Source organism: Narcine bancroftii, chromosome 3 (genome assembly GCF_036971445.1).
Source record: "Narcine bancroftii isolate sNarBan1 chromosome 3, sNarBan1.hap1, whole genome shotgun sequence".
In the NCBI taxonomy this organism is placed as follows: domain Eukaryota; kingdom Metazoa; phylum Chordata; class Chondrichthyes; order Torpediniformes; family Narcinidae; genus Narcine; species Narcine bancroftii.
Window position 1 is genome coordinate 277,319,671 of NC_091471.1, and position 260,481 is coordinate 277,580,151.

A 260,481-nucleotide genomic window follows, 5' to 3' on the forward strand; every position below is an offset into this window, starting at 1 on the left:
TGCCCAATTATGCTGATGAAGTCTATCCCCGGTAAGATCCACAACCTTCCCCTATCGGCAGACGCCCGGGCAGCCTTCACCCAGATCAAGGGAGACATCACCAAAGCCATGATGCTTGCTGTGGACAGATCCATCCTGTTCCAGGTGGAAAGCAATGCCTCTGACTTTACGCTGACCGCCACTCTGAACCAGGCAGGCAATCCAGTAGCATTTTTCTCCATACCCTTCATGGACCTGAGACACAGCATTCCTCCGTCAAGTAGGAGGCGCAGGTCATCGTTGAGACAGTACACCACTGGCATCATTACCTGGCCGGGAAGAGATTTACCCCGCTAAAGGACCAACGAGCCATTACATTCATGTTCAATACCAACTTGCAGAGCAAGATAAAAAATGACAAAATCCTGAGGTGGAGAATCGAGTTGTCCACCTACAACTAAAAACGGCATCCTATACCAGCCAGGCAAGCTCAACAACCTCCCCCACCAACGCTCTATCCTGGGGGCCGTACCAGCGTGCATCTCAGTCAACTCCAATCCCTCCACCTTGTGAAAGCATGGAACCTTTCCTACTCCATTGAGGATGTCAGGTCATTGACCAGACACCATTGGGATGTACAGTCCACAGTTTTTCAGCCCAACAAGTCGTACCTCATAAAGGCCACATGCCCCTTTGAATGACTCAGCATCAATTTCAAGGTGCCCCTGCCCTCGTCTAACAAGAACATTCATCATTGACGCGTACTCCAGGTGCTCCTTTGCCATCCTCTGTCCCGACATGACCTCAGCCACCGTCATAAAGGTACCCAAATTACATCCACAGTGATTGGGGGTCCTCTGAATGACAAACTGTGGCAGTACCTGTTGGCCAGAGGCATTGCCACTAGCAGGATGACCAAGGGAACAGGCAGGTAGAGAGAAAAAATGCCACAGTTTGGAAAGATGTCCTCTTGGCTCTTACATCAAAAGGCCTGGCAGTGTCCTATTGGCAGTAAGTTCTGCCGGAAGAACTCCATTCCATCCACTCTCTTCTATGCACCATTACCAACGCAACCCCACATGAACGCAAGTTTTCCTACCCCAGGAAGTCGGCAACCGGACCGTACCACCATCCTGGCTCTCATCCCCAGGACACGTCCTGCGGGAACATGCGAGGGGTCACGGGTCCAACCCCTTGATCAAAGAGGTCCAATTCCTGCACGCCAACCCTCAGTATGCCTACGTGGTGTACCCAGATGGCCAGGAGGACACAGTCCCCATCTGGGACCAGGCACGTGCTGGAGAATCCTCTCCACCCCCTTCAAACCAGGTCCTACCTACACCCATACCACCCCTGTCAGCAACCCACCCCCACCCACCATGCCATACAGCCTGGAACCTGCTCCAGCTGCTCCGACCAGCACAAATGCCCCCACATACAACCAAACCCCACCTCCAACAGAGATAACCCTCCCTCCCCAGCCTCAGGACACATAACCGGCAACAGAGCCGACCATTGTATCACCAGTGGAACTGCGCCAGTCGCAGAGGCAAATTAGACCACCCAACCGGCTGAGCCTCTAGGTCTTTTAACCTGGTAGGATATTGTTTTAAAAGAGCGGGTGAATGTGGTGATACAAATATGCATATATGTGACTGTCAACGGGTAGCTGGTCTGTCCCCCAATGGTGACTTGCTCCCTGGTAACTCCTCCCCTTGTGACCCTGGAATAAAGGGTCCTTAGACGAGCACATGGAATCAGGCCAGCTACATCTAAACTGTAATAAAGCCCATCGTTCCTCACTCTACACCCTTGGAGTTAATGATAGAGCCGATCAGTGAGCCTGTTCAGCATTTTCCTCATTTCTCATAAATTTCTGCTATTGCTGATCTGCTGTTTTCTCCTTAGTGTGTTTTTCCATTGAACACTGCAGCACAGAAACAGATCCCTTCGGCCCTTTCAGTCTGTGCCAAACTATTTTTTTTGCCTAGTCCCACTGACCTGCACCCAGTCCATAGCCTCCATACCTCTCCCATCCAAATACCCGGCTAAATTCCTCTTGTTCAAATAGAGCCCATATTCACCACCTCAGCTGACAGTTCGTTCCACACTCCCACCACTCTCTGTGTGAAGAAGTTCCCCCTCATGTTCCCCTAAATTTTTCCCTTTTCACTTTTAACCCCATCATCTGGTTTGTATTTCACCCACACTCAATGGAAAAAGTCGACTTAGACTCTGTCTCCTAATTTTAAATACCTTTATCAAATCTCCCCTCATTCTTCAACACTCCAAACCTGTTAAAGCCCTAACCTGTTGAACCTTTCACTCTAATTCAGTTCATGAAGTCCAGGCATCATTCTAGTAAATCTTCTCTGAACTCTTTCTATCTTATTGATATCTTTCCTGTAGTTAGGTGACCAAAACTGCGAACAATACTCCAAATTTGGCCTCACCCATGTCTTATACAACTTTACCATAACATCCCAACTTCTTTCCGATCTATGAAGGCCAATATGCCAAAAACTCTCTTTACAACACTATCTACCTGTGACACCACTTTCAAGGAATTATGCATCTGTGCTCCCACATCCCTTTGTTCTGCCACACGCCTTAGTGCCCTACCATTTACCATGTCCTTTCTTGATTTGTTCTTCCAAAATACAACTCTCACTTGTCTACATTAAATTCTATCTACCATTTTTCAGCATATTTTTCCTGCTGGTCCAGATTCCTCTGCAAGCTTTGAAAACCTTCTTCACTGTCCATAACACCTCCAATTTTTGTGTCATCTGCAAACTTGCTCATCCAATTTACCACATAATCATCCAGATCATTGATACAGATAACAAACAAATTTCCCTTAGGCACACCACTAGTCACAGGCCTCCAGTCTGAGAAGCAATCATCCACTACTACTCTGGCTTCTCCTGTCCAGCCATTGTCGAATCCAGTTCATTATCACCATGAATATCTAGTGTCTGAACCTTCCTGACTAACCTCCTATGTGGGACCTTGTCAAAGGCCTTATTAAAGTCCATGTAGACAACAACCACAGCCTTTTATTCATCAACTTTCCTGGTAACATCCTCAAAAAACTCCACATGATTGGTTAAACATGACCTACTTCACACAAAGCCACGTTTACTATCCATTATCAGTTTCTGGCTATTCAAATAATTGTATGTCTGATCGCTTAGAACACCTTTAAATAATCTACCTACTACTCACTGGCCTACAATTTCCAGGGTTACATTTGGAGCCTTTTTTAAACAACGGAACAATGTGAGCTACCCTCCAATCTTCTGGCACCACACCCATGACTAAGGGCATATTAAATATTTCTGACAGAGCCCTTGCTATTTTTACACTAGGCTCCTTCAAAGTCTGAGGGAATATCTTGTCAGCCCATGGGGATTTATCCATCCTTATTTACTTTAAAACAGCAAACACTTCCTCCTTTTTCATCTGATTTGGTTCCATGACCTCACTGCTGACTTTCTTTACTTGCCACAACCCTGTGCCTGTTTCCTCAATGAATATTAATGAAAAGTAAAACATTTAAGATCTCCCCCATCCAAAGCCAACCACTATGATCTTCAAGGGGACCAATTTTGTCCCTTACTATCCTTTTGCTCTTAATATGCCTGTAAAAACCCTAGGAATTTTCCTCACATTGTCTGCCAAAGCAACTTCGTATTTTTTGTTTTAGCCTCCTGATTTCTTTCTTGAGGTTTCTCTTGCATCTTTTAAACGCCTCCGGTACCTCATTTGCTCCATGTGACCTTCCGAACCAGATCCCCACTATCCCTGCTAACGTTGCCTTTAATCCTGACAGGAACATACAAACTCTATACTCTCAATCAACTTTGGCCAGTTCCTCTCTCATGCATCTGTACTTTCCTTTACTCCAATGAAAAGCCAACACATTGAACGCTAGCCCCTCCTTTTCAAATTTCACAGTGAATGAATTCAGTCATATTGTCATAACTTTACCTTCCGCTCTCCAATCACCTCCGGTTCATTACATAGAACCCAAGCTGATACCCTGGTGGGCTCATCAACAAACTGCTCCAAAAAAGGCATTCCACAAACTCTCTCTCTCTGGGGATCTTGTATTTACCTGATTTTCCCATCTACTCTCATGTTAAAATCCCCCATTATTATTGTAATGCTGTCCTTCTGACATACCTTATCTATTTCCAGTTGCATTTTGTCATCCACATCTCGGCTGCTGTTTGGGGGCCTGTTTATAACTGCCACTTTTACCTTCACCATTGCTTAAGGATTCTACCTTTTCTGATATGTCCCTTCTTTCCAATTATTTTTTTCTTTTTTCTTTGGCTTGGCTTCGCGGACGAAGATTTATGGAGGGGTATGTCCACGTCTGCTGCAGGCTCGTTGGTGACTGACAAGTCCGATGCGGGATAGGCAGGCACGGTTGCAGCGGTTGCAAGGGAAAATTGGTTGGTTGGGGTTGGGTGTTGGGTTTTTCCTCCTTTGTCTTTTGTCAGTGAGGTGGGCTCTGCGGTCTTCTTCAAAGGAGGTTGCTGCCCGCCGAACTGTGAGGCGCCAAGATGCCAATTATTTAATATTGTTGCTTACCAGTAGAGCCACGCCACCCCTCAATATTCCTGCAAATCCTTGCAATACACTGTATAGCCTTGGATGACATCATCCATTATCCAAAACTCAGGAATGGCTATAACATCATACTTGCCAATCTGTAGCTGTACAGAAAGATCATCCACCTCGTTTCTAATACTACGTGTATTTCATACAATACCTCCAGAGCAGTTTTTGAATGTGTCTCTGTCATCCATCCAGCTATTATTTTGTCTCATCGCCTACCTGTCGTCTGTGAACTGAACACCACCCCTCATTTTGAACATTTCTCCCTTGATGAGCTTGGTTTCAATTTCCCCATCTGATGGAAGACCCTGATGTGTCAAAATGTACTTGTCACATTTGGCACTGGAGGATAACTGGAATGAGATGCCACAGCTTGCAGGCAGTTGGCAGCTTGCAATCGAAGGACTCACACAGGCTGCGGGCTTCTAGAGACTGGCTCATGGGAACCAGGTATTGGAACCAGGATTTGAGAGGATGCTGAGCGCAAAAGGGCTACCAAAGGGTCTCAAGTGCTGAAGGCTTTCTGATCATATCGGAGGTTTGGGTTTGAACTGGAGTCTGTGCGGCTGCAGGAGCCCTGGAGGTAAATCCACGGACACTCAGCACCTCTGAAGGGACTCTCTTTTGCTTCTCTTTCTCCCACTGTCATGGTGATTCTTTTTTGCCTAACGGCAGATCAAAGTTTAAATACATCATGGACAGTAAAACCCCTATTATCCAGAATTCAATCAACCCCAATCTTGAACTGCCAACAAAAAAAAATAAATAAATAGGCGCACTCCAAATAAGACAGACCAGGCGGGTGGACCCTGTGGGTGAGTGCCGAGACTTTGTTGGACATTCACAGGTTTGCCCCACTGAACCAGCAACATCCCTCAATGCGCACGCATTCTATTCGCTGTCGCCACTTGTGTGGAGGCAAGTCGGGTTGTCCGCGTGATGAACATGCGTCAAGGGCCTGACCAAGACACTTGCCTGGAGGTGAGTCAGGTTGTCAGCATGAGGAGTGTGGTAGAGGGCATCTAGAGCTTGACTGGGCCACTTGCCTGGAAGCGAGTTGGGTTGTCTGCGCGAGGAACATGTGCCAAGGGCCTGACCAGGACACTTGCCTGGAGGTGAGTCGGGTTGTCAGCATGAGGAGTGTGGTAGAGGGCATCCTAGGGCTTGACTGGGCCACTTGCCTGGAGGCGAGTTGGGTTGTCAGTGCGAGGAAAGTGGTAGAGTGCTCTGATGGCCTGACTGGGACACTTGAGTCAAAACTGGTGGGATGGGGTATAGGATATGAAGGGGAAGGGGTAAGATGGCAGTGGTGTTGAGATTTCACTGTAAAGGTTCGGGCTTTAGACCTAGCGAACAAGGTGACCCTGATTTTGAGTTGACATTTTTAAAGTTTTGAGAATCATCCTATATATCAGCATATGCTGTAGGTTAAAAAAATAAGCGTTTAAAATTGGCGGGGATTAATAAAGATGGCGGCATGGTTACCATAGCATTTAGTGCAACACAGTTACAGTGCCAGTGACGGGTTTGAATTACAGCACCAGCGACGGAGTGGTTCAGAGATAGAGTGGGGCCATTGTCTTTTGTCGTAGTGGCTTCGTCAAGTAGTGACTGAGGAGCTTTGCTCTCAGTAAGTTAAGAGTGCCAAGTTTCTTTAATTGTAATGGAGGCAACAGTTCGAGCAGTCCAGTGTTCTGATTGCAGGATGTGGGAAGTCAGGGACAATGCATTTGTTGCTGATGACTGCACTTGCAAGAGGTGCATCCAGCTGCAGCTCCTGATAAATCGAGTTTGGGAAATGGGATTGCAGCTGGATAAACTTTGGATCATTCAGGAGGCAGTGATCGAGAGGGGTTTCAGGGAGGCAGTGATTGAGAGGAGTTTTAAGGAGGTAGTCACCCTTAAGAATTAGGAGGCAAGCAGCTAGGTGACTGTCAGGGGAGGCAAGGGGAAGAGAAAAAAGGAGCAGAGAACCCCTGTAGCCGTTCCCATCAACAATGGGTATACCGTTTTGGATACTGTTGGTGGGCACAATCTACCATGTTGTAGTGGTCATGTCTCTGGCACAAAGACAGGGCCCTCATCTAAGAAAGGAAGGAGGGAGTGCAATAGTGATAGAGAATTCAATAGTTAAGGAGACAGATAGGTGGTTCTGTGGGAGAGAATGAGTATCCAGGAGGGTCTGTCGCCTGCTTGATGTCAGGGTCCGAGATATCTCAGAGAGAATTCTCCTGATCTTAAGGAGGGAGGGTGAGCAGCCAGATGCCGTGGTTCATGAAGGGACCAATGATGTGGGTAGGAAGGATGAGGATGCCCTCCAAGGAGAGTTTAGGGAGTTAGGTGCAAAGATGAAGCTCAGGACCTCCAGGGTGGTAATTTCAGGATTACTACCTGTGCCATGCACTAGTGAGGCTAGAAACAGGAAGATAATGCAGCTAAACACATGGCTAAGTAGATGGTGCAGGAGGGAGGGCTTCAGGTTTCTGGATAATTGGGCATTGTTCCAGGGAAGATGGGACCTGTTCTGATGGGATGGTTTGCACCTGAACTGGAGGGGGACTAGTATCCTTGCGGGTAGGTTTGCTTGTGCTGCTCCGGAGGAAGTTAAAACTAGACTTGCAGGGGGATGGGAAATTGAGTGATACAGCAAATAGTGAGGTGGAGGGCAGTAAGGGTCATGGAAGAGCTGCATGTAAAGGCAGACAGCAGAGGTTTGTACATAATAGAAATGATCTCAGATGCATCTATTTCAATGTGAGGAGTATTGTCGGTAAAGCAGATGAGCTTAGGGTATGGATTTGCACATGGGATTATGGCGTTATTGCTATTAGTGAAACATCTGCAGGTGGGACAGGAGTGGCAGTTCAATGTTCTGGGGTTCTGATGCTTCATACATGATAGAGAGGGAGAGATGAAAGGGGGAGGAGTGGCATTGCTAGTCAAGGAAAATATCACAGCTGTGCATAGAACTCACCTAGAGGCCATATGGATGGAACTAAGTAACAGGAAAAATGCAAACACACTAATAGGCTTGTATTATAGACTGCCCAATAGTCCAAGAGAATTGGAGGTGCAAATCTGTCGGGAGATAGCAGACCATTGTAAGAAACAGAAAGTTGTGGTAGTAGATTTTTAACTTTCCACATATTGACTGGGACTCCCATACTATAAGAGGGCTGAATGGCTTGGAGTTTGTCAAACGTGTGCGGAAAAGTTTTCTAAATCAATATATAGAGGTACCAATGAGGGAGGATGCAATACGTGATCTCTTATTAGGGAAGAAGATAGGTCAGGTGCCAGAACTCTGTATAGGTGAGCATTTTGAGTCCAGTGACCATAATGTCATTAGTTTCAGGTTAATTATGGATAAGGACAGGTCTGGTCCTCGAGGTGAGGTTCTAAATTGGAGAAAGGCCAATTTTGTGGAAATGAGAAAGGATCTCAAAAGAGTCGATTGGAATAAGCTGTTTTCTGGCAAGGATGTGTCCGGCAAGAGGAAGGCCTTCAAAGATGAAATATTGAGGGTGCAGAGTTTGCATGTTCCTACCAGGATTAAAGGCAAAATTAACAGGCATATGGGGAACCTTGGTTTTCAAGGGATATTGGTGATAATAATTAAGAAGAAGAGAGGTGTATGACATAGGCAACAAGGAGCAAATGAGGTACTTACAGAGATTGGAAAATGTAAGAGCATACTAAAGAAGGAAATCAGGAGATATGAGGGTGCTTTGGCAGATAATGTGAAGGGAAATCCGAAAGATTTCTAAAAGTATATTAAGAGTAAGAGGATAACAAGGGACAAAATTGGTCCCTTAGAGGATCAGAGTGGACCTCACGAAATGGGGGAGATCTTAAACAGTTTCTTTTTTGCATCAGTTTGACTCAGGAATCTGGCATAGTGCATAGGTTTGAAAGGGAAACAAACAGAAGTGTCATGGGATTTAAGGAGATTAAGGAGAAGGAGGTGATTACTCCCTTACAGCAAATAAAGATAGACAAATCCCTTAGGCCAGATATGATTTTCCCTCGGACCTCAAGGGAGACAAGTGTTAAAATTGCAGGGACCCTGGCAGATATATTCAAAATGTCCTTAGCCATGGGAGAGGCAATGGAGGTTTGGAAAGTAGCTCATATTGTCCTGCTGTTTAAAAAAGGTTCCAAAAGTAAACAAGGTAATTATCGGCCGGTGAGCAGTAGGTAAATTATTGGAAGGAGTTCTGAGAGATAGGATATATAGGTATTTGGACAGCCATGGGCTGATTAAGGACAGTCAGCATGGCTTTGAGCGTAGTAGGTAGTGTTTAACAAATCTTGTAGAGATTTTTGAGGAGTTAGATGAAAGAAAGGCTGTGGATGTTGTCCACATGGACATTAGTAGGGCCTTCATCAAGGTCCCACATGGGAGGTTAGTTCAGAAGGTTAGATATTCATGAAGAGTTTGTATAATGGATTTGTAATTGGCTTTGTGGGAGAAAACAGACTGGTAGTGGATGGTTGCTTCTCAGACTGGAGGCCTGTGATGAGTGGTGTTCCTCATTAATCTGTTTTAGGACCATTGCTATTTGTTGTCCATATCAATGATCCGGATGATAATGTGGTAAAATGGATCAGCAAGTTTGCTGATAACACAAAGATTAGAGGTGTTGTGGACAGCGAGGAAATTTTCAAAGCTTGCAGGGGGTTCTGGACCAACTGGGAGAATGGCCCAGAAAATGGATGATGGAGTTTAATGCAGACAAGTGCGAGGTATTGCATTTTGGAAGAGCAAATCAAGGAGTTCGTACACTGTAAATGGTAGGGCACTGAGGAGTGTGGAGGAGCAAAGAGACCTGGGGATACAAGTACATTGTTCCCTATAGGTGGCGTCACATGTGGACAGGGATGTAAAGAAAGCTTTTGGCATCTTAGCCTTTATAAGTCAAAGTATTGAGAATAGGAGTTGGGATGTTATGTTGAAGTTGTTTAAGACATGGGTGGGGCCAAATTTAGAATGTTGTGTGCAGTTCTAGTCACCAAACTACAGGAAGGATATCAGTAAGAATGAAAGAGTGCAGAGAAGATTTATCAAGATGTTTCCAGGTCTTCAGAAGTTGAGTTACAGGGAAAGATTAAACAGGTTAGGATTTTATGCCTTGGAACGAAGAAGAATAAAGGGAGATTTAATAAAGGGAGATTTAATAAAGGTTTATAAAATAATGAGGGGTGTAGACAGAGTAAAAGTGAATAGGCTCTTTCCACTTAGATTAGGAGAGATAAATTCAAGAGGACATAGCTTTAGGGTGAAAGGGGAAAGGTTTAGGGGGGACTTCTTCACTCAGAATGATGGGAGTGTGGAATGAGCTGCCATATCATGTACTGGGGAATTGGATAGATACATGAATGGGAGAGTTCTAGAGGGTCATGGAATGGGAGCAGGTCAGTGAGACTAGCTGAATGGTCAGCACAGACTAGAAGGGATGAATGGGCTGTTTTTTGTGCTTTAGTGTTCTATGGATGTTAGGGGAATTACCTGATTAAAGTGAATTTCACATACTGATTTTTTTTTTCAAATTACATTTTGCATTGCCTTTTGTCTTTTAAACGGCATATTCTTAATGCAGGTATATTAGTTAGGCATTGGAAGAGTGAGTCTCAGTCAACCGGAAAAATTGCATATCCAATCCCCATAGGTGCTGGATAACAGAGATTTTATGTGACAATAAAAGAAACCTTTGAACCAGAGGGGATGATAAAGATATATATTAATTCCAACTTTTAAAAGACTTTTAGAAAAATACACAGACAGGAAAGATATGTAAAGATATAGACCCGATGCAGGATAATGGGATCAGCATGGTCAGACATCACATGGCGAGACAAAAGCACCAGCTGCTATGCTGTACAATCTATGACAAAATGAAAATGCCATCAAAATCAAGACTAAGGAGAAACTGAACTCACTGATAAGATGAATGATGCCAGAAACCTCCTATAATTACTTTTGAAGTACTGCTACTTCAACAGGTAAACATTGTAGTTGATGTGGGCCCAATATTCCCCATGACTGATCCTTAAGGTGGAAGCTAACATGCCTGCAGATCCTAGACCACATTCATTACAAGATTTTCATCTACAGCAGCATGGCTCTGAAAAAATTGGAAAATAAAACTGCAGGACATGTGGATGTAGGCAACTGTGACATTGGTCCTTAAGCTGATTTCGACTAGCCTGATTTAATTCTGGCTTGATAGCAATGTTACAGTAAATTATATATAAGGCCTTCAGTTTAGATTGTGGTGGAATACAATTTGCTACTGACAATAAATCTGAAAGCTGAGATAGATCACGATACCTCATGGACATCTACTTCTGAGCTACCAAAAAATTTTGCCTTCGTTCCACCCAGCAAAATGGTAGTACAACACCATTTGGAGAGTAGACCAGCCCATCTCTTCATGAACTTTGATACTCCCATGTACTATTATAGCTGCATCAGGTAGATTGCCAAGAACAGGAAGAGGCTTTGACCTTTACATTGGTCTACTCACTACCATTGAAACAAATATCTGAAGCAGGAATAGACAGTTTGGCCCATCAAGCCTGCAATAGAAAATGATCATGACTATTCAAGTTCAGTAGCCTGTTCCTGCTTTCTCTCTACTTCATTTCATCTCTTTGGGCATTAGAACAATGCCTGACTCCTCTTGAATGATTTTGCCTTAAATATCTTGTTTGCTAGAATAGTTGCAGGTTCACTATTCTTCGGGTGAAGCCATTTCTCCTCCTCCAAGTCTGAAGCTGCTTACCATTGCCTCACTCATCTGTGTGGTCATCTTTCCACTCCCAACAGGGTTTTTCAAGTTCCAATGAGGTCCCCATGCACTTTTATTGGGAACTGGAGAGAATGGATCAAAGAGAAGAATAGCAGGGGAATGCAACTGCCAAACACTCAAGGGGCTGAAAAAGCCTAAATTCTTCCATTTCAGGGTCTGTCTAGACCCTGAAAAACTTCCCTAAGCAGATCATTCTTCCTCAGAGATGGAGATACAAACTGTAGAGAACATCCACTTGTACAACTTTAATGAAATCCTCTCACAAAGAAGGCAACACCCCATTTCCCTGTCTAATCACCTGCGACATCTACACTTTCATTGACTGGTGCACAAGGATACCAGTTATGTTGCAACTCCCTCACATAATAATCTATCTTCCTATACTTGCCTCCAAAGTGGATAACACCACATCTACCCATTTTATTCTGTATTTACCACACATTTCCCCAATCATTCCCTTCCAAATCCCTAGAGTCCCTCTGCATCCTTCCCACACCTCACACTGCCATCCAATTTTGTTCCTCTGCAAACTTGGGAGACTTCATGCTCAATTCCCTCATCCAAAACATTTTATATATTTTGAACAGCTGGGCTCCAAGCACATCATCCCTGACTCCCTCTTGGAAAAGACGGTTTATTCCAACTATTTCCTGTCTGCCCACCAGCAATCTGTCCATGACATTATATACTACCCCCAGCCAATGAGCTTTAATTGTCAACTGGAACCTTAGCAAAACCCTCCTTATGTACAAATACACCATACCCACTAGTTCTCCCCACCATTCACATCACTAAATATATCCTCTAAACATTTCAGAAAGTGCATTAAGTTCACCTTCACATGTTGACTTGGACTGATCCTGTCGTTATGCTCTGCATCATTAACATTGGGCTCAGCATTTTCCCTACTACTGATGTCTATTTCCCAGTTTTGTCCTTTAATCAGTGCATTGATATAATCTACGCTTCAACTCATAGAACCGATCCACAGTTTATGAACCTTGGAAAATGACCACCAGTACATCCAACATTTCTGGGACCACTGCATTCCATAATAATTAGCATTTCTCCACTATCACTGCCTTCCTTTAGTATCTCTCTCTCTCTCCCACAAAACCCAAGTTCACTAATGTTTTGGTAGTTAATTTATTTGTGAAGATAGATACAAAAATTAAAATTCCTGCACTTTCATCTCTTGCCGTTTTCCTGTTTGTAGTCTTTAGTAATCAGTGTGCCATTACTTCATGCCTCATTACTTGTTGAAGAAGTAACTGGAGGTGGACTGGGCTGAATTGGCATTTTCAAGTCTAATGTCAGTTAAAAATCAACAACCTTCTAGAGACACTAGTAAAAAGACATTTCATGACTGAATGGTGATTAATTTGACCAACTGCAGTAATTTCACGGTAACTTCATAAATTTTACAATAATGAAATCCTTCCACCATAGTGGGACGAGAATTTGTGTCTCTCAATCCTTCATCCAGATCATCGTTGGCCCACTTGCCACCATTACCACAGAGTCATTGAAGCGAAATGTTTTGACCAGACACATTCAATGATTGGAGGAGAGAGCTGGGGTGGGGGGGGGGGGGCGGGGAGAGAGGGGTAGGGACAATGATCAGATCACATATTAATTGTCGTATAATAAAACAGAAATGTAACATTACAAGAAATTGCCTCAAGTCTGCCATAAGGCGGATAAAATTTGGCATTAGCATTGCCTGGCACCCCTTACAGTTCAAGAAAGAGAAGCAAAAGAGAGATCCCCCAGATTCACCAAGCGCCTCCAGCGCTCCTGCAGCCTCTACGGCAACATCAGACTCATTACAAGCACCCCAACTGATAAAGTGGTAGAACAAAAGGTACCGTGTCATCTTCCTCCATCACAATGCAGTCCTCTGCAACATCCTCCACAGTGTCCCCCTCAGCAGTCAACTGAGACACTTCTGTGGATTTCTGGGAATCTCCAATAGTAACAGTTTCAATGACAATCCCAGAATTCCTCATGGCCTGACAGATCAGATTCTCATTGGTAGTCTCCTCTGGAGCCAGCTCCGTGGACGCAGGTGACTAGAGGAAGAAAACAATACTGACAATGTCTCTTCTACATTTAAAAGGAATATGATCTTTTGAGTCAATGTATTCTTCTGCACTATCGTTTTAGAATTAAGTTTTCCTTTCCTACACACCAAACACTGATCGATCCATAACTTAATTATGGATGAGGAAACCCATTTATCCATGTTCATCCATCCTTTCATTTCACCCATTTGTCCATGTTCATCCATCCTTTCAGTTCCTTTCCTCTACTTTCACCTTTTCTGCTTTCTTGTAGCCAATCCCTTCTATCAGTGCAGCCAACAGTCCTTGCCCTCATAATTTAATATGATCCAATTTGAGTACAGGAAGGAGGCACCAGACTAGTGACCTGGCTTAGCGACACAATTTATAAGGAAAGCATGGAACCTACATGCTTTACAGGCTTGCAAATTTATGATTATTTCTAATTTAAATCCAGTATAGCCAATAATTTCTAGATTATAAGAGTGAAAAGTTGGCTGGATGTAGCTAATGAAGATAACCATTCTGAACTTTATTTTTAAATATAGAATCTTTCATAATGTCATAAGGAATTTTGCAGTCAATAAAGGATTTTTACAGCGGCTAACATCACTGCCAACTTGTTCAGTTATGTGTCAATGACCAGATAAATTTTAACAGTTTTAATTATGGATAAATATTGATCAGGAAACTATGAATAATACTCCAGTTATTCTTCAAGCTTGTATCATGGTATATTTTGCATCTATAAAAGGCTATGGTTTACTGTCCTCGGCTCCTCAGACCACATGCAATGCAAAACTATTCTTGATTATATTCTCAAGCCCCAATAGTCATGTCCTTGGATGCCAAAAAGGCTTTTGATAGGGTAGAATGGGGTTTTTGATTTAAAGAGTTGGAAAAATTTCGGTTTGAATCAATATTTATAAGTTGGATTCAGGCAATATATAAACAACCTAGAGCTAGAGTTATGACAAATGGAGTCTTACCTGAATTTTTTTAATTTGGAGAAATCTACCAGACAGGGTTGCCCTTTATTACCTGCAATGTTTGCATTGGAGATTAAACCTTTAACTCAATTAATAAGACAGGAAAAGAATATAAAGGGTATTAAATTAGGGTTGGAGGAGTACAAGATTAGTTTATTTGCAGATGATGTACTAATTAATATATTTAACTGACCCATGTGTTACAGGAAAAGTTAATACAGTTTGGGGAATTATCTGGTTATAAAGTGAATTGGAACAAAAGTGAACTTATGCCATTGGCTGAAGCTGACTATTCTGGTTGTAAATAAGGGGTAGGTTTTAAATGGTCAAATTAAATTAAGTAGTTATGTATTAAGATAAATAAATATATAAATCAATTGTTTGATTTAAATTATTTACCGCTAATTTCTGTAATAAAAGAAGACATACAAATGGAAAGATTTACTGCTAACTTTGGTGGGTAGAATGAATTGTATAAAAATGAATATATTTCCTAGACTTCAGTATATTTTTCAAAATATTCCTTTTTTTAAAGATTTGAATACGATGTTAAGGACATTTTTATGAAAGGGAAAACTGGTGAGAGTTTCTAAGCATAAGTTAACATGGAAATGTGAGTTAGGTGGTTGGCAACTTCTGATTTTTTTAACGATTATAAAGCTGCACAATTAAAAATTATTAATAGAATGTTTGATTTGGAGAGTCCTTTGACTTGGGTAGATATAGATCGAAAAGAATTGAAGATAGAAGAGATTATTTTATTTATAAATGGAACGGTAAATCATTAAGTTCTAATACATCACCTATTTTATTTCATTTGATGGGTATTTGGGAAGGGGTAAACAAAGATGTTGGGAACCAAAGCATATTGTCTAGATAGACTTACTTATATCAGAATAAATGTTTACCTTTTACAATTAATAATAACTTTCTTAAAATTTGAAATCAAAAAGGAATTAAGATGATAAATGACTACTTTGAGATGTCTTTTTTTAAAATCATTTGAAAGGTTGAAGGAAAAATATCAAATACCTACTCATACACTTTTTTGTGATTATCATATTAAATCAATGTGGCATGATTATTTTGGGATAGATTTGCATTTACCCAAAGAAATTTGAAATGTTGATTCGTGATGAAGGAAAGGTTTTATTTCTGAAATGTATAAATTATTCCAGCAAAAAAATGCCCAAACTTGAGTTACATAAATCACGATTTAAATGGGAGAAGAACTTGGGAGTTAAGTTTGAAAATGATCATTGGAGACAATAGGACTAAAATTTAAAATGTTAGGTAAAGACATGTAAATTATAATTTTATACATCAATTATACCTGACTCCAGAACGTTTGAAAAGATATAATCTGAGTGTTTCGGATTTATGTTTTCGTGGTAATGATCAGAAGGGCACGTTTTTAACACTCATGGGTAACCAACATTTTGACAACATTCCTGATGAAGGGCCCAGGCCCGAAACACTGGTGACCTGTTACTTCCAATGGATGCTGCCTGACCTGCTGAGTTTCCCCAGCACGTTTGGGCATTTTACTCAACACCAGCATCTGCAGACTTTCTTGTTTAACCTCCAATGGCAGATTTATTTTAAAACTGAAAATTATGCCACAGGAGTAAAGAGTGGAGAATGTTACATAGCCTACTCTGCCCTTGTTTTATTTATCTGTAACTTTTAGAAGTCCCAAGTTATGATATGTCGTTTATTGCTTTACATTTTTTTAAAGAAAGAAAGCTTTCTGTATAATTTCACTCTTTCTGATAAAATGTTTGACTTTTCTGATTCAGATACCTGGGTGCATTGGTGATGCTTTACCTGTGGTTTTTGCCCAGCTTCAGAATTCAGGTCCTGGCTCATGTTATGAACCTGCACTTGCTCGATGCTTCCTTCAGAATTCGTAAGCACACTGATCACAGCAGTTGTTTCTGCAGACTCTGGCTCCTCTGTTGAAACCAACTCTTCAATCTGTTTATTTACTGTAAGATTAAAAGGTTCATGCCACCATTTTGCTAACCCATCAGCAGTTATCCAAACACTATTTCAATGAAAGCAGCTTTTTAAAGTAACAATAATCATTTCTACACATGTGCTGTCTAATTGCAAGGTTGACAGAGCAAGGTATTTTCTCTTTGAGCAACAAAGGAAGAGAGGTGACATAATAGAATTGTACAAGATTATGAGGGGTCTATTGATAGGATGGGCAGCCAGCATCTTTTTCTTGGGATGACAATGTATTTCCTTACCTCCTTGATTCCTTATGTCCTTTTTATTCAGGGGAATAGAGCATAAAGGTTACATCACAGGTCTGATAATCCAGAGACATGGGTTCAGAGCCACCACGGCGTCAGCCAAATTCAAATCAGTTAGTTACAAATAATATTTGGAATAAAAAGGTACAGCAATAATGAAACTGCAAACTGTTGAAAAACTATCATCCTTTTGGGAGGGAAATCTGTCATCCTCATTCAGCCCAGTCTATACAAAGTTCTTGATTCATAGAAACTTGACTGAGTTTTACCATCTTTTTGAAGCAGCCTGTCAAACCAAGGAAATACTGATAACCGCCATTTTGATTCCTGTGCACAGGCCTTTGGTTGGTGCATGCACGGTGGGTTTGCATATTGGAGTTTGGTTGGCGCATGTGCGAAAGTTAAGCATCCCAACGATATTGAAGTTGCGTCCTTAACTCTCGTGCATGCACCAAATTCCAATACGCGAATCATGCATGCGCCAACCGAAGATTTACACATGTGCACAGGAATCAAGATGGCTACACCCAGGCTATGGACCCCAGCACATCGACTAACATGATAAGTACACATATTTTGGCTCTTACATACCCTGTATCCCTGTTATAGTTTGTCAAATACAATTCACTCAGTTATACCAGGCAGATCTCTACATCAACTCTACATAGCTCTGTTTTACATAGCATTACGTAGAACAATACAGCACAGTACAGGCCCTTCGGACATCTATGTTGTGCTGACCCATGTATTCCTTCCTAAAAAAAAGTACTTTCATCCATGTGTCTGTCTAAGAGTCTCTTAAATGTCCCTAGTGTTTCAGCCTCCACCACCATCCCCGGCAAGGCATTCCAGGCACCCACAACACTTGGTGTAAAATACTTATCCCTGATGTCTCCCCTAAACTTCCTTCCCTTCACTTTGTACAGATGTCTTCTGGTATTTACTAATCCTGCCTTGGGAAACAGGTGCTGGCTGTTCACCCTATCTATGCCTTTCATAATCTTGTAGACCACGATCAAGTCTCCTCTTGTCCTTCTATGCTCCAAAGAGAAAAGTCCCAGGTCTGCTAACCTTGCCTCATAAGACTGGTTTCTCAATCCAGGCAATATCCTGATAAATCTCCTCTGCACCCTCTCCATAGCTTCCACATCTGTCCTGTAATGAGGTGACCAGAACCAAACACAATAGTCTAAGTATGGTCTCATCAGAGTTATACAGTTGTAACATGACCTGTCTACTCCTGAATTCAATCCCTCTAATAATGAAGCCCAGCATCCCATAGACCTTCTTAACTATCCTATCAACCTGTGCGGCAACCTTGAGGGATGTATTGATTTTTACCCCAAGGTCCCGCTGTTCATCCCCACTCTTAAGTAACCGACCATTAACGCTCTACTCAGCCTTCTGGTTTGCCCTTCCAAAATGCATTTATTTCACACTTACTTGGATTGAAATTCATCTGCATTTTTCTGCCCAATTCTGCATCCTGTCTATAGCCTCTTGTAACCTTTGACAACCTTCAGCTCCATTCATAATTCTTCCAACGTTCATGTCATCCGCAAACTTACTGACCCATCCTTCCACCTCTTCATCCAGGTCATTTATAAAAATCACAAAGAGCAGAGCTCCCAGAACAGATCCTTGGAGCACTCCATTTTCTATATTCTAGTATCTAATCTGCTCCTTGTTGCCTACACCTGCTAGACTCCTCTCTCTTCTTCTTAACCACATCACCAATATCCCTTGAAAACCAAGGTCCCCTATACCTGTTAACTTTGTCTTTAATCCTGATAAGAACATGCAAACTCTACACTCAAAATTTCACTTTAGAAGGCCTTCCACTTGCTGTACACACCCTTGCCAGAAAACAATTCATCCCAATCCACTCTTCCTTGATCCTGTAATCCTGAATACTTTCCTGAACAAGTATCTATTAATCTCATCTTTAACATTTTCAAATGACTGCCCCATCTCAGCAATTATAACCTTGGGAGAAAAGAGAATTCTAGATTGGCATGGTTCTCTGAGGAGTGCATCTCATCTCCATTGCCAAATTATTCTGGATTTTCAGCCAACATATCCTCCTATTCTCACAATGCATTCACAAGAATTCTCTATTAGCACCTCCTCAATTTCAGGATCTGAGAGAATAAAAGCCTCATTTTATGCAACCTGTCCTTTTAAATTAACCCAATACAATTCTAACAAATCCCGTGTAGTGACATCACCTTTCCATAACCAAAGTAATTGGTTGTCCTGCTGCCTTACAATTATAGTTCTATCCAAAATAAATGGGGTGCCTGAGAATGCTTCTGTTTTTTGGACACACAGTACAGCAACAGGTCCTTTCAGCCCACGAGTCCATGCCATCTAATTACACCCAATTGACCTACATCTCTCATTGGTCACTGTGTATTGCTCCTTGAGTGTAAATGTGGCAGAATCTAAGGAGCTGATGGGAATGTGGAAAATAAAATGTGTTAGGGTAAAATTCGAATTTAATTTAAGAATGGATGCTTGATGGTGAAATCAGACTCAATTGTCCAAAAAGCTTGTTTCCGTGCTATCACTGTGATTCTATGACCTCGTCCCCACACTATAATATCCTTCCTTACAGGTCTAACCACATACAGCAGTCAGCTGGAAAAATATTTTCATCCCTTTGGATTCTGGCCCCTTTGAGATAAATGCTAACATTCTTAATTGAAAACTAATTTGAGCCTGCCTGCTTCATTGGTTTGAATCACTGTGTATTCACTTCACCTGTTTTAGAACAGCTTTGCATAGTGTATGGCCCCAAATGGATAAAATGTCATACAATGTACTTGGTCAGTGCCATACCTTCCTGAGTTTCAGGTTTATTCACTGATCCATCTTGGTTGGTTGTTGAAATTAATTTCATTTGCTGAAACTTCACTTTTTCAGTACAAGGGGTGATGGCTTTCAGATGGCGCGTGAGTGCTCCAGATTCCCGAAAACTCATCCCACACATCCGACACTTATAAGGCCGCTCATCTGTGAAACATTACAGTAGTTTAAACATCCAAACTAAACTCCTGCAATCCTTCTGACACAAGCTAACAACACTCTCCCTCCCAAAAGTACAAATTTTCAAACCCATTGAGCTGGTAAATATTATTATTTAACTTTGATCAGAACTTGAGCAGTCAAATAGAGTTCAGCTCCACAAAACCTCTGTTGTAAGCTTCACAATGACATTGTTCATAAATTAGACACTGAAAGGCATAGATTGCATTGAGTATTTGGTCAAAGGTGAGGATGTAAACAGATTCATGAGAGAAAAACAAGAGGGACATACAAAATATCTTTTCAGAAGTTACTGAACGCCATAGTGTTCTGAAATTGGATTAATATTGGCAAAGGTGCAATCAACAATGGGCCTGCTGTTTAATTTACCACAACTGCAGTGGTAGAACTTAATGAACATATTAGAGTAGAAATAAGAGGATCATTCAATCCTGCACCACCGATCAGTATGATCATGGTTGATCATATGACCTCAGTACTCTCAACCTGCAGTCTCCTCATGCCCCTTGATCCCTTCAGCCAATAGGGTCACATCCCTATTGAATACATCTCATGAACTGGCCTCAACAACTTTCTGTAGCAGGATGTTCAACAGTTACTCCTTATCTCAGTATTAAATAGTTTCCTTGAACTGTGTTCCCTTGTTCTGGACTTCCCCAGCATCAGGAACATACTTCCTGCATCTCACCTGTCTAGTTACAAGATCAAATTTCAATGAGTACAACCCTGGCCAAGCCAGTCTTTCTTCATCATTCTGTCCTGCCATCCCAGGAATCAGTCTGGTGAATCTTCGCTGTGCCCTCAATAGCAAGAATGTCCTTCCTCAGATTAGGAGACCAAAACTGTATGGAATACTCGAGGTGTGCCCTCATCCAGGCTCTATAAAATTGCAGTCAGACCTCCCTGCTTCTCTATTCAAAAACCTCTCACTATAAAGGCCAACATGCCATTTGCTTTGTTCACCCCCTGCTGTTCCTTCATTCACCTTCAATGACTGATGCACATACCCAGGTCTCGCTGCATCTCCTCTTCACCTCATTTGTCACTGCGTGCGCAATAATCTGCCTTTATTATATGGCCACAAAAGTGGAGAACCTCACCTTTGCCTTCACTACACTACATCTGGCATGCAGGATTGCAGGAAAACTTCTACACAACAGCAACCTCAACATAATTCGGGGGCGGGGGGGGGGGGGGAAATCACCATCACATCCTATGTACTAAAAGCTTAAAATAGTTGAAAATGGAAAAGAACAGAGCACTTCCTGCTTACTGAAATGCAAAAGATGTTAGAGCTTTCGCCTCTGAGGGCGTTTCTCACCTGTGTGCCGTCGATTGTGTCTAACCAAAGATCCCTTGGTTCTGAAAGCCATCCCACATATCTTGCATTTGAAAGGCTTCTTGTCACTATGGGTAACCATGTGTGCCTTTAGGATGACAGCCTGCAAGTACAGCATCAGATCCTCTGAACAGCTCAAGACTGATGGATTTATGTTACACACACACACACACACACACACTGAGCAGCTTGAACTTCTGAACTGATATTCAGACACAGCAGAAATTAAATCCCATGAACCATACTAATGTTGCAGATCTACAAGGTTGTTAATTAGTGGATTGTAATAGAGCCACTTAATTGGACGCATGCATGCCCTAAATCAACACACCACCCCCCCCCCCCACATACTTTGACTCCTGACTGAAAGGAGTAACATTTAATTTTTTTAAGACATACAGCACCTTAACAGGCCCCTCCAACCCATGAGCCCGTACCAAATTCCCCAAATGAACAGCAAAGGAAACCAGAGACCCCATGAAAAAACACACACAGACATTGGGAGAACGTACCAACTCCTTACAGACAGCGTGGGATTCTAAACCAGACCTACTAAACTAACCGTGCTGCCCAATCTTCCTACATGAGCTGTAAATGGAGATCACTTAACTACTTTTTCTCAAAACAAAAATTTGCTTGGTTATTTTTAAACTATCTTTCTAAAACATAATATTCCACCACAGTTTATTAATGATTATAGTTTTATTACCATTTAGCCTGCAATTGCCATCACTCCCAAAGTCTTGGGGATCAAACTGACCGTTTTGAAGGTCTTTTCACAGACTTGACACATGAATCGCCCTTCGTCAGTCAGAACCATCTCACACCTCTTCTTTTCAGCTCCACTCTCCTCCTCCACATTCTTCTGACAGCTCTGGCCATCAATCTCTTCACTGGTAAGCTGTTCACTGTGCTGCAGCTGAGGGTATTCACAGAATTGCTCATCTGAGATCTGACATGCCTTGTCGCTCCCATCATCTGGAAACAAAAGCACGTGAGATGGGCATGGACACATGGAACACACCAATGCATTAATCTGAGACAGGTGCTGGTACTAGCCCTGAAGAAACATTACACTGTCCAAAGACAAATCTGATTTGTGGAATATTGCACCATTTAAAGTCACTGTATCATCCAAGCTTCTCAAATTTTCACCTCAACCCTTGCTTGAGAGGGCTGGTTGATATAGCAGGACAATGAATTTCACTGCAAGATCAACATTTAAATACCACTGGTTCAAAAAGTCCTACAAGGCAAGTTTAGCTTGTAAAATGCCACAGGGCTAAATTACACATTTAGGGTAAACTATTCAAAAAGATGTTTTGAAACAATGAGCGGATTTTAAAAGATTAATGGGGCACTTTCATGGGAGTTTCAGTATGTTAATGAACACATGTCATACCTTAGAAACAATAACAAATATTTCAATATGGAGCAAAACAAAAGTAAACTGCCTGAAGAACTCAGCAGGTCCAGCATTACCTGTGGAGGCAAAGGGATGGCTGACATTTCAGATGCTTGTTGCAGTGTCTTGAGTCTAAACGACCATCCATTTGCCTCCGCAGATGAGGCTCAAGTTCTAACAGTAGTTTATTTTTTAATGCATGTCATATCCTAATTGGGATGTCCAAGTGCCCGGAAATATAAATGTTCTTAATTTCAAACAGGCATCCAATCACTTGACAAAGAAACAAGAGAATAAAGATCAAGCTTTTTCCAGTGCTGCCTTACCAGAGTGTGATTTGGTGTTTGCTTCTGGTTGTGCAAGGGAAGCCACAACCAACTGTGTGAGAGTGATTGCTGAGTCCAAGGACACAGACTCCTGAAAGCACAAGGTTCAGAAATTTACCAGGCTCCTGTTATGGTTAAAACATTTATTTATAGTACAACTCCAACTTTCCAAAATCCTCATTTTGTCAGAGCTGAACTGACCAGGGACTTCGGGCTCCCGGCGGCGGGGACCTCGGTGGGGAGGTGTCAGTGATAGGCGGTGACCAACAATTTTTTTTGGTGAGAATTAAACATTATTTAAATGCTTAAAAAGCCTTCCCTTGTTGTTTGTTGTTGTATAAACACTGTTACAAGTGATTTTCTGTTCCTACTTTAGTTTTTTTTTTAAAAGTGACCAGTTCTCCAAATAAACTGTTTATCTGAAATAGGCCCGGTCCCGACCATTTTGGATAATTGGAGTTGTACTGTACTTTCAAATGAATAAATCTTGGATTCTACCATCTACCATCAAATAATTCCCTTCCCAAGTATCCAAGGAGGAAAGTTAAACATCAAGTCCAGCCAAAAAGAGGTAACATTCTATTTTTTCAATCATTTACATTCAGAAGGTAGACAGACAGAACAGGGCTGGGGAAGGGGAGGAGAGAAAGAACTTGGGGAGGGGAAGAAAAGTGACAAGAGAAAGGAAGCAGGAACAAGACGGGGGGGGGGGAATAAAAATGGCAGCTTGGGGTTGTGGAGGTGGCAGAAAGCTACATCAGAATGAAAGGATGTGGGAGAGGAGTAAGATGGAGACGAGGAAGGACTACAAGCAGGCAGATCAGAAATTTTTTTTAAGTTTTAATGCCTCAAGAAAGGAAAAAAATGAAACATATTCAGTATCACCACATTCTTTTAATGTTGTAATTAAGATACGGATCAATGTCAATGGGAAGAATTTTTTAGGAACAAAATTACAAAGTGGCTGCACAGCAAAGAACAAAGAACAGAGACCGTGGCCGAAACATCAACACACAGTAAGTAGCAACTAACCTCGAAGGCTGCCTGGTTGATGTGGTGATGCTCAGGAGCACCCAAGGATGATGTTTGGCTCCGCTGGCATACTTTTTGCAATTTGTGGGTAATAAACCCCTCCAGGCTGCAAAACTCTGCTTGACAACGGCCACATTTATGCACATCATGTTCTTCTGCAAGAAAAAATCCCAAAGTTAATACAAATGTTATTCATTGAAGCAACAATGTAAATGTTACTCAACTAAAACCAATGTTCTTCACAGACAGGAAATTGGAACACGTAATTCATTATCCACCTGAATAGAATAGTTTTAAGAGGCTAATGACAGACCCCTGAGGTATGATTGTACTAAGACAGTAAAATTATTGGCGCTCCTGTGTGGGAGGGAGGGTGGTGCTGTGAGGGGATCAAGAGCAAACGAGCCACCAAGACCAAGTGAGGAAAAGCTAGAGCAAGAGAGAAAGAGAGGGAGACAACAAGAAACTGCACTTGTACTAACCCTCCGATATCATACTGCAATCACAATTATTACAAATGTCGATAGCAATCAATTCCTTATGCAGTTCTAAATTAAGTGACTTAAAACTTAAAGTCAACAAATCACCAAAAACATTTGCAAAGAACCGTGTAAATGCCACAGAGGTGATTCTCCAAGGACCACAATTTGGCAACATTTGGTTGAAAAATTTAGCTGCAATATATATTTGCCATGTGCATAAATTTGAAATGAGGGCTTGTAGCCAACAGATTAAGTACAAGACATTATCCCTTTATCCAGGATTCCAAAAACCTCTGAAAACCACACTTTTTTTTTAAAAACTGCATGAAAAGTTTATTTTCAGGTGTTCTAGAGAGGGCAAGCAGGCGCGGTACTTGGGCGGCAGGTGGGGAAGCGAGCATCAGCACGACTTGGGTGCATGAGCAGGGAGAGAGCAGCAGCACGACTCGGATGGTCGAGCAGGGAGAGAGTGAGGAGAGAAAACGGCCGAATAGAGGCTCAGGGGAGTCAGACCCACTGGGGCCAAAAGGTGAAGGGTCCTGGATGCTGAGCTCGGGAGAAAGGATGAAAGAAGCAACCCGGCACCGAGGAAAAGGTGGTGCCAGAGGGAGAGAAGCCAATGCGACACCGGGGAGTGGCCAAGCCTGAGCAACAGCAAGAGTCAGGCCCAACCAAGGAGCAGGTGAAGGGAAGCCCCCCCAGCAGCTGAGCCGGTGCAGAGGGACCAGTTGATGGAAAGCAACCCAACTGCAGTTGAGCCGGGCTAGGAGGAGGCAAACAAGGGCACAGTGGAGCCCAGCCGGGTGAGTCCCTTTTTATTTTAATGCGGAATCAATGGCTATCTGAGAAACACAGAGCAGTTCTAGCTGTGTGGGGGATTATGGGTAATGAAAACGGCCATTGCTCATTGAGCCAGCTTCAATGTAGTGTCGCTTCATAAAAAGGTCTTATGTTTTGCGTGAATCTGTAGTGCCACCATTTTAATTCCATAATCTGGAATCATCTCAATACCGAGAAGTGGCCATTCCAAAGGATCTCAGATAAAAGGATAACGCTTGTAAAACTAAACAATTGTGACATTCTTTTGTAAAAGCCAAAACTATCTCCAGAGCTGTGGCAGGGAATTATATCAGTTCATCATGTTCTATCAAGAGGAAGAAAATTCTCCAAATTTCAGTTTTAAATGACATACATGTATTGTGAGTTTGTGACTCCTGGTTTGCAGGCTCTCTAGCAATCACGAAAATATTCTACGTCATTTGTATAGTAAAGCTAAATTTTAAAGACTTTCATGAGATCACCCTCAATCTCCTAACTACAGTCAATAAATGCCAAATCAAAGCAAAAATTCATTACACCTTGGGCTCAAGCCCAAATCGTCAGTAATACAGAAAATATTTTTGCCTCCTATTGAATGCTGGGAGATCTGCTGAGTTCCTCCAGCATTTCTGTTTTAATTTTCAATACATCAGTATTGTCATCAACAAAATCAGTCTAGTAAACTTTTGTTACACTCCATGTAACAACATCCTTCCTCCAGCAAGGAGAAAACAATGTAAAATAACTTGAATGGGGATTTTGCATCATTATTTACTCAGGAATCTCATGCAGAATCTAGGCAAGTGAGACAAACAAGCAGTGTGGCCATGGAACCTGTACAGATTAACGAGGAGGTGATTGCTGCTTTAAACCAAATAAGGATGAATAAATCCTCAGGGCCTGACAAGGTACTCCCTTTGACATTGAGGGAGAATAGTGTGAAATTTGCAGGGACCTTAGCAGATATATTTACAATGTCCTTAGCCATAGGTGATGTGTCAGAGGATTAGAGGGTAGCTCATGTTGTTCTGTTGTTTAAAAAAGGTTTCAAAAATAACCCAGTAAATTATCGGCCAGTGAGCTTGATGTCAGTAGTAGGCAAGTTATTGGAAAGTGTTCCAAGAGACTGTATATGCAAATACAGTAGACTCCCCATTATCTAACACCTATGGATGTCAGATATGCAAATTTTCCACGGCCTAACTAATAAACCTGCATTAATAATACACTGCTTAAAAGACAAAGGACAGTGAAAAATGTGAAGAATTTTTAAAAATCAGTATTGTAGGCTTTAATTCTGTAAACTGCACTTTAATCAGGTAATTCACGTACTTACAAATTTAAATTCAAACCCGTCGCTGGCGCTGTAACAGTGCTGCGCTAGCCGCTACTCTAACCGTGCCACCGTCATGACTAACCCCTAACAATTTTAAACATATTTTTTACCTACCATATATGCCAGCGTAAAGGATGATTTTCTCAACTTAAAAATGTCTCCTCAAAATTGGGTCGTTTTATATGCTGGGTCAAAAATCCAAACCTTGTCAGCAAAGTCTTCACACCGCTGTCATCTTCCCCATCCCCCTCCATATCCTAACTCCATCCCATCGACTTCAACTCTACCACCTTCCTCACACTGACAACCCAACTCACCTCCACACAAGTGTCCCGGTCAGGTCCTCAGTGCCCTCTACCACCTTCCTCACGCTGAAAACCCGGCTCCCCACTATGCAAGGGTCCTGGTCAGGCCCTCGGCACATCTCGCTCATGTTGACCACCCAGGTCACCTTCATGCAAGTGTCCAGGTCAGGCCCTGGCGCACCTTCCTCACACTGACAACCTGACTCACCTCCACATAACTGGCAACAGTGAAAAGAATGCGTGCGCATTGAGGGGCATTGCTAGTTCATCTGGGCAAACTTGTGTGTCCAATGAAGTCTTAATTACTTGAAATGTATTTATTTATTTCCTTTTTTTGCTGGTTGTTTGAGTTTCTGGTTGACTGAATTCCAGATAATGGGAATTTATAATGTATTTGGATACAAAGGAACTAGTTGGAGATAGTCAACATGGCTTTGTGTGTGGTAGATCGTGTTTAATCAAATTTAGAGATTTTCGGGGAGGTTACCAGGAAAGTTGACGAGGGAAAGGCTATGGATGATGTCGCCATCCTTTGACAAGAATTTATCAGAATATATTGTCATAAACAGATCACAAAATTCATTGTTTTGTAGCAGCTTCATAGATACAAAAATTGCTATAAATTACATTTTTTTAAAATAAATTAATGCAAAATAAGGGAAAGTGAGGTGGTGTCTGTGGCTCATTGTCCATTCAGAAACCTCACGGCTATGGGGAAGAACCTGTTTTTGTATCTTCTGGCTCATGTACCTTCTTCCTGACGATAGCAGTGTGAACATGTGGGGAGGGTGCTTGAGGATAGAGTCTGTGTTTTTGAGACAAAACTTCATGTAGATGTCCTTAATGGAGTGAAGACTGATGCCCATGATGGCGCTGGCTGAGTTCAAAACCCTCTGTAGCCTTTTCCTGTCCTGTGCATTGACACCTCCATACCATACAGCAATACAACCAGTCAACTCTCCATGAGTTGCAAGACTTTGGTGACATACCAAATCCCCCTCAAACTAAGTGTAGTCACTGGTGAGTCTTCATGATTGCATTGACATTTAAGACCCCAGGATAGATCTTGAGAAATGCTGACACCCAGGAATTTGAAGTTCTTTATTCTTTCCACTGCTGTCCCCTCTGAGGACTGGTTTGTATTCAGATTTTCCCCCTCCTTTAGTCTACTTAATTTCCTTAGTTTTACTACCGTTGAGTGCAAGGTTGTTGTAACACCACTCAGCCAGCTGATCTATCTCCCTCCTGTACTCTTGCTCATTGCCATCTGTGATTCTGCCAACGACCATGGTGCCATCAGCAAATTTGTAGATGGCATTTGAATTGTGCTTAGCCACAGTCATGGGTATAGACCAAGTAGAGCAGTGGGCTCACTCATCCTTGAGGTGTAGTCGATGAAAAGCAGCCTTATGTATGTGTTGCTGTTGTCCAGGTGATCCAGAGCCGAGTAGAGAGCCAGTGAGAGGAATATCACCAAACTTACAGACAAGGGGGAGCTGACCCGCAGAGGTAGAAGTGTCACCAGAGAGGGCAGGGACCCTTTGTGGTTGACCCCTCAGTACCGTTTGGGGCAGGGGGGGGGGGTGTGGTGGAGTGACCCACCAGGTAAAGGAGGCATGTCACTAGAATTGAATCTGGTTTTGAGGCTGAGAAGGGAAAGGGGTGGGGAGGAAAGAAAAGGACAGTGACAGTGATAGGGGATTCAACAGTCAGAGGGACAGAGAAGAGATTCTGTGACTCCCCCCTCCAAAGGTAGGTTGCCTCCCAGACGGCTGGGTCAGGGAAGTCTCAGATCAAGTCGATGGCATTCTTAAAGGGTAGGGCAAACAGCCAGATGTCATGGTACATATCGGTGCCAATGACAAAGGAAGGGAATGGAATAAGGTTTTGTAAAAATCTAGGGAGTTAGAGAAAAAACACAATGCTGGAGAAACTCAGCAGGTCAAATAGTGTACTTTATATATCAAAGATTGATGCATAACCAACATTTTGGGGTTGAGCCCTTAAATTTAATTTTTTTTTAATTTAGACACACACCACGATAAAAGGCTATTTCAGCACACGTCCTTGCCGCCCAATTTACACCCCATTAACCTACAGCCCCTGTACGTTTTGAATGGTGGGAGGAAACCGAAGCCCCCAGGGAACACCCACGTAGACACGGGAAGAACGTACAAACTCCTTACAGACAACACAGGACTCGAACTCAAACAATCGCTGGTGTTGTAAAGACGTTGTGCTAAACATGCCACTCCTTCATCAAGGTATGAGCAAAATGTAGACAGGTGCCTGAATAAAATGGTTTTGGGTGGGGGGGGGGAAGAGGAGCATAGGGCCACAGGCAAGAGACAATAGGTAGATAAGGGAGGGAGAGCCCAAGGGAAAACAGTGGGGGGGGGGGGGTGGCTCTATGAATAGAGAGGGAAGGGGTGGTGAAGCTGGAGGAAAGAAGACAGAGGAATTGGGAAATGGTCTCGGAGAAGCCAGAGGTCGATGTTAATACCTGGAGAGAAAATTAGGTGTTGCTCCTCCAATTTACAGGCAGCCTTATTTTAGCAGTGCATGAGGCCATGGACAGACATATTTATGCAGGAATGGAGCACAGAATTGAAATGGCTGGTCACTGGGAGATCTCTTTCACTGATGTGGCCAGAACAAAGGTGCTTAGCGAAGCAATTTCCCAGTCTGCGTCCAGTCTCTCCGATGTTGAGAAGGTCACAACAGAAGCACCGGATGCAGTAGATGACGACTCCCACAAATACACAAGTGAAGTGTTGCTTCATTTGGAAGGACTGTTTGTGGACCCGAATGGTGGTGAAGGAGAAGGTGTGGGCGCAAGAGTGGCACTTTTCCACAGTCACAGGGGAAGCTGCCAAGGAGTCGATTAATGGGAAAAGATGAATGGATGAGGGAAGGCTCCCTTCAGAAGACAGAGAGGGGAAGATGTGTTTCGTAATAGAATCACTTGTAGGTGACAGAAATTGCAGATGACAAACGGAGGCTGGTGGAGTGTTAGGTAAGGACAAGGAGAATCCTATGTTTGTTGCATCTTGGAACAGAGGGTACTAGGGCAGATGTGTGGGAAATGGAGGAGATGCAGGTAAGGGCTGAGTTGATGGCAGGAGAGGGGAAGTCACTTTTTTCCCCAAAGAAGTAGGACATCATGGATGATCTGGAATGGAATATCTCATCTGAGGAGTAGATGCAACAGAGACAATGGAATTGAGAGAAAGGAATCAAATCCTTATAGGGGACTAGGTGTGAAGTGCAGTTAAGGCAGTTGTGGGAGTTGATAGGTTAGTAAAACAAGTCTGTTTTACTAACCCCCAAAGTTCCTCAACATGATTATCCAACTGCACGAAAACCAACAAGGTCGGGTCAGATACAGCAATGAGCTCTCTGAACCCTTCTCCATTAACAATGGCGTGAAGCAAGGCTGTGTTCTCACACCAACCCTCTTTTCAATCTTCTTCAGCATGATGCTGAACCAAGCCATGAAAGACTCCAACAATGAAGACGCTGTTTACATCCGGTACCGCACGGATGGCAGTCTCTTCAATCTGATGCGCCTGCAAGCTCACACCAAGACACAAGAAAAACTTGTCCGTGAACTACTCTTTGCATACGATGCCGCTTTAGTTGCCCATTCAGAGCCAGCTCTTCAGCGCTTGACGTCCTGCTTTGCGGAAACTGCCAAAATGTTTGGCCTGGAAGTCAGCCTGAAGAAAACTGAGGTCCTCCATCAGCCAGCTCCCCACCATGACTATCAGCCCCCCCACATCTCCATCGGGCACACAAAACTCAAAACGGTCAACCAGTTTACCTATCTCGGCTGCACCATTTCATCAGATGCAAGGATCGACAATGAGATAGACAACAGACTCGCCAAGGCAAATAGCGCCTTTGGAAGACTACACAAAAGAGTCTGGAAAAACAACCAACTGAAAAACCTCACAAAGATAAGCGTATACAGAGCCGTTGTCATACCCACACTCCTGTTCGGCTCCGAATCATGGGTCCTCTACCGGCACCACCTACGGCTCCTCGAACGCTTCCACTAGCGTTGTCTCCGCTCCATCCTCAACATCCATTGGAGCGCTTACATCCCTAACGTCGAAGTACTCGAGATGGCAGAGGTCGACAGCATCGAGTCCACGCTGCTGAAGATCCAGCTGCGCTGGATGGGTCACGTCTCCAGAATGGAGGACCATCGCCTTCCCAAGATCGTGTTATATGGCGAGCTCTCCACTGGCCACCGTGACAGACGTGCACCAAAGAAAAGGTACAAGGACTGCCTAAAGAAATCTCTTGGTGCCTGCCACATTGACCACCGCCAGTGGGCTGATAACGCCTCAAACCGTGCATCTTGGCGCCTCACAGTTTGGTGGGCAGCAACCTCCTTTGAAGAAGACCGCAGAGCCCACCTCACTGACAAAAGGCAAAGGAGGAAAAACCCAACACCCAACCCCAACCAACCAATTTCCCCTGCAGCCGCTGCAACCGTGTCTGCCTGTCCCGCATCGGACTTGTCAGCCACAAACGAGCCTGCAGCTGACGTGGACTTTTTACCCCCTCCATAAATCTTCGTCCGCGAAGCCAAGCCAAAGAAAAGAAGAAAACAAGTCTGTATAAAGTTTGTCTCCCGAGAGAGTCGGAGATCAGGAAAGTGGCAAGTGTTGCAGGAGATGAACCAAATGAATTTGAGATTGGGGTGAAAGTTAGCAGCAGAGTGAATAAAGTTGGCGAGCACATCATGGGTACATGACACAGCACCAATATATAGTAGTTGCCAATGTAGCAGAGGAAGAGTTGAGGAGCCTTGCCTGCGTAGGCTTGCAGCATGGATCGCTTGACAAAGCCAACAAAAAGTCCCGACCATGATACACCTGTAGAAATTTGCAAGACTTTGGTGACATACTAAATCTCCCTCAAACTAAGTATAGCCACTGGTGAGTCCATGCAGGTACCCATGGCTGTTCCTTTGACTTGGAGTAAGTGGGATGAGTCAAAGGAGAAGTTATTGAGGGTAAAAACAAGTTCTGAGAGGCAGAGGAGGGTGGTGGTGAAGGGTGACTGGCTTGGTCTATTAAAGAAACAAAGAGCTTTGAGAGATGAAGAGAGATTGGACATCCATTGTGAAAATGAGGTGGTCATGTTCAGGGAATTGGAAGATTTGAAGAGATCTAAGGTGGTGATCTCTGGATCACTCCCATTTCCATGTGCCAGTGAGAGTATGAATAGGAGGATAAGATTTCAGATTTAAACAGATGAGATCTCTTCTTGGACAGGGTGACTGAAAAGATCAAGGAAAACAAGAAAGTGTGCTGAAGCAGATGGTGGAGGACAAGTATCAACATAAACACAACAAAGTTTACCTGTTTTAACACAAGAAGCTGGATGAGGAAATTAGATGGGATCAGGGCGTGGAAGGGTTCAGAATAGTGGGATATTGTCACCATAATGGAACTCGATTCTCCAGGGTACTGTATTTACAGGTGTGATGGGACCAGAGGAAAGAGATGTTTGGGATTTTGGGGGGGGGGGGGGGTTGGTGGCGGGGGGTAGGTGCAATATTAGGCAAAGATACCACAGTAGTCTTTAGAATGGATAATTGCAGAGAACTATTGTGTGAGGCAGTGTGGGTGGAAATCAGGAACTGAAAAGAAGTAGTCACCTTCATGGGTGTCATCAAACAATCACCAGAAGTTTGAGGATCAAATAGAGACATTGCTGATGTCTGTAAAAGAAGCTACACTGATATTGTACATTAAACCTTTCATATCATGAAATGGGAATGTCACAGTCTGAGGGGATTGAACAGTGTGAACTTTGTTCATTATGTTGAGGGGAACTTTCTCCAGCAACATGTGGATAGCCCTACAAGGAAAGGGGCATTATTGGACCTCGTACTGGGGACTGAAGCTGGTCAGATAACTGATTGGGCACCAACAGCAATATCCCTGAGCATAAAGCCCTGCAAAAGGTAGTTGGTAGACACAGCCCAAGACATGATAGGCAAAACCCTCCCGACCACTGAGAACATATACAGGGAACGCTGCCATCTGAGAGCAGCAGCAATCATCAAGGATCCACAGCACCCAGCACACATTCTGTTTTCACTGATGCCATCAGTAAAGAGGTAGAGGTGCCACAAAACTCGCACCACCAGGTTCAGGAACAGCTTCTAACCCTCCACCATCAGGCACCTCAACAACAAACTAAATCAAAAACTCATTTAAGGACTTGCTTGTGCCCCTTATTGATGTTTTATTCTTTGTATTGCAGAGTTTATTTACATTCATTATCTCTTATTTCTTTGTTTACATGTATATGCTCTGTAGTTTTTTTTTTGCACGACTGCTTGTCAGGGTTGTATGTGATATCATGTATGTACTCTGACAATAAATCTGAAATCTGAATCTGAACTGAGGGATCAATAGGGGAACAATATGGGGCATGTGACCACAATTCTATTAGCTTTAAGATAGCTACTCTCACAACCTGATGGGCACAAGAATTGGCTCCTCTCAGCCTGTGTACACTCACATCACCATCTATTTATTTATGACAGAGGCCACATTCCCAGCACCCCCAGATTCTACCACTCACCTACATAGGAAAAAATTACAGTAGCCAATTAAGCCCCCAACCTACATGTCAGCAGAAGGTCGAATAAAACAGCCATTACAGAAACAACATGCAGACTTTACAGACAGTATTGAATGAACCCTGGTACTGGAGCTGAGAGGTAGCAGTTCCACCAGCTGCACCACCGTGATGCCCCCAACTCTGCCTCAGCAATCTCCACACCCTCTCTTCTTGCATTTATTCAGCAGTTTAACATAACACATAGTAAATGTTCAATTTTAACACCAAACCACAAGGGAAAATAAAAACAGATGACCAAAATTTTGATTAATTTGATGAGTTCTTTAAACAATGAGAAAGCAGGGAATTTATAAAGCTTAATGCCTTGGTAACTGAAAGCACAGCAGAGTGAATATAGTGGTGAATGCACATGGCTCCAGAGTTGTAAAGCTGTGATGTAAGAGCTTTGTATTGGAGAAGGTGAGGATCTGATGAGGCTACTGAAGGATTTGAAAACAAGTATGTGAATTTCAACTTAAAGACTTGCTTGGTGTTTGTTCATTAATGAATCTTATAATAAAATCAGTTGCACCTTTCACTCTCCAAATCAAGAATAAAATATATTCTTCTGGGCCTCTTGGGGCATTGCTAGTGTTGATTGGTATCTGTCGAGGCATTGATGATATTGAACTCTCCTTTACTGTTGTGCCTTTCATTTAACACTGGTTAACATAACCATACGCAAAAAAAAATCCAACTGTAATCCCTCACCCAAAAAATAATCTTTATGGCCCATTAAATTCATTCAAACAGGAAAAAAACAAAACCGACAAAATATTTTGTTATAACAGAATGCTCAGAAATACAGAACTCTCTGTGGGGTGGGGAGGGGGCTGTCCCCAGTTGGGGGAGGGGGCTGTCCCCAGTTGGGGGAGGGGGCTGTCCCCAGTTGGGGGAGGGGGCTGTCCCCAGTTGGGGGAGGGGGCTGTCCCCAGTTGGGGGAGGGGGCTGTCCCCAGTTGGGGGAGGGGGCTGTCCCCAGTTGGGGGAGGGGGCTGTCCCCAGTTGGGGGAGGGGGCTGTCCCCAGTTGGGGGAGGGGGCTGTCCCCAGTTGGGGGAGGGGGCTGTCCCCAGTTGGGGGAGGGGGCTGTCCCCAGTTGGGGGAGGGGGCTGTCCCCAGTTGGGGGAGGGGGCTGTCCCCAGTTGGGGGAGGGGGCTGTCCCCAGTTGGGGGAGGGGGCTGTCCCCAGTTGGGGGAGGGGGGTTAACCTGATGGCTGGTGGGGGCCTAATGTTGGGTGGAGGATGGGGTCTGACCCGGGGGGAGGGGGGTATACGTAGGGAAAGGCTAACCCTGGGTGTCAGTGTGTGACTGACACGCCAGCCCGGGGTGACCGGGGTGGGAGCTGATCACGGGGTGCAGCTGGGCTGGAGGGGGTGAATGGAACGGGCCCGGACGTGGTATTAGGCGGCGGCGAGTCTCTCCCCACCCGCGACGGGCGGCGAGACGGGGCCGGGCCCTGACCACGAGCTGGGGGGAGCCGCATGTAATCGGCCTCCACCAGCCCGCTGCTTGCAGCGGTGTTACCTTCGTCGCCACCGCCTCCCGGGGCCGCCGGTCGTTGCCCATCTGCCGTATTCTCGCAACTCATCAGGACTTCCTCTCACTTGTCGCAAGGAGCACAAAATGGCGCGTTTACGACCTGCCGCCAAGGGTGGAGCCAGCCGAGGAGCCGTGCGTGCCCTCCTGCGACTGCGCGTCGTGGTGACAGTTGGGAAATGTAGTTTCCCATGGTTCCCTTTGTGCCTAACGGAGATTTCAGATTGATTGTCAGAATACATAACAGGGCATCACATACAACTCTGAGATCCCTTTTCTGCAGGCGAGGCATAAAGAACTGCACACAGCATACACATGTAAGTAATAATTAAATGTAAACAACTGACTGTGCAATCCAAAGAGGAAAAAAATAAATAAAGGGCACAAGTACAGATCCTTAAATAAGTCTCTGATTGAGTTTATTGTTGAGTCTGAAAGTGAAGGGATAGCAGCTGTTCCTGAACCTGGTGGTACAAGTCTTGAGGCACCTATACCTGATGGTAGCAGCAAAAACAGAGCGTGAGCTGGGTGGTGTGGATTTTTGATGATTGCTGATGCTCTCCGACGGCTGCATTCCCTGTACGTGTTCTTGTTGGTGGGGAGGGTTTTGCCTTTGATGGGATGTGCCCACTACTTTTTTTCAGGGGTATTATAGAAGACCAGACTGTTTTGCAGCCAGTCAGCACAATTTCTACCACATATCTGTAGAAATTTGCCAGGGTTTCTGATGTCATACCAAACCTCCACAAACTCCTGAGGAAGCAGAGGCGAGGTTGTGCTTTCTTCATGATGCCATTAGCATGGTGCGCTGTTAGCCAAGATCAGACACTCAAGGTAATGACTGTACAACAGGCTTTAATCCACAAAGACTTCCACAGAGCCGCTGGCTAGGGCTGCAGTTTACTCTGAGTGAGGCTTCGGGAGGCCGGTGCAGGATTATATCCCAGAGGGTGATTGACACCCAACCAGGTGGGGCTTGATCCCTTCAGGCTGACTGATTAACAGCCGGCCACGTTTGTCCTGTCCCCTTACACTCCTGAAGGCACAGAGGTTGCCCCCTGCAGTAGGCCGGTTGTACACTCCTTCAGGTACAGATGTTGCCCCCTGCATTAAGCCGGTGGTGTACCACCACATTCACCCCCTTCTTTAAAATTGTCCCAGGAGTGGGGGGGTGGTGTGCCAGTAACAAGGAATCGTAACCACTATACAACATACAATATTTACAGATTGAGATGATCCGGCGGCCGCTAGGGTCTCTGTGACCGTCATAGGACTGGCTCTTGGTCACTGGTTGGAGGGGAAGTGGGGGGCTGGCACCAGGGGTCTGCATGACTGGTGTGGTGCCGCGTGGAGGGGTGGCCAAGGGGGCCAGGGTTGACGTATGAGAGTTGTATTGGATGGGTGAGGGGCAGGTTCGTCACCCAGGGTTGAAGCGGGCCCCTAGTGGTCAAGGAGGTCCTGCGCATCCCATAGCTGCCTGGGGACGGGGATGTATGCCCAGTTGGCGTCGTCCTGGGCTGAAGGATGCCGTGGGGTGGTGGGTGCTCCTGCTAGTGCCAGGTCCCTGGTTGAGACGGTGTCCTCCCTGCCACTGCCGAACCTAACGTAGGCGTAGTTGTGGTTCACATGTAGGAGGAAGACCTGCTCGACCAGGGCGTCGGCCTTATGTGTCTGTACATGCTTACGCAGGAGCACCGGTCCTGGGGACGCGAGCCATGCTGGGAGGGACATTCCAGTTGCGGACTTCCTGGGGAATGAGAACAGATGTTCATGAGGGGTCTCGTTGGTAGCTGTACACAGCAGCAACCGAATAGCATGGAGCGGCTCGGGCAGGGCATCCTGCCAGTATACAACGGCCCACCCTTTCGACTTGAGAGCCAGGAGATCTGCCTTCCAGACCACCCTGTTTTCGTGTTCCACTTGCCTATTGCCTCTTGGGTTATAACTCGTGCGACTGGTCAGGATGCCCCTCGCTGTCAGCTCATCATTCATGAAACTAGACCCCCGGTCGCTGTGGATAAAAATTGAGTAGACAAACATGGTGAAGATGTGCCCCAGGGCTCTGATGACGGTGGCCGTGGAGGTGTCCAGGCAAGGGAAGCGTGAGTACTCGTCCACTTCCGTGAGGAAGTAGACATTTCACTTTGTGGAAGGCAGGGGCCCTTTGAAGTCCATGCCGAGATGCTTGAAGGGCCGAGTAGCTTTTACAACATGGGCCTGGAGCAGGTGGAAGAAACAGGGTTTACACTCCGCGCAGACCCGGCAGGCCTCAGTCATGTCCCTGACGTCCCTGATGATATACAGCAGGTTCCGGAACTTAATGAAGTGGTACAACCTGGTGACACCCGGATGGCAGAGGGACTCATGCAATGCCTGCACCTGTCATCATAGAGTTCTGAGAGAGGGCATCAGGGGTGGCACTGGATGTCGTAGCTGTAGGTTGACAGCTCGACTCTCCAGCACAGGATCTTGTCATTCTTGATCTTGCTCTTGTGGGTAGTGTTAAACATAAACACCACGGCCCATTGGTCCGTGAGGAGAGTGAATCTACTGCCGGCCAGGTAGTGATGTCAGTGACGGACCACTTCCACATTCGCCTGGGCCTCCTTTTCAATGCTGGAATCCCCTAGCTCAGAGCCGTGGAGGGTCCAAGACTGGACGCCCCCCCCTTGGTTGAGGCTACCTCAAAGGCATCGCTCTCCACCTGGAAAGGGGAGTTCAATCCACGGCTGCATTGTGGCATCTGCGATGTCCTGCCTGATGCGAATGAAGGCTGCCTGCGCCTTGGGTGGGAGGGGAAAAGTTGTAGCTTGGGTCAGTGGGCGGACCTTGTCCGAGAAGCGAGGGACCCACTGCGAGTAATAGAATAGGCCAAGGCACCTGCAGAGGGCCTTTAGCGTGGGGGGGTGGGGGGAGAAGAGGTAGCTCCATTAATGGATGCATACTTTCTGGATCTGAGCCGACAACCCCATGGGCCATGATGTACTCCAGAATGGCGAGGCGGGTGGTGCTAAACACACACTTTTCCTTGTTGTAAGTGAGGTTCAGCTCCCCGGCCATCTGGAGGAATTTTTCCAGGTTAGCATCATGGTCCTGCTGGTCATGGCCACAGATAGTAACGTTATCCAGATATGGGAACGTCGCCTTTAGCTTGTGTCGGTCACCATGCAATCCATCTCCCACTGGAAGATGGAGACACCGTTCGTGACACCAAAGGGAACTCAGCGGAACTGGTACAGGCGCCTGTCTACCTTGAAGGAGGTGCAGGGCTTGTCCTTCGGGTGTATGGGGATTTGGTGATATGTTGTCTTCAGGTCAATCATGGAGAAAACCCGGTAGCGGGCTATCTCGTTGACCACGTCGGCAATCTTCAGCGGGGGTAGGTGCCCAGTTGAGTGTACCGGTAAATGGTCTGGCTGTAATCCACGACCATCCTTGGCTTACTTCCCCCTTTGACCACCAGGACTTTGGCTCTCCAAGGCCTGTTACTGGGCTCTATGACACCTTCTGCCAGGAGTCGCCACACCTCTGCTTTGATGAAGTCTCTGTCTGCGGCGCAAAAGCACCTACTTCTGGTGGTGATCGGCTTGCAGCATAGCATAAGATGTGGGAAGAGCGCTGGTGGGGTGATGTGTAGTGTGGAGAGGCTGCAGGTTGGCTGGGGCTGGTAGGTTGGCATGCTGTGTAACATGAGTGGAGGTTGGGGCCCCCCAAAGGCAAGGGTGACACTCTGCAGGTGGCACTGGAAATCTAGGCCCAGGAGGACTGGGGCGCAGAGTTTGGGCATGACCAGGAGCCTGAACCCAGTGTATGTCTCCCCTTCCACAGTTATATCGGTCGAACATAGCCCGAGGGTACCAACAGTCTTATCCTTGGTGGTGAGGGCGATCAAGCAGGTGGTGGGGTGGACTTTTAATCTCAGGGAGTGGGCCACGCTTGGGTGAATGAAGCTCTCGGTGCTGCCACGTCGAACAGGCACTTTGTTACCTGCCCGTTGACTTGCATGTCTATCATAGAACGCCCGAGGTTGTGAGGGATATCCCTGGTCAGGGTGGTGGCAGCCAGGACCATCTCGGGGTCAGAGTCATCGCTCTCCGATTGTGCGTGGTGATTTATGGAGTCCGGAGACGTGGGGAGCATCGGTAGGGCAGCCCGGTCTTCGCCCGTTGACCACGTCGACATCAGTCTTGGGGTACGATGTGTGGCAGCCGATGGCATCCGGAGGCATGGGGAGCATCAGTAGGGAGGCCTGGTCATCACCCGTGTTGACTACATCGTGTCGGCCGCTGCCTGGCCCAATATGGTGGCGGCACATAGGGGTCCCCCGTGTTGGCCTCCTTCCCCAGCTGTGTTCGTTGCGCCAGGTGAAGTGATGTCGTCACAGCTGGTGGTGGTGATGTCACACCGTGAGCCAGAAGTGACATAGCTGGGTGAATGAAGCTCTCGGTGCTGCCACGTCGAACAGGCACTTTGTTACCTGCCCGTTGACTTGCATGTCTATCATAGAACGCCCGAGGTTGTGAGGGATATCCCTGGTCAGGGTGGTGGCAGCCAGGACCATCTCGGGGTCAGAGTCATCGCTCTCCGATTGTGCATGGTGATTTATGGAGTCCGGAGACGTGGGGAGCATCGGTAGGGCAGCCCGGTCTTCGCCCGTTGACCACGTCGACATCAGTCTTGGGGTACGATGTGTGGCAGCCGATGGCATCCGGAGGCATGGGGAGCATCAGTAGGGAGGCCTGGTCATCACCCGTGTTGACTACACCGTGTCGGCCGCTGCCTGGCCCAATATGGTGGCGGCACATAGGGGTCCCCCGTGTTGGCCTCCTTCCCCAGCTGTGTTTGTTGCGCCAGGTGAAGTGATGTCGTCACAGCTGGTGGTGGTGATGTCACACCGTGAGCCAGAAGTGACATAGCTGTAGTTCCCGGCGAGTGGTGCTGGCGAGGGCGGCGAATGGTCCAAGTTCTCGGGGCACACGCAGCGATCGTCGCTGGCGAAGCCGGATCCTGTACCATCGGAGTCGAGGAAGGCGGAAGTTGTAGCGGGAACAATGGCGCCCCCCGAAACGCGCACATGGAGGGATCCCAGGGGAGGTGGGGAGGTCATAGAGGGCCGCTGAGCTGCCAGCTGGTTTTGAGAGGCACACTTCAGCAAAGTGGCCTTTCTTGCCGCATCGGGAACAGTACTGGTTTCAAGCTGGACAGTTTCGGCACGATCATCAGTCTGACCCACACCAGGACCCACAGTACTTACAGGGGCACCGGACGCCTGTCGCAGTGATGTTCTCCTCCCCAGCTCGTTCTGGGGCAGTGAGAGAGCCATGAGGGAACCTGGAATGGAATGCTTCGATGTGCAGAGCTGCAGCTTCCAGGGTTTGGACCACTTCCACTGTCTTGGTCAGGGCGTAGATATGATCTTCCAGCAGCTTCTGCCAGTTGGCCCTTGTGCGTAGCCCTCGGACGAAGGCATCCTGGATCAGCCTCTTGACCTCCTCTGCACCTACCCTGGGTTGTCAGACACGGTCGGGCCAACTCTCGCATGTGTCCCAGGTAAAACTCAGCCGTCTCCCTGGGTTGCTGGGCTCGGGTGTTGAGCAGGTACCTTGCACAGACTGCATTCATGAGGGGCTTGTACAAGTTCTCAAGAGTGTCCATTGCGCTCTTGTACATGGAGCAGCCTTTGGTTACCTGGAAGGCGTGGAGACCCAGCTTTGACTGGAGTAGGACCAACCTCTTCCGATCTTTGTCCAGGATGCCGCCTGCGTGTGCCTCAATGATTGCCTCGACTGCGTGCCACCAGATTTCGAAGCGTGTCTGGGCTTCTGGGTGGCATGGGTCGACTTCAAGGCTCCCTGCGCTCAGGAGTTTTTCCATGGCAGCCGTGAGAAAATTTTGTGGATTAAATTGTGGTGTGCTGTTAGCCAGAATCAGACACACACAAAGTAAAGACTGTACAACAGGCTTTAATCCACAAAGACTTCCACAGAGCCAGGCTGGCTGTAGCTGCAGTAACTCTGAGTGAGGCTCCAGGAGGCCGGCGCAGGCTTATATCCCGGAGGGTGATTGACACCCGACCGGGTGGGGCTTGATCCCTTCAGGCCGACTGATTGACAGCCAGCCAGGTGTTGTCCTGACCTTTATTACACTCCTGCAGGTACAGAGGTTGTCCCCTGGAGTAGGCCGGCGGTGTACCACCACAGTTAGTGAGTTGGATTCAGGAAAGATTCTCTGAGTAGTTAAACACAAAAATCTGTACATACCATGGTTGAAGTAAAAACACACAATGCTGGAGAAACTCAGCAGGTCAAACAGTGACCTTTATGTCTCTTCTTCTCTTTGGCTTGGCTTCGCGGACAAAGATTTATGGAGGGGTAACGTCCACGTCAGCTACAGGCTCATTTGTGGCTGACAAGTCTGATGCGGGACAGGCAGACACGTTTGCAGCAGTTGCAAGGGAAAATTGGTTGGTTGGGGTTGGGTGTTGGGTTTTTCCTCCTTTGTCTTTGTCTTTATGTAGCAAAGGTAAAAATACATAACCAATGTTTCAGGCTTGAGCCCTTCATCAAGGTATGGAAAATGTTGGCAGACATCCAAACAAAAGAGATAATGTGGTCATAAAGGCTGGACGTGATAGGTGAAGGAAGGGAGGGGACAGCAGAGATCAAGGGGAGGAAGGATGGCTGAGTAAAGGAAGGGAGGAGAACTTGAAAGGGGAAGGGAAGGAGGGAGACAGACAGATTATGTAATATTTTATATTGTATATAAATAAGCTTTAAAGGAGATAAATTGTGGGGTTTTTTATAGTGTAGGTCACAAACAAATACAAACATTTCAAAACAGATCTCATTAAAAATGCCAGAGCTCTACTGAAGCCAGACAGTCCAGGATCCGAGTGTCTGCAAAAACTTTGAAGAATGCCTAAAGAGACTTTACAACTAGGTGTTAATTGGACATGCTGTGGAGTAATGGATTATTGCTTTGGAAAGCAACAGATGAACAAACTCGGAAGATCGGGTCCGGTGCCGCAGTCTGTCTGAAGGCAGCCTGCTGTTCTAGGAAGGTCATGTGGTTTTTCAAGCAGAGAGAGAGAGAATTTAGTTCTACAGTTTAGCAACAGCAGCTGGGACTGGAACAGGACAAGCTTGTGGAAAAAATCCATTTTAAAGATCGGTTTTGAGTTCTTAGTTCAGCCTGTTCAAAGCCCTTGTGATCCATACAAGAGAAGATGGCTGGCTGTATTATGTTTCACTTAAAATAAGGGAAACAAAAAGGAACTCTGTGGTGACCTGATAGAAAGAGGTTATCATCTGGAAAAACCCTGATGGAGCAAGTTTCTTTGGCAAGGCACTGAAGTGGCTGATCAGAAGGAATCAATCTCTCTCTTAAAACCAACAAGAACCTTCCTGAGTGGTAACCATTTACCTTTCAAGCACCAAAGCCTGGTGACATCATAAATGTTAAATTCTGTGCACAGTATAAGAATGGCCTGCAACCAGTGAACTTGAAGGAGTGAGAAGTGAGGTTGGACTGTGAATCAGAGAATTTTTCTGAACTTGTTACCTTTGGGAGATTAAATGTAACGGGACCATATACAGTTAATGGTAGGGCCCTTAAACACATGTGCGCTTAGAATTAGAAAGGGGTTGTTAGGTTAAGTTAATAGTAATGTTAGAATTTGATCCTGCTTTTATGTTTAAAGGAAATTAAAATAAACCTTTGTTTAAGTAGCCATTTGTCTTGGTGAATTACTATTGCTGCTGGGTTTTGGGGTCCTCTGGGCTCATAACAGGAGGGAGAGCAGATTAGTAAAAACCAGGAAAGTTGATGTTAATACTACCTGGTTGGAGAATGCTCAGACAGAAAACCAGGTGCTGTTCCTCCGATTTGCAGGTGGTCTTGGTGGGCTAATACATTAAGCCATAGACAGACATGTGAGTAAGGGAGTGTGACACAGAACTGAAATGGTTGACTACTGGGAGGTCTCTGCCACTGTAGTGGATGGAGCAAAGGTGCTCAGTGAAGCGATCTCCCAATTTGCGCCCAGTCTCTCCGATGTAGAGAAGGTCACATCCCGAAATCCTCTGAGGTAGTGACTCCCAAGAACTTCAATTTGCACACCCTCTCCACCTCTGATCCCCCAATGATCAATTATCTTTGCCCTTAATTGGAAATATAAATTATAAATGTGGAATTGATAGTTGTAAAGTCTTTATACAAAATATAAGTTCATAAGTGCACTATATATCTCACACTTTTTCTCAGGAGATATATTTTCATACACTGCTGAGTTCAAGAGAATAAAAATACAGTCTAGAAATAGGAACAAATTAAATTCCGTCTGCAGGTGTATTACATCAAAATAGCATTTTTTTTAAATAATTTAATCCGATTGGAGCCTTGAAATATGTTTTTTATCTTAAATGGCATTGCCTCCACTGAGAAATATAAATATGCTGAGTTTGTGTGTAATTTTAAGTATTATGTGTAACTTGAAGCTTGACGTTCGTTACATTGTCAATAAGATTGACAGTTCTCCATCATTCTCTACTTAAAATCTTAAGACTTAAGAGTGGAATTAGGCCATTCAATCAATGTTATGTAGCTTTAACATGACCTTTTAGAGTCCCCACACCCAATGAAAACTAACATATTCCTGTTCTACCACCCTATCTGCTTGCAAAGCCACTTTCAATGAGCTATGGACCTGATCCCCAAGATCCCTCTGCACATTAATACTTTTAAGGGCCCTACCAGTAACTGTATGTGGTCCCCTTACATTTGTCCTCCCAAAGTGCAAATCAATTCTGTTACAAGCCCTGCCATTATCTGAATACATTCATCTTACACTTGACCTCCCAAAGTGTAGCACCTCATACTTGTCCAAAGTAAACTCCCTGCTATTTCTCTGCCTCTCTGTATCTGCAGTCAGTTTGTTTACATTCATTATCGGTTTACAGTTCTTTTATTGGTTTACATGTTTACGTGTGTACAATTTATTTTTTTTGCACTACCAATTAGTTGTAATTCTGCCGCACCCACAGGAAAAAGGAATCTCAGGGCTGTATGTGATGTCATGTATGTTCTCTGACAGTAAATATGAAACCTATATTTGTAAATGATCTATATTGTTGATAGCCCTCTACACCTTTCACAACTTTTCTAACTTACTACATGTTATGGAATGGGTTAATAAAATATATTTTTGAAAAGGTATAGATTGTGTGTGCTTAGTTTAGGTCACACTTCACAGACCGATATCTCAGTAACATTTCACAAAAGACATCTCATTTGGAATGTAAAAACCTGTGCAGGTGAAGCCTTCATGTCTGCCATTGACTTTACAGAAACCATGAAGAGCACCTGTAGGTGTTAAATGGACTGAAGCCATGGGAATTTAAAGGAACATCAAGTCCAGGCTCAGAAACGAAACTGATTAATCTTTTATTGCTATACTGGTGCCAATTATCCAAATTTCTGGTTTAAGTCTGCACCAGGAGGGGTCATACAGTATGCCTTTCTTTGGGGAGAAAGAGAAGACAGTCAGTTTTACTGCAGCAGTTGATGTTGATGTTGAAGTTGAAGACTGCACATTTTGTAGACCTGCTGCAAGACCCCATTTGAAGACAGTTTTTGAGTTCCGAGTTCAGCCTATTTTAAACCCTTGTAGTCAAATACAAGAGGATGGTTAATGCAATTCTCTTGAAAAAGGGGGGGGGGGGGGGGGGGAAAGAAGAACTCTTTGTGGTAACTGGAAGAAGAGGTTAACTTTTGGAAAAGCCCATGAGGGGGCAAGTTACTTCGGCTGATTGAAGGAGATCAGTTTTTGTGTCCAACGAACAACAAATATCTCTCTGAAACCAACAAAGACCTTCCTTTGTGGTGACAATCTGACAATCATCAGAACCTGGTGAAGATCATAAATGTTAAATTCTATGCCCAGTATGGAAATTGCCTGATCCCAGTCAACTTGCAAAAATGAAAAGTGAATGATTGAACAGTCTAACAAAGAATTTTCCTGGAACACCAACACATTACATACATATGCACTTAGAATTAGAAGGGGGGGGGGCGGTGAAGTTAAGTAATAAGTAATAGTAAAGTTAAATATTGTTATTATGTATGAAGAAAATTAAAAACATTTTTGTTTAAGTAACCATTGACTTGGTGAAGTTCTGTTGTTGCTAGTTTTTGGAGACCTTTGGGTTCATAACACTTGGACTTTCATCCAAGTTATTTATGTGCATCATAAACAAGTATCCCAATCCCTGTGGATCACAGGCATCCAGCTTGAATAACATCCACCTCTGCTATCCTCAAAATAACTCGATAAAACTGATGAGACAACAGCTGCCCCTCACCAGGCCATGCTGAGTGTCCCTAATCTGACCATGACTTTGCTATCCTTAGGTATCCTCTCCAATCGTTTCTCTACCTCTGATTTGAGGTTCACTATCCGATAATTTCCTGGATTACTCTTCATGCCCTTCTTGAACAAAGGTACAACATAATTGGTTACACAGACTATACATTACACCGCAAAAGTTAAATAAATGGGACCCAACAGTATCTGATAGATGTTTTCGATGTAAAAAAGGGGAACAACAATTCATGCAATCTGGACATGTGAGAGAGTAGAAAAATTTTGGGATGATCTCAATCAGATATTAAATAAAATAACAGAAAACAATATACCAAAGAATCCAGAGATCTTTCTCCTAAGTAACATAAAAAATAAAGAATTTGGAATTGACTTGGAAGATGCACAAAAAAGATTTGTCAAGATAGCCCTAGCCGTAGCAAAAAAATGTATTATGTCAACCTGGAAATTGGAAGATAATTTGAAAATACAACAATGGTATATAGAAATGAATAAATGTATTCCATTAGAAAAAATAACATATAGTTTAAGAAATAATATTGAAATATTCGAACAAGTATGGGAGCCTTACATTAAATACAATAGCGAAAACCTACCGGGAACAAACATTACCTAAGTTGATGGAAGGAGAAGAAAAGAAAAGAATGGACTCAGTAGAATTTCTGGTGTATTTTTGTTGAATGACAACATTGTCTAACTGAATTAATGCAACCTAGATTGTATACCTAAAATGGATGAGAGGGGGGGGTGGGGGGGTGGTTTGGGAGGAAAGGGGGGGGGGGAGAAAAAGTCACTGTATATGTGTGAAAAAGAAAAAGTGTATATCATGGCTATTGTGATTTATGGTGTGAAAAATAAAAAATTTAAAAAAAAAACAAAAAAAAAACAAAAAAAAAAAACAAAGGTACAACATTAGCCATTCTCCACCCCTCAGAGACCTCTCCTGTCACGAACGAGGATGCAAAGATCTTTGTCTAGGCCACGGCAATCTCTTCACTTGCCTCAGGGGACATCTATTAATGCTCCTCAAAAGTCCCTACCTTTTTTTAAATCTCAACATTTTGGACATTTGAGGGGCACGGGCTCATAACCATTGTGAGCACTGCTGTGCGAATAATTCAGACACAGGCTTTAATCAGCTTAAACTTGTACACACCAGGTCTCAGTACACTCCTGGCTCCTTGTGCCCAACTGCTCCCAAAGCGGCCAGCTTGAATCCTTATATGGACCAGTGATTGACAGCGGGGTGCGGACAGCCTCCCAGGTTGCCCTCCTACAGGTATAGTAGTTGCCCTCCTGCAGTAGGCTGGTAGGAGTGTGGCCAGTGTAGTGGTTGTTTCACCACAACCATGCCATATGTCCAAATGTTTTTAAAGTTTTAAATGCCAATATACATGGGTATTCTCCACATCATGCTCTCTGCCACTGTAAACACTGACGCAAAGTACCTTAAAAGTGCAGCAGGTCACACAGCATATTGTAGGTATGAGCAAAAAGCAGGTAGGCACGAGAAGGGGTAGGGGAGATCAATAGGCTAACAGGCAGGAGGTGAGAATGAGTAGGTGGGCAGCAGAGAAAAAAGTTAAGGTGACAGTGAAAAGAGCGAATGTGCTCAACGAAGCGATCTCCCAATCTGTGTGCAGTCTCTCTGATGGAGAGACCATAACTGAAGCATTGGATGCAGTAGGGGTTTTGACCCCTGCAGATTCACAAATGAAATGTTGCTTCACTTGAAAGAACATTTGAGTCCCGAATGGTGTTGAGGGAGGTGTGGGCACAAGGTTAGTACATCCTGTGTTACGAACCAACAGCAGCAATAGAAATTAAACCAGAGAGTGTTATATTAAAATAATATTTTTAATTATTAATTAACAATAATATAACACCATATCTAAACTTATTTACACTTAACCCCCAACTATACGTGAATATAGTTGTATGTGTGTGTGTGGTGTGTGTGTGTGCGCGCGCTTAGGCCTAATTATTGAAAGGCAGTTCAAAGTTCAGTCTCAAAAAATCTAATGTCGACATGTAGGTTTTAAATCAAAGTGACACGCAGATTTAAGATTCATTCCCCATAACATGGGGAAATCAGACAGACACACAAGGCCACTTCAGTACTGTATTACCTCCAAGAGCTCTGCTCTACAGCACTGCTTCCTTAAAATAGCCCCCTGAGCAAACTTTGCACTGTGTCTTGAATCTGTTGGTAACATGGTCTCTGTGCCTGAGTTTTTCAAGGCCACTTTTCCTCTCTTCAGATTTCAATTTAGGAACACGCTGTCTATCAGCTCACAGTCAAACTCCAAAGCCTGCAAGTTTTGTTAAATTTGTTCTCAAAGTGACAGTCCCACTCAAATGAAAACGAACTTAAAATGGGAGCACGTAATACCTGAAGTTACAGGGATAAATATCCAGGGAGCAATTGGTGGAAAGAGATGAGTGGACAAAGGAGTCCCAGAGGGAGCAGTCTTTATGGAATGTGGAGAGGAGAGGGGAAGATAGATGCAAAGTGGGAGATTGTTTCGTTAAGTTCCTTCGCTCTTGTGGGGACCTCCTAGTGGCCAATCATTTCAATTCCACACCTCATGTCTCTCCATGAAGCCACCCTCAAACTGGAGGAAGAAAATCTGATATTCCATCAGGACACGGTCCAACTGACTAACAACTTTTCCAGTTCCCCCAAGTTTCTCTCTTTCCCTCTCCCTCTGTTTCCTTTCCTCCAGATTCCCTCCTTTCCCTCTTCATTCAGAGAGGTATCCCCTCCCCCTATCACCTCAGTTCTTTTCTGCTGCCTTCCCACCCATATCCACCTATGACCACTTTCCAGTGAGCCTGTGCTCCTTCCTCCATCCTTACTTCCCTCCTCTGCACCACCCATCTATTTTATTCAGGCGCCTGCCTGCTTTTTTCTCATACCTTGACAAAGGGCTCAGGCCTGAAATGTTGGGTTATATCCTTTTGCTTCCTATAGATGCTGCTTGACCGACTGAGTTTCTCCAGCACTAAAATCACAGACTTTCCTGTTTAACTCACATAGTACCTCGCTTACTCCAAGCATGAATTCCTTTCTTTATCCTTGAGTGGTCCTCTCCTCTCCCTAGTCATCTTCTTGTTATTAACGTAAGTCTAAAAATGCCTTTGGATTACTTTTAATCCTGCTCAACAGGACATCTCATTGCCCCTTTGGCTGTCTGAATTCCCTGCTTCAGCTCATTCCTGCCCTCTTTATATTCCTTCATTATCCTGTCTGAGCGTGGCTTCCTGAACCTTACTTTTTCCTATTTGACTAAGTTCATGACCCATCTCATCATCCAAGGTTTTCTTCCCTTCCCATTTCTATCCTTCCTTCCCACTGGAACATGCTGATCCTGAACTCTAATTTGTTTGTTCTTAAATCGCTCCTACATGGCAGATGTGGGCTTTCCCACTGACAGCTGCTACCAGTTTACTCCCCCCCCCCCCCAGGTCGTGTCTCTTGTCATAATTTGTCCTCCCTCAATTTAGTGTTTTTCGGCGATGTCCGAGCATATCCTTCCTTGTGCAGAACGGTGTAGAAACAAGTAAGAGTAATCGCTATTCCAAAAATAGTTACTCCACTGAAACTCTATTAACCTGGTCAGGCTCATTTGCCAATTCATGGTCAGAATGGTCCATTCCTGGCTAGGAGGTCTACATACTGCCTCAATAAACCCTCCTGCATACAGTTAACAAATTGTACCCCATCTAAGCTTTTGGCACTAAGAACATCCCAGTCAACATCAGAGAAATTAAAATATCCCATGACACCAATCATGTGCTTTTGCAACTTTCCATAATTTTTTTACATATCTGTTCATCCATCTCTGGATGGCTATTGGGAGGCTTATCAGAGAGCGCTGATTGCACCATTCTTACTTTTGATCTCCACCCACACTGCTTCAGTAGTTGAATGGCTGAGTTCAGCTGTCACACTCTCCCTGATAAGCAATGCTAAGCCTCCATCTCTTTCACCTCCTTGTCCATCCCGTCCCAAATATCACAAACCAGGAACTTTGAGCTGCCAATCCTGTTCCCCTTGCAACACTACAAATTTCAAGCACTGATTCAGGCTCTAAGTTCATCTGCCTTGCCCACATTACTTCTTGCATTAAAATAAATATACTTCAGCCCCTTTGCCAGATGGTTATGTTGTAACCATCTGCAGATTTTTTTCCCATTTTATCCATACTGTTAGAACCATAGAACATTACAGTAATGAAAACAGGCTCTTCGGCCTTTCTAATTTGTTCCAAACCATTTTTTTTGGCTAGTCCCAATGATCTGCATCCAGTCCATAGCCCTCCAAACCGCTCCCATCCATGTACCGGTACCTGTCCAAATTCTTAAATGTTAAAATTGAACCCTCATTCACTTCACCTGGCAGCTCATTCCACTCTCCCACTACTCCCTGTGTGAAGAGATTCCTCTAATGTTCTCCCTAAACATCTCGCCTTTCACCCTGAACCCATGTTCTCTGGGTTGTATCTCACCTACTCTCAGTGGAAAAAGCCTTCTTAAATTGGCTTTGTCTAGATCCCTCATAATTTTGTATAACTTAATGGAATAAAGTCCTAGCCTGTTTAACCTTTCCCTGTAACTCAGTTCCTGAAGACCTGGAACATTGTAGTAAATCAGAAAACTTTCCTGAACAATATGACCAACTCCAAGCCATCCAGCCCTTTTACAATATGTGAGTCCCAGTCAGTCTGTGGAAAGTTAAAATCTCCTACTATCACAACCTTGTGTTCCCTGCAGCTGTCTGCTATCTCTCTACAGATTTGCTCCAATTCTTGTTGACTATTGGGCGGTCTATACAGCTGCTCCCCTACTTATGATGGTCCGACTTACGATTTTCAGAGTTATAATGGTTTGAATCTGTACTTTCAATTCCCAAATCCGATCTGTTCCCGTGCTTGCAATATGTGGTACACTAGTCTTTTGCAATGTTGGGTTAAGGCAGCATCGCGCGAGAATATTGTACAGCACACTTCAAGCATTTTTCACGCCCAATGTGGTTTCAGCTGTATATGTTAATAGGTGTTTTTCCAGTGTGGAATAAAGGTATTCAACATTTAATTGTAAAAAAAATGGTAGGTGTACAGTTCTTTTTTGATTTGCATCCTTTTCACTTACAATGGTTGTGCAGGAACACCCACCCCCATGGGAGGCGGAGGACCCCACCCCCCCATCGTAAGCTGAGGAACACACCACCCCACCCCCCCCCCCATCGCGGGCTGAGGAACACCCCCCCTCATCGTAGGCTGAGGAACATTCCCCCCACCCCCTATCGTGGGCTGAGGACCCCCCCCTATCATGGGCTGGGGAACCCCCCCTATCGTAGGCTGAGGAACCCCCCCCCCATCGTGGGCTGAGGACCCCCCCCTATCATGGGCTGGGGAACCCCCCCTATCGTAGGCTGAGGAACCCCCCCCCCATCGTGGGCTGAGGACCACCCGTCATGCAGCCCTGCCAATGTGGTCATACCTTCCCGTGCCTCAGCAGATGAGCCTTCTGGAGGAGTGAGGTAGGCGAGTGACGTAGCTGGGGCGCGGTGTGTGGATGACGTATTTGGGGCACGGGCTGCGCGGTGACGTCATGTGCGAGGTGACGCGGTCGGCGTCAGCGGGATGCGGCTTTGCTCACCCGACCGCCCGCTTGCTCGCTCGCCATGGCTACCGGCTCCGTCCGCCTGGCCGGGCCTCTGTGCTCGCAGGTGCTGGCCTCGGTGGACGCGCTACTGTTTGACTGCGACGGCGTGCTGTGGAAGGGGGAGTGCCCGATCCCCGGCGCTGCGGATCTGGTGAACCGGCTGCAGGAGAGCGGCAAGCGGGTCTTCTTCCTGACCAACAACAGCAGCAAGGGCCGCGGGCTCTACGTGGAGAAGCTGCGGCGCCTCGGCTTCCAGACGCGCCCCGACCACGTCTTCGGCACCGCGACCTGCGCTGCGCTCTACCTGCGGCAGGAGACCCAGCTCTGCGGCTCCGTCTACCTGGTCGGCAGCGCGGCCCTGCGCGGCGAGCTACTCGGCCACGGCATCGCGTGTTCGGGGGCAGGCGCCGGGCCCGAGCCCAACCCCGTCGGCGGGCCCGCGCACTGGGCGGCCGAGCCCCTCGACCCCGCCGTGGCCGCCGTCCTCGTGGGCTTCGACGAGCACTTCAGCTACCTGAAGCTGTGCCGGGCCTCTCGCTACCTGCGGGATCCCGCCTGCCTCTTCCTGGCCACCAACACCGACACCCTGCTACCCCTGGAGGCTGGCGGTGTTCCGGGTAAGAGGGCCCGGGGAGACGGTTCCCGGGGTGGAGGCGGTTCGCGGTGTGTGTGGGGGGGGGGGGGGCGGCGTTCCGGGTAAGGGGGCCCGGGGAAGCGACACCCCATATCAGCGGGGAGGTTGGGCTCCGGGTCAGGGGGTCGGTGTTCTGGTCAAGGGGCGCCCGGGGAGACGGTACCCGACGGGGGGGAGGTGGGGGGGGTGAAAGCCGGTGTTTCTAAGAAGGCGGACCTCAGGGAGGCTATTATAGTTCCAGCGACCCTAATTGAAATCCAGTACTGACTTTTGTCTTGTTTGCATGGTTTCCCTTTTCTCTCCCCTCCCCCTTTCAAAATGTACTGGGATTGTAGGTTAATTGCTGTATTTTAATCATAAAATTAAAGTTTTTAGACAAATCACATGGGACCTCTCTAATTTTATGATTTAAGCATTGTTCTTAGGCTAAAAATAAAGCCCGTGGAAAATGAGTCAAATGTTACCACTTAGCTATTCACAAGGTTTTGCTTTGTACCAATAACAATAGAATGGTTTTGTTGTCCTGATGTTCCTGCCAGAACAACTGAACACTTTATCAATATCTCTAGCCAAATCATAATGTGGTGAAAGTCCATTGATAATTTCCCAATGTTCCTTCCTTTTTATTCCTACTTGCTGCCCAAGTCCTACGCTGTTTGGATAGGCTGAGAAGTGTCGTCAAATCCAATAATGAGAATCATGACGAGAGAGTTGAACAATATCTCCATTAGCATGACTGAATCCTGGTGTGTTGGGAATTGTCACGTGGGCTAGTAACTTAATTGGTCAAACATTTATAAGCAATAGATTCAGACCACAGTTCTGATTTTCAATCTTTCCATCATTTATAAGGCAAATTAGACCAGTAGCAAAATACTTTCCATTTAGCTGAGTTAAGTTGCAACAGTTTTCAAAAAATTTATCAGCATCTTTAGAGTTCACTGCAGTCACTCACCAACAGCATCTCCCAATCCCAGGACTTGTACTACTAAGAATGTAATGGATCCCTGTCTCCTGGTTCTTCTTCACACAATAAGTAGGTGATTCTTTGTCACTGACTTTAAATCTCGGACCTCCCTCCAAAGATTCAGAAGGAGTATGTTCAGCAAAAGGACTGCACTTGTTGAGAAATGATCTTCACCTTCTTGAGCAATTTGGCAAAACTGGTCACTGCAGTATTTAGGAGCTAATTGCACCTCTCAAATCCATAAGTTTTCCCACCTGAAAGGTCAAGGGAGAACAGGGACATGCATAGATTCTAACCTGGGTCACTGGCACTGTAAATAGTATTGCTCCAACTGCTTTGCTAACTGTGCTGCACGAAAGCAAAATTTATCCCAAACATCAGAATTAATCTGCATTTACTTACACCATAATAAGACAGGAAACAAAAGTAGAATTAAAGGTCTCCCCAAGGCCCCCCTTTCCCAAATCGCACACTCTCGTGGCTCAGAAATGCAGTTGATGCTGGGTCATAACCTAAGAACTCCTTCCCCGCATGTACTGTAAAACCACTGTTTCCACAAGGACAGCAGTGCAGCTCGTCAACATCCTGTCATGGACATTTGAGGTGGTTCTTAAGTGAAGACCTTACAATGCCCATATCCTGTGAAGGTGTTCCAAAATATCTTAAAATTATGGATGAATTTACATGATGTTCACATTAATAATGCTCAAGGTTTGCAGCAACTTAACCATTTACAGCACAGTACAGGCCAGTTCGGCCCTACTAGTCCATGCCGTAACAAATCCCCGCCCTTCTAGTCCCACTGACCAGCACCTGGTCCATACCCCTCCAGTCCTCTCCTATCCATGTAACTCATGTAACTATCCAGTCTTTCCTTAAATGATCACGTCTGTCGGAAGCTCATTCCACATCCCTACCACCCTTTGCGTAAAGAAATTTCCCATCATGTTCCCCTTATAATTTTCCCCCTTCAATCTTAAACCATGCCCTCTAATTTGAATCTCCCCCACTCTTAATTGAAAAAGCCTATCCACATTTACTCTGTCTGTCCCTTTTAAAATCTTAAACACCTCTATCAAGTCCCCTCTCAATCTTCTACACTCCAGAGAAAAAAGCCCCAGTCTGCACAACCTTTCCCCGTAATTCAAACCTTGAAATCCTGTCAACATGCTCGTGAACCTTCTCTGCATTCTCTCTATTTTGTTTATATCTTTCCTATAATTTGGTGACCAAAACTGTACACAGTACTCCAAATTTGGCCTCACTGATGCCTTGTACAATTTCATCATAACCTCCTTACTCTTGAATTCAATACTCCGATTTATGAAGGCCAACATTCCAAATGCCTTCTTCACCACACCATCTACTTGAGTATCAGCCTTGAGGGTACTATTTACTACAACTCCTAAATCCCTTTGTTGCTCTGCACATCTCAATAGCCTACCATTTAATGCATATGACCTATTTAGATTTGCAACTTGAATCTATTAAGCTACTTGATGATGTTTAAATCCTACCTTGAACTGCAAGTGTGAGCTACAACTCCTCTTGCCTAAAACTGGTGTAATGCGCAATTATATCTGGAGCCTTAACTTTTTTTTTCATCCACAGGCACAGGGTGCTTGGTGAAGGCAGTTGAAGCAGCGTCAAATCGCACTGCCTACGTCATCGGCAAGCCCAATGATTTCATGTTTAAGTGCATCGTAAAAGAGCACGGCATTGACCCAGACAGGACAATCATGGTGGGAGACCGGCTGGACACTGACATTCTTATGGGGTCAAACTGCGGCCTCCGCACCATTCTGGCCCTGACTGGGGTCTCCAGCCTGGAAGAGATAAGGGCAAATCAGGAAAGTGATTCCCCAGAATGCCACAAATTGGTCCCAACCTACTATGTGAATAGTGTGGCTGACTTACTCCCAGGACTTGAAGGACAGATCAGCACCTAATCACACCCTGTACTGTACAATTTAGTGATGTGCAATAACAAGTGCGTTGTTGAAGTGATTGTGACTGTTTTTGTTATGAATGAGTTTGAACGAGCCTGATCCATGTGTGAGATTTGGCTTTAGCGAACAATTACTATAATGGGTGTCTGCTCGGGTACAGAAATGCTGCTCTTTCTAGATCCCATACTTGTATCAGTTGGCAGTAAAATGTTATTTCCACTTCATCACAATGCTGTGTTATCTGATCGTTTCCAGAAATATAATCTCCTTTCATGGTGAAACATTGGAATGAACATTGACCAAGTCTTTAGGGCAGATGTGACTGTGTCACATCCTTAGCACATATCTACTTTATTACATGTTCAATTCTAAATAGTCAACCCTGAAATAGCAACAGAATCTTTAGCTCCTCAAGCCTGCCTCCAGTGAGGCTGATGTGACAAAAACTGGGCTTCTCTCCAAGGCTGGGTGTTCATTTCTTGACTGAATTTCTAAGTCAGCTCCTCACCCTATATGGACCCTCATCAGGAAACTTGTGGTTGATAGTTCAGTGTGAAGCTGTATATGGCACAATGCAATCTTCTACATCCACCCCTACATCATAATCTTAGATCATTACCAGATTATAGAATATTAAATGGCAGGAAGAGGTCATTTAACTTCCCTATTCTTTTGTCAGTCAGCTTGTAGCTAGGTACCTTTGTCAAAGGGGAACTACTTGGGTCCCATGTGCCAAGTCCAGTTTATTGTCATCTGTTCAGCATTCTCCAGTCTTCAGTGCAAAACATACAGACATTTAATAGATGTGCAAGACAAGTATTTTATCTATACAAATAAATAAATATTGTTTTGTACAAATGAGTCTCGGATGGTTAGTATGAGCAGTTCCTTTGGTCATTCAGAATTCTCACTGCCCATGGGAAGAATCTGTTCTCAGCCTGGTGATGCTGGCTCTGATACTCTTGTATCTCCTTCTCGATGGGAGCAGGTGAAATATGCTTTGTACAGGGTGAAAGGGGTCCTCAGTGATTTTTGCAAGCCCTCTTCAGACAACAACCCCGGTAGATCATGTTGATTTTGTGAAGGGGGGTGTGTGTGGGAGGAGGGAGACTTCATTAATCTTCTGCACTCTTATGGTCCTGTGGATTGACCTCCAATCCAATTCTCTGCAACACGCTGTGATGTAGCCGGCCAGGACACTCGATAGAGCTCCTATAGAAAGTTGACATGATGGTGGCTGGTAGCCTTCTCAGGAAGTGCAGTTGAGAAGATGTTGAATGTCCTCGATAGGTCACCAGTTAAGTGAACACCAAAGAACTTGGTGCTCACATCTCGACTACGGAGCTATAGCATTTCTCCTGGTCCTGAAGTCCACCATCATCTACACTTTGTCCACATTGGGACTCAGGTTGTTATTCTAGCACCATTTCACGAAATCTTTCAACTCTTTGTAGTGTCACTCATTGTTGTTCCTCATGAAGCCAACTACTGTTATGTCATCTGCAAACTCGGTGACACTTGGAGCTGGATCTGGTGATGCAGGCATGGGTCAGTAGCGTGAACAGAACCGGAGTGAGGCCACAGCCCTGAGATGCCCCATTGCTCAGTGTGACCGTGCTTGATATTCTGCTACCAACCTGGACACACTGTTCTTTCCGTTAGGAAGTCCAGAATCCAATTATAGAGAGGGGTGTTCAGTCCCAGTGAGGACAGCTTCACCAGCCTCTGGGGAATGATCATATTAAATGCCAAGTTGAAGTCAATGAACAGTAACTTGGCATATGAGGCATTGCTCAACAGGTGGGCCAGGACAAAGTGAAGCAGTAAGGCTATAGTGTGGTGGCGCACGTCGTGTGGCGAATCGGCCCTGCTTTTATCACTGTGCTGGTGAGGCAGCTGCGGTAACATGGTGCCATCAGGGGACCTCAGTGCACGCGCTTTGGCCTAAACCACCAAGCACTGAGGTCTCCTGATGGCACCATGTTATCGCAGCTGCCTCGCAACAGTTCAACTGAAACCTCAAAAAAAAAACTGAAACCTCCACCGTGTCCTATGGTGTTTGTGTGTAGCAGTTGCTACATTGGTGACCCCAGCAAGTCCAGATGGTTTTCTGGACTCCCGATATGGACGCAACAGCAGTCAACGTGGTCGTGAAACTACCCCCCTTCTGAATGCGTCACCTACACACTTGGTTCGGATAGGGGGAGGCGCAGTTTCACCTGAGACACATCACATCAGACGCCATGATCTACCACGTTGTGAGCACGCTAGATGAAGAAACCACTGCCAGGGTGAACAACCTGATCCACAACCCACCGGAGGAAGGTAAATACCTCACTCACAAAAGCCTCCTCGGGACCTTCAGCCTCTCCCGTCGGCAGCGAACCACCAGACTCCTACTCCTGGATGGCATGGGTGACAGAACTCCATCTGCCCTCATGGATGAGATGCTCATGCTGGCATAGGGCCACAGACCCTCCTTGATGTTTAAACAGGCTTTCCTTGAGCAGATGCTGGAGGACATCCAACTCCTGCTGGCAGATGAGGATTTCTCAGATCCATGGAGAGTCGTGGCCTGCACAGACATGCTCTGGAGGTCCAAGCGAGAAAATAAGGCTGCCCTCATCCAGGTCACCTGCCCTGTACCCAGCTGGCCGCTGGCACCCCCCAAGCACAAACCGGAAGAACATCACTCCACCTGGTGTTTCTACCATCAACGCTGGGGGGCCCAAGGCTGCAAGTGCAGGCAGCCCTGTTTGTTTCAGGAAAACGACCCGGCCAGCCGCACTAACAGCCTCCTGCACGTGATCGATAAGTCCAATGGCCAACATTTCCTGGTAGACACAGAAGCAGAGCTGAGTGTACTTCACCCAACCGCCCTCAAGACCTGCACCCGTGGACGAGGCCCAACTCTACTGGCAGCCAACGGATCCTCCATCAAGACTTTCAGCACACGCAGTGCCCAGATCCAGATTGGCAAGGACAGGTTTCACTGGAAGTTCGTACTGGCCATGGTGGACACAGTGCAGCTGGGAGCCAATTTCCTCCGGGCACACAGCCTGTTGGTGGACATCAAAGGCAAGCAGTTAGTACATGCCCACATGTTCCAATTCATCCGCCTCATTCCACAAACACGTGCGACCCAGGAATAGCTTCCATCAGCGCCCCCAAGGATGACTATTCTGGCATACTCAATGAATTCCCCACCATTCTGCGGCCACAATTCACTTCCGCCATGCCCCAAAATGGCGTTCACCACCATATTTTGACCCAGGGACCCCCTCCACGCCAAAGCCAGGAGGCTACAACTGGCAATGGAGGAGTTCTCCCGACTACAGGAACTGGGGATCCCCGCAGGTCGGATAGCCCTTGGGCCTCCCCCTCCACATGGACATGAATGTTTCCTGGGGTTGGCACCCATTTGGGGACTACCGTCACCTCAACGATGCGACTATGCAGGACTGTTACCCCACCCCGCATATACAGGACTTTACAGCCAATTTGCATGACATCCAAGTGTTCTCGAAGGTTGACCTGGTACAGGGGTACCATCAAATCCCGGATCACCTCAACGATATCAGCAAACCACCCCGTTCGACCTATTCAAGTTTCTGTGGATGCCCTTCAGCCTTAAAACGCAGCCCAGACATTTCAACGGCTGATGGACGCAGTGGGCAGAGACCTGGATATCGTGCTTATCTATCTTGACGACATTCTCATCACCAGTTGGGACCATGATGAACACAAAGTCCATCTCCGTGCACTATTCGCTTGCTTGGCAGAGTTCGGCAAGGAGTCCCTGCAATTCCTGGGCCATACCATCTCTGTGGACAGGGCTGCCCCATCACCTGAGAAGGTTGTAGCCATATGCCAGTTCCCGAAGCCCGACACCCTCAAGGGTCTACAAGAATTCACTGGGATGGTCAACTTCTATCACCGTTTCATCCTTCTACCACGCTTGCATCATGCAGCTGTTTTTCGCACCGATCACCACCAAAAATGAGACCCTGGAGTGGACAGAAGAGGCCGAGAATGCTTTCACCGCAACGAAGGATGCCCTGTCAAGCACGACCCTATTGGCCCACCCGCAGACCGACTCCCACACTGCACTCTCAGTTGACACTTCGGCCAAGGCCGTCGGGGGCATTCTGGAACAATCGGTCAATGGCCTGTGGCACCTACTTGCATTCTTCAGCAAGCACCTCTGCCCTCTGGAATTAAAATACCACACCTTCAACAGGGAGCTCCTGGTTCTGTATCTTTCCATCAGACACTTGCGGTACTTCCTGGAGGGCAGGCCGTTCACGGTTTTCACTGACTACAAACCGCTCACTCAGGCCCTCGCCATGTCCAAGGATCCCATCACACCAGCAGCGACATCTGTCCTACGTATTGGAGCTCACCACTGACATCCGACACCAAGCAAGTAAGGACAATGTCATTGCAGACGCACTTTCAAGGCTCACCATCCACAGCCTTGCCCTTGGCCTGGACTATGCCCAGCTAGCACAGGCGCAGAAGGAGGATGCAGAAACACAAGCCTTCCACACTGCCATCACAGGCCTCTGATACGAGGACCTCAAATTGCCAAACAGACCTGACACGCTGCTCTGCGACGTCTCCACTGGCTCACCGCACCCGGTAGTCCCACAATGGAGGCCGCAGGTTTTCAGCATGGTCCATGACTTGGTCCACCCCTCGGTCAAGACCTCAGTGCACATAGTAGCAGAACGATTCATGTGGCACGGCCTCAAGAAACAGGTAGCCCAGATGGTGAGAAACTGCATGCAGTGCCAGACTTCTAAAGTCTAATGCAATGTTATGGCCCTGGTGCAGAAGTTTGACTCCCAACCCAAGAGATTCGAGCATATCCACATCGACAACGTGGGCCCGTTACTTGTTGACTGTGGTCAACCGCACGACGACGTGGCCGGAAGCCATCCTGCTGAAAGACACTTCCACCAAGTCCTGCGCCAGAAATATACTTGCCCACTGGATCAACACGTTCAGCGTTCCGGCACACATGATGAGCGACAGGGGCACCCAGTTCACATCCGCCCTCTGGACACAGCTGGCAAACATTTTGGGGATCAAGCTCCACCATACCACCGCATACCATACCCAGGCCAACAGTTTAGTGGAGCGTTTCCACCAGCACCTCAAATCAGCTCTCATTGGCTTGCCTTACCGGTTCCAACTGGATGGACAAATTAATCTGGGTCCTGCTTGGCATCAGAATGGCTCCAAAGGAAGACCTACAGGTATCATCCGCGGAGTTGGTCTATGGCACACCGTTGTCGCTATCTGGAAGTTCTTCAGCCTGAGCATTGGTTCCACAACCAAGAATCGGACCTTACTGGCAGACTTGCTGGGCAAACGTGCCTCACTTAACGCCCCCACCACCGACCCACCACAGCAGCTGCCCGTCTTGCATCCCTAAGGAACTGGCCATGACTGACTTTGTTTTCGTCTGGTGAGGCCCACACCCTGTGTCCCTGTAGCAACCCCTACAAGGACCCCTACAAAGTCCTGAAATGCTCAGGCAAGACATTCACTTTGGGCATTGGGGTCAGGGAGGAGATATTCACAGTTGACGTGGCGAACTGGCCCCACTTGTATCACCACGCCAGCGGGGCAGCTGCAGGAAGATGGCACCGTCGGGGGACCTCATGGCTTAGGCCATAGCGCGCGCCTTGGGCAAACGTGATTATTGTCACCGCCAGCACAGTGGCAGAGCTCATGCCGGCCTTAAAGAGCATGGGCGAAGTTTGAATAAACAGTTCAACTGAAACCTTCACCGTGTCCTGCGGCGTGCTTGTGTGTGTGCAGCAGTTGCTACAGTAGCATCATTAGTGGAACAGTTTCTTCTATAGGTGAATTGATATGGGTCCAGCATCTCTGGAAATTGTGCTTAGATGCATTCCATCACCAGACTCTTGAACCATTTCATAAGGTCAGTGCCATAGGGTGGTAGTCATTGAGGCTTGTTATTGCGTCCTCTTGAGTACCACAGGTGAGAGATGAATAAAGCTCACTCTAAACTGTCCTATCCAGGACTCCTTCCAAAGGTACAGCATTAGTTGGAAAAATAGTAAAATTTGCAAATTGTTTAACCAACTTCACAGATCGACTCCGAATAGGAAGAATTAGTGTCGATACCTCAGTTACACCAGTAAGGGATTGATTGCTCTTCGTGAAAAATTTTGGAATCATGAACAAATACTTTTGACTCATCAAACCTACCCCTCCAACTGTACTGCCAAGGAGTCCCCTCTCCAAAATGTAGTGTTTCAAGGTCAAGCCATCATCATAACATAACTCAGAACATTCCACTCTTCACTAGCTCCTGTAACAGAGCATTTAGAGGTGGTCTGAGAGGAACTGCTAGAGCAGCTTGCACACACACACACACTTTAAAACACAGAATATTTGCAGGACTTTTGCAGAAGGCTTTTTTGCAAGAGGCAACAAAGTCTTGACATACAGCTTGCCTGGGAGAACATGTGATTTTTGCAGGGAGAGGCAGAACAGCTTTGCTCTCAGAGAAAGAGGGAGTGAAACAGGAGAAACACAGATATCAGTTCCAGAAGGATAAAGCTGGCAAACTTTAGAAGGCGGCCCTGGACTGGCAGTTTGAAAGGTGACCTGAAAGAAAGAGGATCATCTGGAGAACTCTGAAGGGGGCAAGTTTCGACAGCAAGACTGATTGCAAAGGAATCAGTTGCGGATGTCCTGGAAAAGGAATCTCTGAAAACCAGCAAGAACCCTCCTGAGTGGTAACCATTTCCCTGTTAAGCACCAAAGACTGGTGAACTTTGTCAATGCTATCTTCTGTGCACAGTACAAGAATTGCCTGCAACCAGTGAGATTGGATTGTGATCCAAATAACTTTTCTAATCTTAAATATACACTACGCACACCTGTGCTTAGTATTAGAGGAGATTATGTGGGTTAAGTAATAAGTTAAAGTTTAATTCTATTTTCTTGTTCAAATATAATTAAAAACAACTTTTGTTTAAGTAACCCTGTGTTGTGGGGCATATCTATTGCTGCTGGTTTTGGGGGTCCTCTGGACTCCGTAACACTCTGTACTGTATCCCTTTATTCCGGCTATAATAAGGACAAAGGAAATGGAAACAAATGGCATTGTGTAGAAGGTGGAAAGAGTGAATCTGGAAATTGTATGGGTCAAAGGGTGACAACTTACAAAAATAATGGAGTGGTTCTCCATATATTAATGGGACTGCAGGCCAACAACCCTACACATAACAGACCATTTACAGATTGCAACCCAAAATTGGGGGAGGGGGGAGCAAAAAAGTAAATATAATTATAGACCTGCTGGTCCACATTTGTAGTAGAGAAAATGTGCGGATCTATTTCTACGTTAACAATAATTTTCTAAAGTGCCCTGATTACAATGGTTGGTTAGTTTGCAGCATCTTATGAAAAGGAAATCATGTTTATTAGATAATTAAGGTAGCAAATGGTACATTGGCCTTTAGGAAAAAAGTTTTAAAAGATCCAATGTTACGAGCCAAAAGGACCCCAAAACCCAGCAGCAATAGACATTCACTAAGACAAGTAGTTTATAAAACTAAAGTTGTTTTTAATCAACTTTAAACATGAAAACAGAATCAAACTTTAACTTATCTCTATTCTTAACTAACCCAAATTAACCCCTTCCCCTTTCTAATTCTAAGCACACGTGTATGATGTGTGTGTAAATTTAATAAAAGTTCTTTGGTTCACAGTTCAATATCACTTCTCATTCTTCCAAGTTCTCTGGTTGCAGGCAATTCTTATACTGTGCACAGAATTTAACATGTATAAAGTTCACCAGGCTTTGGTGCTTGAAAGGTAAATGTTTACTGCTCAGGAAGGTTTTTGTAGGGTTTGCAGAGAGAGATTTGTTGTTCCAGGATTTCCACAACTGAGGTACTCCCATTAGTCACCTCAATGTCTTGGTGATGAAACCTGCCCAGGGTTTTCCAGATGGTAACCTCTTTCTTCAGGCTACCACAGAGTTCCTTTCTGTTCCACTTATTCCAAGAGAAACATCAAACAGATAGCACTTCCAGCCATCCACTGCTCTGGAGCTTTTCATCAGTTTCAACCAGCTCTTCCTGGCTTGCCCTGTTCAGCTGCCTTTCAGTGTCACACACACTAGCTGAGAGAGCTTGTTAACTTGTCTCTCTCTCTCCAACTGAGACTCCAGAAAGCCCATACGATTCTTTCATTTGCAAAACCCTCACCTTCTTCAGCAAACAACTGGAGTTCTCCTCGGTCAAACTGTTGTCTTCAATAAACAAAACCCAGGAGTGACCTTTACAGCCAGTTTGTCTCCTCCAAACAATGGCTATTTATTTCATGACATCATTTCAATTAGCACCTACTTGTGAAATGTGCATAAAAGTCTCTAAAGATCCTGCAATGTTACTGAATATGAATTTTTCAGTCTTTCAAATAAGATCTGTTTTAAAATGTGTGTGTGTATGTAACCTACTCTAAATCTTACCAAATTCTCCCAATATTTATTCATTACACCTCCCTTTCTTTAAAGGAATTTTAACTCTGAGTTAAAATTCAGTAATAACTAAACTGTCTTTAAAACCACTAAAAATATAACAATTCATAATATATACATGTTATAATAAAGTAACAATGTTGAGATCATTTTATACATGATCAATTTTAACATCTTGACAGACAATCTGCTATAATATTATTTGAACCTCTGATATGAATAATTTGGAGATTATATTCTTGTAATATTAAACTCCAGTTTAACAATAATGTTCTTCATTTTATTCAAAAACACCAGAGGATTGTGGTCAGTAAATATCACAATTGGTTCCTGAGATGTACTGAGATACACATCAAAATTCTGCAGAGCAAACATGATAGACCACATTTCTTTTTCAATAGTGGAATAGTTCCTTTGATGAACATTGAATTTTTTTGAAAAGTAGGCAACTGGATGGTCAATTTCATTATGTTTTTGCAATAAAACTGACCCTGCTGCTCCCTCACTCGCGTCCACTGCTACAGAAAAAGGTTTTTCAAAATCAGGAGATTTTTACACAGGATAATGGCATAGCAAATCCTTTAAATTTTCTAAAGCTGTCTGAAACTCTTTAGTCCACACAAATGTCTCCTCTTTATTCAAATGGTTGGTTAAAGAAAGAGCAACCTCAGAAAAATTTCTGCAAAACTTCCTGTAATATCCTGTCATTCCTAAAAACCTTCTCACTGCTTTCTTGCCATTGGGAATAGGAAACTCAAAAATTGCATTCAATTTTGCTTGAATTGGTGCAACTTTGCCATGACCAATGACATGACCCAAGTATGATACAGTGGCATTTGCAAATTCACTCTTCGCTAAGTTAACAGTTAAGTTTGCTTTGGATAATCTTACAAACAATTTGTCCAACTCCTTCAAATGTTCTTCCCATGTGTCACTTTTTGTGACCAAGTCATCAAAATAAGCATCTGTATGTTTTAACCCTTGGATTACTGAATTAATCATCCTTTGAAATGAAGGGGCATTTTTCATGCCTAAAGGTAATACATTATACTCATATAAACCAGATGGAGTAACAAAAGCTGAAATATTCCTTCCTCTCTCTTAGTTAAAGGCACACACCAGTAACCCTTCAATAAATCCAACTTAGTAAGAAATTTAGCTTTTCTAATCTTATCAATACAATAATCTATTGGAATAGGATAAGCATCTGTTTTAGTTACTGAATTAACTTTCCTGTAATAATATAATTTCTTAACATATATTCCACCTCCTGATCCATTATTTTACTTTTCTGAATGTTTATTGGATGCACGTTATTTAATGGGACTTGCTTCTCTGACATCCACATTGCGATAAATCACTGATGTCCCTTTTGGAACTTCAGGAGACAGATTTGTGTACTTTAAAATTAATTCCTTCAACTGCATCTGTTCTTGTGACTTAAGATGAATTAACTTTTCCTCCAAATTTTCCAAAATTGCTGAGTTAATCAGATGCACAGGAACCATGGTTTCTTTAAGGTTACCCTCACAAGATTTTGATTCCATAATCTCATGATCCACTACTTCCTCCACTCTGTCAACAACCAACACCTTTAATACAGATTGTTCTCCACTACCATTATCCTCATAATAAAGTTTCAACATAATTATGTGACAAACCTGAGTTTTATTCCTTCTATCTGGAGTGTTAACAACATAGTTAACATCATTCAATTTTGATTTAACTGTGTATGGACCAGAAAATCTAGCTTTCAAAGGATTGTCGTGTTGGAAACAAAATCAAAACTTTACTTCTGACCTTAAAATTCCTCATTTTACCTTTCCTATCAAATAAATGCTTCATTTTACTCTGAGCCATTTCTAAATTCTCTTGAGCCAGAGTCCACACTTTTTGTTCCCTATCCTTAAATTTAGAAACATTAATCCAGCAAGTCCAACTGCACATTCTCATTAACCCATTGTTCTTTTTATTAACGTCAAAGGCTAAATGCAAATGTCCAAACACAATTTCAAAAGGGCTGAAACCTAATGACTCCTGCACAGCCTCCCTTGCTGCAAATAACAAGAAATGAATACCTTCATCCCAATCTTTCCCATTCTCCAAACAATAAATCCTCATCATATTTTTAAGAGTAGAAAGAAATCTATCCAAAGCTCCCGGAGTTTCAGGATGATATGCAGATGAAGTGATCTGTTTTATTCCCAATTCCTAAATTAACTGTTGAAATAGCCCAGACATAAAGTTAGATCCTTGATCACTCTGAATTTCTTTAGGTAATCCAAAAACTGTGAAAAATCTTTCCAGAGCCCTTACCAACGTTTTGGCTTTAATATTTCTTAATGGTTATAGCCTCTGGAAATCTTGATGCTGTACACATAATTGTTAACAAGTGCTGATTTCCAGACTTAGGGACCTACTCAATCCACAATAACCCTAGTGAAAGGTTCCCCAACAACAGGAATAGGTTATAATGGGGCCACTGGAGGACCCTGCTTAGGTTTCTCCACAACCTGACAAAATGACATGTCCTGCACCAATTTACAATATCCTTCCTCAAACCAGGCCAAAAAAATTGTTTCAAAATCTTGTTCATGGTTTTCTTTACACCAAGATGACCACCTAAAGGTGTAATGTGGGCTAAATTTAAAATTTCATTCCGGTAATTTTTAGGAACAAACACCTGATGAATCACCCCCACTCTTCATTAGCAAGAATATCAAAAGGTCTCCAATTCCTCATTAACAAATCACCTTTTAAATAATAACCACAAGCCATTTCTCTAATTTCCTGTTCAGTTACTGCTTTGTTTGCTAAGTCAGCAAGACTTGTATCTGCTTTCTGCTGCCGAATTAACTCCTTCCTTGATAAAGAGAAATCCTTACTTTCACAATTACCCTTCTATTTCAAAGCCATTTCAAAAGCACCTGGAAAATCTCTGTCAACTGGATCTTCTTCATCTCTCAATAATTTCTTAGACATGGGCCTTGATACTGCACACGCAGGATATATCTCACACTTCTCTTCCACCTCATCTTTCCTAGGCCAGCTTGTTAATCTCAAAACTGACCCAACTTTATCTTCTGCCAAATCATTCCCTAAAAATTGAGACCCCCTGCATGGGTAACTTTGCAATTACTCCTACCACAACAGGTCCTTTAACTAACCCTGAATTTAGCACTATTTTGTGAAGAGATATTGACTCCACCTCACCTCCAACACCTTTAATCAAAGTTGTCTCCCCTGTGTCAGTTCTTTGATCAAGGGATAAAACCCCTTGTACTAACAATGTTTGTGCTGAACCATGTGACTGAAACTGGAACATGTGATTCTCCCTCCTTTACTGAAACAAAACCATCTGAAACAAAAGGTTTGAAAACATCCATGAGACCCTTATCAGATTTAGAACATCTGCTCTGCCTAAATTCAATTGTTTGAATACAAGCTTCTGGTAAAACCTTCTTTTCTCTTTTGTTTTTCAATACTAGACAATTTTCAATAACGTGACCAGGTTTTTTACAAAAATGACATACAAATCCAGAAGTTCTGACCTTTCCAACCTTTTCTCCAGACTTAATTTCAGGATTATTATCCTGCTCCATATTAATCCTCTGAACAGGCTTTATTACCCTGCTCCACATTAACTTTTTGAAAATGCCTACCATTTTGAGATGTACTTTTATGAATTACTGCAAATCGGTCTGCCAATCTAGCTGCATGTTGCCACGTTGCCACGTGTCTCTGTAGAGTGCGTTGAAAGAAGCAAAGATTTGTTGATCCAAACCAAGGCTTTTATTAACTAAAAGACTGGAGCATATCACATGTAGGTCGACCAGTCCAGAATGACCTGATCTGGCTAGGAGCAATCCTTTAAGACCTTCCATTAGGTGTGGCTATGCTCTCAGCCAATCACAGTCATCCTACACTACAATCTCTACATATACATATTGTTGATAGAATCTGTATTATCACACTCTCTCATCCAGGTATAATTTAATGTCCTTTGGGACACAACTTTTAATTTCCTCAATTAACATCAATTCTCTCAATATGTCAAAATCATTATTGAGGCGCACCAAACCATACCGATTTCTTCAAAGCAAAATCCATATTAGATTGATTCCATGTTTTTATAAAACTCCTAAATTTTTATCTATAGGCTTCTGGAACCAACTCATAAGCTTTCAATTCAGCTTGCTTAACAATATCATAATTTGCCACTTGCTGTGCAGTCAAGCTAGCGTATGCAATTTGTGCTTTTCCCTTCAATACACTTTGGAGCATCAAAGTCCACTTCTCTTTTGGCCATTTTGAACTAGCAGTAACCTTTTCAAAAAAGCTGAAAATAGGTATCATATCTTCCTCATCAAAAGGAGGCACTAGATTTACCTCTCTACTAGCCAAAAACTTCTCCCCAGGAGTTACAGCCTCAGCTCTCTTACTTTCCTCCCTCTCAGTTTTCATCCTCTCTAAATGATACTGTCTTTCAGCCAACTCTAACTCATGCTTCCTCTGTTTTTCAGCTTCCTCTCTTCACCTTTCAGCTTGGTCTGCCTCATACTGTCTCTGTTTCTCAGCCTCTTCTATCCTCAATTTCTCCAATTCCAATTGCAACTCACCAGTTCTATCCTCTGGAAAATCTTCTAAATTTTTCTGAACAAATTTCCTCTCACCTATATATTTCACTATCTTCTTTGGCTTGGCTTCGCGGATGAAGATTTATGGAGGGGGTAAAAAGTCCACGTCAGCTGCAGGCTCGTTTGTGGCTGACAAGTCCGATGCGGGACAGGCAGACACGGTTGCAGCGGCTGCAGGGGAAAATTGGTTGGTTGGGGTTGGGTGTTGGGTTTTTCCTCCTTTGTCTTTTGTCAGTGAGGTGGGCTCTGCGGTCTTCTTCAAAGGAGGTTGCTGCCCGCCAAACTGTGAGGCGCCAAGATGCACGGTTTGAGGCGATATCAGCCCACTGGCGGTGGTCAATGGGGCAGACACCAAGAGATTTCTTTAGGCAGTCCTTGTACCTTTTCTTTGGTGCACCTCTGTCACGGTGGCCAGTGGAGAGCTCGCCATATAACACGATCTTGGGAAGGCGATGGTCCTCCATTCTGGAGACGTGACCCACCCAGCGCAGCTGGATCTTCAGCAGCGTGGACTCGATGCTCTCGACCTCTGCCATCTCGAGTACTTCGACATTAGGGATGAAAGCACTCCAATGGATGTTCAGAATGGAGTGAAGACAACGCTGGTGGAAGCGTTCTATAATCCTCTGAATTTGAACTTTCCTCATCCAATGTTTAACATCAGTCAGTTTTAATCCCTTTAGTAATAACCATCAGTTCCTCTTTTCTCTTGCTCTTCAGCTCTGCAGGTGATGGTTCTGACAAAAACTTATTAACATCCATTGCTGCTGTTTTTCACACTCAAGCTTTAAATTAGCTTGGGAAAAAAACAAATGACTAATAACCCACAAAACTCATGTTCAATTGACTGGACAATCCCCCATAAAATGTTACGAGCCCAAAGGCCCCCAAAACCCAGCAGCAATAGACATTCACCAAGACAAGTCAATTTTAAAACTAAAGTTGTTTTTAATCAACTTTAAACATGTAAACAGAATCAAAGTTTAACTTATCTCTAACCCAAATTAACCCCTTTCTAATTCTAAGCGCACGTATATGATGTGTGTGTAAATTTAATAAAAGTTCTTTGGTTCACAGTTCAATCTCACTTCTCATTCTTCCACCGCAAGAAAACTGGTGGCACAGTCAGGGAGCGGTAAGCAGGAGGCGTCGGGCTGGTGAAGGGGTTGAGACAGAGTCAACCACCTCAAGAAGAACGACAGGAGTGCAGGCTTGGAGCCCAGCAATGAGTAAGGGGATGGCAAGGGGAGGTGTGGGAGACCTCAGCCCCCACAAGGGAGGTGCAGACGAGCACATCACCAAGCTTGTCTAGTGACAGCAGAAGAGGACAGGGGAACGTGGGAAGCAGTGACCCCAAGACAGAGAACTTAACAGGTTTACCTGGGGAAATTGGGAGTGATGTGGAGGCTGGTGCCGTCGAAAGGGAGGATGATGTCAGGCTGTATGAGGTAGCCAAGATGGCAAGGTTAGGAAGAAGAGGAGACTTGGAGTCTTCACTGTGGACAATTTTTGAGGCAATGGAAAGGAGACTCTCATTGGACTTGGGCAGGAAAACGACCCACTTAAAGGTCATGTTGGACACGTGCCATTCAGTATTAAATGCTTTGCAAGAGAATTGGAAAAAAACAGGAAACATGAGAACAGGATAGGGCAATTGGAAAATGAAGCTACAGCATGGGGGGCGGAATGGGGGTGCTTATAGCAAAGAGTTGATATTCTTGAAAATTATACCCAGTGGAACTCACTTAAAATAGTGGGATTAAAGACAGGAATGGAGGGAAGAAACCTCGTAGCCTTCTTTCAACACTGGCTTTCAGAGACTTTGGGGAAGAAAAGGTTTGGGGAATCAATGCAGATCGTAAGGGTCCATCAGTTTTTCTTCACATGCCTGGCCCCCAGACAAAGGCCACACTCAGTGCTGGTGGAACTACTGGGCCACAAGGACCGAGAAAAAATGTTAAGAGCAGAGGTTGCTGCGGCAAAAGCAATTGGAGGGTCTTTGGAGCTGCCAAAAGGGGTATGTATAACTGTGTACTACATTTTGGCAGTGGAAATAAACAGGAAGAGTACTATTTGGATGGGGAGAAAATTCAATCCTCGGAGGTGCAAAGAGACCTGGGCGTCCTCGTGCAGGGAAACCTAAAAGTTAATGACCAGGTGGGATTGGTCATGAAGAAAGTGAATTAATGCTATGTTGGCATTCATTTCGAGAGGACTAGTGTATCAGAGTAAAGAGGTGTTGATGAAGCTCTATGGGGCACTGGTGAGACCTCATTTGGAGAACTGTGTGCAGTTTTGGGCCCCCTGTCTTAGAAAGGATGTGATGTTGTTGGAGAGGGTGCAGAGGAGATTTACTAAAATGATCCCTGGTATGAGGAACGTTTGGTAGCTCTCGGGTTGTATCCATTGGAGGGGGAATCTCATAGAGACATTTTGAATATTGAAAGGTTTTGACAGAGTAGATACAGATAAGATGCTTCCCTTGATGGGTGAATTGAGGACAATGGACTACAGGCTTAAAATTAATTGTCCAATTAAAACAGAGAGGAGGAAGAACTTCTTTAGTCAGAGGGTCATGGAGGCCAGATCACTGGGAGTATTTAAACAGGAAATGGATAAGTGAAGCGATGAACACCCTAGAAACCATGTACAAACCTCCCACAAACTTGGTCTTCGCAAGGTACCTTCTGAGTACTCGTGACCAGCTGCCTGGAGAGACAGCAGAGTCCAACCTGGGAGCCCTACATGAGTTAGCCCGACCGTGTCTGGCAGAACCCAGGGTGAATGAAAGGGAGGTCGAAAGTTTGAGCAGGGATGCCTATGTTTGGGGTCTACGCGCAAGGGCCATCTGGCAGAAGCTGCTGGAGGACAATATCTACTCCCTGGCCAAAACAGTGGAGGTAGTCCGAGCCCTGGAGTCAGCAGCCTCAACTCCAGGCTTCCCCGGGTCTCAACGTAGTCAGCACACACAGCAGCAGTGGCCCAAAACCAGACGGTGGACGAGAACATCATTGCTGTGGGCTTCCCATGCCCTTGTAAGTACTGTGGATCCCGGTGTGGATCAGATCAACGATCACGCCAAACCTGCCCGGCCAGAAATCAGTACTGCTCAAGATGTGGCAAGAAAGGCCATTTCGGTTATATATAACCTTTCAAAGCCTGCCGGCAGCTCAGCTGCCCTCTATGACCAGCCCCCCTCCTACCCAGTCCCGGCCACGTATGATTGCCGGGCAATGCCATTGCTCCCACAGCAAATTCTGGCCTCCCCAACCTCAGCAGCCCTACTTCTGGCCTCACCGGCAACGATCAGCGCGTGCACGCCATACACCTGGACCAGCCCTCAACCTCGCCAACACTGTTCCACATCCGCAGACTACAATGATATCGCTTCCGGTCCATGGTATGACATGACTTCCCCCGGCACAACCAGTGCAGCCGGCGAGGAAGGCTAGCCATGCCGCCGCCACGCACCCCCACGCAACACCGCCATCTTGTGCCGGAAAGGCACAGGCCACAGCCACCCGGGCCCTCCCAGGACTACAACGAGCACAGCACCAACAATGATGACAACATGATCAAAATGGGTGAAGACCAGGCTGCCCTACCGACGAACCCCACGCCTCCGAACACCGCCAATCGCCATGCCTATGGAGAGAGCTACCGGCCAACACTCACCTCTCGCGACGCACCCCACGCCTGCAGGGAACGCCACCGGCCGCAACTCACCTCCGCCATCGGGGAATGATGCCTCGGACCCCAAGATGGTCCTAGCGGCCACCACATTGGCCAGTGAAATCCCTCACGGCCTCTGGCGCTCCATGATGGATGTCAAAATCAACGGGCAAGTAACAAAGTGCCTAATCGACAGTGGCAGCACAGAGAGCTTTATTCACCCAAGCGTGGCCCACTCCCTTAAATTCAAAATCCACCCCACCATCTTCTCTATCTCCTTCGCCGCCCAGGACCGAACTATTACCTTCGGGTGCTGCTCTGCTGATCTGACTGTGGGGGTGAGGAGGGGAGACATACACCTGTTTCAGGCTCCTGGTCATGCCCAACTCTGCCCCCCCAGTCCTCCTGGGCTTAGACTTCCAATACCACCTGCAGAGCATCACCCTCGCCTTCAGGGGGCCCCTACCTCCACTCATGCTCCACAGCACGCCATCCAACCAGCCCCAGCCAACCTGCGGCCTCTCCATACTGCGCATTTCCCCTCCCACCCTCTTTTCACACCTCATGCCAGACTGCAAGCCGATAGCTGCCAGAAGTTGGAACTATTGTGCCGCAGATAGAGGCAGAGGTGTGGTGGCTTCTGGCGGAAGGCTTCATAGAGCCCAGCAACAGCCCATGCAGAGCCCAAGTCCTGGTGGTCAAAGGGGGCAGCAAGCCGAGGATGGTCATGGATTACTGCCAGACCAGCAACTGGTACACCCAGCTGGACGCCTATCCCTTACCGAGGATAGCCGACATGGTCAACGATACATCCTGCTACCGGGTCTTCTCCATGATTGACCTGAAGTCGACCTATCACCAACTCCCCATGCACCCGCGGGACAAGTCTTACACCACCTTCGAGGCGGACAGGCGCTTTTACCAGTTCCGCCGAGTTCTATTTGGGGTCACGAAGAGGGTTTCCATCTTCCAGCAGGAAATGGATCACATGGTAGACCAACACAAGCTAAAGGCGTCTTTTCCGTACCTAGACAACAAGAAAAGTGCAGAGAACAAAACAAAGGACTCTACATCACCTTTGTTGACCTCACCAAAGCCTTCGATACCGTTAGCAAGAAAGGGCTTTGGCAAATACTAGAGCGCATCGGATGTCCCCCAAAGTTCCTCAACATGATTATCCAACTGCACGAAAACCAACAAGGTCGGATCAGATACAGCAATGAGCTCTCTGAACCCTTCTCTATTAACAATGGCGTGAAGCAAGGCTGTGTTCTCGCACCAACCCTCTTTTCAATCTTCTTCAGCATGATGCTGAACCAAGCCATGAAAGACCCCAACAATGAAGACGCTGTTTACATCCGGTACCGCACGGATGGCAGTCTCTTCAATCTGAGGCGCCTGCAAGCTCACACCAAGACACAAGAGAAACTTGTCCATGAACTACTCTTTGCAGATGATGCCGCTTTAGTTGCCCATTCAGAGCCAGCTCTTCAGTGCTTTACGTCCTGCTTTGCGGAAACTGCCAAAATGTTTGGCCTGGAAGTCAGCCTGAAGAAAACTGAAGAAAACTGAAGAAAAAACAAAGAAAAACACAAAGGCACAGAAATAAAAGTTACAGAAAAGTGAGTATAAAGGTGGAAAGAAGATGGCGACAAAAAAAGAAAAATCGAAAGCAACGGTAAGAAGAGAGGAAGAGAAGACAAAGGAGGAAAAAGGTGAAGGCCTTACCTGTCCGAAGAGGCCCGCTGCGGAGAGAGAAACCCGCTCCCTCAGGTCGGTAAATAATGGACTACAAAAATGGCTCGCAGAGCCGAGTAAAAGGGCGCAACCGCGCATGCGCGATACTTCGCGCATGCGCGATGCGAATGAAAAAAAACACACCGACGGGAGGGGGGACCAGCTGGGGAGTCGATCTCCACAGCCGGCAACGACAGCTGCAGAACACCTGCAGCAAGAAGAGACCACAGAAGACAATAGAAACAAGAAAGAAGAGGAGGAAAGGGCATCAAAGAAACAACAGATGGCCAACCCAGAGGAAGAAGAAGAGGAAGAGGAAGAGTACAGAGAAATAGAAGAAGAAAAGAAAGGCAAGGTAAAGGATATACTTGCTCTTATTAAAGGATACATGGAGTCATTTAAAGAATGGCAAACACAGGAATTTAAGGATTTAAGAAAAAGAATAAACAACACAGAAGAGAAAATAAATAAAATGGAGATGACCTTAACAGAAATGGGAAAGAAAATGGACAAGATGGAAGAGCGGGCAGTAGCAGCAGAAATGGAGGTAGAAGACTTAAAAAATAAATTGGAGAAATCTAATAAAAAAACTAAAGAGACACAAGAACTACTAGCTCAAAAAATAGATACAATGGAAAACCATAACAGAAGAAATAACATAAAGATAGTGGGCCTTAAGGAAGATGAAGAAGGCAAGAATATGAGGGAGTTTATAAAAGAGTGGATCCCTAAGACCCTAGGATGTCCAGAACTACAGCATGAAATGGAAATAGAAAGGGCACATAGAGTATTGGCCTCTAAACCACAACCACAACAAAAACCAAGATCTATTGTAGTAAAATTCCTAAGATATACTACAAGAGAAAAGGTACTGGAGAAGACAATGGAAAAAGTAAGAGAGGGCAACAAACCACTGGAGTATAAAGGGCAAAAAATCTTCATTTATCCAGATATAAGTTTTGAACTCCTAAAGAAGAGAAAATAGTTCAATACAGCAAAGGCGATTTTATGGAAGAAAGGGTATAAATTTATACTAAAGCATCCAGCGGTATTGAAAATATTTATTCCAGGACAACAAAACAGACTATTCTCGGATCCAGAAGAAGCACGAAAATTTGCAGAACAATTACAAAAATAGACTGAGGGAGGAAGACGGGTAATGAGAGTTAAAATGATCACGATTGATATGTATGTGGGTAAAGACAAAAATAGACTGAGGGATGAAGACGGGTAATGAGAGTAAAAATGATCACGATTGATATGTATGCGGGTAAAGAGGTATAAGAGTGAATAGAGACAATGAGCATACTTAGAGCAAAATATAGATAGTATAGACAAGAATTAATAAGGGAAGGTAATGGAATAGAGAGAATAAGGAGGGAATTAAAAGAGTGACCTTTGTGACATATGAAAAGTGAAATCTTTTCTGGGTGAGGCGGGGTGGGGGGAAATAGCGGTCACTGCAAAATCAGTTGACGCTGGCGAGTGGATTCGCAAATCCAAATGGAGAGGGGAGATGTGGTTGTCCGACAAGGGATAAAGGACAACTCAGGAGGTAAAGGGGAGATTGGGGATAAATAAGATAGAAATAGGAGAATAAGGAAAATGTTGGATGTTGTAGGAATGTTGTCTGGTAAAGAGTTGAAAATAAGAAAACAGAAATGGAAAAGGAGGAAAGGTAATGATGGAAAAACGGAAAGAGAAGATAAACAAAATATAAAAGGGCTACGCTGAACTATATGTCTTTAAATATTAATGGAATACATAACCAAATTAAAAGGAAGAAACTACTAAATTTAAATGAATAAATGTATTCCATTAGAAAAAATAACAGATAGGTTAAGAAATAATATTGAAATATTCGAGCAAGTATAGGAGCCTTACATTAAATACAATAGCGAAAACCTACCGGGGACAAACAGTACCTAAGTTGATGGAAGGAGAAGGAAAGAAAAGAATGGACTCAGTAGAATTTCTGATGTAATTATGTTGAATGACAACATTGTCTGACTGGCTTAATGCAACCTAGATTGTATACCTAAAATGGATGAGAGGGGGGAGTGGGGGGTGGTTTGGGAGGAAAGGTGGGGGGGAGAAAAAGTCACTGTATATGTGTGAAAAAGAAATAGTGTATATCATGGCTAATGTGATTTATGGTGTGAAAAATAGAAAATTTAAAAAAAAAGATCTTGCGCTGGAGAGTCAAGCTGGCAACGTACAGCTATGACATCCAGTGCTGTCTGGGTAAGTTTAATGACTCCCCTGATGCCCTCTTCCGGACCTGTGCATCGCTCCATGATGACCAGCTGGAGGCACTGCATGAGTCCCTCTGCCACCTGCTTATACCACTTTATAAAGTCCCGAAACCTCCCATACACCATCAGGGATGTCAGGACCATGACCAAGGCGCGCCAGGTCTGTGTGGAAATCCATTTTCACTTCTTCCACCCGCCCCAGGCCCAAGTCGTAAAGGTCACTCAGCCCTTCGAGCACCTCAGCATAGACTTCAAGGGCCCTCTGCCTTCCACGAATTGGAATGTCTATTTTCTCGCGGTCATAGACGAGTATTCACACTTCCCTTTCGCCATCACATGCCCAGACTTCCCCACGGCCATCGTCATAATGGCAGACATTCACCATGTTCGGCTACCACACATTCATCCACAGTGGCCAGGGGTCTAGCTTCATGAGTGAGGAACTCCGCCAGTACCTGACAGCAAGGGGCATCGCAACTAGTCGCATGATTAGTTACAACCCGAGAGGTAATGGACAGGTGGAGCGCGAAAATGGGGAAATCTGGAAGCCAGTCCTCCTAGCCCTTAAGTCTAAGGGGTGGTCCGTAGAGTACTGGCAGGACGCCCTCCCGAGGTACTCCATGCCATCAGGTCACTCCTGTGCACGGCTTCCAATGAGACCCCTCATGAACGCCTGTTTTCGTTCCCTAGGAAATCAGCAATGAGAACATCACTCCCAGCATGGCTCACATCCCCGGGACTGGTGTTCCTGCATAGACATATGCGGGCCCACATGACCGAACCTCTGGTTGAGCAGGTGTTCCTCCTACACGCAAACCATAACTACGCTTACGTGAGGTTCAGCAGCGGAAGGGAGGACACTGTCTCAACCAGGGACCTGGCACCAGCAGGAGCACCCACCACAGCACAACAGCATCCTTTAACCCAGGACCATGCCAGCCCAATGCACTCCCCAAACCCCGGACTGCTGTGGGATACCCAAGACCACCCCGGGCACCCCGGACTCACTCCAACCATGGGGGTTGAACCCGCACCCCCTCCACCACCCATCCAACTCCTCATACACACTTCAACTCCAGCTGCCCCGGCCACTCCACTGTACTGCACCACGACAGCTGCTCCGGCCCCTGCCCCCACCATCCCCCAATTAGCCCCTCGCTGACTGTTGACCAGGAGCCAACCCTGCAATGGTCGCAGAGACTCCGACGGCTGCCGGACCATCTAAACTTGTAAATATTGTATATATGTTTGGGGCTTCGGTAGAACGTGGAATGTAACCTACCCCCCGCCCCCCAGCCCCCCAGGACAATTTTTCAAGGGGTGAATGTGGTGATACACCACCAGCCTACTGCAGGGGGCAACCTGTCTACCTGCAGAAGAGAACTGGAGAACAAGACAACACTGGCCGGATGTAAATCACCTACCTGAATGGACCAAGCCCCATCTGGTTGGCTGCCAATACCCCTCTGTCAGTTTCAGAGCTTGCACAACATTCTCACAGTCAGCTCTGTGGAAGTTTATGTTGAATAAAGCCTGTAGAGCAGACTTTTATGTTTTGTGTCTGCTTTCTGCTGGGCAGCACATCACAAAAGGGTAAGTTGCTTTCCCTGTAAGGCTGTGAGAGGATGGAGACCATTTAATCAAATGAGCAAGAAGGCAGCAGGGGAATAGCATGAAGGAAAGTGTGAAACTTCCCACTTTGGCCACAAGTTTAGAAAAACTGAATATTTTTAAAACCATGAGCCCAGTAAATAGTGACATTCTCAGTGATGAATGTTTGCAAATAAGAGCAAGAGAGCATATCGTTACAGCAAGCAATTAGGAAGCCAAATGAGGTGTATGAGTTAGGAAGACTTGCTGTAAATTCATAAGGCTCTAGAGTTTAAATCAGTGGTTTTCAAACTTCTTTCCACTCACATTCCACCCTTAAGTAATCCCTATGCCTTCGGTGCTCTGAGATTAGTAAGGGATTGCTTAAGGTGTGCAGTGAACTGGGATTCACTGGTGGAGTGCTGTATTGATGACTGGTCCCGCCTCCCAGCTCCACCTGTTTACCTATATATAACCCTACCCATTGAAAGCTAATAAAAGCATTTATTCTCCCTTCAGTCGTGTGAAAGTTTTTATCTATGCTACAAGGTGGTCTGTGAGTGGGAAGGGAAGGTGGAGAATCACTGCTCTAGACCCATTTGTTTCTGAAATATTTTGCTTGAGAAAAGTTGTCATTGGCCCATTTCATTTGGAGTTCTGAAACTGGACATAACGAGTCAATGAGGTACAATTAAAACAGTGGTTTTCAAACATTTTCTTTCCACTCACAGCCCACCTTAAGCAATCCCTTACTAATCACAGAGCACCAATGGCATAGGGATTACTTAAAGTGGAGTGTGAGTGGAAAGAAAACGTTTGAAAACCATTGGTTTAGATCTTTATGCAAGGAGTCCCGTGCAAGTTCATCCAATTTACACACTTGCAGGGTTTGATTCTTCTTTATACTCAATGCTGAAGATCCAGCTGCGCTGGGTGGGTCACGTCTCCAGAATGGAGGACCATCGCCTTCCCAAGATCGTGTTATATGGCGAGCTCTCCACTGGCCACCATGACAGAGGTGCATCAAAGAAGAGGTACAAGGACTGCCTAAAGAAATCTCTTGGTGCCTGCCACATTGACCACCGCCAGTGGGCTGATATCGCCTCAAACTGTGCATCTTGGCGCCTCACAGTTCGGCAGGCAGCAACCTCCTTTGAAGAAGACCGCAGAGCCCACCTCACTGACAAAAGACAAAGGAGGAAAAACCCAACACCCAACCCCAACCCACCAATTTTCCCCTGCAACCGCTGCAACCGTGTCTGCCTGTCCCGCATTGGACTTGTCAGCCACAATCGAGCCTGCAGCTGACGTGGACTTTTACCCCCTCCATAAATCTTCGTCCGCGAAGCCAAGCCAAAGATGTTTAAGACCAAGATATTTGAGTAAGAAGGGACTTGGGACATGAAGACAACTTGGAGAAGCTCGGCTGTGATCACTGAATAACGCTGCAGCTCAAAGGATCATTTAGTCTGTTCCTTCTCCTATTTCTGTTTCTTGAAGCTTCTTTCAGATATTAAGTTCATCGCCCACCTTAGAAGTCCCAGAATAGATTCTCTCTCATCATAAATACACCAGAAGAGATTTTCAGATCTTCCAACTCTCCTTCAACATTTACCTTATTTGAATATAGTCTGCTTTCAATGACTCTCATTGTCTGTCTTAACTCCCATCATGGAAACATTCCTGAACCTGTTTTCGCTACTTCTGGAGCCTGCCTGGCACCTGGTGTTCTCTGGCTCCTATCATGAGCCATTGGCACATGTCAGTACATTTCTATTGTTCTTCATCCTGGCATCATGTTGCAGCAGAGGCTCGGGACTGGGAAGAGAGTTCAGGCACACAGGTTTCAGCTCCATTGCTGAACAGTGCTGATGCCCACAGCAGCAACAGGAGGCAGACAAGAGAGGGAGATCGCTGCCACCAGTGTAGGAATGGAAGGAAGCAGGAGGATTGCAATTGCCCTGAAAGGTGCTTGCCCGTTTGTAAGTATTAGGTGTCCGTGATACTCTAGGTGCTGAATTTAACTTAGATCAAGGGCAGAAACAGGAGGTTTATTTAATCATTGGTACGTATTAAACGTTGTCGGGGTTAAGAGAGCTCTCAGGGCCAGTATCTCTGTTCCTGGCACTTTTACTTGTAAGAAACCCTAACTTTGTTGGTCGGCAGGTCATTCAGTCACACTGAGTGACAGTCATCAGACTTCGCCTGTACTTAAAAGTCAAGGATGACTTCAGTTCTGAGGTAGCTGAAGATACCAGCGTGAGCAGGTTGTTTAGAAGGAAATGTTCACAATGTTTGGAGCCTCCGACACTCCTAGCATTTGATTTTGATTGTTACTCTTGAGTTGCTACCTTCGGGCAGAGGCATGAAGACAAGTTCCTCCAGGTTCGAGAATAGTTTCTTTCCAACAGTTGAACCTCTCCTTGCGACAATGATCAGGGACTGGTCCCCCACCACAGAGAGACAGCCTGCACAATTCCCAAAACACTTTTCTTGCACAAGGGTAACTGGTTATTTATTATATCTATCTTTTGTGTCTATTTTCTCTTTTTAATTCAAATCAGGTATATTTACTGGGGTCTTTTTATGGCACCTGTTCTGTTGGGAGCAAGGAAGAATTTTGGTGCACATGTACATTGTACAGAATGTATGACCATAAACTTGTTATCGTACTTCACACAAACATAAGACTATTCATGTCAGCAGCTATTCCCAGATAAGCTGCGGTTTTCCGCAGACTAACCCTTCGCACGTGGTGCTCACTACAGGAAGCGGGTGATTGCTCGGGAGACAAAACCAGGTCTACACTGCCTGTTATGTGGGGAGCTTTGGTGTTGCTAGCTGCGGCTGCGGTTGTCTGGGGATCAGTCACCGGTATCCTGAGCCTGAGGGGAAGCGACCAGCAGGTAAGTTGAAAACCCGCCCTGTCTGTGGGTTAATGTGCGGATTGGTAAAATACCATTAAAATGACATTGCCCTTGCTCCACATCAACTGATCTCTGCGCTTCTCTACCCTGTCTCACTTGCCATGCTATGTATGGGATATCCAGCTACACTGCTCACAAAAAAAACTTTCCTTCTGTACCTATGACATTAAACTTCAATTTGAAAAATATAGGGAACCTGAGAAAAACTGGAAGGAGGTTTGAGACACAATTTCCCACCAGCCTGCTTCTGTCAACACTCCCCAGAACCCCCCCCCACCCTTGCAGAAAACATTATTTTATATTTCAGTCAGTTCATTAGTACTCATTTCAAAATAGCAATGTTAGATTTTTGCCACAAACTGCAAAGCAGTGCACAACAGGTGAATTTGAGTGTCTTAAGTAAAAGCTGCATTGTTTGATTCAGTTAATCCCAGGATTTTAACAAAATTCCATTGTTAATCAGCTTCTCACTTGCAGATTTTAAAAAATTAAATTCAGATTTGAAAACCGTCACAGTGGATGCAATTAAATTGACATGAACTTGCATTTGTATCTGAGTAAATGAAGTACATTTGAAAAGAAGTCACTGTTGTAATCTTGGAATGCAAGCTGAGTTTCACAAAAGCGATCAGATCAATAATTGGGCTCAGCTTGAGTGGTTGACAGTTGTCAGTGCCTCAGCTTAAGGTGTCATCTGAAAGCCTGTCTGTCCATCAGTACAGATCTATAGCATCCTCCCGTTGTTGCCCTGATCAGATATTTGAGCCCAGACAAACCCAACTCACTATTCTGAGGTGGGGGGTGGGGGGGGCGGGAAAGTTCTGCTTGTTGATCTGCAGTTGTCCCCACATACTCACAGGTACCAGCAACGATCAAAAGCCAGTGCAGGACACAGGAAATATAAACAGAACATGATGCAAATGGTAACCAGGGCAGGCAGCATCTATGGAGAGAAACACAGGGTCAATGATCTCAGCGAAAAGTTTTTAGAAAATTAAACAGGTTTGAAGTTGCCGAGTATCCATGAGTAACACATGGTGATGGGAATGCTAAAGGCTTGTTAATCAGAGCTAATCGATATGTTGCTCAACCAATCAAACTGACTCCACTTTTCTCTCTCCCTGCAGATGCTGCCTGATCTTCCGCATGGTTCTGGCATTCTCTATTGTTTAAGATTTACAGCAACTGTTGTGCTTTTAATCTCACAGTTCCATCATTGATTTCCTCTCCCTCCTCTGCCTTTGTTCATCTTCTTCCAGACAGATCAGCTGTCATTAACAAACTGTTTACCCCACCCCCATCCCCCCACCCTGTTCTCAGCCACCTTGTATCATTTAATCTCTCTTGGTCTCAGCTCCACCACAGATATTCATGAGGTGATATGAATATGTGACTGTCTATGGGTAGCTGGCCCATTCCCTGCTGGTGACTCGCTCCCTGGTAATTCCTCCCCTTGTGACCCTGGAATAAAGGTCGACCTCCATCTCCCTGTCCTCAGTCAAGCACATGGAATCAGGCCAGCTACATCTAAAGTGTTCCTCACTCTACGGCTTTGGAGTTATTGATAGAGCCTATCAATTCCCTTTTATTTTTGCCAACCCTCCCCATCCTCCACAACTTGAGGCATGGCTCTGCCGTGAAGACTGCTAAAGAAATGTCTCTGATCAATTTTTATAGATGCAACACATCTCAGCTTGGAAAGGGAATCATCAGCCCAAGACCACAAGAAACTACAGAGAACAGTGAATTCACCTCACACAGACCAACCTCTCCCCACCCCCAACCATCAACTCCATCTACACTTCCCACTTTCTAAAAAATGTGACCAACGTATTAAAAGACCCGCCCCATCCCGGTCACTCTCTCTTCTCACAAAGATTCAGAATTTATTGTCACGAACAGGTCATGAAATTCGTTGCTTAGCGGCAGCGTCACAGTGAAAACATTTCTATAAACCACCTTACAAAATAAATAAATATAGTGCACATAAAGTCAAAGTCAGGCAGTGTCTTGGGTTCATTGATTATTCAGGAATCTGATGGCAGCGGGGAAGAAGCTGTCCTTGAGCCGCTGAATGCTCATTTTTAACACTCCTGAACCTTTTCCCCAATGGTAGTAGAGTGAAGAGGGCATGGCCTGAGTGGTGGGAGTCTCTGGATAGAGGCTACTTTATGTCATGTCCTCGATGGAGTGTGAAGTCTGGTGCCTGTGATGTCGCAGGCCCAGTTAACAACCCTCTGGAGTTTATTCTTGTCCTGAGAGTTGGTGCCTCTATACCAGGCAATGATGCAACCAGCCAGCATGCTCTCTGTGGTCCACCTGTAGAAGTTTTCAAGAGTTTCGGTGGCATACCAAATCTCCTCAGATACCTCACAAAGTACAGCCACTGGTGAGCCTTCTTTGTGATTGCATCAACATGGATGCCCCACGACAGATCCTTGGAGATGTCGACACCCAATATTTTGAAATTCTTGACCCTCTCTGCTACTGAGCCCTCGATGAGGACTGGATCGTGTTCCCCTGACTTCCTCCTGGTCTACAATCATCTCTTTGGTTTTGCTAACATTGAGTGCAAACATTTTGGCGTGACACTACTCAACGACTTTTGTGATTCTGCCAACAACTGTGGTGTTGTCGGCAAACTTGTAGATGGCCTTGGAATTGTGCCTGGCCACACAGTCATGGGTGTATAATGAGTAAAGCGGTGAGCTAAGCACGGATCTTTGGGATTTCCCAGTGTTGATGACTTTGTTTCCGATTTGTACTGACTGTGGTCTTCTGATGAGAAAGTCAAGGATCCAGATGCAGAGGCCGAGAGTTTGTAGCTTCTTGACCAGCACTGAGGGAATATTGGTGTGGAAGGATAAGCTGTAGTATATGAAGAGCAGCTGTATGTATGAGTTGCTGTTTTCGAGATGATCCAGAGCTGAGAGGAGAGCCAGCGACATCGTGCGTCTGCTGTGGAGCAATGGTGACGATAGGCGAATGTCCATTGGGCAGTAGGCACATGGGTTTGAAGACACACACCTCCAGGTTCAAGGAAACTTTCTTCCCTGCTGTTACCAGACTCTTAAATGGACCTCTCACGGGGAAAACCGATGCTGTCCATGCATTCTTTAATTGAGCCTTTCCTCTGGAAAGCTAAGCTCTGCATTTTTGTTTCATCTTATTGGATTTCAGGATAAGTTGAGGACTGCAGAGCATGCAAAACCAAGTTTTTCATCATGTCTCTGTGTACTTGACAGTTAACAATTTCATTCTAACCTGAAACAACAGCTCTTTCCACAGGCGCTGCCCGATTGACTGAATACTTCCAGCATTTTCTGATTTTATACCATCTGGTCCTACTCACACTAGAACTCCTTCACCAAGGGGGATGTGTGTGCTTTTTTATGTACTGTGCATGTTACTTACTTTCACTAACGTGTTTGTTGCTGTTATTTCAAAACTTGCCTGACCATCTCTGTCACTTGCTTCGTACCCATTGTGAGGAAAAGCAGGAAGATGTGTGAGGTGACAGAAACTGTTGAGGTGTGAGGTGACAGAAACCGTTGATGTGTGAGGTGACAGAAACCGTTGAGGTGTGAGGTGACAGAAACCGTTGAGGTGTGAGGTGACAGAAACCGTTGAGGTGTGAGGTGACAGAAACCGTTGAGGTGTGAGGTGACAGAAACCGTTGTTGTGTGAGGGGACAGAAACCGTTGAGGTGTGAGGGGACAGAAACCGTTGTTGTGTGAGGGGACAGAAACCGTTGAGGTGTGAGGGGACAGAAACCGTTGAGGTGTGAGGGGACAGAAACCGTTGATGTGTGAGGTGACAGAAACCGTTGATGTGTGAGGTGACAGAAACCGTTGTTGTGTGAGGTGACAGAAACCGTTGAGGTGTGAGGTGACAGAAACCGTTGTTGTGTGAGGTGACAGAAACCGTTGAGGTGTGAGGTGACAGAAACCGTTGAGGTGTGAGGTGACAGAAACCGTTGAGGTGTGAGGTGACAGAAACCGTTGAGGTGTGAGGTGACAGAAACCGTTGAGGTGTGAGGTGACAGAAACCGTTGAGGTGTGAGGTGACAGAAACCGTTGAGGTGTGAGGTGACAGAAACCGTTGAGGTGTGAGGTGACAGAAACCGTTGAGGTGTGAGGTGACAGAAACCGTTGAGGTGTGAGGTGACAGAAACCGTTGAGGTGTGAGGTGACAGAAACCGTTGAGGTGTGAGGTGACAGAAACCGTTGAGGTGTGAGGTGACAGAAACCGTTGAGGTGTGAGGTGACAGAAACCGTTGAGGTGTGAGGTGACAGAAACCGCTGTTGTGTGAGGTGACAGAAACCGTTGAGGTGTGAGGTGACAGAAACCGTTGAGGTGTGAGGTGACAGAAACCGTTGAGGTGTGAGGTGACAGAAACCGTTGAGGTGTGAGGTGACAGAAACCGTTGAGGTGTGAGGTGACAGAAACCGTTGAGGTGTGAGGTGACAGAAACCGTTGAGGTGTGAGGTGACAGAAACCGTTGAGGTGTGAGGTGACAGAAACCGTTGAGGTGTGAGGTGACAGAAACCGTTGTTGTGTGAGGTGACAGAAACCGTTGAGGTGTGAGGTGACAGAAACCGTTGAGGTGTGAGGTGACAGAAACCGTTGATGTGTGAGGTGACAGAAACCGTTGAGGTGTGAGGTGACAGAAACCGTTGAGGTGTGAGGTGACAGAAACCGTTGAGGTGTGAGGTGACAGAAACCGTTGAGGTGTGAGGTGACAGAAACCGTTGAGGTGTGAGGTGACAGAAACCGTTGAGGTGTGAGGTGACAGAAACCGTTGAGGTGTGAGGTGACAGAAACCGTTGAGGTGTGAGGTGACAGAAACCGTTGAGGTGTGAGGTGACAGAAACCGTTGAGGTGTGAGGTGACAGAAACCGTTGAGGTGTGAGGTGACAGAAACCGTTGAGGTGTGAGGTGACAGAAACCGTTGAGGTGTGAGGTGACAGAAACCGTTGAGGTGTGAGGTGACAGAAACCGTTGAGGTGTGAGGTGACAGAAACCGTTGAGGTGTGAGGTGACAGAAACCGTTGAGGTGTGAGGTGACAGAAACCGTTGAGGTGTGAGGTGACAGAAACCGTTGTTGTGTGAGGTGACAGAAACCGTTGAGGTGTGAGGTGACAGAAACCGTTGAGGTGTGAGGGGACAGAAACCGTTGAGGTGTGAGGGGACAGAAACCGTTGTTGTGTGAGGGGACAGAAACCGTTGAGGTGTGAGGGGACAGAAACCGTTGAGGTGTGAGGGGACAGAAACCGTTGATGTGTGAGGTGACAGAAACCGTTGATGTGTGAGGTGACAGAAACCGTTGTTGTGTGAGGTGACAGAAACCGTTGAGGTGTGAGGTGACAGAAACCGTTGAGGTGTGAGGTGACAGAAACCGTTGAGGTGTGAGGTGACAGAAACCGTTGAGGTGTGAGGTGACAGAAACCGTTGAGGTGTGAGGTGACAGAAACCGTTGAGGTGTGAGGTGACAGAAACCGTTGAGGTGTGAGGTGACAGAAACCGTTGAGGTGTGAGGTGACAGAAACTGTTGAGGTGTGAGGTGACAGAAACCGTTGAGGTGTGAGATGACAGCACTGTTGATGGTTTGTCTGATTGTTGTCTTTCCACAGGTTGTTCAGATAAACCTGCCTGAATTGCAGGGTGCTTTTGTCAATCAATCAGTGGCCGTGAACCAGGAAGATGGTGTGGTAATTTACCACATAACAGACAGGAACAACACAGCAGTGGTGCTGTTTGACAGCAAGAACGTGAGTGGGGTTTTGGGTGAGGAACATCACTCGTTTCAGCTCTGATCTCTGTAAGACAACAGCTGGCCAATGAGAAATTACAAGACATTGTCAAACATCCTTCCACTCTTTCTCTTCACTTGCACTTTTCTAAATGCTCTTTAAATGAACTGGCACTGTAAATAACATAGTATACAAGGCAAATCCTCCTGAATTCCATTCGGGGTGTAGCAAGGACTCTACATTGCTCTGTCTTGAATTAGCTCACTTTATTCCATTCTCATTCTATTTCTCCAGCAAGTGGAAACATTTTCAGGCTTGTCTATCCAACTTTTGAGTTATGAGAATTCACTCCAAAAAGTCAAACACTAATTCATACAATATTTTCACTCTGCTTCATTTATCACCAAGGTACACGCACCCTGTCCAGCAACAGGGAATCATCATAGTCCCAGGCCCTGGGACTTTTACCACAGTTCAGCTAACATGTACTAGAAGCTTCATTAACCTAAGTCTTCATGAGTAAAGGTTTTAGTACCTCATCTCGGAAAGTGTTTGACTGCAGTGGAACCAGTGGAAACAGGGTTTATTTTCTGAACTGAGACACACGGAGGAAATTATTCATACGAGGCTTCCATATTCTCACAGAATGATTTATCTCTCCTTTGGCAGGGTTTAATTTGTTACCAGCCTGGAGGGAGAAACATCTGCCTCATTCAAAAGATGACATCTGCGGACCTAGAAAACACGCACTCCATTATCACTGCTCAACATCAGAAGGTAAGGCAAATGTATTACTTCTCACAGATAGACTCTAAATCAGAAAAGGCCTTCATAGTGCTATGCAATGCAGGAAACCCAGCAACTATTTCCCCAGTTTAATGGCAGCAATTGTAATGTCACAGTTGTTATGGGTCCAGAGGACCCCAAAACCCAGCAGCAATAGAAATTCACCAAGACAAAAGTTTCTTTTAATTTCCTTTAAACATAAAAACAGGATCAAATTTTAACCTATTACTATCAACTTAACCCCCTTCTAATTCTTAGTGCTTGTGTATGCAATCTGTGTATAAGTTCAGAAAAGTTCTTTAATTCACAGTCCAATCTCACTTCAAGTTCACCAGTCTCAGGCAATTTTTATACTGTGCACAGAATTCAACATTTATGAATTTTTCCCTTGATTACCATCTTGCCCTTAATGTATGTACCCCCACTTTACCCTCCTGATCTCTTTTGTTTTTAATTTCCCCTACACTTTCTATATCCCATTTTCAGTTGTTTATATCAGTCTCCTGATCTCGCCCTCACCATTCCTTAGTGACCAGGATTTTCTCTCTCAGAGCTCACTCTCTGAAGACCAGCACCTCTAGGTTCGAGATCAGTTTTTTTCCCCCAAAAGCCATGAGACTCTTCAACCTCCTCTTGTTACACTAGTCAGGGACTGCTCCAACACCACAAGAGGATTGTCTGTACAACAGTAACACCACAAGGTTTCCTTGCACAATGGTAACTATGAACACTTATTATATGTCTTGTATGTAATATCTGTTTTCAACTCAATACAAGGTGGGGGTTTTATAAAGTACCTGTTTGGCTGCAACAAGGAAGAATTTCAGCGTGTATGGACACGGTACAATGTATAGGACAATAAACTCATTATGTCCAAACTATTCTCCCACTGACACTTGCTCAGCTTCATTCTTTAGGATGAGCTTCAGAACTGCCCCTTCTCTGACAACCATCTCTACTCTGCCTCAAAATGTTCTCCTGGATACACTTTAAAAATTTCATCCCCTGTGCCTTTCACACCAAAATAGCTCCAGTTAGTTTCGGAAAGGCTGAAATCCCCCTCTATTATAACCCTATTCTTCTAATGCCTCTCTCTGGTTTGCCTACATACACACTCCTCTATCTCTCATTGACTATTAGAAACCCCTTTTGTTCCAAGGTTCTACCCATATAGCGCCATTCGAACAGCCATCTAGGATACCTTCCCTCATTTCTGTTGGAATATACCAGGGATGATATGGTAGAGTTCATAGTTCTGTGGCAGAAACCAGGGCACCTCGACGCATTGCGAGCAAATCATATTCCACGCGTTGATCAATGCCAGTTTGACAGATTAAAATAAATGCATTCTGGCCTTGCAATCCTCCCATGCCCCTTATCCTGCCCTTGTCTGATCTGCTTCCTGGACTGACCATTTCTCCCTTCGGTATTTGACTGCCCACCCCTCGCACCCCACAACTCTGTGCCCCATTCCCCTACTGAATCAGTTTAGTCCCTTCCCAACAGCATGAGCAAACCTCCCTGCAAGGATGTTGACCCTGCTCTGGCTCTGAATCAGTCACAGTGATCCACACATTTAAGACTCTCCCTCCTGCACCATCCCTTTAGCCACACATATATCTAACCCTCCCCCCCTACTCTGATACTCACTCGCACGTGGCACTGGAACTAATCTAGCAAATAACATCTTAGAGGTCTTGTTTATTTTTAAAAATTTCTTAAATGTAGACATACAGCTCATAACAGGCCCTTTTGGCCCACAAGTCCATGTTGCCCAATTTACACCCAATTAACCTACACCTCTGGTACGTTTTGAACAGTGGGAAAGAACTGGAATCCCTGGGGAAGACCCACAAAGACACAGGGAGAATGGGCACTCCCCCCTCATAGCTCTGGGACTCAGCTCTTGGTCCATGTCTGGACCAAGGCTTTGATGAGGTTTGGGTCGAGAACTCTGCTGTAACCCAAACCGTGCGCCAGAGAGTAGGTTATTGGTAAGTAAATATCCTGTCACTGCCAACTTCCATTGCTTTGCCACGTAGACTGATTTAGCCAGATTGTATTTACCTGGGCAATTTGCTAATTATTTTAAATGTAATTTTTTAAAAATTTAAACTTTGACATTATTTAAAGTAACAGGCCCTTTTGTGGCTCACAAGCCTGCGCCCAATTACCCTACACTCCCAGTATTTTTTTGAACGGTGAGAGGAAACCAACACAGACACGGGGAGAATGAAAAACTCCTTCCAGACAGTGCGGGATTTGAACCCTGTTCCTGTTCACTGGCACTGTAACAGCGTGGCACTAACCGCTATGCTAACTGTGTTGGGTAAATGCCTATGTTGTACAGTCTGTACAGCAGTTTGGCCTAAGGCACTGGTTCTGGATGGTAGGTCATTAGTCCTTTACCTGGGATGTTGTCCAGTCCCATGCTGCTTTGTATACACATGGTCCAGATCCCAGTGCTCTCACTTGCTTCTTGATGTCACACGAGGGAATTAGTGGACTTTGATTGTGGTAGGGTTCTTGGGTGGAAACCAGGATAGAACATCTACTCAGGTACAGGAAAAGAGCACAACATAGAAACAGGCTCTTCAGCCCATGCCAAAATTGCACTCAGCTTTAAAAACAAGGTGGATGATCTTGCAGTACAGTTACAGATTGGAGGGGATGATGTTGTGGCTATTACTGAAGGATGGGTGTCATTGGGAGCTGAATGCCCAAGGATATATGGTCTATCGGAAGGATAGGCAGGTAGGCAGAGTGGGGTAGTGTAACTCTGCTGGTGAACAACAATATTAAATCATGGAAAGAAGGGACATAAGATGAGAAGAGGAAGAATCCTTATGGGTTGAGTTAAGGACTGGTAACAGGACACTAATGGTGGTTAAATATAGGCCCCCAAGCAACAGCTGGAATGTGGCTTACAAAATACAACAAGAAATAAAAATGGCATTTCAGAAAGACAATGTTACAATAATAAAGTAGACTGGGAAAGTCAGGTCAGTCCAGGATCCCAGGAAGGAGAGTTTGTGGAATGTCTACAATCTTGGAGCAGTTCGAGTTCACCAAGTGTTCTGGATTAGGTGGCATCAGATGAATCAGAGGTGATTCAGGTCAAGGGACCCTTCGGAAGCAGTGATCAAAATATGATTGAGTCACTGTCAGATTTGAAAAGGAGAGGCTGAAGTCTGATGTGTCCGGGTTCCAGTGGTGTAAAGAAAATTACGGTTGCATGAGAGAGGAACTGGCCAAATTCGATTGGAAAAGCACGTGAATAGGGAAGACAGCAGATCAACAATGACTGGAGTTTCTGCGAGAAATGAGGAAAGGGCAAAACAAAAGAAAAGTTGTGAATGGAAAAATGAAACAATTGTGGCCCAATTGGCCTCATTCTGCTCTTAGATCCTGTGATCTTGTAAACTAAACCTGCTGTTGGCAGGTGATCTATATTCCTCTACACCCTGCATACTCACATTTATCCTCTTAAATACTACCTATTCCATCTGCCTCCAGCATTACCCCAGGCAGCCTGCTCGAGACACCCACCACTCAACGTGTTAAATATCTGCCCCACACATCTCCCTTATTGCCCCTCCTCTTAAATGTATACTCTCTGCTTCATGACATTTTACCCTGGGAAAAAGATTCTGTCCATCCTATCAATTCCTCTCATCATTTTATAAACTTCCATCAAGTCTCCACTCTGATGCAGGCAGCATCCTGGTAAATCTCTTCTGTAGCCTTTCCAAAGCCTCCGCATCCTTCCTGTAACACCGGGTGATCAGAACTACAAACTAAGTGAGCCTAACCAAAGTTATATTTAGCTACAATATGACCTCAATACCCCGACCAATGAAGGCAAGCATTCCATACGTCTTTGTTTCCTCCCTATTTATTCGAATGCCCATGTTCAAGGATCTATGAACCTGAACCTCAGATTTTTTGTCAGAGTACATACACAACATCACATACAAACCTGAGATTCTTTTTCCAAGAGCAAGGCAGAATTACCACTTATTGGCAGTGCAAAAAAAAGCTGGCTCAACATACACATGTAAACAAATCAAGAATTGGAAACAAACCGACTGTGCATTACATAGAGAGAAAGAAAATCAATAAAGTGCACAAGTGCAAGTCCTTAAGTGAGTCCCTGCTTAAGTTAGTTGTTGAGGGGTCTGATGGCAGAGGGGGAGCAGCTGTTCCTGAACCTGGTGGGGCAAGTCTTGTGGCATCTTTCCTGATGGCAGCAGCAAGAACAGAGCATGTGCTGGGTGGTGTGGGTCTTTAATGATTGCTTCTGCTCTCTAATGGCAGTGTTCACCATAGATGTTCGTGCTGGTGGGGGGGTTTGCCTCTGATGTCCTGAGCTGTGTCAGCACACTTTCCACCACACAAATGTAGAAATTGCTGGTGTCAGTAGAGGTGCTGATGTGCTCTCTTCACGATGTTGTTAGTGTGTTGGGTCCAGGAAAGATCCTCCGAGATAGTGACTCCCATTACCCTCTCCAACTCTAATCATACACCTCTGGCTTTCCCCTCCTGAAGTCAACAATCAGGTCCTTGGTTTTGGAGACATTGAGTGCAAGGTTGTCATTGCACCATTCAGCCAAGTTTTCAGTCTCCATCCTGTTTGCTGTCTCATCACCTTTCTTTATACAACCCACTTCCGTGGTATCATCGGCAAATTTGTAGATGGTGTTATTGTTGTACCGAACTACACAGTCATAGGTTTAAAGTGAGTAGAGCAGGGGGCTAAGAACGCAGCCCTGTGGTGCTTTGGTACTGATGGAGACAGTGGAGAAGTTCTTACTGATCCCCACTGATTACAGTGGGGAGTTGAGTCCCAGGTCTTGGAGTTTACTGATCAGTTTTGAGGGGATGATGGTGTTAAATGCTGAAATGTGGTCGATAAAGAACATCCTGATGTCTGCATCTTTGCTGTCCAGGTGTTCCAGGGCTTTGATAGAGCCAGTGAGATGGCATCTGCTGTAGATCTGTTACTATGATAGGTGAATTGGAATGGGATCCATGTCACCGCTCAGACAGGAGCTGATATGCTTCATCACTGTTGATGTGAATGCTACTGGTCAGTAGTCATTTAGGCAGGTTACCACACTCTTCTTGGGCACCGGTACAATTGACGCCTGTTTGAAACAGGTGGGGACTATGCCCTGCTGGAGTGAGCTGTTAAAGATATCCAGGATCATGTTGGGAAGTTGGTCAGCACAGATTTTTAATACTCGGGTATTCTGTCCAGACCTGATACTTTCCTCAGATTCACTCTCCTCAAGGCCTCCTGCATGTCATCCTCAGATACAGACAGGAGAGGATCTTCAATGGACATGGGGCTTCTCTCTTGTTCTTGTGGTTGAATTTTGGCGTCGAAGACATTGAGACAGAGTATCATGGTGGAGGGTTATTTTTTCAGATTGGACGCCTGTGACCAGTGGTGTGCTGCAGTGATAGGTGGTGGATCCTCCGTTGTTTGTTATCTATTTATAACGTAGTAAATTTGCAGATGACACCAAAATTGGTGGTGCCGTGGACAGTAAGGAAGGATATCCAAGTTTACAGCAGGGTTGAGATCAAATTGGGAAGTTGGGCCAAGGAGTAGCAAATGGAATTTGACTCTAACATGTGACATGTTGCTCTTTGGAACATCAAACCAAGGTCATGTTTTTTATAATTTTTAAAAATAATTTTCAAACCAAGAAAATACTCAAGGAAATCAAAGAGGTTGCTTTGGCAGATAATGTGACAGTAAACCCAAAGGGCTTCTACAAATATATAACAGTAAAAGGAGAGTAAGGGACAAAATTGGTCCCTAGAGGATCGGAGTGGTCAACTATGTGTGGAGCCTCACAAGATAGGGGAGATCTTAATCAGTATTTTTGCATCAGTGTGTACTCAGGAAACTGGCAGAGTGTATAAGGAAGGAAGGGAAACAAACAGAAGGGTCATGGAACATATGGAGATTGAAGAGGAGGAGGTGCTTGCTGCCTTACTGCGAATAAAGGTAGATAAATCCCCCAGGCTGGATATGATTCCCTTGGACTTTGAGGGAGACAAGTGTAGAAATTGCAGGGGCCCTGGCAGATATATTCAAAATGTCCTTAGCCACGGGTGAGGTGCTGGAGGATTGGAGAGTAGCTTATGTTGTCCCGTTGTTTAAAAAAGGCTCCAAAAATAAAGCAGGTAATTATAGGCTGGTGAGGCTGACATCAGTAATAGGTAAATTATTGGAAGGAGTTCTGAGAGATAGGATATACAAGTATTTGGACAGTCATGGGCTGATTAAGGACAGTCAGCATGGCTTTGTGTGTGGTAGGACATGTTTAATGAATCTTGTAGTTTTTTTTTTGTTTTTTTTTTAATTTTTTTATTTTTCACACCATAAATCACATTAGCCATGATATACACTATTTCTTTTTCACACATATACAGTGACTTTTTCTCCCCCCCCCCCTTTCCTCCCAAACCACCCCCCCACCCCCCCCTCTCATCCATTTTAGGTATACAATCTAGGTTGCATTAAGCCAGTCAGACAATGTTGTCATTCAACGAAATTACACCAGAAATTCTACTGAGTCCATTCTTTTCTTTCCTTCTCCTTCCATCAACTTAGGTAATGTTTGTCCCCGGTAGGTTTTCGCTATTGTATTTAATGTAAGGCTCCTATACTTGTTCGAATATTTCAATATTATTTCTTAACCAATATGTTATTTTTTCTAATGGAATACATTTATTCATTTAAATTTGGTAGTTTCTTCCTTTTAATTTGGTTATGTATTCCATTAATATTTAAAGACATATAGTTCAGCGTAGCCCTTTTATATTTTGTTTATCTTCTCTTTCCGTTTTTCCATCATTACCTTTCCTCCTTTTCCATTTCTGTTTTCTTATTTTCAACTCTTTATAAGACAACATTCCTACAACATCTAACATTTTCCTTATTCTCCTATTTAAAACTTCTTTAGCCCCAATCTCTCCTTCCCCTCCTGAGTTGTCCTTTATCCCTTGTCGGACAACCACATCTCCCCTCTCCATTTGGATTTGTGAATCCACTCGCAAGCGTCAACTGATTTTGCAGTGACCGCTATTTCCCCCCACCCCGCCTCCCCCAGAAAAGATTTCACTAATCTTGTAGTTTTTTTAGGCAGTTACCAAGAAGGTAGATGAAGGAAAGGCTGTGGAGATTGTCTATGTGGACTTTAGTAAAGCCTTTGACAAGGTCCCACATGGGAGGTTAGTTCATAAGGTTCAGACTCTAGGTATCCATGGAGACGTTGTAAACTGGATGTGAAATTGGCTAAATGGGAGAAGACAGAGAGAGGTAGTGGATGGTTGCTTCTCAGACTGGAGGCCTGTGACTAGTGGTGTTCCTCAGGGATCTGTGTTAGGACCATTGTTGTTTGTTGTCTATATCAATGATTTGGATGATAATGTGGTGAATTGGATCAGCAAGTTTGCTGATGACACAAAGATAGGAGGGGTGTGGACAGTGAGGAAGGTTTTTAAAGCTTGCAGAGGGATCTGAACCAACTGGAAAAATGGGACAGAAAATGGCAGATTGAGTTTAATGTAGACAAGTGTGAGGTTTTGCATTTTGGAAGGCAAAGCAAAGTAGGACATACACAGTAAATGGTCAGGCATTGAGGAGTGTGGAGGAGCAGAGAGATCTGGGAAGATACATTGTTCCCTGAAGGTAGCTTCACGTGTGGACAGGGTTGTAAAGAAAGCTTTTGACATCTTAGCCTTTATGAATCAAAGTGTTGAGAATAGGATTTGGGATGTTATGTTGAAGTTGTTTAAGACATTGGTGAAACAAAATTTGGAGTATTGTGTGCAGTTCTGGTAACCAAACTACAGAAAGGCTATCAGTAAGATTGAAAGAGTGCAGAGAAGATTTATTGTTGCCCGGTCTTCAGGAGTTGAGTTACAGGGAAATATTAGACTGGTTAGGTCTTTATTCCTTGGAGTGAAGAAGAATGAGGGGAGATTGGATAGAGGTTTACAAGATTATGAGAGGTATAGACAAGGTGGATGTGAATAGGCTTTTTCCTCTTAGATTGGGGAAGATAAATACGAGGTCATAGTTTTAAACTGAAAGGGGAAAGGTTTAGGGGGACATTAGGGGGAAGTTCTTCACTCAGAGAGTTGGTGGGAGTGTGGAATGAGCTGCCAACTGATGTGGTGAATGTAGTTCAAACTCAAATTTTAAGAATAAAATGGATAAATAGATGGATGGGTGAGGTCTGGAGGGTTATGAAATCGGAGCAGGACTAGTGAAATAATGGTCAGCACGAACTAGAAGGGCCAAATGGCTTGTTTTCTGTGCTGTAGTGTTCTATGCTTCTAAGGTAGAATACCTTAGGTATTAGGTGGACAAGGTGAAGGAGTTTGACATTCTCGCAATCAATGGGGGGAGGGGCTATTGAGTACAAAAGTTGGGGCCTCATGATACAGTTGTACAGGGCAGTGGCGAGACCATGTACAGTTGTGGTCAGCCAGACACAGTAAAGGAATCATGGTTGGAAAGGGTGCAGAAAAGATTCATTGCCAAGAGGAGAGGTTGCATCAGCTGGGTGTTTATTCCCTGGAGCATTGGAGGCTGAGGGGCGACCTTATTGTAATTTATCAAATCAGGAAGGGCATGGATAAATTAATCCTCTGTCTTTTCCCCAGGTGATTCTAGAACTGGAGGGCATAGGTTTAAGGTGAGAGGGGAAGATTTAAGAGGGGCTGAGACAGCTTTTTCACTTAGGATGATCTGTATCGGGAATGGGCATCTGGATAAGGGCTTTGAAGGATACCGACCAAATGCAGGCAAATGGGATTCTGGTTGGCATGGACAAGTTGGGCCGAAGGGTCTGTTTCGTGCTGTGTGACTCTGTGAGTGTTTTTATTGAGGGGCGCTGCTTTGAGGCCGGTTCATTGGTGGAAGTAAATGTACACTTACCTTTTTCTAGAGGAGGTCTAAAAGGCTGTGGCAGCACTGCCTTTATGAAGAGCAGTGCCCCGTTGTGTCCTCTGGAGCCAATGGGGGCAGGGCGACTGGTGCCGGACTGCAGTCTGTCAACATGACAGCATACATGCGCAACGAGCAATGGCAGTCTTCATTACCCATAATCCCCCACCCAGCTGGAACCGCTCTTGGAAACGCAGAGCAGTTCCAGCTGCGTGGGAGATTGTGGGTAACGAAGACGGCCATTGATCCTTCTTCTACCCGGCGCCGCCCCCCAGGCATGCTAAGGGACACCGACCTCCAGCACTTGTGCAGTGTTACTGCTGCAATGACTGGGTCCTGGGTCACAGGCTGACAGCATCAATTAGAAAGCTGGCATACCGGAGAGATAAGCCTCAATGGGAGAGTCAAGGTCCTAGGAGTTTAAGCTTCAAGGACAACAATGAGCTGTGATTAGAGGATTGGGCTGAAAGAAAAAGCCAATGAATTGAACTGTTGTCCTTTTCTTGCCTTTGATCAAACTCCTTGTGTTTCTAGAAGCATAAACAAATTGGACTTGATGGTCTGAAAATGGTGAATCATATGCTTTGCGAAAAACAGAAAAGACACATTGTGCATAAAGAACTCGGAGAGACGAGTTGCAAAGAAGGCAAATGACTAGAGTGTGTATCAGCAACGTGGATGTTTAGGAAGATTTTGACAGGAAGACGTTGGATAATGAAGAAGCAGTAGTAAAGTTGGACAGAAGTTCACTTTTTCCAAGAGTGTGGGCTGCCACACCCCCCAAAACTATCAGAGTTAGTCACTATAGTGGTCCCATGGGTTGTCAGTGTGGTCGGGTGAGGGGGAGGTGGGGGAAACAATTGTCGTGCATCCGGGCTGGGGATTTTACTGCGGGGAGGCAACTTCACAATCCCAGAAATTAAGGAGGTGGTTGGGGGGAGACATCTCCTCAAGGTGGACCTTAAATACTGACACACCCCACTCCGGATGATCAATGTGTATGCCTTATCCATGTGGAGTGAGAGTTTGGCAATTTCCAGCAACTCCCACCATGGCTGGCGACGTCCAGACCGTTTGTTCTGGCCGGAGGCTTCAACCGAATCATAGACGTGGCTGGATGATCCGGCAGTGCCGACAGCAGATTAGACAGCTCCTCCAGACTTCTGATGGAGGTAGTAAAGGGCACACAGCTGTGCGATGCTGTCAGCAACCCTGCAGGTGGAGCATAACTGCAGCCCCCCTGGTTGAGATCGACAGCTCGAGCTGGTCCCAGATAGATTTTGTCTTTGTGTCAAAGGCCGTCATGGTCTGACTACTGCTTCCTTTGTGCCTCCTGTCACCTACAGGAGGGACCAGAAGGTGGGCAGGGGGACATGGAAGCCAAACATAAAATTGCTGACCCCAGAGAATGTAGAGGAACTAAAGAAGGAATATACCGGTTGGAGAACCGTGAAACCCTTCTTTGACTCCCCGATAACCCGTTGGGAAGCAATGAAGGAGAACATCAAGAGGTTCTTTATCCTCAAAGGTGTTTAGAGAGCAAGACAGAGTCAGAGGGAGCTGAGCCAACTCCAGACTGACCTACAAAAACTCCTCCTTCTGCAGTTGAGAGGGAGGAACTCAGAGGTGAAAAGCCAGCAAGCCTTACTATTTACCCTGAGTCCTCCAAGATCATCTTCAGATCCCGAGTCTGCACAGTGGAGCAGGATGAGACGGGCTCACGTTTCTTCTTCCAAAAGGTTCACAGAGGGAGCTCTGTGATCCACGGCCTTAAGGAAAAGGACAGTTCAGTCACATCCTCACAGACGAGCATCCAGAGGATTGGCATATCCTTCTATGCCAGCCTGTATGACATTAAGGTTACAGAAAGAATGAGCTCCCAAGACTTCCTGTCCTGCATCACAGAGGTTTTTGAGGACAGCATAAGGGAACGTCTTGATCAACCAGTGACTCTGGAGAGCTGACAGACTCCATCCCTTCCTTTAGGTCGGTAAGATTCCCAGAAGCAATAGCTTACCGGCTGAGTCCCACTCAGTGGGACTGGGTGGGCCCCGGACCTTTTGGAAGTATACAAGTCAGGCTCCATTGGGAAGGGTATCATCATCCTCATCTACAAAAAGGGGAAGGAAAAGGACATCAGGAATTGGAGACCTATTTCAGTGCTAAATGTAGACTGCAAGGTCCTGTCGAAGGCCATCGCCAATCAAGTCAAGTCAGCTCTGGGACAGGTGATCCATCCTGACCAGACCTGTGCTGTTCTGGGAAGGAAGATCTCTGACAGCCTTGCGTTGCTTATGGACACCATTGCCTACGTGCAGGACAGGGGAAGGCTTTCGACTAGATTTTGCACATGTACATGATGGATGTACTCTCCAAAATGGGCTTTAGGGAGGGAATTCGGAATTGGATCCAACTATATTTGTAGTGCAGTCCAAATTAATGGGTGGGAGACAGAGAGTTTCCACATTACGTCTACAGTTAATCAAGGCTGCCCATTGTCTCCAGTCTTATTTGTGTGTTGTATAGAGCCCTCTTGTATAGAGCCCTCTGCTGAAGCCATCAGGAAGGATAAGGACATGAGAGGAGTGATGTTGCCAGGCAGCAGAGGTGCCCAGGTCAAGGCCTCCCTGTACATGGATGACGTTGCGGTCTTCTGTTTGGTTTGGAGACTGACTAGCATATGTGGACAATTTGAGTCCACTTCGGGCACCAGGGTAAACCAAAAAGAGTGAGGCAATACTCTTCAGTAACTGGCCTGACCAGGTCCACCATCCCCTTCATAGTCACAACTGACTCCCTGAAGGTACTGGGGATCTGGTTTGAAGGGGTGAGGAGTGCACTAAGAATTGGATGGAGCAGATCGCTAAGGTCCACCAAAAATTGGGATTGTGGGTGAGGCGTTCCCTCTCAATTACAGGAAAAAACTTGGTTATCAGGTGTGAGGTGCTCTTGGTGCTGCTGTACGTGGTTCAGGTTTGGCCCATGCCCCGCACCTGCACCTTGGCAGTTACCAGGGCAGTGTTCCTATTCATTTGGGGCTCCAAAATAGACAGGATGAGAAAGAAGCAGCGCCATGTAGAAGTCACCAGAAAATGGGTGCAAGGATGTACCCAATATGGCACTCATCCTGCATCAAGCTGTGCATGGATCAAAGGATAAGCCTGGCCCCACTGCCACGCAACGACCCAGTTTGCCAGACGGTGCCATACTACCTATCCTTCGTGGAGAAGTTCTTCCAGGACAATACTTTCATCCACAGGGCCATCAGACAGTGGTCACCACGGAATGTCCTGCAGAAACTGAGAGGGGACTCGATGGATCTGATGGGATGGTTCCCAGAGCAGACTGTCCAGGTCATCTGGTGGAGCACCCCATCTCTAGGGCTCACTGACAAGCACCAGGATTTGGCCTGGCTAGTGATGAGAAGAACCATCCTGGTCAGATCCTTCCAGTGACTGGAACATCATCCTCAACACATGCTGTTAATGGGACAGCTGCGATGGGGTGGAGACTGTCACCCACCTCTTTGCCCAATGCAGATTCACAAGGAAGGTGTGGAGAGAGATGCAGGGGGCTCTGTTTTGGTTTATCACCAGTGACAGCAAGTTAGAGAACTCTGTAGCGGCTGCTGCGGCAGCGCTCCGGAGTAAGAAATGTCCACGCAGTATGATGTACCCGCCAGTTTCCAGAAGTGACATCACCACATCGTGGTGTCACTCTCTGGCCGGTGGGGCACTATGCAGAAATGGAGGGTGACTTAGCCCGCATGTGTCGCTAGGCCTTCCTGGACACGTGTTGTGGTGATATGGCCCATTTACTCGCGGTTGCTTGGCCTGCTACAACTCCCTGATTTACGGACTGTTCCCAGGTACCCACTCTGAGTCCGACATCCAGAACTGCTGGAAGACCATTGTGATGTTTTTGGGAGATAAATTGGTAAAATTAGAGTAGGTTACATATATACACACATTTTAAAACAGATTTTATTTGAAATATTTAAGAATTCATATTCAGTGACTTTACAGAAACTATGGAGAATGCTATGTGCATTTCACAAGTAGGTGCTAATTGAAATGATGTCATGAAATGAATGGACTGGAGTCAGGTCATCTGTGTTGGACATTTTTACAAGACTTCTGACCTCTCTGCAAAGTGCTCACTCAAAGGTCATTGAGAGGTTTGTTTACCTAAAACATCAGATAGGAGCAGAAGACTGACTCCTATTGTTTGCTGGAAGGAGGGCGTTTTGCAAGTGAGAGAGAGGACATGTGGCTGGCAGTTGGAATCTCTGAGATGGAGAGAGAAAGAGAGAGAGAGAGAGACTGAACAGTGTCAGCCAGAAGTTTGTTGGAACTGAAACAGAAGCTCCAGAGTGGCGGATGGCTGGAAGTGCTATCTATTCGATGCTTTTCTTGGAATAAGAGGAACAGAAAGTCGATGAGATGACTGACACAATGTAAAAAGTTTCTGAATTGTTTTTCCTATACTGTAAATAATTTACTGGATATGAGGTGACTGACACTATGTAAAAGTTTTGAGCAGGTTTTGTAAATAACTTACTCAATAGGATTGAAACTACAAATGTAAAGTCTTGAACAGTCTTGTATATAATTTATTGCAAATAAAGTTTATTTTTGGATAAATGAAAGAGAGGCAGAAGAGGTCAACAGAGAAAATGTTTCTTATTTTAGTTCAGCCAACTGCTGGTGTGGAGAAATGAAACACAATTCTCCAAAGTGTATCTCGGGATACGGAGTGAAAACAAAGTGGACCTGTTAGCTGTGGGAGAGCCCATTGACAGTCTCTGTAATCACATGCCGATTTACTGGCTCCAGAAAAGTAACAGTAAGTACTGACATTTTCTTTTGCATTTCAATGATTGCACAATGTTATTTTCTAACATACTAGGTTTCAGGTTAGGAATGATATGCTTTCAGCCAGGCCATTTATACATGACAATGCAGAAGGTCATACATATAGCTTTCTTTCTGGCTGCTCTACAATAAACTTCACTTAATTGCTGTCAAGCAAGAATAAAATTGAACTGCTTATCATTAGATGGCATCTCAACCAATGCCCTACAGTTACATGCAAGTCATCGTGATGAGTGCAGGTTCCACTTGTAATCTTCAACATCTCAGCTATGACATTTTGGCTCTGGCCGTGTGGCTCGGCTGCCAAAGGTGCAGCTAATTGTACATTGATCACATGCACATTCTGCAGACCAGAGGCTGAATTCCACCACAGCCACTGTTTTTTTTCTCATGGCGCTACCTTTCTGCTTCCGCAGGGCCTTCGAGGCAACGGCTGATCTACTTCTGCATCGATATCTGCTTTCCAAATAATGTCTGCGTCTCAGTGTGTTTCTATTATCTGCCAGATTGAACAACGGCACTTGTTCCTCTCGTCAGTCTTAATGAACACATGAAGACTGTTCAAAAATTCTAATGTATGTCCCATTTGCCACTCCCTTTAGTTCCACAGTTTAGGGTCCCTTCTGTCCTCAGCACAAGTTCACTGAGCCGCATTGTAAGAAACACCATTCCCACTCCCTCCACACCTGAAGCAAACCAGATCCAGCATGTCCGACTCCTGTGTCGAAACCAGGTGGAAAAAGCTGGAAGGACAAGAGAGGAAATAACTTTTGGGAAAGCTTTGATTTTTTTTTTTAAAAAGCCATTGTTTTTCCTTTTATCTTCAAAATTAAGACCTCTCAATTGTGAAGCTATAGTTTATAAAATGAACAAAATGTGAAGATTTTCCTTCGGAATTTAAATATTAGTTAGAGAGATCATGTTCATCTATTTTTGTGATTCTCAGAAAAAAAAATAAAACTGATTAAATCGAATTGGATTTAACTTGATGCCAGCGTTTAAAAGGTTTAGGCAGCATTGAATGGCATCACTCATCCTCGTTTGGGTTCATGGAACACAGGAGGAGATGGGATGAGTCAACATAGTCAGATACAATTAGAAAATGATCATTGACCAGAGTGCAAGACAGAAATCAAATCCATGCCAATTGAATACATCAGGGAAAACAGCACGTGTACAAATGTTTGCCTTTCGTTATCTCAAGGTATGAAGCAAATTGAAACCAAGCTGTGCATTTGAAGTGAATTGTTATTGCATTTTCAGACAACACAGTTGCAAATTAGCACATATCCCTCTCTCACTAATGATAATGGGCAAATAGCCTGCACCAGTGACGGTGATGAGAAATCGAGGAGGGATATCCCTAACCTATGGTAGTGTTACAGGATCTTTCAGAAGCATTCAACAGGGCAAATGTATGTCAGTTTAACAATGCAATGCACAAGAGTGCTGGAGAAACTCAGCAGGCCACGCAACATCCCTAGGACATTTCACGCCTGAGCCCATTATCAGGTATCAGGAGCAACATCCCTAGGACATTTCACGCCTGAGCCCATTATCAGGTATCAGGAATAGCAGGCTCGCCTGAATAAAAAGGTGGAGGAAGGGAGGAAGGGGAAGGGAGAGGAGGGAGGGGAAGGGGGAGGAGTATAGGCCAACAGATGGTTGGAGTAGAAGCTGCAAAGGGATGGGGGAGAGAAAGATAGCTCGATAATCAGTTCAATGCTCACATCCAAGAATATCACCGCATTTTGTAGGTGGCTGAAAGGAATTTAAATATTGAAGAGAATGTAGACTGAACTGGGATGGTTGAAGGAACAGTGTAGTGGATAGAATCTACATGCCTACCTGCACTTTTGTGAGGTGGTGGGGTCAGGTCCCAACTTCTGACAATGAGTGCAGTGCCAGCAACTGGTAACAGGAAACATAAATGGGTGGGAGCAGCTCCAACGATCCAGAAGCCTGATGGTATCTTGGTCCAACCACCTGCGTCAGCACTCCATTCAAGATCAAACATTCACTCCGTGGCCATGTTGATTGCAACCAGAGTGCAGCAAGGTTTCTTTGAATGGCCCTCTCAAACCTAACACCTCCACCACCCTGAAGTAAATAGAGACATGCGCAATGCAACATTACAACTGAAACTTCTCCTGCCACATCACTCACGGACCTGGCTTCATCCTCACCCAGTAGTTATTTGGGGATATTGTCGCCACAGGAGCTACAGAGAGGTTCAGTGCCACCTTCTTAAGATAATTGAGAAGGTGGAGATTAACTCAGGGCTTTTGAAAGATGCTCTCATTCCATGGATTCCATTTTAAAAAGGAATTGATTCACATTCACTCATTCAACAATAAAATCTCTTAAAGGGTTCAAACAAAAAATGGGAACTCAGGGCCCGGCCAGTTGTGTTTCTATTATTTTGGTGCGGTTTTAATGATTAATGGTGCAGAATCCATGAACTGCACTGTTTCACAATTCTAGATGTTAAAAGCATCTGCCTCCAGATAAAATGGCAACTTGGTGCAGGATTAACAATTTCCACTGTGTCCACTCAAATAACGAGCAGTGAAAATAAACCAGCTCACGTACGAGACCAACTTCCAATCTTTTCTATTACCAAGAGAACATGAAAGAGATGTGATATTGATGATAACTTTTAACAACACACAAAATGTTTTTAACGCGTACAAATGTTGCATTACAATTTTACATGAGACATCCTTCGTACCGCACAAAATCTCCTCAGCTTATGTTATTGGTGAACAAGTTCAGGAGATCTGGTGCCATGTTAATGTGTGTTAAATGTATTACACAAGATCTCCTGAACTCATTCCCTTAGATTGGCCCTGTCTTCACCAGCAGACTCACTCTGACATGTATTTCCCTCCAACGTTACAGTCTTCTTCAGATTGCCCAGTACGTGTGCCACTGGATATTTCTTTGTGAACAGCATGAAATCTTCGCTCCATCAGCATTCTGCATCGTTGAAGTCCCAGTGTCTGAGCTGAGGCTATCCAACTGCCATCTTGCAGCTCAAGTGATAGGATCAAAGCCAGAGATTGAATACACAGAAAGATTCAGTCCGCAGCAACTTGCATCAAAGTTGCATTTTTGTAGGTCTGCAGGCGGTGTGATTGTAGTTTATACTCAAACGTGCTGCAGGAACTCAGCAGGTCCCGCAACGTCTAGAATCCGATATATAACCAATATTTTGGGCTTCAGCCCTTCTTCAGAGTATGAGCAAAAAGTCAGGCACCTGAATTAAAATGTGGGTGGGGGAGGAGTACAGGCCAACAGCCAAGAGGACATGGAGAGGAGGGCAGGAGAGAAAAGCTGAGAGCTGAGAGGCAAGAAAGGACAGAGTGAAAGGGAAAGAGATAGAAACAAAGGGTGGGGAGCAAGGAGAAAGGGGAATAGGTAAAGGGAGAGACAGGGCTAACGGAAACAGGTCAATATTAATGAGATGTGGTTGGAGGGTGTCCAGATGGAGTATGAGGTGTTCTTCCTCCAATTTACGAGTGGTCTGTTTGGCAGTGCATGACAGACATTTTGGCATGGGATGGGGGTGCATTGAAATGGGTTGAAATTGAAACGCCTCCTGTGACCGCAGGAAATGCTACACGTGCCTACAACTCCTTGCTCACCACCATTCAAGTAACAACCTTTCCAAGTAAAACTTGACTTGTGAATCTGGAGGGGTCTACTGTCTCCAGTGCTCCCGTTGTGGACTCCTCTACATCAGAGGGACTGGACGTAGACTGGAAGATTGCTTCATCGAACACCTATGCTCTGTCCACTGTGATTGTAGCAACCCACTTCAATTTCCTGCCCCATTCCCATAGGAAATGTCTGTTCAGTCTCATGCACTGCTAAACTGAGACCACCTGCAAATTGGGGGAACACCTCTTATTCCAGATGGCATTAACGTTAACCCGCCCTGCACTGCCTCCCTTTTTGCCTGTCCCATGGCCTTCTTTCCTCCAACTCTCCATTTACACAATTACTCCCCTCCCCCTTCAATTCTCAGCTTTACTCTCTTCCCTCCTATCCATGTTCACCTCTTGACTGTTGACCTATGCTCCTCCCCTGATGCTTCTTCCCACCTCCCCCAACCTTTTTATTCAGACTCCTGCCTGCTCATACCTTACCCAAGGGCTCAGGCCTGAAATGTTGGTTATGTTCTTATGCCTCTTGTGGACGCTGCGGAACCTGCTGAGCTTCTCCAGCACCTTTGTGTATTAATTGCCTTTTTGTAGTGACTCGTGAAAGCAACCTGACAGGAATGCATTTCAATGTGGCTGGGAAAGGACATGGAGAGAGTGGGGCCATGGTCCTTTGGGGACATTCATCCCAGCACACTGTCATTGAAGGCGAGACAGACAACTGCTTTCTGATGCCCACTGTACTCCCGTTTAATTTCACCAGTCTCCACACACCACAACCGGGCAAGGTTATCTGAAGAAGCTGTGTAGGGAAAGAAAAGAGTCAGCCTTCACACGTAAAGAACAACTACTGCACAAACTTCAAGATTAAAATCACGTCAACATGCCTTACAAGTGCCCACTGGAAACTCCTTCGTCTCAAATAACCTCCCTTGTTGGATGGTTACCTGAACACTTAACCTGGTTAACATATACTTAATAAAAGAGCAATAGTAATTCACAGTTAGCGTAGCCATTAGTGCCACGCTGTTACAGCAACAGCGACCGGGGCACAAATCCCGTGCTGTCTGTAAGGAGCTTGTATGTTCTCCCCTTGTCTGCGTGGGTTTCCTTCCACCGTTCAAAGCACACTGGAGGTTGGAAGTTAATTGGATGTGATTGGGCGGCATGGGCCCGTGGGCTGAAATGGCCTGTTACCGTGCTGTATGTCTAAATTTAAATTTAGTTTCTTAAACTTGAATGTGACAGGATGTAAGCATAGTTTACAGCTACTCAACTACCTCTGAAGTATGTTATTGTTAAGATTAAAAATATAGAAGCCATGTCAGACTTGGATAGGATTAGTTGGTTGAGAGATTAATGTAGAGGACTGAAGTGAACATCCGCACTAGTTTTGATAATCGCTCCATGGAATCTTTGGCATCTATCCAAAGAGATAAATGGGATTTCAATTTAACTCCTTACCTGAAGAATTAGAATTTATTGTCATGAACATGTCACAAAATTCATTGTCTTGCTGCAATTAATTGGTTAACGTTAATGCCATCTTTCTAGCAGTACAGTGTGTACCTCATTTACATAGTGAGAATTGAACTCCAACCTTCCAACTCAGAATTGAGGAAAACTGCTGGATTTGGTTAGAGGGCACGAAACATCATCCAGCCACAGACGTAGATGTTCTCCAAATCCAACACAACTGCATACTGCTCCCCTATCATCCTCTACCTGAGGACATGGGATTAAATTTAGATATTATATTGAGTTTCCTACATTCTTCCAGGGAGTTTAATTTTTGAGTTAAATCCATGTGAAATTTGGCACTCCTATCAGAGCAAACTGGGAACCAGCATAAGTAGTGCTTGACTAGAACCAGTGCTTTATTTTGATGGTTCACTTCTTACCTGTGACAATGTACTGCGAATCTCCTGAAAATGCACAGTCCCACATCCAGCCCCGTGATGTCTCTCCAGGGTTATTGCTCTTGATACTAAGTTCAGTCATGAGGGAGAAGTTGGAGGTCCTCCATATCTTACAGGTCTGATCAGCAGAGCAAGTGGCGAGAAGTCTATTTAATAAAGAAGAACAAGTGGGTATTGCACAATTACAGGAGTTAAACAGGAACTAAACACATCTCCTTTTCAATGCCTGATATATTGTACTGCCCTATCACAGTTAAATAGTCTTTCAACAGCCTATTAATGGGGTTGATAATGATTCTCTCAACATCCTTGAAACCATGGAGGCCCACGTCTAAGAATACAACTCCCATGCTTGGCAGCAGACCATGAGGGGTTGTGGGCTCCAAGAGTATCAGGGTGCATTAGAGCAGAACACCCCTCTACCCACAGCCAAGAAAGAAAAGCCCAGGAAACAACCGTACAGGACAGGTGTCCACAGCCACGGACCACAAAGCCCTCAGTGTCTGCTGGAGACTGGCTCATGAGAACCAAGTTTCAGGTCCGGGATTCACGAGATGTCGATGGAAAGATGGGCTCCTGAGAGCGTTGACAGATTCCTGATCATATTGGGGATTCGGAACCAGGAGCTCAGGTTCATTGCTGGAACAAACAGGAGTCTGTGAAGCTACAGAGGCTGTAGGAGCGCTGGAGGCAAATCCACGGACACTCGGTGTCTCTGAAGGAACTCTCTTCCTCTTCTTTTTCTCTTACTGTTTGGGCACTGGGCAATACTGGTAACACCTCTTTGTGTTACTTTATGGCAGGCAAATATTCATGGTCTTAGTGCATTATTGCATTGTGTGCATTGGCGCACAACAATAAAGGAATCCTGAAACCACTTCTCAGATCTATTTAGGTGTTGGTCCCTTGTTCAGGCACTGTTCTGAACAAAAAACATACAGGTCAGAGGGGACAATTCATTCAGCAGGAGGGGTACAGAAACAAAACGTTCTCACCAGGAAAGTGGGCACAGCAAAGTAAGGATGGAGAACAGTGACTAGACACACCACAAACACTGCAGATATATGGAAACTTGTTAAGTATATAACCATATAACAATTTACAGTATAGAAACAGGCCATATCGGCCCTTCGAGTCTGCACTGATTTACGTGAAAATCCACTAGATCCACCTACCCACTCCCATGCCCATAGTCCTCCAACCCCCTATCATCCATGAACTCATCTAACCTCCTCTTAAATGATAGAACTGACCCTGCCGCATCTACCTCTTCTGGAAGATCATTTCACTCAGCCACCACTCTCTGAGTGAAGAAGCATTCTCTTATATTACTCCTAAAGTTTTGTCCTCTAACCCATAACACAGGGGTGTCAAACTCAAATTCACAGAGGGCCAAAATTAAAAACTTGGACTAAGTCATGGGCCAAACTAAATATTTATTCATGGTTAGTTTCATCATCTTGCTTCTTATCCTATACCTCACCAGTTGCCCTTGTGGCTTTGAAATCAGATTGCAGCAGGATTTTTGTCAGTTTCTGATTCATCCACTGCAAGAAATTAACATCAAGCAACAATCTTACACTTTGAAGGTCCTGCAATCTTTCTCACAGCTGAAATTCAGAGCTGGCAAACACACTAAATAAATTATAGACTGCAGAATTAGACATTTGATATATCCATGGACTGTAAGTAGATTTTGCAGCTAAGACTTTCATGATTGAATCAAACAAAAGATAAATATTTTTAAGATTAATTGCAAAGTGCCCCAATAGTTTACTGTCAAATATGGTGTTTCCTTCTCATTGCCTTTTTCGCGAATGCCTCATGGAAAAATCTGAAGAAAAATACATTTATAAGGCATAGTTACATGATTTGAGAGCCACCAAACACAGCAGGATGCTTCCAGAGGCACTGAAACAAACTGATCCGTTAATGTGTAGGTCGGCCAGGAGAATCCACTCCCTCAAGAGAGAAGCAAAAGCCCAATAAGCCTGACATCGGCTCAATAAGTAGATGCATTACTGGCAGTCCTACATAATGTTGAGGGCTCAGGAGAAACAGAACCAATGTGTGCTCGATTTGGCTGAACAAGGTACGCAGACAGCACAATTCTACAAGCTTAGTCCTTTCTCAAGGCTAACTCTTGCCTTGAACATTAGCAGGTCATAACACAAATGCATGATATGAATTTAGAGAACAGGCCATTCCAGCCCATGAGCCCATGCCATCCAAATACACCCCTATATTCCACTCACCGACTAATCTCATACACCTTCGGAATGTGGGAGCAAGCCAGAGCTCCCAAATGAAACCCACCTGGACAAGGGGAGAATGTACAAAACTTCTGACAGACAGTGGCGGATTTGAACCCGGGTCACTGGCGCTGTAATAATGTGGTGCAAACTACACTATTTCGTACCACTTAAATGTTTTGGGGAGAGGAGATGGAACCAGATAATGTAACAACATACAAGAGGCATCTACAGGTGGGGGGGAAGGACAACATACCATTCCTCTGCTGTACTGTTCCATTTTCTAACTGAGATAGAGAATAATTTTCAATGAGGTAAGTGGGCGACTCGATCTGATGGGTGTGCGCAGAGAGTCAGAATAGAATTAGAAATCTACAGCACAGTACAGGCCTTTTGGCCCACTGTGTTGTGCTGACACTACCAACTGCCTCGAATTTCCCTACTGCAGAACCTTCCATTTCTCTCAGTTCTATATTCCTATCTAATAGTTTCTATCTAATAGTTTTATAGTTTAGTGAAATCCGTTTTTTTTAAAATTTGCTCCCTTATAATTCTGACTGTTGATTCAGTGGCCAGAGTGTAGTGGTCCAGTGATTTGGATTTATTGGGCCATACAGCTTCTTCCAGCACATCCTGGGAAGCCATCTCATCTTTATGGCCTGGGACAGCACAACTTGCCAAGACTTCCAGAATCGTGAATGTCAAAAGTCATTCACAAATTTCAAAAATAGCTGTTAGAAAAAAAACTTTAAAATGGTAAAAGATGAAAAAAATACACCCTACTTAAAAACATTTTGAGTGACTTAATTAACCAAAGAGTGGACTGATTGTAGTTGTGTTTGGTCAACAAATCCAGTGGGTAGATTTCCCAGGGTAAGGCTGTGTTGTAGCCTGCACTTGGGAATAGCCTAATGATCCATGTAGAACCCTGCGGATGATCACACTTCACTGTAAGCAGATTTGTTTACCAGGCCATCCTCCTCGTAAATTATTCTGTAACTAGGATCACGATCTAGGTCACGAGGTGACTTGTTTATAACAGGTACAAAAAATACCCCCCATATCCCCAATTGAGATACTGATCATGCAGTTCAGTGTGGGTTTAAATGTAATTTAAAGGAAATTATTTACGTGGAGTCAGGGCTGAACTTGCAGCGAAGAGCGTAGCGTTTGTGTGCTGGGATTTTGGTCTTGGGGATAAGCTGAGTAACATCATCGCCGATGCCTCCTGTCAGGTTCCACACGTAGCAATTACCCTTGTGAGAAAGAGAATGTGGTGAGGCAGAAACATTAGAGCAAAAATAAAAAAGAAACCATAGATTCTGGAAATCCGAAACCAAAGAAACACTCAGCCACACAGGCAGCACCTTTGGTGAGAGACAGCATTCCCCTTGACCTCAGGTTTCAACTTTCCAGTTTGCTGCATATCATCCTGTGATTTCTGCCAACTCAACCAGACACACGATCCCCTGCCTTGAGCATTTTGAAAGTGTTGTTTACTCTGTGGCTACTCTTCTGTCTCCAATAACCACTCCCCTTCCCATTACAACTGAAAGAGGTGCAACCCTTTCACCTCTTCCCTTTGCAGCAGCCAGAGATTCAAACAGTCCTTCCACAGCTGAAGCTGCAATTCATTTGCATTTCTACCAATTTAGGAGATAGAACAGAACAGCACTCTATCTCATAGCCCTCATTTTTCTTACATCCAAATCATTTGAATGTCCCTATTGTACCAACCTCCACCACCATTCCTGGCAATGCCTTCCTCTGCACCCTGTGTATAAAAATGTACCTTTGACGTCTCTCCTAATCTCCTCCACTCACAAATGGCCTTTGTTATTTGCTACTGTTGCCACAGGAAAAAGGTTTTGACTGACCACTCTATCTATTCCCCGTCAATCTTGTGCAGTGTGTTCAAAAATCACAATAGCTCTCCTCAACTTTGATGAGTCCAAATGCAGGTTAGACGATGGCATTGCAGATTCCACAGAGGTGTCTCCGAGATTTCAACCCTGCTCCACTCTGATGTACATCTACATAGCCTCGTCTGCTGTTATACTGAGGCCCAATGCAAGCTTGAGAAGCACCTCATCTTCATCTGGGCACCGGCCAGTCTTCCAGACACAACACTGAATTCTCCAACTTCCAATAACAGAACTTTACAAGTTATCAATCTGCAATATTGGCTCAGATTTCTCTCCACCCCACCCATCCCCCACCACTTAATCAGCACAGCCTGATCTGTTGTGTGCAATACATCACACCTCTAAATGCCCATTACCAAGTCATCCCCATAGCAATCATAGCCCTATCCTATCACAGATGTTCCCTTTCTCTTGCTTCCCCTCCACCATCATTTCAGCAACTTTAAGCTTTTCTTTTCCTGTTCTCCTTTTGGCAGACAGATGGAATATGTTTAAATCAGAAGAAGGTTGGCAGGCATTGTGAATCAAAGAGAGGTGCCATGACAAGAATGTTTTCTAACCCAAAACATTAACTCTGTTTCTCTCTCCATGGAATGTGCTTGGTGCAAATGAGTGCTTCTGGCATTTTCCGGTTTTATTTCAGAAACATCAGGGGCACCTGCTCTCAACTCCCATCTCATTCCCTCAAATCATTCAGGGAGCCATGTTTATTGCTTGTCTCCAAAAGTGCGATGAACTGCCTTTTGAACCATCGTGTGAGGTGTGCAAGAAGGAAGGGAGCCTGCCAGAAATTTGCTCGTTGAAGGGAAACTGGAAGGTGCATGAGCCAGAGGGAAGTTGGGGATAGTAGCATTCCCAAGTATTAGTAACATTCCCTGTTCTGCTGGCTGGCAGATGGTGTGTTCTGATGTGCTGTTCAGATGCCGGGCAAGTTGTTGCAGTGTATCTTGTTGATGATCCCAGCCCAACCTTATACCCCTCATTCCACTGTCACGACCACTCGGTGCAGTACTTATCTCAGTTTGAGCATGTGCACCATGGAGCTACCCTCAGTCCTCTCCCTCATGACCTCTCAGCTTTTTTCTCTTCTACCCTCTCACCTGTTTACCTGTGCTCCTCCACTTCCCCTCTCCCCCTTCTCCCCTATACCCCCACCTTTTTTTCAGATGCCTGCCTGTTTTTCCTTGTATCTGACAAAGGGTCCAGGCTTGAAATGTTGGTTACCCTTAACTGCCCGTGGATGCTGCATGACCTGCTGAGTTTCTCCAGCTCGTTTGCGTATTACCATTTCCAGACTTTCTTGTTCAAGTCGGTTAAAGTTCCAGGTCATTTACCGAGCTATTGACTGCTGCCATGTAGCTTGCATCTGGATCAATGTGAACAGCATTAACCGATACTTCTGCCTCAGGGATCAGTTGCTCATTGTGGTCAGTTTTCAGGTCCCAGATGTGAATGGCTCCACTCTGATCACCAACTATCAGCTCTGCCTGCAAACATATAGACAGTTAAAGCCATCAATACCCGGACAGAAAAAGCCTGAAGCAGAAGGAACTTGTTAAGGAGGAAGAACAGTTGTGCATGCATATGAACATTCCTTGAACTGCTCCTCATAATGCCCAAAGGCACGCTTGGTACTTTCAACAATCAATATCAGATATGCTCAAGAGAAATGACCTTAGTTATAAGGGACCAGAGGATCTATGATTGGAGAAGGCAGAGGGGAGATTTGAAGGAGAGGTCCTGATCGATTAGATAAAGATCTACTGCAAGAAGGGCCAATAACAAGTTGAACATTTGGCTGAGGTTTGAGATGGAGGCTCAAATGGCTCATGTCAGGCATTATGGAGCTGCACGCTTCAAGGCAAGTGCATTCTACCACAATCTTAATATGGAATTGATTTAGGGAGTTAGGAGATGCAGATGATGTCATACTCTGGGCACTGCTGGCAAGACCAATGCTCACTGTCTGTCCCCAATGATGAAGATACCCCCATAGAGTCCATCGTATGGGGAGTTCCAATGTCCAGATTCAGCAACATCAAGGGATTGTCACAAGGTGTCAGTGTATAGTTAGCACCTGGTCCACAATGAGCAACTCCCAGGATGTTGCAATGGTCAATGTCTTTAACATCAAGGGGAGAGGTGTTTAAATTCATTTATTAGCACTGGTCATTGTCTGCCACTTGTTACTTGTCCCTTATCCATAGCTGAAGATGTCCAGCTGCTTCATTCACAGGGTCTATAACTGGAACAGGACACAGAGCAGGTCATTAGCAAACATCTCCAATGCTGATCTCAGAGGTGGAGGAAAAAAAGCTATTTATAAAGCATCCAAAGGCGGCTGTACCCACAATCCTGCCCTGAGATCTCTCAAGAGGTCACCATCTGCGAGGTTTGGTCTTCAATAGTCACAACCATTTTCATTTGCCAGAACATCACTCCTGCCAATGGAGAGTTTTCCCTTTAATTCCAGTGGCCTGTAAATTTACCCAGGCCTTTTACTGCCAGAGAAATGCTGCCTTGACGTAATTGATGATCATCACATCTCATTTCTGGGATTCAGCTGTTAAGTCCACATTTGCCCAAAGCTGTAATGAGGTCTGGAGTCAAGTGCCAAACCCAACTGGGCTGCATTGGGTTATTTCAGAACTGGGAACCTCCAGAGAGACTTTGTAAAGCACAGCAGCGCCACACACTGGCAAGCGATGGAGAAACTGGGAGATGAACTTTCAGCCAGGAGTGCAGAGGGGATGCTGTCTGGACTTTAGATACACGGAGAGATTGGGCAAGGCGGACATGTTTTCTCTGGAGCAAAGGAGGCCGAGGAATAATTTGATAGTAAATAAGATTATGAGAGGTTAGAGAGACTCTATTGGCATACCTGTAAAATAACCAACTAGCCAGAGTGTTCATGGATATTTTCAATCCCTCATTGCTGCAGTCGGAGGCTCCCTCCCGTTTCAAAAGGGCATCAATCATAGTGGCGCCCAAGAAGAGGAAAGTGAGCTGCCTCAAGGACCATCTCCCAGTAGCATTTGTGTCTTCTGTGACAAAATGCTTTGACGTGTTAGTCATGGCTAGAATTAACTCGTTCCCAAGTAAAGATCTGGACCCACTGCAATTTGCCTACCACCACAACCACTCCACAGCAGATGCAATCTCGCTGGCTCTCCATTCAGCCCTCACAGCAGCTAAAACATCCGGTTACTCCTCAAAATTCAATACCATCATCCAGTCAGTACTGGCCAGCAAGTTTCAAATTCTGGGCCTCTGCAACCCCCCCCCCCACACAACTGGAGCCTTGACTTCCACATTGGAAGACCACAGTCAGTACGAATCGGAAACATTTCCTCCTTACTGACGAACAACACAGACGCTCCTCAAGGATGCTTAGCCCACTACTCTATTTGCTCTACTCCCACGTCTGCGCGGCCAGGCACAATTCAAATGGCATCTACAAATTTGCCGATGGTTGTCGAAAGAATCACAGGTGGCAATGTGGAAGTGCACAGGAGTGATCAGCAAGTTGAGTGGTATCACAACAACCTTGCACTCAACATTTGCAAAACTAAGGAACTGATTGTGGACCTCAAGAGGGGAAAATCAGGAGAACACAACCCAGTTCTCATTGAGGGGTCAGCAGTGGAAACTTCAAATTCCTGCGTGTCAAAATCTCTGAAGATCAATCCTAGAGCCTCTATGTCGATGCAATCACAAAGGATCGCCAGCTGCTATATTTCAATAGGAGTTTGAGGAGATTTGGTATGACACCAAAGACCCTTGCAAATTTCTACAGGTGCACCATGGGGGGCCTCCTGACTGGATGTATCACTGTTTGGTATAGGGGTGCACAAGACAACAAAAAAGTACAGAGAGTTGTGAATTTGGCCAGGGGCATCGAGGACATTTACAAGAGGTGTCACAAGAAAGCAGCCTCTATCCTCAAAGACCCCCACCACACAGGCCATGTCCTCTTCACACTGCTACCATTGCGGAAAGGCACAGGAGCCTAGAGATGAGAACCCAACGGAACAGAAACATCATCTTCCCCTCTGCCATCAGATTTCTATGGACAATGAACCACAAACCCTATCTCTTTTTGCACTAATTTATTTAAAAAATGTAATTTTTGCAATTTTTCACCTGCAATGCTGCTGCAAAACAATGAATTTCGTGACATATGTTCATGACAGTGAATTCTGATTTTGATTCTATAGATCGGGCATGAAAGCGGTATCAAAAACCAGAGGGCCAGGTTTTAAGATTTAAAGTGGATATTGCGATTAAGTTTTTTTTTACCCACAGAGAATGGCTGGTATCTGGAATGCACTGCCAGAGGAGATAGAGGAATTGGAAACAATTATTATGTTCAGGAGACATAGAACACAGTCCTAATATGGGCAAATGGGATTTATTGTAGATAGACATGGTGGGTCAATGGGCCTGTCTCTGTGTTGTACCATTCAGTGATCTCAACGCTACAATTCTTCTTTACGGGGAGTGAGCTCACTCAGGCAGCCTGCTTCTTTGGTGATGAGTGATGTTGCACCTTACCTGATTGGGATGCAAGCAGACACAATTTATTGGAGCGTTGACCTGGAAGATTCTCTGACACTGCAGATTGCGTGACCTGCCAAGAGACAGAAAGATTACGTGTGAGCTTGAGCACCAACAATGCGTTGATTATGGTCAGGGTTCAGGGGTCTAGTCCTCCCCCACCTTTAGCCTTCTGTAGACCTGTTGTTTTTGTGACAGCTGTGTGGAGTGTGTACAGAAGTCAGGAGACACTGGGTCTGCTAAAATTAACTGGCTACTGATGTTGAAGGTCTGTGTCTTCACTTGTCTACTGCCCACAGCAATGCCAAAAAAAGGCAGTGGACCCCATCCCTTCATACCATTATAAATACCTGAGGTCCCAGATTCGGGCCATGCAGTCCTCGCCACCAGTGTACATCCAACGTCCATCCTCATGGAAACCAACTGAGGTGATGTTTTTGCTGACTCCATCATAGTTGATCACTGGGTTTGGGTTGTTGGAATTCAGGTCATACATTCGGATATGCTGGTATCCTACAAGGCAATGAAAATAAAATGCATTATTTTTAATCACAATCCAACCTCAACCTGCGCCATTACCGTGCATCTGCAACAAGGTCATAATATTGTGTTAGAGCCTGAGCTCACTAAAAGCAGCAATGCACTGGCCTTTCTTTTTCTGACTGGCTACTGATGCCATTCCCTTTCACCTTTCAGCCACAAGCATAAACTTCAGCTGTCTGCAGCATTAGATCTTGCCTTCCTCTCTCCACACCCACTCCTCAAGGACTAAGTGGTCCAATGCCCCTAAAGGTGGAAATAATGTTCATTTCACAGAAACCACTTCCATTCAGAAACTATTATAAAACCATGTTTAATTTCACCTATAGAGAAGGCCAGCAACCCATACATTCAGTGAGGTGCATCCTGCAGGAGCAGACCAGAGCGTGGGGCTGTCAAAAGAATATATATAAGTGAACAAAAGTATATTGCTCACCTGCAGCTGCAATCATACTGCGGTCCGGAGTGATCTCCAGAGCATTTACCTGCTGACAGCTTCGCTAAGGAAATGGAAAGAATGAAGCAACATATAATTTCCACTCTGGGCACAAGTAACTGACTAAAGGTTGAGTGGTGATTGAAAGGGGTACATTCCAGTATCACCGGAAGGGCAAGAGCACTCTGATGTGATTAGGCATAGAAATTTACAAAGGGAATCAAACTGGTCCTGGACAAGGGAAGGAAGTGTTGTCTTCCCTTGTCCAGGGCTGAGAGGACCATAGATGCAAAACTATATAAAATTGTAAAATATAAGAACACAAAAGGGTGATGGTAGAGGTTTGTCTTTTGTGATTGGAAACCTGTAACCAGCAGAATCGAGCAATTGATTATTGCCACATGTACAGTCACAAGTTTTGTTTTGCAAATCCACTCAAACAGCAGGCAATGTGCAGTGCGTAGAGTTACAGCAATTCAAAGACTGCATAGTCTCACAAAGACAAAGATACAGAGAGAAATGCAATTAAAACAGTGCAAGGGTATCGCCTTTTACCAGGGAAAGGTCCATTTAAGATTGATAACAGTAGGAAGAAACACTCCTTGAATCAGGAGGTTCCTGTTTTCCAGCTCGTGCATTTTCTGTCCAACATAGGAAGGAGAAGAAGAGCGCGACCAGGGCAGGTTCAGTCCTTTAATATGTTGACAGCCTTCTCTAGACAGTGGGAGGTGTCGATGGAGTCAATGGATCTGCAAGGTGGCCTAAGCTTCTTCAAGATTCAATTTATTTTCACATAATAAGTGTCATATTACACGAAATTGCATTTGTCATCAGCAAACTCTCTACAAAATGTTCATTTTAATTTAGAGGTTACAGGCCCTTCCAGCACATGAGCCCCCACCACCAAATAAACCCATGTGACCAATAAACGTCTGAAATGTGGGAGGAGACTCTTTATAGTCAGCGCTGGATTCAAACCTAGTTATCATCTCTTTTGATAAAATTAAACAGAAGCCTCTGCTGCCAGTCTTCCCAAGAACCTGCCAGGTGGTGGTAAAAGAAAGCACACAATTTCTGAGTGACCCAGTGTCACAGCCAGTTACACCAAGGCCAAACAGCTCCAGCAACCCAGGTTCTATCCTGACCTCAGGAGCCATCTCTATGGAATTGACACCGCCTCCTTGTGGTCTTCTCTGGTTTCCTTGCACTTATAACCATAGAACATGATGGCCCAGTAAACAGGACATTCTAATCTGTGCCGAACTATTATTCCACCTAATCCCATTGACCTGAAACCAGTCCATAGCCCTCACATTCATGTCAAAATTTTTCTTAAATGTGAAAATTAAGCCCACATTCACCACTTCAGCTGGCAGCTTGTTCCTCACTCCCACTACTCTCTGTGTGAAGAAGTTCCCCCTAAAATTTTTCACCCATGTCCTCTGGTTTGTATCTCACCTACCCTCCATGGAAAAAGCCGACTTGCATTTACTCCTCATAATTTTGTTTACCTCTATCAAATCTCCTTTCATTCCTCTACATTCCAAGGAATAAAGTCCTAACCTGTTTAATGGTTCCCCGTAACTCAGTTCTTGAAGTCCCGGCAACATCGCAGTAAAACTTCTCTGTACTCTTTCAATCTTACTGATATCTTTCCTGTAGTTAAGTGAACAAAACTGAAAAATTATTCAAAATTTGGCCTCACCAATGTCTTATACTTCACCATAACATCCCAGATCCTGTACTCAATACTTTGCTTTATGAAGGCCAATATGCCAACATTCCCAAAGGTGCACGGTTGCCAGTGCAAATTGCTCATTTGTAGGTGAGTGATAGAATATGGGGGGGGATTATAATGTGGGAAGAATAAAATAGGATTAATGAGCCATGAGGATACAGAATCCTGATGCTGCACAGTCCGGGTGCAGATTCCACTGTGTGCCTGCCAGAAGCGAACAGTGTGGTCGTAACCAGCAGTGGCCAGAATGACAGGGTCACTGCCCACCGTGCCTGGGCTTGTGTTCATGGTGGCTGTCGGGGTACAGAAATCCCACCTGCAACAAGAAAGAAGTATTGCCATCAAGGTTAGCATTGTTCCAAGCTATAGAAGATCCAGCAAGGCCAACCTTGTCCAGGATGAGGAACAGCAGCAAAGCTCTGGACTATGCCTTGAAACGTCATGCCCCCATCGCTGCTCAACTGTAATAAAATTTCACAGCTCTTGTGGTCAATTAAACAGCAACAAACCAAGCCACCATTTTTACAGGCAGATCTCCCTCCCCCACACTCTCTTTCCTCCAATTCCCTACACTCCCCCATCATTCCCTCCCTCCGATTCCACTTTCCTCCATTCGGTCCCACCCCCTCCTCCCCCATTCCTGCCCCCTCATTCCTCTCCCCATTCCTGCCCCCTCATTCCTCTCCCCATTCCAGCCCCCTCATTCCTCTCCCCTACCCCTCCCCTCCCCATTCCTTCCCCCTCATTCCCCTCCCTCCCCATTCCTGCCCCCTCATTCCTCTCCCCATTCCAGCCCCCTCATTCCTCTCCCCTACCCCTCCCCTCCCCATTCCTTCCCCCTCATTCCCCTCCCTCCCCATTCCTGCCCCCTCATTCCTCTCCCCATTCCAGCCCCCTCATTCCTCTCCCCTACCCCTCCCCTCCCCATTCCTTCTCCCTCATTCCCCTCCCTCCCCATTCCAGCCCCCCCCTCCCATCCCTCCCATTCCAGCCCCCCCCCTCCCATCCCTCCCATTCCAGCCCCCCCCCTCCCATTCCAGCCCCCCCCCCTCCCATCCCTCCCATTCCAGCCCCCCCCCCTCCCATCCCTCCCATTCCAGCCCCCCATCCCTCCCATTCCAGCCCCCCCCCCCCACCTCCACCTCTTTTCTCGCTCGGCCACACTGATCCCTTGCTCCCGGTCCGTGCCACTAACCCCACCGGCCTGCAGCAGCAGCTGGGAACCACCGGCCTACCCCGAGCGGGAGTTCCGTTCGCTTCAGTCCGCACCGTGTTCCCCCCACCCACTCCCCGGTCGCCGGCCTTCGGTTTCCATCGCCCCTCACAAGCGGAAAGGTTAGTCCTGGTTGCCAGGCTCTTCCCCGGGGGCCGGAGCCATCGACGCCGGACAGGCAACGATGAGTGGGCGCGGGAACAGGGCGAGCCGGGTCCCTCCGGCCTGGGGGCTGTGAATGCAGGAGAGAGAGGGAGAGGGGGAATGAGGGCAAGGGAGGGAGTGAGGGAAAGAAATGGAGGGAGAGAGGGAAAGAGTAAGGTAGGAAAAGAGAGAGGGAGGGTGGTAGGGAGTGAGGAGTGCCCGTCACAGCTGGGAGCTTGGACATGTTGGCATTGGGACTAGGGCGGTTGGCCCTAACACTGATGGTTGCCCAACTCCCTCCCGTCTTTCATTAGAACCACCGAACACGACAGCACAGAATCAGGCGCTTCGGCCCTTCTAGTCTCTGCCAAACTATTATTCTGCCTCGTCCCATGGGTCATATCCTTCCGATCTGTGTAACTGTCCAAATGTATCTTAAATGTTAAAAGTGAGGCTGCATTTACCAATTCAGATGGCAGCCTGTTCCACACTCCCACCACTCTCTGTGTGAAGTTTTATATTTAGACATACAGTAAGGTAACAGGCCATTTTGGCTCACGAGCTCGTGGTGCCCAATTAACCTACAACCCCCAGGAAGTTTTGAAGGATGGGATCAAACCAGAGCACCCGGAGGAAACCCATGCAGACACGGGGAGAACGTACATACTCCTTACAGACAGGGCTGGATTCAAACCTGAGTCGCTGGTGTTGTAAGAGCATCACGTTAACCACTACATTAACCATGCCGGCCAATTGTTCTCTTTAAACTTTTCTCCTTTCACCCTTAACCCATGTCCTCTAGTTTTTATTTCACCTACACTCATTAGAAAAAAATTGCATTTATCTATTGCCATTGTAATTTTGTATACCTCTATCAAATCTCCCCTCATTCTTCTATACTCCAGGGAATAAAGTCCTAATCTGTTTAACCTTTCCCTGTAACTCAGTTCCTGAAGACTGGACAACATCCTAATAAATCTTCTCTGCACTCTTTCTATTTTATTGATATATTTTCTGTAGTTATGTGACCAAAACTGCACACAATAATTCCAATTGAACTCACCAACGTCTTATACAACTTTAACATATCATCCCAACTCCTATATTCAACACTTGGATTTATGAAGGCCAATATGCCAAAAGCTCCCTTTACAACCCTATCTACCTGTGACACCACTTTCAGGGAATTATGTACAGGTACTCCCTGATTTACAACTGTAATTGGGACTGGAGGATCGGTCCTATCTCAAAATAGATTTAAGTCGGAATTTTGCCTGTGCATGGAGTTCTGAGGTCTTAAAGCAAACTTTTTAATCAAATGTTGTATTTGACAAACTATATTAGGGATACAGGGCATGTAAGAGCCAAAATGTGTGTACTTACTTTGTTAGTCGGCGGCCTGGGGTCCATAGGCTGGGTGTAGCCATCTTGATTCCTGTGTGCATGCATGAGTCTTCAATTGCCGCATGGGCAGTGGGTTTGCACATTGGAGTTCGGTTGGTGCAAACACGAGAGTTAAGCGTCCTGATGATATTGAATTTGCACCCTTAACTCTCGCACATGTGCCAAATGATCTACAATACACGAACCCACCATGAATGCGCCAACCGAAGACTCGCACATGCGCACAGGAATAAGGATGGCCAAGTCTTCGGTTGCCGCATGCATGAGTCTTCAGTTGGCGCATGTGTGGTGGGTCAACATATCAGTTGGCACATGGATAAGATGGGTGTGAAATCAATATCGTCAGGGCACTTAACACTCGTGCATGTACCATGGATCAAAATGGCCACACCCAATCTTTGGACCCCAGGATGCTGACTAACAAAGTAAGTGAGTACATTTTGACTCTTACATGCACTGTATTCCTGTTATAGTTTGTTAAGTACATCATAAATACAACATATTTTTAAAAATTTGGTTGTGTGGATGGACGTATGTCGCATAGGTCGTAAGTCGGGAAGTATCTGTATTCCCAGGTCCCTCTGTTCTGCTGCATTCCTCAGTGCTCTGCCATTTAAAGGGTATATCATACCTACCAAAATGCAACTCCTATTGCTTGTCTGCATTAAATTCCATCTGAAATTTTCAACCCAGCTGGTCCAGATCCCTCTGCAAGCTTTGAAAGCCTTCCTCGCTGTACACTACACCTCCAATCTTTGTATAATTTGCAAACTTGCCAATCCAATTTACCACATTATCATCCAGATCATTGATATAATATGACAAACAACATTGGTCCCAGCACCGATCCATGATGCACATCACTAGTCTCCAGTCTGAATCGTTCACCACTACTCTCTGGCATCTCCCATAAAGCCATGTTTAATCCATTTTACTACCTCACCACGAACATCGAGTGACTGACCTTCCTGACTAACCTCCCATGCGGCACCTTATCAAAGACCTTACAAAAGTCATTGTCCTGAGGTTCCTGAGGCAGGGCTCTATTCATTTGCTTGCAAAGCAATACATTGAGCGTCAGACAGCAACAATAATGCTGGTGAGTAATGGAGGGTCACTCAGGCTGGCGAGTAATGGAGGGTCACTCAGGCTGGCAAGTAATGGAGGGCCACTCAGGCCGGCGAGTAATGGAGGTCCGCAGGCTGGCGAGTAAAGGAAGGTCACTCAGACCGGTAAGTAATGGAGGGTCACTCAGATCAGCGAGTAATGTGGGTCACTCAGGCTGGGGAAAAGAGAAAATTCTCATTTTGAGGAAGCCATTAGAAGTCCCCATCAATATCGTTGTGCTGCCACAATTGTCATTATCAAGACATCCAAGTGCTAAGGCTGAGCAATGATTCAGACTGGAGACTAGTGATGTGCATCAGGGATCGGTGCTGGGACAAATGTTGTTTGTCATATTATATCAATGATCTGGATGATAATGTGGTAAATTGGATTGGCAAGTTTGCAAATTATACAAAGATTGGAGGTGTAGTGTACAGGAGGCTTGTTAATGAAGGGTCACTTCTACCGTCTATCCACTCAAATTGAAATTGTGATCTACCACTTCATCTGGATTGATCTCAGGGTTAGAAAGTTGAATAGGACCACGACCATGGTAAATAATCCTGGTGGAAGGGGGTGAACCTGTTGTTGAGGCCTCAGTGGATCTCTGATCTCTGTTACTATGTTTCACAAATCCCTGCAGAGAAACTGCACATCAGCGTAATGCAAATAGAACCAGTCTCTTTAGATCCCCAGCAATGCATTTGGATCTTAATCCTTCCCTATCTGTACCTGCGGGATTCTGTTATAAAGGGTGAGATAACAGGTTCGTTCCTTGAAGAAGGTTATCAAGATTAAACAAATTCAGCGTAGATTTAAGAAAGGGAACTAATGTTTAACAAATTTCCCAAAATTGGTAAGTTTGTACTGGAGAATAGTTTAGGGTAAACCACTGAACTTTATTGTCACATATATTGAAATACAATGAAAAGTGTTGTTTCGCATGCTATCCAAACAAACCAACCTACCGATGAGAAGAACAGGTACTACAAAATCAAACAAAAGTGTGGAGGTGAGTGTTACAGGGAAAATTTTCAGTTAAAATCAATGCAAAGGCAGCATAGTTTTACTTATGAGAAGTCAGTTCCATAGTCTGACAGCAGCATGGGGACCAAATGTCCTTGAATCTGTTTCCAAAGTCATGCATTTATGCCCAATGAGAAGGAGCAGGGATAAGAGAGTGTGATCAGGATAGGATAGGACCTTTAACATTGGCTGCATTCCCAAGGCAGCGGGAGGGAGAGACAGAGTCCACACAGGGATGGTTAGTTTGAGTTATGGCCTGAGCTGCCTTCACAACCCTCTGCCGCTGGAATTTCTGAAGGCCTTTAGTGAAGTTGGACAGAAGAGATTAGTGTGCAAAATTAAAGCTCATGGGAGTGAAAACCCGTGAACTGAAACAGAGTAGAAGCAAGGTGGTGCGCAGAGAGTGGGAGGTGTTCCCTAACTAATAATACAAATGATTTGGCGGGAACCAAAAGTAATATTTCTCAGTTTGCCAACTCAGAAACCTAGGTGAATTGGCAAGGAGGAGGATGCAAAAAACACATCAAGGTCATTTAGCTAAAGGCAGGTACAATAAACATGGATGCGATGGTGAGAACAAATTCAAAGGGTTCAAGAAGTAACAAGTCCTGGACATGGTTTATTAACAAATATCTATTTATATACAGGGAAATTCACAACAGGGAACACACGCACACAAACAAAGCAACTACACACAAATCATACACATTGGGCACTGGTTAATCACCAATAATCGCATCTCCCAACAAGTCGCTGATAATCACATATCCCGAGTGTAACATGAGGGATAAACAAATGATACCCGCCATCCCCTCTCTCACTAGCAGGCACAGCACAATGATTATCAAAATCTCTATTAGGTATGTGCCACAACAGCCCTTTACGGGCACACACCTTGCAATTGTGTCGCCCACAGCTCACAACTGGAGGTGGAGCATAGATTTTGTCCCAAGGGGAAAAGAGAGTGATTCAGCCACTTGCTGGATTTTTATCCTGCAGCCAGCTAAGGGGCTGTGTGACCTTGGGTGAGGATGAGGACCAATTGGAAGGTGTCTTTTCCTTTATTGACAAAGGGAAATTACTTTTAACCCTAACCTGCCTGGGAGGTGGTCAGGTAACCCTCCAGGAGAAATCTGGAAATTCCTTTGTTCTGAACAATTTCCTGACCGACTAGTTGGATAATTCTCTGGATAACATTCCACCCCTCCAAAGTTGTGTTTGGAAAAGTATCAGGTTCGGTGGGTTCACAAGCAAGTCTGGACACGTGTTACAATCAAAGGTAGCTTTATTGAACACATGGGAGACAAACAGGAAGATGTCAAAGGATACTTAATTACTAAACAACTATAGACATTCACATCGGAACCAGGTTGGATTCTGATACCAGTAGCCACCTGTCTTCTACACACTCACACATGTGTACACACTCCACAAACAGGGACTTTCAAACACACTCCCAGTTCCCTGTACCAATGAGGGTGGGGTTCTCTGCAAGGATTGATCTAAACGATGTCCATCATAGTGATCTGGTGTGGAGCGATGTCAAGGGCTTGGAAGAAATGTACTTATGCATTGATGTTTTATACAGTTCTGAGCTGGGTGTCAGGAGCTGGCGTTCGAAGGGGTTGTCGTGGTGGGGGGTGGGCAGGTTCGGGTAGGGATTTCGTCCAGAACCTGAGTGGAACTCTGCAACCATTCATTTTCTGTCAGAGGCTCCACTCGGCTGTTGTGGCGGTGGCTGAGACCTGGTGTTCAAAGGGGATTCTGGTCTTTCGGGAGGCTCGCGGCAGTGCCAGCTCCATGCCTTGTTTTGCCTTCTCGAACACTAGCTACTGCTCAGGACTCCAGAGAAATGTGGTCTTCCTGGACGGCATACAGTGGGTGCAGCAGCATGGTCATGTTGGGGATGTGTTGCTGCCAGTAGTCTAAGGCCGATGAAACTCTGGATTTCAGCCTTGGTGGACTCTGCTGTGTTTAAAATTTTATTTTGTGCAGCCTCTGGGATGCCCCTCTGGTCTGAGTGCCACTGGATTCACAGGAAGAGAACTGTCTGGCTGGGATCCTGTATTTACTCCCGATCGATTGCCCAGCCACGAGCGCGGAGCACAGAGATGTGGGAGTCCAGTGCTTGCACCACTGTCTCCTTCTGTGGGGCCCTAGATCAGAATGTCATCAACATAATTACATCTATGTTGGGTGGGGGAGGGAAATATTTTTTAGGTCACTGGCTATTACCCCATGGCAGAGGGTGGGACTACAGAGATATCCCTGGGTAGACGACAACAAGTGTATGGCGTGCCACCCCATGTGAAGATAAACTGATCCTAGGAGTTGGGGCTTAAGGGGATAGAGAAGAAGGCACTGGTGAGGTCCACCATGGCATACCAGGGTTTGTTGTCCCTGTCCACCACATCCTCAACCAGCGTGACTATGTCGGGAACAGCTATGGTGTGGAGGGGTAGCGAATTTATTTAATTTGCCACATGCCATTTTTCTTGCAGATGGGCCAGACTGGGCTATTGTAGGGGGACATGGCGGGTCTGATCACCCCCTCATTGAGAAGGGTGATCGCTTCCACAATCTCCTCATTGGTGGGTGCTGACTTCCTGGTGGGGAGGGGGGGAGGATGACAAGGAGAGTCCACTTGGCCGCCCCAATGACAACGATTGCCTGGGTGACCCCAAATATAAATTTTCCCTTGCTCGTACTGTTATGGACCTTGACTATTTTGTTCTTTAATTGAGGAGCGGCCTGAATTTACAGCTGGGGAGTTGACAGCTGTAATAGCGCTAAGCTATCACTAGGGGACTTTGACAGCTGTCAAAGGAGAGTGAGCCTGCAGCTGAACCTCTCCACCAATGAGGAGAGCTGAAGGCAGCGCTGGGCAGTTTAAAAACCCCAGCGTGCTTGTTTTGAGAGAGGTTAGTCGGTGGAGTGTGCAGGATTGACCAGTGCCCCTCCTGTTCCTTTCCAAGGAAGAGGACTTGTGTGCCAGAAGAGCACTTGTGTGCCAGAAGAGTACTTGTGAACCCTAAGGAGCGCTTTAGAGGGTCACCAGACCACTTAAAACAAGGTGTCAAAAGAAGAGGACTCGTGTGCCTAAAGTAGGCTTCGGAGGCGTGAAGTGATCAGGAGGTAATTGTGGAAATTCCTGGATAAAGGAAGCGAAGGCCGGTGTTAGCCCCATTTGAACCCCAAGGCAGTCGTGTGTTCCCCTGTCAGGTTTGACATCACATACATGGGGGCTTTTGTTTTTTGGGAATTTTGGTGATTTTTGGGGCATTTCAGCCTGGACTGTAATGGTCTGGGGGTGGGGGAGGGGGGATTTCCCACATATGTCTGTTGATGATATAGAGTTGCCATTAAAGCTGGTGTTCAGGAGTTAAGTTTATTGAGTTAATTCTATTGTTAGTTTGGTATATAAATGTGTTAAACTTAACTTATTCATTTGTGTGCCTCCTAATTGCTGCTGGGGAGTGTAACAGCCCTTTGAGCACATTCATTGCAAGAATGTACTGGGGGGAGGCTGCTCCCAGGACTGGAATGGGGCGGGGAGGCTCATCACCAATGGAGTGGTGGACAGTGACCTCTCTGGGAGAGAGGATAGAGCCCCCTAGCCCCTCTATACTAACCAGGCCCCCTTCACCACTCGGGATTCTCAGGGATAATTGGACAGCCATTGGGATAAATGACCTCAGGTCACCCAGGTGGGACAGGACCAGTGAACAGATCTGCCATGATCCTTGCCCTCCATCCTATGGGGCAGGAACTGAATTGTTCCATGCAGTGGAGGTGAGGGAGGGGGGTGCCTGGTGTGATTGTGTGCTTATGTTGGTGATTTCCTGTCACACCAATGAGATAACCTCTGCCCTGAGGGCAGCAGGGGCCGCCTTAACTGAGGAAGGAGCAGAAGGCTGTGTTGTTGGTGGGGGGGGGAGTGCGGTGGGCAGCATGGTGCAGTGGGTGATGTGGGTTTTGTGCGTCTTTTTCCTGCAGTACTCCTGCCACATGGCGAACATGCCATGTATGTAGGCACAGTCTATGCCAGCATGTGTTAGGGCATAGTACATATCCCTGCAGGACAGGGGGGATGTGTTCTCACCATACTTGCCATCACCGTGCTTTGTCTCTACGCTGAGAAGATGTGCAGGTGCCCCCATGGCGGGTGCTCCCCATTCCAAATAGTTTAGCCCTTCCAGAAGGGCAATGGCTTCCTGGACGGTTTTGCTGGTTGCCGGTCCCATCAATGACAAGACCACCTATCTGAGGTCGGGGTGGACAAATGTGCCCCACCAAGGTGTGGTTTACCATGACCTCATGGAAGTTGTGCCCAGGAGCTCAACAGTAGAGGCTAGTAATAAGGGACCATTCTCTAATGACCCTGTTGCCCTCACTGACTGTGTGCCACTGCGGTTGGTATGTCAGGTTCTACTCTAGAAGTGTGGGGAACCTGGCCCGCACCACAGTTACCACCTTCATCAATCCCTTCAGGCAGCACCCACAGGAAGTGTTTGACTGTTTGCTACACAGACTGGCCAGAGTGCTGGGAGAGGCAAATATGGCTCCCCCGTCCCATAGCCAGAGAGGCCATGCAGCTAAATAATCAGCTGACCACTGGCAGTATCTGTCCGCCAGCCCAGCCAACTCGTTGGCGGAGTATTTTGAGTCTCTACGACCTTGTATCAACTCCTTATCTGTCCATTCGGATGCTCTCCATTCTCGGGCGATCTCCCCATTGTTGAAGGCTGACAGGAGGGTCCCCGTGGCAGGTCTGGGCCTGCCTAGTTACTGGCTGGGCTTTTAAGGTCTCTGGAATGTGGAGGTGGGGGTGGGGGGGTGGTGGCACATAATCGGACTCAGCCTCCTGAAAGTCATCATTGTCCAGCCACACATCCCCACCTCCCGATCATGTGTCATCCTCCTCCCCGCACACGATGGTGGTTCTGATTTTTACAGGATCAACCTGCCAGCTGACAGGCTTCCTGAAGCTACCATGCTTTGACGAGCTGGCAGGCAACTTCAGTGCACCTAACCTCCAAGCTGCTGATACGCCCACTGGCAGGGTCCAATGCCTCCTGCAGGGACTCAATCTGTTCATCTTTCTGGGTGTCCTGATTAATGGGCCGGAGTCCAACCTTGATTGGCAGGTGTTGCAACTTCTGAATAAGTTTTAGACAGGGAGGTCATGTGACCCTCCGCAATCCACAGTGTTCCAGACAGTCTGGGAGGTCACGTGTTCCTCCACAATCCACAAATAACAACCACGTTACTCTATCCACAAACTAATACAAACTCAGGACATTTTATAAAATTACATACACAACTATTATGAGACTGATGTTGCCCAGTGTTTTACAATGGCCCACCAACTTCCCACTGCCCCAAAAGGCCACCAGCTTCCCTATGGAATGACGTGTTCAAGGAAATGGTCCCAGGTTCGTTTGATTTTGTTCACTGATTCTCATATGTGGTGGGTCAAGTGAGTGATACTCCCCGATTGATCCAGAATGCATGTACAGCCCCCTTCACCAACAACAGTTACCACCCTCTGCTGCAGTAGGTAGACCAGGACAATCCGATTCCTCTTTATGCTGAAGTGGCCCAGTCGACTCATTGGTTAGCATTTCCATCATGGTAACCGATTGTCTGGGTGCTCCCCCAGATTATCGAGATGCATGGTGGCATAGGTAGGCCTAGCAGCCACATATCTGGTGCGTACTGTTTAGTGCTCAGAGAGCACCCACCTTTGCTGAACCATCAGCTATGGGCGCTCTCGCCTGGATACTGTTTCTGTTTGCACTCACTGAATCCCACCGATAGGTTGGACCAGTGCAGTCTGTACCATCTGCACAAACATTCCTTAACCCTGCTCACCAGTTGGGGAGTCATTCTGAGAGTCAGGACATTCTATTGGCCAAATTATGTGCAGGAAAATTCCTGCCCATGAAAAACCCATCCCACTGAGGGTGACTGGATGCAAGGTTGTTAATCGTGTGGGGCGAAGTTGGTTGGGGACCATATCCTCCCTCAAAACCAGCGGAGCTGGACAGTTACCCCCAACAGTCTTTTTCTTGAGTGTTGGGAGGTGTTCATTCCACGTGCTGCAAACTCCCCCTTTCTCACCATGTGTCAGGGTTGCCTGGGATCATGGTGTTTTCGACACCAGTGTCCACAAGTGCCAGCCACGGTTAGACATTACCCTTTCTCCAGTGGGATACAGGGTGTCAGGTCTCACAGCTGGGAAAGAGCCACCGAAAAAATCTGCTGGGAGACCTGGTCCCAATCCTATGGCAGCAGAGCAGAAGGTCACCATTGATCCACCATGTCTTCCTGCAGGGCTTTGATCTCTGAATGTAGGGATAACACACAATTATCTTTCTTTCCATGCAAGTGAATTTGCAACAGGGAATGCACTCAGACACACAGACAAAGCAACTACACACACATCATTCACATCAGACACTGGTTAATCTCCAATAATCAAAAATCCTGACAAATTGCTGATCATCGCAACTTCCGAGTGTAACACGAGCACAAAGGTCCAACAAACAATACCCACCACCCCTCTCTCACTAGCAGGCAGAGCACACTCATTAACGTAAAGGTGTCATGTATTTGACTACTCATGGAGTTCATTGTTGAATACATTCCCCGCAGCACACAGTGAACGAATAAGTACGGCATCGCGATCTGCATAATTACATCATATGCACATACATAACACTCTTCCCCCCCCACAAAAAAAACTTAGTGAAAATAACATCTGGGCAGCACTTACTAACCTGCGTGGTGCCCCTATACAGATGATAATTACACTATCATGTAAGTATGAAATGATAAACCACCAAGTCACTACATAGTTTTTCAGTCGTTCTGGAAGACGTTTCTCCCTCTTTGATCATCTCAAAGAGGTAGAATCTGTTGAACTCTTTTCCTTTTTGGATAGTACCTTGGACAGTGGGAAGGATTGTGAAGTGTGCTTTTGGTAAACCCTGTCCAGACATTGCCTAGGACTGTGTCGTTGAACTAAATGTAATGTAGGACTGCTCTGTTGAGTTGTAGGACTGTTTGGGTAAGGACTGCTTGGTTGAGATGGGGCCTCATTTCTCATGATATTTCTGGAATGTTGATAGCGGAATGAGCCCAGGACATGTGCCCCTCGGATCATCCACTGCTCTCAATTGGTCAATGTGCCGCTTCCATATTTTAGTTCACACCAGTTTAGAATTGTGGTGAACTGTCATACACTTAATAATCTGGCTCTGCCCCACTCTGTGACTGTACCCATGGCTCCTCCCTCTTACCCTGTATAAAGGCTCCAACACCATAACCCCTCCCCAGAAAGACTGGGTCACAGCACATGATGACCAAGTTTATTGTAAATAAAAGCCTATTGTTCTGTAACTCCAGTGTTATGAGCCCAGAGGACCCCAAAACCCAGCAGCAATGGAAATTGACCAAAACAAATGGTTACTTAAACAAAAGTTGCTTTTAATTATCTTTAAACAAGGATCAAACTTTAACTTATTATTATTAACTTAATATAACTTTACCCCATTCTAATTCTAGGCGGATGTGTATGTAATGTGTACATGTTCAGGAAAATTCTTTGATTCACAGTCCAATCTCACTTCTCACTCCTCCAAGTTCCCCAGTATCAGGCAATTCTTATACTGTGCACAGAATTTTCACCAGGCTCTGGTGCTTAAAGGTATATGGTTATTGCTCGGGAAGGTTCTTGTTGGTTTCAGAGAGAGATCTGTTGCTTGTTGGACACCCACAGACTGATTTCCTCCAATCAGTCACTTCATTGTCTTGCTGAAGAAACTTGCCCCATCATGGGTTTCCAAATGATAACCTCTTCTTCCAGGTCAGGATGGACTACAAGGGTTTTCAACTGGCTGAACTCAGACTCGCAAACCGTCTTCAAAATGGGGTTTTAGCAAGCCTCTCTCTGTTTGCAAAACCACATGACCCCTCTTAGAAAAGCAAATTGCAACCAGACAGATTGCCAGCACTGGAATCAGTTTTTGTCTGGGGATCTGTTGCTTTAAAGACAGTAGTCCATTTACTCCATAGCATCAGTCCAATTAATATCCACTTGTGAAGTCTCCATAGGCATTCTTCAAAGTTTTTGTAAAGTCACTGTGGACATGAAGTCTCTACTTATGCATAGCTCTTACATTTTATATGAGATCTCTTTTGTAAATGTTGCTATCTGTTTATGAAATGACGTACATACCAAACCCCTCACAATCTATTTCTTTTAAATACATATTAATATATAATATAAAATATAACCCCATAACTCCAGTCTTTCAAGTTATTGAAAGTGCATCAATTTTATTTACAATATTTTTTTCCAACAATGGAACAACCTTGAAGTCTGATGAGCTGGAGATTGACCCACAATCGCCAGAAGCCACAGACTGTTTTGAACTCTGGCTACACTGCTTTGAGGTCTTTCTATAGAACTCCTCTGGAATCATGGGCACAGAGGCAAACAAACTGCATCTCCTCTTCTCCCGGGTCAGTCATCGAGTGTCCCTGATGATCAGGGACGCTTCAATATGCACGGAGGAAATGAAGATACTTAAGGACCAGAACAGGGAGAAAGTCAATGAGGTATATGCCAGGCACATGCAGGCCACCTGCAGTCACCGGGTGAATCAAATGACGAGTTCCTCTGAGCCTTGCAGGGACTCACACGAGTGAGCAACTTCCAGCCAGTATCGACCATCCAAAACAAGGAGGACATGATTTGGAACGCCTATGTCACAGGCATCAGGTCAGACTACGTGCACCAGAGGCTACTCAAGCAGAGTAAGTTGGACTTAAAAGGAGTGATTGACCTTGTGAAATCGCTGGAGATCTCCCTCTGTAACAAGGAAGTTTACTCAGTGAATGGCGTAAGGTCCATACGGTCCGCCATCTCAGGATGCGGATTTACAGCCCAGCAGTCTGCTTCCGTGTTCGATGAGCGAGACCACCACAGCTGGGGCTTCCCAGGAGCACCCAAAGTGCTACTTTTGTGGCCAACCATAGCACCCTCGAAAACGCTGCCCGGTGAAAGATGCTACATGTTTGATGTGCAGAGAGAAGGGATACGACACGAAGATATGTTGATCGCAGCCATATCCAGTCCAAGCACCACTGCTTGCGCAGCATGGGAGCTGCCATCTTGGCTGCTGTCACCTTCCGGGGATAACCACGCCGCGACATGAGGTCCACCATCTTGGATGCTTCCAACTTCCAAGGATAACCACACCACTTCATGGGCATCGCTGTTATGCTCCCAGACTACGAGTCAGCATGAGCCAGATTGCGAACTGACACAAGCCTTTGTGGTGGTGGACCAAAACAGTCCACATCAACTCTCCCAGTTTTTTAAAAAAATTTTTATTTTTCACACCATAAACCACATTGACCAAGATACATACATTTTCCTTTTCAAATATATGCAGTGTCATTTTCTCCCCCCCTCCCTCCTCCCATCCCACCCTCCCTACCTCCCCCCCCCATCCATTTAAAGTACAAAATCTAAGATACATTAAACCAGTCAAACAATGTTGTCATTCAATAAAAATAAACAAGAAATTCCACTGAGTCAATTCTTTTCATTTCCTTGTCCTTTCGTTAATTTAGGTAGTGAATGTCCCCGGTAGGTTTTCTCTATTGTGTTTCATGTAAGGTTCCCATATTTGTTCAAATATTTCAATATTATTTCTTAAACTATATGTTATTTTTTCTAATGGAATACATTTATTCATTTCTATATACCATTGTTGTATTTTCAAATTATCTTCCAATTTCCAGGTTGACATAATACATTTTTTTGCTATGGCTAGAGCTATCTTAACAAATCTTTTTTGTGCACCATCCAAATCAATTCCAAATTCTTTGTTTTTTATGTTACTTAGGTGGAAGATCTCTGGATTTTTTGGTATATTGTTTTCTGTAATTTTATTTAATGTCTGGTTTAGATCTTCCCAAAATTTTTCTACTTTCTTACATGTTCAGATTGCATGAATTGTTGTTCCCATTTCTTTTTTACATCGAAAACATCTGTCAGATACTGTTGGGTCCCATTTATTTAACTTTTGAGGTGTAAACTGTGTATCCAGTTATATTATATCAAACGTAACCTCGTATTTATTGTATTTCTCATCGTTCCAGAACATAACTTCTCCCATGTTTCCTTTTTTATCTTTATATTTAAATCTTGTTCCCATTTTTGTTTAGTTTTACCATTTGTTTCCTCATTCTCCTTTTCTTGCAGTTTAATATACATATTTGTTATAAATCTTTTGATTATCATTGTATCTGTAATCACATATTCAAAGTTACTTCCCTCTGATAACCTCAGACTGCTTTCTAATTTGTCCTTCAAGTAGGATCTCAATTGGTAATATGCCAGCACTGTATCTTGAGTTATATTGTATTTATCTTTCATTTGTTCAAAGGATAATAATCTATTTGCTGAAAGACAATTTTCTATTCTTTTGATCCCTTTTTTCTCCCATTCTCTAAAGGAAAGGTTATCTATTGCAAAAGGGAGTAACTGATTTTGCATCAATATTAGTTTTGGTAATTGGTAATTTGTTTTATTCCTTTCTACATGAATCTTCTTCCAAATATTGAGTAGATGATGTAATACTGGAGAACTCCTACGTTGTACCAATTTTTCATCCCATTTATATATGTGTTCGGGTATCTTTTCCCCTATTTTATCTAGTTCTAATCTAGTCCAATCTGGCTTTTCCTTTGTTTGGTAAAAATCTGATAGGTATCTTAATTGTGCGGCTCTATAATAATTTTTAAAGTTTGGCAGTTGTAAGCCTCCTTGTTTATACCATTCTGTTAATTTATCTAGTGCTATCCTCGGTTTCCCCCCTTTCCATAAAAATTTCCTTATTATTTTCTTTAACTCCTTGAAGAATTTCTCTGTCAAGTGTATTGGCAATGCCTGGAATAGGTATAATATCCTTGGAAAAATGTTCATTTTAATACAGTTTATCCTTCCTATTAGTGTTAGTGGTAAATCTTTCCAATGCTCTAAATCGTCCTGTAATTTTTTCATTAGTGGATAATAATTGAGTTTATATAGATGGCCGAGATTTTTATTTATTTGTATACCTAGGTATCTCATTGCTTGCATTTGCCATCTGAATGGTGATTCCTTCTTAAATTTTGAGAAATCTGCATTGCTTCACTTTTATTTACGTTAATCTTGTAACCTGACACTTCTCCATATTCCTTCAATTTCTTATATAATTCTTTTATTGATAGTTCTGGTTCTGTTAAGTATACTATAACATCATCCGCAAATAAACTGATTTTATATTCCTTGTCTTTTATTTTTATCCCTTTTATATTATTTTCTGTTCTTATCAATTCTGCTAGTGGTTCTATAGCTAATGCAAACAATAAGGGTGATTGTGGGCATCCCTGCCGTGTTGACCTGCTTAAGTTAAATTGCTTTGATATATATCCATTTACTGTCACTTTCGCCAATGGCCCCTTATATAATGCTTTAATCCAATTAATATACTTCTCTGGTAAACTGAATTTTTGCAATACTTTGAATAAATAATTCCATTCTACTCTGTCAAAGGCCTTCTCTGCATCTAAAGCAACTGCTACTGTTGGCGCTTTACTCCCTTCTACTGCATGAATTAAGTTAATAAATTTACAAATATTGTCTGTTGTGCGTCTTTTTTTAATAAATCCAGTTTGGTCTAGATTTACCATTTTAGGTACATACTCTGCTAATCTGTTTGCTAATGGTTTAGCTATTATCTTATAATCTATGTTAAGTAATGATATTGGTCTATATGACGCTGGTGCATGTGGATCTTTCCCTTGCTTTAGTATTACTGTAATTATTGCTGTTTTACATGAATCTGGTAAGCTTTGTGTTTTATCAATCTGGTTGATTACTTCCAGGAGGGGAGGAATTAATAAATCTTTAAATGTTTTATAGAATTCTATTGGGAATCCATCCTCTCCTGGTGTTTTATTATTTGGTAATTTTTTAATTATATCTTGTATTTCTACTATTTCATATGGTTCTATTAATTTATTTTGTTCCTCTATTTGTAATTTTGGTAGTTCAATTTTAGTTAAAAATTCATCTATTTTGCCTTCTTTCCCTTCGTTTTTAGTTTGGTATAATTGTTCATAGAATTCTCTAAAGTTTTCATTGATCTCCGTTGGATTATATGTGATTTGTTTGTCTTTTTTCCTTGATGCCAATACCATTTTCTTAGCTTGTTCTGTCTTAAGCTGCCATGCTAGAATTTTGTGCGTTTTTTCACCTAGTTCATAATATTTCTGTTTTGTCTTCATTATGTTCTTCTCCACCTTATATGTTTGTAGTGTTTCATATTTTATTTTTTTATCTGCCAATTCTCTTCTTTTAGTTGTATCTTCCTTCATTGCTAATTGTTTTTCTATATTTACTATTTCCCTTTCCAACTGCTCTGTTTCCTGATTATAGTCCTTCTTCATCTTGGTTACGTAACTTATTATTTGCCCTCTAATGAACGCTTTCATTGCATCCCATAGTATAATCTTATCTTTCACTGATTCGGTATTTATTTCAAAATACATTTTAATTTGTCTTTCAATGAATTCTCTAAAATCCTGCCTTTTAAGTAGCATGGAGTTTAATCTCCATCTGTACATTCTTGGAGGGATGTCCTCTAACTCTATTGTCAATATCAAGGGTGAATGGTCCGATAATATTCTAGCTTTATATTCTGTTTTTCTTACTCTATCTTGCATACGACTTGATAACAAAAATAGGTCTATTCTTCAGTATGTTTTATGTCTACCCGAATACTATGAATATTCCTTTTCCTTTGGGTGTTGTTTCCTCCATATATCCAAAAGTTGCATTTCTTCCATCGATTTAATTATAAATTTGGTTACTTTGTTCTTTCTGTTAATTTTTTTCCCAGTTTTGTCCATATTTGAATCCAAATTCAGGTTGAAATCCCCTCCTATTAATATGTTCCCTTGCGTATCTGCTATCTTCAAAAAAATATCTTACATAAACTTTTGATCTTCTTCGTTAGGTGAATATACATTGAGTAGATTCCAAAATTCCGAATATATCTGACATTTTATCATTACGTATCTCCCTGCTGGATCTATTATTTCCTCTTCTATTTTAATTGGCACATTTTTACTAATTAATATAGCTACTCCTCTTGCTTTTGAATTATACGACGCTGCTGTTACATGTCCTACCCAATCTCTCTTTAATTTCTTGTGCTCCAATTCAGTTAAATGTGTTTCTTGCACAAATGCTATATCAATTTTTTCTTTTTTCAGTAAATTTAGCAGTTTCTTCCTTTTAATTTGGTTATGTATACTGTTAATATTTAAAGTCATATAGTTCAGCGTAGCCATTTCATACTTTGTTTATCTTCCCTTTCCATTTCTCCATCATCACCTTTCCTTCTTATCCATTTCTGCTTTCTTGTTTTGAACACTTTATAAGACAACATTTCTAAAATATCAAACATTTTCCTTATTCTCCTATTTAAAACTTCTTTAACCCCATTCTCCCCTCCCCCTCCTGAGTTGCCCTTTATCCCTTGTCGGGCAACCACATCTCCCCTCTCCATTTGGATTTGCGAATTCACTCGCAAACGTCAACTGATTTTGCAGTGACTGTAACTCCTCCCCACCCAGCCCCCTTCGGAAAAGATTTCAATTTTCATATGTAACAAAGGTCACTCTTTTAATTCCCTCCTTATTCCCTCTATTCCATTTCCCTCCCTTATTAATTCTTGTCTATACTCTATATATTTTCCTCTAAATACGGATACATTCATGTATACACACTATATATACACACATATACCCCTATACACACATGCATATAGTTCGTGGTCATTTTTACTCTCATTACATGTCTTCATCTCTCTGCTTGTTTTGTAGTTGTTCTGCAAATTTTCTTTCTTCCTCTGGATCCGAGAATAGTCTGTTTTGTTGCCCTGGAATAACTATTTTAAGTACCGCTGGGTACTTTAACATAAATTTATATCCTTTTTTCCATAAGATCGTTTTTGCTGTATTGAACTCCTTCCTCTTCAGGAGTTCAAAACTTATGTCTGGATAGAAAAAATTTTTTTGACCTTTATATTCCAGTGGCTTTTTGTCTTCTCTTATTTTCTTCATTGCTTTCTCCAATATATTTTCTCTTGTTGTATATCTTAAGAATTTTACTAAAATGGATCTTGGTTTTTGCTGCGGTTGTGGTTTCGGAGCTAAAGTTCTATGTGCTCTCTCTATTTCCATTTCTTCCTGTAATTCTGGTCTTCCTAGGACCCTAGGGATCCAATCTTTTATAAATTCTCTCATATTCTTGCCTTCTTCATCTTCCTTAAGGCCTACTATCTTTATATTATTTCTTCTATTATAGTTTTCCACTATATCTATCTTCTGAGCTAACAGCTCATGTGCCTCTTTAACTTTTTTATTAGATTCTTCTAATTTCTCTTTTAAGTCCTCTACTTCCATTTCTACAATTATTTCTCGTTCTTCCATATTTTCCACTCTTTTTCCTATCTCTGACATGTCCATTTCTATTTTATTCATTTTTTCTTCTGCATTCTTAATTCTTCTTTTTATCTCATTAAATTCTTGTAATTTCCATTCTTTCACTGATTCCATATATTCTTTAAAAAAAGATATATCCATTGTCTTGCCTTTCTCTTCTTCTTCCATTTCTTTCTGTTCTTCTTCTTCTTCTTCCTCTGGGTTGACCATCTGTTGTTTCCTTGTTTTCTTTTTACCCTCTTCTTTCTTGTTGTCGTTATTGTCTGTGTTCTGCACCTGCTGCTGTGTTGCAGGTGTCTCTCTCAGCTGTGGAGATCGACTCCGCAGCTGTTCCCCCCTCCCGTCAGTGTGTTTTTTTTCATGTGCATTGCGCATGCACGACTCCTCGCGCATGCGTGGTTGCGCACTTTTACTCGGCTCTGTGAGCCATTTTTGTAGTCCCGAGCCCGGGACTTCCACTGACCTGAGGGAGCGGGCTTCTCTCTCCGCGGCAGGCCTCTTCGGACAGGTAAGGCCTTCACCTTCTTCTTCCGACGTTCTTTCTTCCTCTTTTCTTCCCGTTGTTTTCGACTTTTCTCTCTTCGCTGCCATTTTCTTCTCACCTTTATTTTTACTTTGTTGTAAATTTTAATCTTGTACCTTTGTGCTTTGTGTGTTTTTTTTAAACTTTTCGGGAGAGGGCTGGAATTCCCTGACCGGCCACTACTCCATCACGTGACTCCCCTCAACTCTCCCAGTCTCTGATGGATATCTCAATCAGCGATCAGGTGACAAGATGCTTTTTCGATAGCAGGAGCCCTGAGAGTTTTATCCACTCTGATACGGTGCAGCATTACTCCCTTAAAGAAAAGCCACCAAACTATAAAGTCACCCTGGCCTCAAAATCCCACTCAGCCACATCACTGTGACACTGACTGTGTGGGACATGACTTACAGGAACTTTAAACATTTCATCATGTCACAGCTCTCCACACCAGTGCTGCTGGAGTTGGACTTTCAGGGCCACCTCAAGAGTATTACAATACAATATAATGGTTCCATCCCCCCTCACGGGCAGCAGCTGTAGTTTGTCAGCACATTGCCATGCTTCCCCCCCACTGTGCCACCCCACACCCCGCCAACCCAACTGACATGCTCTACTCTCCATATCAATCCCCACCACTGTTCGCGAACCTCATCCCCAACTGTAAACCAGTCACTACAAAAAGAAGGTGATACAGTGAAGAGGACAGGACATTTATTAAAGCAGAGATCCAGCGACTCCTGAATGAGGGGATAATTGAGCCCAGTATCAACTTGTGGTGAGGGTCAAGGGTGGGGGTAAACACAGGATAGTGATTGACTATAGTCAGACTGTTAACTGCTGTACACAGCTGGATGCTTATTCCCTCCCTCGCATTGCCGACATGGTCAATCAAATTTTCCAATATCATGTGTTCTCCATGATTGGCCTGAAATCCACCTACCACCAGCTCCCCATCCACCTGGAGGACCGCCAGTACACTTCCTTCAAGGCAGATGGCTGCCTCTACCATTTCCTCAGGATTCTCTTCGGTGTTACTAATGGTATCTCCATCTTCCAGTGGGAGATGGACCAGATGTTGGACCAAAGTGACCTGCATGCCACCTTCCCCTACCTGGATAACATCATGATCTGCAGCCTCGATCTGCAGGATCATGACACCAGAAATTCCTCACAACAGCCAAATGCCTAAACCTCACCTACAACAGAGATAAATGTGTTTTCCGCCCTACCTGCCTAGTGATCCTTGGCTGTGTTGTGGAGAATGGAGTCAATTCCCCCTGTTACAGAGTTCTGTGTTGTGTATTGGCCTATGTGTTGTGTGTTTTTATGTTAAAAAGTGAGTTTGCCTTCGAGAGCCACAATGAAGGTAGACTGCTGAGAGAGTGGGAGATGGACTGAGCATGTGCAAAAAATGATCTAAAAAGTTCTGGACTTGGACTATAAACCACCACTGGGTGGTGCTGTAGAGTGGAAGGAGGCCCAGAGCATGAGTCATGGTTTGGTGGACAGTTTAGAATGTTGGGATTTCAAAAAGGATGAACATTCTGAAGGCAGCAGAAGGATCCGGACCAAATCAGTGGTTCCTCTCTCTGCAGCAACACAAGACAACTTCGAATTTTGTGCTCTCTCTCTCTTTCTCTCTCTCTCTCTCTCTCTCTCTCTCTCAAAGATCATTTGGCTTCAGTTTACCAAACAAACTGAATTTTGTTTATGATCTTTGCTTCGGTTGAGATTGAAGTTTTGTGAGTCTTGTGTCTAAATTTTTCTGTGGGCTGGTTGGAAATATAACTTAGACAATTACATATGTTATATTTAGGCTGGGGAATTTATTAGTTTTACACTGTTATAGAGATTTGCATAGTAACCAGTGGGCATTGTTATAAAAGGGGGGATTTTGAATTAAACTTTGAAGGTGAATTTTTTGTTAATAAAGTCATTGTTCACTTTTACCCCTGTGTGATATGCCTTCTTTGTGGTTGCTGGTTTGATCTTGTAACACCCCCACCCCAGCCACATGTGCCCAGTGCTAATGCTCCCCCTTCCCCACACCCTCAATGCCCTATCAGATGCCTGGAGCTCTCTTCCTACTTCCCAGTGGGTGCCTAATAACACAGACAAAGCCCACCCCCTTATCAAGTCCACATCCTTCCCCCTGAGAAGAGAGGCCTGGACAGCCTTCAGTTGCATAAAAGAAGACATCGCTAAAGTTGTAACGTATGTGGTGGATGAATCTTCACCATTTCAGGTTGAGAGCCATGTGACCTATTTCTCCCTGGCTGCCACCATTAACCACCCATGGCTTTTTTCTCCCGTACCCTCCAAGGCCCTGAAATCCGAGAAGAAGGCGGCTCAGGCGATAATTGAGGCGGTGCAGCACTGGAGCCACTACCTGGCCAACAGACGTTTTACCCTCCTCACGGACCAATGGACTGTGGCATCATGTTTAACAACAAACAGAGGAGTAAGATGAAGAATGATCAAATTTTGAGGTGGAGGATTGAACTCTCCAACTATAACTGATATCCTGTATCGGCTGGGAAGCTCAACGAGCCATCATATGCCCTGTCCCGAGGGATATGTGTCAGTGGCCAGATAGATCACCTCAAAACACTCCACAATGACCCACCCTAGGTCACAAGATTTTTCCACCATCAAATCTTGTAACCTCTCATACACCATCGGGGATGTCGGAGACATGACCAGGGACAGGTGGGTCTGCGCGGAGTCCAGAGGACCCCAAAGACCAATCGTTAATGCGCACCTGGTGAAAGCCATACAACCTTTCAAACACCTATGGATTTCAAGGGTACCCTTCCCTCCACCAACTGCAATGTTTATTTCCTCATGGTCATCAATGAGTATTCATGGCTCTCCTATGCCATCCCCTGCCCAGATATGACCACCACCACAGTCATCAGGACAGTGCACAATTTGATCACCCTGTTCAGGTACTCGTCATATGTCCACAATAACTGGGGGTCCTCGTTCATGAGTAAGGAGCTAAGTCAATACCTGCTGGCCAGAGGTATCACCACCAGCAGGACCACTAGATATAAATCCTGAGGGAACAGCCAGGTGGAGAGGGAAAATGCCACCATGTGCAAGGACATCTTCATTGCCCTTAAGACCAGGGGGCTGCCAGTCTCTCATTGGCAGGAGGTTTTTCCTGAGGCGCTCCATGCAATCAGGTTGCTGTTATTAACTGTCATCAATGCTACCTCTCACTAATAAATTTTCTCCTTCCCCAGGAAGTCCGCGTCGGGGAACACTCTGCCATCCTTATTGATGTCCCCGGGGCCAGACCTGCTACAGAAACACGCGAGGGTCCATAAAACTGACCCACTGATCGAAAGGGTCCAGCTCCGCATTGCGAACCCCCAATATGTGTATGTGGCCTAGACAGATGGGCACGAGGAAACTGTCTCCATCTGGGACCTCGCGCATGCAGGGGCATACCCACCAAACAACACCCTTCCCTCCCATGGACATGCCTTACATACCATGGCATCCTAGCCCGGTCCCCACCCCCTCACTCCAGTCAAGCCGTCGCACCCCCAGCAGGTCGACATAGTGCTGGAGATTCAGGATGAAATGACGGTCCCAGCTACAGCAGAACAACTGACTCCCCGCCCGTCACAATGGACGTCCAGGCTGCTGGACAGACTCAACCTGTAAGACTTTTGTAAGACTTTGTGCCCCATGTCACCCCGCTAGACATAATAAATAAAATGAGGGGTGAATGTGTTGTACTCTCATTAATCTGGCTCCACCCCGCTCTGTGACTGGAATTATGGCTCCTCCCTCTTGACCCTGTATAAAGGCTCCAAAACCATAAACCCTCCTCAGAAGGCCTGGGTCATAGGACAGAATGACCTTCAAGTTTATTGTAAATAAAAGCCTATAATTCTAGTCTTTATTGATAGTGCATCAAGAACAAGAACAGGTATTTGGTTTTTTAAGAATAACCCCTCTCACCCACAAATTCCTTCTGCCCCAATAGTCTCGTACCAGTACTGGTCTCCCGTTTCTAGAGATTTGGTAGATTTACTTGGAGGCGTGGATTATTCTATGTGGAGGCTGGTGTTCAAGTGTACTGTGGGAAATCTTGTTCTTAAGTTACATTAATTCAGCATCCAACACATTTTCCACACTTACTACAGGACCCCACCTCCAGACACATTTTTCCTTCTCTTCCCCTCTCAGCCTTCTGTAGGGACCACTGTTACAAGTCCAGAGGACCCCAAAGACCAGCAGCAACAGATATGCACCATGACAAAGGGTTACTTAAACAAAAGTTGCTTTTAATTATCTTTGAACATGAAAATAGAATCAAACTTTAACTTAACTCTATTGACTCACTTAACCTACTTAACCCCCATCTAATTCTAAGCACAGGTGTGTGTAAGTTCAGCAAAGTTATTTAGTTCACAGTCCATTCTCATTGGTTGCAGCAATTCTCGTTCTGTGCACAGAAGTTAACATTTATAAAGTTCACCAGGCTTTGGTGCTTAACAGGTAAATGGTTATCACTCAGAAGGGTTCTTTTTGATTTTCAGAGAGTTTTTCTTGTTTCAGGTCACCACAGAGTTCCTTTCTGTTTTTCCTATTCCAAAGGAAACACTGGACAGCCAGTCCTCTCCTTTGACCAGGCCGACTTACAAAGCTCGCCAGCTTGTTCCTATAGAACCGTTGTCTGTATGTGTGTGTGTGTGTGTCTCTCTCTCTCTCTCTCTCTCTCTCTCTCTCTCTCTCACTCCCTCCACTCTGAGAGCAAAGCCGGCTTTTTTTTCTGCTCTCTGCCTGCAAAGATCACATGACCCTCCAGACAGTAAGTTCTGTTTTCCAGACAAAGCTGCTACTGCCTGTTGTTACATTTGTTGCCTTTTTCAAATAACAGTCAGCATGTGTCTGAGCACTCTTGCGAAAGCTCCTGCAAATTTGAAGTGTTTGTGTGTGACTTGCTCGGACAAACCTTTCCAAATTTATCTCCCAAACACGTAAATATACTCTGTCACATCACTCCCTCCGTGACTCCCTTGTGTACTCTTACCTCCCCACCTATCCCCCCCTCCATGGCACCTTCCACTGTGGTCGTAGGAAGTGTAATACCTGCACCCACACCTCCTCCCTCACCACAGTCTGAGGTCCCAAACAGACCTTTCAGGGACACTTCACCTATACCTCCAAATAACTCATTTACTGCATTTAGTGCATCTGCTGTGGCCTTCTCTACATCGGAGAGACGGGTCGCAGATTAGAAAATCGCTTCACCCAGCACCTCCTTCTCTGTCTGCAACCAAAGCGACCTCCCCATAGCCAACCATTTCAATTTTGAGTCACAGTCTCAAATTCACATGTCTCTCCATTGCCTTTCACACTACCCAACCCTGACCACTCGAAGATTGGAGGAACAACACGTCATTTTTCGTTTGGGCACTCTCCAACCTCAGGGCATGAACTGCATTCCACTAATAAGCTTTCCTTCCCCCCCCCCCTTCACCCCCCACTTTAACTAGTTATTCCAGTTCCTCCTTCCTTTTTCTCTCCACCCAACCTAGACTCCTCTCTCCCTCCTCCACCTATCATCTCCTTACCTCACCACCACCCCTCCCTCCTTCCCCTTTTTGTTCAGACATTTCTCAAGTTCCCCCACACCTTGATGAAGGGCTCCAGCCCGAAACATTGCTGATGTATCTTTACCTTTGCTACATAAAGGCACTATTTGACCTGCTGAGTTTCTCCAGCATTTGTGTGTTTTCTTCACTTAATCACAGTGTTAGCAGAATCCTGTGTTTTACCTCAATTCAGTTGGTGGTAGAGTGCGGCGTGTTTCTATATCCTATCAGGAAATCCGCAATTTTGTGACTCCATGGTACATTTAGTAGTTTTCATGGCCTTCTGCTTCCCCATTAGTGCTTGGATGGGAAAGTGCTGACAAGATGTTTCGAATACTGTCATCATGTAGGAATATCTTAAAAGCCTCCAATACGAACTGTGGACCATTAACGGAAACTTATTCAATAGGTAATCCATGTAAATATACTTCGGAGTTTTTCAATTATCCGGCCTGTTGTTGTTTTTGTCACGTGTGATACCACTGGCCATTTGGAATGTGCATTGACAACAGTGAGGAAGTTTTCTTCCAGTGAAATCAATGAGAATTCTGTGTCATGGTTGTGATGGCCATTTCTATGGGTTAGCTTCAGATTGAGGGGCTGTGGGTTTCATATCTTGACAAATGCTAGACCTTACCATTTGTTCAATATCAATGCTTATGGAGGGCCACCAGACATGCACACGTGCCAACGCTTTCATCTGAACCATCCCTGGGTGGTTGTTGTGGAGCTCTAGTCATTTTGTAGGAATAATTGTTCTTGTTCCCCACAATAAACAACTTTCTTCAATTGATATTTCATTGCATCTTGTGTAATTAGGGTTTAATTCTTCTGTGGAAGCTTCAGCCTTGGGCTACCCATTTAATGTGAAATATAGAACCTTTGATAGTGTTACTTCTTGCATTTCTTTGCTGATCGTTTTTGCCATTATGGGTAAGTAGTGAAGTTGTTCTTGATTAATAGCTGTAGCCTCCACTGTCCATCTAATGATCTTGTCTTTCTGTTCAGTTTTCAGTAGAAGTAAGCGAGATAGGGCATTGGCATGGCCATTTTGTGTTGCTAGTTATGTTTTAAATCATAATCAAATGCGGCGAGCAATTCTTATTGCAGCTGGCACTGGAATCCCCTTTTTAGGGTCAAGAATCAAACTTAGTGGTTTTTTATCTGTAACTAAGGTAAATTTCCTACCATATACGTATTGGTGAAATCATTTGACACCAAATACTATGGCAAGCCCTTCTTTTTGTGTGTAATTACATTCATAAGTCATCAAAGACTGGGCATAAGCCACCTGTTTTTCCCCTTTTTTCGTTACCTGTGACAATACCACTCCTAATCCTACTGGCGAGCATCCACCAGCAGGGTGGATGCTTTGTTTGGGTAATAGTGGATGAGAACATTGTTGCTTGATGTTGGTAAGTCTTTCAAGTGATCCACATTGCTAGTCTCTTCATTCCAGCACCATTTCTGATCTTTCCTTAACCATTGGTTGAGCAGGCTGCACTGAATTGATTTATTTGGGATGTGCTTTCATTGAGGGTTAACCAAACCCAGAAATGACTGCAATTCAGCTCGGGCTTGTTCGGTCTTGTCTTCCCAGTCCAAATCGTTTGTTTCAGTGCCAGGACTTTCATCCTTCTCCTCCACCGTTCTTGCTCCGCTGGGATGCTTTTCATATCTCAATTCTTTCTTTTTATCCTTTTTACCTTTGTTTCTCAGACACTTGACTCTGACGTGCCCCTCTTTGTCACATAGCTGACATCTAGATCTTCTGAAATAACACTTATTAGGAGTGTAGTTGCTTTTTCCACAGCAAAAGCATTCTTGGCGGGAATATCTGCCCACCACTAGTGGTTTGCCTTGGAAGATGTCCAAGTTGTTATCGGCCCTCTCAAAGCCCAAAGCTGTATCATATGCTGAATTAAGTGTTACGTCCTTTATACTTAGTAATTGTTATCTGGCTCGGCTCTCCAGACAGCTTCGGTACCAGTGATGTCCATTGTTCATTCTTTACTGTTAATTGTAAAACCTAGATATGTTATGGAAGGTACCAAAAATACACACTTGTCCTGTTGCAGACTGATGTTTGCTTGCTGCAGACGCGTTAGGACCCTTTCTAGGTTGGATGGGTATTCAGAGTCGTCTTGACTTGTAATTATAATGTCATCGAGGTAACATCCTACATTAATAGCATGTAATAATTTGTCCAAGACCGCTTGAAATATTGATGGGGCTGCAGATATTCCATATGGCATTCAGGTATTGATTGAGTATTGATTGCCACATATTTCTTTGAGTCTTCATCCATTTCTATTTATTGGCATGCTTGTGATAAATCCAGCTTGGTGAATTTCTTTCCCCCATGCAGGGCCTGGAATAATTCTTCTGCTCTGCGCATAGGATGTTCAGGTATCTGCAGAGCCTGGTTAATGGTGACTTTGGAAACACCACAAATTTGGATTTCTCCTTTGGATTTTCACACTGGCAAGATGGGAGCTGCCCAATCACTGTATTGGATTTGTTCCAGTATTCCCTTGTATTTTATTCTGTTAAGTTCCGTTACAGTTTTCCATTTTATTGAAAACGGTACTGTTCTGGGCTTAAAAAAACTTAGGATCAACACCTGATTTGAGGTGTAGTTTCGCCTGGACTCCTTGAATTTTTCCTAGGCTTTTTTGGAAAACCAACTGGTAAATTTTGAGAACTTGCTCCAGTTTTGGCTTGCCCTTATCTTCCAAGCATAAGTTCATTATGGATCCAATTTCCATCCAATCAGGTTGAATATGTGATCACCAGTTTCTTCTGAACAATGCCGGCCCCTTGGTGTCCACGATATATAGAGGTAATCATTTTGGTGTTTGTTCTTTATATTTCATGTTTATATTGTATTTTCCAGACTTTCTCCCCTGTGACCGTTTTTAACACCATGTCGGCCTCTTCAATGGTTGTGGTTTTAAATTTAATGGCATTAATGAAACTGCTGCCCCTATGTCCAACTCCATTCGAAGAGGTTCATTGTTGATTTTCAGCTTGACGTAGAATTCTGATTTTCTATCCTTTAATCTGTGAACATACATGACTTTTACTGTCTTGTCTTCCAAGTCGTTTGTTTCAGTGCCAGGACTTTCATCCTTCTCCTCCACCGTTCTTACTCCGCTGGGATGCTTTTCATATCTCAATTTTTTCTTTTTATCCTTTTTACCTTTGTTTCTCAGACACTTGACTCTGACGTGCCCCTCTTTGTCACATAGCTGACATCTAGATCTTCTGAAATAACACTTATTAGGAGTGTATTTGCTTTTTCCACAGCAAAAGCATTCTTGGCGGGAATATCTGCCCACCACTAGTGGTTCGCCTTGGAAGATGTCCAAGTTATTATCGGCCCTCTCAAAACCCAAAGCTGTATCATATGCTGAATTAAGTGTTACGTCCTTTAAAATTTGTAATTGTTATCTGGCACTGTGGTCTGTTAAACCCATTACCAATTGGTCACTTCATGTTTTGTTTAAAAATGCACCAAACTCACTATGTCATGAAAGTTTGGTTACTGATACATCTGTAATAAAATTGTATTTTTGCCATATCAGGTGGTTTGGGACTTAGATGTGCCCCTACACAACTCTGCATCAGTTTTTGTCCTGGTGTTTCAGGTGCTATCAGAGATTTTATCAGTTGAAATGTTTTAATTCCCATTTGGCTTATAAATTGCAACTGTTTTCGATTAAAAAGAACCGTGTCAGCAACACAGTAATGATCAAATCTTTCTCCATAGTCAATCAAGTTTTCTTCAGAGTCCACGAACTTTCCAAACTCTGACTCCGCCATTTTGGCTTTGTTCTTTTCTCTTTGTCTCTTTGACTGAGATTGTGGGGTCCACAATTTTGCATTTCCTATTTAAATCTTCACTCCAATGTCTGGAGCTATGAGGAGGTCCGTTTTGATCCTTGTCGCCAATCTTTCATGTATTTGATGTTTAGAAATAACTACTCACAGAGACATAATGCTTTGTTCATTGTTCAATACAAATCTAAAATGGTTCCCTGCACCAGACTGTATACATGAGTGATGACATCATTACACCCAGCATGATGACATCATATGCCTGCAGGCGTATATATACATAACAAAAGGCACAAATGAACTATTAAAAACAATGAGTATGCACCACCACAGCCCCCCCCCCAACCCACCCTTTGCCACCACACACTTTGTAATCGGTTCTTCAGCATCAGCCATGGCTCACAACCTGGAGTGGAGCTCAGGGTTCATCCAAGGGGAAAAGAGAGTGAACGAGCCCCTGTGCTGTCTGTTTCCTGCAGCCAACTAAGGGGCCAATCCAGGTAGGCCCATGTGACCTCGGGTGAGGATGAGGACTAATTGGAAGGTGAATATATTCAACAATTTTTACAACGTTGTCTTTACTTGTGGGTGAGTCTGACCTTGATTGGCATGGGAAAATGACTCTTAATCTGCTCCCTACCTGGGTGTTCAGATAACCCTCCAGTACAAGTACATGGAAACTTTGTTCTGACCAGCTTCCTGTCTGATAATCCTGTTGGATAATCTTCCAGTTAACAAGGGATAAATGTGAAATTATCCACTTCAATAGGAAAACCAGAAAAGGAGAGAATAATTTCAATGATTGAGGGAGGTGGTAGAAAGAAATTCAAAGGGCCAAATGGCCTTTCCTTCTGCCTATTTTTCATGTTCCTGTTTGCGTCACTAGCTCATTGCAGTTCCCGCAAATTGGCAGTATCAATTGCAAGTATCCAGTGTCAGGAGTTTTCTAAGTTGTGAGATGACAGTAGGGGTCAGTAGAAGCCTCAGTGGGTAAAGAGGAGCCAGTTTCATGGTGCACAGCATCCTCCAGCTCTAGAGCAGGTGAGCATTTCTGTTCCTTCAAGAGGGCAGTGGCAGAGGGGACATCACGTGATGACGTAGACCCAAGACGTAAAATCTGGCTTTCCCAAGAAAAGTTTAAAAAGAAGAGAGAACGAAATGAAAGGAATGATTAAAACTAATTTAAAAGATTGCTAATAGACTGGAGAAAAAAGTTAAGATGTCTCCAAAAAAGGATAAGGACACTGAAGAAACAACGGAGAGGGCTTAAGAAAAACAAGGAGAAGAAAAAGAAGGGCCTAGAAGCTGGGACCTGAAGTGAAGAAGTCTCTCCGTACAAAGAGAGCCTCCAAGTTGGCCTCCTGGCAGTCGGCAGCGCTTCTGCATCAGCGGAGGCAATGGGACGAACCCGGAAGGCCTTTGAAGAAATGAGCCATGAAGACATCGGAGATAACTTCTGAAGAGGAAGAAATTGAAGGGAAAGGTGAAGATCAAAGCTCAGAAAAATCAATTGAAGAAGAAGGAAAGAGAATTAAAAAGCAAATTTAAAGGCTCTGTTAAAATGATTATAGAGGAGTTAATATTAGGAAGTCAGAGTTAAAGGTTAACACAGTATGTGAAATAGTTTAAAAAAAAGAAAATCAAGAAATGGAAGAAAAAGTTCAAAGTATTAATATGGAGTCTCAAATTGTTCAAGAAAGGGTGGATGAGATGGAGGATAGTTTGGAAGCTATGGTAATGATGAATAAGCCATTATCTGAGAGTTTCAGCCAAAGAAATAATGTTAAGATTTTGAACTGATAGAAGGGGATGAAGGTGAATATATTAAACAATTTTTACAACGTTGGATTCCAGAGACTTTTGGGGAAAATTATTTTCAAGGAGACAGTGAAATAGAAAGGGCCCATCGAGCTCAAAGGCTGAAGCCTTCACCGGATCAGAAGCCAAGGACTATTTTGATGAAATTTCTCCGATAACAAGTAAGAGAAAGAATTCTAGAATTGGCAGCAAAGCTGTACTGACAATAACCACACCAGCAGTGTGAGTATAAGACAGCTTTAATAAACTAATATGTACACTAAGAGGTCTCTCTGCAAGACAAACCTGGAAGGCTGGGCTGTAGCTCCGGACTGCTTTATAGACAAGGTCACCGGGATGATCCCTGGTGACCTAGTGGTGTCATTACATATCACCACAAAAGCCAGCTGAGGAAAGAGTGCAGCAGCAGAACTAGCAGCGTGATGAAACTCCAAATGGTTTGTGACTGATTGATGTCAGAACTACACCCAGCAACAGAAAATGGCATTGCATGGTATCTCCAACACCATACCCTCTGCCCATTCAGGTAAGAATCACTCTTGGATTTCTGCAGTAACATCGCACAACCCAAGAATTGTTATTATATTTTGCTCAGAGAAACCTGTACTTTCAATCACAGAGGCCATTGTGTATTGTCATAAAAACACACAGAAATGCTGAAGGAACTCAGCTGGGTCTTGCAGCATCTATAGGAGGTAAAGATATATTCCCTGATATTTCGGGCCCGAGCCTTCCAAGGAATAAGCAAAGAATAAGCAGAGATCAGGAAGATTCAGAGTAAAGACAAAGCTGACTGGGGGAGGAGACCAGACCAACCAAGGGCAGTAAATGGATCTGATGAGAGGAAATGCGAGAATTGATTTTGGCTCGTGAAAGGAGACAGAGTGAAGTGGAGAGAGAGAGGGGGTCGGGTGTGGTGATATGTAATTACACCACTAGGTCACCGGAGGTCAGCCCGGTGATCTTGTATATAAAGCAGTCCAGAGCTACAGTCTAGCCTTCCAGGTTTGTCTTGCAGAGAGTCAAGACCTCTGAGTGTACATATTAGTTTATTAAAGTTGTCTTATACTCGCACTGCTTTTGTGGTTATTGTCAGTACAATTTAATAAACTAATATGTACACTCAGAGGTCTTGTCTCTCTGCAAGACAAACCTGGAAGGCTGGGCTGTAGCTCTGGACTGCTTTATATACAAGGTCACCAGGGGTGGTGACCTAGTGGTGTAGCCCACATACAGGGAACATATCACCACAGCAGGGAAAGGCAATGGAGGAAGAAGGAGGGGTGAGCACTGGTGTGGAGGTGGGGTTAATAAAAGCCAGAGAAGTCGATGTTATTGCCATCTGTGTGGAGGGTGCCCAGGTTGTGTTCCTCCAATTTGCAGGTGGTCCTAGCCTGGCAGTGTATGAGACCATTGTTACGAGCCCAGAGGACCCATAAACCCAGCAGCAATAGATATTCACCAAGACAAATGGTTACCTCAACAAAAGTTACTTTTAATTATCTTTAAACATGAAAATAGTATCAAACTTTAACTTATCTCTATTGACTTACTTAACCTAACTTAACCCCGTTCTAATTCTAAGTGCAAGTATATGTAATGTGTATGTAAGTTCAGAAAAGTTATATGGTTCACAGTCCAATCTCACTTCTCATTCCTCCAAGTTGACTGCTTGCAGGCAATTCTTATACGGTGCACAGAATTTAACATTTATAAAGTTCACCAGGCTTTGGCGCTCGAAAGGTAAATGTTTACCACTCAAGAAGGTTCTCGTACAGTTTTCAGAGAGAGATTTGTTGTACGATGACATCCACAACAACAATACACAATATGTAGCATGTTATAACAATGTATCCCAATGTTGAGAGTTTATATTTATTTACATGTTCAATTTTAACATCTTGACAAACAATCCGCTATTACATTACCTTTGATATGATGAATTCAAATTATATTTGAATTATGTACCCTCCTCTAATTCCACTTAAATTCAAATTCAGATTATATTCTTGCAATATTAAACTTTAGTTTAACAATCTTCTCTTTTTATTCTTCATTTTATTTAGAAACACCAGAGGATTGTGGTCAGTAAATATCACAATGAGTGGTACTGAGATTTACATCAGAGCAAGTATTATAGACAACAGTCCCTTCTCAATAGTGGAATAATTCCCAACAAAAATAACATACAGTCCTATGGGAGTTTAACTCCTAATATTTTCTCCAAATCATTTCCTACCTCGAACCAAAAAGGTTTTATTCTTGGACACTTCCAAGTAGAATGCAAAAACGAGCCAACTTCCTGACCACATCCAAAACATAGATCTGATAATGTTGGGTTCAATTTGTTTAATTTTTGAGAAGTTAAGTATAATTGATGCAAAAATTAATATTGAACCTGTCGAAACCCAGCATTAATAATTTTTTTGTCATATTATCTTTACAATATTGAATCCAGTCATTTTCATCTATTTGTCTATTTAAATCAACCTCCCATCTTAATCTCAATTATGAATTCCTAATTTAGGAGCTTCTTTTTGAACTAATTTATACATCATTGAACTTATTCAATAATTCTAATACATTCTCTCCAGGTTATATCTAATTAGGACCTAATTAACCAACCAAAAAAACTGCTAATAACAGACAGGAGATTCTGTGAGCCAGATAGGTATGCCCGCATGGTGTGCTGCCTCCCTGGTGCAAGGGTGCGGGATATCTCAAATCGGGTCCAGGGTATTCTAAAAGGGGAAGGCGAACAGCCTGATGTCTTGGTACATGTGGGTACCAATGACATAGATAAAAAGGAGGAAGTACTGAAAAAGGATTACAGAGAGCTAGGACAGAAACTAAGAAATAGGATAGCCAGGGTGGTGATCTCTGGTTTGCTACCTGTGCCAAGTGCAACTGAGGACAAAAATGGAAGGTTAAGAAAAATGAATGTGTGGCTGAGGGGCTGGTGTAAAGGACAGGGTTTTGGCTTCTTGGATCATTGGGATCTCATTTGGGGAAGGCATGACCTCTACAAGAAGGATGGGTTACACCTAAACCCAAAAGGGGTCAATATATTGCCAGCTAGGTTTGGTACAGCGTTGGGTACGGTTTAAACTAATTTGGCAGGGGGGGTGGGAACCTGTATGATAGGGCAAAGGACAGAAAAGATAAAACAGGAAAAGTTAGGTTAGGCAGCGAAAGTAAAAAATCAGAAAGAGCAACGAGGGTGAAAAAAGCAAATCTGTTGGGTTTATATCTTAATGCAAGAAGCATTCGGAACAAGGTAGATGAATTAGCTGTGGAAATTGAGATAAACAAATATGATTTGATTGGGATTACAGAAACATGGCTGCAGGGAGGGCAAGCCTGGGAACTTAACATCCCGGGGTATACGATATTTAGGAGGGATCGGCAAGAAAGAAAAGGGGGTGGGGTAGTATTGATGGTGAGAGAAGGGACCGACACGATTGACAGAAAGGATATCAACTCGGAAGATGCGGAATCTATATGGGTAGAACTGAGGAATAGCAAGGGACGGAAAACGTTAGTGGGGGTGGTATATAGGCCTCAAAATAGTAGTGTAGAGGTGAGGGAAGGCATTAAAAGAGAAATTAGAAAAGCGTGCAATAAGGGAACAGCTGTCATCATGGGAGACTTTAATTTGCATATAGATTGGTCTAGCCAAATTAGTAAAAATACTGAGGAGGAGGAATTCCTTGAATGTTTACGGGACAGTTATCTAGACCAATATGTCGAGGAACCAACTCGGGAGCAGGCCATTTTAGATTGGGTATTATGCAATGATAAGGGGCTAATCAACAATCTTGTTGTACGAGGCCCTTTGGGTAGGAGCGATCACAATATGATCAAATTCTCACTCGACATGGAGAGTGATGAAATTAAAACCGAGACTAAGGTCCTGAATTTAAATAAAGGGAATTATGATGGTATGAGACGGGAGTTGAGTAAGATTGATTGGGTGGTGTTTATGGGGGAGTTGACTGTGGATAGACAATGGAAAGCATTCACAGATCTAATGGAGAAATTGCAAAAATCGTTTATATCGGTTTGGCATAAAAATAAACCAAAAAAGGTGACTCAACCGTGGATAACAAGGGAAATTAGAGACAGCATTAGGTCCAAAGAGAGAGCATATCAATTGGCCAAAAAAAGTACCACAACCGAAGACTGGGAGCAGTTCAAGATGCACCAAAGGAGGACAAAGGGATTAATCAAGAGAGCAAAAATAAATTACGAAAGTAAGCTTGCGGCAAATATAAAAACCAACTGTAAAAGCTTTTATAAATATGTCAAGAGGAAAAGATTGGTGAAATCCAGAGTAGGTCCTTTGCAGTCGGAATCAGGGGAATATATAATGGGGAATAAGGAAATGGCAGACCAATTAAATTCTTACTTTAGTTCTGTTTTTACAAGAGAGGAGACAAATAACCTCCCAAGGATGTTGGAAACATAGAGACTAATGCAAGGGAGGAACTGATAGAAATCAGTATCTCTAAGGACATGGTCTTGGGGAAATTGATTGGATTGAAGGCAGATAAATCCCAAGGGCCTGATAATCTACATCCTAGGGTACTTAAGGAAGTGGCCATTCAGATAGCAGATGCTTTAAGAATTATTTTCCAGAACTCGATAGACTCAGGATCAGTACCCATGGATTGGAGGGTAGCTAATGTTACCCCACTATTTAAAAAGGGGGGTAGAGAAAAAGAGGGGAATTATAGGCCGGTGAGCCTTACATCAGTAGTGGGCAAAATGATGGAATCCATTATTAAGGATGTAATAGCGGAGCATATGACTAGCAGAAAAGGGATCGGACAGAGTCAACATGGATTTACAAAAGGTAAATCGTGCATGACAAATCTATTGGATCTATTGGTGACAGGTAAAATAGATGGGGGAGAGCCAGTGGATGTGGTGTACCTGAACTTCCAAAAGGCCTTTGATAAAGTCCTGCATAAACGACTAGCTTACAAAATTAAGGCTCATGGGATTGGGGGCAAAGTATTGATGTGGATTGAGAACTGGCTGGCAGGTAGAAGACAGAGAGTTGGGATAAATGGCTCATTTTCTGAGTGGCAGACAGTGACCAGTGGGGTGCCAAAGGGATCTGTACAGGAACCCCAGCTGTTCACAATTTACATTAATGATCTAGATGAGGGGATTGGATGTAATATCTCCAAATTTGCAGATGACACTAAGCTCGGAGGGGTTGTGTGCATGGAAGAGGGGGTCAGGAAGCTCCAGTGTGATTTGGATAAATTGAGGGACTGGGCAAATACATGGCAAATGCACTACAATGTGGATAAATGTGAGGTTATCCACTTTGGTAATACAAACCGGAGGGCAGATTACTATTTGAATGGCAATAGATTAAGAGATGGGGAAGTGCAGAGAGATCTAGGGGTACTTGTACACCAGTCTCTGAAGACGAGCATATAGGTACAGCAGGCGGTTAAAAAGGCAAATGGTATGTTGGTCTTCATATCAAGAGGGTTTGAGTATAGGAACAAGGATACCTTACTGCAGCTGTACAGGGCCTTGGTGAGACCCCACCTGGAGTATTGTGTGCAGTTTTGGTCACCTTATCTAAGGAAGGATATTCTTGCAATGGAGGGAGTGCGGAGGCGATTCACCAGGCTGATACTTGGAATGGCAGGAATGACTTATGAGGAAAGATTGCGCAAATTGGGATTGTACTCCCTGGAGTTTAGAAGATTGAGAGGGGATCTCATAGAGACCTATAAAATTCTGGCAGGACTGGACAGAATGGATGCAGATGGGATGTTTCCAAGGATGGGAAAATCCAGAACCCGGGGCCATGGTTTGAGGAAAATAGGCAAACCATTTAGGACCGAGATGAGGAGGAATTTCTTGACCCAGAGGGTGGTGAATCTGTGGAATTCATTGCCACAGAGGGCAGTAGAGGCAGGTTCATTAAATATATTTAAGAGGGAATTAGATATATTTCTTCAGTATAAGGGTATTAAAGGTTACGGAGAGAAGGCGGGGACGGGGTACTGAACTTTAAGATCAGCCATGATCTCGTTGAATGGTGGAGCAGGCTCGAAGGGTTGAATGACCTACTGCTCCTATCTTCTGTTTCTATGTTTCAATGTTTCTAAAAAAGTGTTATTTGCGACATTAAATTTTTCCTTCATTCATTCAAAAGTAATACATTTTCAAGCTTCAAAACAGCCTTCTATTTTCTTAATCCCCATTCAACTCCAAACCTACAAGAATTGATTATCCACGGAAAAAGGAAGAAGTCTATTTTGATATAAAGGCATTTTTAGAGAAATCAAACCTTTTCAACTTATTTCATAATCTATTTTAATCCATAATTCAATCAAATGTTTCAAAACAGGCATATCTCTACTTCCTACTAACAATTTTGAATTCCACTTGTAAATAAAATCCTTCTCACAGTTTTCTCCTATTTTAGTCGATTCTAATTTAACCCAGGCTGGAGATTTATCTACATGAAACATCACATAAATGAATTTCAATTGAGCTGCCTAACAATAATTCTTAACATGGGGAAGTTGTAAACCTCATAATTCAAACTTCCAAGTCAATTTTTCCAAACACTCTCGCCATCTTCCTTTTCCATAAAAACTTTCTAATACTCGAATGTAAATCCTTAAAAAATTTTATTTGGGGCATCCACAGGGAATTGACTGAAAAAGAAATATATTCATTGTTTATACAATTCATTCTACCTTCTAGGGTTATAGGCAAACTATTCCATCTGTCCAAATCTTCTTTCATTTTATTAAGTAAAGGTAAATAATTCAATTTATATAAATTATTAACCATATAACCATATAACAATTACAGCACGGAAACAGGCCAATTTGGCCCTTCTAGTCTGCACTGATCCAAGTACCCTCCTCTAATCCTACTTACCAGCACTCTGCCTATATCCCTCCATCCCCCTCCCATCCATATACTCATCTAACTCTTTCTTAAATGACAAAATTGACCCTGCCTCCACCACCTTTCCTGGAAGCCCATTCCACACAGTAACCACTCTCTGAGTAAAGAAGTTCCCCCTCATGTTACTCCTAAACCTATGCCCGTCAACTCACAACCCATGACCTCTTGTATCCATCTCTCCTACTCTCAATGGGAAAAGCCTTTCCACATCAACTCTATCTATCCCCTTCATTATCATAAACACCTCTATCAAATCCCCTCTCAGCCTTCTATGTTCCAAGGAATAAAGACCTAATTTGCTCAATCTTTCCTTGTATTCCAGATGCTAAAACCCAGGCAACATTTTTGTAAATCTTCTCTGCACTCTCTCTATCTTGTTAATATCCTTCCTATAAACCGGTGACCAGAACTTCACACAGTACTCTAAATTTGGCCTCACCAGTGCCTTGTACAGTTTCATCATTACTTCCCAACTCCTATATTCTATGCACTGATTTATATAGGCAAGCATACTAAAGGCCTTCTTCACCACCCTATCCACATGCACTCCTACCTTCAGGGAACAATACACCGTTATTCCTAGATCTTTCCACTCCACTGCATTCTTCAACGCCCTCCCATTTACCACTTGTGTCTTGCTTTGATTATTCTTTCCAAAATGAAGCACCTCACACTTAACAGCATTAAACTCCATCTGCCATCTTTCTGCCCACTCCTCTAAGCAGTTTAAATCCCTCTGCAATCTTTGAAAACCCTCTTCATCATCCACAATTCCCCCTATTTTAGTATCATCTGCATATTTAGATCCAATTTACTGCCCCATCCTCCAGATCATTAATATATATGACAAACAGCAATGGTCCCAATACTGAACCCTGAAGTACACCGCTTGTCACCAGCCTCCACCCTGACAAACAATTATCTACTACTACTCTCTGGCACCTTTCTTCCAGCCACTGTTGAATCCATTTGACTATCTCCAAATTAATACCCAAGGACCTAGCTTTCCTAACTAAACTCCCATGTGGAACCTTATCAAAAGTCTTACTGAAGTCCATAGAGACAACATTCACTGCTCTACCCTCATCAACATTCCTAGTCACCTCTTCAAAAAATTCAACATTGGTCAAACACAACCTTCCATGCACAAATCCGTGTTGAGTGTCCCTGATCAGACCCTGTCCCTCCATATACTTATATATACTATCTCTAAGAATGCTTTCCACCAATTTACCTACCACAGATGTCAAACTTACAATAATTGCTAAGCTTGCTCCTCGAACCCTTTTTAAACAAAGGAACCACAAGCACAATGCGCCAATCCTCCGGCACTATACCCGTCTCTAATGACATTTGAAAAATCATTGCCAGAGCCTCCGCTATTTCCTCACTAACATTTCTCAAAGTCCTGGGGAAAATCCTGTCAGGACCTGGAGACTTATCCACCTTTATATGTTTCAAAAGTTCCAGTACTACCTCTTTCTTAATCATTATAGTCTCCATATTTACCCCCTTTGCTTCCTTTACCCTGCACAGTTCAATATCCTTCTCCTCAGTAAATACTGAGGAAAATATTTCAAGACCTCCCCCATCTCTTTTGGCTCCACACACAGTTGTCCTTTCTGATTCTCTATTGGACCAATTTTATCTCTCACTTTCCTTTTGCTATTTACATATTTGTAGAAACCCTTTGGATTTATTTTCACCCTGCTTGCTATAGCCACCTCATACCTTCTTTTAGCTTTTCTAATTTCTTTCTTTTTTTATATTTTTTAATTTTTCACACTGTAAACCATATCAACCAAAATACATAGAAACATTTCCCTCTTAAATATACACAGTGGCATTTTCTCCCCTTTTTTCCCCCTACCTACCCTCAACCCTTGCCATCCCCTCCAAAACCAGTGAACATTCAACATATACAATACAATAAAACCCTTAAACAATGTCATCACACAATGAAAATGAACAAGAAAAATGTGTCATCTCCTTTTACACACTGGATCAAGACATTTTGTCTTCTTATCATTTTAGGGGGTGGAGGTCCAAGGCAAGCCCTCTCTATTATGTTCCATATACGGCTCCCAAATTTGTTCAAATAATGTGACTTTATTTTTTTAATTGTATGTTATTTTTTACAATGGAATACATTTATTAATTTCCATGTACCATTGCTGTATTCTCAGACTCTCTTCTGATTTCCAAGTTGTTGCTTTAGACACAGAAAAAGTCTTTGACAGTGTAGTATGGAATTATTTATTCAAAGTATTACAGAGGTTCAATCTACCAGAAAAATATATTAATTGGATTAAAGCATTATATAATGGACCATTGGTGAAGGTAACAGTAAATGGATATGTAGCAAACCAATTTAAATTAAGTAGGTCAACTAGGCAGGGATGCCCACTATCTCCCTCACTGTTCACTTTAGCAATAAAACCATTGGCAGAACTGATAAGAACAGAAAATAAATAAAAGGGATAAAAATAAAGGGGAAGGAATATAAAATCAGTTTATTTGCAGATGACATTGTAGTATACTTAACAGAACCAGAAATATCAATAAAAGAACTACATAAGAAATTGAAGGTAATATCAGGGTACAAGATCAACACAAATAAAAGTGAAGCGTTGCCAGTGAGTAATGCAGATTATACAGAATATAAAAAAGAATCACCATTTAAATGGCATACACAAGCAATCCGATACCTAGGTATTAGGTTAGATAATAATTTAAGCCACTTGTACAAATTAAATTATCAGCCACTAATAAAGAAATTGAAGGAGAACATAACAGGTTTATAAAGATTTTGTACTCTTAAAACCTTTCCTTTAAAAGACTCCATTTCTCTATTACATCCTTCCCAGAAAACAAATTGTCCCAATCCAACCCTAGTAAATCCTTTTGCATCTCATCAAACCTAGCTTTTCCCCACTCAAAAACCTCAACTCTGGGCCCAGACCTATCCTTTTCCATAATTACCTTGAAGCTAATGGCACTATGATCACTGGATCCAAAGTGCTCCCCTACACATACCTCTGTCACCTGACCCATCTCATTCCCCAACAGTAAATCCAACACAGTTTCTTCTCTAGTTGGTACCTCCATGTATTGATGTAAAAAGCTATCCTGCACACATTTTACAAACTCCAACCCATCCAGCCCTTTCACGGAATGGGTTTCCCAATCAATATTCAGAAAATTAAAATCCCCCACAATCACTACCCTGTGCTTATTACAAATATCTGCTATCTCGCTACTAATTTATTCCTCTAATTCATGTTCCCCATTCGGTGATCTATAATACACCCCTATAATTGTAACTTTCCCTTTCCCATTCCTCAGTTTCACCCAAATAGCCTCACTGGATGAGCCTTCTATTCTATCGCACCTAAGCACCGCTATAATATTTTCTCTAACAAATAGTGCAACCCCCACCCATCTTGCCCCCCCCCCCCACCCCCCAGTTCTATCACACCTAAAGCAACTAAATCCAGGAATATTTAGCTGCCAGTCACATCCCTCCTGTAACCATGTTTCACTAATCGCTACCACGTCATACTTCCAAGTGTCAATCCATACCTTCAGCTCATCCACCTTCCTTACAATGCTCCTAGCATTAAAATATATGCATTTTAGACATTTCCCACTTTTTACTTCCTGTACGCCCCTATCTTTTCCAACAGCTCTCTTATGATCTTTTGCAATCAACCTCTGTCCATCTCCTTTCCTATCACTTGCCTTTCTCCCCTCAAACACTGTCTACAAGCTTTCTCTGATTCCACTCTAACCTTCTCCTTGCTGTTCTCCTTCATTCTAGCCATTCTATTTTAAAGTCTCCAAATATTTAATTCCATCCTCTGACCACTTAAATCGAACAAATTCTCTACATTGAGTATAATCACCTTTAAGGGGATAATTTCACTTTTGTCCCAATTAATCTTAGAACCCGATATTTCACCATATTCTTCCGGTCTTGACGCAAAGAATTTATAGGGTCTGTCATATAAACCAAAACATCAGCAGCAAATAAATTAATCGTGTTTCTCTTGACTAACCTTTATACCCTTAATATTAGAATCTTGTCTTATTAACTGCTAAAGGTTCTATTGCTAAAACAAACTAGATTGGAGATAAGGACATTCTTGTCTACTCGATCTAGACAATGGAAAAGCAGAAGAAATTGGTCCATTATTTACAACTTTAGCGGAGGGATTTTTATATAAAGTTTTAACTGAAATAATAAATGTAAATCCAAAACCAAATTTTTCTAAAACCTTAAATAATTTCATTCTAATTTATCAAAAGCCTTCTCAGCATCTAAAGTTCTTTTGAGATAAATGTAAGAAACTGATCAATCTGGCAATATTATCGGCTGCTTTTTAATTAAACCAGTTTGATCCATATGAATTAAATTCAGTAGATATCTAACCACTCCATCTGCCAACATTTAGCAATAATTTTATAATGGGGAGGCAGAGAAAGGATGAGAGGGAGGAGGAGGGATGAGTGGGGAGGAAGGAGAAGTGGGGGAGAAGGGATGAGAGGAAGGAGGGGTAAAGGGATGAGGGGTGGAGAGATGGGGAGGAGTGGGAGGGGGAAGGAGGGGGATGAGTGGGAAGGTGGGATGAGGGATGAAGGAGAGGAGGGATGAGGGGGAGGGAGAGGGGGCATGAAAGGGGATTAAGGGGAAGAGGGATGAGTGGGGAGTGATAAGGGGTGGAAGGATGAGGGGGATGAGAAGAGGAGGGATGAGGGGAATGGGGAGGAGGGATGAGGAGAGGTGGGATGTGGGGGAGAGAGAGAGCTCCAGGCTGGGAGTGGCTTTCGTTCCTCGGACACTGGTCTTCCTGGTTCTTGAAAGGCCCGGGGTTGAACCACACCTCTCTGTGGCCAGTGGGATCCCTGGCGTCCTGCTGTGCCACCAGGCACACTCTGTACACTGAGGGGACATTTCCTTGCAGGTCGACCAGAGTAATGTGTCATGCATTGCAGGGTGGGGGAGTAGTCCATCCCCCTGAGGAAGGCACCAAGTTAATGACATCTCTGGGAAGAAGAGTTGGCTCCAGGGCAGTGGTGATGCTGAATTTCATGAATTTCATTCCCCAGCTGACTGGCACAACACAAGTTGCCATATGGTGGTACAGTTCAGAAACAGACCCTTTGGCCCACTAGATCTGTGCTGATCCTTTTCGAACACAAGAATTGGGAGCAGACCGTGTGTCCCGTCATGTCTGCACTGACATTGACATTGTTCAAAGATTGTGAAGATCAGCATGGTAATGGAAGTGAGGAGTTTGTTGTGGGCAGAGGATGGGTAAGCGGATTTAAAGCAAGGTCTGGTTTGCCTAACATTGAGGGCTGTGTGTGACCCTGTTGCAGTCAGTGCATTTGCTGGGGTGGAGAGGTCATGTGGTAATATAATCTACATAGATGAGACCTGGATTACATTCCAAAGGTACAGCTGAAGGTATCTGTAATTCAATGGAGGAAAAGGCTGCTCCAGGGCATAAACCAGCAAAGGAGAAACTGACCCGATAGCTTGGTGGAGAATCACAGTTAACTAGACCAACCACAATATTTCTCTAACAACAAGGCCCTGGAAAGCATTCACCACTTTCCATCCTTTTGGGCCACCTCAGTGATGAATGCAACAATCATTACTGTCTCCAATATGCCAACACAGCAAAATGAGTGTTGAAAGGCCAAGAGCCCGAACCCTGGCACAAGTTCACGGTGTTCCAGCCACCTTCAGGGACATGGACAACCTCAAGTTGCAACCTCAGACCACGAGCAATATACTGCATTCACACAATCCTCCCGATCCATTGGCAATGTTTTCTCTTCTCTTTCACTGCTTTCTCTTCTACCTTCCCACCTATATCCACCTGTTAGCCTGCGTAGCTCCTCCTGCCCCTTCCTCACTTCTCCCCCACCATTGTCTTCAGGTGCCTGCCTGCCTGCCTTTTACCTATATCTTGACAAAGGTCTCGGGTCCGAAATATTGGTCACCCTTTACTTCCTGTGGATTCTGCATGTCCTGCTGAGTTTTCTCCAGCACGTCCGGCCTATTACACACAAGGACACTGTGTGTTTGCTCCTAAAACAGACATTTTACGAGCTCAGTCAGGGCATTTTAGGACCAACAGGACAGAAAAGAGGCTTCAAGGATATTCTCAAAAACATGTGACATTCCAAATCCACCACCAACTCTTCACCAAGTCTGTGAAGAATGAGAAATCCCAGAGAACCTCTATTCTCTCAAGCAGGAAAATGTGATCTAATACAAGCAGCTGAAGAGGAGCCCGACATTTCAAATAATCTGTTTGTCAAGCATCACCCGTTCACCTCTTAGGCCAGATCTCTCACCGAAGTGGAATAGAAGTGTCACCTCAGTATGGGTCTAAGTTCCTGTATTGTTGCAGGAATTAAGACTGAATCTTTTAGTACTGTCTTTCTTCTTTCTCTTTGGCTTGGCTTCGCGGACGAAGATTTATGGAGGGGGTAAATGTCCACGTCAGCTGCAGGCTCGTTTGTGGCTGACAAGTCCGATGCGGGACAGGCAGACACGGTTGCAGGGGAAAATTGGTGGGTTGGGGTTGGGTGTTGGGTTTTTCCTCCTTTGCCTTTTGTCAGTGAGGTGGGCTCTGCGATCAACAAATGCCATCTATAAATTTGTTGATGACACCACAGTTGTCAGCAGCATCACAGAAATGTACAGGAGGGAGATAAGTCAGCTGGTTGAGTGGTGCAACATCAACAACCTTGCACTCAACATTAGCAAAATAAGGAATTGTGGACTTCAGGAAGGGGAAGCCAGGAGAACACAAACCAGTTCTCATCGAGGGGTCAACAGCGGAGAGAATAAAGAACTTCACATTTCTGGGTGGCCACATCTCTGAAGGTCCATCCTGGGGCCATCATGTTGATGTAATCATGAAGAAGGCTCGCCAGCAGCTATATTTTGTTAGGAGTTTAAGGAGATTTGGTACGTCACCAAAGATTTGCAAATTTCTGCAGGTGTACCGTGGAGAGCATTCTGACTGGTTGCATCACTGTCTGGTAGGGAGAGGCCAATGAACAGGAACAGAAACAGGCTGAAGAAGGTTGTAAACTTGGCCAGCGTCATCAAGAAACGGTGTCTCAAGAAAGCAGCCTCAATTATCAAGGACCCTCACCACTCAGGGGGTAAGAGGAGCCTAAGACACGTACCCAACATTACAAAAACAGCTTCTTCCCCTTCGCCATCAGATTTCTGAATGGACAATGAACTGCAGACATTATCTCACTATCCCTCGTTTTTGCACTAATTATTTTCTTTAAATCTTGTATTTATGGAAATGTGATTCATAGTAATTTTGCATGGTACTGCTGCCACAAAACAAATTTAGTGACCCATGTTCACGACAATAAACCTGATTCTGCATAATTGTTCTCTGACTCTGTTTGGTGGAGTTTGCAGATGCTCCTGTGACCACTCAGATGTTTTTAAGGAGCTCTGATTCCTCCCACATCCTGAAAATGAGCAGGATTGGCTGTTTTAAGTGTAAATAAGTGGTCAAAATAGGAGAATTGATGAGAATGTGTGGAGAATAAAAAATGGGATTTATGATGATGATTGTAAATGGAGACCTGGTGGTCAATGTGGACTCAGTGGGATGAGAGACTTGTTTTGGATGTGTCGGACTGCAACTTAGCTGGCTTTTCCCTTGATTACTTACTTGGCAACATTGTCATTTTACAGGAGAACACAAGAAAATAGGAGTAGATTATCCAAGTAGACATTCTCGGGATTTTCCTGTTGGCTGGCGTGGATTGTAACTCAAATACCCAAATCCCCATATCACACGATCCCATGCTAATTGGGAAGCTTATTGAGTTGGCCTTATCAAGTGTTATATTAGTTCCTGAGGGAGGTGCTTCCTCTGAGCTCCAAGGAGACAGAATAGTGAGTTGGTAAGTGTGGAACTCTATTCTGTTTACTTTTCCTGATTGCAGAGAAACAACAGATATTCTACATTGCAACGCTTCAGAAAGTGAGTAAATTTTATATTTTTTCTATTATCACGCATTGAATATTTGTTCTCAAAAAGCCAAAGAAGATAACTTTTACTTTCACTTTGCATTGGCCGTAAAAATTGTAGCTAAACAGTGTGTAGGAGTCACTTACAGTCACTGTTCCTTTTATAAAACACCAACAACATAGTAAAAAGGTTGCAGGGCATCTTTCCCCAATGGAATCCCTTCCAACTTGCTTCTCTTACAACAGTTTGATGTGAAGTATTCAGAGAAGAGTGTTACCCCCTTAAAGGCACACTCCCCATCACTGCCTCAGAACAACAATGCATACTTGGATAGCCATGGTTGAGATTGAGACTGAAAAGGGGAAGAAGGCAGCTCCCACAATCACTTAGAGGAACGTACAGGCCCTGACCGGACGGAGCACAAACATGGTCTCAGCATCGGAGAGCCAGAAGCCCTGGGAATCCCCACATCACAAACACGTGTCAGTCTTACCAAATGTGATATGCATATTGCTACAGTATGTTTGAATCATTATACTCCGTGCAGCAAGATGGGTTCTGCAAACAGCATTCACACAGCATAATTTACAGAGCAAAATAACAGTGGAAAGAATATCAATTAGTACCAAGCAAGGGTAGCATGTTAGTGCTGTAATAGGGTTTATCCAGGAGCCCAATGACTACAGGGAACAAGACTGTTGGTGAATGCTTTCACACTCCTAAGGCTTTTTCCTGATGGGTGGTGGGAAGCGTCCTTCAGTACGTTGGCTGCCTTTCCCAGGCAGTGGGAGATGTAAATGGAGACCATGAAGGGGAGGAGGGAAGTAAGTTCTAAGCTTCATTCACCACCTTCTACAGTTTCTCGATCTTGACCAGAGCAGATGATGTCAAACACTGTGAGGCATCCAGCAAGTGTGCTTTCCCAGTGCTCCAGTAGATGTGGTTGAGGGAGAGGGGGGTTATGCCAAACTTTCTTAGTCTTCAATTAAAGTAGAGGCATTGGTTCACATTCTAGACTGTCAAGTCAACTCCTCAGGGTAGCCTGGGTTATTTAAGCAAGTGTAATCAGCAAATCTGAGGTCCAGCTAGCTACAAATGTATAAGGGTCAGGGAATCAATTGTTGATGTATTTCATTCAGTGGGGGTGTACCTGTATAGTACTCTGTGAAAAGTTTATACACATCACCTGTACAATGTGTGAGGGGTTTCTACACATCACCTGTACTGTGTGTGAGGGATTTCCAGACCTCACCTGTACCATGTGTGAGGGGTTTCCAGACCTCACCTGTACCATGTGTGAGGGGTTTCCAGACCTCACTTGTAGCATGTGTGAGGGGTTTCCAGACCTCACCTGCACCATGTGTGAGGGGTTTCTACACATCACCTGTACTGTGTGTGAGGGATTTCCACAGATCACCTGCACCATGTGTGAGGGGTTTCCAGACCTCACCTGCACTGTGTGTGAGGGATTTCCAGACCTCACCTGCACCATGTGTGAGGGGTTTCTACACATCACCTGTACTGTGTGTGAGGGATTCCCAGACCTCACCTGTACTGCGTGTGAGGGATTTCCACAGATCACCTGTACCATGTGTGAGGGGTTTCCAGACCTCACCTGTACTGTGTGTGAGGGATTTCCAGACCTCACCTGTACTGTGTGTGAGGGATTTCCAGACCTCACCTGTACCATGTGTGAGGGGTTTCCAGACCTCACCTGTACCATGTGTGAGGGGTTTCCAGACCTCACTTGTAGCATGTGTGAGGGGTTTCCAGACCTCACCTGCACCATGTGTGAGGGGTTTCTACACATCACCTGTACTGTGTGTGAGGGATTTCCACAGATCACCTGTACCATGTGTGAGGGGTTTCCAGACCTCACCTGTACTGTGTGTGAGGGATTTCCAGACCTCACCTGCACCATGTGTGAGGGGTTTCTACACATCACCTGTACTGTGTGTGAGGGATTCCCAGACCTCACCTGTACTGTGTGTGAGGGATTTCCACAGATCACCTGTACCATGTGTGAGGGGTTTCCAGACCTCACCTGTACTGTGTGTGAGGGATTTCCAGACCTCACCTGTACTGTGTGTGAGGGATTTCCAGACCTCACCTGTACCATGTGTGAGGGGTTTCCAGACCTCACCTGCACCATGTGTGAGGGGTTTCTACACATCACCTGTACTGTGTGTGAGGGATTTCCACAGATCACCTGTACCATTTGTGAGGGGTTTCCAGACCTCACCTGTACTGTGTGTGAGGGGTTTCCAGACCTCACCTGTACCATGTGTGAGGGGTTTCCAGACCTCACCTGTACCGTGCTTGAGGGGTTTCCAGACCTCACCTGTACCGTGTTTGAGGGGTTTCCAGACCTCACCTGTACCGTGTTTGAGGGGTTTCCAGACCTCACCTGTATTGTATGTGAGGGGTTTCCAGACCTCACCTGTACCATATGTGAGAGGTTTCCAGACCTCACCTGTACCGTGTGTGAAGGGTTTCCAGACCTCACCTGTACCATGTGTGAGGGGTTTCTACACTTTATTTGGGTTCTCCCAGTTGATTATTGCTGCACAGTATTAGGGTTAAGGATTGTGTTTCGAGATTGTCACACAGTTTGGGGAATTTTATTTTGCAGACATCTTATAAAAATAAGTTTTTTCAAGGGTCACTTGTCCACTCCACCAGTGTCTGCCTCCTCCACTCAGCTGAGTTGAGGTGTGGATGCTGGGTGGGACATCCCCAAGCAGCCTCCTCCTGCTCTTCACATTCCTTTATGGCCCTCAAATCTGCTGCTCATCCTTCAGCCCTGGCCATTGATTACCGATTGCCAGTGTAGTGTGGATTGTGGAGGGTCATTTTAGTGCACACCTAAAGCTAAAGCTGGTGTAACGACAGCCCTGCCACTGGTACGAACCAGTGGAGAGTGAGGCATGGACATACAGCACTCCTGTGGTTTCCAACCTTCAAGCAGCTGCTGTCAGCTCAGCACTTGAACGGTCCCTTAAAGGAGCCGACGATAGTTTTATTTAAAATCCCGCAACCGAGGCGTCTGCACCCAAGATGGTGGCACCTCTGATCAGCAGCAGACATGAGGGTTTGCAGACTCCAGGGGAGCTGAAGACTGGTGCAGGGCACCAGAAAACGGGGAAGGAGAAGCAGAAGGATGACCCATGGGACGGTGACCACGGCAGTGGACCTGTGAGGGGCTCTGCAGATGAAAGACCAATGCCTGCAGTGGGCTGCTGGTGACTCAAGGCGAGGAGCCCACAGAGGCTGCAGACTGCTGGAGACTTGCTCGAAACTGCCTGAAAGGGTACCAGATATCGGAACCAGGATGTGAGATGGTGCCAAAGATGCTGCAGGGTTTATGACCATGGTGGAGCTCAGGTTGGTTTATACAGGTGATGGTATGGTCTGGACTCTATGTGGCTGCGGAAGCCCTGGAGGCGAATCCACGGACTCTCTTCTGCTTCTCCTTCTCTGACTTAAGAGGCGCTTCAGGCAATTTCTGCCAATGGCGAAGCTGTCTGCCTTACAGCAGACAAAGAGCAGTTTCAGTTTCATTCATGTAATATGACACCTTTTAATTACAATGAGAATTAATTGAATCTTGAATCTAATTACCTCATTTGATACCTGCCCCATCCCTCCAGCCCAGCCCATAGCACTACCAAGCTCATGACTTGTACCTTTCATTTGCATCTTTCTCTTCTGGGAAGAACCTTCACTCCACACCAGATTGTGAGCCATGGGCGACGCTGGAGAGACATTGGTGAGGTGTACACAGACGTAGGGCTGGGTGCTGTAGTACTATGTGTCTAGAAATCATTGTCCCTAGTTTAGTTAAGAGCCGTGCCTGCACTGTACCAAGGCTGGAGGGTATTATAATTTTCATTTGACATTCCGCAGGTCGTGGTGAGCATCAGGAAGTAGTTTCATCTGATGCAAGTGTTGTTGTATAATCCAGCAAGGGGGCTGGGGGGGAGGGGGGGGAAGAGAGAGAGTGTGTTTTATCTGTTGGTATATCTCTACAATATCTCTGAATAAACATCAGTGTATGTTTTTGCTGCTCTTGGAACCTGTCGAACCGGTTACTCACACTCAATGAGCTTCCCAGTGTGCAAGAATTTTAACTGAGACGTGGGGGACTACGTGCACAGCCTTTTAAGATACTGGTTGGTGCAAGCACATTCCACATCTCACCGTGCTGCTTTGTCCACTGGAAAAAAGCCACATTCTGGTGGGCATCCAAGCACCAAAAGGGTTTTGAAACGGCTCAACAGGCCAGTGTGCAAGTGTTGCTGCCGGCCCCTGCACTGAACTGGGGTGCCCTTTCAGCTACAAGTCTCCGTCACCAAGACAATCACCAAGTGGAGTCTCTGGCAGATGAGACAAGGTCATAAGAGTCGCACATGGCTTCTGGACCAAGTCCCTCCCCAAAGCTGCTTCCCGCTACCGAGGCCATCACACTCTGGCCCCACCTCTCCATCATGCAATAGGTTAAACCTGCTGATGCCACCCGCAAGGAGGACCGTGCCCAGCGGTTTCCATAGTAGAGTGAAAGTGATACATCGCAGACCGGTCCCGAGGGGGTGAGCCATTTATACGAACAGGTTATGTCCCATCCTGAAAGTGACAGCCTCCCCACCTGAGGTACCCACCATACAACCCTCCCCTGTGGCCCGGGGCCAGTCTTTTTACACCCCCGCCAGCAGTGGGAAGCCTAAGTTCACTATGGCTCCAGCCACCAGAAATGTGGCAAACAGTGCTGGAAGGTGGCGGCATTCCACCCCGCCATGGGTAAAACACTGACACAAAAGAGGGTGGCGGGGACCAGCCAACTGGCCAAGATTGCAGCTGTGGTGCTCACCCTAAAGGGAACTACCGGGCCAGTCCACATCTACATAGATTCCTGGGCCATGGCAAATGGCATGGTAGTGTGGATGGCCTGGTGGCAGGGGAACGAGATGGCGGATCCACGGCCAGCTGCTCTGGAGACAACAGCACTGGCAGTTCATTTGGGAAGTGGCAAAACAAGAGCAATCACGGTCCACCACGTGGATGTGCACACCTCCAGGTCGGCCACAATGTCGTCGTGGACCGAGCCGCTCAAATCTGCTCTGCCACTACTCAACCTGAGCCAAGCAACCTCAGTGCCCTTGCATCATGGGCGCACCGTAGAAATGGGCATCTGAGGGGCCATTGGGACGTGACGATGGGCAGAGGTTCTGGGGGTCTCACTGACCCAGGATGGTTGCCAATTGCCTGATTTATCAACAGGTAAAGCCACGGTGGTGGTCAATGGGCTCTCCAGGCCACATTCACCAGGGGATGGGAGTGGGCTAGATATGGCAAATCAAGTACCTCGGGCCTCTCCCACATCAAAATGAAAACAATGCAGTGGTCAACATATACTCAGGTGTCCTAGTGGCAGTACCCTAACAGCGGCCTGATCAGAACAACACTATTAAAGGGCTACATTTATGGAGCACCGTGGAAGGTACCATCTGACCAGGGCTCACACTTCACAGGGACAAAAGTATAAATTAGGCGGTGGAGGCCGGTATCTTCTGGCTGCAACATATCCCCTAGTGCCCTCAAACATCCAGGCTCATCGAGAGAATGAATGGCCTGTTCAAGCAGCAGATACACACACTGACACCCACCAATACAGGATGGCTCAGTGCGCTGCAACAGGTGGTGGACAATCCTAATTTCCATCCAACTGACTTGGGGTGATCAATCAGCTTGTTGTATGGAGTAACGACAACAACCTTGCACTCAAAGACATCAAAACCAAGGAGATGATTGTGGACTTCAGGAAGAAGTCAGGGGAACAGGACTCAGTCTTCCATAGAGTCCGTGCTGCCCAATCACAACCAATTAACCTACAAGCCCTGACATGTTTCAAACGGTGGGAGGAAACTGGAGCCCCCAGGGGAGATAGGGGAGATTTTACATGTTTTTTTTGCACCAGTATTCACTCAAGAAACTGGCATAGCATCATGGGAAGTAAGGAAAACCAGCAGTGAGGTCATGGTTTTTATGCAGATTAAAGAGGAAGAAGTGCTTGCTGTCTTAAAGCAAATAAGGGTGGATAAATTCCCAGGGCCTGCCTGACAAGATATTCCCTCAGACCTTGAGGGAGCCTAGTGTAGAAATTACAGGGGCTCTGGCAGAAATATTTAAAATGTCCTTCGCCACATGTGTGGTGTCAGCAGATTGGAGAGTAGCTCACATTGTTGTGTTCTTTAAATAATGCTCCAAAATTAACTCCAGCTGGGTGCTAGAGCTGTGGACGGGAATGTGACACATCAGTCACGGAGGAAAGGGGGAAAGTGGGGCAGAAAGACCAATGATACCTCTCAGAGCTTGGGGCGGCACGGTGGTGTAGCGGTTAGCACAACACTGTTTCAGCATCAGCTGTTGGAACCAGGGTTCCGAATCCTGTACTGTCTGCAAGGAGTTTGTTTGTTCTTCCTATATCTGCCTGGGTTTTCCTCAGGGGGATCCAGATTCCTCCCACTGTTCAAAACGTACTAGGTGTTGTAGGTTAATTGTATGTAATTAGGTGTAGGCCGAAATGGCCTGTTACTGTGTTGTATGTTTACATTTTAAAAAATGTTTAAAAATTAAATGATTCAACAGCCAAATGACCTCCTCCTCCACTGTCAGAAAACATAAAAATTAATATGCAATTGAACACTTTTGTAATAAGAGATTTTCAATGTTCCAATGTTGTGCTGAAGTGTTATGTTCATGTTTTGCTAATTTGAGTTTAATTTTCCTTTTAACTAATCTCTAACAGAAACACGGGAGAAGAATGTTGAGGATAAACGCCTTGAACTTTTTGCGTTTCCTGGTTTTCCTGGTTGTAATCCTTGTGCCCTTGAAGATATATTCCAAGTCAAAGTAAGTGTTTATTTCATTGTAATCATCCTCTGATTACAGCTGCTGTTGGCAAGGCTAATGTTTTTTTTTAGCTCAGCCCTGCTTGCCCTTGTAAAGCTGGTGGTGTGGCCTCCGCGACAAGGGATGTGTCGGTCTGATTTGCCTGTCACTCTGGATGTGGAGATGATGTGGTTCCTGTGCACCCCTCCTCTTTCTTCTTTTTTCTTTGGCTTGGCTTCGCGGACGAAGATTTATGGAGGGGGTAAAAAGTCCACGTCAGCTGCAGGCTCGTTTGTGGCTGACAAGTCCGATGCGGGACAGGCAGACACGATTGCAGCGGTTGCAGGGGAAAATTGGTTGGTTGGGGTTGGGTGTTGGGTTTTTCCTCCTTTGCCTTTTGTCAGTGAGGTGGGCTCTGCGCTCTTCTTCAAAGGAGGTTGCTGCCCGCCAAACTGTGAGGCGCCAAGATGCACGGTTTGAGGCGTTATCAGCCCACTGGCGGTGGTCAATGTGGCAGGCACCAAGAGATTTCTTTAGGCAGTCCTTGTACCTTTTCTTTGGTGCACCTCTGTCATGGTGGCCAGTGGAGAGCTCGCCATATAACACGATCTTGGGAAGGCGATGGTCCTCCATTCTGGAGACGTGACCCATCCAGCGCAGCTGGATCTTCAGCAGCGTGGACTCGATGCTGTCGACCTCTGCCATCTCGAGTACTTCGACGTTAGGGATGTAAGCGCTCCAATGGATGTTGAGGATGGAGCGGAGACAACGCTGGTGGAAGCGTCCTCTACCGGCACCACCCCTCCTCTAGGTACTGGAGATCAGAGACTGCCTTGGGGATATGTGGAGTGTAACTTCATTTCAACTTGGGGATGAGCCTGGCTGCAGGTTAGTGCAGCACCTGAGGGCGTCTGTAATTTTTGTTGCTTGTTGAATCACTTGATGTCATACCAGAATCAAAATCAGAATTTATTGTCATGAACATGTCATAAAATTCAGTGTTTTACAGTAGCTTCACAGTGCAAACATTCATATTATAACCATCTTACAACATTACTATAAAAAGTAAAATAAAATAAAAATAATAGTGCACGAAAAGTAAGGCAGTGTCTGTGGTTCATTGGTTATTCAGGAACCTGATGGCAGCAGGGAAGAAGCTGACCTTGTGCCGCTGAGTGCTCGTTTTTAGGCTCCTGTACTGTTTCCCCGATGGTAGCAGAGTGAAGAGAATGTGGTCTGGGTGGTGAGGGTCTTTGCTTTTTTAAGACACCGCCTCATGTCGATGTCCTCAATGGAGTGAGGTCTGGTGCCTGCCAAGTCACCAGACTTGAGAGTACAGAGTTTGCAGGTTCCTTTCAGAATTAAAGGCAAAGTTAACAATGTGTCACAGGCCAAGTTAACAACCCTCTGGAGTTTATTCTAGTCCTGAGAGTTGGCGCTTGATGCATAATTAAAAGCCACAAGTAGACTCGAAGCGAGTGATTAATGTCTTTAATAACCTGAAACCACAGGCATGTCTCCACATGCTGCTAGCCCGGTTCCAAGGCTGGTATGAAGAGGGAGGCTAGGGCGATTCAGCCTTTATTGAGGAATCTTATAGGGAGGAGTTACAGGGTCAGAGGCGGACAAGCCTGTACAGTATGGTAACGTCATGCATGCAATGCCATGTTTCACCACAGCACCTCCATACCAGGCAGTGGTGCAACCAGCCAGAATGCTCTCCATGGTTCACCTGTAGAAGTTCACAAGAGTCTTCGGTGACAAACTGAATCTCCTCAGACACCTCACAAAGTATAGCCGCTGGCCAGTCTACTTTGTGATTGTATCAACATGGAAGTTCCAGGACAGATCTTCGGAGATGTTGACACCCAGGAATTTGAAGTTCTTATTTTTATGTAAGATTATTAAAATGTAAAAGGTTTAATCCAGTTAGAACATCTCTCCCAAACAGATTTATCCACAGCAATGGCCTTGGGGAGGTTCTGGGCATGACAGGATTGACGGATGAAGAAAGACTAGGGTTGTACACATAGGAATCTTGAAGAATAAAAGTAAATCTCATTGAAATGAGAAAATTCTTAGGTCAGATAGAGGAAGAATGTTCCCGATGTTGGGAAAGTTCAGATCAAGGGGATGACATTCTCAGGATAAAGGAGAAGCCATTTAGGACTGAGATGAAGAGAAAATTCTTCACTCAGAGAGTTGTGAACTTGTGGAGGTCCCTGCCACTGAAAGTTGTGCCAGATTCTTTAGATATATTTAAAAGGATGTGGCCCTAATGGTAGAAGGGATGAAGGGGTATGGAGAGAAAGCAGGGATAGGGTACTGATGTCACGTGGATCAGGCTCAAAGGGCCTTCTCCTGCATCTATTCTCTGCGACAGGATCTTGTAAGATTCAATTGGAAGGTAGCTCACCAATTCCTGATCAGGTCAGATACTACTTATTGTCATGCAATTAAACAGAAATGTTATATTATACAAAATTGCCTTTAGTCTGCAACACTATAGAACATATAAAATGGAGCATTAGAGCACAGTACAGGCCCTTCAGCCCACAATGTTCAGCCGACCCATACCTATATTAAAAATAACAACAGAACACTAACCCTCCCTTTCATATAACACTCTTTTTTTATCATCCATGTACCTATGGGTCTCTTCATTGCCCTTATTGATCCAGCCTACACCATCATCCCTGGCAAAGCATTCCAGGCCCCCACAACTCTGCGTAAGAAAATCTTACCCTGAAGTCTCCCCTAAACTTGTGAGTACAAGATTGGCGTAGTGGTTAGCACACGCCTTTACTTCACCAGCAATCGGGAGCAGGGTTCAAATCCCACGCTATCTGTAAGGAGTTTGTACGTCTGCGTGGGTTTTCCCTGGGGACTTCAGTTTTCTCCCACCATTCAAAACGTACCGGGGGGGGGGGGGGGGTGTAGGTTAATTCGGTGTAAATTTGGCAGCACAGACTCGTGGGCCGAAATTTAAATTTCATGTCCTCTGGTGTTTTCTATTCCTGCCCTGGGAAAAAGGGGCTGACTGTTAACCTTATCTATGCCTCTCATAATCTTGTAGATCTCTTTTAAGTCCCCTCTCATCCTTCTTCACTCTGAAGAGAAAAGCCCTGGCTCTGCTAACCTTGCTTCATAAGACACATTTTCCAATCCAAGCACCCCTCTCCACAGCTTCCACATCCTTCCTGTAATGATATGACCAGAACTGAACACCATATTCTCAGTGTGGTCTCACAAGAGGTTTATTGAGCTGGACCCTTACCTCACGATTCCTGAACTCAAGTCCCAGACTAATGAAGCCCAACATACCATAGGCTTCTTAACTATCAATCTGTGTGGCAACCTTGAGAAATCTATGGATTTGGACCCCAAGCTCCCTCTGTTCTTCCACACTGTTAAGTATCCAACCATTAACCATGTCCTCTGCCTTCAAGTTTGACCTTCCAAAATGCATCACCTCATACTTATCCAGACTCACATGCACTTTAAGTAATCCCTGTGCCTAGGTGTTCTGTGATTAGTAAGGGATTGATAATCCTGTTTTAATCAAACCTAATTGACTCATTATGTGCACAGTTTCATATCTCCAAAGGAAATGGGCCAATGACAATTTTTCCCAAGCGAAATATTTCAGTAACAATTGGGACTAGAGCAGTCGTTCTGAACCTTTGTCTTTCCATTCATTTACCACCTAAGCAATTCTTTACCAATCACAGAGCACTTATGGCATCTGCATTTCTTAAGGTGGAAAGAAAAGGTTTGAAAACCATTGCTCTAACAACTTTGTCCAGGTCATTTCTAAAAATTACAAAGAGCATGGGGTCCCGGAACTGATCTCTGCAGAACTCCACTATTCACTGACCTCCCAGCAGAATACTTCCCAGAATACTTCAAATGCCTTACTAAAATCCATATACAGTGAAACCTCATAAGAACGCAATTTGTTAATCCACAGAATCGCTTATAGTGCGGGTGTTTGTGGATCCCAAACTGCTAAGGGGCAAATTGATGACAATCAGCCGGCAACCCAAACTCCACGCACCTGACAGCCCCACTCCCCGCTGCCCCTGCCCCCTGGTGCGGGACTTCAGGGCCACGGCAGCTGCCCCTGCCCTGACGTCCCGCAGTGGCCACCCCTGGCCCATCGTCCCACGGTGCCTGACCCTGCCCCATCCCGCGGCAGCTACCCCTGCCCCTATACCCCACAGCGGCTGCCGCTGTCCCAACGCCCCGTAGCGGCCACCCCTGCCCCGACATCCAACGTCGTCCGCCCCTGCCCCGACATACCGTGCTGGCCGTCCCTGCATCTGTTCCACGACGGTTGTAATGTGGTATGAAATCTTGGACCCCAACTACCCCATACTAACGAGGTTTTACTGTACTATACACCACATCTACCTCCCTACCATCAATTTCTTGTGGTACTTCCTCAAAACACTCAATTAGGCTCATGAGTCACAACCTTCCCTTCACAAAGCCACACTGACTATCCCTGAGAAGATCATCGCCAATTTCTTCCCTTAGCCACTGGTATATCTCACCCAGTCCTGGGGACGTTTTTAAGAATAGCCAGCACCTCCTCTTTCTTAATCTCAACATGGTTCAGCAAATAAGCTTATCCTATTCTGATCTCACCTTGACCAAGATCTTTTGGTAAAAACTGAAGCTAGGTTTTCATTTAGAAGTTCCCAACCTCCTCCACCTCCAGGCACATATTGCTTCCTTTATCCTTAAGCAGCTTTACCTTCACTCTAGTTGTTCATTTGTTCTTCACATATGCATAGAACACCTTGGGGTTTTCCTTTATCCTTCTTGCCGAGGTCTTCTATACCCCCTACTCACTCTCCTAGGTTCTTTCTTAAGCTCCTTCTTGGCTATCATATACTTCTCAAGAGCCCTTCTGTTCCCTGCTTCCTTCTTCCTCTTTACTAGCTGCCTCATCTGTTTCATCAGCCACGGTTCCCTTTTCCTCCCATCTTTTCCCTGTCTCAGTGGTACAAACCTATCCTGAACCCAACACAAGTAGTCCCTAAAATCCCCAATTTACTCTCCCTAGTTCCTGCCTCATTCCATTGAAATTAACCCTTTCCCTATTAAAAATTACAATTTTGTCTGTTTTTATTCCTGCCCAGGGAGTTGTGGTCACTCTCACCAAAATGCTCCCCTACCAAGAGGTCCCTCATCTGACCAGGTTCATTACCCAGTACTAGATCCAGTACGGCCTCTCCTCTAATTGGCTGGTCCACACAGTGTGCCCAGAATCCTTCTTGGACACTTCTAACAAGTTCTGCCCCATCTGCCCCTCTTTCAGTCAGGAGGTGCCAGTCACTATTTGGAAAGTTGAAGTCTCGCATAACAACAACCCATTCCAAAATCTACCCTCAGTGTTCCAACTCCCAGTACAGTGAAAGCTTCCTTCCTATTTCTGGCTTCCATTTCAGAAGACACTCCTTCCACAGCATCCTCCCTTTCTGCAGTTGTGATAATATCTCTGACCAGTAATGATACTCCCTGCTCTTACCTCCCATCCTATCCCTTTGAAAACATCTGAACCCCAGCCAATCCTGTCCTTCCACCGGCCAAATCTCTGTAACGGCCACATTGTAATTCCATGTAATGATCCATGTTCTAAATTCACTTTCTTTATTCCTTTTACATTGAAGTAGACACATTCCAAATCTTTCAAATGACTACGTTTTTGCTTTCTCCCCTGCCTGTCCTGCTTCACAAACCCACAGCACATCATCCTTTCTACCTTCTGCTCTATTTTCTTCCCTCATAGTCTGGTTGCCAACCACCTGCCAAACTAATTTAAATTCTCCCCGTCAGCTCTAGCAAACCTGCCCACCAGGATATTTGTCCCTCTCCAGTTCAGGCGCAGCCCGTCCTTTATGTACAGGTCAGATCTTCCCCAGGAGAGATCCCAATAATCCACAAATCTGAACCCCTGCACCCTGCACCAACTCTTCAGCCACAACTTCCAATTCCTACCCTCATTGGCACGCGATACAGACAGCAAACCCAAGATTAGCCCTGCTAGATTACCATAAGGCAGTCATTGTCTGGAACCTCCTTACAGAGAAAGAGAAGCAAAAATGTTCCCCCAGAGTAACCGAGTATCTCTGGATTTGCTGCCAGCACTCTTCAGTCTCTGCAGCCACACAAGACTCCAGTTCAGTTCAAACCATCGGCAACATGAGCCCAGATCCAAGCCCCCAACATGATGAGGGAGCCTCCAGCGTCCAGGGCCCTCCAGGAGCCCTCATCCTCAGCACCCTCTCGAATCCTGGTTCCAATACCTGGTTGTCATGAGCCAGTCTCCAGCAGCCCGCAGCCTGGTGTGAGTCCTTTGACCTTGAGTCGCCAGCAGCCTGTGGCCTGTGTGGGTTTCTCACCCACGTCACCATCAGCTCATCATTTGTGAGTATCCTTCAGCTGCAGAGCCCCTGGTGGATTCGCCCCCATGGTCACCTCCTTTTCTTCACCTTCTCAATGGGGGTGGGGGTGGGGGGGGTTGTTCTCCTCGATCCTAGTGCCCTGCACCAGTCTGCTGATCCACGGAGTCTCCAACCCTTCAAGGGCACTGCCAAACACATCTTGGGTTCAGACCCCATGACCTTAGGATTTTAAATAAAACAATGTTAGCTACTTGCACGGCCTGTCAGCAGTAGGACACCGTGGGGAGAGGGCTGTGTCTCTGCTCCCCGCCCTCCTTTCTTCTCCATTTGTGTGTAGATGAGGGCATTGATGCCCTTCCTGATGGGTTTGATTATGCTGCCAGCTAGAAGCATGGCTCTGTCCACCCATCAGTTCTGGGCCTGGCCAGCCTCACAGGGACAAGTACCATTCGACTAGTGAGCCGCTGCTTCCAGAGCTTAATTCATTTCAGGCGGGATCCTTCTTTCCTTCTTCAAAACGTTGTCATCCTGTCTTGATGCTGATGCTCTTCGACGTGTCGAGTTTCTCCAGCAGATCGTTTCCTGCTCCAGGTTCCTGCGTCTGCAGTCCCTGCTGTCCATGCTTGCTGCCGTATCAACCCTCTGCGGTAGAGTGCAGGGAGTTCCAGCAGGCTGTGTGGACATTCTATCGTGTTTGTTTATGAGTACATTACTGAGCTGTGCTCTTCCTTTGGGCTGGTGACCTACGGCATGGACGGAGTCAGAAGATGCACTGTGCTTCTTAGAATTCTTTCTCAACCCAATCCACTGCAGCAGCAGCAGATTCAAGACACCATTCCCTCTTCCCTCCGACTCTCTCTCGCACGAGGATGAAGAAACTTTTGGTGATCATCCTGATTCCTTCCCATCAGCACATTAAGGAGTCAAAGAGGGCTTCGCAGTCTGGGATCAGCAGTCTCCCATTCAGCTCCCACCACCTTGCGCTGGAGAAAATTAGCACTACATCACAGCGTCTGCAGACATTCCTGTTCAACTCCATGTTTCCATGGTGATAGCCAGTGAGTAGGAGCACCACTGTGATGCTGATGGATCGGACCAATCATCTCCACCTTGAACTCCTTGAGGGGATGCCCAAGGAGTGGACTGAGCCATCTCATTTAACCAGGCATACGCTGGGGTGCTCTCACCAGGTGGTTGTTGAAGAATGAAAGAAAATAGGTGAAGGAGAGACTATTCAGGGCAGCACGGATGGTGTAGCACTTAGAGCAACGCCTTTACAGCGCCAGTAACTGGGACTTGGGTTCGAATCCTGCGCTGTCTGGAAGGAGTTTGTACATTCTCCCCATGTCTGCATGGATTTTCCCCAGGGGCTCCGGTTTCCTCCCACCATTCGAAACATACCAGGGGTTGTAGGTTAATGGGTGGCATGGACTCTTAGCCTGTTACCGTGCTGTATTTCTAAATTTAAGTTTAAACCTGGCACCATTCAATGTGACCATGTGACTTCAGTCCCCTGTCCCTGCTCTCTCAACATTACCGTTAATCCCTTCTTCCATGGAGGCAAGTCCACAGACACTCGGTGTCTCTGAAGGGATTCTCCGTTGCTTCTCTTTCATCAGTTGTCAGCGACGCCAGGCAATGCTCATGGCGACTCTGTTTGGGTTACAGTAGGCAAAAATTGAAATATCATGTATATTACATTTTAATGTTTTATTATGTGACAATAAAAGGAATCTTTGAGCCATCACATGGAACTCCCTTTTGGATAATTCAAAATAAAACCAGACTCAACAACTTCCTACAGTTGAGAATGCCACAAGTTCACCTAAATGACCACTCCTCACTGACTGTGACCCCTTGTTCTCAGGGATCAGCTGTGGCACAGCAACCTTCTGTACCAGGACTCTGGAGGTGACACTCGGTTTGCTGTCAGCCCTCTGCCCAGAAGGAGTGGCTAAGATGTGGCCAGCCATGGTGGTGGCTGGAGCAGATGTTGACACCTACTGAATATTGAAAGGGCTGGATTGGGTGGACATGGAGAAGATGTTTCCAGCAGTGGGTGGGTCTAGGACCAGAGGGGACTAAAAGGAACAAAGATGAGGAGGAATTTCTTCAGCCAGAGGGTGGTGAATGTGTGGAATTAATTGCCACAGACAGCGCCAAGTCATTAGGCAGATTTAAAACAGAAGTTGATAGGTTCTAAGAGAGTAAGGGGAGGGGCAAAAGTTATGGAGACAAGGCAGGAGAATGGGGTTGAGAAAATAAAATACATCAGCCATGATTCAAAGGGCAGAGCAGGCTTGATGGGCCAAATGGCCTAATTCTTCCCCCACATCTTACAGAGGGTTGTGAACTTGGCCAGCACCATCACAGGCACTTGTCTTCACTCCATTAGCGACATCTATAAGAGTTGGTGTCTCAAGAAGACATTTCACATTAATAATTTATTTTTCAAATCTCCTGACAGAATTGTAATTTATAGCAATTTTGAATCTGTAGAACACAGGACTGTTGCTGCAAAACTCCAAATGTCGTGACACATGCTCCTGACAATAAACCTAATTCTGATTCTGGTGGTCAACATCCCTGTTGCACACAGTCATTCTGGCGGTGTTGGTGATCGCAGAAAATAAACTCCCGTTACTGGTAAAAGGCATTCGCTCCTCGGTTCCTGGCCATCATTGAGATCTGCTTCTGTGCCTGGGCTCAACAACAAGCATGAGCAGCAGGAGAATCCACAGACGAACCTTAGCCACCTGATTTCTCACACTAAAAGGGCCAGAGCCGTCCCTGAGTCTTATCCCAGCCCTGTTCCTCGTACAGCTGCTCAGGTAAATGTTAACAAACACCAGCCCAGCCCTTTCCACATAAGCTTCTCACCCCCACTCACTCACCTCACTCCTTTCTCACCCCCACTCACACCTTTCTCACCCCCACTCACTCTTTTCTCACCCCCACTTACACCTTTCTCGTCCCCACCCACTCCTTTCTCACCCCCACTCACTCCTTTCTCACTCCCACCCACTCCTTTCTCACCCCCACTCACTCCTTTCTCATTCCCACTCACTCCTTTCTCACCCTCACTTACTCCTTTCTCACACTCCCCCCCCCCACCACCCTCACATCCTTCTTGATGAGACCATTGCATTAATGGCCCTACTGAAAGGGCTTAGATGTCGTTGAATAGACTGGGCTAATTTCTCTAACTGGAAGGCCTTTTAACTGGTGCTGGAATGTTTTAGTTGAATCAAGGAAAATTGTTCCATGTTCTAGGACAACACAATCTCATACTCCTAAGAGTATTAACTTCTTGAGGACGAATGGAAACTCTTTGGGAGGCAAATATCAAGTGATGAACTCAGCCAAGGAAGCCATTCAACAGGAAAAGGTCAGAACGAAGCCAGCAGCAAAGGCCAGGCTAGACCAGCCAAAGGATCACCGCTCCTCAGGGATGAGAGTCGTGCACTTGGATCTCAAAGGAGCCCAACCCAAGCTTTCCTATCTCAAACAGGTAGGCGAGTTGGCCAACCATTTCCATTCTGCACCCACTCCCGCGGTGACATATCTGTCCATGGCCTCATGTTCTGTCAAACCCAAACCATCGTAATTTAGAGGAGCAACACTTAATTTTTTGACTGGGCACTCCTCAGTCGAATGGTATTAATGTTGACATCTAGCCCACTCCCCACTCTCTCTCTCTTCTCCATTCCTCTGTCTTTTCTCCAGATCTCCATCCCCTTCCCTCTCCATTCACGGAGCCATCTCCCCTCCCCCTGCTTACTGGTGTTCCCTCCCTCCCTTATCCACCTGTCTTTGGGATATGCTCCTCCCCTTACCCGTCCCCTTCCCACCATTCCTGCCTATATTTTGTCCTACCTCAATGAGGTGCTCAAGCCCAAAATGCCACTTCTGTATCTTTATATATAAAGGACACTGTTTGAGCTGCTGAGTTTCTCCACGTTGTCTGAGAATTTTGCGTTTTACTCCTGGGAATTAAATTGTGAGGGGCTTCCTTCTTCAGGGTCCTGGGAACGGAAATTGATTTTTAGCAAGAGATAAATGTGGGCCATAATTTACTATTTCAGAAATTAAATTGGGCACTGCTGGCAAAGACAAAACGGCAGAGCTTGTACATTGCTGCTTGACAGCTACACCTGTGGAAATACGTTGGGACAGTTACAGAGAGAGCGATTGAAATAGAGCAGAAGTCATGTATAGGACCAGTATGAGGCACATTTCAGACAACGAAGAAATGGTTGTGAATCTGGTGGGGCAGCATCTCACACTCATGACAGGAGGAGGAGGGTGGGGGGTTAAGAGACTGTGGCCGGGATGGGTTGCCTTTTAATATGCTGATTGCTTTCCCAGCAGCGCGTGTGGGCAGAGTTGATGTAGGGTGGAGGGAGAGTTGGTGGAGAGTGGGGGCAGGAGGGGGCAGAATTGGCAGAGGGTGGGGGCAGGGAGAGGAAGGTTGGGGCAGGTGGGGACAGAATCAGTGGAGGGTGGGGGCAGGGAGCAGAGGATGGGAACTGAGGGTGGGGGCAGAAGAAGGGTGCAGAGGGAGGGGCAGGGAGCAGAGGGTATTATCAGTCAGCAGGTTACAGAACACACAAACCAGGCCTGATGGCCCACACCTGCTTCCTGGCCACGGGAAGAGGAGGAGTAGGGGGTGGGTGAGGATGGGCCCAAGGCAAATCAGGGTGGAACCACAAGCCCCTGCAGAAGAATCATGTGCTACGGGAGGAGGATTCTGAAGACCACCCTCCCCCCCCAACTCCCCTTCCCTGCCATCCCCTCCCTCCCCTCTCCCCTCCCCCTCTCATTCCCTCTCCTCTCCCCTCCCCTCCCTCTTTTCCCTCCCTCCCCTCCACCTCCCTTCCTGTCCCCTCCCCTCACCCCCTCCCTTCCCCCTCCCTCTCCACCTCCCTCACCCCCTCTCCTCCCCACTGCTCTAAACTTTCTTGCATCCATGTGTCTGTCTATGAATCTCTTAAATACCGCTAATGTTCCAGCCTTCATCACCACCCCTGTCAAGGCATTCCAGACACCCTCAACTCTCTGTGTAATAAACTTACCCCGGATGTCTCCCCAAAACTTCTGTCCCTTCACTTTGTACTTATGTCTTTTGGTGTTTGCTGATCCTGCCCTTGGAAACAGGTGCTGGCTGTCCACCTATCTATGCCTCTCATAATCTTCTTTTTTTTTTTTTTTTTTTTTTCTCTGGCTTGGCTTCACGGACGAAGATTTATGGAGGGGGTAAAAAGTCCACGTCAGCTGCAGGCTCGTTTGTGGCTGACCAGTCCGATGCGGGACAGGCAGACACGATTGCAGCGGTTGCAAGGGAAAATTGGTTGGTTGGGGTTGGGTGTTGGGTTTTTCCTCCTTTGCCTTTTGTCAGTGAGGTGGGCTCTGCGGTCTTCGTCAAAGGAGGCTGCTGCCCGCCAAACTGTGAGGCGCCAAGATGCACGGTTTGAGGCGTTATCAGCCCACTGGCGGTGGTCAATGTGGCAGGCACCAAGAGATTTCTTTAGGCAGTCCTTGTACCTTTTCTTTGGTGCACCTCTGTCACGGTGGCCAGTGGAGAGCTCGCCATATAATACGATCTTGGGAAGGCGATGGTCCTCCATTCTGGAGACGTGACCCATCCAGCGCAGCTGGATCTTCAGCAGCGTGGACTCGATGCTGTCGACCTCTGCCATCTCGAGTACCTCGACGTTAGGGGTGTGAGCGCTCCAATGGATGTTGAGGATGGAGCGGAGACAACGCTGGTGGAAGCGTTCTAGGAGCCGTAGGTGGTGATCTTGCAGATCATGATCAAGTCTCCTCACGTCCTTCTACGTTCCAAAGAGAAAAGTCCCAGCTCTGCTAACCTTAAGACACCGACTCTTGTCGATGTCCTTAATGGAATGAAGATGGATGCCTGTGATGGTGCTGGCCAAGTTCACATCCCTCTGCAGCCTGTTCCTGTCCTGTGCATTGGCCCCTCTGTACCAGACAGTGATGGAACCAGTTAGATGGAACCAATTTGAATGCTTTCCACAGTACACCTGTAGAAATTTGCAAGAAACTTTGGTGATGTACCAAATCCCCTCAGACACCTCATCAAGTATAGCCGCTGGCAAACCTTCATGATTGCATTGATGTGGAGGCCCCAGGACAGGCCTTCAGAGATGTTGACACCCAGGAATTTAATGTTTCTTACCCTCTCCACTGCTGACCCCTCGATGAGGACTGGGTTAGTGTTCTATTGATATCCCCTTTCTGAAGTCTGCAATCAGTTCCTTAGTTTTGCTAAAGTTGAGTGCAAGGTTGTTGTTGTGACACCATTCAACAAGCAAATCGATCTCCCTCCTGTGTGCTTCCCCATTGCCGTCTGTGGTTCTGCCGACAACCGTGGTGTCATCGGCAAATTAATCTGAGAGACAGGGGCTAAGAAAGGACTTAAATGGATTCAGATGAAAGGTTACTGACCTAAAATGTGAACTCTTCACAAATGCTGTCTGACCTATGGAGCATTTCCAACATTTTCTATTTTAGTTCTGATTTTCAGCATCTGCAGTTGTTGTTTATAATTGCTGTGCAGGTGTTTATCAGTGCCTGCATTAACATTTCACTCTTGTTCCAGATTTTCCCACTTCTGGCCAGTATTGGGGTCCATGGCATCTTATTGGAATATGAGGATACCTTTCCTTACTCTGAAGATCTCGAAATCCTCAAGTCTACCTCTGCATTTAGGTAGGAATGGGCAAAAGATTCTGTCCATAAGATAATGGCATAGGAACCCAATTAGGCCATTTAGCTCATCGAGTCTGCTCTCCCATTTGAATCATGGCTGATGTGTTTTCCTCTTAATCCCATCTGCCTTCATGCCAAAATAGACAGGAGCTACAGGGAGTTAGGGTTGGTAAGGATGACCTGATGGAGGACAACCATGGTGACCAGGTCTCTGGAAATGAGAAGATGAAGAAGCATGCAGTTGTGATTGGCAGTTCTATAGTAAGGAGGATGGAAAAGAGATTCTGCGGCCTGATAAAAACTCTTGCCTCCCAGGTGCAAGAGTACAGGATGTCTTGAATCAGGTCCAAAACATTCTGAGGAGAGAGGGTGAACAGCCAAGAAGTCTTGGTGCATGTTGGTACCGATGACATAGGTCAGAGGTCCTGAAGGGAGAATACAGTGAATTATGGAAGAAACTGAGAAGCAGCAACTCCATGGTGGTTATCTCGGGATCACTGCCTGTGCCTGGTGCTAGTTAGTGCAAGAATGATTAGATTAGTCAGATAAATGTGTGGCCGTGAAACTGGTGCAGGGGGCAGGGCTTCAGATTCATGGCTCACTGGGACCTCTTTTGGGGAAGGTACGACTTATACCAAAAGGATAGCTTACACCTGAACCCAAAGGGGTCCAATTTCCTGGCGAGTAGGTTTAATATGGCTATGTAACGTGATCGATAGTACTCGGAGACTTGTGTGGAGCACAAACACGCTTTTATTAGCTTTCAAATAACGGCCAGTATTTACAGAGGTCTTCAGGTCATTCTGAGGTAAGGCAGGAAAACAGGGTATATATCAGGGCTGATGGGGGCGGATCTAAGTGGAGGGGTTGGCCGTCTAATCTACCCATATACAATGAATTCCCATTCACTGCATTCACCCTTTCCTTCAGAAAGGAACCTGTGGGTGAAAACAGAGATCATGTTCAGCAAGGAATATTTACAATTATTTACAAGTTGAGCATGTCTGGGGGCCTGGTTATTCTAGTCTAGCATCTTAATACTGGTGGACTTTGCTCTTCTGAAACTTCCTGGGCCTCTTGTGGTTCCTGGGTACCTGGACTTGAAGGTGGGATCTGAGGTCTCAGGTTCAATGGAAGCTTCGTTAGACCCATGTCCTCCAAATACCCCTGTGTGGGGTATTTGGAAGTTCTTAGCCTATTGCGGGCATCAGGACCTCAGCTCACTGATGTAGGCATATATTGGGTTTGCGTGCAGTAGGTGCACAATGTAGGCCTACATTGGGTTTGTGTGCAGTAGGTGCACAATGTAGGCATGTATTGGGTTTGCATGCAGTAGGTGCACAATGTAGGCCTACATTGGGTTTGCGTGCAGTAGGTGCACAATGTAGGCCTACATTGGGTTTGCGTGCAGTAGGTGCACAATGTAGGCCTACATTGGGTTTGCGTGCAGTAGGTGCACAATGGCTGGTATGTGCAACAGTGCAGCGTCCTTGGATTAGGGCACCTGGAGGCTCATTGAGTGGACCTGGCCTATACACCATCTCCTATTTGTAGGCGGAGAGTTCGATCCTCCACCTCGCAATCTCGTCATTCTTTATATGGCCCTTTTTTGTGTTATTAAACATTAATGCCACAGATCGCTGGTCAGTGAGCAGCGTGAATTGCCTGCTGGCCAGGTAGTGCCTCCAGTGCCTGATGGCCTGAGCCACTTTCTCCACGGAAGGGTTCCGGAGCTCATGTCCTTGCAGGGTGCGGGAAAAGAAAGCTACCGGCCTGCCTGCCTGGTTAAGGGTCATGGCCAGAGCTACGACGGAGGAATTGCTCTCCACCTGGAATGGAGCATTTCCACTGCATGCATGGTGGCTTTTGTGATATAGCTTTTGACATAGCTAAAAGCCGCCTGGGCTTTGGCCTATAATGGGAAGTAGGTAGTCTTTAACAGGGGGCGGACCTTGTCAGCATAATGAGATACCCACTGAGCGTAGTATGAGAAGAAGCCCAGGCCCCTCCTTAGTGCTTTCATGGGATGGAGTTGGTGGGGGGGGTGGAGGGCATGTGCTCAGGGTCTGGACCAATGACGCCATTCTCCACCACATAATCCAGGATCGCCACATGCTTGGTCCGGAACACACACTTACTGACATTATACATGAGGTTCAGGGAATTTGACTGTGTGGAGAAATTTCTGAAGATTGGCGTCGTGATCCTTCAGATTGTGTCCGTAAATGGTGACGTTGTCAAGATAGGGGAAGATAGCCCTTAACTCGTACTTATCTACCATTTTGTCCATCTGCTTCTGGAAGACTGAGACCCTGTTTATAATACCAAAAGGGACCCTCAGGAACTGATAAAGTCATCTGTCTGCCTCAAATGCTGTGTTGGGACAGTCCTCGGAACAGATCGATAGCTGGTGATGTGCAGCTTTTAGGTCGATGGTCGAGTAGACCCGGTACTGCACAATTTCATTCACCACGTCCGAGATTTGGGGGAAGTGGGTATGCATCCAGGAGTGTGAAACAATTAATAGTTTGGGCTTTTCTCCCCCTCTGACGACTACCACCTGGGCTCTCCATGGGCCATTGTTGGTTTCAGTGATTTTTTTTTCTTTAAGCAGCCACTGGGTTTTGGCTCTAATAAATTCTCTGTCTCCTGCACTGTATCGCCTTCTCTTTGTGATTATCTGCTTACAATCGGAGGTGGGGGGGGGGTTATGTTCTGGTCAGGAGCGGGTGTGGAGAGACTGCATGTGGTGTCCGGGTTTTGGGACCCTCCGTTCCACACCGTGTTGGGGGGAATGGGCAAGAATCATGCTTTTAAGGGCCAGCCACACAGAAGCACACAAACCTTTCAATACATACAGTCGGAACTTGCAAACTTCCTGCTCCCCCCTTTACAGATAAGTGCAGAGTACAATACCCTTGGATAGTCACCGAATACGATTGCGACGCTAAATAAATACGGTATTCCGTGGGGTAGACCTTTAGTTTGTACCACCAAGCAGCCGTAGAGTTTATAAAGCTCTCCGTTGAGCCAGTGTCAACAGTGGACAACAGATGCTAGCACTCCAGATGCTGCTTTGCTCTCCCTGACAATGTCACTTTGAACCGCAGATCGGTGAGGTGGCATCAACCATGAGGAGCGGCAAGATGACTGCTGCTCCCCCCGTCATTAGCAGATTCCGCAACAAGATGGCGGTGGCGAGCAGCAAGGAGAGGCTGGGGCCTGCTCCTCTGGACTTGGGCATGGGGCATACGATGGTTTGGGGGCTGTGCACGCAGTAGACTGCCAGGGTTCTCCTTAGCCAAACAGACTCTTACCGCATCGAGAGCACACAGCATCTTTTGCAGGGCATCTGAGACGCGGGGGTGTTTGGCCTGCCCACAGGAGTAGTGGCTCCCGGTCGTGTGTGGCCACAGTAGTTGGTACCTGGGGCAGGTGCTGTGTGCCGCAGGCCTGGTTTTGTGGAAGGCGCTGAAATAGTTGGTGAGGTGGTCCACTCCCAGGTAGGCCTGTTAGAGGGATTTCGCCAGAGGGTACTGGCAAGATCCTTCTTCCGCAATTCTAGAAGTCACTGCCTCACATACCTCGAACTCACCCCAGCCATGAGCGTGTCCCAGACTTGCTCTTCTTCCCTCATGCAGACTGAGACCGCTTCATAATGGCACTTCCTCGTCAGTGTCCATAGTTCCAGGACGTAGTCATCCAGCGATTCACCCGGTCGTTGCGGATGTTGTGAGTCATGTCTCGCCTCCACATTGTTCTGGGGCCTCAGTTAGGAGGCCTTCAGGCCTTTGATGGCCGTCTTGTATGTTGGACAGTCCTTGATGACTGTTTATCCCTTGGGGCTGACTTGAGAGAGGAGGGCTGATCTCTGGAGGCTGTCGGAGTGGAAGTCTTCTTGGGTGGCCACGATGTAGGACTGGAAGCACTCCAACCAGTAGGCAAATTCCAGTTCACTGCAGGCTGTTAAGAAAGATATAAGCTGATTTTGCAGGGGGGTAGGAATCAGAGTGTCAGAGCTGGTGAAGGGCAAAATAGAACCAGGGATAGTGTGCAGCAAGGGTGACAGCAGGTGATGGGACAAAAGAATTGCCGGAGGAGACACAGAGACATGGTGCGTTCATATACTGGTCTGAAGGTATGGTATTTCAATGCACACAGCATTACAAACAAGGTGGAGAATCATGGGGTATCGCGCGAGATTGTTGGGCACACTATTGTGGCCGTTACTGAGTCATATGGATGTCTTTGGGAGCTGATACACAGTGTTTTGGTAGGATAGGCAGGTAGATAGAGGGGAGGCGTGGCTCTGCTGGTAAACAACAATATTAAATCATTGGAAAGAAGGGACACAGGATTAGAAGAGGTAGAATCCTTATGGATTGAGTTAATTTTTTAATTTAAACATAACGACAGTAAACAGGCCATTTTGGCACGAGTCCATGCCACCCAATTACACCCCCAGGACATTTCAAATGGTGGGGGGGGGGGGACACCAAAGCCCCTGGAGAAAACCCACGCAGACACGCGGAGAAAGTACAAACTCCTTACAGACAGTGCGGGATTTGAACCCTTGTCCCGATCACTGCCGCTGTAAAGGCATTGTGCAAACAGCCACGATAACCGTGATGCCCTTAAGAAATTAATTAATTAATTTCTTGGCTCATTAATGAATTAGACAATTCATTAATTCCTTATGAATTAATAAATTAAGGAATGGTCAAGGTAAAAGGACACTAATGGCGGTTACATACTGGCCTCCAAATAGCAGCTGGGATGTGAACGACAAAATGCAACTTGAAAGTAAAAAAAGGCATTTTAGAGGGACGATAATCATGGGGGATGTTAACATGGAAGTAGATTGGGAAAGTCAGGTTAGTACAGGATCTCAGGAGGGAGAATTTGTGGAATGCCTATGGGATGGTTTCTTGGAACAGTTTGTTGATGAGCAACCAGGGGATCGGCTGTTCTGGATTGCGTTCTGTGTAATGAACCAGAGGTGATTGGACAGCAGAAGGTAAAGGTTGTGGTCACAATATGATTGAGTCACTGTGAAATTTGAAAAGGAGAGGCTAAAGTCTGATGTGTCCGGGTTCCAGTGGTGTAAAGAAAATTACGGTTGCATGAGAGAGGAACTGGCCAAATTCGAATAGAAAAGCACATGAATAGGGAAGACAGCAGATCAACAATGATTGGAGTTTCTGTGAGAAATGAGGAGAGCAGGACAGGCAAAATGAAAGATAAGTTGTGAATGGAAAAATGAGACAATTGTGGCTGATGAGGGAGGTTAAAGCCAAAGTAAAAGCAAAGAGAGGGCAGACAAGGAATCAAAAACTAGTGGGAAGATCAAGGTCTGGGAAACTTTTAAAAACTTGGAGAAGGCAATTAAGGTGATTAGGAAGGAAAGGAGAAATTCTGAAAGGAGGTTAGCAAATAATATCAAAAAGGATCTTTTTTTAAATCAAAAGAATGTCCAAAGTAGGCATAGGAATGAAAGAACACGATACTGGAGAAATTTTAATCGAAGACAAGGAGATGGCAGATGAACTGAATGAATATTTTGAATCAGTTTTCACTGTGGCTTACTGGACCTTCATGGGTCTCTGGAAAGAGAAGTGAGTGCAGCCAAGATCATGAGAGAGAAGGTACTTGGGAAACTAAAGGGTCTAAGGGTAGATAAGTCTTCTGGACTGGATGGAATACACCTTGGGTTCTGAAGGAGGTTGCTGCAGAGATTGTGGAGGCATCAATGGATTCTGGCAGGGTGGACTGGAGGATCACGAAGGTCACCCCGCTGTTTAAGAAGGGAAGGAGGCAGCAAAAAGGAAACTATAGACCTATTAGTCTGACATCAATGGTTGAGAAGATGTTGGAATCAATTGTCAAATATGAGGTTATAGAGTTCCTAGAGGAGCATCACAAGATGAAAACAAGTCAGCCTCATTTCCTTAAAGGAAAATCATGTCTGACAAACCTACTATATCACAAACAGGACAGCAGTGGATGTTGGGTACTTGGACTTTCAAAAGGCCTTTGTCAAAGTGCCACATATGAGGCTGCTTAACAAGATGAGAGTTCATGGAATTACAGGAAGGATTCTAGCATAGGTAGAGAATTGGTTAATAGGCAGGAAACAGGATGGGAATAAGGGGATCCTATTCGGGTTGGTTGCCTGTTACGAGTGGTGTTCCACAGGGGTCAGTGTTGGGGCCATTTCCCATATATGAATGATTTGGATAATGGAATAGATAGCTTTGTGGTTAAATTTGTGGATACCTCAAAATAGGTAGTCAAGCTGAGGACACGGAAAGGCCACAGAGAGACTTGGATAGATGAGGAGAATGGACAAAGAGATGGAATATGAAATATAACGTTGGGAAGTGTATTAGTCAATCACTTAGGTACAAGAAATAGACGGGCAGACAGTTATTTAGATGGAGAGAAATTCAAAGTTGGAGGTGCAAAAAGACTTGGAATCCTCGTGCAGGATCCCCTAAAGGTTGACCTCCAGGTCGAGTTGGTAGTGAAGAGAGTGAATGCAACGTTGGTATTCATTTCTAGAGAAACAGCGCACAATGATGAGACTCTAGGGCACTGGTGAGACCTCACTTGGAGAACTGGGTACAGTTTTGGGTGCCATGTTTGAGAAAGGATATGCTAGAATTGGAGAGGGTTCAGAGAAGATTTATACCAGGAATGAAAGGGTTTGCATATGAGCAATGTTTGTCGGCTCTTGGACTGCGCTTGTTGGAGGACAGAAGGATGAGGGAGGGACCTCAGAGAGGCATTTCGAATGCTGAAAGGCCTGGACAGAGCAGATGTAACTGTTGTTTTCCATGGGAGGGGAGTCTAGGACAAGAGGCCACAATTTCAACTTAAAAAGGCGTCAATTTAAACAGAAGATGTGGAGAAATTTCTTTAGTCAGAGGTTGTGAGTCTGGGGAACTTGTTGCCACTGGCAGCTGTGGAAGTGAGGCTTTTGGGTCCATTTAAGACAGAAATTGACAGGCATTTGATTAGTAGGGCATTTAGGGTTATGGAGGGAAGGTCGGGGAGTGGGGCTGAGTGATAAGGATCAACTTATGATTAATAGCAGAACAGACCTGATGGCCTTGTTCTGCTCTTTGATCCTGTGCTCTTTTGGACTTCTGATATTCTTACTAATCAAAAATCTATCATCATCTGCTTTCAATCTACCCAATGATTTTGTCTCCTCAACCGTCTATGGTAATGAATTCCACAGATTCACTACCTGGAGAAATTTCTCCTCATCTCTGTTCTAAAGCGATGCCCTTTTATTCTGAAGCAGTGACCTCTGGTTCCAGACTCTCCCACTGTTGGAAACTTCTCCACACCCACTCTATCCAACCTTTCCAATATTTCTATGAAATCATCCTTCTAAACTCCAGTGAGTACAGGTCCAGACCATCCAACACTTCTCATACATTAACCCTCTCATCCCCAGGATCGTGTTCATAAATCTTCTCTGGACCCTCTCCAACATCAGCACATCCTTCCTTTGTTATGGGCCTAAACTACTCACAATGCTCCAAATGTGGTCTGACCAATGGCTGATAAAGCCTCAGCACTACATCCCTGCTTTTATATTCCAGTCCTCTTGAAATTAATGCATTTGCCTTCCTTACTACTAACTCAACTTGCAAGTTCACCTCAAGGGAATCCTACACTTGGACACCCAAATCCCTTTGGACCTCTGCTTTCTGAATTATCTCCCCATTTAGAAAATAGTCTACCTTTTTAATTCTTTGACCAAAGTACATGGCCATACACCTCCCTGAATTGTATTCCATCTGCCACTTCTTTGCCCATTCTCCTATCTGTTCAGGACCCTCTGCAGACTTGCTGCTTCCTCAACACTATCCGTCCCTCCACCTATCTTTGTTCATCTGCAAACTTGGCCACAAAGCCATCAATTCCACCATCTAAATCATTCGCATGATAAGTAGTGGAGTCTGCACCGACCCCTGTGGATCACCATTAGTCACTGGCAGCCAGCCAAAAAAGTCCCCCTTTATTCCAACTCTTTGCCTTTGCCAGTCAGTCAATCTTCAATCCACACCGGTTCCTTTCCTGTAATACCGTAGGCTTCTTTAACAACCTCAAGAGTGGCACCTTGTCAAAGGCCTTCTGAAAATCCAAGTCAACAGAATCTATTGACTGTCCTTTGTCTGTCCTGCTCATTATTATCTCAAAGAACTCCAACAGGCAAGATCTCCCCTAATTTACCCCGAGATCTCGTCAACCTCTGAAGTCAGGCTAACTGGCCAATACTTTCCCATTATTTTGCCACTTTCGTTTCTTAAAGAGTACAGTGTTTTGTCCATCCTCTGGAAATATTCCTGACACTCATGATTCTTGAAAGATCACTACTGATTCACTGACAATCTCCTTAACTACCTCTGTCAGAACCCTATGATGCGGCCCATCCAGTCCAGGTGATGTATCCACATTAAGACCTTTCAGCTTCCCAAGAATGTTTTTGGGAAGCTGGTTCATCATTTTCTGGTGTAGGGATACCCCAACATACATCATGTGGAGGTACGGTTTCATCGACTGTCCTTTTTATTTCCATTCCTCCACGTGGAACGACTGCCGGTACTGGAATGTCAGTGTGTAATTGCTGATACATCAACTCTTCCTGAGTCCCATTCCTTAGACCCAGAAGTTCTCCAACTCCTGGGTGAATTATCATTGCTCCTAACTGACCTTGTAGAAAGACAGGCTACTTGCTGCTCAAAACGTGTGCAAAATTCAACCCTCTCCCTGTGTTTCTCTCCCTTTCCCAACTTTCCTCCAGCTCCCCCCTCCCTTCCCTTCCATCTCCTATCAAAGTGTTGCCCTCCCCCACCACTCCTCAGCTTCTATCTCCTACCTGTATATAACCTATGACTTAACTGTTGGCCTGTGCTCTTCTCCCTGTCTCTTTTTCCCTCTTCTCCTCTCCTCCTTCCCCTCCTCCCTCCCACTCTTTAATTCAGGCCTGTTTTTGCTGAGTTTTTCCAGCACGTGTGTGCATTGCACTGGACTCCAGCACCTGCTGACTTTCTTATTTAATTCCAACTCTTCTCTTGCCTGATGTTTAGAAGGTGTTTTACAGCTGGAGTCACTTGACCATGAGCATGAGTGGTCACTGTCTGCTTCTCTCTGGTTTTGGTCTCGCTCCCTGTGGCTCCCAATATCCGAGCACTGATACTGATCACTGTGGAGGAGTGAGCCTCTGGCTGAATTTTCTGTGCTGAGCTAGATTGGTTATGGACCAAGATAACCAGTTGGGGTGGTCAGATAGTATTTGAATAGACACGTGCCCGGGAGTGAGTTCTGGGGCAGGAATTATTCCTTGGCCAATATTCCTCCAGTCTCTGTATGAGCTTCTCTTGGTAAATTTGTTTTTATAATTTTTTTTCTCTGTATAGCTCAGCTGACATCAGCACTATTCAGCAGTTGGCTGCAAGCAATAACCTGGAGATTATACCCTTGATTCAAACTTTTGGGCACATGGAGGTAAGTTAAGGTATGAGTGAATTACCTCTGCCTGAAGACTGAGCAAGGTGGGGGGAATATTCTGTGAGAGCATCCATAAAACCACTGAGCCATACAACACTGGAGCTCAGAAATTGGCCCTTCTGTCCATCTAGTTCATGCTGAACTATTTATTCCATCTGGTCCCATCAACCTACAGCTGCACTCCATTTCCCTCCCATCAATGTGCCGATCAAATCTTCCCATAAATGTTGTAATCAAACCCTTGTCCACCACCTCCACTGGTAGTGTATTCCACACTCTCACCACTCTCATGTTCCCCTCAAACATCTCACCTTTCATCCTTTACTCACCCTCTAGTTCTTTTCTCACCTACCCTCAGTAGTTTGCATTTACCTGATCTATACCTCTCATAATTTTGTATAGCTTTATCATATCTCCCCCCTTTCACCAATTCTCCAGGGAATAAAGTCCTAACTTGTTTACCTGTTCCCTGTAACTCAGGTCCTCAAGAACCGGCAATGTAAATTCTTTCAATCTTATTGGTACCTTTCCTGGAGTTAGGTGGTCAAAACTGTGCACAATTTTCTAAATTTGTATCAAAATTTGGCCTCACTAATGTCTTATACAGCTTTACTATAACATCCCAACTTTGAAACTCAATACTTAGATTCATGAAGACCAATATGCTAAAAGCTCTCTTTACAACCCTCTCTACTAATGATGCTACTTTCAGGGAATTATATATCTGTATTCTCAGATCTCTCTGTTCTACCGTACTCCTCAGTTACCTCTTGTTTACTGTACATGCCCTAGCATGGTTTGTCCTTCCAAAGTGTAACACCTCACACTTGCCTGCATTAAATTCCATCTGCCATTTTGCAGGCCATTTTTCCATCTGGTCCAGATCCCTCTGCAAGCTTTGAAAGCCTTCCTCACTGTCCACCACACCCCAATCTTGGTGCCATCTGCAACTTTGCTGATCCAATCAATACATTTTCATCCAGATCATTGATATAGATGACAAACAACAATGGACCCTTCCCTGATCTGACTATTAGTCACAGGCCTCCAGGCCACTACCACTCTCTTATACACACCCATCACAGGCCTTCTCTTGCTACCTATTAGAGGAGAGAACCAGGGAGAAGCTGAGTTTCTCCCACACATCTGTGTATTGTTCTTTACCCCAGTATCTCCTCTTCTCTCCTCCTCCCACCCCCCACCCCCCCCCCCACCACCGTCCCCTACATTTTAATTCAGGCATCTGTTTGTTCTTATCGTTATTCCTGATGAAGGGCCCAGGCGGAATAAGTTGGTTACCATTCATTCCCTATCGATGCTGCGCGACCTGCTGAATTTTTCCAGCATATTTGTGTGTTGCCCTCGTCCCCAGAATCTGCAGACTTTTGTGATTAACTGTACAAAAGTGGTCTCTGTCACCAAAGATCCAATGCTCATGGAAACTGTGAACCACGTCCTCATCTCAGAAGGTGCTTATCAGCAGCATTGCCTTCCTAAACCTCCTGGAAAGTTCTCCAAACCTATCACTAGCAGTGAGGCTCCGTTGACACTTGCTGGGATCTGTAGGCAGACCAAGTTGTCAGCATGTGCCACAATGTCTCTACTCTGAGCTCTGCCCTGAGAGTTGGCCACCAAGAAAAGACTGAAGGGATGTGGTCAATTGCTCTTTGAACAATGCTACATCCCCAGTCTCTCCTGGGATCCCTGACTGATCTTACAGTGGAGAAGTGTGTGGTCAAACACTGCCCTATTTCCATGCACAACTCACACCACCACATTTGGCTGAGTCCAAAACATCGACAACATGGCATGTTGGAAGCAGATAGACTCTCCACTGTGAGGTTAACCCCCCCTCGGTGTGAGGATTACCCCAACCCTCGGTGTGAGGATAACCCCCCCCTTCAGTGTGAGGATAACCCCTCCTCAGTGTGAGGATAACCCCCCCCCCCCCCAGTGTGAGGACAACAATCTTCACAGAAACTTTGTGCGGTCACTTGGAATACAATATTTAGTTACCTGTGATTTTTATTTGGTGATGAGTTTCATTTCTATAGCCTCCCTCTTGATTTTCATTGGGTGTGATTGGACAGTGTGGGTTTGTGGGCTGGCAGGGCCTTCTACCATACTGGATTGTTAAAATTAAAATGAAAAGATTTGACTCACTGTAGCACATTTGGATTTTCGTCACTACTTTGAAGCAGACTTCGATCAGGCCTGTTGTTTACTTGGGCCTTGCTGCCATTGTAACTGACAACTCATAATTTGTGCTAAGAATTTTTCACTCAGATTCTGCTTCTCCGATAGTTTGTTCTCAAGCACAACAAATACTGGCACCTCCGTGAGGCGGAGAGATACCCCAACAGTCTCAATCCTCATTTACCAGAATCCCTGAACCTGGTGAAGGAAATCCTCACCCAGATACTCGCCAAACATCAGAAGTCGACTTGGCTCCACATTGGAGGTGACGAGGTATGTACCATGCATAATGTTACTGACCTGTCGACACATCATACCCTCCATAATATTCCCTAGAGGGCAACACGTCAATTCACAATACCTTCACCAAGTCTTTGCAATGGTCAGAAAGTGGGAGCTTCTCATTACAGTGAGGTCAGGATGGAGGTGGGGTTGGGAGAGTGGTGATCTCAGCAGGATGAGAGTCATGGAGTTGAAGAGAATGGAAAAGGCCCATTGGCCTAACTCCTCCATGCCAAGTTACCTACCTGAGCTACAACACGATCGAGATGGGCCAAGGAGTGGCAAATGGAATTTAACTCTGACAAGTGTGAGGCTTCATCATTTTGGTGAATCAAGCCAGGGCAGGAGTTGTCCAGTGAATGGTAGGGCCCTGTTGTAGGACAGACAGTGAGAGAGAGAGAGAGAGAGAGAGACCCAGGCATACAGGGGCATAATTTCCTGAACAACCATATCCCTTTGAACCATTAATCTATTAAAATTACCTTCATGATTGAACCTGTCTTTTCCAAGTCCATTCTCCTACCACCCTCTGTGTGGCAAAGGTTGCTCTTTCATCCTTCAAGATGGTTTTCCTCTCACCTGAAATCCCTAGTTTTAGGCTTCGCTATCCTGGTAAAAATACTGTGATCTTGATGTCCTATGGACATTGCGTGCCCTGTTGACTTCCTCCAGTAGTTTTGTGCTTTTAGTTGTTCCTATATGCAAAGCCATGAGGATCTGTCCTTGCCTTTCCAAACGCAGGAAAATCTTGTTCCTCAGAATCCCCTCTGGTAACTTTCCCGCCACTGATGTTAATTTCACTGGTCTATAGTCCCTTGGCTTGTCCTTGCAGTTTTTCTTAAATGAAGGCACAACATAACTATCCTCCAGTTTTCTGGTATTTCACCTGAGCTTAATGATGATTCAAACATCTCTGATAAGGCCCAGCAGTTTCTTCCCACAATGTCTTTAGATACATGTGATCAGTACCCAGGGCCTGGCCACATTGTGGGAAGAAACTACTGGGGCCTTAAATTTTTAAATGTAGGCATACAGGCCAGTAACAGGCCCTTTCAGTCCATGGGTCCGTGCCGCAAGCCCTGGTATCTTTGAAGGGTGGGAGGAAACCAGAGCCCTCAGAGGAAACCCACGCAGACACGGGGTGAATGTATAAACTCCTTACAGTGTGGGATTAGAACCCCGGTCCCGATCACTGGTGCCGCCCCAGTGCTGGAATCATCTTTATGCATTAGGTTTTCCCCTTTTGGAATGTGAATATTTATCAAATCTCTTGGCCTTCTTCATGACCGTATCTGCCAGAGATATCTTTTTGCCCTCAATATTTCATTTTTCAGTGGACTGGGGTTTGAGCCAGAGTCGGTTGACAATGAGTGTGTGGGTAGCAGGGAGTAACCATTATATAGCTGGAGTTTCACAAGCTGGGAAACACCTGTTTCTCACTGGGAGTGTGCATTTTATGTGGGGTGTTTCCTACCATTCAGTTTATGTAAATATTGACCATACATCTTTTTTAATTTTTAAAACATTTTTTACACTATGAACCATATTAACCAAAATACACACAAACATTTCCCTCTTGAATATACAGTGTCATTTGCTCCCCTTTTTCCCACTCCCCTCCCCACCCACTAAACTTTCAACAGATACAATACATTAAACCCATTAAACAATGTCATCACACATTGAAAATAAACAAGAAATTTGTGTCATCTACTTTTACACACGGGGTCAGTTCATTTCGTCTTCTTCTCATTCTGTCGTTTTAGGGGGTGGAGGTCCGCAGTAGGCCCTCTGTTGTGTTCCATGTACGGTTCCCAAATTTGTTCGAATACTGTGACATTATTTCTTAAATTATATGTTATTTTTTCCAATGCAATAGAAAGAGAACGATGAAGTAAGCTGGGAACAAGATCTAAACATAAAGATAAAGAATGAAACATGGGAAAAGCTATGTTCCGGAACTATGAGAAATACAATAAACATGAGGTTACGCATGATACAATATAATTGGTTACACAGGCTATACACAACGCCCCAAAAGTTAAATAAATGGGACCCAACAGTATCAGATAGATGTTTTCGCTGTAAGAAGGAAACGGGAACAACAGTACATGCAATTTGGACATGTGGGAAAATGGAAAAGTTTGAGGAAGATCTAAATCAGGTATTAAATAAAATCACAAAAAGCAACATACCAAAAAATCCTGAGATCTTTCTTCTAAGTAATATAAGAAGTAAAGAACTAGCCCTCGATTTGGAAGAAGCACAAAAAAGATTTATTATGATAGCCTTAGCTGTAGCAAAAAACTGTATAATGTCAACCTGGAAATCAGAAGAGAGCCTGAGAGTACAGCAATGGTACATAGAAATTAATAAATGTATACCATACATCTTGAAGGTATTTTTAATTAAATTAGCTTTGTAAAACTTTGATCTGATAATGCTCTAACTACTTGAGACATAGAAGTATAGAGTGTAGAAACAGGCCCTTCAGCCCATCTAGTCTGTGCTGAACTGCATTGACCTGCAGCTGGATCAGAGCCCTGCATACCCCTCCCATTCACCTATCCAAATTTTCTTTCATTGTCGAAATTGAACCTGCTTTCACCACTTCAGCTGGCAGCTCGTTCCACACCCTCACTACTCTCTTCGTGAAGAAGTTCCCCTAATGTTTCTTTTAAACATTTCACCTTTCACCCTTAACCCACATCCTCTAGTTCTTTTGTCACCCAGCCTCAATGGAAAAAGCCTACTTGCATTTACTCTGTGTAGTCCCCCTATCAAATCTCCTTACATTCTCCAACATTCCAGGGAATAAAGTCCTAACTGGTTTAAACTTTCCCTTAACTTAGTTCTTTAAATCCTAGCCACATCCTTGTAACTCCTCTGCATTCTTTTAATCTATTGATATCTTTCCTGTAGTTAGAAGACCAAAGTGCTGGTTATAAAAAACAGAAGGGAAGTCTAGAGCTGCTCCACACCTCTCTTTCATTACCTGCAACTGGTTCTCAGAAATGAGACAGGTTTTGTTTTGTCTTCTCCTCTGCCATAAACATCACATAGTTACTGCCACATTCATGAAGTAATAGATAATTGACTCATGAGAGAGTTTGGTGCTGGTCTCCTTGTGTTTTTGGCCAGTGTAGTTTCAAAGCACTTCAGCTGCCATTCTAAGTATATTTGCTTGAATTGTTCATTCTAATCTTGTACACGTTTATACTGTGTGATCGATGAAAACCCATCTCCACTGCATCAGACAACATGTGTAATAAATGGGACAGTGTTGAAAAGTTCAATAAGGAAAGGTGTCATTTGAATTTAACTTGTGCTCTTTTGCTGTTAATTGGAACATTTTGTTTTGCTTTTAAAGTTGCTCAGTGAGTTTTGCTGGATGTTCTCCACTGGAGTTTGATACCGTTTTCTCCTAAACTAAGGCTGGAGGTTAGTTCCTGCATGGCAGATAAAATCGAGTATTTTCCAGAAGGGGCATTTAAATTTCTTTTTGCTTTCTGGAGGTTTATCATCTCGGGGAAAGTACTGAATCCAGACATTGGTTGAAGGAGGGACGAGGAGATATTGGACAGATGTTCCTCAAATACATCAAGGAAGTTGGGAGTTTTGTGGTCAACAACTACCCTGGCCTTAAACTTCTGATGTGGGATGATATGTTGCGAAAAATTAATAACAAGAAAATCCATGGTGAGTCTTTCAGGACTCTTTTAGGTGGCACAAGCCCTTGTTTAATCAACAGGAAATTTTCTTCGGCTATTCAGTGGCCCTGTACCTTTCACCACCATGAAATTTGGGTGTGGCTGAAGCAGGATCTGGGCCACTTTGGTAGACAAGATGCTCTTTATAAAATCTGTGTATGGTCTGTGTGACCCTTTACCTTCTTTTGGGAGTTGGGCTGGCAATCCAATCAGTTCATTCACAGTGCATTGCAGACCGTAAGACAAATTTGGGTTTCTTTCATTCTTCCCTCCACTCCCACAAATTATGTCATACTTTGTCTTCATGGATGTATCCAAATCAGTGAATAAATTAAAACCCTGCTAATTGGATATGTGGCCAGTCAAAATTGACGAGTTAATTTATAGGGGGCACGGTTAGTGTAACGATTAGTGCTTTGCTATTATATTGCTAACAGCCTGGATTCCAATCCACTGCTCTCTGTAAGGAGTTTGTATGTTCTTCCTGTGTCCATGTGGCCTTCCTCCAGGTACTGCAGTTTCCTCTCCTCCTTCAAAATGTACAGGGGTTATAGGTTAATTGGGTGCAAATGGGCACCATGTGCTTATGGGCCAGAAAGGCCTGTTACCATGCTGTACATCTAACTGTACATCTAATTTAAAATGTAAAAATATCTTGTGCAGCAAAAATATCTTGTTCTCAGATTGAGTCACTGTACTAGGCCTCTGGTTCAACTTACAAGGTCAATGCGAGACGTTTGTGGGTTCAGTTCCCACTCCAGAGACCACTCATCCAGACAGCATATTACTGAGGGAGAGAGTTGGTGGGGCCAACTTTGAGCTGATCAAGTCAGCCCTCTCAGGTGAGGAAGAGAAAAGGTTCTTCCTTGTGTCTGTGACCAACATCCCTGAAACAGATCACCCTGTATTACCCAGTTGGGGTTGTCAGAAGGTGTGTACATTGGCTGTACTTTTTCTGCATTACCCCAGTGACTGCATGGAAAATATCTAATGGGCTACCTCAGATATCCTGAGCTCATGAAAGGCCCTATCTATATACAGTAAATGGAGTATTTTAACATGCAATTTTATAGCAATAATTAATGTTCTAAATACTTTCCAATCTGCTAAGATCTGAAGCATATGATTTATTGGGCAGCAGGGTTAACCTAACAGTCAGCACAGCCCACCAGCGACCCAGGTTCAAATCTGCCGCAGTCTACAAGGAGTATGTATATATTCCCCTTGATCTGTGTGAGTTTGTCCTGTTCCACTTTCCTCCCATGTTCCAAAACATCCGGGGTTGGTCGGATAATTGGGCATCACAGGTTTCATGGGCCGCAATCGGCTTCGACTATGTGGTATCATTAAAATTAAAATAAATTCACATTCATGTGGGATAATGTACTTCCTTAATTCAGCCGCATTTTAGTCACGTGGACATTTCTAATTGATAATTTTCAACTGCATTGCCAGTTTGAACTTCTGGATTATTCTTTTCTCAGAATGCGGGATAGCTGACTATATTACCCCGATGATGTGGTTCTATCAGCCAAAGTTTGACATTGCCAAAGCAGGTAAGAAGCAATTCTCTCATCGTTTTGCTGCCTCACAGACTCCCGGCTGGGCTCCTTAAAACAAGTGCCATCTTGTTAAGCAAGGATTTTTGAATTGCAGAGGACCTCCTCGCTAAGTACGTGGACAATGGATTCAGGACCATCTGGTTTGCAAGTGCCTTCAAGGGGGCAACAGGTGTCAACCAAATCCGGACACCAATCAAGACCCACCTGGAAAATCACCTTCAGTGGCTGCAGGTGATTCAATCCCTGTCAAAGTTCCCATCCCTTCACTTCCAAGGGTTGGCATTAACAGGCTGGCAAAGGTGAGGCATTTTCTGCAGCATTTTCACTCTCAATAGTAATGACATGGAATTGTAATGTCCATTTAATTATTGGTACCCCAGAAGCCATTGTGTCACATCTCCATCTGGGAACTTCAGGATTTATCCTGTGCCCTGGGCAACCACAGGTCTCGAACCACAGGATCTAGATGCTTTGCAGAGGAAATTTACCAGGATGCGGCCTGAATTGTAGAACATGTATTAGGAAGCAAGGTTGACTGAGCGGACTTTTCTCCTTGGAGCGACAAGGATGAGAAGTGACTTAAGAGAGGTCCATAAGATTATGAGGGGCTGAGGTAGGGTGGGCAGCCAGCACTCTTTTCTAGGGCAGCAATAGTTAATACCAGAGAACATCTGTTTAAGATGAATGGAGGAAAGTTTAGGGAAGATATCAGAGGTAAATTTTGTATCACAGAGAGTGGTGGGTGCCTGGAATGCATTGCCAGGGAGGTGATGGTAGCTGGTACAATAGGGACTCTTAAAAAGAACCTCGTAAGAAACATAGATGATGTGTATGAGATAGGGAAAAGTAAAATTGTTGTGGTGCTGGGGAAACAACCGGCCATGTAGCACGAATAGGAACTAAAGGTAACCAACGTGATGGGACAACATTGTAGCTGGTGGGAAATACAGATTTTGTTAGATGTGGAAGCTGGTGGGTGGTGGGTAAGTAGAAGGCCTTGAACAGGACCTCACCACAAAAAATCAAGTCACCGCCTCATGCACTATCACTTACCTCATCACTTCTGGTCATCTCCCTCCCACCTCATTGTTTCCCAAACCTGTACTGCCTAGTTTTCTACCCCACCCCCTACCCCAAGATCGACAAACCTAACTGTTCTGGTGGATCCATTGTTTCTACGTGTTCTTGCCCCACCAAACTGGTATCATCTTATCTCCCAGGTCCAGTTCCTTCCTACCTACATCCATGATATCGCACATGCCCCTCCACCAGGTTGTTGCTTTTTCATTAACTTCCAGATCCCTGAATTCACAGCCTCTTTCTCCAATGTCTGTATACCTCAATCCCATACAGAAGGTCTCAAAGCCTTTCGCTTTTTCCTCAACAACAAACCTAACCAATCCTCCTCTGCCTGGCAGAACTTGTTCTCACCCTCAATAACTTCTCCTTTGACTCACCTCAAATTCTCCAAGTCAAAGGAGTAGCCATAGGTACCAACACGGGCCACAGCTTGGCCTGTGGAGTGATCCATGGTGCAAGCCTACACTGGCAAGGGCCCTCAACCCTTCCTCCACTGCATCGGTGCTGTTCATGCACCCAAGATAAGCTCATCAACTTTATCCACTTTGCTGCTAACTTTCACGCTGACCTCAAATTCACTTGATCCATCTCTGTCTCTATCTCGGGAGAAAAACACCTACAGATATTTTCTAAAATCTACTAATTACCACAGTAATTACACTTTACTACACTTCTTGACACCCTGCCCCCTGTAAGGATTCCTTTCTCTCAATTCCTCCATCACTGCCATGTCTTCTCCCAAGATGAGGCCTTCCATTCCAGAACATCTGAGATGTCCTCGTTCTTCAAAACACATGGTTTCCCCTCTACCACCATCAAATCAGCCCTTACCCACATCTCCTCATACATCTGTCCTGGCCCCCTCTGCCTTGAGACACAACAAGGTCAGGATAACAAGGACAGGATTCCCCTTGTCCTCACCTACCACCCCACCAGCGTCCACTTCCAACATATTTTTGATCTGCAAATTCTGTCACCTGCAACATGATCCCACCACCAGACAGCACCCTTCAGGACTCACTCATCCACTCATCCCTTCCTATTGATTGCACCCTCAGTACCTAGCCCCGTGACCGCAGGAGATGCCCAACTTGCACCCACACCTCCTTCCACACCACCACTCAGGGCCCCAAAGAATCCTTCCAAGAGAGGCAACACTTCACCTGTGAATTTGTGGAGCCACCTACTGCATCTGGTGCTCCTGCTGTGGCCTCCTCTACATTGACGAGATTAGACACAGACTGGGAGATCATTTCAATGATCACTCTCACCACTGCAATACCAGGGCCAATTATATTAATTTCACACCCTTTTCCCACTTCCTCATGTCAGTTCACAGCCTTATGCAATGTCAAACGAAGGCTACCCGCAAATTGGAGGAATTCCAACTAATGGCATTAACATTGACTTCTCCAGTTTCTGTTAACCCCCCTCCCTATCTCTCTCTATTCCTCTGTGCCCTTCCAGCTTCCCCATCCCCTCCCTTCCCTCTCCATTCAAAGAGCTAAGCCCTCCCCGTGACTTCTTCTACCCACCCACTCATATTCACCAATGACCCATATCCTTCCCCTGCCCCCTCCTCACTCCTCTCCTCTCCTCCTCCCAACTGTTTATTTAGGCACCTGCCTGGGAATTGCTCACACTTTGAAGAAAGGCTCAGGCCCGAAACAGTGGTTACCCTTTACTTCCTAGAGATGCTGTGTGATCTGCTGAGTTTCTCCATCACGTTCGTGTTCCTCCAGCACCTGCCAACTCTTTTCTAGTCTGATGTTTTGTGTCACTTGACCATGAGCGTGAGTGGTCACTGTCTGCTTCCCTTTGGATTTGGTCTCATTCTCTGAGGCTGCCAACCTCTGAGCACTGAGACTGATCACTGTGGAGTCAGTCAGTCAGAATTTATTGATCATTTTTAAAACCGTGAAACAGCCATAAAAATGAGATTGCATTTCTCCAGGACAAGGTGTTACTTAATAATGTAATATTATGCGCAAGACCAGACATAGGGGCAGGCAAAATGGCTTCGTAGTGAGAGGACGCTGCGAGCAACTGCTGTGCAGCCTATTTTCAGGGTAATTCCCTCAGTCAATAGTTCTGCCACTATGTCCCGCACTCCTGGCTGACACGCCTGCTGTGGGTTCCCAAGCCAGCATGCGGCTCATTGCTCCAGACCCTCAGACTACCTCCTCACTGTCCTTCCAGCCCAACATTGCACCACTGCCAACGACGCAGATAGCCCCTGCAACCACATGCCACCTCGAAGCTGCCGGCCATTGCCTTGCCAGTTCCAGCCTTAAGGTACCGCCGACTCCAGCCTCCACCACCAACTCTGCTCACCACACCGCCATCCCCACCACAGAGGGCTTCGTCCATGATCACTGGGCCGCAACGAGCTCTCCTCCACCAGTACCAGCCGCTCGGGTCGGACCTTGGCAACTTTCAAGAGGTCTGCTTCCTCCATGATATCTTCAGCATTGCCTTTCCCATTCCCTCTCATTCCAGAGTCCTTCCTCGATCTATTTCAATGTTCCTTCATAGCACCTTCTTAGGTAAATGTAACACCCACATCCAGAGTGGCAGCTGTGAGATATCGTCACACCACCATCTTGAGTCCTTTAGTGAAGGAGTGACCAGCTGAGATTTTCTAGTACTTTTGTGTATTGCACCACAATCACAGTGTCTGCAGACTTTCCTGTTTAACATAGATTGATGTGGAGTGGGTTGGCACAACATTGTGGGCAGAAGGGCCTGTAGTATGCTCTAATGTTCCATGCTCCACATTGTCTGCAGGAGGACCCCTGGGTTTTACAGCTTGATATGACTGCCATCCCTACCAGTGAAGGACAGCATGTTTCAAGAGGTGGTCACCCTGCAGTTTAAGAGAGGAAGCCCAAGATAAAACAGACAGGAAAAGATCATCTTACTCAAATCAATATTCACCTGCAGTAGTGAGGGAGAGGTTTTCCTTTGGGAGTCTAGTCAAAGCTGGATGGTGGCACTACTGGGGGTTCAGCTGCAGCCCAAGGGTCAACACAGGAATGGCTATTGCTTGATGAGCAGTCAGGTGTTGCTTTGGTTCCAGGATGGAATGTTGCTGCCTCCTTCCCCAGAACCAGGGTCAAAGATGTCATTGAGTGGCTGCAGAAAGTCTGGGAAAGCCAGAGGCTGCAGTTAGTCCCAATTCCCAGGCTGGAAAAGAGAAGTCCCTTTGGTGGATTGTTTGGGGAAGAGATGGAGATACTAGAAATTTCCTGATGACTCCCTGTGCTACAGAAACAGTAGCACAGATAGCATGGGAGGAGAGAGAGGGCTTTGGATTCCTCGTGTATTGGGGCTAGTCTCGGAGGGGTGATCTGTATAGGGTGGACAAGTCACACCCCCATAGAGCTAGGAACATCCTCCTAGGAAGATTAGCTCGTGCTATGGAATGAAGCTGACATTAATTTGCAGCACAAAATGGACTGAGAAAGATAAATAGCATCACAGGACATGGGACATTCCAGTACAGTACAGGCCCTTCAGCCCATGATGTCATGCTGACCTATGTATTCCTACTCCACAACAATCTAATTTCTCCCTATCTCACATGCATAACCCTCTATTTTCTTACATCTGTGTGCCTGGCTAAGGGTCTTTTGAGTGCCCCCTATTGTACCAGCCTCCACCACCTCCTCCCCTCCAATGCATTCCAGGCACCCACCACTCTCTGCATAAAAAAAGTTACCCTTAAACTTCCTCCCCTCACCTCCTCTGGTATTCGCTGTTGTTGCCCCAGGGAAGAGGTGGTGGCTTTCCACCCTATCTATTCCCCCTCATAATCTTATCATAATAATCAGAATAAAGTTAACTCTCATCCTTCGTCACTCCAAAGAGTTTAGGCCAAACTCTGTCAAACCTGTTTCATAAGACACGTTCTCTAATGCAGGAAACACCCTGCACTCTCTCTGAAACTTCCCTATTCATCCCAGAATGAGGCAAGTGTGGTTTGGCCTGAATTTAATAGAGCATTATCTTGGACACAGTCCACCACTAATGGAGGCCAGTACACCATACAATATCTGCACCAGAAATAGAAAGCTTTTGGACAAGGCTAGATTAAGAGAGAAATGAACAGTGCATATACAAACGAGTGGTTGTGCTCCAGGTATAATTAACCACAGTGAAGCAGTGATGGTGGACCCCTGGATAATAAAGGGCAGGAATGGGTTCAAAATATTCTTGGATACAAGGCTTTGGGAAAGATTGGGAAGAGAAGAAAGAAGGAATAGCAGATGAGGGGAATAGTGCAGTCCCGGAGAAGATGTTCTGGAATGCTCAAACACAGAACCTACACATTTAGGGTTAAGAAACTAATTACCATTTTTTAGATATAACCTATTTTTGCAATTTCCTGTCACATTTTAAGTCACTTCAAGTATACAAACCATGAAATGTAACAATGGCGTGAATAAAAGCTCTCACGACTGGATGGGAGAACAACCGCTTTTATAAGCTTATAACTATGGGTAGGGTCTCACAGTCATCTTCGGAAGGGCTCTGAGTTTAGGTGGGAAACCAGGGTTATATATGGGCAGATGGGGGTGGAGCTAGGCATCAGCACAACACACTAACAGTGAATCCCAGTTCACTGCATTCACCCCTTCCTGTAGAATTTAGGGCCTGTGACTGAAGACAGAGAACATGGGTTCAGAAACAAGTGGTTAAAAAAAATATATATACAGTTATTTACAAATTTACAGATTTAAGCAGTCCGGGATACTGGAGATCCTGGTGGAGCACCTTAGCACCGGAGGCCCTTGGATTCTTTGGGTCTCCTGGTCCCCACGTGAGGAAGGAGAGGCGGGCTGGGTCTCCAGTTCGATGATGGAGGGGGGTGTACGTTCCTCCTGAACCAGATCCCCCAAGGCCCTGACTGGGGCCAGCGACAATGAGCTCCATGACTCGCAGGGCACTTGAGGCAACGGATCCTCTGTTCCGGCGGGTGCCAGATCCCTGATGGAGACTGTGTCTTCCCTGCCATCCAGGTACTCCACATAGGCGTGGAGCACTTTCACCCTTTCCACCAGGGGGTCGGTCTTGCTTCTCTTCACGTGTTTCCTGAGAAGTATCGGACCAGGAGAGGTGAGCCAGGTTGGAAGTGTAGTTCCTGATCCCGACCTTCTTTCAAAAGTGAATAGGTCACGGTACATAGTAGTGGAATGGAGCACCAAAGGGAGGACTTCCTGCCAGCGTGAGTCTGGAAGGCCTTTTGACTTCAGGGCCAGTTTGACAACATTCCAGATCATGGCATTCTCCTTTTCAATCTGCCTGTCCCCCGGGGGTTGTAGCTCGTAGTCCTGCTGGACGCAATATCCCTCACCACCAGGTATTGACGCAGCTCGTCACTCATAAAGGATGAGCCCCGGTCGCTATGAATATAGCTGGGATACCCGAACAGGGTGGAAATGGAGTCTAGGGCCTTCATAACTGACAAGGTGAACCTGTCTGGGCACGGAATGGTGAACGGGAAGTGGGAGTACACGTCAATGACAGAGAGGAAGAAGGTGCTCCCGTTCGTGGAGGGGAGAGGTCCCTTAAAATCAACACTGAGACATTCGAAGGGCCTGGACAATTTGATCAGGTGCAGTTTGCACTCTGCACAGAGCCGGCAAGACCTGGTCATTTCCCTGACATCTTCCATGGAGTAGGCCAGATTGTGTGACTTAACAAAATGAGCCATGTGGATGACCCCTGGATGGCAGAGCTCATTATGCAGAGACCTCAGTTGACTGGTGTGTGCAGAGGCACAGCTTCCTCTGGATATGGCATCTAGAGGGTCGTTAAGGGATCCTGGCCAATAGGCAATGTCATAATTGTCGGTGGAGAGTTCGATCCTCCACCTAGCCATTTTGTAATTCTTGATTTTTCCCCTCTTGACATTATTGAACATGAATGCGACTGAACGCTGGTCAGTGAGGAATGTAAATTTCCTACTAGCCAAGGAGTCTCCAGTGCCTCATGGCTTCTACAACCTTCTTTAACACCAATGGATTCTGGAGCTCATGGCCTTGTAACGTCTGTGAAAAAAATGAAACTGACCTGCCTGCCTGGTTGAGGGTAGTGGCCAGGGCTACGTCTGAGGCATTGCATTCCACTTGGAAAGGTACATTCTCATCCACCATGTGCATGGTGGCTTTCGCAGTGTGGTTCCGGAAGTAGTTAAAAGTCATTTGGGTTTCTGCTGAGGGGGGAAATTAGTGGCTTTTAAGAGAAGGTGAACCATATCAGTGTATTGAGGGATCCACTGGGCGTAATATGAGAAAAACCCCAGGCATCTCCTCAAAGCCTTTGTGGTCCTGGGAATGGGGAGCTTTAACAGGGGGCGCATCCTATCAGGATAACCAGATTTTTAGTCCTAAACAGGCACATGTCAAGTTATAAGTGAGGTTCAGGGCTTTCCCTGTATGGAGAAAACTCTGGAGGATGGCGTCATGGTCCTCCAAGGTGTGGCCACAGCTGGTGACATTATCGAGGGAGGGGAAGGTAGCCTATAACCCATACTCAGCCACCATTCTGTCCATATGCCTGTGGAAGAGAGAAACCCCGTTAGTGATACCGAAAGGGACTCTCCAGAATTGATAGAGATGACCATTAGCCTCAAATGCCATATATGGACAGTCCTCGGAATGGATTGGCAACTGGTGATAGACAACTTTCAGGTTGATGGTCAAATAGACCCGATACTGCGCGATATCATTCATCATGTCCGAAATTCGAGGGAGGGGGTATGCGTCCAGGAGTATGTATCGATTACTAGTTTGGCTATAGTCAATTACTAGCCTGAACTTGTTTTCCCCCATCACCACCACCACTTGTGCTCTCCACGGCCTGGTGCTAGGTTCAATGATACCTTCATCTAGCAGACATTGAGCCTCCAACTTTATAAACTCTCAGTCTGCTGCACTGTACCTCCTATTCTTAGTAGCAATGGGTTTGCAGTCTGGGGACAGATTCGGGAAGAGAGGTGGGGGAGGGGTCGATATTCAGTGTGGAGAGGCTGCATGTGGGTTCTGATTTTAGGGACCCTCTGTTCTGATCCGTTACGGGGTGGAGGGGACCAGAGTATTCCAAGGACACACTTTTAAGGTGACACAGGGAGTTCCGACCCAACAACACTGGAGCACACAGTTCATTTTCAGAATTTCCCCCCTTCAAATGACAGGTATACTATATAATGTTGTTGAATATGCGTAGAATGCGTATGAGATGTGAAAAATATATGGTAATTGGAAGAATACATCTTCAAGTTGTATTTTTGCACAGTCCTTGTCGATTAGGCATTTAGTGGAATGTCGTTTACCTTCACAGTCACTATGGAGTTGCTGAGCTGGTGGTCTGTCCTGATCTAGGACCATCGAGGCTAGGTCCCCATAGACGCCATGCTCCTCACTCGAGTGGCCCCCACTGTCCTGAGTTTCCCTGCGTGGGAAAGATGGTGTCGACCTTGGCCACCCTCCTTCTTCCTCAAACAATGATGGTGCTGTTTGAATTTGGGTCACAGCAAGATGGCCACTGAGCCTTTTCGCACCGTTTCCTCACCACCACCCTCCATTGGCGTGTAGCATAGCAAGTGGGTTTGGGTGAATTCGGGGCAAATGGCTTGGGGCTGGAATTGGATCCGGGAGTGGTGCAGACGTGGCCATTTCTCACCCAATGTCCTCTATTGGCACAGCTGGAACACACTGAGTCTTTTGCTGGGCAATGAGATCATGAATGCTGGCTTTTGCCACAGAAAAAGCACTCCCGAGCACGGGAAGCAGCAGGCATTAAGGCTGGGGTAGTGGGAGCAGTCAGTCCTTGGGTAAGTAAGCACGCTGGCTTCAAGGTCGTCGTTCTCAAGCTTGGCCTGCTCCAATGATTTGGCCAATTCAACTAGAGTGTTCTTTTTCATGAACGTGGCCCATAGCCACTTCTTGGCAAGCATCCACAAGTCCAGCAGGTAATCATCGATGGTCTCTCCCGGCCACTGGCGACGTGGAGTGAGTCAGTGCCTTGCTAGAACTTCACTCTGCAACTTCGGATACCGAGCCTTCACAGCCTCGATGGCAGCATCATATGATGTAGTGGAGTCCCTGATGAATGCATACCCTTTCGTTCCTACCCTTGCAAACAAGTGCGGATGTCCTGAGTTCATCAGTGTGGAAGACATCTCTGGTCATGTTCAGGTAGGCCTGGAAGCAGTCTAGCCAGTATGTGAACTCCTCAGCCACGTCTAGGGGGTAGGGGGTCCATCAGCAGCCTAACAGGCTTGAGAAGAGCTTCCATCGTTAGGGAATAAGCTAAGAAAATTGTAGCACAATTAAAAACTCTCATGCCTGGAGGGAGAACAAACACTTTTATTAGCTTATAATTAAGAATAGGGTTTCCCAGTAGTCTTTGTATGGCTCTGGGTTTAGGCGGGACACCAGGGTATATGTGAGCAGATGGGGGTGGAGCTGGGAGGCAGAGCCAGTCACCAGCGTAACACCCTATCAGTGAATCCCAGTTCACTGCAAACATATCATTGAAAATTCATTTCCTGCATTCACACTTGGACGTCTTCCCTGCTGATCTTGATGCAGTCAGTGACAAACATGGTGAAAGGTTTCACCAGGAAATTGTGACCATGGAAACGCAGTATCTGGACAACCAGAACCCATCCATGCTGGCCAAATATTGTTAGACACTGGCATGAGAGGAGGCATCAGATGCTGAAAATCAGCGGCAGAATATTTTTAGGTCAGTTTAACTAATGCAATGTGTCAGTATCATTATGCGATTAAATGTGATAAATTCAAAGTTAATGTCATGTTTCTCCAACTTCCTACATGATACAGCAAATTTAAAATTAATGTTGTGTTCAGCTTGCAAACGTTTGAAAATATTGGTTCTCCAGTGATATCAGTGAATCAATGGATTTTCACAACAATCCAAGGTTTCTTGGCCATCATTAGTTATTTCTTCTTAAATTATTAACTGAAATTAAATTTGCAAATCCTAAAATTTGAAGTCTGGTCAAATTTATAGTCCAGGTCTACTTTGATAACTTTTAATCGCTGCATTAACACAGAAGAGGCCTTGTCAAGGTTGAAGGCTGTTGGTCTGTAGGAGCAGGAAGAGTTCCCCGGGGGTTGGTACCAATGCCATTACTTTCCTTTTCTGCAGAGGATTTGGTGTACGGAGCAGATGTACAAATTTGTGGAGGTACTCTTTCTGCAGTGGATAGGCTGGAGAAGGTGGAGTGGTTCTTCAGAGAAAAAAACGTAAAAGAAGATCTAACAAAGGTATTTAAGATCAGGAAGGGTGTACATAAGAGTTAGGAGAAGGAGTTGGCCATTTGGCCCATCGAGCCTGCTCTGCCATTCAATAAGATCATGGCCGATCTGGCCATGGATTCAAATCAATTTACCTGCCTTTTCCCCATAACCCTTAATTCTAAATCGTTGCAAAAAATCAATCTAAATAAGTTTAATGAGGCAGCCTTTACTGCTTCCTTGAGCAGACAATTCCACAGATTCACTTCTCATTCGTGTTCTAAATCTACTCCCCAAATCTTAAGTTGGAGATGCGGTACATAGGTGGGGAGCAGTAAAGAACTGGGGGAAATGGAGCGGTGGGAAAGACAAAAGACCATGAGGTAAAACGTGAAGATTAAAAAAAGAAAATGAAAAGCTGCACATGCTGGAAATCTAACATAAAAAGAGAAGATACTGTAAATACTCAGCTGTCAGGTGGCTTCTGTGGAAAGAAAAACAGGATTAACTTTTTTAAGTCTAAAGACCAAAAAAAAAAGCTTGTTAAACAGCAGGGAGATTGGGGAGAGGGTTGTCTCTGATGGGGCAGAACCAGGATAAGATATAAATATCTGGCCAGCGAGTGAATGGAGTCAGTTATAGAGACATAATAATGTGGGAGTTGTGAAATGCAGATCAAAAAGACATGCCCAGCTCAGGCTGGGATTGACCTACACTCCCAGGGAGATCAAAACCAGAGAAGCTGGCTCATCTTGCTGGAAAGAAATTAAGTTACTCAAAACCATCAGATTCAGTTTCCTGGAACTTGACTTTCGGAAGAAAGCTGTGTGGAGACACAAGGAACTGTAGATGCTGAAATCTCAACCAAAACTGCTGGAGTAAAAAGCACCTGAGGAGGCAAAAGCAGACGCTCGACATTTTGAGTTGTGACCTTGCCTCAGTCATGAGAGACTAAAGGGGAAGGAGACAGTATGAGGAGGTTAGAAGGAACGTGTGACAGGGCCAGAGAGTGAGAGGTGGAATCACTTGGGGAGGGGAGAGGTTAGAAACAGGCTGGTGGGTGATAGGTGGAAATGGACATTAAAAATATGGGCAGCTGGAAGGAGGGGAGGGGTTAGAAGCTGAAAGGTAGTAAGTGGAATCAGACGCAGGGAGAATGTACAAACTCTTTACGGACAGCGCAGGATTTGAACCCAGATCCGGACCCCATCACTGGTGCTGTAAAGACGTTGCGTTAATCGCTACGCCAACCATGCTTGGGGTAAGGGATAGGTAGGACAGGAAGAAGAATCCCAGGTGGTGAGGTATGTGGAGGATGGCCAAATAGAAATGGGAAAGATGGACAGCAGGAGAGAGAACTTGGGAGGACTGGTAGGAATGGGAAAGGAACAAAGGGGAGAGAGTGATCTGAGGTTGGAACATTCACTGGCCATTGGTGTGTGAACTACCCAGGTGAAGGTTATGGCTCTGTTCGTGTCGCTGAAATGTCTTCGCTAGGGTCAGCCCTGAACTACATTCAGTCACCAGGATCAGCCCTGAACCACATTCAGTTGCCAGGGTCAGGCCTGAACCACATTCAGTTGCCAGGGTCAGGCCTGAACCACATTCAGTTGCCAGGGTCAGGCCTGAACCATGTATTGCTTTCCACCTGAATTTTTCATCCCACTCCCATTCTGATCTATTGGACAGTGAGACTGTGGTCTCCTGTGCTGTTACAGTGAAATCCCACACAACATTTGCCTAGGCACATGACAGCCTTCTGGACTCATTATTGAACTCCATAACTTGAGGAAACCTGTGAGTATCTACCATTAGTTCAGCTGAGTTTTTTTTTCTCTTTTTTTCTCTCTTTTTTGTCAGAACAACTGAGGCAGCTCGTTAAGAGGAAACATACATTACATTTAGGAAGCAAAAAATACAGGGAAGGGCTCATGAGAATTTTACGGTAGCCAGGAAGGAACTTAAGAAAGGACTTGGGAGAAAGAACAAGAAAGAAGGGACATGAGAAGGCCTTGGCAAGTAGGATATAACATAACATATATAACATATAACAATTACAGCATGGAAACAGGCCATTAGGCCCTTCTAGTCCGCACCGAACCAAACACCCCTTTCTAGTCCCACCTCCCTGCACAATGCCCATAACCCTCCATCTTCTTCTCATCCATATACCTGTCCAACCTTTTCTTAAATAATACAATTGACTCCGCCGCCACTATTTCTCCCGGAAGATCATTCCACACAGCTACCACTCTCTGAGTAAAGAAGTTCCCCCTCATGTTACCTCTAAACCTCTGCCCCTTAATTCTTAACTCATGTCCTCTTGTTTTAATCTTTCCTCCTCTTAACGGAAATAGTCTATCCACATCCATTCTGTCTATCCCTTTCATAATCTTAAATACTTCTATCAAATCCCCTCTCAACCTTCTACGCTCCAAAGAATAAAGACCCAATCTGTCCAATCTCTCCCCATACTCCAGATGCTTAAACTCAGGCAACATTCTGGTAAACCTTCTCTGCACTCTCTCCACCCTGTTTATATCCTTCCTATAATTAGGCGACCAGAACTACACACAGAACTCCAAATTAGGCCGCACCAACGTCTTATACAATCTCAACATTACCTCCCAACTCCTATATTCCATGCAATGATTGATAAAGGCCAGCATACTAAAAGCCTTCTTCACCACCCTATTCACGTGAGTTTCTACCTTCAGGGAGCGATGCACCATTACTCCTAAATCTTTCTGCTCTTCTGTATTCCTCAATGCTCTCCCATTTACCACGTATGTCCTATTCTGATTCTTCTTACCAAAATGAAGCACCTCACACTTATCAGCATTAAATTCCATCTGCCATTTTTCAGCCCACTTTTTTAAGCAGCCCAAATCCCTCTGCAATCCTTGAAAACCTTCTTCATTATCCACTATTCCACCTATCTTAGTATCGTCTGCATATTTACTAATCCAATTCACCACCCCATCATCTAGATCATTAATGTATATAACGAACAACAATGGGCCCAATACAGATCCTTGAGGCACACCACTGGTCACCGGCCTCCAACCTGACAGACAATTATCCACTACCACCCTTTGGCCTCTCCCTTTCAGCCAATGTTCAATCCATTTGACTATCTTAAAATTTATACCTAAAGACTGCACCTTCCTAACTAACCTTCCATGTGGTACCTTATCGAAGGCCTTACTGAAGTCCATATAGACAACATCTACTGCGCTACCTTCATCCACATTCCTAGTCACCTCTTCAAAAAATTCAATCAGATTGGTCAAACATGACCTTCCTCCCACAAATCCATGTTGAGTGCTCCTGATCAGACCCTGTCTATCCAGATGTTTATAAGTACTATCTCTAAGAATTTTCTCCATTAATTTACCTACCACAGACGTCAAACTTACAGGAAATCCCTAAGGTGGTCTATGTCTACATGAAGGATGACAAGAGTGAAGGTGGGGCTGCTTAAGGATAAAGAAGGCAAAGTGTGCCTGGAGGTGGAGAAGGTTCAGGAGGTCCTCCAGACAGTATTCACCAGAGAAAAGGACCTTAGTCAAGGTGAGATCAGAATAGAACAAGCTTGTGAGCTGGACCATGTTGAGATTAAGAAAGAGGAAATGCTGAATCTTCTTAAAACATTAGGATAGATAAGTCCTCAAATCTGGACAAGATATACCCAGGTAGCAATGGGAAAGGAGGGAGGAGATTGCTGGGGCAATGATCTTTGCATCCTCCTTGGCCACAGATGTGGTGCCGGAGGACTGGAGAATGGCAACTATGACCGCGTTATTTTAAAAAGGCAATAAGTTCCAGGGAATTATAGACATGAGAGTCTTACATCTATGCTGGTCAAACCTTTGGAGAGGATTTTAAGAACAGGATTTATGAGTCTTTAGAGAAGTATTGTCTTCTCAGAGATAGTCTGCATGGCTTTGTAAGGGGAAGGGCATGCCTCGTGAGCCTAATTGGGTTTATGAGGAAGTACCAAAAGAAATTGATGAAGGTAGGTCAGTAGATGTAGGGATATGGATTTTGGTAAGGCATTTGACAAGTTATCCCTTGGGAGACTTATTCAGAAAGTCATGAGGAATGGGATCCATGAAACCTCAGCTGTATGGATACAGAATTAGTTTGCCTGTAGAAAGTAGAGAGTAGTAGTGGAAGGAAAATATTCTGCCTGGAGGTCAGTGACTAGTGGAGTTCCACAGGGATCTGTTCTGGGAGTCATGATCGTGTGATTTTAATAAATGACCTGTATAAAGAAGTAGAGGATGGATCCATAAGTTTGCAGGTGATACAAAGGTTGAAGGTGGTGTCGTGTTGAAGGTTGTCGTAGGTTGCAACAGGACATAGGTTGCAGAGTTGGGCAGAAAAGAGGCAGATGGAGTTCATTCATATCAGTATGAGGTGATGCATTTTGGAAGATCAAACTTGAAGGCAGAGTATCTGGTTAATGGTAGGATACTTAACAGTGCAGAAGAACAGAGGGAGTTGGGGTTCAAATCCATAGATCTCTCAAGGTCACAACCACAGGTTGATAGGACAGTTAAAAAGGCCTATGGGATGTTGGGCTTCTTTAATCAGGGGATTGAGTTCAGGAGTCATGAGGTAATGTTGCAACTCTATAAATCTCTGGTGAGACCACACTTAGAATATTGTGTTCAGTTCTGGTCACCTCATTGCAGGAAGGATGTGGAAACTATGGAGAGGGGGCAGAGGAGATTTACCAAGATGTTGCCTGGATTGGAAAATATGTTTTATGAGGCAAGGTTAACAGAGCTGGGGCTTTTCTCTTTGGAGGGTAGAAGGATGAGAGGGGACTGAAGATTATGAAGGGTCAACAAGATTATGAGAAGCAGAGATAAGGATGACAGTCAGCATCTCTTTCCTAGGGTAGGATCAGCAAACACCAGAGGACATCTGTACAAGGGAGGGAAGTTTAGGGGAGACATTAGGAGTAAGTTTATTACACAGAGAGTTGTGCGTGTCTGGAATGCCTTGTCAGGAGTGGAGAAGAAGGCTGGAATATTAACGGTATTTAAGAGACTCTTAGACAGACACATGGATGGAAGAAAAATAGAGGGTTTAAAGCAGTGGTTCCAACCTTTTTCTTTCTACTCACGTACCACTTTAAGTAATCCCTATTCCATCAGTGCTCTGTGATTATTAAATTATTGCTTAAGGTGGTATGTGAGTGGGAAGGGAAGGTTGAGAATTTCTGCTCTAGATCCAAATGTTACTGAAATATTTTGCTTGAGAAAATTTATTGGTCCATTTCCTCTGGAGTTATGAAACCATCCACATAACGAGTCAATTAGGTACGATTCAAACGGTGGTTTTCAAACTTTTTCTTTCCACCCACAGACCACCTTAAGCAATCCCTTACTAATCACAGAATCCCTATGGCATAGGGATTACTTAAAATTGTATGTGAGTGGAAAGAAAAAAAGTTGAGGACCACTGGTTTAGATATAGGGAGGGTTTCTTTCTTTGGCTTGGCTTCATGGACGAAGATTTATGGAGGGGTATGTCCACGTCTGCTGCAGGCTCGTTGGTGACTGACAAGTCCGATGCGGGACAGGCAGCGGTTGCAAGGGAAAATTGGTTGGTTGGGGTTGGGTGTTGGGTTTTTCCTCCTTTGTCTTTTGTCAGTGAGGTGGGCTCTGCGGTCTTCTTTAAAGGAGGTTGATGCCTGCTGAACTGTGAGGCACCAAGATGCACGGTTGGAGGCGATATCAGCCCACTGGCGGTGGTCAGTGTGGCAGTCACCAAGAGATTTCTTTAAGCAGTCCTTGTACCTCTTCTTTGGTGCAACTCTGTCTCGGTGACCAGTGGAGAGCTCGCCATATAACACGATCTTTGGAAGGCGATGGTCCTCCATTCTGGAGACGTTTCCCACCCAGCGCAGTTGGATCTTCAGCAGCGTGGATTCGATGCTTGCGGACTCTGCCAGCTCGAGTACTTCGATGTTGGAGATGAAGTCACTCCAGTGAATGTTGAGGATGGAGCAGAGACAGCACTGGTGGAAGCGTTCTAGGAGCCGTAGGTGATGGCGGTAGAGGACCCATGATTCAGAGCCGAACAGGAGCATGGGTATGACAATGGCTCTGTACACGCTGATCTTTGTGTGTTTCTTCAGGTGGTTGTTTTTCCAGACCCTTTTGTGTAGTCTTCCAAAGGCACTATTTGCCTTGGCGAGTCTGTTGTCTATCTCGTTGTCGATCCTTGCATCAGATGAAATGGTGCAGTCGAGGTAGGTAAACTGGTTGACCGTTTTGAGTTCTGTGTGCCCAATGGAGATGTGGGGGGGCTGGTAGTCATGGTGGGGAGCTTGCTGATGGAGGACCTCAGTTTTCTTCAGGCTGACTTCCAGGCCAAACATTTTTGCAGTTTCCGCAAAACAGGACGTCATGCGCTGGAGAGCTGGCTCTGAATGGGCAACTAAAGCGGCATCATCTGCAAAGAGTAGTTCACGGACAAGTTGCTCTTGTGTCTTGGTGTAAGCTTGCAGGCGCCTCAGATTGAAGAGACTGCCATCCGTGCGGTACCGGATGTAAACAGCGTCTTCATTGTTGAGGTCTTTCATGGCTTGTTTCAGCATCATGCTGAAGAAGATAGTAAAGAGGGTTGGTGCGAGGACCTTTAGTTTTTTTTATATATATGTATGTGGGTCAGCACAACATTGTGGGCCAAAGGGCCTGTACTGTGCTGTAATATTCTATAACGCTGCATACCTCAACCCCTTGTTTCCCTTGATTTGCTGTTGAATCCTTCATCCAGTCCTTTGTGCTCTGCTCCAGGCCTTGCATTACTGCATGTGCACTTTCCTTGGTGCACTTTGGTCAGCTCAGACTCCGTGTGCTGGATGATGACCCACTGTGGTTCCCTGCTAAACAGAACTCTTATCATTGTTTTCCAATCCCGACATGGTCCTATTTTCCCTTCCAGTCATCTCATAGCCTCCAATATAATTGAAAATACATCCGGCTCTGACAAGGTAGTCCAAACCTGATCTGTTGTTTCTCTTTTCTCTTGCTAAGAGTTTCCAACATCTGTTTTTATAGGTAACTACAGTTTTTCCCAATACGTCGTGACCATATTAATCCCTTTGCCACTGCTGATCATCCTGTCAGCTGTCAAAGCCCTTTAATTCTGAATTTCTCAATCGAAGCTGCCCTACCTATCTATCTCCATCCTCTCGGTTAAGGCAGATCTGGTTTATTTTAAATACTTTGCAATGGTCCCCTGTGTGGGAACTTCAGTGGCCCCTTAAGAACTTGAAATAGACCAAATAGGATTAATGTAATCTTGGTGTAAATAGTTATTTGATGGTCACTGTGGACTGTGGACACACAGGGCAGTTCCCATGCTGTATCGCACTATAACTGATAGTTGTGGAGCAGTATTTGGTGTTGAGATGGGAATTCTTGAAAGAAATGATTTGTGGTTTGAAGTCATTGCAGCAAGAATGGGACCAGCTGGGATCTGGCTTTCAATGCACAATCAAATCCACGGTACAAAATACTTCAACCACAACCGGATCGAATTTGTCGACCTTCAGTTTTGCTCTGCCTTACTGACTTACGAGCAAACCCATCCCAGACAGTTGAGATGAAGGAGGTTCTCATCATTCTAGAAGAATGTAGAGGTGTCTTGGACCGATAGACAATGCAGATGCTATTTTGTTGTTTCTCCCTCTCTTCCTCAGGTACGATCATTTCTCAACACTCTGTGAGCTCCTGCCAGTTGCAATCCCATCCTTGGTTGTCTGCATGCAAGCTGTGACTTTTGGTGAGATCTCGTGAAACTGATTCTTATATTCTGCATCATTCACCTTAACCTTGTGGCAAGCATCTGGTTGTGGTCACTGTACAATTATAGAGAATGGTTTAGCTTATGGTGGAAAGATGGAGCAGACTCAATGGGCCAAATGGCCTATTTCTTTTTCTTTATTTTGTGATTTTGTGAACATATTTGAACAAGCCTCCCAATAATATCCAGAATAATTTTATACATTATTTCCTTTCTTTCTGCAATGACCTTCATTTAACAGATTGTCTTCCATAACCCTGTAGACAGGGCAACGTATTTCTTGCATTCACTTATTTAAAAACAACTATTAACTATATCTGGTCATTGCATATCATGAATTACCTGGCTCATGTGAAATCTCAAAGGATAACAACATCATTTGATTGAAACAAGTCACACTGACCAATAATTTTATCTTTTTAGTTAGTTTTATCCGCAGTTGGCTGACGAATAACCAAATCCAAATCAGCTATAGGAAAGGTTGAACACAGATTGGTGCACATCTGTGTTGTTTCCAAGGCATGTACAGTACTTCTTCCCTAACACAACACATCTAGGTGCATGGGGTAATGTTCTTTCTGTAATATTCCAGCAAACACCCGCAGGATAATAAAGGTTCTCAGAGTTGGATTGACAGATTAACAAATCTTTTATCCTTGCTAAAGGATAGGTAACAAATAGGTCAAAGTGTTGGTGATTTGGGACAAGACTAGCATTGAAAAATTCTTTCTAATTTCTCTAAATCTCCTACCCCTTAAACCTAACCCCTTGGATCATATAAATCTCTGGTGCAAGGTAAGTTGCTCACAATCTTTCTCATCAAAGCCTCTCATTTTGCTTGCCTAAACACATCCCTTGGAGACCATAAGATGGAGAAGCAGAAGACAGCCCATCGAATTTCCCCACCATTCCATCATGGCAATATACTTTCTTTTCAGCTCCATTCTCTTGCCTTCTTCCCATGACCCTTGAAACCCTTACAAGAACCTATCTATCTCGCTTAAATATACCCAGCGACTTGGCCTCTATAACCATCTGCAGCAATGTCACAAACCCAGTCACTCCAGTCTATCCATGTTGGAAGAAGAGGCTGAGTATCACTATAAAAGTGAGGGACTTTGTAGTGGAGTGGTCAGCAAGGGAGAAGTCATCAGTAGAGTGGGTCCATTGGCTTCGGCGAGAACAGGTAAAAACCAAGAAATAGTAGGAGTTAAAGTCAGAAAGGGCCACCCAATTCATGGAACAAAAACAATTCAGCAGGTAAGAGCAGCTCTCCAGCACATGACGTCCTGTTTTGCGGAAACTGCCAAAATGTTTGGCCTGGAAGTCAGCCTGAAGAAAACTGAGGTTCGGGATGTAGTCTCGTGTTAATGATGGACTCCCATCGGTGAGTGTATACTTAAGAATTTAAATTTTTTTATTATTATTTTTTTAATGGTTTTTATTTTTATTTATCAAGCACTGAGGAAGTAAGTTTGATAAATCCCCCAAAGCTGTAGGCAAACTGCAGATTACTGACTGAGTAATTGTAACATTTTCTATTTTTATTTTAGATAAATCACACATCAGCAAGAACTGCAGATCATCATTATGTAATTTAAGAAAATATTTTTAAAAAGCTCCAAACGCCTCTTAATTTTAAATACAAAAACATTAATTTTAATTGTAATTAATCCAAACCAAAAATTAATCCTGGAATTGGCCTCTTGATTTTTGGAATTTATTTTTGCCTGCTTTAGAGCAAACACGTCTAAGAGCACGATTCTCCTTGTCTATCATGAGGAAGAACTTTTAAAATACTGTTAATTTTTAATGCATCTTTTGAACGAAAAATACTTTCAAAAATATCACACCTACGGCTGCTTGGAGATCCCTAGCTATACCTATGATAATTCTGCAAAAATCCAAGAACTGTATGTGCTGCTTTTCCCAGCCAGAACAGGCAAAACAATGTGGTTTAACTTTGGGATTTTTCAGTTTCACTGGAGTAGTGCAGTGAAGAATTCATGCAGTATGGAAACAAACATCAAGTTCATGGGTGGCATGGTTAGTGTCAGTTAGTGCAACACTGTTACAGATCTGGGTTTGAATCCGGCACCGTCTGTACATTCTCCCTAGGTTTTTGTGGGCTTCCTTCAGGTGCTCCGGTTTCCTCCCACCCTACCAAAAAAAATTAGGAGTTGAGTTGAGGAACATTTAAATGGGTAACTGAGGAATGTTTTAAAAAGCTCCAAAAGTAACGTTGGAAATTACAGGCCAGTGAGCCTGACGTCAGTTGCAGGTAAATTATTGGAAGGATGTTCATAGAGATTGGATATTCAATTATTTGGATAGTCATGGACTGATTAGGAATAGTTAACATGCCTTTGTTCATAGTAGATCATGTTTAACCAATCTTATGGAGTTTTTTTGGGGAGGTTACCAGGAAAGTTGATGAAGGAAAGGCTGTAGATGTGGTCTCATAGACTTTAGTAAGACCTTTGACAAGGCACCGTATGGGAGGTTAGTCAGGAAAGTTCAGACACTAGGTATTCATAGTGAAGTAGTGAGCTGGATTTGACAATGGCTGGATGGGAGAAGCCAGAGAGTGGTGGTGGATGATTGCTTCTAAGATGATAATGTGGTAAATTGGATCTACAACTTTGCAGATGGTATTTAGGGTTTACAAACTGGATTTAACATAAGTTTAACCTGTCAATTTGGCAGGTTGTCTACCCGTGTACAGGCCAATTGGTGGGCAGAATTTTTTTAAAACTGCATGGGTTGGCAAACTACCTTGGAGGTGGATTGGCGACCTGTGCAGATGCATCGTGTAGCTCAGTGGTTCTCAAGCTTTTTCTTTCGACTCACATACCACTTTAAGTAATTCCCCATGCTGTCAGTGCTCTGTGATTAGTAAGGGATTGCTTAAGGTGGTAGGTGAGTGGGAAGGGAAAGTTGAGAATCACTGCTCTAGACCTAATGGTCACTAAAATATTTTGCTTGAGAAAAATTGTCATTGGCCCATTTCCTTTGGAGTTCTGAAACTGTGCACATAATGAGTCAATTAGGTATGATTAGGGTTTTCAAACTTTTTCTTCCCACTCACCTACAACCTTAAGCAATCCCTTATTAATCACAGAGCACCAATGGCATAGGGAATACTATGAATATAAATCAGCTTTAGTGACCTCCGGTGGGGATACCAGTGACTTCCAATGAGTGCATGATGCATCGCGCACCAGTCTCACCAAAGCGGTGGGATCACCCTTAAATTGGCTGGTTGCCAATTGACCAGTCAATTTCGAGGCCAGTGTGTAAGGGGCTGCAGGGGCCAGCTACATGGGTAGGAAACATGGGCCCCGAGCAGCCCCAATTTTTAAACCCCTACTAAGATTAGAGCTGTTGTGGACAGTGGAGAAGGTTTTCAGAGCTTGCAAAGGGATCTGGACCAACTGGAAAAGTGGGATGAAAAATGGCAGATGAAATTTAATGCAGACAAGTGTGAGGTGTTGCATTTTGGAAGGACAAAGCAAGGAAAGACATACATGGGCACTGAGGAGTGAAGTAGAACAGAAGGATCTGGGAATACAGATACATAATTCTCTGAAATTGGCAATACAGGTGGATAGAGAGCTTTTGGCATATTGGCCTTCATATATCAAAGTATTGAGTACAGGAGTTGGGATGTTATGGTAAAGTTGTATAAGACATTCGTGAGGCCAGATTTGGAGTATTGTGTGCAGCTCTGGTCACCTGATTCCAGGAAAGGTATCAATAAGATAGAAAGAGCACAGAAAAGATTTACTAGGATGTTGCCTGGACTTCAGGAACTGAGGTACAGGGAAAAGTTTAGAAAAGGTTAGGACTATATTCCCTGGAGTGTAGAAGAATGAGTGATTTGATAGAGGAATTAAAATTATGAGGGGAATAGGCAGAGTAAATGTAGGTTGGCTTTTTCCACTGAGGGTAGGTGAGATACATACTAGAGGACATAGGTTGAGAGTGAAAGGGGAAAGTTTAGAGGGAACATGAGGAGGAACCTCTTCACATAGAGAGTGGTGGGAATGTGGAACGAGCTGCAAGCTTAGGTGGTGTCTGTGGGCTCTATTTTAACATTCAAGAGAAATTTGGACAGGTATATGGATGGGAGAGGTATGGAGGGCTATGGACTGGGTGCAGGTCAGTGGGATTAGGCAAAGAAAATGGTTCAGCACAGACTAGTAGGGGTGAAGAGGCCTTTTTCTGTGCTGTAATGTTCTATAGTTCTATAACTGAAATGCTCTATCCCAAATAACATCCTAGAGAACCATCTCTGCACTCTCTTCAGTGCAGACACCCACATCTTACAGTGTGGTGACCTGCATCACAAACAATATTCTAGCTGTGGCCTTGCAGTGAACGTCTTTAGTTGATCTGCCTGTAAGTGACTCCACTCTCCATTGCCATCTGATCATGCTCATTAAATCAGACATGATATTCGTATTAAACAAGTGCCAAGCAACAATCATCTCCCAGAGTGAGTCTCCACCTAACAATAATATTAATGATTAAGTTAATTTTTAAGGGAGTAATAGCATGACATTTGGAAAATTATAGAGCAGTCATAGAGAGTCAACGTGGTTTTATATAAGAGGAAACGTGTTTGACAAATCTCCTTGAGTTCAAGGATTTAGAAAGGGGTGGGAGGGAGGTGAGGAAATAAAAGAGAAGTACATGTAGCTAATACAGAAACGTGCTGGAGAAACTCAGCAGGTCCCATGAGGAAAATAGGAGGGTAATATATTATTACTAGCGATTCAGGCCTGTGCATTAACTACAATCACAGTCTCTTGTTACAAGCCCAGAGGACCCCAAAACCCAGCAGCAATAGAAATTCACCAAGACAAATGGTTACTTAAACAAAAGTTGCTTTTAATTATCTTTAAACATGAAAATAGGATCAAACTCTAATTTATTACTATTAACTTAACCTAACAACCCCCTTCTAATTGTAAGTGCACGTGTATGTAATATATGTGTAAGTTTAGAAAAGTTCTTTGGTTCACAGTCCAATCTTACTTCTCATTACTCCAAATTCACTGGTTGCAGGGAATTCTTATACTGTGCACAGAATTTAATATTTATGAATTTCACCAGGCTTTGGTGCTTGAAAGGTGAATGGTTACCGCTCAGGAAGGTTCTTGTTGGTTTTCAGAGAGAGATTTGTTGCTCGTTGGACACCCTCAACTAATCCCTTTCGATCAGCCACTTCGGTGTCTTGCTGAAGAAATTTGCCCCATCAGGGTTTTCCAGATGATAACCTCTTTCTTTCAGGTCACCACAGAGTTCTTTTTTGTTTTCCCTTATTTTAAGTGAAATGTTATGCAGCCAGTCCTCTCCTCTTGTATGGACCACAGGGGCTTTGACCAGGCTGAACTAAGAACTCACAATCCGTCTTCAAAATGGGGTTTCTCTACAAGCTTGCCAGCTTGTCCTGTTCCAGTCCCAGCTGCTGCTGCTGAACTGTAGAACTGAATTCTCTCTCTCTCACTCACTCAGAGAAAACCACATGACCCTCTTAGAACAGCCAACTGCATTCAGACAGACTGCGGCACCAGACCTAATCTTCGAGTCTGTTCATCTGTTGTTTTCCAAAGCAATAATCCTTTACTCCACAGCATGTCCAATGAACTCCTACTTGTAAAGTCTCTATAGGCATTCTTCAAAGTTTGTGCCAAGGCACTCAGAGCCTGGACTGTCTGGCTTGAACAGACCTCTGGCATTTTAAAATGAGATCTGTTTCGGAGAGTTTGTATGTGACCTACACTGATAAAGCCTGCCACAATTTTTCTTCTATAAAACATAACTATATACAATATAAAACATAACATAATCTGTCACACTCTGCAGACTTCCTTGTTTCATTCCTGGTAGATCTATAACCATATAACAATTATAGTATGGAGACAGGCCATTTCGGCCCTTCTAGTCCACACCACACTAAGTACTCTCATCTAGTCCCACCTACTTGCACTCTGCCATAATCCTCCATTCCCCTCCCATCCAATACGTATCCAATTTTTCCTTAAATGACAAAATTGACCCTGCCGCCTCTACTTCTCCTGGAAACTCATTCTATACAGCCACCACTCTCTGAGTGAAGAAGATCCCCCTCATGTTACTTCTAAACTTTTGCCCCTTAACTCATGACGTCTTGTTTCAATCTCTCCTACTCTCAATGGAAAAAGCCTATCCATATCAACTCTATCCCTCTTATAATCTTAAATACCTCTATCAAATTCCCTCTCAACCTTCTATGCTCCAAAGAATAAAGACCTAATTTGCTCAGTCTTTCTTTGTAATCTAGATGCTGAAACCCAGGTGACATTTTTGTAAATCTTGTAGTATAATTGGATTTTGAGAAGGAGCCACATAAAAGATGAGAATGCATGGGGTTGGGGGCTTATCTTGATGGAGAACAAACTAACAGAATTAGGTAACTGATGACGTGCCCCAGTGAATGGTGCTGGGGCCTTCATTATTTATACCATGTGACTTGGATGAAGGGACTGAGTGCACTGCTGTCAGATCTGGTGCTGATGTACAGATAGGTGCATTAGTAAGGGGGTGAGGAGACACAAAGTGCCTGCAAAGGGAAATGGAGAGGTTTGGTGAGTGAGCAACTTTGGAAGGAAGAATGCAAAAGCAAATCATTATTCAAGTAGAGACTACAAAATATTGCAGAACAATGCAAGAACACAAAACAGTACAGTATGTAATTAGTAAAGCTGGTGAGATGTTGGTCATTATTGTAAGGGGCATGCAGTTCAAACCTGGAGAATATTCAATGTACTTTTACAGGTTGTTGGTGACAAAATGTCTGGAGGACTGTGTGCAGATTTGGTCCTTTAAAGAATGATGTGGGAGTGTAGAGAGGGTCACGAGGTTGACTCCTGGGATGAAGGAAGCTAAACAGGATAACCCATTGCTCATGAAGTTCAGACATTGAAACGCATTAGATTCTCAGGAAGGTTGACAGAGTGGATGTTGAGGGGATGTTTACATTGGGAGTATCTAGAGTTAAGGGAATAGATTCAAAACTGCGGGCTGCTTTGTTTTAGACAGAGATTTCTCCAAGGGTCATGATTCTCTGAAATTTTCTACTTCTCAGGAGATGTGGAGAGTATTGAATCTGGAGAATTCTCTGCCCAAGGAAGCAGTAGAGCGCAGCTGATTAAATATATTTAAGACTGGGTTAGATAGATTTTTGCACAGTATCAAGGGGATAAAGGAGGTAGGTCACATCGGGCATGACCTTACTGTATGGCAGAGCAGGCTTGTGCAGTTTTGGAATATTAAGAGGTGATATTGAAGACTCTGGAGGCAGCTAGTAAGTAGCTAAATTAAAAACAGAAAATGCTGGATATATTCAGCAAGTCAGACAGAAACAACTGTGGAGAGAGAAACAGAGCTAATGTTTCAGATCGACTTTTCATCAGCTTGCAATATTAATCCTGTTCTCTCCCCCTCCACGGACACTGCCCAACTCTCAAAGCAATTCCAGCACTGTTGATCAGGTACTGGAATTGGCTTCATGTGTTACCATTTAGGAGTGGAAGGAAGAGTAATTTCTTACACAACTAGTAATTCACTATTCCAGATGGCGTATGTTACTCACCCATTCTTATGTTCTGGACTGAGACTGAAAATAACAGATTTTGAACTCAGCGGAATCAAAATGTACAGAGACAAGCTACAGGATCAGTAATGATCTTATCATGTGGTTGTAGTTCAAGGACCCTGCTCCTAATGGTCTTGGATGTAGCACAGAATGGATACAGAGTTACATTTTCTTCAGTTGTCCCACCAAAGATATCCAGTGGATTCAAAAGAGGGCAAAATATCTCCCCCTCTCTCTCTCCACTTGAATACAATGTGACTTACCTTCTTTGAATTCTTTTGTTCGTTCATTTCCTCAGGATCTTTTACAAATGAGACAAAAGCCAAGGCCGAGGAGATTTTGGGATTTAAAGATATCGACCTGGAAGACAACTTCAGGTAAATCATCTTTTTGTTTTTTTTTAAAAGGGGAGGCTTTCTGTGGTAACACCTGAGGCAACTGCACAGCCACTGGAATCACAGTGGACATGACAAAATAACCACACAAGGCGTATCCAGAGTGAATCAAACTGATTTACTCTTCATCATCTGCGCAACCTTTTAGAAGCCAGAATCATGCGCTCGACACGCACTGATGTCATCACGCCCTGGCATCACGTGGCCGGTTCGGGAGTTGTAGTGACACCATAGCACTGCTACAATCGGTGACCCCGACGAGTCCAAAACTGTCGTCGTGACCAGGGTCTTCTGCTTTCCAACACTGATGTTACCTCATCCACTTCCAAATTCCTTGATACCAACTACAGGAGTGACCTACCATCCACCCAACAAACTCCCCCAAGATGTCCAGAACTATGTAAAAACACAAAATGCTGAAGGAGCTCAACAGGTCACAGTGTCCAATGAAGATAAAGAAAAATAACCAACATTTCAGGCCTGAGCCCTTCATCAAAAAATGAGTAAAAGACAGGCGGGAGGGGGACGAGGAGCACAGGCCAACATGCAAAAGGTGATAATTGGACGTGGATAGGAAGAGAGGAGTGGAAAGGTGGGAATTGATGGGGGAAGGGGAGTGGATCTGTGAATGTAAAGGAAATGAAACAGAGTGAAAAAAGGGGGGTGTGAGACACACGGACAGAGCTAGAGGAAAGGAGAAATAGGAGAAAGGAGAAATAGGGAGTGGGAAAGACTACTAAGTGATCCCACCACAAAATACATCCTCCCCTCTCTGCCTTCCACAGGGACCGCTCCTTCCATGACTCCCTCATCAATGCCTCCCTCCCCACCAATCACCCTCCTTGGCACCAACCCATGACAGCAGGAAAATGTGCCAACACCTCCTCCCTCACCACCACTCCAGGCTCAAAACAGCCCTTCCAAGCGAAGCAAAACTTCACGAGAACCTGCAGGGTCATCTACTGCATCTGGTGCTCCCCTTGTGGTCTCCTCTACATCAGAGAGTCTTGACATAGACGGGGGAGGGGGGGGGGAATTGCTTCACCAAGCACTTATTGCAATATTGGGGATTTGCTAGTGGCAACACATTTCAATACACCTCCCCATCTTTGTCCATGGTCTCATGCACTGCTAAACTGAGACCACACGCAAATTGAAGGAACACCTCATATTCTGTCTGGGCTCCCTTCAACTGGATGGCATTAACATTGCCTTCTCCAGTTTGCCCCATCCTCCTGTGTCTCTTTCCCTATCCTGGTGTCTCCTTTCCTGTAGTTCTCTCTCTCTCCCCTTCTCTGTGCCTCCCTTTCCCTCTGTTTCCTTTCCTCCAGCTCTATATTCACAGAGCCACCCCCTCACAGGCCTGTTATTGCTAATTATCATTTTTGCTTGTTGGCCTGTGCTCCACGCCCACCCCCACCCCACCCCCAACCTTTTTATGCAAGCACCTGCCTGCCTTTTCCTCAAACATTGTTTAAAAATCTTTACCTAAAATGGACGCTGCAAGCCCCACTGAGTTCCTGCAAGCCCTGCTGAGTTCCTCCAGCATTTCTGTGCCTTTACTGCAATTACATCATCTGCAAACGTTGGTGTTTCACTCCACACCCTATGAGACTTTCTCATCTGTCTTATCTATTCTTGTCAATTTTTATTGTCAGTTCACATTTTAACACACATTCAGTATTCATAATCACTCTCATCTAATCATTGCCATCTATGCAAACATTTCAGCCTTTACTAGTGGCAGGCTCCAGTTCTAACCCTTTATCCCAAATTAAGACCCACTCTTACACACTACAGTATCAGGGGACAAGTCTCCAAGTATCATTTCATTATACTATGAAACTCCCGTGTGCTCTGGACTGTTCGATTTTCAAAAGCTCAGGCAATCATTTTGCTTGTTCCTAACTTCCCTTGTGCACAAACCAGATCCTCAATTATAAAGTATTGTGCAATATTTTATGAGGTTACAAGTGTCATAAATGTTCAGGGTTTTTTTTCTTTGTAAGTGCTGAGGCTCTACCACTGAGGTGACGTTTTGACATTCTTGAGATGTGAGAACAAGCTCCATATAGACAGCACCCAGGAAACTGACCCAGTCATAAGAAAAAAGTGCAAACTCCACACTGACAGCAGCTGGGCGAAGCTGACCCTGTTACAATGAGGATGTGCAAACTCCACACAGACACCACACAGGGAAACCAGCTTTGTTAGAAGGAGAATGTGCAAATTCCACATTGGGAAATTGACCCAGTCATAAGGAGAACATGAAAAACTCCACACAGACAGTGTATGGAGAAACCAACCCAGTCACAAGGAGAATGTGCAAACACCACACAGAGAAACTGTCCCAATTACAAGGAGAATGTGTAAACTCTACACAGATTTGAAGTCAGAATTGAATCTGGGTTGGGAGACGGGGGGTGCGTGGCGTGATGCATAGGGAGAAGACATGGAAAAATACCCCTCCTGGCAGAACTTTTAAAAACTCGTATAAAAGTTTTAAAGTTATTTTAAAAATTGCAGATTGTACTATTGAACTACTTAACTAGCAATAATGAGGAAAACTAAAACTCAGATTATTATAAAAATCAGCTATTAAACCAGCTACAATAATGGAGGAATCTCGGCCTACCTCATCAACGCAGCCTGCTGACTTGATTTCCTCTCAACCCAGACCGCAACACCAGTCCAGCGGTAAGGTGTACTCAACACCAGCGCCGACTTTGCTTTTGGTCATGCAAGATGGCGCCGGTGTGCAGCATCGAACCACTCTCGACCAGGAAGATCATGTGCGAAAGTTTGCGGATGCGAACAGCATCCGAAAAGGCCCAGGCTGCAGGGGGACCCGATCTCAACTGACCCTGTGAACCTGGGCTGGTGGGGGTGCGGGGGGAGGGGGGGTTGTCCGCACCCGTAGTCGGGCTGAAGTAGCCGTTTTTTTGACGGAGGAAGAATAGGACACCATTGGAGTGGAGGAGGAAGACGACCAATATTTGACTGAAGAAGAAGCAGTTACACTTCAGGGTCAGCCCATGGTGAGGCAGACTTCTAAGTTTAAGTCTAGTCCTCGCTAGTCAGATTTGCCTTCATCTGCTGATTTGTCTTTGCAAATAAGTCAAGGATTTTCTATTATGAAGGATCAATTTGCTGAGATGAAAGGGAAAATAACAATTAAAAAGGATGTGGCAAACTGAAAGCTGTGGAGAAGGTTCATGACAAGTTTAAAAAGATTGAAGAAGAATTTATTAACTGTAAGGATAATGTTGACTTTTATAAGAAGTTGGGACAGATGGAAGATTCATTCACTGGTTGGGAAATTCAGAAGACTGATTTGTTGAAGAAGGTTGATGCTTTGGAGAATCAAAGTCGGAGGAATAATATTAAGATAGTTGGCCTTCCGGAAGATTTTGAAGCTCCAGACCCAGTCCAGTTTTTTCAAAAGTGGATCCCCAAAGTTTTGGGAATAATGCATTTTCCAAATAGTCTGGAGTTGGACAGGGCTCATCAGGCAATACAAAGGAAGCCGTTTCCTGGCCAAGCTCCATGGTCCATTCTGATTCGTTGCCCACATTATCAGATAGAGAACTGATTTTGAGATTTGCAGTACAGAATGCGAGAAATAATCAGGGGCCTTTGCTTGTTAAAAATAACAGGGTGTTTTTTTATGCCGATTTGATTAGAAGTCATAAAGAATTTAATTCAGCTTTTCGTTACCCTGCTGTGTTAAGTTTTTTTATGGACATTATCAGTCTCAATTTTTCTCTAATGATGCTGAAGCTTTGGATTTTGCTAATTCTTTACTCAATAATAAGCACGGTCAAAATCCAAATAAATTTCCTCAGCAGCTTGTTGTTATTCCAAAGAGGAAGAATGGTAAATGAGAGATGGAATCTCAGCAGATGATTGAGATTGGTATTGATGATGATCAAGTTAATTGTGACTTAGAAAAGGTGTTCCATACTTGAGATGATTTTCTGTATTATTTTTGATGGTTATGTTTGGGGGGATGGGTGGTGGTCCAAAGTCATCGGTCACTTTGTGGCATTTGTCACTCCCATGTAATTGAGTTAGGTAACATCATTGGGTATTGCTTTTTTTTGGTGTTGGTTTTTTTTCTTTAATGGGGTTTCTTTTTTCTTCTTTTCTTTTTTGGGGACGACCTTGAGTTTTTTGGCGTATTGATGTCGTGGGGAGGTATATACTGGTGGGATGATTCTTCTTTTCTTTCTTTGGCTTGGCTTCGCGGACGAAGATTTATGAATGGCTAATTTAAATTTTGCTACTTTTAATATTAATGGGTTGAATAACCTGATTAAGAGAAAGAGAGTATTGGCATATATTAAAAAATTGAAGGCTGATGTGGCTTTTTTGCAGGAAACTCATTTGACTGATAAAGAGCCTCAAAAATTAAAAAGAAATTGGGTTGGGCAGGTTATATCATCCTCCTTAAATTCTAAAGCAAGGGGGTTGCTATTTTGATTAATAAGAAACTATCTTTTAAATTGGTATCAGTTTTTGAAGCGGCTGGTAGGATTTTGATTGTTAATTGTACATTTTTTTCTGAATGTTGGACTTTAATAAATGTTTATGCTCCAAATACTGATGATGAACAATTTATGGTGGATGATTTTCTTAATTTGAATCAGGCTTATGATAAAATTATGGTAGGAGGTGATTTTAATTGTTGTTTAGATCCATTATTGGATAAATCTCCTAAATCAATAATTAAAACTAAGATGGCTAAACAGTTGATGGTTTTAATGAAGGAGATGAATTTAGTAGAAATATGGAGGAAATGGAATCCTAAGGAAAAAGATATTTAATTTTATTCATTTCCATATAACCATATAAAAATCTATAAGAGGCAGTGTCTCAAAGTAGCTCCTCTCCTCAGCCACCCAGGCCATGTCCTCTTAACATTGCCACCATCAGGAAGGAGTTACAGGAGCCTGAAGACAAACGCCCAGTGGCACAAAGACAGCTTCTTCCCATATAATAACCATATAACCACTTACAGCACAGAACAGGCCAGTTCGGCCCTACTAGTCCATGCCGTAACAAATTCCCACCCTCCTAGTCCCACTGACCAGTACCCGGTCCATACCCCTCCAGTCCTCTCCTCTCCATGTAACTATCCAGTCTATCCTTAAATGTAACCAATGATCCCGCCTCAACTACGTCTGGCGGAAGCTCATTCCACATCCCTACCACCCTTTGCGTAAAGAAATTTCCCCTCATGTTCCCCTTATAATTTTCCCCCTTCAATCTTAAACCATACCCTCTAGTTTGAATCTCTCCCACTCTTAATTGAAAAAGCCTATCCACATTTACTCTGTCTGTCCCTTTTAAAATCTTAAGCACCTCTATCAAATCCCCCCTCAATCTTCTACGCTCCAGAGAAAAAAGCCCTAGTCTGCACAACCTTTCCCTGTAACTCAAACCTTGAAATCCTGTCAACATTCTCGTGAACCTTCTCTGCACTCTTTCTATTTTGTTTATATCTTTCCTATAATTTGGTGACCAAAACTGTACGCAGTACTCCAAATTTGGCCTCACCAATGCCTTGTACAATTTCATCATAACCTCCCTACTCTTGAATTCAATACTCCGATTTATGAAGGCCAACATTCCAAATGCCTTCTTCACCACACCATCTACCTGAGTATCAGCCTTGAGGGTACTATTTACCACAACTCCTAAATCCCTTTGTTGCTCTGCACATCTCAATAGCCTACCATTTAATGCATATGACCTATTTAGATTTGCCTTTCCAAAATGTAACACCTCACACTTATCTGTATTAAATTTCATCAGCCATTTCTCAGCCCACTCCTCCAGCCTTCCTAAATCACCTTTTAATCTACGGTAATCTTCCTCACTGTCCACAACACCACCAATCTTTGTATCGTCCGCAAACTTGCTTATCCAATTCTCCACCCCTGCTTCCAGATCATTAATATATATATTTCGTCATGATTCCTTCTCTAGAATAAATTTGTGTTTAATATCGGCACAGTTACAAGGCCAAATTTCTGAAGTGGTATACAAACCAAGAATTCTGTCTGATCATTCTTTCTTGTTGATACTTATACCACTTCAGAGAGGGAGGAGAATGTTTATTGTTGGCTTTTTAATTCTTTTTCATTGAAAGATCCAGAATTTTGAAATTTTATACGAGACCAAATTCAGAGTTTTTGGAAAATAAATGTAAGTTGACTCTAAATTTGTTTTGTGGGATGCTTTGAAAGCCTATTTATGAGGACAAATCATTAGTTATATGGTTAAAGTTAAGAAACAACAAATAGCTAAGTTGGAGAAGGAGATAGAGATGTTGGAGAAAGATTTACATGTCTCAACTGAAGACAAAAAAATATGATTAGCCAATTTGAAATTACAGTATAATTCATTACAAATGTACAAATTTGAAAGGCTTTTATAGAGGACTAGGCAGCAGTACTATGAGTTAGGGAAGAGAGCCCATAAAGTGTTAGCATGGCAGTTAAAAATGGAACAAGTGTCAAGAACAATAAATGCTATTAGGCATCATTCAAGAATTATGTATAAACCTCAAAGAGATTAATAATGAGTTCTGTATGTTCTATGAGAAATTGTATATGTCTGAGGTAGTGCAAGATGAGATTAATATTGAAGAATTTTTATCTGGTTTATCTTTACCTTATTTGAATGATAAGGATGTTAAGGAATTGGCTGCTTGTTTTACTGTTAAAGAATTAATAGATGCACTTTGATCTATGTCGAGTAGTAAATCTCCAGGTGATGATGGGTTTACTTCTGAATTTTATAAGGAATTTCAAGTTTTATTAGTTTCATTGTTGATGGAGATTTTAGATCAGGTGGGGAAAACTTTCCATACTCCTTCTAAAGCAATTATTACTGTTATTCTTAAGAAAGATAGAGATCCTTTGAAGGCGGGATCTTATAGACCTATTTCTTTGTTAAATGTGGATTATAAGATAGTAACCAACATTCTAGCTCATAGATTGGCTAAATGTTTACCTGATTTGGTTCATGTAGATAGGCAGGTTTTATTAAGAATCGTTTTTCAACGGACAATGTGGTAAAGTTGATTTACTTAACTAATATTTCTCAGCAGCAATCTGACCAACCGATGGTAAACTCTTTGGATACAGAAAAGGCCTTTGACAGAATTGAATGGAGTTTTTTGTTTAAGTTTTTGGAAAAGTTTAATTTTGGGCCTCTTTTTACTGGATGGATTAAGGGTTTGTATAAAAATCCCACTGCAAGAGTGGTGACAATTCGATAGATGTCTTTACCTTTTATATTATCAAGATCAGGGGTGTCAAACTCAAATTCACGGAGGGCCAAAATTAAAAACTTGGACTAAGTCGAGGGCCGAACTAAATGTTTATTGAAATTTTTCAACAACATCTGCATGTTTTCTCTTCTTTCAACATATGTAATGGTAAACTTTAGGATATAACTTTAGGAGGATAATGTTACAGGTCAGGAGTAGGTAGCTCAAGTTCACCCTTTGCTTGACCTGAGGGAAACATATTTGGTCCCTGTGGAGATGTAGTCAGCATTCACAGGCTGTGTCCATCTTGGCCTGCATCAGGACTCAGCATTTCCTGCTCACTCCTCAGGCTCTAGGCCTCTATTCACCCTTGACCCACCATCCCTCTACCTGACCAGTCCTTTACCCAACCTCTACTCACCCCTCACTCCACTCGCTCTGCCTCTACCCACCCCATCCTATACACGCCCCTCTACTGCCTCTCCCCTCAACCTGTTCCTCCCTCTACCCATCTCTCGCCCTCTAATCACCCCTCCCCTACTCGCCCTGCCCCTCCCCTTTTACTTCCCTATCCACCCCTCCTTCTACTCATTCCTCCCTCTAACTGCCCCTCGCACCACCATAACTTCCCCTGCCCATTACTCCTCACCTACACCCTCTGCCCACCCCTGCTTACCCACCAACTCAGGCCCAGCGCGCTGTCGATCAGCCTTTGCGGACAGCCACCATCTCTCTCTTCACGTGGAGGGCCGAACCAGCAGTCCCTGGGGTCCGCGCGGGTGCAAGCGCTGAAGGCCGTGGTGACCGGGAGAAGTGTGCTCGCACTGTGGAAGGTCCGTCCGGTGCCAGTTGCGTGGGGCTCGCGCTGCCCGGGGGCCGTGCGCAGCCTGCCATGTCCGTCGCGCCGACAGGAAATCACAGTTGCTCGCCCATCCGCCGCACCGCTCGACAGGTGGGAGAAGTGACTGGTTGTGCGGGGAGCCTTCCAACTAGCTTGCCGGCTGATGACATTGACAGACTTCTCATGTTACAATTTCTCGTGTTACAATGGGGAAGGATGTGCAATGAAGGGGGAGGATGGTGGAGGTGACATTACCAAAAAACAGCATCGGCTCTCGCTGCAGGGCGGGCCACCTCTAATACATTTTTGAAATGATCTTGCGGGCTAAATATAATTATATTTGGCCCGCGGGCCAGAGTTTGACATGTGTGATCTAGATCAACCAGGCAAGGCTGCCCTTTGTGACCAGCTCTGTTTGCATTGGTCATTGAACCTTTGGCACAGATGATTAAAATATCAGATATAAAACCTTTCTTATGATATTAACGGTATTAAGGTAAATTCTGATGAATATAAGATAAATGATAAATTTAGCACATCCTTTGCAATCTTTGGAGAGTTTACATAAACATTTGGAATAGTATGGAGTGTTATCTGGTTATAAAATAAATTGGGAGAAGAGTGAAATTATGCCTTTAGCAGATATGGATTAGTCATCATGTAGACAGATTGTGAAGTTTAAATGGTCTGATCATATTAAATATTTGGGTATTATTATTGATAGACATTATAATCATTTTTTGCATTGAATTATTTACCCTTATTGACTAGGATTAAATGTGATTTACCTATAACATTGATAGGATGGGTGAATTGAATTAAAATGAATATCTTTCCCAAAATTCAACATTTGTTCTAATATATTCCATATATGATTCCCCATAATTTTTAAAAAAGATTTGAATACTTTGGTGAGAAAAAAAATTGTGGCAAGATAAAATGGCGAGAGTTTCATTACAGAAGTTAACCTTCCTAATTTTCAAAATTATTATGAATCGGCTCATTTAAAAATTATTGATAGGATGTTTCAAGTGGATAGCCTCTTGGTATGGGCTAATATTGAACTATCCCAGATTGGAGAAAAGAGGATGGATCAATTTATTTACTGATGGAATTTTCAGTTATTAAATAGTTATAATTACTGGTGTTGAAACAGTTGATTGAGTTATGGACTAATAAGAATGAAATTGTAGGTAATCAAGGTAAAATTTCAGCTAAAACGTCTTTGTTTCAAAATAATTTTTCATTTTATGGTTAAAAATCAATTGTTGAAGTTATGGGAACAAAAAGGAATTAAACTGGTAGAAGATTATTATGAGGTGGGTTATTTTATTTATTTTCAAAGAATGAAAAAGAAATATGAAATATCTTTGAGTACTCTTTTCTTATTATCAAGTTAAAGCTTTAGAATTAGATAATTTTGGACATACTTTGAGGCTTCCTAGAAGATCTAAATTTTAAATTTTACTTGTGGTAAGAAAGATTTTATATCTGATATGTATACCGTATTGCAGAATAAAATACCTAAACCAGATGTTGATAAAACTAGTGAAATGGGAAAAAGATTTGGAAATAGCTATTTCTCCAGATGATTGGATGTCGATATGTGAGGACAGTTTGACTAAAATTGTGAATGTAAGATATAGATTGGCTCATTATAATTTTATTCACCAATTATACTTGACTCAGGAGAAATTAAAGATATTTGAATATGTTACTTCTAATCTATGTTTTAGATGTCATAAGGAAGTGGGAACTTTTTTTGTTACATTGGTTTGGTTATGTGGGACAGTTAAACCTTTTTGGAATAGAATCAAAGAATTTTTGGAAGTTAAGTTTAAATTTAAAATTCCATTTGACCCTATGACATTTTTATTGGGTCATATTAAAGCATTGAGTTTGGAGTTAAAATTAGATAAATTTCTAATGGCTTTTATAAGGCTAGTTTTAGCCATAGCTAGGAAATGTCTTGCATTTACATAGAAGAATGAGACTAAATTGAATATTCAACGATGGCATGTGGAGATGAGATCATGTATTCCTTTAGAGAAAATAACATCTAATTTACAAAATAATTATCCTTTCTTCGTTAAAACTTGGAGTCCATATATGGATTGGAGTCCATATATGGATTGGATGTGATTAAATTATTAAAACTTTCTTTGCCATGCATTGGTGGTGTGGTCCCAAACTATGACACATAATTGTATGTCTTTTCTTTCTTATCTTTGGCTTGGCTTCGCGGACGAAGATTTATGGAGGGGGTAAAAGTCCACGTCAGCTGCAGGCTCGTTTGTGGCTGACAAGTCCGATGCGGGACAGGCAGACACGGTTGCAGCGGCTGCAGGGGAAAATTGGTTGGTTGGGGTTGGGTGTTGGGTTTTTCCTCCTTTGCCTTTTGTCAGTGAGGTGGGCTCTGCGGTATTGTTTCAGTAGATCACCTCTTTTCTCTATTTTCTTTCTTTTTTTTGTGGGGGGGGGTAGTTTAGAGGGGGTTTGAGTGTGGTGGGAGGGATAGGGATGGGGAGTGGGTGTTTTATGGGATAAAATATGTATTGGATTGTATTTTGAATGCATGATTTATTATTGCTTATAAATAACATTAATCTGTGTTGTTGCTGACTGTGTAGCACCTGCATGACAAATGACACTGAGAGTTGTGAATATCAATAGAAAGAGAAAGGGGAAAAGGAAAACATTAAACGAGGAAATGGAAATAATGTTGAGAAGATTTACAGAATTTCTGTGTGTCCTTGGTAACTGACCATTCCATTTAAACTAGGAAATTCATGAGCTGCATTTATGCTTTGCAAGATAAGTTGATTACTGCTTGTGGTGTGAATGCATTATTCCTCTCTCATTTTACTAATTCTTCTGTCTGCTCTTCTCAACTGTAGTGAAGGAAACGGAACATTTGCAGGGGTTGAAATTTATCATATGATTGATTGGATCTATCAAAATTTGGAATATGAAGTAACCGACATACTGGAAAATTACAGGTGAGACATAAGTTTCAATTAACCTGTTGCTATGGGAGAAGGCAGCTCAGCTTCTTGAGACTGGAGTTGTGCTAGCCCACCTCAGTCCTGTTCATTTACCTTGTCCTTTTGTCTTCCTTTGTCTCTGCCCCAAATTCTCCCAAACCATTGTGATTCAGTCAGCTTCAGCAGACCCATATGTTATTCTTATTCCATAAAAAGTCTGCCTCAGCGAGTTAATTCTGTGTTTATCAGGAATATCGTCCATCAGGAAAGAGGTGTAGGTGCCACAAGACTCACACCACCAGGTTCAGGAACAGCTGCTCCCCCTCCATCATCAGACTCCTCAACAACAAACTCAATCAGAGACTCATTTAAGGACTCACACTTGTGCACTTGATTGATTTTCTTTTTTCTCTCTGTATTGTAGTCATTTTGTTTACATTCGTTATCTGTTTACAGTTCTTTTTGTACAGTTTATTTTTTTGTGCTACCAATTAGTGGTAATTCTGCCTGGCCCACAGGAAAAGGAATCTCAGGGTTGTATGTGATGTCATGTATGTACTCTGACAATCAATCTGAAATCCTCCACACAGATCCTGCAAGTAGGCTTAATTTCCCAACTTATTTGCTGCACTTGAAATATCTATCTAATTTATTCATTAATATGGAGTCTCTTCAATTACTGATCATTTTTTTTAAATAGATTTCTCCTATTTTTCCATCTTAATCTTGTATTTATTTTCTTTGACTTTACCAGAAACATTTTCTTTCAACTCTATTTTGTGCTTTCATAATTTTAAACAATTACTTGGAAATGAAATAAATCCTAATCTCCTGGACAATCTGAGTGTAGCAAGATTTGTATTGATTCTGAAGACCAATGCTTGATTATATGGATGCTGAAGACCTGTGCTGAATTCCCACCATATTCCTTTCACTGGGAAAATTTAGTTATATTGAGGAATCAACCAACAAAATGGAGTTTGTCCATAGGCTCGCTTCCCCACAATGTTCACCTTGATGTCTTTCTAGCTCTGCACTCCCTGTCGATACCTCCAGCTAACAACATTGATTTGTGTTCTCTACTCTTTCTGCTCTCTTGTCTCTCTGCAGGTGTTCGTTTGATCTCTCTTTTCTGGTGCAGTCTTTAACCCTGTTGTTCTCAACCTTTATTTCACTCACAGACTTCTTTCAGTGTTCCTCTACTTACCTTCTTTTGCAAATAGTGGACTTTAGTAAGGTCTTTGACAAGATTCCACATGGGAGATCGAGAAGGTTCAGTCGCTTGGCATCCAAGATGAGGTAATGAATTGGATTAGACCTTGGTTTTACAGGAGAAGCCAGAAAGTACTAGTAGTAGAGGATTGCCTCTCTAACTTGAGGCCTGTGACTAGTGGTAGGCCTCAGGATCAGTGCTGGGTCCATTGTCACCTACATCAATGATCTGGATGATAATGTGGTAAATTGGATCAGCAAACTTGCAGCTGACACTAAGAGTTGGGTGTCGTGGACAGTGAGGGAAGCTTGCAAATTTTGCAGCAGGATTTGGAATGGCTGGAAAAATAGGCAGATAAAATAATCCTGGGATATATTATTCCCAGAGTTAGTCACTTTGCAACCATGTCTCTTTAATTACATTAGATTGTCTACTATTATTTTTGCTATTTATTAATTTATCTTGTTAAGAATGTTGCGTGAATTCTAATAAAGATCCTTCTGTTTTTGTCCTTTGCCATTTTGCTCTGATACATTTATTTAAACTCTGCCTTCCTGACAAGACTTTGATTTTACCAATGACACGATTTTTAAAAAGTTAGACACCCAGCACAGTAAAAGACCCTTCCAGCCCATGAGCTGTGCCTTGCGAATACACCAATTAAACTACAGCCTCTATACGTTGATGGAGGGTCGACACAGGAAGAATGTACAAACTCCTCGCAGGCAGCACCAGATTCAAACCCCAGCTGCTTGTGCTGCAGTAGCTTTGCGTTAACTTCTACGCTTCTCTGTGCCATCTTCTATTGTCTCATCTATTATATATTTCTCTTCATCAGAACTCTCTCCAGCTATTTAGTGTAAGATATTATCTACAGCACACATTATTTGGTTGGCTGGTACACTGATCCCAGATCACTTCAAGTGAAGTGCATCCTAACAGAACAGCTCCCTCTTCCCCAACACTGGTTCCAATGCCTCACAAATAGAAGCCCAAAACTTTGAGCCACACATTTGACTCTGATTCTTGGCTCTTACAACCTATGCTAGTGGCTCAAGTAGAAAGGCAAAGGTTGTTGCTTTGGTAGATTCTGTTTTTTAATTTGGATCCAAGTTGCTTTTATTTCTTGAGCAGAACATCTTTCTACCTTCTAACTATGGTGTTAGTTCCCACACATCCCAGAACTAAAGGAGGAGATCTTAACCCTCACACCAGGCAGGCAATGAAGCTCCAAGATATAGAGTGTGATATCTATTCCCTCTAACTATACGTTATTACAACCACAGCAATTTTCACTTCCTCAAATAAATGGCAAGATTACAGGAAGGATGTGGAAGCTTTGGAGAAGATGCAGAGGAGATTTAGCAGGATGTGGCCTTGGTTGGAGAATGTGCCTTATGAGGCAAGTTTATTAGAGTTAGCTCAGGTTTTTCTCTTTGGAGCAAATGATGGGAGATGACTTAATAGAGAGCTACAAGATAATGAGAGGGAAAGAGTGGACAGCCAATGCCTATTTTCCCAGGGCAACAGTACCAAATGTCAGAGGACATCTGTATAAGGTGAGGAAGGGAAGTTTAGGGGAGACATCAGGAGTAACTCTTTTACACAGAGTGTGAGTCCCTGGAATGCATAGCTGGGGATGGTGGTGGGGACTCTTGGAGGAGTGGTACATGGATCCAACAAAAATGGAGGGTTATGGTTGTGAGGTTGGGAAGGTTTAGATGGTTGAATACATTTACATGTTCCATATGACAATGTGTAAGCCACTTTGCTCTTGTCCACACACATTTATGGCATTGTAGTAATTAATTAGAGATTAAGAGGTTTCTATAAATAGTTGAATGTTACTTTTTATTTGTTTCTGTACTTCAAACAACAGAATCAAAGGGTGGTTCAGCCATTACCACAGGAAACATCGGTTTGCAAATCCTTGGAATATGGAACGATTTGGCAACAAAATAATCCAGTAAGTTCTCAACAACTCTTCATTTGAACCTGAATCAAAGGTTTCTAATACTCCAGGGCTGGCTTATAAAACCCTGAAATGTAAGCCCAAACTTCAGGCAAGATTTTAAAAAAATATTAGGATCTTTAAAAAAAATCAGAAATGGGACAAAAACCATCCAATCAGGCCTCTTCTCTTTTCTATTGGAAAATGAGGACATTAGGAGCTTGGATTTGTTGGATAGATAGTAGCAAGAGTTGGAGACAGGGTATGGATGCAGATAACAGCTGCAGTCACATATCCTGAAAATACAGGCAGCTCGTACAGTATGTGTTGGCCCATGACTGGGCAGTAAGATCTCTGTTAGCACTCAATTAGATAATAGTCTCATCTGTTAGCTTGGGATTCAGCACCACAGCCTGTGATAGCTGGGAATTGGAGTGTTCGGGTTATTAATATAGTCTACATTAGCTCTATATTGGACAGTACCAGGATACAAGTTTTATCTCATCCTGGTGATAAATGGTTTTCAACTTTTCTCTCCCAATGATGTTGCCTGCCCTACAGTCACTTGTGTTTCTAGTGTGCAAACTCTCTGCATTTTTTTGGAATTGGGCATCATGTCCTGAATTAGCTGGGCACTGAGTTGTAGAGGATGTGAACACAGGTTGGGACTGACTGCACAGTCTCCTGGGCCTTGGGATTAAGCAGAAAAGGATGTTGGTAAGGTCTACATTGGCTTAGGCTTGGAGATGAGGGGGAATTGCTTCTCCAAGTGAGTAGTGAATCTGTGGAATTCTGTGCCCAAGGAAGCTGTGGAGGCTGCCTCATTAAATGTAAATATGGCACAGATAGATTTTCACATGGTAGGGGGGATTAAGGGTATGGGGAAAGGGCGGGGAAATGGATCTTACTGAATGGCGGAGCAGGCTCCATGGGCCAGATGGTTGACTCCTGCCCTTATTTCTGATGTTGTTATGTCACAGGAGAATACAGCATGTTCTAATACATTGTGTTAGTTCAAAATTCTTTAAATCTATCTGCGATTGTGCTTGGGGGAGTATCACGCAGCATTATGCATTGTAACCTTTGAATTTGTTCAGGCTTCACACTCAGTGGGAGGAGTACTTGGGAAAGTTCCGTGAGCAAATGGAGAAGATTTATTTCCCTGATACGGTGGAAGAATGGGTGGAAGTCTACGTGAACCCTTACATGGATCCTCTGAGAGAAATTGTGAAAGATTACAAGGAAATTATCACACTAATGGCTGCACCTAAACAATAAACAGAAAGTCTGTGAGAAAAACTTGGCAGAGTGCTGTAAATGCTTAGATAAAGAAAGGATCAAGTCAGTGGGTGTGGATTTTTAGATTTAAGGCCCTTTCATGCCAAGCCTCTGCCTGGAGGCGGCTACAAGCATGGAGGGAAAAATAGAAACTTACCTTTCACGGAGCAGCCCTAAAAGGCTGCTCTTGCGTCACATTCATATTGAACGGCACCTTGTAGTGCCCACTGGAGCCGATGGAGGCAGGGCAACAGGTGCTGTAGCATAGCCCGCCGAGTCAACGTTATTCATACGTGGCAAGCTGTTGGCATTTTTAAAATCCTGCTCCTGCATCTCAGGTTGATGTCACCATGGTATCATCAGTCCACCCCTAGCCCGCCGCTTGCAGTGACATTATATTCATGTTCAGTGGTGGAGCGCAGCATTCCACCTCTGACCCTTCCTCCAGGAGGGATTGCAGTCGGCACTTTTGAGCTGGCCATGGCGCATTCATGGAGGTAAGTCTCCTGACATAAAGGTGGAGAATGTCTGCCTTTACACTCGGGCCTTTTGACTGTATGAAAGTACCTATTAACATAGAGCACAGTAACAGGTAATTTTGGCCCACGAGTCCTTGCAGTCCAATTTACACCTCATTAACCTACTCCCTTGATATGTTTTGAATGGTGGGAGGAAACCAGACCCCAGAAGAAACCCACACAGACATGGGAAGAACATACAAACTCCTTACATACAGAGCAGAACTTGAACCCCAGTCCAGTCCCGATTGCTGGCGCTGTAAAGGTGTTCCGCTAACCGCTACACCAACTGTTTGTGCATCAAAACATTTCATTTTAGTTTGCTGTTTAACTGTGGAAATTATAGGCTGGTGAGCTTAACGTCAGTAGTAGGTAAATTATTGGAAAATGTTCTAAGAGATCAGATATGCAATTATTTGAATAGCTATGACTATCCCTAGACTAGGGATAGTCAACATGGCTTTGTGCATGGTAGGTCATGTTTAACCAAACTTAGAGTTTTTTGAGGAGGTTTCCAGGGAAGTTGATGAAGAAAAGGCTGTGGATGTTGTCTACATGGACTTTAGTAAGGCCTTTGACAAGGTTCCACATGAGAGGTTAGTCAGGAAGGTTCAGTCACTAGATATTCATGGTGAAGAAGTGAACTGGATTTGACAATGCCTGGACGGGTGAAATCAGAGAGTGGTGGTGGATAATTGCTTCTCAGACTGGAGGCCTGTGACTAGTGGGTGAAATCAGAGAGTGGTGGTGGATAATTGCTTCTCAGACTGGAGGCCTGTGACTAGTGGTGTGGCTCAGGGATCAGTGTTGGGACCATTGTTGTTTGTCATCTATTCAATGGTCTGGATGATAATGTGGTAAATTGGATCAGCAACTTCACAGATGACACTAAGATTGGAGGTGCGAGGTATTGCATTTTGGAAGGACAAACCAAGAAAGGACGTGGTAAATGGTAGGACACTGAGGAGTGCGGTAGAACAGAGGGATCTGGGAATATAGATACATAATTCCCTGAAAGTGGTGTCACAGGTAGATATGGTTGTAAAGAGAGCTTTTGGCATATTGGCCTTCATAAATCAAAGTATTGAGTACAGGAGTTGGGATGTTATGGTAAAGTTGTATAAGACATTGGTGAAGCCAAATTTGGAGTATTGTGTGCAGTTCTGGTCACCTAACTACAGTGAAGATACCAAGAAGATAGTCTAGACAGAATAAATGTAAATAGGCTTTTTCCACTGAGGGCAGATGAGATTCAAACCAGAGGACATGGGTTAAGAGTGAAAGGAGAAAAGTTTAGGGGGAACATGGGGAACTTCTTCACACAGACAGTGGTGGGAGTGTGGAACAAACTTCCATCTGAAGTAGTGACTGTGGGCTCTATTTTAACATTTAAGAGGAACTTGGATGGGAGAGGTATGGAGGGCTATGGACTGGATGCAGGTCAGTGGGACTAGGCAAAAAAAAGGTTCAGCACAGACTAGAAGGGCAGAAGGGACCTGTTTCTGTGCTTTAATGTTCTATGATTTTATGGTTCTATGATGGTTAGGATTTCTTTACCATATATGGATTTCACTGTGTGGGATTTTTGCAGTTTCAGCTGTAGGAGGAAGGCATTGAACTTCAGGGAAAGCAACACTACAGTGGTTGAGATTTTACCGTTGCAGTCCGTGCATATAAAATGAGCAAATATAGAACATGGAACATTCTTGTAAAGTTCAGCCCCTTCAGCCCATGAAGAACATGGAACATTCTTGTAAAGTTCACCCCCTTCAGCCCATGATATTGTGCCATGTAAACCTTTTCCACAACAATCTAACCCTTCCCTATCTCACACCCATAACACTCTATTTTTCTTACATCCATGTGCCTATCTAAGAATATTTTAAATGTCCCTATTGTACCAGCCTCCATCACCACCCCTGGTAATCCATTCCAGGCACCCACCACTCTCTAAGTATAAAACATGCCTCTGACATCACCCCTAAACTCCTCCAATCACCTTAAAGAGATGTTCTCTGGTATTTGTTATTGTCTGCCTGGAGAAAAGGTACTGGCTCTCATAATCTTATACATTTCTATTATCAACTCGCTCCAAAGAAAAGAGTCCTAGCTCTGTCAACCTTGCTTCGTAAAACATGTTCTCCAATCCAAGCAATATCCTAGTAAATCACTGCACCTTCTCTAAAGCACCTACATCTTTCCAGTAATTAGGTAACCAGAACTGAACACAATACTCCAAGTGTGGTCTAGCCTGAGTTTTATGGAATTGCAACATTACCCTGTGGCTCTTGAATTTAACCCCCCTAATGAAGATCAACAATGTGAAACAGTGGATTCTTTTTAATGAAGCTTTTTAAAATGAATTTAAACTGAAGGGAAGAATTCATATCAGTGTAAACAAGGCACAATTTTCAATTTTCTGGAGCAGAGTTTCTCAACTAGGATTCCGCAAGAGGTCACTAGGGGTTCCGTGAGAAACAGTGATAAATAGGCTAATGTATTTTATATTCGTGATTTTACTATACACAGACGGCGTATTCTTGGAAAATCTTTGGTTATTATAATAAAGGCTTCAACCTCATATTATTTAAAATTATAATAATCATAGGGAATGTATTTAGGGATGTCTAAATGGCACCAGTGTGAAACCACCTTCACTAGTTAATGGACAGGACCTGTACGTGGCGGATTCATGTATCATTGAGTGACTCACTCAGTTTACCTTAATTTGCTGTAGTTTTCAACCTCCTACATGTGTGAACAAGCCTTTTCTTATTTAACAAGTATCAAAAGCAAAGACTGAAATCATCTCCTTTCAATTGAAAATGAAATCCGTGTGTGTTTATCTAAAGTTCAACCTCGAATTAAGTATTTGTGTAGCAAAAGACAAGCACAGGTTTCACATTAGAGGAGCAGTGACAAAAAAAGGGGGTAATTTTTAACTTAAACAAGTTATCCAAAAAAATTATATAATGTTTACCACATGAACTACGATAAAAATATAAAAGAGATAGATATTAATAGTTTTAATAATTTTTATGCAGGGGTTCCCTGAGACATGAAAACTATTTCAAGGGTTCCACAAGGATTAAAATGGTTGAGAAACACTGTTTTAGAGGAACTCAGCAGCATCAGAGAGAGAGAAAAAATGGTTGCTATTTCAGGTCAGAATCCTTCATCAAGACTGATCATGCAGAGTCAGTCAGAGAATAGGGTGGTAAGGTTAGATTGGAGCTAGTAAGGAATTGGTGAACCAGAGGTTGATGGACTGATGGGGAGTGGGAGGCAGTTGATTGGCAGGTACCAAACAAAGGGAGAAAAGGCAAGAACAAAAGTGGGTCAGATGAATGAAGATGATTCATATCGGGTGGAGTTGGAGATAGTTGGGGGAGTTGGTAAAGCCTATTGGCGTTTGAATCTGACCAATAGAAAAGGTTTAAACAGTGATAGAATCAGCCAATACACCAAAGGTTATGGGGAGAAGGTTGGGCAATAGGGCTGATTGAGAAAATGGATCAGCTCATGATTGAATGGCGGAGCAGACTCAATGGTTTGTTGTTGTTTGTTTGTTGTCTATATCAATGATCTGGAATGATAACGTGGTAAATTGAACAGCAAGTTTGCTGATGACACAAAGATTGGAGGCGTTGTGGACAGTGAGGAAGATTTTTAAAGCTTGTAGAGGGATCTGGACCAACTGGGAGAATGGGCCAAAAAGTGGCAGATGGAGCTTAATGCAAACAAGTGTGAGGTGTTGCATTTTGGAAGGGTAAACCAAGGTAGGACACGCACAGTAAATGGTCTGGCACTGAGGAGTGCGGAGGAGCAGAGAGATCTGGGAATACAGATACGTTATTCCCTGAAGGTGGCATCGCAGGTGGACAGGGTTGTCAAAAAAGCTTTTGGCATCTTAGCCTTTATAAATCAAAGTATTGAGTGTAGGAGTTGGAATGTTATGTTGAAGCTATTTAAGACATTGGTAAGGCCAAATTTAGAATATTGTGTGCAGTTCTGGTCACCTAACTACAGGAAGGATATCAACAAGATTGAAAGAGTGCAGAGGATTTACTAGGATGTTGCCAGGTCTTCAGGAGTTGAGCTACAGGGAAAGATTAAACAGGTTAGGACTTTATTCCTTTGAGTGAAGAAAAATGAGAGGAGATTTGCCAGAGGTTTATAAGATTATGACAGGTATAGACAGAGTGAATGCGAGTCGGCTTTTTCCACTTAGATTGGGGGAGATAAATATATGGGGTGATAGTTTTAAACTGAAAGGGGCAAGATTTAGGGGAAAGTTCTTCACAGAGAGTGGTGGGAGTGTGGAATGAGCTGCCATCTGATGTGGTGAATGTGGGTATGATCTTAAGTTTTAAGAATAGATTGGATAGTTACATGGATGGGAGGGGACTGGAGGGTTATAGAATGGGAGCAGGCCAATGGTCAGCACAGACTAGAAGGGCTGAATGGCCTGCTTTCTGTGCTGTAGCATTCTTTGGTTCTAAGCTATTTCTACTCCCATGTCTTATAGACTTACTTCTGGTAAAATGGTGTTCAAGGTCAGTGTTAGATAAAAGTACGAGAGTTGAAATTAAAGCTATGTAAATGGTTTGTCATTTTAGGTGATAGTCTTTAATAATATGTTACATCATTAAATCAATAATTTCCTGAAATATTTTATATTTCATTTGAATCATTTACTTAATTTTAAAAGAATTTTGGGTTGTAGTGCTACATGACTAGTTTAACAACAGATACGCAGGTTCAGGCTGAACAGAGAATAGTTATGGCAGTCAACTATCCTACAGTCTACTCCCCAATTTATGGATTCTATTTGGGGTTTAAATGTTTTATGCCATATGCTAAACTTGTAAGCACAGCAGTTCATTTCATAAACAAAATATTCAGAAACAAAGCCACTTGTGTTGGCATCTTGCACAGAAATCATTTTTCAAGTGTTCCGTTTTGGAATATTCTTTGTTGCTGATGAGGATGCCATGGTGAGCCTGGAAACATCACAATCCTTCTGGCAAAGACTCTTCCTCCATGGTAATAGAGGGCCAGCAACATATTTCTGGGGCGGCACGTTTGGCATAGCAATTAGCTCAACACTATAACGGCGGCAGTGACTCAGGTTCAAATCTGCCGCCCTCTGCAATGAGTTTGTCCATTCTCCCTATGTCAGGGTGGGTTTCCCTGGGTGCTGAGGTTTCCTCCCACCCTTAAAAATGTATTGGGGTTGTAGGTTAACTGGGTATAATTGGGCGGCACGAGTTCTATATTCACTAAGGAAAAGAATATTGAACCAGATGAAATGAAGAAATATGGTAGGGAGCTCATGGATAATATAAGAATTAATGAGGAGGTAGTGTTGGATATATTGAAAAAGAGCAAGGTGGCTAAATCTCCAGGTCCTGACAAAATATTTCCTAGGACCTTGAAGGAGGTTAGTGAACAAGTAGTGGGAGCATTGACAGAAATATTTAAAATGTCACTGGCCATAGGGGAGGTGCCGGAGGACTGGAGGTGGCTCATGTTATTCTGCTGTTCAAAAAGAGATCCAAAAATAAACCTGGTAATTATAAGCCTGTAAGTCTCATGTCACTGAGATGGTATATACAGCTATTTGGAAAGGCAGGGATTGATTTGGAGTAGTCAGCATGGCTTTGTATGGGGAAGATCATGTCTAACAAATCTTATAGTTTTTCAAGGAGGTTACTAAAAAGATTGATGAGGGGAAAGCAGTGGATGTTGTAAGGCTTTTGTCAAGGTTCCCCAAAAGAGGTTAGTAAGGAAGATGGAAGCCTTAGGTATTAATAATGAAGTAATGAAATGGATTCATCAATGGTTGGATGGGAGATGCCAGAGAGTAGTGGTGGAAAATTGTTTGTCGAATTGTGGAGGCCGGTGACGAGTGGAGTGCCTCAGGGATCGGTACTGGGTCCACTGCTGTTTGTCATACATATATTAAATTGGATTAGTAAATTTGCAGATGATACAAAGGTTGGCAGTGATGTGGGCAGTGAGGAAGATTATCAAAGCTTACAGGGTGATATAGGACAGTTAAACAGTGGGCTGAAAGATGGCAGATGGAGTTTAATACTGATAAATGTAAGGTGCTACATTTTGGTAGGACTAATCAAAATAGGACATACATGTTAAATGGTGGACAATTGAGGAGTGAGGTAGAACAAAGGGATTTGGGAATCATGGTACATAATTCCCTGAAAGTTGAATCACATGTGGATAGGGTGGTGAAGAAGGCATTTAGTATGTTGGCTTTCATAAATCAGAGTATAGGACACATGAGTTGGCATGTTATGTTGAAATTGTATAAGGCATTGGTGAGGCCAAATTTGGAATATTGAGTGCAGTTATGGTCGCTGAATTACAGGAAGGATATAAACAGAATAGAGAGAATGCAGAGGAAGTTTACAACAATGTTGATGGGGTTTCAGGGTTTGAGTTACAGGGAAAGGTTGAGCAGGCTGGGACTTTATTCCCTGGAGCGTAAAAGATTGAGGGGTGATTTGATAAGACGTATTCAAAATTATAAGGGGGACAGATAGTGTCAATGAGGACAGGCTTTTTCCATTGAGAGTGGGGGAAGATTCAAACAAGAGGACATGAATTGAGAGTAAAAGAGTTTAAGGAAAACATAAGGTGAAATTTCTTCACGCAGAGGGTGGTGGGGGTGTGGAATGAACTTCTGGCAGAGGTGGTAGAAGCAAGATTGATGTTACTATTCAAGGAAAGGTTGGATAGGTATATGGACGGGAGAGGTGTGGAGGGTTATGGGCCAAATGCAAGTCAGTGGGATTAGGTGGGAAAAGATGTTCGGTATGGATTAGTAGGGCCGAACTGGCCAGTTTCTATGCTGTAGATAGTTATAAGGGCCTGTTACTGTTACATCTAATTTTATTTAAATTTTCTAATCTGTATCCTCAATGAATGGAAGGGAAATTGTTTGTGGTATTGCTCCCAAGCATCTGCTGCCCTTGTACTTCCTAGGGGCAGAGGTAGATTTGAGAAATGATGTCGGAGAAGGCTAGGACATTAACTGTGGTGTATTTATAGACGCACATCCTGTGGCCACTGCACAAATGTAATGATGGGCATCTCCATGAAAGACTCATTCAGAGAGACGTGAGGGATGGGATCTATGGAAACATGGCTGTGTGGATTCATAATTGGCTTGCCTGGCAGAAAACAGGGTGTAATAGTGGACAGTATTCTACCTGAGGTCGGTGACTAGTGGAGCTCCACAGGGATCTGTTCTGGGACCTCTGCTCTTTTTGTTGTTTATAAATGATCTGGATGAAGAAGTAGAGGGATGGGAATAAAAACGAAGGTTGGAGGAGTTGTGGATAGTGTTGAAGGCTATCATAGGTTATATTCAGGATATATTGCAGAATTGGGTGGAAAATTGACAGATGGAGTTCAATCCAGATATGTATGAAGTGATGGAGTTTTGTAAGTCAAACTTGAAGAAAAAGTGCATGGTTTTTTAAAAAAAAACTTTATTTATTTGTTCAGAAAACAAATAATATGACATATACAACAATTAACCATAAACATGAACATTATTTTTAATATATAAAAGAAAGAAAAGAAACCCCCCTTCAGCCAACTCTCCTAAGGAGAGCCATAAAGAAAGAAAAAAGAAAAAATATTAAAGAAAAATTAAATATACATATTAAGATCTCATCAATGTAAATTGAAATGTAAATATAACGACCACTTATTAATAAAAAAATTATAATTATCATGTGAAACATATGTAATTTTTTTCCATTATTAAACAATATTTCATCTCATTATGCCATCTATTAATATCAATCATATTTGTATCTTTCCACGTAGTAGCAATACATTTTTTCGCTACAAACTAAATATATAAAAGCAAGCTGAAACTTATCTAATCCCAAGCCTTTCAAAGGTTGCAAACTACCCAATAAAAATACCGTTGGATCTAAAACTATTTTAATCTTATACAGATATTCTAAAAACGATTGAATTTTCTTCCAAAAAGATTGTACATGTATACATGACCAAACGGCATGAAAAAAAGTTCCAACTGTATCACCACATCTAAAACACAAATCTGATTCATGAAAACCATACATTTTAAATTTTTCAGGTGTTAAATATAATTGATGTAAAAAAATTATAGTTAATCATTGCATAATGGGTATTTATCAATCTAGTTACATTATCATAACAAATATATAACCAATCATCTTCGGAAAAAATAAAACCAGTATCTGCTTCCCATTTACTTTTAGATCTATCCCAACCCTTTTTATCCATACCATCCTGTAATATTTGATACATAGATGAAATATAACCTTTCTCTGGTACCTTCATAAGAAAAGTCTCAAATTTAGTCATTTCAGGTAAAATCATATCTCTACTAAACATACATCTTACCAAAGATTGAATTTGATAATATAAAAACAAAGAATTCTTATCAATACCAAGTGCATGGTTAATGGTAGGATACTTAACAAAGAGTAGGACTGGATGGAAGGTATTCTGCCTGGAGGTCAGAGGGACCTTGGAATCAAAATTCATACATCTCTCAAGGTTGCTGCGCAGGATGATAAGACAATAAAGAAAGGCTATTTCGGGTGTGATATTTCTTTTAAAACAACTATATTAGCAAGATCACACACAATCAAAACCTTATGGAGGCATCCATTTTTTAATCTACCCAAGGTGCCACAGTTGTCTCCTAACTCCCCCTAGTGGTCAGGATTAAGACCAGCACTCACACTTGCACCCTATCAGTACACTGGGCTTCATTAATGAGTTCAGGAGACGCGAGGTAATGTTGCAGATCTAGAATCTCTGGATAGACATCACTTCGAATATTGTGACCAGTTCTGGTCACCTCATTACGTGGAAGTGGTGAAGAGTGTGCAGAGGATGTTGTCTGGATTGGAAAATGTGTCTTATGAGGCAGTTAGTGGAGCTTTGGAGTGAAGAAGGATGAGAGGGTATTTAATAGAGGTCTACGAGATTATGAGAGGGCTAGATAAGGTAGCGAGTCAGCACTTTTTCCCAGGATGGGAGTAATAAACACCAGAGGACTTCTGTACAAAGTGAAGATATGGAAGTTTAGGGAAGATGTCAGGGGTAAGCATTTTACACAGAGTTAAGGGTGCCTGGAATGTCTTGGAAGGGATGGTGGTGGAGGCTAGAACAATCTTCTAAGAGCATCTTAGAAGGCACATGAATGGAAGAAATATAGACAGTTTTGAGGTAGGGAGGGTTCTGGTTTTTTTGGTCGATTATATATGGGTCAGCACAACATTGTGGGCTGAAAGGTCTGTACTGTGCTTTAATGTTCTATGAATGAATCTTTAGGTTGATGGAGGGGTGCCAATCAAGCTGTATCTCCTGGATGCTGGAAAATAAAAACAACACACAATATGCAGGAGGAACTCAGTTGGTCAGTCAAGCAGCCATGGAAGGCAACATTTGGGGAAAAAATCCTTCATCAGGACTGAGAAGAAATTGGACAGAAACTAGAAAAGATTTTGAGTTTCTTGAGTGTTTTGCGAGTTATACACACACTCAGGCAAGTGGAGAGCGTTTAATCATACTCTTGTTATACCTTGCAAATCAAGTTCAAGTTTATTTATCATCTGATTTTAAAAGTACAACTTGATGAAACAGCATTTTCTGGTCCTCAGTGCAACATACTGCAAACTCACATATAAATGATACACATGCACAGTATTTATATACAAATTAATTGGGGTTTCAGGACACTCGGCTCCTGCAGCCACAGTATTTTTGTAGCTAGTACAGTAGAACCATAAAACATTACAGGACAGAAACAGGTCCCCTCAGCCCTTATAGCCTGTGCCAAACCATTATTCTGCCTAGTCCCACTGTCCTGCAGTCCATCGCCCTCCATCCCTCTCCCATTCATGTACCTGTCCAAATTCTGCTTAAATGTTAAAACTGAGCCTGCATTTATCACTTCCTCTGGCAGCTCATTCGACATCCCTGATAATGTCTACGTTGTTCCAACAGTGGAACAATGTTGTCATCGTCGTTGGTTCAATGTAAGAAACCAACATCAATCCCACGTCATTTTGCTCATTAGCTTTATGCTGTTCCAACGTCAGCTGCTGACCTTGGAACAACGCACCCAACTCTCAACTTGTGAACGCCACCAAATAGCAAAACAAGCGACCGATTCTGGATCTGTTGAATGATGACAACTTAGAATAAGGTAAGAATTGCCTTTTTTTTGTAATGGCTAGGTTAGTTAGTTATGGTTACATTCCAGAACGGGGGGAACGCACTTTAATTTTGCCATTTTTTTTAGCTGATTTTCTAGTCAAATGTCTAGCGCTAGTTTGTCGCTAGATATTTGGCTAGAGAATCAGCAGAAAAACTGATGTATGTAACGGATGAAATTTGCCCCCGAGAAAAACAATTTCTGCATGGTCAAGCTAAACTGCACCTGTTCCAAATCACCAAAAACATGAAATAGGCTATATTAATCCCTGGCAGTGCAATAGCATAGTTAGTAACAGTAGCCTAGTACTATTTTGATACTAAATCAAACCACTGCAAAATTATGAAACAATGACAGAGGCAGCCTTGCTAAGAATATCAGATCTTGTAATGATGAATAACCCTGAGATGTACAGTACATGCCCTTATAGCTGAATAACCTTGTAAACCAGCTCATAAAAGATGTAGGCTATAACCCTCACAGTGACCTAGCCTCGTAAAGATCAACTTAAACTAACCTAACTTCAGGGTTATTCACCTTTACAAGACCCGAATATCCTAACCAATTCCATCTATGATTGCAAAAATTGTCAGAAATTCTACGCTTAGGCCTAGGCATGACGCTATTTCCGTCAAGTTCTCTTATTGATTAGCCTATAGCCTGTTTTGGTCTTGATAAGAGATGCTTCATTAACTCTGGAATACATCTATCTTACTGGGTTAAATGAATACGAAACATGAAATTTTTGGCGAGGGAGACATAGGCGGCCGATAGCCAGTAGTTTAATCGAAGACATATTTCCTAAGAATATTTCACTGAGATATGATCAATTAAGGGCAATAACTTCACAAGTTCACTGACATATCCCTCAGCCTATAGTATTATTTTCTTACCAGTTTAAACGAAGTCCGTCATAGTGTTCTCTGCTCAAGGCCCGGGCTTAAACACGTGCACAGGGTCCCCTTGAGGCACGGGGCACAATTTGATCAAATTGGTCAAATAGGCTTAAAACTAGCCCTGAGTACAATCCACATCTTGGTACCAACAACAACTTACCAACAATTTCTTCAGTGGCGAGCACCGTTTAATAGTTTAGGCCTGGAGTGAAGCAGGGTGGAGATTTGAGCACACGTGGTCCCAAGACTCACAATAGGTGATTCAAGCACACATGCCACCCTTTACAGTGCTGGAGGGATGGGGGCGGGGTGGGGGGGGGGGTCGTGCTCAGATCGTTTACAGGAGACCAATGGCTCGATGCCAGCTAGATTAAGCCGATTAGAAGGGCCAATGACCCAAGGCCAAGTAGAAAGGAATTTAAATTGGCAAGATAATGGGCGGGGTGGGACCAAACCTTGATTGGAAATGCTCTGTCGTGTTTCACAATACAAATCAGAATGGTGGAATAGTGATTCAGTTCTTCAGATTATATTACCCTTTGCAGTCAAACACCAAAACACTTTTAATTCACATTTTAAAGATGATACACTATTCTCTGTTGGTGTCACAGATGATACTCTTCAGAGCAGTCCCAGCTGCGTGGGGATTATGGGTAAGGAAGACAGCCATTTTTCCCATTGATCTTGCATTGACTGCTGCTGGCGTGAGGTGCCAGAACGGTCCCGAAGCAGCTGTGGCCCAATGAGATGCCAGCCCAGAATGGCCTGGTGATGTGCTCCAGGGTGCTCAATGGGATGGAGAATCTGTGTTGGCTAGTGACTCAGTATTGGGTGGGCGAGGACAGTGGTGCCCCCTGAAGTTGGCACACAGGGGTGGCATTCCTTTGAATTGCCTATGGAGCCAAGTACAACTCAACAGGTAGGCCATTGATTCCAGGAGTCTTACTCAACCCAAAGGAACAGATGGAGTCCATCAGCTCCTCCAGAGTAAGTGGCTGAACCAGACATTCCCACCTGTTGTCATCTAAGACCACTGTGATCGAGGACAGAAAGTTTTGGGAGGCCATTCTGACTGAAACCTTAGTGTCATACAGACCAGCATAAAAGGATCTTCTAATCCTCTGAATGCCCGTCTGCGAGGATGTGACTGAGCCGTCCTCTCTGTGACAGAGTATATAGAGGTGCTTGGGAGATAAATTGGGAAAGGCTTGTTAGAGCAGGTCACACACAAACACTTTAAAACACAGAATTTTTTCAGGAGCTTTTGCAAGAGTGCTCAGACTTATGATGCAAAAGGCAACAAATGTAACAACAGGCAGTGGCGGCTTTGTCTGGAAAACAGAACTTACTGTCTGGAAGGTCATGTGATCTTTGCAGGCAGAAAGCAGAAAAAAAACAGGCTTTGCTCTGAGTTTTGGAGGGAGTGAGGGAGGAGAGACACAGACATTGGTTCCGGAGGGACAAGCTGGCAAGCTTTGGAGAGGACTGCCTGTCCAGTGTTTCCCTTGGAATAGGAGAAACAGAAAGGAATTCTGTAATGATCTGAAAGAAAGATGTTATCATCTGGAGAATCTTGAAGAGGGCACTTTTCGTCAGCAAGACACACTGGAGTGGCTGATTAAAAAGGAATCTTTGTGGATGTCCTGGAACAAGAAACACTCTGAAAACGAACAAGAACACTTCTGAGTGGGAACTATTTACCTGTTTTCACCAAAGCTTGATGAACTTTATTAATGTTAACTTCTATGCACAGAACAAGAATTGCCTGCAACTAGTGAGATTGGACTGTGAACCAAAGAACTTTGCTGAACTTACACACGCATTACACACATGTGAGCTTAGCATTAGAAGGGGGTAAAGTAGGTTAAGTGAGACAATAGAGATAAGTTTGATTCCATTTTCATGTTCAAAGATAATTAAAAGCAACTTTTGTTTAAGTAATCCTTTGTCGTGGTGCATATCTATTGCTGCAGGGTTTTGGGTTCCTCTGGACTCTTAACACTTTCTGAAGGCCGTGGATCACAGAGCTCCCTCTGTGAACCTTTTGGAAGAAGAAGCATGAGCCCATCTCATTCTGCTCCACTGTGAAGACTCGGGAATCTGAAAATGATCTTGGAGGACTCTGGGTAAATAGTAAGGCTTGCTGGCTCTTCACCTCTGAGTTCTTCCCTTTCAAGAAGGAGGAGTTTTTGAAGGTCAGTCTGGAGTTGGCTAGGCTCACTCTGTCTCTGTCTTGCTCTCTGAACCCTTTTGAGGATAAAGAACCTCTTGATGTTCTCCTTCATCGCTTCCCAACAGGTCACTGGAGAGTCAAAGAAGGGTTTCACAACTCTGCAACTGGCATATTCCTTCTTTAGTTCCTCTACATTCTCTGGGGTCAGCAACTTTATATTTGGCTTCCATGTCCCCCTGCATACCTTCTGGACTCTCCTATAGGAGTCAGGAGGCGCAAAGGAGGCAGTGGACAGAGATGAGTACTGGTGTAACATCAGTGGTTCGGACCGTGACGGCCTTTGACACGAACATGAAGTCTATCCGGGGCCAGCTCGAGCCGTGGATCTCGACCAGGGGGTGGGGCTGCAGCTGTGCTCCACCTGCAGGTTGCTGACAGCGTCGCGCAGCTGTGTGCCCTTTACTTTCTACATCAGAGGAGCTCTCTAGTCTATCAGCACTGCCAGATCATCCAGCCGCATCTATAAGGGCAGCTGAAGTCACTGGCCAGAATGAACGGCCCGAATATTGCCAGCAACAGAGGGAGCCGCTGGAAGACCAGCCTCTCACTCCACAAGGTCGAGGTATGTGTGTTGATTAGTTGGAGTGGGGTATCAGGTCCACCACAAGGAAACACCTCCCCAACCACCTTGGTGATTATAATGTTGCGCCCCCCCCCCCCCATACCCGCAGCAAGATACCCAGACCAGAACAATTGTTCGCCCCCCCCCCCAATCACACAGACAATCCAAGGGGCCACCATTACATCCACCTTCCAAGTTTCAGAAGTATGACAACTTGCACTCCTGTAGGAACATAACATCAGCTTTGGCTTCACCAAGGTATTGTAAAGCGTTAACGCATCGTGTAGTGTGTTTAACACTGCACACATTTAGAGTTGCAAATTTAATGTCCATTTTGGTTTATAAGAGTCCACAGTCTGTAATCGTTTTAGTGTCCATCAGCCTGAGCCCACATACCCACCATTTTGGTGAACTTAGTACATTGAGGGCTCAGAAACACGGTGTGATCTTCCTTTGGGAGTGAGCTGGTGGGGTGGAGGGAACTTCCTCTCCACTGATCCTGGTCTCCCAGGGCTTGGACCATTGGTCTCAGCCTTGCTCACAGGCTCCCGGGGCTGGGGGGGGGGGGGGGGGCGCGGTGGTGGGTGTTGTATCTCCCACCATCAGATTTAAAATTGTAATTCATTATCTTTCTTTCTTTCCTCGCTGCCCTTGTGCTTCCTCTGACTGATGGTGAGAGGCTGATGACTTCTGCTTGTGCCTTGACTCTTTTCTTCCCCCAGTCTGTCACTGGTTTCTTCCTTGGGGCTCCTTGCGTTTCTTTCCTTTCCCCATCACCTGCCATTTTCCCTCCACAGCTCCCTCCTCAGGAGGGCCCTTCAGACTTGTGCTTGGGGTCTCCTCTCTTTCCCTGCTCTTAGTCTCTGACACAATCTGTGAAACTGAGAGTCTTGGTCAGTTGCAGTTGAGGAGGGATTGGCCATTTTCCCCCTTGTTGCTTGTGCGTAAGTGGCTACACTTTTTGGGCAGGCCCTGTAGACGTGGCCTGCTTCCTCACACAGGTTGCAGCACTTGTCCTTAATCAGCTTGCCTTCTTTCTTGCAGATGACTGCGTTGCATTGGGCCGCCATATATTCTGCACACACTCTGGGCTGTCCAGCAGAGACGAGGTACCCACTGTTCCCTCCAATGGCAAACACCAAGGGGGGATGGGTAAATGATGGCCCCTTTGCAGTCCTCTCTCAGCTTCACCTTTACTTGCCATTGCTGGTCCAGATTCCAAAGGTGTCTCCAAATGTGTTTTTGATGTCCATGCAGGTCCCTGTCTCCTTGACATAACAGGCAAAGAAGGTAAACACATCCATGACTGGCATGTGTTCATTAAACATGTGCATCATTATCAGTTGATCCTTCTGCGTCAGAAGAGTGAAGAGTGACTGCACCTTGAAAAGTGAAAGTGGAGCCACATTCCCCTTCTCCTGGATGTACCAAAGCAACCTCTGCCATCCAGCCACGGTCTTGACTGCCACATCGAAGTGACTGTTGACCATGACATCCTGGAGGCAGTAGATGTCCTTCGATTCAAATTTGAGCCATTCCATCAGGACTTTGTCGATAAAGAAGTCCCAGGAAAATGGCGATCTCTCGCTGAGGTCCCATACTGTCATCTTGACAGTGTTCCAGATTCTGAGCTGTGCTGAAGAGTTTCCTGTTGCACCCATCCTAGTGGAAATGTGAAGTTGACCTTACAGCTGGAGAGTTAGATTGGCCCTCCAATCCACATGGATCTACCCCTGTGTCAGCAGGCCAGCTTGCACCAGATGATCTCGTCCTCTCAAAAGTCTTCTTCTTCCTCCCTTGTTGTTTTCTTCTTCTTCACTGCAGATCTTGCTCCTCACTTCTCACAGATCAAGCTAGTCCATTCTGATAAGAACATTCTACACATGATCTGAGCCAAAAGGCTGAGAAGCGATGGAGGGTGCCCAGATGGAATATGAAGTGTTGTTCCTCATACTTGTGGGTGGTCTCAGTCTGTCTGTGGACAGTGCCTAAGGGGTAAGTAGACCACTCCGCCAAGAAGACGAAGCCTGCGGGAGGACCCAACAGACCCGCAGTGGTGGCCAGCAGCTTCACACCTGGTGGTGACTGGATGCTGGAATCCCAGTGTGGATCATTGACGAGGGTGTTGGCAGGCCCCTGGATCAGATTGGGAAATGGAGGGCGACTTGGATGCTGGAGCTGGAGTGACGGTCCCAAGGGAGAAGGTCCAGATCTCTGAGGGAGCTCACTCTTGTCATGATGGCAGAGGCTCCAGGGAAACAAACTCTCCTGCTGTAGTGTTTCCAGGAGTCCTAAACTTTATAGTATAACTAGTCACAATCTCTAGTCCAAAATATAAATTTCAAGATTCAAATAATTAAGGATGATTCTCTGAAAAGTCCTGCATTACATGCAGTCAAATTGACAAAAAAATCCTATGTCTAACAACTATGGATATAAAAAATTTTTAAACAAGGCAAGAAAAATCTAGAAATCTAAGTTGTCATATTCATTATTGTCGTAACATTTGTAGATATCTCTTGTATAGATGGTGTTGGCTCAAAACTATTGCAGCAGAAATTGTTTCTGGACATATACGCACAGATGTTTAATATTGCCTGCAGCAGTTCTTGTTGCATTGTTTCTCAGTTTGGTTTGGATGAGGTTCATCTGAGAGAAAGTTCTTTCAATGGCTGCATTGCTGAAAGGCAATGCCAAGAGTGATAACATGAAATTACCCCTTTCATTCAAGTCATGTTCACCTGCTGCATCCGTATGGTTGATGACATCGATCCAGATTGTTCAACATCTATGTTTAATCATGTTCCACTGTTTTTCTTCTCTAGCAGTGTCAAAAAACAAGAGCTTAGACAAAGGGCAGCCTTTTGAGAACTGAGAACGATGGATGGGCTTGAATCAGCTGATGATTCCAACAGCTGGACATGTGATGGAAATCTTTTTCTGCATCTGGTTAAATAACTCAATGAATTCATCTCAGCATCTTATACCCTGAAAAGTTGCATTATACACAACATGTCTCTGGAAGCCGGCTTGCTTGATCACACAGAAGAAATGCTGGGTCAGTGAGTCCTTTTACACAGCAAGCTGACTTCCTGGAGCAAAAGAGGTGGGGGGTGTAGCAAGAGTGTCAACATCTAGATTGAAGTAAAACGCGCCAGGCAGTGACATTGCTCTGTCCACAATAATGGTGAATTTTGCTTGAAATGAATGCTCGAGTTACTTAGAAGTATAATAGGAGCGTAGAATGGTCTACAATGTTGAACTTGGGGTTTTGAAACTTCTAATTGAACTGTCGGTATATGGTAAATGCTCAATGCTGGATGTGGTTGAAATGAGGATGAA

At 44.3% G+C, this 260,481-nt stretch overlaps 5 protein-coding genes and 2 long non-coding RNA genes across 27 annotated transcripts in view; 5 read left to right on the top strand and 2 right to left on the bottom strand.

The window, feature by feature from the left end:
• The window catches only part of e4f1 (E4F transcription factor 1), a 74,714-nt gene extending 39,579 nt beyond the window's left edge, over positions 1–35,135 (bottom strand). Inside the window, exons 1-8 of one of the 3 annotated variants that reach the window (XM_069928212.1) lie at positions 34,999–35,135; positions 23,884–24,038; positions 22,852–22,942; positions 21,881–22,098; positions 21,103–21,223; positions 19,575–19,748; positions 16,300–16,460; positions 13,289–13,492 (exon numbers count right to left, since the gene is read on the bottom strand). In XM_069928212.1, coding sequence (XP_069784313.1) covers positions 13,289–13,492; positions 16,300–16,460; positions 19,575–19,748; positions 21,103–21,223; positions 21,881–22,098; positions 22,852–22,942; positions 23,884–24,038; positions 34,999–35,062 — 1,188 coding nt within the window. In that variant the 5' untranslated portion in view covers positions 35,063–35,135. The remainder of the gene's footprint in view (positions 1–13,288; positions 13,493–16,299; positions 16,461–19,574; positions 19,749–21,102; positions 21,224–21,880; positions 22,099–22,851; positions 22,943–23,883; positions 24,039–34,998) is intronic. The other 2 variants (XM_069928211.1, XM_069928213.1) reach the window with 2 other exon arrangements.
• LOC138758821 (uncharacterized) lies at positions 854–24,049 on the top strand. 5 transcript variants are annotated; one of them, XR_011354487.1, is made up of 5 exons: positions 866–990; positions 14,679–14,783; positions 16,272–16,381; positions 23,280–23,422; positions 23,763–24,049. It is a non-coding gene; the product is annotated as an uncharacterized lncRNA (long non-coding RNA). The 5 variants fall into 5 exon arrangements; XR_011354488.1 differs by lacking the exons at positions 23,280–23,422; positions 23,763–24,049 and adding an exon at positions 22,788–23,103; XR_011354489.1 differs by lacking the exons at positions 23,280–23,422; positions 23,763–24,049 and having other exon boundaries at positions 854–910; positions 16,272–16,497.
• Positions 35,136–50,999: 15,864 nt separating the features above from the next.
• Positions 51,000–55,469, top strand: pgp (phosphoglycolate phosphatase). The gene is made up of 2 exons (XM_069928230.1): positions 51,000–51,675; positions 54,271–55,469. The coding sequence occupies exons 1-2, from the start codon at positions 51,078–51,080 to the stop codon at positions 54,606–54,608; spliced, it is 936 nt and encodes a 311-aa protein (XP_069784331.1). The 5' UTR covers positions 51,000–51,077; the 3' UTR covers positions 54,609–55,469.
• A 28,038-nt stretch (positions 55,470–83,507) lies between these two features.
• Positions 83,508–101,277, top strand: bricd5 (BRICHOS domain containing 5). Its single transcript, XM_069923220.1, has 5 exons — positions 83,508–83,534; positions 85,587–85,724; positions 86,376–86,483; positions 100,155–100,308; positions 100,754–101,277. Exons 1-5 carry the CDS (start codon positions 83,508–83,510, stop codon positions 100,846–100,848), a joined length of 522 nt encoding a protein of 173 aa, XP_069779321.1. The 3' UTR covers positions 100,849–101,277.
• A 132-nt stretch (positions 101,278–101,409) lies between these two features.
• On the bottom strand, positions 101,410–119,003 carry mlst8 (MTOR associated protein, LST8 homolog (S. cerevisiae)). 7 transcript variants are annotated; one of them, XM_069928246.1, is made up of 10 exons: positions 118,512–119,002; positions 117,758–117,830; positions 117,529–117,685; positions 115,632–115,683; positions 115,006–115,168; positions 114,653–114,728; positions 111,433–111,585; positions 109,305–109,429; positions 105,904–106,067; positions 101,410–104,804 (listed from the first exon to the last, which is right to left on the bottom strand). In XM_069928246.1, the coding sequence occupies exons 3-10, from the start codon at positions 117,655–117,657 to the stop codon at positions 104,686–104,688; spliced, it is 981 nt and encodes a 326-aa protein (XP_069784347.1). In that variant the 5' UTR covers positions 117,658–117,685; positions 117,758–117,830; positions 118,512–119,002; the 3' UTR covers positions 101,410–104,685. The 7 variants fall into 7 exon arrangements, with proteins under 7 accessions (XP_069784347.1, XP_069784350.1, XP_069784349.1 ...); XM_069928249.1 differs by lacking the exon at positions 117,758–117,830 and having other exon boundaries at positions 115,632–115,680; positions 118,512–119,003; XM_069928248.1 differs by lacking the exon at positions 117,758–117,830 and having other exon boundaries at positions 118,695–119,002.
• On the top strand, positions 118,615–242,699 carry LOC138758824 (hexosaminidase D-like). Of its 6 annotated transcripts, none has more exons than XM_069928237.1 (15): positions 118,615–118,704; positions 125,239–125,398; positions 170,414–170,517; positions 180,183–180,420; positions 183,535–183,644; positions 193,079–193,166; positions 195,474–195,638; positions 199,163–199,346; positions 200,842–200,913; positions 201,014–201,218; positions 218,992–219,074; positions 227,036–227,114; positions 238,150–238,251; positions 241,329–241,415; positions 242,498–242,699. In XM_069928237.1, exons 3-15 carry the CDS (start codon positions 170,429–170,431, stop codon positions 242,676–242,678), a joined length of 1,683 nt encoding a protein of 560 aa, XP_069784338.1. In that variant the 5' UTR covers positions 118,615–118,704; positions 125,239–125,398; positions 170,414–170,428; the 3' UTR covers positions 242,679–242,699. The 6 variants fall into 6 exon arrangements, with proteins under 6 accessions (XP_069784338.1, XP_069784339.1, XP_069784340.1 ...); XM_069928239.1 differs by lacking the exon at positions 125,239–125,398 and adding an exon at positions 163,583–163,620 and having other exon boundaries at positions 118,660–118,704; XM_069928238.1 differs by lacking the exon at positions 125,239–125,398 and having other exon boundaries at positions 118,620–118,704.
• A 5,482-nt stretch (positions 242,700–248,181) lies between these two features.
• On the top strand, positions 248,182–260,324 carry LOC138758827 (uncharacterized). Of its 4 annotated transcripts, none has more exons than XR_011354490.1 (3): positions 248,182–248,242; positions 252,563–252,776; positions 259,965–260,324. It is a non-coding gene; the product is annotated as an uncharacterized lncRNA (long non-coding RNA). The 4 variants fall into 4 exon arrangements; XR_011354491.1 differs by lacking the exon at positions 248,182–248,242 and adding an exon at positions 248,266–248,379; XR_011354493.1 differs by lacking the exon at positions 248,182–248,242 and adding an exon at positions 248,300–248,327.
• Positions 260,325–260,481: the final 157 nt, after the last annotated feature.

Excerpts from the sequence above, each read along its gene's own strand:
- pgp (XM_069928230.1), top strand. The coding sequence starts at position 51,078 with ATGGCTACCGGCTCCGTCCGCCTGGCCGGGCCTCTGTGCTCGCAGGTG. Across the intron at positions 51,676-54,270 it reads GGAGGCTGGCGGTGTTCCGG|GCACAGGGTGCTTGGTGAAG; the intron begins GTAAGAGGGCCC and ends TTTCATCCACAG.
- bricd5 (XM_069923220.1), top strand. The coding sequence starts at position 83,508 with ATGTGTGAGGTGACAGAAACCGTTGAG. Across the intron at positions 83,535-85,586 it reads AGGTGACAGAAACCGTTGAG|GTTGTTCAGATAAACCTGCC; the intron begins GTGTGAGGTGAC and ends GTCTTTCCACAG. Across the intron at positions 100,309-100,753 it reads CTGGCTCCAGAAAAGTAACA|GGCCTTCGAGGCAACGGCTG; the intron begins GTAAGTACTGAC and ends CTGCTTCCGCAG.
- mlst8 (XM_069928248.1), bottom strand. The coding sequence starts at position 117,657 with ATGAACACAAGCCCAGGCACGGTGGGCAGTGACCCTGTCATTCTGGCC. Across the intron at positions 115,169-115,631 it reads CAGTATGATTGCAGCTGCAG|GATACCAGCATATCCGAATG; the intron begins GTGAGCAATATA and ends ATTGCCTTGTAG. Across the intron at positions 114,729-115,005 it reads GCCCGAATCTGGGACCTCAG|GTCACGCAATCTGCAGTGTC; the intron begins GTATTTATAATG and ends GTCTCTTGGCAG.
- LOC138758824 (XM_069928236.1), top strand. The coding sequence starts at position 167,354 with ATGGGCGACGCTGGAGAGACATTG. Across the intron at positions 195,639-199,162 it reads TCCACATTGGAGGTGACGAG|GTTTATCATCTCGGGGAAAG; the intron begins GTATGTACCATG and ends TGCTTTCTGGAG. Across the intron at positions 200,914-201,013 it reads GTTTGACATTGCCAAAGCAG|AGGACCTCCTCGCTAAGTAC; the intron begins GTAAGAAGCAAT and ends TTTGAATTGCAG.